The sequence below is a fragment of the Schistocerca americana genome, chromosome 1 (assembly GCF_021461395.2).
Source record: "Schistocerca americana isolate TAMUIC-IGC-003095 chromosome 1, iqSchAmer2.1, whole genome shotgun sequence".
Taxonomy (NCBI): Eukaryota; Metazoa; Arthropoda; class Insecta; order Orthoptera; family Acrididae; genus Schistocerca; species Schistocerca americana.
In genome coordinates this window covers 568,177,075-568,391,703 of record NC_060119.1, presented here as the reverse complement: position 1 = coordinate 568,391,703, position 214,629 = coordinate 568,177,075, and the positions used below count along the sequence as shown (strand labels likewise).

General features: G+C 41.2%; 2 protein-coding genes across 3 annotated transcripts; one reads left to right on the top strand and one right to left on the bottom strand.

The window, feature by feature from the left end:
* Positions 1-28,067: 28,067 nt before the first annotated feature.
* On the bottom strand, positions 28,068-29,230 carry LOC124606533 (phospholysine phosphohistidine inorganic pyrophosphate phosphatase-like). Of its 2 annotated transcripts, XM_047138527.1 has the most exons (2): positions 28,617-29,230; positions 28,068-28,490 (listed from the first exon to the last, which is right to left on the bottom strand). In XM_047138527.1, exons 1-2 carry the CDS (start codon positions 29,170-29,172, stop codon positions 28,273-28,275), a joined length of 774 nt encoding a protein of 257 aa, XP_046994483.1. In that variant the 5' UTR covers positions 29,173-29,230; the 3' UTR covers positions 28,068-28,272. The 2 variants fall into 2 exon arrangements, with proteins under 2 accessions (XP_046994483.1, XP_046994477.1); XM_047138521.1 differs by having other exon boundaries at positions 28,068-29,230.
* An 862-nt stretch (positions 29,231-30,092) lies between these two features.
* Positions 30,093-208,135, top strand: LOC124625027 (zinc finger protein 711). The gene is made up of 3 exons (XM_047149145.1): positions 30,093-31,892; positions 131,844-132,838; positions 207,385-208,135. The coding sequence occupies exons 1-3, from the start codon at positions 30,141-30,143 to the stop codon at positions 208,133-208,135; spliced, it is 3,498 nt and encodes a 1,165-aa protein (XP_047005101.1). The 5' UTR covers positions 30,093-30,140.
* Positions 208,136-214,629: the final 6,494 nt, after the last annotated feature.

The following is a 214,629-nucleotide window of genomic DNA, read 5'->3' as shown; positions in this document are numbered from 1 at the left end:
GTGAATGGTAGGATGACTATTTCATCAAGGCAATATCAGGTTCGTACTCCTATTCTTTTCTGAGCTAATGTTTCTCTCTGATGTTGATAACACTAACAGGATTTTAAACTGGTACGTTCCTTATTAATGTATTCCTGTAGTAAATTGTAATTGCATAGTTACTTAATAATTTATTGGGAAGTACAACTGAAGAAAATGAACAATTAATTTTTTGTAATTTAGGTATTTGTAGAGGTTTTACTGATATTGATGAATACAAACTGGTTATTTCATCAAGTCTTAGTCTCTCAGATCCATAAAATGAACACTTAAGTCACATGACAGCTGTTTGGGAAAGGGATGTGAACTGATATACTAGAAGAGGGATATGAACTGCTAATATTTATTTGTTCCAGTCCTTTAGCATGACAAGTTAATTGTTCAGCACATCTTTTGTCTTCCCATTACCCTTTAATTCTTTGTGTTTCTGTGATCTTAATTTTGATCCTACACTCAGTCCACCTATGTGCTTCTGCCTACTTTGTATGGCTTCTTTTCCCTTTATTCCATTTCCTTTCCATTGCACCATGTGTCCTTTCAGCCGATTGTTCCTTGTTAAGCATGTTGTGTTCCATATCTTCTTGATCAACATTTTGTCATCTGTACTCATGATGTGAGGCAACGGCCTTGCCGCAGTGGATACACCAGTTCCCGTGAGATCACCGAAGTTAAGTGCTGTCGGGCATGGTCGGCACTTGGATGGGTGACCATCCAGTCTGCTATGCGCTGTTGCCATTTTTCGGGGTGCACTCAGCCTCGTGATGCCAATTGAGGAGCTACTCGACCGAATAGTAGCGGCTTCGGTCAAGAATACCATCATAACAACCGCGAGAGCGGTGTGCTGACCCACGCTCCTCCTATCTGCATCCTCCTCTGAGGAAGAGACAGCGGCCGCATGGTCCTGGTAGGCCACTCGTGGCCTGAAGATGGAGTGTACTCATGATGTGCCCTGCAAAAAAAAATTTCTGTTCTGTATCATATCTGAAATTGGTTCTAAAGTCTCTTGTAGCTCCTGTCATGAGTACGTCTCCAAACTTCATATATGTTTATTCTTTGTACGGTATCATTGCTGACACTAGTTTTCAAAATTCTTGAGGTGATATTCTAGAATTCTATAATAGTATCTCACCTGAACAAGAATAATATTCTCAGTAAACCACAGTTTGGATTTCAGAAGAATTGCTCCATTGAGAATGCCATTTACATGTTCACTCACCAAATTTTATAAACATTAAATAACAAGATAGCAGTAGTTGTTATTTTCTGTGACTGTCTACCAGGTGTACAAGTATGAAATGTGGATTTTTTGTCTGAAAAACATGTTAAATTCACAAGAATGATAAATAGTGCTTTGTTCAAAGTATGCTCCATTGTTTGTTATACATTTTTCCCACTTTTGTGCAATTTGTGAATACCACGGCAGTAAAAATTTTCCCCTTTTGCTGTGAACCATTCATTGAGCCATTTTTTTCACATCTTCATACAATCCAAACCACTGCTCAGCAAGTACGTGACCCATCAATGCAGGCAAATTTAATTGGAAGGAGCCAAGACTGATGAGTAAACCGCATGGGGTAGAATTTCACAGTTGAGTGCTTCCAATGTGTCATGAACCAGTTTTGCCATATGTGTAGGAGCACTGTCATGAAGAAAAATGACTTTTTGTGGCCTCTTTTGGTATTGTGGCTTTTATTCAAACAGTGAACAGTTCAAATAAGTCTTTAGTTGTTGGTAATGTTTAATATTAACCATTTCCCCATGTTCTAAAAGTTCATAGTAGACGACGTCCCCCTGATCCCACCAAACACAGAGCATCCTCTTTCTGCCAAAGCGATTCGGTCTTGCAGTTGATGTGGATGGTGTGCCTGGGTCTAGCCATGAATTTTTTGCATGTGGAATTCCCAAAATAAATCCACTTTTCATCCCCCCAAACTATATGATGCAAAAATGACTTCCTTTTGTACTGAGTGAGCAAAATCATACGTGTTTTTGCATGTTTCCATTTTCCTGTCATTCAACTCAAGTGGTACCCATCTACTGATCTTCCAGAATCTTTCCCATCTCTCGTAGCCAATTGGAAACAGTCTGTTGACTGATGCCCAGGATTAAATCAGAGGGTGTAGGTCATAGCGCATTGAGAAAACTAAATGAAATTGGCATGAAGATGCAATGAGAATACCTCAAAGATGAGCACATCAGTACCTCTGTCCATATCAGACCTACAAACCACCAGCAATACCTCCATTCGACAGGCCACCCATTCCATGCCAAGAAGTCCCTTCCTTACAGCCTAGCCACTTGGGGCCATTGCATCTGTAGTGATGAGCAGTACCTCTCGAAAAATACGGAGTGTCTCACTGAGGCCTTCACAGTTCATGATTACTCTCCCAACATTGTACAAAAACAGATTTTCTGTGCCTTATCTTTCCAGTCACACGCCACCTCCCAAAATTCCCACCATCTTGCCACAAAGGAGCATTCCCCTCGTGACTCAGTACCATCCAGGACTGGAACAACTGAATTACGTTCTCAGCCAGGGTTTTGACAACCTCTCATCATGCCCTGAAATGAGGAATGCCCTACCCACTCTCCCCTCCAACAGTGGTATTTTGCCAACCATGAACCTAGACAATATCCTCGTCCATCCCTACACAACCCACACTCCCAACACCTTGCCTCATGGCTCATATCCCTGTATCAGGCCTAGATGCAAGACCTGTCCCATACATCCTCCCACCACCACCTACTCCAATCCAGTCACAAACATCACCCATCACGTCAAAGGCAGGGCTAACTGTGACACCAGTCATGTGATCTACAAGCTAAGCTGCAGCCACTGTGCTGAATTCTACATGGGCATGACAACCAACAAGCTGTCTGCCCGCATGAATGACCGCCAACAAACTGTGACCAAGAAACAGCTGGACCACCCCTTTGCTGAGCATGCCACCGAACAGATGTTCTTCATTTCAATGACTACTTCACAGCCTGTGCCATCTGGATCCTTCCCACTAACACCTGCTTTACTGAATTGTGCAGGTGGGAACAGCCCTGCAATATATCGTATGTTCTTGTAACCCTCCTGGCCGCAACCTTCGTTGGTCATTATCCTTATTAATCTAGGCCCTTCCCTGTTTGTATTCCAGCACTACATAGCCCTCCGTAGCACCAATGCAGCCACAGTCTTTTTAATTCCCTCCTTTTCTGCAATCCCCTTCGTGCCCTTCATCAAATCTCCCAACTGCACCTAGATGCCCTACCCTCTCTCCATTTCATCCCTGTACACTCCCATAGGCAGCACTTTTTCCCCTACCTCTACCTGGCTATCCCTCGCCCTCCTTGGCCCAGCCTCCTCCTGACCTCCACCACCTGGTTGCCTCTCCCATCATGTGCTGCTACTCACAATCTGGCTTCAGCTGCCAGAGACTGTAGTCATGTCTATGTGAGTTGTGTTTGCATGGGTGTGTGTGTGTGTGTGTGTGTGTGTGTGTGTGTGTGTGTGTGTGTGTTTTATTTAAAAAAAGGCCTCGTTGCTGAAAGCTCACTTTCCAACAGTCTTTTTATTGTGCCTATCTGCGACTCAGCATCTCTGCTATATGGTGAGTAGTGACTATCCTTTTCATAATATCGTTACATTCCATCCTGGAATTTCCATTGTTTGGTATCCCAGATTACTTATTTAATAATATTTCTTCGGAAATTGTCGCCCTCTCCTCTTGTAATGTGATGAACAGTTCAATAAGTAAATGCGGTTTCCCAGAAGAATAAAAGACCTCAAAGGTAATTTCAAAAAGATAGGCTATGATGATGTTTAGCTATCATCTTATTTCCATACTGTTTGTCATATCTAAGATAACTGAGAGAGCCATCTACTATTAGTTAGTTTTTTCCGATAAAATGGAATAATTGACTGAATATCAGTTTAACATTGTGGAAAAAGGCTAATTAGCAGCTGATGTATTAGTTTCACTGACGATATCCATAGATTCTTCAACCAAAAGGAATTTTCTTGTGGGGTGGGAGAGATAATGCCCACCATGTGAATGATATTATCAAGCTAGTGCTATCAGCAAACAGAAATATTTCAGAATCACCTGTAATACTAGAGGGCATGGGGGGGGGGGGGGGGGGGGTGGTCTTCAGTCCTGAGACTGGTTTGATGCAGCTCTCCATGCTACTCTATCCTGTGCAAGCTTTTTCATCTCCCAGTACCTACTACAACCTACATCCTTCTGAATCTGCTTAGTGTATTCATCTCTAGGTCTCCCTCTACGATTTTTACCCTCCACGCTGCCCTCCAATACTAAATTGGTGATCCCTTGATGCCTCAGAACATGTCCTACCAACCAATCCCTTCTTCTGGTCAAGTTGTGCCACAAACTTCTCTTCTCCCCAATCCTATTCAATACTTCCTCATTAGTTATGTGATCTACCCATCTAATCTTCAGCATTCTTCTGTAGCACCACATTTCGAAAGCTTCTATTCTCTTCTTATCCAAACTATTTATCGTCCATGTTTCACTTCCATACATGGCATACTAGAGGGCATATCATTTATATAAATAAGGAACAGGAGTGGCCCTAGCACTGATCCCTGTGCCCCCCACAAACCCCACATAATAGCCGTTCTCAACAATGTGGATAATTTATTTATTTATTCTCCACGGACAAATACAAGGATTTGTTTTGGATAGTTTACATATTGATCATTTCCCCTCATAACATTGTGGGAAACAACAAAAATTATGTTGCTTTTTTGGTACCATGTAAATACTATTTATACAAATGAAAGTATTCTACTCCTCTGAGAGGAATTCCTTAATACTATAAAAACACTTATTGCTGTGAAACTCCTTCAAGGCAATTTCAAAGCAGCTTCCACTTAGCTTTTTAATTTTTTTGGAAGTTTGTTATAAAATTTGATCCCCATGAAATAGGGGCGCTTGTCCGCACTTTTTGTATTATTTCTTTCCAGGTGACACTCATTGTCTCTCCTAGTATTGTACATGTGCACTTCTCTATTTAGATGATTGTACTGCTTGTATTTTAGCATCAGCTGAACAGTTTCATAAATATACAGGGTGTTACAAAAAGGTATGGCCAAACTTTCAGGAAACATTCCTCACACACAAAGAAAGAAAATATGTTGTGTGGACATGTGTCCGGAAACGCTTACTTTCCATGTCAGAGCTCATTTTATTATTTCTCTTCAAATCACATTAATCATGGAATGGAAACACACAGCAACAGAACGTACCAGCGTGACTTCAAACACTTTGTTACAGGAAATGTTCAAAATGTCCTCCGTTAGCGAGGATACATGCATCCACCCTCCGTCGCATGGAATCCCTGATGCGCTGATGCAGCCCTGGAGAATGGCGTATTGTATCACAGCCGTCCACAATACGAGCACGAAGAGTCTCTACATTTGGTACCGGGTTTGCGTAGACAAGAGCTTTCAAATGCCGCCATAAATGAAAGTCAAGAGGGTTGAGGTCAGGAGAGCGTGGAGGCCATGTAATTGGTCCGCCTGCACCAATCCGTCGGTCACCGAATCTGTTGTTGAGAAGCGTACGAACACTTCGACTGAAATGTGCAGGAGCTCCATCATGCATGAACCACATATTGTGTCGTACTTGTAAAGGCACATGTTCTAGCAGCACAGGTAGAGTATCCCATATGAAATCATGATAACATGCTCCATTGAGCGTAGGTGGACGAAACTAAAATGAGCTCTAACATGGAAATTAAGCGTTTCCGGACACATGTCCACATAACATCTTTTCTTTATTTGTGTGTGAGGAATGTTTCCTGAAAGTTTGGCTGTACCTTTTTGTAACACCCTGTATAGTGATGGGAGTGTTAGTAGTTACTTAATTTTGGAAATTGCTTTGCAGGACTCATTATATCTAAGCTTACACATGATCGTAACTGCCATTTTTTGAAGGATGAATACCCTATTTACATGCTTGGCAGCAGCACATCCCCATACTTCAATTCCATATGTGAGGTATGGATACACTAAAGCATAGTAGATTATACTCATTTGTTCATATTTAAGAAATTGTGACATTTTCCACATTGCATAAATTGATTTGCTTAGTTATTGGCATAAGAAATTGATGTCATGCTCCCAAGAGATACGCTGATCTAGCATTACACGAAGGAAGGAAGTTTTATCTTGCAATTTTATTTCTGAACCATCATCAGACACAATACTCCATTGCATTTCATCTTGTTTGTGGTGTATTTGAAATTCCATTAGATTTGTTGTATTGATGTTTAAGCTTAAGTGATTGTTTTGGAAGTAATTCTTCAATCCAAATAAGACACCTGAACAATGTTGGGCCAAATCATTCTCGTTGGTTCCCCAGTTAACAATGGTTTTGTCATCCACATAGTTAAGTATCTTGCTGTTGTGTTCTGTGAGCAGATCATTATCATATAGTATGAACAATAAAGAACCCAGAATTGACCCTTGGGGCACACCATACTTTACTATAGCTGGACTGGAGCCGCAATTTTTAATAACGTTGCCCACTTTGTGTGTGACCTATGTCTTGTAGGTATGACTGTAAGAGACTTTCGGCTATTCCTCTGATAGCATAAGTTTCCAGTTTCTCAAGTAGCAGCTTATGAGATAATGTGTTGAATGCACGTGATTAATCTAGGAACAAACATGCCTCCCTTTCTTTTTCATCTAATTTCATAAGTATTGTATGTACTACATCACATATGGCAGATGATGTTGAATATGACAGTTGATGTTGAATAGCCTTTCCTAAGACCATGCTGGGTTTCTCGTAGCACTTTTTTCTTTGACAAGAAAGTTTTCCAACTGTAGTGAAATAATCTCTTCTAATACTTTGCTTAGGATTGGAATTAAGCTAATGGGTATCGACTTTGTCGATACTACCATTTTTGTGCAGTGGCTTGACTATTGTATGTATATTTTAATTCACATGGAAACACACCTTTATTGAAACCTTCATTGAAGAGGAGGACCAGAACAGATATGAGTGAATGTTTGCATCATTTTAATATAATGGAGGAGATTTCATCCCATCCTGTAGAGAATTTGTTTTGCATTTTAATTATGTTTCCCTCTACTTCAGTTGTATCTGTTTCATGCATGAACACTGATTTTTTGTACCTGGTAAAGAGTTCTGTAGTCATCAGTGTCAGAGGTCACACACATGTTACCTGAATTTTTAAGTGGGTGTAAAAAACATTGCTGATCATATATGGATCTGAAATATTTACATTATCAGTCATTAGTTGGATATTGTTGACTGCTGATTCTCTCATTTACACAATTCCATACTGATTTGCTTATGTTATTTGAGGTAGCAATTTTTTGCTGTATAATTTCCTTTGTGTATACATTCAGTGCTTGTTTATAGGCTTTTCGACACGTTTGGTAGTTGTCTCTAGTTGATGTGTCCGGGAACTCTTTATATGTTTTCCAAGTAATAAACATTTTCTTCTTCAGCTGTTTTACTTTTAGAGGGAGTCTTATGCGGTTTTGAGTGTATTTCTTTTTGAAAGCAACTGGACAATTACATTGAAACGAGCAAAGAAAGTGTTATAAAAGTTATTCCATTTGTCTGCAACATTTTCTGCACAATATATGTCATTCCATGTCTCAGAGTGCAGTGCGGACTCCAACTTCTCTAAACATTTTTCATTTGTACATCTTATTTCCATTGTCTCATATGTACTTTGTGAATCGTACATATTCAGTATTTCCATTGTCTGGCAAATATGATAAGAGAGGTGAAGGTTTATTATGTCAACTCTGCAGTTATCTAATTGGTGTAAATGTGATCTATACAGCTAGAGTAGTCTTTAGTTAGTCTGGTTGGCCCATTAACTCTGTCTGACAAATTGTAGCTACATAGAATATCATTTACTTTTTCATAATCTTTAGTATACTTTAAGGAATCTATATTAAAATCACCAGCTATAACAATACCTATGTTCTTATATTTATTACATACAATTTCTATCATTTTGTTTACCAACAGCTTTATTGCTGAAATTTCAAATGTCATTTCCACACTAAGTTCTGTGATAAAATCCAGTTTTGTGATATGTAGATGGTCTTTACAATATATGGCAATTCCACCACTTTTATGTTGTGTTCGACAGAAATTACTACTCGGAGTATAGTTGTCGAATTTAGACATTGTAATTAAAGTATTAGACAATCAATGTTATGTATGAATGACTACATCTGAATTTTCTTCACTTAGTGCTTGCTGTAATTGTATGCACTTTTTGCTTAGGTACTGAATGTTTTGATGTAACACTTTGACACCTGTTTTGTTTTTTGTGTCTTCAGGACGTTCCTCCCGAAAAACTGCCTTTTCACAACTTTGTGACATCTTAGGTGCAGAAATGTGGACATTTTTCTGTTTAAATAGTTTACTACCCCTATCAGGATATATTAGTTTCCCTCGTTTATAATTTTGCAGGCATCCATATACATTTCACTTAAAGCTGCAGAGCCTAATCTGTTCTAATGAAAACCATCCCTCCCTAGACATTTATCATTTAAAAATTTATTAGGATCGATGAATATTGCTCCAAGTCTGTTGCAGTGCTCTCTCACACCACTGTTTATTTTGAAAATGTTCTTTTCACTTGATGAACCAGTTGTAGCTAATCTCCATATTCTATAATGGTCCAACTTCTGGAGCAATATTTTGTGATGAACGCAATCAAATGCCTTAGTTAAATCAAAAAAGATGCCTAGCATTCAAAACCTTTTGTTTAATTGATCCAGTACCTCACAGAGAACAAGAGTTGTTAAACCACTTCTAAAACCAAACTGTGCATTTGATGGCAAATTATGTGAAATAAAATGATCAATTACCCTTATATACACAGTCTTTTCTATAACTTTAACAAACACAGATGACATAGAAATAGGTGTAGAATTGTCAGTGTTATTCCTTTTCGCTTCTTATAAAGCGGCTTTACTTCTGAGTGCTTTAATTGTTAAGGAAATTGACCATTCTTTAAGGAAAAATTACAGATATCGTTAAGTACAGGGCTACCATGTGCAGCACAGTACTTCAATATTCTCCTAGGTACACCATCATACTCATGAGTCTTAGTCTTCAGTGATTTAATTATTGACTCAATCTTCACCTTGTCAGTATCACGGATGAGTGTTTCAGATATCAGTCTCAGAAAGACATTTTCCAAGAGAGTTATATGATTCCCTTTAGAAACTAAGTTTTTATTTAATTCACCAGCAATGCTCAGAAAGTGATTGTTAAACACCTGTATATATATCTGACTTATCAGTAACAGGAATACTTTTACTACAAACTGACTTTATAATGTTGACTAGACACTTCCTTCATGACTGACCATATGGTTTTAACTTTATCCTGTGAATTAGCTGTTCTGTCTGTGTACCACATACTATTTGCCTTCCTAATAACATTTTTAAGCACCTTAAAATATTGTTTGTAATGGGCTACTCTAGCTTGATGTTGACTTTCGAACATTTTGATACAATTCTCACTTTGTTCTACTTGATATCCTTATCCTACTAGTCAGCCACCCAGGCTGTCTTTTACTGCTAGTACCCAGTTTAGAACTTCAAATGGAAAGTAGTTTTCGAAGAGTATGAGAAACGTGTTAAGGAAAGCATTATAATTGTCACCTATGTCACTGGCACTATAAACATTCTGCCATTCTGGTTTCTTAACAAGGTTTAAAAAAGTCTCTATTGCTGTGTGTTGATGAGGCATGTGGCTGTTGACGTGGAACAGCTGTTAGTTGGCAATCTCTGGGAATCCAGTCGCATCTCAGCTGTATGAGGCTTGCTCAGGGATATTACAAATAGTCTCTGAAGAAGAACAGAAGGATGAATGGGCACCAGATGGTGTGACTGATCTGCAAAATATCTTGAAAAGGGTAGATGGCAAACTTAAAATGATTCCTTGTGCTCCATAGCATAATGCTTCCAGGTTTTATTCGCCTAAACATAAAGTCTTTTATACCAAGTCCAATGCACTGTTTTTAATGTCAGTGCTTTGGGCAACACCACTTTACCATGTTATGGAGATGTCACTTCTGGCAAATGTGGTACATCTGTCCACAAAGGAGTCATTTGCTATTCTCTTACGTAGGTATATTAATTGCTTGGGCATTACCCTGTCTGGAGTAGCCTGTCTTGAAGAAAGGAAGATACAGGAGCTGAAAACAATGAAACATATTCTGTATAATGAATCAAAAAAGATCTGTGAACCAATAAACACCTACTTTCGCTACTTCATTTGCTTCAGCTATCAAAAAGCCTTTTCAGAAAGCGGATGCCTCAACACAAATGGATGTTGCTAGTGTCAGCACTAATACCTTTGTTTGTAAATGCAGTCGTAAAACTGTGCCATTCTGGAACCCATAGCTTCCCCCCAGTACATCAGAACAGGCCATGGTTATCAAAATAGTAGAGCTTTTGGGGCACCTCGCTAGGCAGACTCTGGTAAAGAGGCCAACACTGCCATTACCACTGTTGCAGTCATTCCTCTGAAGTCTCCATGGAAACATTGACCACAGAAGAAATCAGATTGTAAAACATCAAACCGTATAGATTTCATTCTGTCTGGCAGTCCCAATTATTCAGGGACCATGGAATATGAGGTCTTTTTGGGGCAAGAATCTAGCCCCGTGACTAACCCTCCAAATGTCACTGGATCCCCACCCAAGCAGAGAGACAAAGTGAAAGAAAAACCTCACCCAGAGTGAAAGAAAAACATCACTGATAAAATGGCTTCCATTCTACAGTGGAACATCAATGGGTTGAAGACACGTGTGCCGGACTAAAACTTCTAGCACAGCTTCATGTGATTGTGTTTACAGGAAACACATTTTAAATTTACTGACACTTCTGTGCTATGGATTTATACCCTCCAGTGGAAGGATGACTTGACTGAGTAACAGGCCAAGCAAGGTGTAGTTTTGTTCGTCAATAACATACATCATTCCTTTGCTCTATCATTGGTTACTGATCTCCAAGCAGTTGCATTTGAAGTTCCTGTTGATCAGAGGATTACTTTATACTCATTGTATTTATCAACTAGAATCACTCCAACTAGTATAAGCTCTAGGGACCATGTAAGACCCACTAAATTTGACAATTTTACTAGAGAACTGAAAGAAAAAAATGGAAAAAGAGAGAGAGAGAGAGAGAGAGAGAGAGAGAGAGAGAGAGGAAAGAACAAGGAGCACAGAGATAAATACAAACAATACAAGTACCATTTCTGCAAGAAAGTCAAAAGATTGAAGGGTGAATAGATTAACTTAAAAATACAAAACTCAGATTGTATCTCAAAGACCTGCTGGTTCATAGTAAATGATATTAGAGACAATAAAACAAAACTGAAAAATGACATCAGTGTACAGATATCTAATAACAATATTGTCACCAATCCTCAGAAGATAAGTAACATTTTAATGACTACTTCATAGATATTGTAGAATCTGTCTTTTTGTTCTACAGATAAAGTACATGTTGGAAATTGTGGTGAGGTCAACTCTGAACCTGGTAAACTCCCTGAAATTGGGCTTGTATATATTTTCAAGCTCTTAAAAAATGATGCTGACAGAGATGAAATTTCTTCATTTTTACTTAAAACAATGCCAATGTAATCTAGCATATACTTTGATGCATCTAATGAACAGTGTCTAAAAAGAAACGGTGTTCCCTGATATACTAAAATTATCCATTGTTAAACCTCTCTACAAAAAAAGGTAATAAACACCTAGTAGAAAATTGCATACCACCCACTTTAACTTACATTTTTAGTAAATTAATTGAAAAAATAATTCTAAAATATATGTTAGAGCATTATAATATGTACAAACTCCTGGGAGATTTTCAGCATGATTTTAGGAGTGGTCACAGCACTACAATTTATGCTGAAAGTTCTTGGCAAAATCGATGAAGGCATGCATTAAGCTGGAGTTTTCTGTGACCTATCAAAAACTTTTGATAGGGTTGATCATGAGATACTCCTGTCAAAATTGGCCATAAATTTCACTAGTGGAAAACTACATACTGTTTAAAAAACATAAGACAATGTATGACAGTCACACACAATAATGGAGAAACATTAAAATGTTATATATCAAGGATCAGGAATAATAAATCTGGTGTACCTCAGGGATGGATAAATGGTCTCTTTCTTTTTATATGCTATGTCAATGACTTCCCAAATGACTTCCCAAATACATTGAAAAATGATACCTTCACTATAGTGGGTGCAGATGACACATTAGTCCTTTGTTGGGGAGATGATATGTTTAATCTTGGCATATGGGAAAGTCAAAGTTTGAAAATGACACTCCAAAAGCCAGCTTACAAAAAACAAATATTAAGTGTTGGTGCTTTGCAAAATCTTACGATACATGAGATAGTAATACATTAGGGAAAATCTGGCATGAGTGTAAGTTCTTAGGTGTGCGCATAGATAGCAAACTATTATGGACACAACAAGCTGGCAATGCATGTGCAAGACTAATATCCAGCTTATATTTTTTAAGAATAGCTCCGTATGTCAACATACAGACAATGAGAATGATTTATTTCAGTTTAATGCATCCCTTTCTTGCATATAGTCTTGTGTTATGGGGTGGGGCTTCCAAAACTCCTGTAGACTGAGTATTTAAACTGCAGAAAACAACTTTGGGAATATTAGGCAAAAAGATGCTAGAACATCATGCAAGGGATTGTTTAAAAATTTTAAAATTGACTATCTGTTCCATGTATATGGCGTTCCGGCCTGAGATACTCGTCTGTACTTGAGGTGTGCTTGCTTTGTGTGCGTGTGCCTGTCTCTGTTTTTTACTGATTGTTTAGTATTTAAGTAAATGTTTGAAACAATAGTACTAGCTGTAGAAGATAAGAAATATACACGTCATAACGCAGAAATTCATGAACATAACACTAGACAGGTACAAAACTATCATATGGTAAGCAGGAGACTGAAAAAAACAGCAAACAGTCCTTACATTAAAGGAGCAAAATGTTTTAATGCACTACCTAAGGAATTGAAGCTGTAACTGATAAAAAATTCAAAAAACATCTAAAATTGTGGCACAATGAGCAGTGCTACTATGGCCTACCATAGAAACAAAAATCTAATGTATTATTATGTAAAATGAATTAGACTGTATACTTCAGTATCTAGTATAAAATAAATTTAGGTTGTATACTGGTGTATCTATTGTGCTACTGATAGCTGTGCATGTAATTACATGTTCCCACAAATAAATTACAAAAAATTATCTTCGCCACTACTGGGTGATTTTAATGCCCATAATGCATTATGAGTCTCAAACTCTATTTGCCCCAGAAGTCTAGTTACAGAGAGACCCGTGTCATCTCGAGCTGTGCATCCTCAGCATGGCCAGTCCCACTCACGTCAACACTGTTCATCATCAGCCATAGATCTTTTTTTTGCTCACTACGCTCCATAGATTCTTCTCTGTGTAAGGTTACTGATAACATTCATCCCAGTGACCACTTCCCATTCTGGAGCCTGTTACTGAATGGAGCAACCTTTGAAAGGAAGTCACCAAGATGGGTGATCAGTAGAACTACCTAGATGTTCTACCGCCAGCTGGTTGTGTTGAACTTCAAGGCACTGTTCAGGAGTAGGTGGACTACATCTGACTTACATACCCTGCAGTCGTACAGTCTTCTTTTATTGCAGTCTGTACATAGTGGGCTGACACATGCCGCTCAGTAATCCTGGTCAAGTGTGCAGCTGCCCAACAAAGAAAATCTCTCAGTATTATGAGTAGCAAGAGCCAAAGCTCAATGGGTCATCGAGGAGAGCAGGAAAAGGTCATGGCAAGTATTCCTGGGCTCTCTCAACCACTCATTGGCACTGTGGAAGCCATCAGGAGGATTTCCAGTACATGTAGTCAGTTACCTATACCAGCAGTGTCTCCAAATAATGCAAAGAGATATTGCCCGCCCATACAGTGGCAGAACTCTTTGTAATGACTTCTGCCACTTCAAGGTAGGATCTGACATTCCACTGCCAATGTATCACGATGGAGAGGGGTGGGTTGGACTTCAGGTCCAACAATTCTAAAGCCTACAACTGCCCTTTCTTCATGTGGGAGCTAGATTTGACACTATTTGAGGCTTGTGATCGTGTGCCTTGTAAGATGGCTACCACCTTATTCATAACTATCATGGTCAAGTTTCTCTCTATATATAACTACGGCAATCACACTAATGTTTGTGCTGCACAGCGTAGAGTGAGCATCTTACTACCAAGGAAAACGCATCTGAAGACTAAAAATGGGACCGTGTGCCTACTGGTACACACCTTGTCAAAATCACCATAAATGCCATTAAAAATCTTCACACTCAGTTCTAATAGATGTGAAAAGGATTCAAAAGGAGACACCAACTTCGTAGAACTGATAGGTTTGTTGTCTCAAGTACAAGGCACGGTACACTTCCTAATGTCACTGCCCACATACTAATGTTCACTCTTATTTAGGCTTATTATTACTTTTCTGAGGTAACAGTTGTTTCTACTGATCTTTGCTAATGACAATATTTTACATTCTCTTGGGCCCGCAGCTAGTATATGTCGGTATAAGACATTATTGAAGTGAATGCTCCACACCAGCTGCAATAAAGTTGTTTGTTTTTTAATATTTTACATGACAGGGCTGTTTCAGCTTATTGCCATATCAAGTGACCTCTAGTTGGAAGTGACAACCGTATTGCATCTGTGATGTCTCAGTGAGTATAATAATTCTTGTAATTATAAAAATGTAAAACTACATTTTTGTCAGATATTTTGACAGTTCATCATAGTAAAGAACTGTCAAAACTGAACTGTCAAAGTATCTGACAAAAATGTATTTTTACGTTTCAATAACTACAAGAACTATGATACTTACCGAGACATGACAGGAAGACTTTACTATGGATGCAATACGGTCTTCACTTCCAACTAGATATCACTTGATAATGGCAATATGCCAAAACAGGCCTGTCAAGCAAAATGTTTAAAAACATATTACTTTATTGCAGCTGGTTTGGAGAATTCATTTCCATACTATATTTGCTAATGACTTGCTTTTAATAGTGATGAGTTCTCAATCTAGTCCACAAATATTCCAACATTTAACCAATTTATTTAACTTCTCATGATAAGTGTAATGTATTGTCCAACCACATCTGACATTCAGCCACAATTCCCCACTACTCCTTGCCTTCCACACTCGAAACAGTTGGTGCCAAATTGAGGTGACTGGGGTTCTCCTGGCGACTGTGCTGCTGCACTAGTCCACTATGTATAAGGTACAGATATTGATATTAAATGAATAGGTATAAACTGTATATAATCTTACATCTACCAGCTTAAATGTTTTCAAAATTTATTTTGGGGAAAAAATGTCCTGGTGGAAGGAATGGAAGAAAACTCCCCCTCCCCAAATTTTGAAGAATTTACCGCAGTGGTATCCTCAGGATGAATAGCCTTTAAAACATTAAGAAGAAAACACCATTCATATCATCACTCATACCCCCTAAATTCAAGTAGCAAATAAGGTAAAATTATTGAAATATGTGAATATTACTTACAAATACAAGCGAAAAGAATACTTTGCACATTGGGAATGTATGCATTAAAAATAAATAAATTATTATTATTATTTAGCACCATTTTAGGGTTTAGCTGACTCCTGGGGTCTCTCACTTGCTTCACAATATGGTATCATCTGCACTAATATCGTGGTCTAATGGTAGCAGCCTCCCCTCATGAACCATGACCCTTGCCGTTGGGGGGGGGGGGGGGGGGGGGAGGCTTGCGAGCCTCAGCGATACAGATAGCCGTACCGTAGGTGCAACCACAATGGAGGGGTATCTGTTGAGAGGCCAGACAAATGCGTGGTTCCTGAAGAGGGGCAGCAGCCTTTTCAGTAGTTGCAGGGGCTACAGTCTGGATGATTGACTGATCTGGCCTTGTAACACTAACCAAAACGGCCTTGCTGTTGTGGTACTGCGAATGGTTGAAAGCAAGGGGAAACTACAGCCGTAATTTTTCCCGAGGGCATGCAGCTTTACTGTATGGTTAATGATGATGGCGTCCTCTTGGGTAAAATATTCCGGAGGTAAAATAGTCCCCCATTCGGATCTCCGGGCGGGGACTACTCAAGAGGACGTCGTTATCGGGAGAAAGAAAACTGGCATTCTACGGATCGGAGCGTGGAATGTCGGATCCCTTAACTGGGCAGGTAGGTTAGAAAATTTAAAAAGGGAAATGGATAGGTTAAAGTTAGATATAGTGGGAATTAGTGAAGTTCGGTGGCGGGAGGAACAAGACTTCTGGTCAGGTGAATACAGGGTTATAAATACAAAAACAAATTAGGGATAATGCAGGAGTAGGTTTAATAATGAATAAAAAAACAGGAGTGCGGGTAAGATACTACAAACAGCATAGTGAACATATTATAGTCACAAAGATAGACATGAAGCCCATGCCTACTACAGTAGTACAAGTTTATATGCCAACTAGCTCTGCAGATGACGAAGAAATTGAAGAAATGTATGATGAGATAAAAGAAATTGTTCAGGTAGTGAAGGGAGACGAAAATTTAATAGGCATGGGTGACTGGAATTCGACAGTACGAAAAGGGAGAGAAGGAAACGTAGTAGGTGAATATGGATTGGGGCTAAGAAATGAAAGAGGAAGCCGTCTGGTAGAATTTTGCACAGAGCATACCTTAATCTTGGCTAACACTTTGTTCAAGAATCATAAAAGAAGGTTGTACACATGGAAAAATCCTGGAGATACTAAAAGGTATCAGATAGAAGACGGAGATTTAGGAACCAGGTTATAAATTGTAGGACATTTGCAGGGGCAGATGTGGGCTCTGACCACAATCTATTGGTTATGAACTGTAGATTAAAACTGAAGAAATTGCAAAAAGGTGGGAATTTAAGGAGATGGGACCTGGATAAACTGACTAAACCAGAGGTTGTACAGAGTTTCAGGGACAGCATAAGGGAACAATTGATAGGAATGGGGGAAAGAAATACAGTAGAAGACGAATGGGTAGCTCTGAGGGATGAAGTAGTGAAGGCAGCAGAGGATCAAGTAGGTAAAAAGACGAGGGCTAGTAGAAATGCTTGGGTAACAGAAGAAATATTGAATTTAATTGATGAAAGGAGAAAATATAAAAATGCAGTAAATGAAGCAGGCAAAAAGGAATACCAACGTCTCAAAAATGAGATCGACAGGAAGTGCAAAATGGTTAAGCAGGCATGGCTAGAGGACAAAAGTAAGGATGTAGAGGCTTATCTCACTAGGGGTAAGATAGATACAGCCTACAGGAAAATTAAAGAGACCTTTGGAGAAAAGAGAGCCACTTGTATGAATATCAAAAGCTCAGATGGAAATCCAGTTCTAAGCAAAGAAGGGAAAGCAGAAAGATGGAAGGAGTATATAGAGGGTCTATACAAGGGTGATGAACTTGAGGACAATATTATGGAAATGGAAGAGGATATAGATGAAGATGAAATGGGAGATACGATACTGCGTGAAGAGTTTGATAGAGCACTGAAAGACCCGAGTTGAAACAAGGCCCCGGGAGTAGACAACATTCCATTAGAACTACTGACGGCCTTGGGAGAGCCAGTCCTGACAAAACTCTACCATCTGGTGAGCAAGATGTATGAGACAGGCGAAATACCCTCAGACTTCAAGAAGAATACAATATTTCCAATCCCAAAGAAAGCAAGTGTTGACAGATGTGAAAATTACCAAACTATCAGTTTAATAAGCCACAGCTGCAAAATACTAACGCGAATTATTTACAGACGAATGGAAAAACTGGTAGAAGCCGACCTCGGGGAAGATCAGTTTGGATTCCGTAGAAATGTTGGAACACGTGAGGCAATACTGACCTTACGACTTATCCTAGAAGAAAGATTAAGGAAAGGCAAACCTACATTTCTAGCATTTGTAGACTTAGAGAAAGCTTTTGACAATGCTGACTGGAATACTCTCTTTCAAATTCTAAAGGTGCCAGGGGTAAAATACAGGGAGCGAAAGGGTATTTACAATTTGTACAGAAACCAGATGGCAGTTATAAGATTCGAGGGGCATGAAAGGGAAGCAGTGGTTGGGAAGGGAGTGAGACAGGGTTGTAGCCTCTCCCCAATGTTATTCAATCTGTATATTGAGCAAGCAGTAAAGGAAACAAAAGAAAAATTTGGCGTAGGTATTAAAATCCAGGAAGAAGAAATAAAAACTTTTGAGGTTTGCCAATGACATTGTAATTCTTTCAGAGACAGCAAAGGACTTGGAAGAGCAGCTGAACGGAATGGACAGTGTCTTGAAAGGAGGATATAAGATGAACATCAACAAAAGCAAAACGAGGTTAATGGAATGTAGTCGAATTAAGTCGGGTGATGCTGAGGGAATTAGATTAGGAAATGAGACACTTAAAGTAGTAAAGGAGTTTTGCTATTTGGGGAGCAAAATAAATGATGATGGTCGAAGTAGAGAGGATATAAAATGTAGACTGGCAATGGCAAGGAAAGCGTTTCTGAAGAAGAGAAATTTGTTAACATCGAGTATAGATTTAAATGTCAGGAAGTCATTTCTGAAAGTATTTGTATGGAGTGTAGCCATGTATGGAAGTGAAACATGGACAATAAATAGTTTGGACAAGAAGAGAATAGAAGCTTTCGAAATGTGGTGCTACAGAAGAATGCTGAAGATTAGGTGGGTAGATCACGTAACTAATGAGGAGGTATTGAATAGGATTGGGGAGAAGAGAAGTTTGTGGCCCAACTTGACTAGAAGAAGGGATCGGTTGGTAGGACATGTCCTGAGGCATCAAGGGATCACAAATTTAGTATTGGAGGGCAGCGTGGAGGGTAAAAATCGTAGAGGGAGACCAAGAGATGAATACACTAAGCAGATTCAGAAGGATGTAGGTTGCAGTAGGTACAGGGAGATGAAGGAGCTTGCACAGGATAGATTAGCATGGAGAGCTGCATCAAACCAGTCTCAGGACTGAAGACCACAACAACAACAACAACAACAACAACAAATGGTAGCAGATAGCAGCTTCACTTCATTCAGCTGTCTGGTGAGTTGGCTGCAGTCTCCCCTCCAGTTTCCGCTGACCTCGATCTCCACTGAAGCTCATCAAACAGTGGCTGCTGGGTAGCTGGGATCCAGCTCTGCACACCACCATTAAGGTTGTCATGCGGCTGCTGGCCCTGGCATCCTCTCCGGAACTAACTACACTCATGCCTTTCTGAACACTGTCAAAGACCTCTGGACTTGCTGCTACTGCTGCACTGTCACTATCTTGCTGTCTGTGACTATGGATTTCCTTAGGAGCGACTTGCAGTACTATTGCCCTTCAACCTCTCCGAGTCACGCTGAATCATCTGCTTTGCTGCCTTGTAATCGGTTGTGTTGCTGCCATTATAGTATCTGTGACGCTGCTGCTCCCTATGGCGAATAGTTGGACTGCTGGCTGTCTCTGACAAGTGTCTAGAAACAAATGCGAACCGTTCTGCACCACATTAACATTCACTTGTTTCCTAGATATCACAAGCTAAATGGTTTGTCACACCTTATTAACTGTCTTCAAAACACTAGGCCACAGCTGTCTCTAATTTATCACTGTTCTATTAGGCACATTTGACTGTCCTTAATTGCACTGTCTGTGGGTGTCCAATCTACACTATTTAAATTTTGTATGATGAATAGTATTTCACTACGGATAATAAGAATTTCAAACAAATGTACCAATTACGTCATTCCTCACAAAATCGCAGTTTTTTACTTCTGTGAATTTAATTGTTCTCCTGCTGCTGCATTTCCCAATACTTCTCTTAATGTTTGTAAATCTTCCTTCCAGTCCTTGGTGGTTATTAGTAAATCACCAGTTCAATAATTCTTCATCCAACACCCTGTTCAATATTTGTATAAATGCCAAAACAGATATTTTAAACCCAAAAGGTAACACTCGACATTGATAACAATGTCCTTTGTATAAAAATACCATGAATGGTGTTTCACGATGCAGCACACTTGATGACAGCCTAATATCAAATCTAGGCTTACAATTTTTTTTTAAATATTTGAAGTATCGATTCCATATTTACGGGTTGGTATCTTTCAGGTTCAAATTTCTTATTCACTTGTCTCACATCTAAAACCAAGTGAACCTTCTCCTTCTTTGTAACAAGCACCATCAAAGGGCTGTTAAATTGACTCCTGGTTCATTTGATTACTCTGGATAACAACATCCATTGGAGCTCCTTTTCGAAGGCTTCCTTCCTTGCTTGAGGTATTTAATACGAAGGCACAAAATATGTTTTATGTGGTTTTATTTTGATGAGATAGGGCAGCCTTTTGTGATCCCTGGTTTTTGACTAACTACCTCTTTATGTTTTCCAATCAGCTTCAAGAATTCTTATGCTTTCGTGGGTACCAATGTCACAACGCCATTAATTTTCGAACACACTTCAGCTGGACTAAGTTCACATTGTTCCTATGACTGCTCTACTTTTTAGTTGCTTTGCCCTCAAAAGCCTCTGACACATATTTTTCATGCCCTTATGTTCCAAGTACTTGGTAGATTTGTGAACATTTGCTATCGACTGCCATCCTTTTCATAAATCCTGATCCCAGAGTCAATCAGCATTCTCATTTTTCTTCCATAGATTTCTGTTTTTATAACCAGTGTCATTTTGCCTTATCATCACCACTTATATCCTCTGCTTATCAAATCTTCTTGGTCATTTCATAGTTGGTCTTTTCTTATTGTGAAAACTTTTGCCAGCCTTATTCACATTGTAATGTTGCGGGCCTGCTTAGTCCGTTTCAGGTCATGTCACACCTGAAACTAAATACTTTTTCCATCTGATTACCTGCAAAAGGTTCCACTTCACTCACTTTCTCCCAAGTATCACATTCATTTCCACATAGGATACGTTCACCCTCCTCCCATCTGCTGTATCTCCACTCCCCATAGCCTCTGTATCCGTAGACAACTTGTCCTCTGCCAAACTTCATTTCTTTGCTCTGTTTAATGCCATCCTTCTGGCTGTCACCCGGGGTTGTCAAAATTTTTTTAAACACTGCCCCTTATCCTTCGCTCTCCAGTTGGGTGAATATCACCCTAGCTTGGTCGACATTCTCAGTGGTGGTTCCTACTAAGGGGCTGTGTGTATTTCTCAGTAATCTTTGCATCACACATCTGACAACTGCTCTTTCGTTGTACAGAGTACTAAGTACTGGTTCCTTTTCTCAAAATTCAACATATATCCCATCCTATCTCCTGTTATATGGTTGGTTGCAAATAGAAATTAGTATATCACCCTGTTTGCTTCGCAACCAATATTTAACCTGAAACATTTTCTCAGATTCCTGGTATGACATTTGTTCCTTTTCTAGCCTCATACCTCAATTGTAAGCTTCATATTTCATATGAATCACCACATATGATACTTTAGTTTTATCATCCCAAATTGCAGGTAACAGGCCGCAAAAATATTTAATGCAAGCTACGGGGTGCAGTTTTCCCCTTGGATGAAATTTGCAACTGTTAGTTAACTCAATCTGTAATCATAGTTGTTTGTCCCCAGTTAAAGCTCCCAGTTCCTGCTTCAGTTTACTTTTCACTACCAGATTGACCCGCTGCTCCACAGTTTGTCGTACCCCATGTACAATTTGGTTTACTGTTTCTACCTTTTTCTCAACCTCGTGAACTCTTTAGGCATCTATGAGAATTGAAAATGTTACCACACCATCCTCCAATACAGTTTACTTTTTGCGAATTTTGTCGATTTTGCCCCTTTTGCAAATTCACTGCAAATTGTTCTTAATTTTCCTTTTATATTTGTTCGTTTGTCTTTTTCCATTTGTTACTAAGTTGTTAAGTGTTTGGTCATGTGTTTCCAATGTCTCCTCTAGTTTTTAAAAACTTTCCTTCATGCCACCGATGACTGCAGTTCTTTAAAATTTTCCTTCATGAAATCCATGATTTCTTTGCTAAAAATTTCCTGATCTACTCTTCTTACTGGTGCTTCTGTCACTGTATTACAGCCTTCTCTCTTTTTAACTACCACTTCCTTCTCTGCTGTGCTTTCTGTTAATGGTGTGTTCTGACTTTTCATCTCCCTTTCTCTCATTTTTCCTGCCCTGTCAATTCCCACTCTGTTTCCTACCATTATTTTCGTAGAATTTCTTAAAGGGCTCTCCACCATTACTACGGATGTATTATCCTCTTTAATATGACCTTCAGTTAATGATGGATTTGAAGCCCTTCCCCCTTCATAAAATCCACTCTCCTCATCCACTTTTCCCTTTTTAACTTTATCCATGGGAGTGCACGGTCCAATTTAACCAGTGTTCATTTCTGAAATGTTAAACAATGAAGGCACACTTTCAAATCGTACTGAAAGTATTGTGTTTGTCATGCACTTTCATTAACACACCTTCCTCCCTCAGGTCTACAGCCAAGTGCATTGTGCTGTGGTAAGTTTCTTTCCTAATCTTTTAAAAACCGTTAATAGCCTAGACATTTATGACACTTACTATTTATTCTCCCCCTGCCAGCTGCTGCTTTCTCAAGTTCAGCTGCATGTGGCGCCTTGGCATCTGCTTGTTGCATCCAAGTTGTCTGGCATTTCTTCTTTCGTTCACTACGTTCTTCCTGTTTGCACTCACAGTTCATATCTGTTCTTTCCTCAGAAGATAACTATGGATTTGAAAAGTCCTTTCACGGTTGCCAAATGTGAGATGCCTACTCCCTTATTCGTATCTATCACAGACAAGTTTCTCTCTAAAAGCAGCTATGTTGATATAGATGTGGTGATCAGACTAATGTTTTTGCTGCATAGCTTAGAGTGGGCATCTTACTCTCAAGAAACACGTATCTAAAGACTATCAAAATCACCAGACATGCCATTAAAAATCTTCACACTCAGTTCTAATAGATACAAAAAGGATTAAAAAGGAGATATTGCCTTCATAGAACTGATATGTTATGTGATTGGAGGCTTTCCCAGCATATGTTTTGTTTCCAGAGCTCTCGGGTGTCCAGCTGGATGCGATCATTGAAGTCCCACGATATTTCGGTGAATAACCTTTCTGCTATCATCAGGTGGTTCTGATCGAATGGTGTGTCTTCTCACATTGTTGGTGTTATATATGTCTGTCAGTCGGGCTTCGATTCCCTGCGCTGATGGTCCGATTGCGAGCACCAATGCTCTGATTGCGGCCGCCGACCCGGGTCCGCATCGTCCCCGGAGTCGCGCTGGGTGGTTGAAGAGGCAAAATCCCATGGATAGAGCTTGTGTTTGCTGAAGGCATGCCGTTGATGGAGCTAAGTAAGGGTTTCCATGCCTTGCTCAGTTGAAAACCTGTGTCTTGGTTTATGAGATTGTCTGTTACGCGAATTTCAATGGCCTCCTTGAACATGAAGCAGCGTTCTGCCAGTGCCGATTTGTTCGGCTGGCCCAGGCGTGTGTGGCGATCGGAATGTCGGCGGCCGCAATTGGACTGTCAGTGCAGGGAATCGAAGCCTGACTGATGGACATAAATAATACAGACAGTGAGCGCACACACCATTCCATCAGAACCACTTGATGGTGGAAAGGTTATTTGCCGAAATATCGTAGGACTTCAACGATCGCATCCGGCTGGACACACTAGAGCCCTGGAAACAACTGATATGATATGTTTATTGTCTCAAGTACAAGTTATGTTACACATTCTGTTTCTGTGCACACATACTAACATTCACTCTTATTTCAGGCTGTTATTCTTTTCTGTGGTAACTATTGCTTCTACTGATCGTTGCTAATGGCTTGCTCTTCTAATATTGAGTTCTCAGTCTAGTTCACAAACGCTACAACGTTTAACAGATTTTTCGAATTTCTCATCGTAGACGTGCAACCATGTTTGACATTGTCACGACTCCTCATTGCTCCTTGCCTTCCGCACCTCCTGTAATGTTATCAATTGAAGACATAAAGTCTGTAAATGAGTCTGTGATCATTTTATTTTGAGCACTTTTATTTTCACAATTCCATCTTGATCACATAGATTTCTTTACACTTTATGACCGGTTTCAGCTTATCTCCATCTTCAGATCTGTTGTCAATATAAATATTTATATTTAAAACAGATCTGAAGAAGGCGATAAGCTGAAACCGGTCATAAAGTGTAAAGAAATCGATGTGATCAAGATGGACTTGTGAGAATAAAAGTCCTCCTGTAATGGTTGGTGCCAAATAAAGGTTCTTGATCGGGGAAACCCTTCCCCGGCGGCAGTGTTAAAGATACAGATATCCTTACAGCATGGCAATGATCAAATGTTATACATGGTATGACACTTGAAAACAGCATAAAAGGATTTCCTCTCAGAATATTTTAATTCGACACAGCAGACACGTCAATTTCCCAACTCATGGAGAGAAGCAATTTTGATACTTCTCAGACTGGGGAAAGATTGAATGTGCCTTAGTAGTTAACAGAGCATTGCCTTAACGAGCTGTGTAGGAAATAGCTTGGAGCAAATAGTTAACCATTATCTGGTCTGGATATTAGAAACCAAGCAGCTTCTTAGATGCTCTCAGTGTAGATTCAGGAGATGTTGACCCGCTGTTGACAACCTGACCCTGATAGAGGCATCTTATCCATTAGGTGGCCCTACATAAGCAGTATTGTATAAGAATGTTCTTTGAGATCAGTAAGATGTTTGACGCTACTTGGAGGCACAATATTGTACGACTACCAATAGAAATTTCGTGGCCACCTCCCCATCTTCATCTGGTCATTCTTATGTAAACTGTTTTAGTTGCCAGTTTTTGGACAAATGCCCATTTTTATGCTTTCTCAAAGGATGTAAGCTTGTGTGATTGTGTGGATGACAATGAGGGAGGTTGAGAGAGAGTGAATGTTTTTGTGTCAGAGTTGCTTTTACTTCTTTTCTGCCATTTTAACCACATTTTTCCAACTAATATTTATAAGGGTGGTGGTAATCTTGCCATTGAAAAAACACACACACACACACACACACACACACACACACACACACACACACACACACTTTTTTCTTCTGGACTTTATCACTCAGTGGTACTTCAGAAGCTAGAATCATTAGACAACAGAGGTGTGGAAATATTTTTGTTGCAGTGGGATTCACAGATGAAATACATTTTTTGAATGACAACAAACTGACACCTGGTTGTCATAACTTGAAACAGACTGTTCAGATACGTAAAACTGTGCACTTCACAAAACGCAGAATCATAGTATCATTAAACTACAATATCGGTGAGTCACAATTGGAATCAGTTAACTCAAACAGATACTGAATGTAACAACTTGTAGGGATATTAAATGAAATAATCACGTCAACTCAATCACAGGTAAAACAGCAGGCAGACTTCAGTTCATTGTTAGGATACTGGGAAATGCAGCCAGTCTGCAAAAAGAGATTGCTAATGAAACACTGATGTGACCCATCCTAGAACGTTGCTGGGAGCTGCATGCACCATATAGGACTAGCAGAGGGCACTGAATTTATAAAAGGAAGGTTGGTGTGAATGAGCATAGTCTTGCTTGACTCAGAAAAGAGCACAAATGCCAAAATAACTGAAATGGCAGATACTTGAAGATCAACATCAACTATGCCTACATTGAAATTCTAGCCTCTCTTTTATCAAAACAAAAAGCCTAGATTTGGTTCAAATAAATGGTAAAATACACAGCTACAAAATGTGAACCAAAGTAAACGTTCCTTTGGTAAACCAAAGACTGTGCAGAATTCATGGTGGGGTGAGAAATGAGGGCAGCCTATTCCTCAAAACATTACCTTCATTCATTAGAAACAACAATATTAGGAAAAAGATACATTGCTACGCACCGTAAAGATGACCTGCTGAGTTGCAGATAGGCACAACGATAAGACTGTCACACATTATGGCTTTTGGCCAAACCCTTTTTCAAGCTCCAAAACTTGAGCTGTCGGTGACAACGGTTGTGTGTGTGTTTGAGAGAGGGGGGAGGGCACTTCTGCTAGAAAAAAAGCTAGTGGGCAAAAGCTTGTGTGAATGTTGTTTCTGTACTCCATGCATTGATCCACTATAGGTGAATGGTAGCCTTTCACTTAGACATCAGTTTGGTTATACTGACTGTACGTTTAAGCTGTAATAAGTTTGCAGAGAAAACTAAAATCATTTGCCAGTACCACAAATTCCTCAAAGGAAAGATATAGTGGAGGAGCATTAGCATTTAATTTCCAATCATTAGCAAAAAAATAACCATCACTTACTGCAGCGGCAGCAATGGTGTCACTTTGAGATATCAAGAGTTGGTTGGGGAAAGGACAGGAAAGGAAACTGTAAGGTTCTTTGCATAGGAATCATCTGGTATGTAGCTGAACTGATTTAGAGAATCAAGTGATAAACTAAATATGGTTGAAAATATTGGTAGTGAACTCTGCTTCTCCCAAATGTGAATCCAATATCATGAGCACTGTGCAAAATAGCTCAGTAAGTGTGCTGTACTTTAACTTGAACAGCAATGTGGAAAATGTACCCAATTGTGCAAACACTCTACAAAAAAACTGATCAATTTCAGATCCTTAATTTAAAAATTACAAACTAATAAATCTTTTAACTGGATAGGTAAAAAAAACTACTTACCATGTGGTGGCAGAACACACACACATAAAAGAATGTTGTAACTGGTAAGCTTTTGGAGTCAGTGAATCCTCCTGCAGGCAGAAGGGTTGAAGGGGAAGGAAGAGGGGTGAAGGAAAAGGATTAGAGAGGTCTAGGGATGTTGTTAAACTAATAAGTCTGGATATTAACACAGCTGCTGCATGTGTCTGCATAGGAATGATCCTGAAAACACAGAATGGACATACAGTATTCTGTGTAGTCCTCAATCTCATCAGATCTCATACATAATAAATAATTGTGGGACTTCCTTGAATGGCACATTTTGTAACTCAAAATATTTGTTGCATCAGTAACTATATGGAAGGCTGCTATTGTGCACTGCTTCACTCCCCAAGTATTAACGTTTCAAAATGACAATGGCAGACCAGCTGTATGAGGTAGTTTGTTATAATTCTTTAACAATACCAAGTAATTTCTACTCCTACCTGAGGGTGATACGCATACGAACAAGGAAAAGAATTACAGTATCACTATTAAATTCGAGGAGTCAGTCAGGTGAGTTAAAAATCTACAAGTTACATCATAAAGAGGAACTGATTTAAACTGAGGATGTTCTCTGATAGTATCTATTTGTATGCCGCTTTCTGTAACAGCTGGGGAGGGTTGAATCACCTTCACTTTTGACCTGCTATCTGTAAAAAGTTACAGATTTATTTGCTCCTCAAATACACTGTTGAGATTTAATTATCAGCAAAATTCCAGGTTACATTCAAACAGAATGATAACAACCAAGTACTTAACAATAAGAGTACATAATCCAAAATTTAACTACTACATAAACAGATCTATCTTAATGTGTGTTTCACCTTACTATGTACCCTCCACTTGAAAAAATTCATCTAATGAAGAGAAGTTATTGGGTGCTGTAAGATAACTATAATTTTGAATATAGCATTTAGACGAGTTTCAGACCATATTATTTAAGTAATCAATTTTACAGCAACTTCACTATCTGACAATGTGTGGTTCCTGAATTTTATTAGAGTATATGATTGTCTCTGCAGTTTTAAAACACTTAATAAATTACTGCTCAATAACTTATTACTTATGTACATCATTAGCCTGAGCTCATACTGAAACTTTTCAACATGAACCTCACACATAACAGAGTTATGAACATTTGTTCAGAACTTTGGCTCTATACATAAATTGTGACATCTTAATGATGTAATGGGAATTAGTTTACAAATATATTTGTGAACTTTTATCACTTGTGTTACAACATTAAAAAATACATTTATATAATTTACAATCATTTGATATCTGATTAAAGTTTATTCTCAAAAATGATTTGTAACATGGAATAATCTAAGGGGATGGTACAACAAAACTTAACTTTTCAACTTAAGTTTCATTCACCATACAGCTGTGCAAATCAACAGTATTACAGTTTCTTAATATCATACATGCTGTCACAAGACAAAAATGCAAATTAAACTGTAAGCGCTTGTATTTTAAAGCTAATTCCTTGACTGAACAATGATATCGACCGCTTCCGCAAGATCATCAACAATAACATCCGGTTTTACCCTCGGGTGCTTTTCATCACATGGACGAAACTTACCAGTTCTTACAAGTATACCTGCTATTCCACAAGCTTGTGCTCCCCCGATATCTGATTCAATGTCATCACCAACCATAACAGCTTCTTCAGGTTTTACTCCTATTGCAGATAGCGCTGAGTGAAAAAAAGAGGCAAGTGGTTTCCCAACAACTTCGGCGGAGACACCTGTAGCATATTCTAATGCTGTGGTGAATACACCAACATCTAAAACTAAGTCTCCTTTCTCTCTATAGTATTTACCTCTGCCCATGGAAAAAAGCCGCGGCTTATCCATATCGATCAAAATTCGAAACGCTTTATTAAGATTCTCGTACGAAAAGTTTTCCGCAGCGTCGCCGACAACAACACAGTTAGGGTCTTCCTTGTTGAGGCCGTCAAATTCTGATAATACGTCTGGATGTACAAGAAGATGTGGCCGTAGTTTTTCTTTTCGTAAAAGGTCAACCAGAGCAGGGCATGGCGGAATAATGTCATGTTCCGTAACGCAGTAACCCATTTTTGATAACGTCAAACATAACGACGATCTAGTAACCTGAGTTTCATTCGTTAGTAACTTAATGGCCAGCCCGGCTTTTTTCAACCTATTTACAGCCTCGACAGAGCCAGGTATGGCAGACGATCCGTCCTTGAGAACACCTGTTATGTCTAATAAAACTCCATTTATTCTTTGTGGTAATTTCAGTGTACTCATTGTGATACTTCCAAAATTTCGAGTGTCTATCACAGGGTTGTTCGTTGCTCTGTTTACATACAACGAAAATGCAATAAACGACGTTCCCCAGTCAGCAACTCTCATCCGTACACGTAACTCCGGTACCAGCACTCCTTAATCTACTTGGTCTTGAATACTTGCTACTTGCTGAACACAGCTTCTCTGATCGCCGTTAGTGTATAGTCTTTGCATAAGCTGTTGTCAAAGTAGTGTGATTTAAGATGTTTGTGTTTATGTCCGTACGTGTGATATAACTAAGTGGAAACTTCAGTTTCAAATGAATCGTGTGTTTTAAATTATGTGTACAGGGAAATTTTCTAACTACATTTTGCACAAAAGGAATCGTTTTTCGAATGAGAAGACAATGAGCTGTGAACGCATCAACAAACTTAAGCTTTGGCACAGTGATAATATATATGTTGTCTGAATTGGGACCAAGTATCTGTTCAGAGAGAAAAATTAAGAAGAATGCAAACATATTGAATATCAAGTCGCTGAGGTTGTCAGGAGAGAAGCCTATTGATGATGTAAAGTAGTACTAAAACCCACCGTTCGTTGTATACGTGACAGCCAAATCACTAAATGCTACTTTCCGGTCGTTTGTCATCAATTACGTCATTTAATGTGTGAATTTTGGGACAGATGGCAACTACAAATAATATCTGGACAGATAACAATTCTCTAGGGATTGCGTGCATATGGTATACAGGCAGGATGATGTGTTACCAGATGCTCCTCCAAAGTATGTTGCATACTTGTTTTAAGGCATTGCAGTTGTCTTTTTCGCCCCCAAATTTTGAGCGCACGTTCGTTGCGGCCGGAAGATGTGAACAAAACCAACCAATCGTTAATTTAGTAAAATAAATTTCCTATTTTCCGATGAGAATCTTAAGATCTTCTTCAGTCATACTATCTTTCGATTGTGCCTACATCATGCGAAAAACTTAATTTTTTGTGTCTGAACAATTCAAATAAACTGCAGTTGTAAATTAATTAGGCTCAAGTTAGAGCACTGCTTTTGTGAGTAACTTTATAACAAAAGAATTTTAATCATGAATGGGAATCGAAATTTTATTTGTTGCCCAGTGTGTACCTTGTATTTGCGTGAAGGCATATCATTAAAAAGTCATCTCAACACACATCCAAAAGATCAAGTAATAGAAGCTTTAATTAGATGTTCTTTTATAAGTTCAGCACCAGCTAAGCAACAGGAAAACACTGATTATGAACTGCAGCATGTAATTGTCCGTTCAGATGGTGATGTCTCAGGTGTTGAAAGTACTCCACCAGTCCCGTACAATCCTGCTGGTGGCAGTCATTTTACTGCATCAATAACATATCAACATTTTCTAAGCAGTAACACTCCACCTCCTCCAAATCTCCCTCCACAGTATGTATCTGTGCCTACTGTTCTTGCTTCGCCTGTTGAAGATGGCAACAATGATACTAGTCAGACTGCTGTTATGCCATTTATATATAATCCTTATGTTGTTCCACAACATCAGCAACAGTTTGAAGTGCTAAATCCTATTGCTCAACTTCCTCCAGAGCAGCCTCATATGCGCCAAGTTACTGAGAGTAACCAAAGTGCTTACTCAGAACAGTCACCTATTGGAGCATTAAATTCATTACTGAACCGCAGTACCCAGCATTCTCCAAATGTTCAAACTGACCAGGCTACACAGACAAATAAAGACAGCCTTGTGTCTCAGCCTTCATCCCCAAATGAGAAATCATCTCAGACAGAATTGTTGTCTGATAATGAAACAAAGAAAGAAGTTACAAATGATGCAATTTCTGATCTGCAGCAAACAAATTGCAATTCTGAAAATGAAACGCAGAATTCTCCAAAATCAGGTACAGTTGATACAAATGCTGAGCATACCTCAGCAGATTGTTCTCCTGTGAACCAGATTCTTGGTGGTGAAGATGATTGTTTAATAGTTACTGAAACACACCGGACAATTAAGCCTGCCAGATTACTACATAGCAGTGACGTTGTAGATAATAGTGAGAAACAAACACTGGAATATGTAACAAGCAATGAGCCAGTCCTGACATTTGATGATCATTTTAAAGCTTCTTTCCCAGAAACTGAAAAGAGACAAGTAAAAGAAAGTGATGTGAATGTTCAGGAATGTTCTCGTGATACGGGAAGTACAGCATTTCTAACAGAAAACAATTTAACTCGCCCATCGGACAGTTATTCAGATAACTGTGAGATTAACACTATTAATGGCAAAAGCAGTTCAATGGAAGTTTACAGAAGTACAGCAAAAGCAAATATTAATTTATCAGAAAACATTGCTGACAACTCAGAAATTACACTTAAGTCTAATATAAGTCTTTCATCAAAAGATTGCTCAGAAACTACACCTCGTGAAATCCAGCAAAATGACTCAGAATTCACCTATGCTAATGTGTGTCCTGTAAGTTTAACTGATACAGAGCCAGATAATGAGACAATGAAGCAAAGCTTTCAGGACAAAAGTACTAGTATGGACATTGAGTGTCCTGAGACTTCTGAAGCAGTGGATCCCTTAGAATTGGATAATGTCTCTATACAAGAAGATACCACCATTGATGTAATTGAACCACAAGTTTTCTTTCATAGCCAAGACATACCAGATGCTGGTGTCATTAAGGAGATTACAGTTGAAACATCGCATAAAGAACTGAAACAAGATGATTCATCTGCTCAGACTGTTGACTTGAACATACAAGCTGATGAATTAATGCCACCAAGAGGAGAGCTTTCTGAACAGGAAAGCCTGGGGGGAAATGACAGCTCAATGTGGACTCAGGTAAGTTAATTACAGCAGTAAACTATTTTTCTGTATTCATATTAGTAGTATTTACTCTAGTACTAATTTTATTGATTGTGTGTGATCACTTATGGGAAAAAATTATAATGTATTAACAGTGGCCTGATGTAAGACTTCAGAACAGCATGGGATTTTTGGCACTAAAGCTTAAAGTTATAGGTAATTATTTGCCTGTATGGAAATTAGCAGTTAATAAAAGACAACATAATAAAAATATTTTAGGTATAATAGAACAGTTTAAATTGATCATTGTTGGGCTGGTCATGATTTATACAAATCTCTTCACTTTTGGTTTCCACATTCTCTTATGCGACATTTCATATAGATGCAGAAAAATCTGTGATTGGAAGATTTAAGCCTGCACATGATGTGTGTTGGGATAGTGTACCTGACCTGATGGCATAGTAGTTTTGGCAGTGAACTGATATTCAGGAGCAGTATGGTTTAAGTTCCAATATAGTTATAGAATATAGAGATATTGGTTTCCATAAATCACTTAGACATGCCCAGCTACTTCTGCCTGCACCCACTGCTGTGGGAAGTTGGACAAAATAGAAAGTAATATCCAGACTTTCAAAATTCAATTGTTTCCCTTACCTTCTATTGCCTCACCAGCACTAAAATCCTGGTTGTTGTGAGATACTGATTTATAGCATAGTCCAATGTTTAGGTTAGTTGGAAGGTTGACAGTTGACAAAGCGAACGAATATGGATGGCAAATGAAGGTTGTGGTAACAGACTGGTCTGCTGTGATAACAGACTGACCTGTTGCCTATCTTAGTGTTTACGTTCACGCCATATTTAACACAATTAGCCATACTTAACATATCTTTCCTCACATAAGTTAAAACTGCAAGGTTAATTCATAAAACGTATATCGGATAACTGAGAAGTGTCCAAGTGATTTTATGCATATTATGTACATATATCACACATTAACTATGAAAAAAATTTGTTGAAGTAAACAAAGCTAACATTGTGTTCTATGAACCTCAGTGTGAAGGAAAGTCTTCAGGAATCTGGAATGACATTAACAGGCAGAAGCAGGTACTACAGTTACTTTTGTAAAGTGTGTTAACAACAAATTACGAGTAGTATTAATCTTGTTGTACTGATGAGACTTGACTTACTTCTTTGTTACATCATGTATGAGAAAAACAGCTACCGGTACTTGGAATGAAAAACTACTATCCCTTCTCTTGTAATGTTCAGCTGCTGCTTTTAACTAATTCTTCAAACAAAGCCTGTATGTAACATTATACAAGCCACTTATGGCTATTTACATAACTAGTGGCAAAGTTGAGATTTATTTAATATAAGCATTAAAGTTATAGAGAATTTATACCTCTGAGTCTCGTTATTCCAATACATTGTAGAAGGAATGGGTAATGAGGTATTTCTGTACTTTGTATTTGAATATCTCAGAAATTTTAATACCTGTCAGTAAAGTGTTATAGGGCATAAGAACGTGAAATACTATTCTGAGCCATAGAGCGGGATGCATAGCCTACATGGAATCTATTTTTATTTCTGATACTGCGGTTATTAATTCAACAGTTCATCCTAAGTTCACTGTTGTTTAACTAGAAATACCATTTGCGAGTACCTGCGTTGTCATGTAGGTGTAAGATTCCCTAGGACCCCCCTGAAACATCTTCTGCAAGATGTTCAGTTAGGGCCTATCAACTTTACAGAATATTATACTGCAGACTTCTGTGGAATAAATACCATTTTGTCATTGTACCTGCATTGTCCCAGATGATTATGCCATAGATAGTATTTAATGAAAGTATGCAGTCTGCTAACAAACCCATTTGCGGGTCAACACAATATGAGAGATTTCTAAGTGCAAAACAGGCACAGCTTTTTGGTTAATTGATCAAAGTGCTATTACCACTTCATTTTATTCTCTGTGTGGAGGCCAATGGACTTCATCCATGGAGCCTCATCCAGTGTGTGTCCATTAGTCTCTCTTTCTGTCACTCGCGTGTCTCACTTTTATTTGTTCAGAATTGCATAATGTGAGTCTTCACTAGATTAAGTGTTAAATTGTTTGCTCTAAATCAACTGTAAGAAACAATGTTTGCCGATGATAATAAGCTTTTTATTGAAATAAATAAGCTAATTTACAGAAAAATGGTTGCATACCAAGAAAGATGGTTTAGTGACAATGTTATGGTAGCAAATATAAAGAAAACAATATGCATGAGCCGTAGAGATAAAAGAACAAAAACCAGAAACAACATAGTCCTACAGTTATTGGGCAACAGCATTGAACAACTGTCTTACAAAAAATTTGAAGGAGTATTGTTCGAGGATCATTTAAGTTGGGAGAACTGTGTTTAACTATTGAAAAAAGGATTGATTAAATGTTGTTACATCTTAAGAATACTTGGACACTACTATGAAAATGAAACAGTATTATGTGCTTACTATGAAAATGTGTGTGGAAGATAATGATATGGTATGGGGTTCTGGGAAAAAGAAAATGACCAAGTTAAAAAATGACCGGTAAGGATAATGAAAGTGATTTTATAATGGGAATTGTGCCAGGAGCAGCTTTAAAGAACTATGACACTTCCAGCACTGTGTGTGTGTGTGTGTGTGTGTGTGTGTGTGTGTGTGTGTGTGTGTGTTTGTTTCCCTCAAGACTTTTCAGTTTTAACAACCATGTTCACAGTTATTAAACTGGCATTATCTGATAAACTATAGTAGGAATTACTTCCATGTCAAACCTCTGTATCAGTGATCTTTAGAGTGAAGACTGGCTTGATGCCAACCTCTTCATTTTTGAATAATTACTGCAACCAACATCCATTTGAACCTGCTTACTGTGTTCGTCCCTTGGTCTCTCTCTCTCTCTCTCTCTCTCTCTGCAGTATTTAAACCCCTCACATTCCCTCCCTCCCTCCCACTCTATTATGAAATTGGTAATTTCTTAATGCCTCAAGATGTGTTCTATCAAGCAATCCCTTCTTTTGGTAAAATTGTGCTGTAAATTTATTTTTTCTCACTGGGTTTAGTACCTTTTTGTTAGATACATGGTTTACCCATCTAATCTTAAGCATTCTTCTGTAGCACCACATTTTAAAGCTTCTATTTTCTTCTTGTCTGAATTGCTTATTGTCCATGTTTCACTTCCATGCAAGGCTATAATCCAGATGGATATGCTCAGATAAGGCTATTCAACACTTAAATTTCTGTTCAGTGTTAACAAATTCCTCTTTCTCCAGAAATGCTTTTTGTGCTATAGCCAGTCTGCATTTTATATTCTTTTTATATTCTCTCTGCTTCTGGAATCACCAGTCTTTCTGCAGCACAAATAGCAAAACTTGCCTACTTCTTTTAATGTGTATATTGTAACACAATTCCCTCAGCACCGCCTCATTTAATATGTCTACATTCCATACCCTTGTTTTACTTTTGTTTATGTTTATCTTATAACTTCTTTTCAAGATACTATTCATTTTGTTGAACTGATCTTTCAAGGCCTGTGCTGTCACTGACAGAATTACAATGTCATTGACAAACTTTAAAGTTTTTATTTCTTCTCCTTGAACTTTAATTCTTTTCAAAATTTCTCCTTGGTTCCCTTGACTGCTTGTCAATGTTTAAAGTGAATAACATTGGAAATAGTATACAAAATTGTCTCACTCCCTTTCCAGCTGCTGCCCCACATGTATGTTGTTTGACTGTTGTGACTGTGGAGTTATAAGAATCAAAGAACATGAGAAGATTGATTTCTGTGCAATTCGTAGACAGCTTTCCACTCCCAATATTTTATTCCCACTGCTTTCAGAATTTTGTAGAGTGTGTACACTGGAAACATTACATTTGATGATATCAGCTTTTGGGCAGACTGTAATTGAAATAGGGTAGCTATCCTATGTATTTGAGGGCATAGCAGCAAATATGAAGCATCAGTGTGCATCATAGAGCCTTGGACAGGCCTCAGTTCTGAACTTCTGCAGTTGAGGCAATCTAAGCTATATCCCACAAACTGAAGAAGGTTCAGATGATTTCTTTTGGTTAATTGGTTGCTTAGTTAGTTAGTTAGATGTTCCATAGACCATTTGAATGATTCGTGTTTCAAAAATGTGGAATGAGTCAGTTTACATAGTTAGTGTTATTAATGAACACATTATTAGTTAAGATCTACATCAATACTCTGCAAAACACTGTGAAGTGAATCGTAGAGGGTACATCACATTGTACCTGTTATTAGGTTTTTTTCGTGTTCCATTCTCATATGAATTGTGGGAAGAATGGTTGGTTATATGCCTCTGTCCGTGCCGTAATTATTCTAATCTTACCCTCACAATCTCTGTGTGAGTGATACATAGGGAGTTGTAGTATATTCCTAGAGTCATCATTTAAAGCCCGTTCTTGAAACTTTAACTGACTTTCCCAGGATAGTTTACATCTATCTTTAAGACTCTTACAGTTCAGTTCCTTCAGTATCTCTGTGACACTGTTCCATGGATCAAACAAACATGCTTCCCTTCTCTATATACATTAAGTATCCCCTGTTCATCCAATCTGGTATGGGTCCCACACATTGAGCAATATTCTAGATCTGGTCACACAATTGATTTGTAAGCGATCTCCTTTGTAGATTGATTGCTCTTCCCAAGTATTCTACCACTAAACGGAAGTCTACCAGCTGCTTTACTCATGATGGAACCTTTGTGATCATTCCATTTCGTATCCCTGCAAAGTGTTGCTCCCAAGTATTTGTATGAGTTGGCCGATTCCAGCAGTGACTCACTGATATTGTAGTCATAGGATAGTTTTCATTTTTTGAAGTGCAAAATTATGTCTATCTTCAAGAATCTGCCAACTCAGTTTCTTCAGCATCTCTGTGACACTTTCCCATGGATGAAACAAGCCTGTGATCATTCGCACTGTTCTTCTCTGTATACATGCAGTATTCCCTGTTAGTCCTACTTGGAATGAGTCCCACACACTCGAGCAATGTTCTAAAACTGATCACACAAGTGATCCGTAAGCAATCTTGAGCTTTCACTTCCCAAGTATTCTACCAACAAAACGAAGTCTACCACCTGCTTTATTCAAGACTGGGCCTATGTGATCATTCCACTTCATATCCATACAAATTGTTACATCCAGATATTTCTATGTGTTGGCCAATTCCAACAGTGACTCATTCATATTATAGTCATAAGATACTATGTTTTTTTGTTGTGTAAAGTGCACAATTTTATATTTCTGAACATTTAAAGCAAGTTGCCCATCTTTGCACCACCTTGAAATCTTATAAAGATCTGACTAAATATTTATGCAACTTCTTTCAGACAGTGCTTCATTCTAGGTAACTGCATCATCCGCAAAAAGTCTCAGGTTACCATTAATATTGTCTCCAAGGTCATTAATATACAACATGAACAGCAAGGATTCCAACACATTTCCCTGGGGCACACTTTAAGTTACTTCCAATCCTATGATAACTCTCCATCTAAGATAATATGCTGTGTCTCTACCAAAATGTCCTAAATCCAGTGACAAATTTCACTTCATAAACCATATGATCGTACTTTACACAATAACCATAGTTGTGGTACTGACTCAAATGCTTTTTGGAAACCAAGAAATTATTGCATCTGCCTGACTGCCTTTGTTCCAAGGTTTTCAGCATCTCGTGTGAGAAAAGTGCGGGTTGAGTTTCAGATGATCAATGTTTTCAGAATCCATACTGGTTGGCAAGGAGGAGGTATTTTGTTTGAGAAAGGTCACTATGTTTGAGCCCAGAATATATTCTAAGATTCTGCAACAAATAAATGTCAAGGATATTAGACAGTAGTTTTGTGGATTACTTCTACTAACCTTCTCGCAGACAGGTGTGATCTGTGCCTTTTTCAAGAGCTGGGGGATCTACAAAAGATTATAGTTAGAAGAGGGGCAAACTCAGCTGCAAATTCAGTGTAGAATCTGGTAGGGATTCCATTGGGTCCTAGAGTTTTGTCCAGTTTTAATGATTTCAGCTGTTTCTGAACACCACTGAGACTAATACTTATTTTACTCATTTTTTCAGTGCAACAAGATTGAAATTGGGGCAAATCTTGTGGATTTTACTTTGTAAAGAAGCATTCAAAAATAGAGTTAAGAATTTCAGCTTTTGCTTTTCTACCCTTCTTTGATTTCCTGTGCCATTCATAAGGGACTGGACACTAACTTTGGTGCCATTAACAGTCTTTACATATGACCAAAATTTCATTGGGTTTTGTGAAAGATCATTTGACAATATTCTGCTACTGTGGTCAATGAAGTTATTCCCTTGACAGCTGAACACATTTCAGTCATTATCTCTCTATCTATAGTGCTATGCTTTCTTTTACACCTATTATGCAGTAGTGTCTGTTTCTTTAGAAGTCTCTTTATAGTGACTGAATACCATGTAGTGTTCCTCCCATTATGACCTGTTTTACTGGGTACATATCTGTCCAGTGTATGGACAATATTCTTTTAAAATTGAGCCACAGTTCCTCTACTGCTCTTGCTGTGTGTTGAAAGTTTCAAGTTTCTCATTGAGATATAATGTTACTGATTTTTTTATCTAGTTTACTGAACATATATATCTTTGTGCTTGTTTTAGTTGTCCTTTTGTACTTTGGTAATCATTGTTTCTACAACTGTGTCATAATAACTGATACCAGTTTTGATGTGGACTGATACCAGTTTTTATGTAGACATCCTCAAAGATGTCAGGCCTATTTGTTGCCGTTAGATCCAATATGTTTCCATCATAAGTGGGGTTCTGAACTATCTAGTCTAGGTAGTTTTCAGAGAAGGCATTTAATAATGTTTCACAGGATGTCTTTCGACGCCCACTACTAACTAAACTGTAATTTTTCCAATTGATTTTTGGATGATAACATCTCCACAATGATTACAGTATGACTAGGGAATTTATGTACAAGTGAACTGAGACTTTCTCTAAAGTTTTCAGTTACGTCAGATATGAGTCTGGTGGGCATGCAACTACACTGAGAAACAAATGTTTCTTTGTGCTCATACATCTGCCATCTAGTGTCTTTATTAAAAATTTGTTCAAGTGCTAAGTAAAATAGTTAGGTACTTTGATCAGCTGATTTTTAATTTCTAAATTTTTTACATACTTAACAAAACTAGGCTAACTGAAGCAGAAACTTTGTTATAGCTGGTGTTTAATATAATTATATATACAAATTTGGCTTCTAGTTTGCCACTCTGTACAGATTACATTGAAGTTAATAAAACAAAACAAAATTAATTTGGCCTATGAGAAACATCAGTTAAAACGATATTGCTAATATTTGTCAATTTTAAAAAGGCTTATGATTCAACAGACAAAGACTCTCTCCCCTTGAAGAAATTTGCAGTAGATAGGAAGACTCTGGAAAAAAAACTAAACTCTTACAAACACAGTATCTAAAGTTTTTCTTGGAACAATTTCAAGTCTCTTCCAAATTGTATCAGGAGTCAGACAAAGAGAGTTTCATCACTATTATTCAGTTGTGTACTGGAAAGAGTCATCTAGAAAATAAAGGGAAAAAGTTAATAACTACATAACACTGGGTAGATTGAAAGAAGCAATTTAAGCTGTTGGGCTTTTGCGGGCAATGGTGTGATAACAGATGGGAAGAAGGTTGCTGTAAAGGCAGGTCTAAAACTATCATTTGAAAAGACAGAATACATGACCAGTGAAAGCAACTCACCAAAATTTTAAAAATGAAGTATGCCAGCGTTAAGACAACTTTAAATATCATGGTGAAACATAAACACACAAACTGAAGAAGAAGCAGTTTTTATCAGAACTGAAAACATGAAAGAATTATACATGAGAATGAGAAATCTATACAACAAAAAATGTTTTCCTAAGGATGTCAAATTAGGGTATTAGAATACAGTTGTAAAATGAAAAGTCCTTCTTGGGTCAGTAACACTACTTTTAACTTGATATAAAAAGCATTAGAAGATTTGGTTAAGTAGAAGAGTTTTGTGAATATTAGGACCAATCAAGAACAAAGATGGCAATTGGATTTTGAGACCAAATAAAGAAGTATACTCATTCTGCCCTAAAATAACGGACGAGATCAGGAAAAGATGTTTTTTTTAGTCCTAGAACATCTACAGAGAATGAAGGAAAAACACACATTCTTCCAAAACAGGAAAACAATCAAAGAAAATGTGTGGGGAGGCCAGACATGAAAGGACTGAAGTGGAGATATTACAGAGGCAAATTCAGACCAAAAGTAAAGAAATTCAAAGGTTTTCATGAAAAAAAGCAAACTGAAAAATAACTGGAATCAAATGATCAGATGAGAGGAAAAGAGCTCGTTCTGAGAAAATGAAAGTGTTTCAGAGAAGCATGAGAGTGAATAGTTGTCTTGGTGTGGTCCTTTCTTGGCCTGAAACAAAATAAAAAAAGATAACGTTCTGAAATCAATAAAACTCAAAAGTGCAGCCTTTTCTTAGCACTTATTTCTATAACCTCTTTAAAATTTGTAGATGGTTATCTGCTGTGATTGTACTAATGTATTTTTTCAACTATTAGACACTTCATCAGAGATGTATTTTCAACACACACTGGCTTAAGTGTGCTTCATTTTAATGGTTGTGGTACCCACCAACAGTTACCACCTTAATGACCGGGTTGCTACAAGCAGTTAAAATACATTGCCCATAAGCCATTGTGTCTGCAAAAGGAGAAGGCTTATATGTGGATTTATCTAATACATGAAGTACATTTATGGAGTCATATACATGAGAGGTAGCCTGTTCTCTGCTTTAAAATTATTTCCATCCTGGGTTTCCGTTATTAATATATTAGTCATAATTGGATACACAATAGATGAAATGGAAAAATTTTAGCAAGTATACTTATTAAAAAAGAATACAGGACTTTAAAAATAAAAAAAAAAAATGCCATGCTTTCCGTATTAAATTAAGAATAGTTTTGTAAATGTTTGACAGTTGTATTTTCAAGCTCTTTTTAATCTTACCTGAAGGATCTTGAAAACATACAAAACCTTTTCTAGTACAAAAAGGCCCACTGTTTCTAATGAAAAATAAAGAAATTTGGTGGTGATGATACTTGCCAATATTAGTAACAAATTACTCCTTTGCAGGGCTACTGAAGGGCTCTAAATATACTTTTTTTATCCAAACATTATTAGTCGCAGAATTTTTGAAAAATTGTTATGAATTATTTTTCATAAACTTTGTCTTTATGTAGCAAGAATATAGCGAATAGTACAGCCTTAAAATTTTAACAATGTTTTGAACAAGTTGTCTGTCTGCTCCAAATATGCACAATCGCAAACAACAGGTTGCTGCTCACAACATAACATTAGTGTTCAGTCTTAGACAGGCACAATGAAAAGAATGAGAGTCATATTCAGCTATCAGCTTTGTGTGTGTGAGCTATGCTTGGATGGATGTGTTTTCCATTTCTGATGTAGGACTTTGTCATATTGCTGCATTCTTTTCCATTGTGCCTGTCTATGACTCAGCACCTCAATGCTTCCTTTATGTTGTGAATAGCAGTCTGTTCTTTCTGAGTGGTGTTATTCCAGCCTAAACTTTTCATTGTTTGATCCAAATATCCCCTTTACAACATTTTTTTTGATCGTGCCCTATTCCAGAAGAAGCCTCTCAGTCCGTGAGGTGTGGGCATACAGAGAGGGTGGGATTACTGGTACTTGAGAGCGCCAATGTCAGGCACGCAATGGGACTCCTTAGGGATATGGCTGCCAAGGAGGGGAAGGAATCCAATGTGCACTCACCAAGAGGAGTCATTCCAGATGTGGAAAGAATGCTTCTGGATGCCATGAAGAGCATGGGATGCAGCCAACTCCAAACGGTGGATGTCAGTACCAATGATGTGTGTCACTTTGGATTGGAAGAGATTCCCCCCGATTCCAGTCAGCTAGCTGAAGTGGCAAAGTCTTGCTTGTGAGATGGAGGCAGACTTCACCATTTGTAGCATCACTGACAGAATCGACTGTGCTCCTTTAGTACAGAGTCGAGTGAAGGGTCCGACTCAGAGGCTCAGGCAGATCTACGACCTTGTAGGCTGCAGATCCCTTGAGTTTCTTCGGTTTCCAGGTTCTGCTTAATAGGTCAGGGGTCCACTACATGCAGGAAGTGGCAGCACAGGCAGCAGGGGCTGTGTAAAGGAGACTGGGCAGTTTTTTAGGTTAAAAGGTCTGAGGGAAACTACAGAAGGGCATCAGTCTAATATGCTGCAAGATAAACACAGGAAGGTAGACCTAGCAACAATCGGTATAGTAGTTGTAAACTGTATAGCTGTGTGGGGGAAAGAACCAGAGCTCCAACCACTAATAGAAAGCACTGAAGCTCAAATCATTATAGATATGGAAAGTTAGCTAAAGTTGGAAATAATTTTAAGTGAAATTTTTACGAAAGATCTAACATGTTCAGAAAGGAAGTATTAAATATAGTTGATGGTCGAGTGTTTGTTGCTGTCAAAAGTAGTTTACCATGTAATGAAGTTGAAGTAGATAGTTCCTGTGAGTATGGGTAGAGGTTGTACACGACAACCGAAATAAATTAATAATTGGTTCATTTTACCAATCCCCTGACTCATGTGATACAGTTACTGAACAGTTCAAAGAAAACTTAAGTCTATTTCAAATACGTTCCCCACTCATACAATTGTAGTTTATGGTGACTTCTATCCACCCTCGATATATTGACAAAAATACTTGTTTAAATCCAGCAGAAGGCATAAAATGTCATCCGAAATTGTACTGAATGCTTTGTCAGAAAATTATTTTGAACAACTAGTTCAGGAGCCCTCTGAAAATGCAAATGGTTACAAAAATATACTTGACCTTTTACCAAAAAATAATCCTGATCAAATAGTGAGCATGATGACGGATACAGGGATTAGTGACCACAAGGCTGTTGCAGCTACACTGAATATTATAACATCCAAACTGTCCAAAAATTAATGTGAAGTACATCTATTTAACGAAGTGGATAAAAATTTGCTTGATGCCTGTCTAAGAGACAGTCTTCACTCCTTATCTGACTCTGTGAGCATAGACCAGATATGGTTTGAATTCAGACAAATAGTACTGATGGCAACTGAGAGGTATATACCATATAAATTAATAAGTGATTATACTGGTCCCCCCACATGGTACGCAAAATGGGTCAGAACACTTTTTCAGAAGCAAAGAAAAAAACATGCCAAATTTAAGAGACTATAAAATCCCCAAGATTGGGGAAGTTTTACAGAAACTCGAAATTTAGTGTGAACTTCAATGCGAGATGCTTTTAATAGTTTTCGTAGTGAAACTCTGTCATCAATCTGATAGAAAATGCATAGTGATGCTAGTTATAATGTAAAGTATACCAGCTGCAAGACACAATCAGTACCTTTACTGCATGATAAAAATGGTGATATCTCTGTTTCCAATGCCACTAAAGCGGAGTTACACAGTTTTCTGAAACTTATTAGCAAAAAAAGACAAAGTAAATATACAAGAATTCAGGTCTAGAACAACATGAGTAATTTAGAAATAGATATCCTTAGTGAAGTGAAGCAGCTTAAATTGCTTAATAAAGGCAAGGCATCTGGTCCCGACTATATACCAGTCAGGTTCCTTCCAGTGTGTGCTGATAGAATAGCTCCATGCTTAACAATAATGTGCAACTGCTTATTCATTGAAAGTTATGTACCTAAAGACTGGAAAGTTCCCCAGGTCACACCAATACCGAAGAAAGGAAATAACAGTAATCCACTGAATTACAGACTCTTCTTATCATGTAACTTTTTGAAAAGAGAAAAATGTACCATTCATTTGGAGTGAAAATGTTTTGTTAGAGAAAATCTCTTTTACATTCATTAAAAACCACGGCTAAATTTTATTTCTCAGGGCGCTATCGCTAGGAACATCATACATATTGGGAACATGAAGACATCTGTCTTGCTCATGATGGAGGAAAAAAATATCTTTCTTTAGTGTTATGCGATAAGAAAATTAAATATAATACTCAAATAATTATTTTTCTATGTGAGGCTTGATGCTCCAATATAGCTGCTTAAGTGCAATGGCAGCGTACACAATTACAATAATTCTTTTCAATTAAACTGTACCTCTGGCCTAAAATGAAATTATTATAAGACACCGTTTTACATTTATTAAGATTAAATCATTTCAATACTTTCAGAATTGAATGACTATTAAGAAGTTTTTACATTTATTAAGATGAAATCATTTCAATACTTTCAGAATTGAATGACTATTAAGAACTTTTTCTCGATTTTAACAGCAATGGCATCGCTTCAATGATGCAATTAGAAATGACCAGGGCAACATTTAATTGTTATGTAATTAATTAAATAAAGGGGACAGGGAAAGAACTTTTTTGCTACTAACAAAAACACGTACTGCATTTAATACTGACATATATATTTAGCAGAAATTCTAAATACACTACATATGAGTACATTAATTATTTATAGACTGTGATCTTATGTGCGACCTTCAGCTAGGATGTCAGAACCAAGAAGACAAAAGAACAGCAGAGAGAACAAAGAAACAAAGTTTCTTTCTTTTATGCTACTTGACAGAGATCATGCTTATTATAATTCGCAGAGTGCTTATATTGCTTTCATTTTTGTTTAATATCGATTATTATATTTTATATTCCTTTTTTCAAGAAGCGATGCTATAATCTCACTAACGTCGATTTGCAGTAGGGTTTTGGAACGTATATGCTTTGTTCAAACATTATGAACTACCTTGAAGAAAATGTTTATTGACAAACAGTCAGCACGTACTCAGAAAATATCATTCTTGTGAGGCACAGCAAGTTCTTTAGTCTTACAAAGTAATGAGTGTTTTTGACAGGGGATGTAAAATTGAGTCCATATTTTTAGATGTCCAGAAGGCTTTTTAACATCATTCCTAACAAGAATCTTGTAATCAAATTGCATGCCTTTGGAGTATCACCACAGTTTTGCATTTGGAATTGTGAGTACCTGTCAGGAAGATCACAGACCATACCAATTGATGGAAAGTCATCAAATAAAACAGAAGTAATGTCTGGCATTCTCCGTGGAAGTGTTATAGGCCCCCTGATGTTTCTTATCTACATAAATGATGTAGGTAACAATCTGAGCAGCACTGTCAGATTGTTTGCAGATGGTGCTATCATTTACTGTCACTTAAAGTCATCAGATGATCAAAACCAATTGCAAAATGATTTATACAAGATATTTGAATGGTGTGAAAAGTGGCAGTTGACTCTAAATAACAAAAATTATTAAGCCATCCACATGAGTACTAAAAGAAATCCACTAAATTTTGATTACACAATAAATCACATGACTTCAAGTGCTATAAATTCAACTGAGTACTTAAACTGGAAAGATCACATAGATAACGCTGTGGGTAAAGCAAACCAAAGACAGCGATTCATTGGCAGAGCACTTAGAAAGTGCAACAGATCTACTAAAGAGACTGCTTACACCACATTTGTCTGCCCTCTTCTGAAATATTGCTGCGTGGTGTGAGATCTGTCTCAGATGAGACTGATGGAGGACATCAAAAAAAGTTCAAAGGAGGACAGCTCATTTTGTATTATTGTGAAATAGGGGAGAGAGTGCCATGGACATGTTACATGAACTGCGTTGATAATCATTAAAACAATCACTAACTTTCTTCTCTGACTGCGAAAATATTCTGTTGGTGCCCACCTACATAGGGAGAACTGATTATCATAATAAAATGAGAGAAATTAAGATTTAGAGTAAAAGATTTAATTGCTCATTTTTCCTGCATGTCATTTCAGAGTGAAGGTGGTTCAATGAACCTTCTGCCAGGCACTTAATTGTGAGTTGCAGAGTAATCATGTAGATGTAGATGAGCACAAAATGTTGTGCATCTAATCTAGATATCCCCTTCATTAGTACTAGAGATGCTTGGGTGAATGTGTGATGTATGATGTAGGGCATAGTCCGATAGCGAATATGTCTGGTATTTTTTTCATTGTGCCTGCAGTGACTCAACACTTCATTTGTGCTGTGAATACCAGTCTGTCCTTCCCGACTTGTTATTCCAGCCTAAACATTCCATTGTTTAATCTAAATATCTCCTTTACAACATTTTTTGAGCACAAAAAGTTGTGCATCTGTTCCAGATATCCTCTTCAGTGCTACTATAGATTGCATCACATCAGATGGTGGTACCCCTCAGAGAGATAGAGACAGCATTAGCAATACATGGAGGGGATAAGATCTGTTTACACATGGCGGCAGAGAGGGGAGAGACTCCTGCCATGCAGCCCAGCAAGTGTTACTGTGGACAACAATTAATAGTATTGCATTGCCACTGAAGTATGGTCACCTCACAGTCAGTAGGAGAGCAGTTACTGCCATCCAAGGCAAGATACGTAGTAGTAGGGGCATTACATGTCAAATCATGCAGGTCATCTCACCCATCACCTCAGTTTTTATGAAAATTTGCGCATTTGCTTATACCATAAGAACTTGTGCAAAATTTTTTTGCTCTCAGACCAAAAAAAAATTTAATGTTGAATTTTAAATATAGTAATATTCTGGTAACTGGGCTATGCAAGAATGTCATTGCAAAATTGTACTTATCTACATAAATGCCCATAACTATGAGGGTTGACTGAAAATTAATGCCTCTACCTTCGTAACACTTCAACAGTTGGCGGCATTGGTAAGCGGCAGGTACTGGCTTGTTCCGTAGACTCTCCTCTACAGCTCCAGTTGGCGGGAAGCCTTAGCATTGAACAGTTGTGTTACAGTGTAAAGTATGGAATCCTGCAGAGACGGTCGGTCGATGCAATTTAAGCAACGTGCAGTCATTGAATTATTGACAGTAGAAAGTGTCCCCCCAAAGGAGATCCATCAGAGAATGAAAGCAGTTTATGGTGATAGTGCTGATGTGAGTACTGTGCGTCGTCATTGTTGGACGAGGAAGTTTAAAGATGTTGAGACAGCAACATCTGACCTGCGTTACAACAAAGAGTTGGACGTCCTGTGACAGCAGCCACCGAGTTTCACAAGCAAATTGTTGACACATTGATTCAGGACTATCGTCATATCTCTCGGAGAGAAACTGCAAGCATTTCACAAGAACATGTGGGTCACATTATTTCTTTGCTTGGCTAACAGAAGATCTGTGCATGATGGGTGCCCCGGATGCTGACTCATGAAATGAAAGCGCACAGACTGGAAATTTACCAGGAACTCCTCTCGTGTTATGAGAATGAAGGTGACGCCTTTCTCGAGTCTATTGTGACAGGAGACGAAATGTTGGTACACCATTAAGACCCGGAGACAAAACGTCAGTCTGCGGAATATCGACACAAAGACTCACCCTAGAAAAAAAAAAATTGAAGACACAGCCCTCAGCTGGAAAAATCATGGCCACAGTGTTCTGGAATACAGATGGTGCTACCCATGTTGATTTCCTTGATCTTGGAACAACAATAAATTCAGAGCGTTACATCACAACCCTGCGACCTCTGAAACGATGGCTAACAAGGGTCCAAATGGAAAAGGGAAATGTTTTCCTGCAGCATGAGAATGCCAAACCACACACTTCACGTGCCACCACAGCAGAACTTCAGAGACTGAATATCACTACTGTATGGCATCCTCCATATGGTCCAGATTTAGCAGAGTCTGACTTCCATCTGTTCCTGATAATGAAAGACGATCTGCGGGGACATCATTATGCTTCTGATGAAGACGTTGAGAGAACTGTGAGACTGTGGTTGCGGAAACAAAGTGTCAACTTCTTCCGTGACAGCTTCAGAAAACTTGTTCATCGTTGGCAGAAATGTATCCTGTTGGAAAGCACATTCTAAGGATTATTTCTGTGTTTGATTTATTAAAATATTCCCAACCCAAACCCAATTAACGAAGGTGGAGGCATCACTTTTCATTCAACCCTTGTAAGATTCTTATGAAGCTTCTGATTTGGAATTTTTTTCTTAAGTTAAGAGAAGAACTTACTTAACAGACATATAATTATTTAAGCGGTAAAGCTACAAAAAACAATACAAAAAAAAAAATTAATTTGTGTCACATTCCAATTTCCGGAAAAAATACAGGGACATTGAAAAATGCTTGTATCACTTTTATCCAATCTGGTGGGAATTTATAATTGTTCTTAAATAATTCCCAAGACAGTACACATTGTAACAAAATGAAATTATTAATGGGTTTTCTATGACGGACACAAATGAATCTGAAATTACAGTACTATGTGTTGTGATTTGGGGGGGGGGGGGGAGGGATATTCTAAGTTAGATCATCCATACTTGACATCCATTGCTTCAGATTTTCATGAACCTTTTCTACTTTTTACCTTCTGCACGGCCTGCACAGCAACAGTCAAAGCCAAATTTCTCCACGTACTTCATGTAGTTGGGGGGGGGGGGGGGGGGGGGGATGGAAATTTTTTACAATTCAGTCACATACAAGAAATTTTATAAGTTCTTTGTATGTTTCTTCAGTATGTTCCCCATCTAAAAGCAGTTTTAAAATATATACATACTCTGAATGACTGCTGGCAGCACCAGTTAAAATACACCACTTTGGTCATAGTGGACAAAATTTAGAAAGACCAATGTTAATGTTTGGATTCTCCCATTTAAAACAAAAGTACAGTAGTCTTAAGTTGCAAAGGATGAGTCTTTTGTACATATATACATTCTTCTGAATATTAACTTTGTCTTTTGCTCCTTGTAACATTGGAGCATAATCATCATTTTGGTAGAAATCAGTGACAATCTTTACCTGTTCATCAGCAACAACTTTCCCACTTTTTGCTTTAGGAATTGATAAGATACCGATTTTTGTTTTCAGTTTCCTTGCTTGTCGAACCCCATACTCATAACGTTGAATTCTGACATTATGTTTTCTTTTGACCAAGAGGATAGAGCTGAAGTTAAAAGTTGAATTTTTTCAGGTACTTTTACACTAGCCACTTTTTCTTTCATTAAGAATATCATGACATCAAAATCTCTTGCTCTCTTAACAATTTCATCATCAAATTTTTCTTCTCTCTGGTAAGAATCTTCAGTGCTGTAATCTAATGCCCAGCACACTTTTCTTTGCAATACATGGTTCATGCTTTCTGACATCTTTCTGCCATATGAAGCCTTGCTGTGATTTGGAATGGAGTGAAGTGTTAAGGGAGAGCGCCCCAAATCGTATAAAGTTTTATTTGCATCCTCAATACTTTGACTTTAGAGTACATAAAAATTTTTGAAAAGATTCTCAGCAATCTTTAAGATTAAAATTTAAAGAATAAAAACAGTCTTGACCGCAACTTTTTATTTTTATTGGAGTGACTGGTTTCGATTCTATTTCAGAACCATCTTCAGACTCCAGAACAGTGGGTGGACTCTGTAGAGCAAGTTGTGCCGAACCTTGACGCTGGATTAACTGCCTCTATGGAGTCCAACCACTGTTCTGGAGTCAGAAGATGGTTCTTAAATAGAATCGAAACCAATCACTCCAATAAAAATAAAAAGTTGTGATTGTGACTGTTTTTATTCCTTAAAGTTTTAGTACTGATTCATGAAATGTCACCTCTCGGTCATCTGCATTGTTTTCGTTTCTATCATTGATATCAGTTTTCTGTTCAAAAATCTTACGTGTTGCATACAGTTTTTGGCCCGATTTTACATAGTTTCTTTTATCACTTAATGTTTTAGATGTTTTAGACAAAAACAAACAAACTGACCTCTAAGATTTATTTAACTGTTTGTCTGTGTTTTTTGAAAGGATCACAAGCTCTTTGATGACTTTCAAAAACTTTTAAGTAATAGTATATGTGATGACCACATATAGTAGCACTTCCCTGATCTTGTGAAAGCTTATATTGGATCGCAGCAATACCAAATCTTGTTGGTTTTCACTCAGCTCTTCTATTTCTTGTAGAGTTTTTGCTGAGTTATAGGTTGTCAAATGACATGGTGTTTTTATTAATTTTCTGACAGTGCATGAATTCACATTTTCCATTGCAATTAACTGAGCACTAATTCACTTAAAACAGACTTTATACAAGTGGAATGATAGGGTCTCACCACAAACAGATATGACTTATCTCACAGAAAGACAAAGAACAACTGAGGCCAAATAGACTAATACTTGCATGCCAGTTATTCTCAACAATGAGTTTCGGCAATTGCTGCATTGTTTTCATGCCTATAAAGGTTTCAAACAAGCTACTGCTAAGAACACTTTCTTATCACTGTGAGCAGGTGATTGGCTGAACACACAAATCATATATATTATTGTCTATAAAAATTACTGAATTATCAAGTGAAAGGAAACAAATTTTCGTACTTCAAGTTAACTTGCTTGCCTAGAATGATTTATACTTAAATATGTCAATTTGATACCCTTGCATCTGAGACAGTGAGTGGATGAACTTACTTAAGGGGGGTTGTAATGGAAAATGTAAACATTTATTTTAAAAAAATCATTACAGCTACATTTATTAATCTACAAATCTAAAATTTTGAATGTGTAAAGCAAAAGAGCCGTGTTTTAATGGAGAAATATAATAAAAATATGCAGGATTAATATTTTGCCAGAAATTTGAATTTTTAATTTTTTATTGTCGATTTTATAAAAAGCCATAACTCAAATTATAATCATGTAATTAATCTGAAAATTTTATTGTAGTGTCCTGAGAAGGTTACAAGACCACTGAACTACAGTTATTAATTTTTGGTACAAATTCTATCATTAATAGGGTTTTTAATTTTGCTCATCCAAAATTAACTCTTTTTTCTACATACAGTCATCAAAAAGTCAGAATGTAATTGCAGCATCTCGTTTTCTTTAGTTCCAGGAAGACAGCAACAAGCGAACAGTTCCTGAAAATTTCATAGTATTAGCGCATATACTTTTTGAGAAAACAGAGAAAATAAGGTTAAAAAGATTTTCTTCTCATACTCCTACATGTAATAAGCTTTCCTCAATTTTAAAATTCTCCGTGGTGATCCTCCTTGTTCTCCAGGTTTCTCTTCTCTCCTCTTCAAATCTGCCTGGCCTGTATTTGCAGGTAAAACACTGATCTGTTTTTCTTGACCTGCTTTCATCAATGGTGTAAAGTGCTTTTGTTGTAAACACACAAGGATCTATACCAACTCTCTTCAATACTTCAATTCTGCCATTATTTCTGTTATTGTAACGTAAAACTGCATCATAGACACCTATTTTGAGTACTTCAAGTCCACAGAATGTCCTTTTTGAGCATCTAATCCAAATTAAATTATTGAGGCTTTCATTTGCATTTTGTGTCTTTTCATGAAGACACTTCCTCAATAAATTAGGGTTTGCAAGAAATCTGAATGTGGGCTCAATTGCATTCATAACAGGTTCTGGTAATGAGTGTTTATGTGAATATGTCTCAATTCTGTTGTTGAACTCACACCAATCGTCTCTCTGACACAGGTTGTGCATTTTATTTATTTATTTAGCATATGGATAATACAGACATATCATGACATTAAATTACATATACATATATACATAGTGACACATAAGAAACTTAAGTTTGTCTTTACAACTGAATATCCAGTCCTTCAATCCAGCGCACTGAATCTGGAGTTGCTAGCAGGAAGTCCTATTTGGCGCCGTGATAGGCTCGAATCCTCCATTCACTGACAATGTGGTGAACAGTCTGCTATGGAGTGCCGCAGTCACAGGCTGGATCAGGCAGCTTCTTCCACTTAAAGAGAGCATCCCTGCATCGGCCATGGATGGTACGGATTTTGCTGAGTGTAGTCCAAGTCTTGCATGGTAGGTCGAATCCACTTGGAAGTTTAGCACCTGAGAAGATGTTATGCAGGTGCACATCTTTCACTGCTTCCCATCGACCTTTCCTTTCTTCAAGAGGTTTGAAATCCTTAGCAACCATGTCAGCAGCATTGCATAGAGTTGGATGGTGTGATTTCAGTCTCTTACGATTTAAAAGTGGCAGGTCGCTATGCACTGGAAGTGTAAAATTCGTGGAGATCTTGTGGAATTCTCTCATAAGGGCAGTACATCTGTGTAGATCAGGAGGCATTATACCGGTTAACAGTGGAAGCCAATAAACTGGAGTAGATCTGATTGCGCCAGATATTATGCGCATTGTCGTATCCAGCTGGGTATCAACAAGCCTTGTATGATGACTGTTCGTCCAGGTGCACAATACTCAGCACTTGAGTACACCAGACCCAGAGCTGAAGATCGCAGGTTGGTTGTTGAAGATTCCCAGGTAGTTCCGCATAGCTTATGGAGGATGTTGTTTCGAGTCCTTAACTTTTGAGCTTTGAGTTAAGAAGTTGTTGTTTGAAGCATAGTGTACGATCCAGGATGACACCAGGATATTTTGGGTTCCAATTATGGGGAAGAATTCTGCCTCTGAAACTTACTTCCAGTTTTACATCCGCCAACCGATTATTTAGATGGAGGCAACACACTTCTGTTTTACTCACACTGGGTTGGAGTCTCCAGATTTTGAAGTAATTATCTAATGCAGACAGGTCATTGGCTCAAATCTCTTCTGTTGTCTTCATTTCCTGGTGTTTTACAGCTAGAGCCAGGTCATCGGCATAGCAGTATTTTCTGGACGAAGTGTCATGTAGATCAGATAGATATAGGTTGAACAGTGAGGGTGAGAGAACTGATCCTTGAGGCAATCCATTGTTCAGCTTCCTCTCCTTACTTATGTTGCTTCCAGTGATTACCTGGAACTTCCGATCACTTAGCATGCTGTTAATCAGTCGAGACATTGTTCTGCAGGGTATGATGTGGAGAAATTTGTAGATAAAGCCTTCCCTCCACACAGTGTCGAAGGCAGCAGTTAGATCAACAAATGCCACAGATGTTTTCTGCTTCATTTGGTAGCTACTATAATTTTTAGAGCATGCTACTGCATGCTTTTCTTGCCACAGTTTCTCACTGTCTTCAGTGTAGGACATTTTCCTTGTTGCACGCTGATGGCAGTATTTGTACATAATTTCTACATCTAAAACTTTACCTGAGTCAATACCAATAACAGATGCAACTCCATACAGAGATGTGTGACCCCTTTTCATCCAGGTCCCATCTACAGACACACACAGGTCAGTAACATCTGTAGGAGATTCACTGTCATAAATATCTACCCCAGGATCTATTTCTTTTTGGTTTATTTCCACCAAATCCTCCACAGGTTTCATCATAGAAACTTTGGCCATTTCTAAAATTGCTTTCATAGGTACCAGTGTTAGTTTTTTTGGAGGAGGAAAATGAAAATTCATAGCCACACAAATTACAAATAAATTTAAAATCACAAGCTGCTCCCACTGTTCTTTCTTCAACAACAGTCATGCATTCCGTATTTTTACAGCTAACACATGAACATGAAAACTTTATAGCCTGGCAGAGAAGCTCTAAATCAGTAAGTCTGCATCCAGTGCGATCCATATAAACATCTTTCACGAACCTGTCAAATTCTGCAGAAGCTGAGAGCTTATGTTCTTCATTTTGAACTGCTCGTAAACCAATTTCCATGAAATCTCCGTTTCCTAAACACAGTTTTTCCACCACCCATTATGCATAAATCTTGACTACCACATAAAGGTTTGCAAATTCGACCTTCCACCTACTACTATGTGTTAGTCTTGTCAGAATGTAAATAAACCTCATGCAAGAAAATTTTCAGCCACAGATATAGATGTCAGCCAAGGGTATCAAAAGAAAATAGCCTTCACACTGACAAAAATTTCCCTGAAGCAAGCAGTTTCCCAAATATCAGAAAAGATGGGAGTGGCCGCCAGTGCAGAGTTGATCAGTTTAACAATTTAAAGGCATTTCTAAAGCTGCTATCATGATAAAATTCACACACAACATAGATTAAACTGTGTAGATCAAGAAAATAATATTTTTGAAAAATTGATTATTAGGACCAAAATCCAATACATCCTCCCTTAACATGACCCTTTTCTGTTACAGCAAAAAACATTTTGATTTCTGCTGTGTGTGTCAATTAGCAGAAGGCCCCTTAAAATTTTAATTTTATTAGAAAGCTTACAATCTAGGGGATTATTTAAGACCAAAATTAGGTTCCCAGCAGGTTGGAGAAATGTGATATAAGCATTTTTCCACATTCTCACAGTTATTCTGAAATTGAAAATTGATATACATTTATGTTTTTAATTTTTTTTTTTTTGTAACTTTACTGCTTCAATGACTGGATATCTGTTAACTATGTGCCTTACTTAACTTCTGAAAAAATTCCAAATCAGAAGCTTCATAAACACCTGAGTTATGGCCATTTATGTAAATAAATACGATTTTGCACTGACATTCTTGCAGACCCCAGTTACCAGAGTAACATTACATTTAAAATTTAATAGTCTGAGACCAAAAAGATTTTTCAGAAGTTCATATGTTATAAATAAAAGCAAATGTGCAAAGTTTTGTGAAAATCTGAGATAAAGGTTCACAAATCCTTGAATTATAGCATGTTTTGATGTAGAATGACCTAGCAGATTAAATCTAGGTTAGGAATATATCACTAATAATTTTCTATCTTCAGCCATAATATTTTTATTTTATAATTGCTGTCCAACATATTTCAGATCTACAGCTCCATTTTCTAGGCCTGTATAGACAAAGGCATTACGTCTGCTTCAGTTTGTCACCTATGTTTGACCACAAACCATTTGTCCTCTGAATTGATGAAAGACTTCCGCATTTGCATTTACATTTGAGCAATTTAGCATGTTACGCAAGCCTCTTGCCATAAGACAACCAAAATATGACAATATATAGGGAAGACCATGTGTAGAAACTACTAGTTTTATTTTTGGAAAGCGGTCCATCACAATTTAACAAAACATCAGATTTTATTTTAAGATTAGTATTTAATTTTGCAGCATACGTGGCTTAGTGCTCCAAATGATTTTGTTCAAATTACATTGGTTGCAGAAATCTGTGCTCCAATATAAGTCAGTCCATTGCTCAGTGTGGACTCTGTACATTGAATCTAAGCCAGATATAATTCCTGCATCACCAACTTACCATTTGAGTAGCATGTTTGTACCTGTAACCTGACATGACTTCCATTTTCACTTTTTTTTAAAATCCTTATTTTATTTATTTTTTATTTTCTCAGTTGTAATATCGTTATATAATTTTTGCTGATCATAGGTGAAAACTAGTTAGATTATTGAAAGTATTGCAACATATAGTTTTTGTAATAAATTGGATACAGTCAGGTTTGGGTCACTGTGTACTGGTTAGATTAGCAAGACTTTTTCGTTGCTTACTGTCATAAGTGTATTATAATTACTCCACTTTTTGAAGTAAATAAATGGGGAATAAAAGAATTTTAATAGCACTACATCCCTAAATTATGCAATTTAGTGTGACCACAACAAGCAAGGTGGCACATTGGTTAAGACACTGGACTTTCATTTAGGAGAATGCTGGTTAAAATATCTTCTTGGCCATCTAGATCTAATTTGTCTGTGGTTTCCCTAAATCACTTAAAGCATGTGCTGAGATAGTTCCTTCGAAAAAGACATTACTTATTTTGTAACTCCTTCATGCAAAATCTGAGCTTGAACTCTATCTCTAATGACCTTGCCATGATGGGACATTGAATCCTAATCTTTCCCTCCAGTTCTTGACATTTGAAATGTTATGGAATTGTGATTCAGAGTATTAACATCAGGGTGATTATTATGTCTTTGACAGTAATTGTTTGATAGTAACAGATAGCATTCACAGCATGATCTTCAGCATTATGGGAATGAAATTTGTGAATCTCCAATACTCTCAGTAACTATATGTTTGTGACCTGAACGAGTAAGCCTACATTTGATGTACCATAAAATTTAAGTGTCGAGTCACAGATAGCCAGCCAGAGACTGTGTGTGTGTGTGTGTGTGTGTGTTTTGTCTAATTCAGAAAGCCTTACCTGTAACAGTCTTTTTGTTGTGCCAGTCTGTAACTCAGCATCTCTGCTATATGATAAGTAGCAATTTATCCTTTTCACAATATTCTCATTATTCCATCATGGTTTTTCTGTTGTTTAAAATTTAAGTGTATAGCTTTGAATTGTTGTAAAGGGTTTGCACTAAACTTTTAACGAGACCTGCTATCTTTAACTGGCAGAAAACTCTCTCTCTTTACAGTAGTTTGGTGGCACAAGACTAGCAATTTTCAGTTACCTCTAGTCACTCTGACAAATTTTACATGGTGAATTCTTTTCTCTTTAGTACTCTTTGCCATCATTCTGGCTATATGATTCTTTGTATATGGAGAATACAAACATATTTTTATAAATGATTTCCTAATGAGCTATAGTTTTCTTTTAATCTCCTGTAGGGCTAGGAGTTAAAACCACTGTGCTCAATCTACACTTAATGAATTTATGTATTGGCTATTTTTCAACATAAAAAGACTGACAACTAAATGTTGTAATGATGTAGCAGCTTTTTCTGATCCCTCTGTAAAACTGTGTACTACTTGTGTCCTGAAGCGCATGGTCCCAGTGCCTGTGCAGTTTCTCATTTGAGAACCACTTCTTTACCTCTAGAAAAAGACTGAAGATCTTGGTGCCAAATCCAAAATGAAGGGAGAATGATTCATCATGTCCCACTTGAACCATTTAAGTAGTTGAGTTAACACAGCCGCAGTCGGTTTTATATTGTCATTCAGAAGAATGACACCTGATGGTGACATGCCTCTTAGTTTGTGCTGAATAGATCTGTGTAGCCTTTGCAGATCTCATAACAAGAAGCTTTGTTGTTTGCTCACTCACAGTTGACTTTCTTCTCTTGCTAGCTTCATCACACACATCCATTTGACCTCTAAGTTACCTGCACCATTACGTCCCAAACTTTTGCTCATGGAGTTGTGACCACATACCAGGCTTGTCATAGAGTAATTTTTTTACTCCATTATGCCCAGTGCTTCACCCTCTCCCTTCCCTTCATCCATAGCAACACATACCCAACACTCCAGTGTACAAGCAGTCATTTCGGTCATCCGTACGAAACAAATACACATGTGACACTTTGTAACAGCTCACAGGAAAGTGACAGCAAGCTGCCTCCACTAGGACCTTGCCTAGAACAGCAACACAGGATCCCTGCATATGCCCCCATATACTCATTCCCTGAGTATTAGACTAGGTTGACATTTCTGCCATCTTTTAAACTGCGAATCCTTTCCAGGAGCACATGTGGATTTAGAAACCAACTTTTAAACTGCAAATCATTTCCAGGACCACATGTGGATTCTGTCTATAATTTATGAGTTATGAAACCCAGAGTAAAGCTAAAGACACTACAAAAGGTAAAGCAGTAATGGCTAAAAGAAGATGAAAAGTTGTAGAAGCATGGATGGATACAGGGAAGGTAAATACTACAATTAGGAAAATTAAAGAAACTTTAGGAGGAAAGAGAACATACAGAGGTCAGATGGCATGCCACTACTAACAAAGAAGACAAGATAGTTAGGTGGAAGGAATGTATTGAAAGCCTATGTAGAGGAATGAAACGTAATGGAAGAATTATGAGAAGGGAAAATGAAGTGGATGAAGATGAGATGGGGGATGTGCAGGGCCAGTTTAAGGCTTAAGTGACACTGCCACTTGGGGCATCAAGCTTAGAGGGGCACAAGAGGTGCCATAACCATAACATTTCTATGGAAAATGCATCACAATTAGTAGCCACTTGGGATGTCAAGCTTAGAGAGGTGCCAGGGGCACTCAGCTGCAATTGTATGAGGGAAAAGGGTGAGTGCCATTTAATGAGTTACTTGTGTGAAAAAATGCTCACAAACTGGCCATGGGGAAGTGATACTGCGAGAATAATTTGACAGAACATTGAAAGATCTAAGTCAAAATAAGACACCTGAAGTAGAAAGATTTCTCTCAGAATATTTGAGATCCTTTAGAGAGCAAGCCATGACAAAACTATTTCACCTGGTGTGCAAGATGTATCAGATAGGTGAAATATCCTCAGATTTCAAGAAGAATGTAATTCCAATTCCAAAGAAAGCAAATGTGACAGTTGTGAATATTATCAAATGATCAGTTTAATCAGACATGTTTGCAAAATACCAACATGTATTATTTATAGAAGAATGAAAAATGGGTAGAAGAAGATCTTAGGGAAGATCAGTTGTGGTTCTGGAGGACTGTTGGAACAAATGAGGCAACATTAACCTTACAATTTACTTTAAAACAGAGCATGAGCAAAGGAAAATTAAGATTTATTCCAGTAGTAGATTGCAGAAAAGCTCAGAAATGTTTACTGGAATACAGGCTTTCAAATTCTGAAATTACCAGTGGCAATTTATAGGGAGCAAAAAGTTCTCTGCAACGCGCACAGAAACCCAACTGCAGTTGCAAGAATTTAGTGACATTAAAGGGAAGCAGTAGCTGAGAAAGCAGTCTGACAGGATTGCAGATTATCTCCCAAGTTATTCAGTCTACATATAAACCAAGCAATAAATGAAATCAAAGAGAAATCTGGAAAGTGAATTAAAGATCACAGAGAAGAAATAACAACTTTGAGGTTTGCTGATGATGTAATTTTGGAGAATGGGAAGATCAGTCAGGGTGAAATGGACAGTGTCTTGAAATGAGGTTACAGGATGGGCAGAAATAAAAGCCAAGCAAGGGTAATGAAGTACAGTGAAGTTAACTGAGGTGATACTGGGGAACTCAAACTACAGAATGAGCTGCTAAAACTAAACCTATTTTCGATTAAAATAACAGAGATTGGTGGAAGTAAAGAGCATATAAAATGCTGACTGGCAACAGCAAGAATAGTCTTTCTGATAAGGAGAAGGGTGTTTAACATTAAATATCAATTTAAGTGTTAAGAAATATTTTCTAAAATTGTTTACCTGGATCATAACTTTTTATGGAAATGAACTATGAATGATAAAAAATAGAGACAAACAAGAAGATTAGATAGGTACTGTAAAATGAGCAACTAATGACGAGGCACTGAACTGAATCTGGGAGAAAAACTGCTATGGAACAATATGGCTAAAATAAGGGATACATCTTAGGTACCAAGGAATCATTAATCCAATAATGGAGAGAAATTTGGGGGGGGGGGGGCAAGAAAGAGGTGTAAAAATTGTAGAATAATACCAAGGTTTGACTACAGTAAACATCTTAAAATGATTTTAGGTGGCAGTAGTTATGCAGAGATTAAGAGACTTACACAACATTAACTAGTCCGGAGAGCTGTATCAAATCAGTCTGTGGACTGAAGAAAACAACAATTGTTGGGGGGGGGGATGGGGGGTATAAATACATTCACAACACAATTGTTGGGGGGGGTATAAATACATTCACAACACAGAGTTAGAGAAAAACAAATCACTTGCAACATTTTTGTCATCAATTGCCTGTGTTAGTTACTGTGTTGGAAGCTGCTCAAAACTGAAGTTTCTACTTAACTTGCATGTGGGCAAAAAATTATTTAATAGAAATGTTATTTGTACACCATATATAAGTGTGTCTACTTTGCAAGTAGTAAAAAAATTTTTTTCACAAGGTAGCATCATCTGACAAATGGAAAAAGTAAGGAAACATGTTGTTTACAGCAGTATCTGTCTTAATTTGGGCAGCCAGAATTGCCCTGTCCATCTCATATAGCCAAAATTGCCCTTTCCATCACATATCAGACATGAAATACCTGTTGTTCATACTCGAATAAGTCATTTAGTTGTTTTGAAACTTCCTGGCAGATTAAAACTGTGTGCCCGACCGAGACTCGAACTCGGGACCTTTGCCTTTCGCGGGCAAGTGCTCTACCAACTGAGCTACCGAAGCACGACTCACGCCCGGTGCTCACAGCTTTACTTCTGCCAGTACCTCGTCTGTGGATTTCCTGTTTGCTTTCCCCTCCCTTCCAAGTTAGTGGATATCATCTGATATATTTTTCCCTCTGACTTCCAGGAACATCATTTGATTTATCAATGCTGCTATATTTTAAATTAAGGCATTCAAGTTATATTCAATGCTATGTGTTTGTATTTATCTATTACTGCGCTGTTAAAGTTTTCTCATTTCTGCCTCCAAGAGACTCTTCTTCACATTCTTAAGTTTGTTAGCCTGCAGGAGCAGATGTGAATCAACATCTACATTAAATTGTAAGAACAGTGGTTACAAAATATTTAATCTGCTGTGCCTTTTTACGCTGGATGCATCTGGAATGCAATGAATGTGGTTCATCACTACCAATTCTCATCTAGTCTCTGCAACAGCTAATATAACACTTCACTCCTGACTCATGCATGTGGTCCCATTTTATTCTGATTTTTTTCAAATAACTTTGCTGTAACTTTCCATTTCAGGCACTCGTTAAGTACACTGGCATAAAGAAAATACAATGAGGACAGAAAAAAAAGGTTCTGTGTGCAAAATATCAGATTAAAAAATGAAGACCAACAACATATCAAAATGTAGGACTACTTGATCACTGACCAGAGAAACAAAGTACTTGAGTAAGGCCAGTAGAGGCATTAAAAAATTCCAAACTCAGTCGTTATAGTGTTATTTTTTATTCTTCTCAGTGCTTTTATTAGACATTAATGCTGAGTGGCAATAACTTTCTTCTCTGTACATTTACACTCTGCTAAGCACTTTGATGTGAATGGCAGTGTGTGTGTAGCTCTTCAGTAGCTATATATTTGCCTGATGCTGCTGCTTTTTGCTGCCAGGCTAAGAGTTTTGAAGGCTTGGGAATATATATACCTTTCTGTTTGGTCCTCTTTTGATTTTTGCTTTCTTTTAGTCTCGGTAGATTCGGGAGGACGACGGTTCAATCCCGCGTCCGGCCATCCTGATTTAGGTTTTCCGTGATTTCCCTAAATCGCTCCAGGCAAATGCCGGGATGGTTCCTCTGAAAGGGCACGGCCGACTTCCTTCCCCATCCTTCCCTAATCCGATGAGACCGATGACTTCGCTGTCTGGTCTCCTTCCCCCAACAACCCAACCCAACCCCCAACCCTGTTTTGACCATTCATCTTGCTTTTGTTAGCATCATCATTTGTTACATAGTTGAACACTAACTGCATTGATTCATTTTTACACTTTTGTCTAGCATTACCATAAACAGTTTTATATCCTTCTGTGGAAACAATTTCTCAAATCTTCACAGACACTTAAAAACAGTGTTATATAAAATTTTATTCTGTTTTCTGTTAAATTTCAATTTTAGCTAACCGAGAACACATTGTAAAAGTTATTTGGTTCAACACATCTATGAGAGTGAAGCTGGCAGTGTATATAGTTAGAGAAATATTAACACAATTAGGGTGCTCTTAGGTTTTGCAGAGACAGCAAATGGACACAAAGCAAGTGACGTGTTTTAAAAGTTATGCAATTTGCTCATGTACAAAATTAATTAATTTTCATATTTTTGAAGTGTGTAGAATGATATCAGGTCGTAGGAGGGAGAATGGGTTAATAGAAGTTGTTGAATGTATGCATTTGCTGAGATTTGTTATTTCCAAGCAATGATTGTGTTTACAATCTTTTGCAAGAATCCTGAGCCAGCTACTATAGTAACCTATAGTAGCTGGTGGCATTCATTGCCAAAAATGGAGATGTTTTGCATGTCATTGCATTGATAGACACTATTTTTTGTTTTGTATGTATCGTGCAGCAGACATTTGATGCTACTCTACAGAAATCTGCCATTCACTTCTAAAGTAGCTTTCATTCTTTTAGTATTACTGCCATTTTTACTAAATTTTGTAACTTTCTAATTAAACTAGTGATGAAAGTAAATTGCAGTGAAAATTTACATCTGCTTGAAATGAATGCACTTAGTGCACACACATCTGATGCAGGAATTTTCATAATGTGATCAGCACGATCCTTTGTGCTCCGGCTTCGTAACGTATAAAGAATTTAATGTCACCTCAACATGTACTTTCTTAAAAGCATACAAGATGTCATGCCCCCTGCACACTACTGGCATATCTTCTTTCATTTCACCAGTTGCAGAGCTCACTATTTTTTTCCTTCTGTTTCTCTTTATAGACAGGTTTGACATCCATTTTCTATAAAATATGACAAAGTCTGTCCTTCAAGTAGGAAAATTGAGCCTGTCGTATTAATTCTGAAGCTGACAACTCTAAAGTGAATGCATACAGATGCATTATGTCTAATAGATCGTTACTTGGAAATCACAGAAATTGAACAGATTTGCCTTGATGGATGCAAGATAGTATCAAATTATCGTCGGCATAATATAAGAAAAAGAGGAGTTGCTCTACACACGAAAAGTAGGATAAAGTTCTAGGCTACAGACCCAAATGAGTACCACATGATACAATTTAGTGCAGTGATTTAGTAATACAACATACAAGATAGCAATTCAAATAGTATATTGGAAATGTTTTAAACTTCAGGCAGTTGGAGAGAGTGCCAATAAGACTTACTAGAAATAACTAGGAACTCTTTGTATGAGACATTTTAAATATTGATTTCATCCTGGGTAGTGTTCTGAGTGAGGGAATTAAGAATTAATTATGTCCAGCTTTTATTTGTATCCCACAGTAACACAGGACATAATGTTTCGTGGAATTGATGTAAGCCATGATAAACGATTCTTAGGATTGTCATGGCCAAATGGTAGCAATAAACCATCTCCTTCACCCATGTTTAGGTATAAATGGAAAAATAATAAAGAACAAGCACAAAAAGTCAATGTTCTGCAGTATTAATTTATTTGGTTAACCGATTTTCGGCTTACAAGGCATCATTACTCAATTATTATCTGATGATGGCTCTGTAAACCAAAAACTGGTTAACCAAGTAAATTGATTTTGTAGTACATACCGATTTTTGTGCTTTCATTTATAAACATGAAATTTTTCTACTAAGCAGCAGGATAACCAATTAACATGGAACAATACAGTTTCAAAAAAACATGTAGCTGACTTGGTCACACTATTCAGAGAGAAATACCTTGATCAATGGTGGGAAGACATGTACCAAGAACACACAGTAGATGAGAAATTAAGTGCTTCCTAAAAATATTCTTGCAGCTTTTGAATCCAGTTTCCCTGTAAAACAGGTCAAGGATCTTTACATTGGAAGGCGAGAGAAAGGATGGTTAACAAGTGAGAAGTTATCCATGAAGAAAGAGTTTTATTTAGTGCAGAGGATTAACACTAATCAAGACTGGTGCACTGGAGGAGATAGTGCAAAGTTCTTTTCCGTGTCATCAAACAAGCAAAAACTGTTTGCTGCAATCAAAAAGTTCAAAATTGTAATAGGAAATTAGACAATTTGGAGCATTATTCAGAACAAAATGAATTTGACAAGGCAAATGATGTTCAACTTCTTAATGACAACTGTAAGACAAGACATTATGATACCAAATTCAAATCAGTGGTCAACGAATCAATCCTAACAGTGACTGGAAACACGGAGACAAAATGGCATATCAAAAGCAGATCAATTAAATTTACTTGGGTTGCTCTTGCCTACTTCACTAGCACTCATCATTGTACTCACATTTGCCGTGATACTGGTGGAGAGCAGTGGGGAGCACATTTCTTTTAACAATAAAGTTTATAGCAGTCAAATATATGCAAAAACTGTTTCAATAGTCCATAGGCTATAACCCCTGGGTTATTGAAAATGGTTGATCATTAAGAACAGTTAGCTATTGAAACAGTTTATGTTGAATATTTGACCGCAATTAACTTGATTTTTCAAAAGACATCAGTTTTGTCGATTCAACTGTTAAGACATCATCAAAGGAATTAGATCACTGAAAAACAGCAATTCTATTGATTATGATGGTAACTTTAGTACTGAAATCTTATTTGCTGACTGGTATCACCCTTGAGTCATGTTTTTAATCAGTCAGTGGTTACCTGACAGATTAAAATGTGCGTTAACGTCCATGTATGAAAAAGGAAACACTCAAGTGACCAGTAATTATGCAGCCCTCTCTCTCCTTTGAGTGTTCTCAAAATATTTTGACAATGTAGCTTATAGCAAAATACTGAATGACTTTTCTGGAAATAAACTTTTAACAATTGCTCAATTTTACTTATGTAATGGCTGTTCTATTGATAAATCAATATATACCATCCCTCCAAAAAGTTCCGAGATGACAAAGTGCAAAAATTCACAAGATGGGTCAACACGTTGATGACATAACTGACACTAAAGCAAATGTACACACAGGTTGAACAACATTGCAAAAAAAGACTTTTCTGACTGACAATTTCACATGGTTATATGAACAGTCTGTGTGTTGTACTTCAGTGAGAAGAGATTATATAGAACACCTGAAGGATTAAAACCTTCATCTTTAACTTTTCTCTGTTTTTCTTTATTAATCAAATCTCGAAACTTTGTGACTGACTGGGCAAAAATGGACGAACTCTCTTCTGAAAGAACTAAATATGAAAAAACTATCCTGTTGACATTTTCTGTGAGCTTTCCAAGGCCTTTGATTGTGCAGGTCCATCAAATTCTACTAGAGTCGTTAAAATGTCATGGGAATAAAGGCATCCTCATTCTATGGATTTAGTCATATCGTAGCAAATTATAGCACAGGAATAAGCATAAAATCAAACTGGGGTAACATTAAATATATAGTCCCATAAGGTTTGCTGCTTGGTCCGCTTCTGTTCTTTACAAGCTTAAATGATTTTCTCAGGACAGTGGAGGACTCTTTGAAAACTTATGTTTGTTGCTGACTATTATATTTATAAAGGACGTAAACACCTCCATAAGTGACACAGCCGGGAGGATAATGGAACAGATGTACAACTGGTTCACAGCAAACAGCTTAATCTTAATCTTACGAAACTCATATTATAATGTAAATGGGTGTGTACATAGAAAACCTACTCACCAAGTGGTGGCTCATATTGAGCAGTTTCAAAGTAAAACAGACTTACAAGTACCAGAAATAAAAGGTTAGGGAGCACACACTAAATGAAATGACGTGTGAAATTTCTAGACATCCTGTGGCCCCAGCGTGAGGATAAGTTACCCAAAAAGGGCAAGTCTGCCTGCTTTTCTATTAACACTATTATATAGTAACTGCTGTCATTGTGTTCACTTGAAAAAGTAATTGTTAGCATATTTTTGCTCAGTACTTTCCTGTGGCATAATTTTGTCGAACAATGCAGTAAGGTCAGAAAGGTATTTATTCAACAGGAGCAGGTAGTAAGAATATTGAGTAAAGTTGATAACAATAAACATCTTGCAGCAGAAGCCTCTCTAGGGACCTAGCATTTCTTACACTTATATCCTAATATTTTTACTCACTAATGTTGCTTGTGGTGAATAACTGAGGGTGAATTTAGTGTGAACTTCTCAGTTAACAACATAGTACTACAAATAAAAATAATTTCCGTGCAGTCAATGTATCCTTATCTAAGGCTCAGAATGGAGTTTTATATTCTGGTGCAAAAGTGTGTGAAATGTTACAACAAAGTATATTAGTTTTGAATATATTGTTAATTTCAGAGTAAGAGTACCTAATTAACAGCTATTCCCATAATTTATCAGATGTTTTGATTCAGGATTGTGTATTTGGGATACTATTAGTGTATTAAACAGGCTTCTAATCTTTTCAGTACATAGACAGGTAATAATGTACTGTGCAAAGTTGCATAGCATGTAGTATTAAATAAAGTGCACTTAGGTGGCAGACGTTATGGGATACCTCCTAATATCATGTTGGACTTCCTTTTGCTTGTCAGTGCAACAACTCAATATGGTATGGACTCAACAAGTTGTTCGAAGTCACTTGCAGAAGCATTGAGCCATGCGGTCTCTATAGCCATCCATTATTGCAAAAGTGTTGCTGGCACAGGAATGGGTTCACAAACTCATCTTTCCATTGTGTCTCATAAATGTCCATGTCGGGTGATCTCGAATGCCAGATCATTTGCTCAAATTGTCCAGAATGTTCTTCAAACCAGTCGTGAACAGTTACGGCTCAGTGTCATGCTGCATTGTCATCTAAAAAAGTTTCATCATTGTTTGGGAACATGAAGTCCATGAATGGCTGCAAATGGTCCCCAAGTAACCGAACATAACCTTTTCCAGTCAATGATCACTTCCGTTGGACCGGAGGACCCACTTCGTTGCAAGCAAACACAGTCCACACCATTATGGAGCCACAGTGCTTTGTTGACAACCAGGGTCCATGGCTTTACAGGGTCTGCGCCACACTCAAACCCTACCACACCTTTACAGTCATCTAGAGTCCAAATGATACAGTCACAAGCTCAGGCAGTATCATACTGTTAGCAAAGGCACTCGCATTTGGCATCTCTTGCCATAGCCCATTAATGCCAGATTTCAGTGCACTGTCCTAACAGATAAATTCCTTGTACCTCTCACATTGATTTCTGCAGTTATTTCATGCAGTGTTGCTTGTCTATTAGCACTAGCACCTCTACACAAATGCCATTGCTCTCGGTCATTACGTGAAGGCCTGTCATTCGGCCATAATCACATCAGAAACTTAACCACCGGAGTACAAATGACAGCTCCACCAAAGCACTGCCCTTTTATACCTTGTGTATGCAATACTACTGCCATCTGTGTATGTGCATACTGTTAACCCATGAATTTTGTCACTTCAATGTGTACAGCTAAGTAATGTAACTGGAAGAGGAAGGGTATTCTTCAAAGTAGTGGACTTTCTGTATAAATTAATCTGGAAGTAAAACAAGAATTAATTCCATGAAGATTAGCACTAATTATATTGGTTGTTAGTATATTTCATGGAAGAAGCCTGCATTGGCTGCTTACACCAGTTAATGTATAATTTGACTCATTCTACATACCTAATGGCTCTTCTTCATGATGGGATTTGTGGTAGACGTATGAATGAATGAATCACTATAGGAATTAAAGCAAGGAAAACTCTGTCAATAAAGTATCATTTGCGTTTCTTCTGGATGTGACCTCTTCTCACACAATCCTTTATTATCTCTGTCCCAGAGCATTTGTTTGGTCTTAGGTATTCAGTGTGACATGTATTTAGCTCAAGCTGTAAGAGTTAACATATTCTCCTTGATTGTCATATTATTCTTTATCTTATAACAAAGCAGAGCCCCTCAAATTACAAAAAACTTGGATAATACAGAAGTATCACTAAATCAGTGGGTAAATCATGAATAAATGTTTAATGAGCACAATAACGATTAAAAGAAACAAATAAAAAGACAATGTAGTACATTTCTGTGTTATATGTACATATATGAGCACAATTTTTCAATTTTCTAAAATATAAGGTACATTTTAAATTAGTTGGCCACAGTCCTTTGTTTTAAAATAGAACCTTATTTTTTAGCAGTAGTGTCGCGCCAGCTTCTAAGAAGCGTGGTGTCAATTGGAGTAGTTCCGCTTGGTGCTCGATAGAACGCAATGCCACATCAAGCGGTGCCAAACTCCTTGGTGTGAGTGATCACTGGTACAATTCCCTCAGACAATTCCGTGCGTCACTGTCTTCAGCGAGTTAATTAACCATTTCAACAATTTCAGGATCGGTCATTTCAAACTGATCATCACTATTCATCCATTCTAAAAAATCACTTGCGTTTGCATTTTCACATTCAGCAAGCTTTTTCAGCCGTTCAGCCAATGGTAGGTCATCTTTGTCTGTACTTTAGGTATCCATTTCGTTCCATAAAATCTGGTTCCAAGACTTTTTTAGTTCTCCGCATTTCTTTCAGGCCATGAATCGGTTGTCCAGTAAACTCATTTATTGTAGGCTCTTTTAGAAATTCTCTGATGGTTCCTTCACCTACTCTTGTTTGTAGAAGAGTCTGAAGCAATGATGATATCTCTCTCTCTCTCTCTCTCTCTCTCTCTCTCTCTCTCTCCCCTCCTCTCTCTCCCCCCCTCTCCCTCTCCCCTCCCCCCCCTCCCCTCTTCCCCCTCCCCCCTCTCTCTATTTATTTATTCCTATTTTTAGTCAATTTTTGTAAAACACCTTGGTCCATACGCTGTATTAAACACGTCACGTTAGGAGATAAGAACAATTTGCGAATACAGTCACATCATAATTCTTCCTCATAAGGACTCGAACCAGCATTATCAACCATTAAGATTGCTTTGCAAGGCAAGGACTTTTTCTTTAGGTATCTTCTGGTCTTTGAAACAAAATCTTCAAAAAACCATTTCTTAAAAATATTTTTGTCCATCCAAGCAGATTGGTAGACATATGTAACGGGCGGTGCAGAAGCAGTGATATTTTTTAAATATGTAGACTTTACAGTTTTTCAGCAGCCTCAGTTTATGGTCTTCACTTGGATTCAGTGCAACAATAATTGCTATGGTCTATTTATATTTTTTATAGCCCGTGGCAGCCTTTTCATCTTTTGAGGCTGGAGTGTTAGATGAAAGCATTTTATAATTTAGCCCTGTTTCTTCACAGCTAGATCATGAGTAAGACTTCCTTTTTGTATAATTGTTATTAATTTCTCAAAAAATTGTGCGACAGTTTGAGAAGCTGCAGAAAGTTTTTCATTGCAAATTTCAAGCTGCCTTATGCCATATCGCTCTCTCTTCCTATCCAACCATCCTAAATGTGCTGTAAAATTGTTCTCACTTTCCTCTAACCCTGCTGTTCTGTTCACTTTTACTATACAAATGTACTGTTCGGGTCAATATTACCCAACATAATAAAATGCTAAAAAAATCTTCTACTCACACTTATTTTTCGTTCAGTTGGAAGCCATCGACATTGTCTTTATATTAGAGTATATTTTTAATGATCATAGCAATAATAATAATAATAATACCAGATACCCAGAATTAAATTTTTTAACAGAACAACGACTAGCTGATCAGATACGTATAATAATAAAAAATAACAGGATACCCCAGTCAGAATTAGAAAACATCATACAACAAGTACAACAAATACTGGAACAAAATAAGGTGCAATCAGAAGAAGAAGAAGAAGAAGAAGAAGAAGAAGAAGAAAATACAGTAATGGACTCAAACATCCCAGAGCAAACAAACAAAGAACAACGCGCATCAATTAAACAATCAGAGGGCAACGGAATCTTAAGACAGCCACCAGAACAAGCACAAATAGAACATGAAGTGACACACATGTTAGATATAGAAGAAAGATTTCAGTTGACATATATAGAATACAAAGACACAAAGACAGACTTTACACAATTCTTGCATAGACCACCAAATAACCCACAAGTCGAAACAACAACAACAACTATCAACACAATCATACACAACAAAATAAATGAAAATACAACTATGGAAGAGTTACAACTACTGGTTTATGTAGGAGCACTCACTACACTAAATATACACACTAGGCAGAGATCAGAACCAACCAACACACAGAACCAACCAACACACAGAAGAAACCCACAAAACCAGCATGGCAACACAGGCTACAGATCAGAATAGAAAAACTGAGAAAAGACATTGGACAGCTAACGCAATTAATAAGAAATGAAATATCAGACAAAAAACGAAAAAGGTTAGGTAAAATCTCACAACAAGAAGCGATAGAGCAATTAGATGAAAAGAAGCAGAAATTACAAGCATTGGCCAAACAACTTAGAAGATACAAAAAAAGTGAAAATAGAAGGAAACAAAACCAAACATTCAACACAAACCAAAAGAAATTTTACCAGACAATAGATAACACACATTAAAATAGACAATCCACCTAACATAACAGGCATGGAACACTTCTGGAGCAACTTATGGTCAAACCCGGTACATCATAACAGACACGCACGGTGGATACAAGCAGAAACAGACTCATACAAGATGATACCACAAATGCCTGAAGTGATAATTTTGCAACAGGAAGTCACCTGAGCAATTAATTCTACCCACAATTGGAAAGCCCCAGGAAATGATAAAATAGCAAAATTCTGGCTAAAGAAGTTCACCTCAACACATTCACATCTAACTAAATTATTTAACTGTTACATTGCAGACGCATACACATTCCCTGATACACTTACACAAGGAATAACTTACCTGAAACCTAAAGATCAAGCAGACACAGCAAACCCAGCAAAATATCACCCCATAACATGCCTACCAACAATATACAAAATATTAACTTCAGTCATTACACAGAAATTAATGACAAATACAACACAGAGCAAAATTATAAATGAAGAACAAAAAGGCTGCTGCAAAGGAGCACGAGGATGTAAAGAGCAACTGATAATAGATACAGAGGTGACATATCAAGCTAAAACTAAACAAAGGTCGCTGCACTACGCACACATTGATTACCAAAAAGCTTTTGACAGTGTACCCCACTCATGGTTACTACAGATATTGGAAATATACAAAGTAGATCCTAAATTAGTACAGTTCTTAAACATGTTGTTGTTGTGGTCTTCAGTCCTGAGACTGGTTTGATGCAGCTCTCCATACTACTCTATCCTGCGCAAGCTTCTTCATCTCCCAACACCTACTGCAACCTACATCCTTCTGAATCTGCTTGGTGTATTCATCTCTTGGTCTCCCTCTACGATTTTTACCCTCCATGCTGCCCTCCAATACTAAATTTGTGATCCCTTGATGCCTCAGAACATGTCCTACCAACCGATCCCTTCTTCTAGTCAAGTTGTGCCACAAACTTTTCTTCTCCCCAATCCTATTCAACACCTCCTCATTAGTTATGTGATCTACCCATCTAATCTTCAGCATTCTTCTGTAGCACCACATTTCGAAAGCTTCTATTCTCTTCTTGTCTAAACTATTTATCACCCATGTTTCACTTCCATACATGGCTACACTCCATACAAATACTTTCAGAAACGACTTCCTGACACTTAAATCTATACTCAATGTTAACAAATTTCTCTTCTTCAGAAACGCTTTCCTTGCCATTGCCAGTCTACATTTTATATCCTCTCTACTTTGACCATCATCAGTTATTTTGCTCCCCAAATAGCAAAACTCCTTTACTACTTTAAGTGTCTCATTTCCTAATCTAATTCCCTCAGCATCACCCGACTTAATTTGACTACATTCCATTATCATCGTTTTGCTTTTGTTGATGTTCATCTTATATCCTCCTTTCAAGACACGGTCCATTCCATTCAACTGCTCTTCCAAGTTATTTGCTGTCTCTGACAGAATTACAATGTCATCGGCGAACCTCAAAGTTTTTATTTCTTCTCCATGGATTTTAATACCTACTCCGAATTTTTCTTTTGTTTCCTTCACTGCTTACTCAATATACAGATTGAATAACATCGGGGAGAGGCTACAACCCTGTCTCACTCCCTTCCCAACCACTGCTTCCCTTTCATGCCCCTCAACTCTTATAACTGCCATCTGCTTTCTGTACAAATTGTAAATAGCCTTTTGCTCCCTCTATTTTACCCCTGCTACCTTCAGAATTTGAAAGAGAGTATTCCAATCAACATTGTCAAAAGCTTTCTCTAAGTCTACAAATGCTAGAAATGTAGGTTTGCCTTTCCTTAATCTAGCTTCTAAGATAAGCCGTGGGGTCAGTATTGCCTCACGTATTCCAATATTGCTACGGAATCCAAACTGATCTTTCCCAAGGTCGGGTTCTACTAGTTTTTCCATTCGTCTGTAAAGAATTTGCGTTAGTATTTTGCAGCTGTAACTTATTAAACTGATAGTTCGGTAATTTTCACATCTGTCAACACCTGCTTTCTTTGGGATTGGAATTATTATATTCTTCTTGAAGTCTGTGGGTATTTCGCCTGTCTCATACATCTTGCTCACCAGATGGTAGAGTTTTGTCAGGACTGGCTCTCCCAAGGCCGTCAATAGTTCTAATGGAATGTTGTCTACTCCCGGGGCCTTGTTTCGACTCAGGTCTTTCAGTGCTCTGTCAAACTCTTCACGCAGTATCATATCTCCCATTTCATCTTCATCTACATCCTCTTCCATTTCCATAATATTGTCCTCAAGTTCATCGCCCTTGTATAGACCCTCTATATACTCCTTCCACCTTTCTGCTTTCCCTTCTTTGCTTAGAACTGGGTTTCCATCTGAGCTTTAGATATTCATGCAAGTGGTTCTCTTTTCTCCAAAGGTCTCTTTAATTTTCCTGCAGGCTGTATCTATCTTACCCCTAGTGAGATAAGCCTCTACGTCTACATTTATCCTCTAGCCATCCCTGCTTAGCCATTTTGCTCTTCCTGTCGATCTCATTTTTGAGATGTTTGTATTCCTTTTTGCCTGCTTCATTTACTGCATTTTTATATTTTCTCCTTTCATCAATTAAATTCAACATTTCTTCTGTTACCCAAGGATTTTTACTAGCTCTTGTCTTTTTAACTTCTTGATGCTCTGCTGCCTTCACTATTTCATCCCTCAAAGCTACCCATTCTTCTTCTACTGTATTTCTTTCCACCATTCCTGCCATTTGTTCTCTTACGCTCTCTCTGAAACTCTGTACATCCTGTGGTTTAGTCAGTTTATCCATGTCCCATCTCCTTAAATTCCCACCTTAAACATAGTATTGAAAAATAGTAATGGAAAACCACACTTAATATCCAAACAAATTCAAATAATATCACATCACAGCCAATACAGATTAAGCGTGAAATATACCAAGGAGACTCATTATATCCTTTCTGGTTCTGCCTTCTCTGAACCCACTATCCAACATGCTAAATAATTAAATTATGGATGTAATATTACTGGAACATACCCACACAAAATAACACATTTGCTATACATGGATGATCTAAAACTACTGGCAGCAACAAATCAACCACTCAACCAATTACTAAAGATAACAGCAACAACTCAACCAATTACTAAAGATAACAGAAGTATTCAGCAATGATATAAATATGTCTTTTGGAACAGGCAAATGTAAGAAAAATAGCATAGTCAAGGGAAAACACACTAAACAAAAAGATTACATATTGGATAACCACAGCGACTGCATAGAAATGATGGAAAAAACAGATGCCTATAAATATCTAGGATACAGACAAAAAATAGGAATAGATAGTACAAATATTAAAGAAGAACTAAAAGAAAAATATAGACAAAGACTAAGAAAAATACTGAAAACAGAATTGACAGCAAGAAACAAGACAAAAGCTATAAATACTTATGCTATACCAATATTGACCTACCCATTTGGAGTAGTGAAGTGAAGTAACACAGACCTAGAAGCACTCAATACATGTTTACGATCACAATGCCTCAAATATAGAATACATCACGTACATTCAGCAACAGAAAGATTCACATTAAGCAGAAAGGAAGGAGGGAGGGGATTTATCGACATAAAAAACCTACATTATGGACAGGTAGACAATTTAAGAAAATTCTTTCTAGAACACGCAGAAACTAGCAAAATACACAAAGAAATATATACATCGGCTACACCTCTGCAATTTCATAACTACTTCTACAACCCTTTAGATCACATAACATCAACAGATACGAAGAAAGTAAATTGTAAAAAGAAAACACTACATGGCAAGCACCCGTATCATCTAACACAGCTACATCGATCAAGACGCATCCAACACATGGCTAAGAAAAGGCAATATATACAGTGAGATGGAAGGATTCATGATTGCAATACAGGATCAAACAATAAACACCAGATATTACAGCAAGCATATTATTAAAGATCCCAATACCACAACAGATAAATGCAGACTTTGCAAACAACAAATAGAAACAGTAGATCACATCACAAGCGGATGTACAATACTAGCAAATACAGAATACCCCAGAAGACATGACAATGTAGCAAAAACAATACATCTACAACTTGCCATACAACATAAACTTATAAAACAACATGTTCCCACATACAGGTATGCACCACCAAATGTACTGGAGAATGATGAACACAAACTATACTGGAACAGAACCATTATAACAGATAAAACAACATCACGTAACAATCCTGACATCATACTCACCAATAAAAAGAAGAAATTAACACAACTAATCGAAATATCCATACCCAGTACAACAAATATACAGAAGAAAACAGGAGAAAAAATTGAAAAATACATCCAACTGGCTGAGGAAGTCAAGGACATGTGGCATCAAGATAAAGTTGACATTATACTATCAACTACAGGAGTCATACCACACAATATCCACCAGTACATCAACGCAATACAGTTACATCCAAACATATATATATACAACTACAGAAATCTGTAATTATTGATACATGTTCAATTACCCAAAAGTTCCTAAATGCAATATAACATATACCGTACAGTTAAAAGGAAGTCACGCTTGATCAAGGTCCGTGTCACTTTCCATTTATAACCAGACATAACGTCTGAGAAAGGAAAGAAATAATAATAATAATAATAATAATAATAATAATACACAGAAAGTCACTAAAGAAATTTATTATTTTAACATTCATGCAGGGTATATTAGGAACAACAGGCATTTCCACCAAAAAGTCATTCTCAATAACCATCTGTCCATCTACTCATAACACTTTCTTTCCTTCTTACTCACTGCAGTTTGGACACAAGTAGGTGATGTGCGTTTTGTATACATATTTATTACACTTTCCACACAACACGTCTGTTTCATTGCCATTGCTTGAAGGACAGAACTTAAGTGTGCACATTTATTAGAGTTTCTTGTTGTTACTGATTTAGCCACACCTGCCACCCCTTCAAAGTCTTGGATACTCCTGACCATTCTCAAAGAATTTTCTGTTCTTGGAAAATGCTTCCTTGATGCATTGTGCTCTGCAACCAGTGACTTTCAAAGTTCCTCCAAAAATATTCTCCTTCCGGTCAATTTTCTTGCATTCCAGTTAAGGTCAATGGAAGTCCAAAAGACATATGCATTATAAACAACAACATCAGGAATATTTTAGAAAACTATTGGTTTATCGTTTGCAGGTATATGTACCTGTTAGCTGATAGTGTGTGTCAACAGCTACTTTGGTTGAATTATAACATAAAATCAGTTTTGGCTTCTTATCAGCCCTGTCATTTATTTTTCCACCGTGGTGGAGAGTGCTCATTAGTACAATATTTTTATTTATCTTAGGAATACAATTGACCATCTTAGTGTTATTTGTGAAGTGCAATGAAGAGCTATGAACCTCCTTGTTGGTCATATTTTGTGGAAACTCTGGCTTATTTTTTTGTATGGTTCCTAACATTGTCAGTTTCCTTTTCAGCAGCAGCTGTCTCAAATTGTGTGACGTAAAAAAAAGTCATATGTTACATTCTGACCTCACAAAGTAGTAGTAGCATCAGCAACTACTGTCATTCCCTGTCCCCCTCACCCCCACTCTCCTTTCCTGTATAAATTGGGCTTTCAGTACTTATCAAGATTTGCTGTCACACAGAGACCATATCTTGATCCCATATTCTGCTGGTATGCTTGCGATGCACTGCTTGAATGGACAGTAGTATCTAAGTACTACCAGCTGTTTGTTGACGGTCACATTATCCCCTAGATTATACAGTTTAGGGAGGACTTCTAACGACTTCTCCTAGATACCGCAAATTGTGGTGAGTTCATCAGTACGTCGTGTTTCCTCTCTTGTGGATTTCTTGTCAAATCACAAGACGCACAATATTTTGCAGAAAGTTTTTGTAGATTCCCCATGTGAGCAATGTACACCCACAAGGAATAAGAGTCCTAAGTATGCATGAAAAAAAGAATCGTCAATGTTTGTCCATTGTTTACCATAAACTCGTTGCCCCTTACTATTTGACATCTCTATTATTTCATTCTGAAGTGCTGTACAAAATAATACTTCAAATTAACTTTTTACATCACTCATTCTGCTGCTTGCATACCTGGTAACTCCTGGGGTATTCCTAATGACACTTCAAGCAGTTAGGCGGTCATGTTGTGCTGCTGGTTGCAACTGCCATTTTATGTTCCCATTTTTAGAAACAGAAGTTTGTACATTCTTTCAGATGCATTACAGACAAGATCTTCGAACTCGGAAAGTGATCCTACATCTGTTGAGCTATTTACTAATTCTTCCAACTCAGTGTCAGTGACGTAATCAACACGATGTCATAATTCAGACTGATCACTAAGATAGAGATCACAAACTGAGCAGAAACAATGGATAATTCAAACAATTGACAAGTCATAATGACGAGTCCATTGTTGTAAACGTAGCACCTTTGTTGACGTGTTGAATGTTGAGAGTAAGTATGAACAGTGAAAGTCATTACTACTACACAATATGAGACAACCAGAAAGTATTTGAGTTCAGAGTAATCATATTAATGTCAGGTCACACTGAAGCGAACATTACAAATACAACTCTGAAGGTTTGTGGCCAGATGACTTACAATATTTTAATACTTTTTTAACGACATACTGCCCTTGCATTTTCAGACAAAGCCACCAAATTTCATGAAGTTATTTTGATATTGAAATAATAATAAACAAAAATTATAATCATTTCGGATCATACAGAACCGAACAGAACAGCTGGGTTAACTCATTTCTAAAAGACACATGTTTTTCGTGCAGAATAGGTCCTGAAAATTGGATTTCCTTTTTGTCTTTGTAGAGTAAACCAACCAAAATAAAGCGTCACTTGTTTTTTCATACTCAGATTTCTTCATTGACTTCCATTCAAATGACGAAATAGAACACTTGTTTGATGAAAACTTCTCAGTTTTGTCACTGTTTCTATGCCAATCTCCAACTGTCACTTCACCAACTCCATACTCACCAGCAAGAGTTTTTAATGTTTCTCCTTTGTCTAGTCTTTTTAAAGTCTCCAGTTTCTCAGTCAGTGGCACAAATTGTAATGTAGGGATTAAAACATTAAGAAACACACAGTTACATGTGTACAGTACACCGTACATACATACAACACTTTAAAGTTAACATGATGCAGGTAGGTTCATTACAATACAGACATTATTTCACAACTGATTACAGTACATACAACAATGGTCAGCCGATGGTGTATAATGTGTACTGTATTGTTACTTAGGCGTACTGTATTTTAATGATGGCAGTTGCTGAGTAGGCACAACAATAGGGGTAACAATAAGGATGGTACGCACTGTATAGCAGATTATCAGGTGGTCGCAATTAGTGAAGGGTCGACAAAGGAAGAGCAAGCACACTCCTTCTAAACCTAATGGTAGCTGTCCATCTGTAATTGAAATGCATTAGCAGTCTGAGGCCAAGGTTATTTCTGTGCATTATGAATGAAAACCCTAAATGCCAGTTTTACCTGTATTATAAATGGAAAATTGAAAGAAAGTTCAAACTGTAACACATTCAAAAGTGCATAAAACATACATGTGGACAACATATGAAAACAGGTGTTTACTCTAGTTTTGTGTAAAATTTTAATTTTCTTAAGACTACCTCGAATTACACAGACCCTTGAAATATCGGGGCTCTACTGTACATTTATGTCAGGGCACTGTACCATTTTCCATAGTTTTGATGAGAGTGTATGTAATGAACATAATTATTATGACAAACAGGAAAACACAATAACATAAAGTAGTTCCTTTCTGCTATAGTTCATCTCAAATATGTTATAAATTATCTCTTTATCCTTTTTTTGTAGGAGGTTTATTTGAGTTGCTAGATAGAGAAGTCAGAACACTTCCTGTAAAGATTAATTTTTTCAGTAAAAAAAATTTCATAATTATTCTGTCAAACAGCTGCCACACTTTGGTATATATGATAAATGGCTTGTGATATATACTGTCTTATCAAAGTATCTGGACATTGCTAATTTCACTTTTTTTGTTTTTACAAAACCAATTAAGGAAAAGCATTTTCTGTGGCAATTTATTTTATTGTTTCACAAAATATCCACTTTTAATATGTATGCACTTTCGCATGCATTAAAATCAATTCCAGGAACATCTTTTCCGCTCTGATCGTGGTACCCCAAAAACATTGTTTAGCAATGGGTCAGCTACTTCTTGCGGTAACTAGACTCATGTCCGTGCCTTTCTTTATTTGGAATAAGGGAGTGGAGATAAGTCATTTAGGTGATAAATCGATTCAATGCAAGTAAAGTGACATTTAAATTGATGTTTTTGTTTGTTAAGTAATCAATTGTTTGCTTACAATGTGGCAAATGGCACTGCCATAATGAAGAATGATATGACATTTTTGATTGTTTTTCCTGTTTTCACAAATGACGTGCAGCAAACAATTTTTAAAAAAATACTATTCAGCTTTAAATGTGCTTTGATTCTCTAAAGCAGTTACAAAATGTTTATTCTGACCACAGAAACAAGCAACCATTTTTTTGCAAGTGCTTCACAAACAAACTACTTTTGTTGGTTTTAATGCACCATGGAGTACTCAAGCAACTGATTACTTACTTAGTTTCTAGCTCACACAGATGTATCCAAGTTTTGTCTCCTCACCCTTCTCCTCTGATGATTATGATGATGATGATGACAATGTATATAGATTTTGTATTTTTTTTAATAACTTCCTTACAGTTGACACAAGCCTGTTTTTGAATTTCAGTCAAATTGTGTGGAATCTATTGTGGAACATGCATTTTGCAGAGCTGAATTTTCGTGCAAAATCAAATGTACTGCAGTCTTTGATAGACCTGAGAATGCCTCTGTCAAATAGTATGTCACATTCTGACCCTCTGCAGTCATGTTGTGCACAGCATCAACCTTTATCAGAGCATCACCAAATTTGGTCACAAAATTCATTATATAGAAAAACAGCCATGACAGAATCTTGCAAACTATTTGTAAACAATTTTTTTCTGATGTGTTTGATTAACAAAAGTTGATTAAAGAGATTAGAGGCATTGTTGTAGAGTTAGCTCTTCATGAGCAATGTAAAATGTAATCCAACAAAAACATTCACTTGAAATTTACAACTTTTCACAACACCGTTTCTTTAAATGCTCACTATAAGCAAATTATTTGCCAAGTTTCGTAGCTGCCATTTTTTAAATCAGCAGCAAATGACAAATTTTAAACAATAGTAATATCACATCTCAGTAGTGCCATCTATTAGCCATTAGTAAAAGCTGTAAAGGTGACCCTCATAGTGGATCTCAAATTACACTGTTCTACTTTAGTTCCCAAAACCTCCTTACATTAGAGGCATTGTATAATTCATTGATGACAATTTTTATAATATCTTTCAACAATAATATGTCAGACTGGGAAATGTAAAATATTTCCCAAGGTTCTTCTAAAATAAGAACTAATATTTTCGAGTGGCGACCATGTTTGGATTATCACACAATCTCGAAAGTGAAAGTCATTCCCTTTTGCTGTTTGGTAACGTTTTCTCAACCTTTGTTTAGCACTAGTTTTTGAAACATTCTACTGTATTTCCACCGCTCCAGTTTGTGTATTAATGGCTTGTAATGACTCTCCCACTTGTTCAGAATTCTTTCAAATTCAGAGAGCATTTCTGCTCATTGGGCATCCTATGTATGTGACTTACCATTCTACTTCTTTGATAATGTGGTAATGGATTTCTCTGATATCACTGTATTTCATATGCTTTATTAGCAGATTTTTAAAGAATATACTGGTGAACTGACTACTATTACCAATAAAAGCCAGTCAGGTATGTGCAGATTGACAAAATAACCAATCTCCAAACATTTGGAAATAATTTTAGCAGTTTTGTCTGTATATTCTGTTATGCCACCAGTTTTAATTCCAGTAATTTATAGGTCAGTTTTTTTATTTTTTAAATTTTTTTAAGAAAGCTCAAATAAACTTTGATCCATGAGATATTTCATAGTGAGAACTTAAAGGAACATAAATAATGTCTTGGATCATCTCTATAACTATGGGTTCAACAGTACACTGTTTCCAGAGAGTAATGTTCTTGACTAACTATTATTCTTTTGAAGATTTTTCGTGCTTCACTACTTCCAACAATTTGAGCCATTTAATTATGCTATTTGAACAGTGGCAAATCAGAAACAGAGTAACAACAGTATTGGAAGGATAGATTGCTACTCACTGAATAGATGATGCATTGAGTTACACATAAGGACAAAGCCCCTCTTCAGAAGTAGAAGATATAGACACATTCACACAAGCACAACTTAACACACACATGAGCATTGCCTCCGGGCATTATAGGCGGTCTTAGTGCACAGAGACAACAGTGGCCGTATGTGTGTGATTTGTGCTTGTGTGAATATGTGTATATTTTCAATTTCGGAAGGAGGATTTTGGCCTGAAAGCTGAATATTTGTAACATTCTTTTTCATTGTGCCTATCTGGTGCTTGACACCACCTCTACCAATCTATACTTTCCATAATGTTGTAACTACACTAATTGGTTTCTCATAGAGCTGGTCAGCAGAACCAGTTTATGACAAGGTAGTTGTCCCCTTCTGTTATCTCTGGTACTACCATAGATGATGAGTGGCAAGTTGGAGGTCAGCTGGACCAAATGGAGCAGGCAGTCAAGAGCTGACCAGCAGATGTGGATTTACCAACTAGTGCACTCCCAATATGTAACAGTAGCTAAAAGTAAAAAATGTAATTGCACTCATTTGTCAAAAAGGACCAAATGAACTTTACACCTATGTTTTGCGGTACACATGAAATATGTTTAGATTCATATAATTAATAAGGCTTGATGGCCCTTTGGGTAAGGTGCCAGATTTCAAATCCAGGTACATAGATTTCACCTCTCAGTCAACCATAGGATTTTTTCCTGCCAGTTGTCACTTCTTTTAACTTTGACAATAATTTGTTAATGCAAATGCATCATGCTACAGAGTCCATGTTAAAACCTTTCAGGTCAATGGTAAGGTCAAGAGAAGGCAACAATGTACTACAGGTAACAGCACTGTGCCTAGTAAAACACTGTGGTGTTCGAGCAGTCCCTCAGGATGAGGCAGTTTTACTTTCTCTGTGTAAAAGTGACAAAATAAGTAGTAGTTGTTTTAAAAAGCCAAGAAACAAAAATGATTTTTGTTCTCTCTATTGAAACTACATTTATTTATGAGTCACAACAAGTTTAACATCACTAAAATTGTTTTCCTGTAATATAAACCGTTAGACTCCCTGTTTTTTCCTCATTACATGGAAAAACATTTCAGTCTTCTTAATTATTTTGCTGGTTTCAAAGTGAAAAATGACAATATTTGCGGCACTTAAATTGAATCATGATTTACATACCTTTCCATTCCCTTCTAAATTTTTCATCTTCTTAGAAAGCAAAATCTTCTTGCATGCTACTGAGCACAAAGCCAGTTTTATACGTAATTTCATTCTAAGAATTTGGTAATTTTACTGCCGTGAATTCAAAAGATAGCAGTAGATTTTAAAAACTTTTCCTCTCCTCTATATTTTTGATCCCTCTAAAGCACACTTAAATACAGTAATTACTGAAAAGTGTTACTTCAAAAACTTCTGACAAAAACAAATGGCAGCCAACTTCACCTGTTGGAACTTCTTGAACTTCATGTCCAACTGGAGCAAGTCAGAATCTCTAAGTGAAATGGCACACAACTTCCAGCTCTGGAAAATCCATTCCATGGCTAGCACTCTTGTTTTGATGCCTTCCATGAGGTCCTGTTCATTTACTGCAATTCAGTAAAGACACTCTTAATAGAATAACCATTGTCTGCTACATATTGGTATCCTATATTGCTCACCCCCCCACCCCAGCAAACAATTTTTGTTTAAATTAACTACTATAGTCCCCTCAACCCTAAAATTTTTTGGCATTCGATATTGCTCTCTCTGCAGCTTTACCTCTATGTGAACAATAACACAGTTTATTTTCTTTTTATGATCTCAAGAGAGGCAATGCATCTCCTAAGTTCTAAAAGTATCATAAAGTGGACAAAGATGGTGTTGATAGAAATTAGTTTTGCTTCAGTGATGTCGTTATGTGCTACCTAGTAACTTAAATGAAATGTCAACTTGGTCTCTGGGATAGTTTTATTTTTGATGGCTTTTGATTGTAGTCTTATTTACTTCATTCAGATGGATAAATGATACCATTCTATCATGAAATTCTTTGTTTGGGCAATTTATCATCATGTGAAATTCGTTCAAAGTTGGAGGAGGTTTATAAGAATGTTGCTCCATTTTCAGTAATTAATAAATCAGTGGTTGAATTCAGGTCTGCCTTATTTCTTGTTGATATGATCCACATTAAGGACATAGGCAAATGAAAACTACAATGATACAGTGTATTACTAGTCGATCAGTGATTAAAGATGTAGAAAATAACTGATGTGAAAATGATTCACTAAATGGCTTCCACTTTCCATTTAAAATTACCTCCCAATGGTTTCTGGCTGCCGGCTGGAATTCCTTCTGACTGGCTGGGAAGTCTGTATAAGTTATTCCATTTTCTGTTTTGAAAAAATTCTTCTCTTGACTCATTACTTCAACCATCTTTTGCCGTAGGGTTAAATGACTAGACATTACAGTGCTACTGTCAGTCCCTCACAACTCCTTTATTTCCAGCACAATATAAAATAACAGCATATTCCTACCCAATCTCTTCGTGTCAAATGCCCGCTCTCAATCATTGCTAAGTGTACAGTCTGTACCTGTATTAAATGTGTTGATGATACACATTTAATTTACACAGCCCTGTTGATATTTTAACCCCAGTAGTTTGCTCTAGAATCTGTGTTTGCTCAAACATGTTTTAATGCATATTTGTGTTTGCCTTGTGAAGAATTAGCTATTACTTAAATTTGTATGATGTGGGTGTTGCATTCGTGAAAAAAAAAAAAAAAGTTCTCTGTAATGTTTGGACCACATTAAAAATAATTAAACTAAAATGGCATGACAATTACTGCAGATGACACACAGGCCCACCATGTCATGCCAGAAATGAAACAACAGTCAAAGCTGTGAATGAAAGTCAGGAGTCCTGCACCGAAAATAGGCAAATTCAGTATTGTTTATTGATGTCACTGTGGCAGTAATTTTTGGGGGGGAAGAGTGAAATGAAGATGTGATGGCAGCCATAGAAAATGATTATTTTATTTACCTTCCAGACTTCAGAATGCAATCCCTAAGAAATTAGACAAATTTGTACTGACTGGAGAGGAGACTAACCCAAAAAATACATAAACTTTTAAGTTGAAAACTACAGTCTTTCACTGCCAGGCCAAAAAATGTTTACCCTATCCTCGAATCTTCCTGTCGCATTTGTGCATTTCATTAGTGGAACTCAGTGACAGAGTAAGCACATTAGATGCTGTTTTTATCATAATTTGTGGATAATATTTGCTGGTCTCCTTACAGAAACCTGCAATAGCTTACTGTATACTTCAAAAGAATATCATCAAACTACAATGTTTGAAGTATGCAGTATGTTCACTTGTTGAATTAGGACTCTGTCACCACCATTCTGAAACACAGTTGTAACACACATGAATGCATATAATTTTTGAGTTGCTAACACGTTGTATTCTGAGATAAGTAATGTGTGCTTTCATGATTCATAAGTATCATATTGAGTTAATTTCCCGTATCATTGGGGATCTTTAACAGTGAACAGCTACTATGGAAATTTAGGTATTATCAAAACAAACACTACTCTGTATGGTTTAAAGTTATACTTTGCTTTTGTTACACTATGCCAAGGGTCAAGAAGAAAATCAACAATCCAATTGTAAGCCTCCAAGAATATCTGAAACTGTGGCTTTTACAGCCTGCAAATTGTTGGACTATGTCATTGCCTATTCATGGAAAGAGCATAGTAACGCAGCAAGTGATTCAATAATATTGTCAAGCAGTTAGTACCAGCAAATCATCCATCTAGATCAAAACAACGTAACCGATAATACTCCAGGAACATAAAGGGGATTTCACAGCTCCTATTAAAACCTTCTAGGGATTGTAGAGAAGACTTAGTAGATAAAGCATTGATTAAGAACCCATGTCCAGAATTGTAACTAATGGATATAAAATAAGTTTGAAGATTGGATCACTTTCAAATTTCCTGCTTACCAGTATCCTCACAGACTGAGATAAGGTTGCCGTCATCAGTCCCTGTTGTAATTGTCACACCACGTACCATTTTTAGCTGACAGTGACAATGCCTGTGGAAAACTGGTAGTTTGAAACTAGAAGTGTTCCCTACTGTGCACGATGGGCATGCTGCCCTCTCGATTTTGAAGAGAATGTTCTTCTTCATGTAGGAGAGAAGCCAATAATGAGTACCTGAAACCTTGCCCATGGCATGGGCTCTTGTAGAACACACTGGTCAGAGTTCATTGTATCCAGTATGTGCATTCAATGAAGTGGGAGTTTTGAAAGTGATCAGATCTTCAATCTTATTTTACACCCAAACAGCACATTTCTAGACACGAGTTCCTAACCAAAGGTTTATTTACTAATACAACACCTGGAGGCCAGTAATGAGAATTGTGAAACACATTGTATAAAGAAACTTCCTGGAAGATTAAAACTGTGTGCTGGACCGAGAACTGAACTCGGGATCTTTGCCTTTCGCAGGCAAGTACTTTACCGAGTGAGCTACCCAGGCATGACTCGCAACCTGTTCTCACAGCTTCAATTCTGCCAGTACCTTTTCTCCTTCCTTGTATAAACCACCAACAAATTTTCAGAAAAAGGGGTCATTGTTAACAGCGTGCCAGTAGTACCACCAGGAATGGAATATACTTTTAGTTGTTGGTCATGTGGTGAATAATTAATGCAACACCACTAATAGCACAGTGGTATAATATGTAAATAACAACCAAATAAATGAAGTTTGTGGCAGGTATACAGACAATCCAAACACATTATTTGATACTTGAATTCTGTGTAGTGACACAGACAGGAACTACCACTTCACTATATCTCTGCTCCTTGGAGGAAGGAACAAACACATGAAACTGTTCAACATGCATTTATACAAGCACAGACAAATATACAATCACATACAGAAATTTTTATACATTTAAAATTATATCAAAATTTTGTTTAGTGAACATTACAAACCTGTAGTCTCATCGGGCATAATACCTTACATTTCATCAAGTCTTATTATTAACAAAATGAAATTATCTGATAAAAAGTTAAAGTATTTGGCTATATAATTAAAATTATGTAAACCATTAAAGTGGAAAAAATGATATGAAGTATTTCATTGTTCAGTTAGCAAGACTGAATAAATTATCACTTTGACAAAAATCACACAGACATATTAACTAAATGAGAACTGATGAATTTAATGCACTTATAGATATTAACATGAGCACTACTTGCAGTATCACATTTTAGCAATGGTAAAATGTTACTTATTCTACTCATTACAATTATTTATCTCATAGTTTTGCTTCATTGGTTTCTAATATGTGTTGGAAGTTTTTGAAAAATTATGGACTCTGTTTCCCTTTAGACACCAGGTGTGTCTGCAAAGTCATAATACGTATTTCCTGTGATGTTTCAGCAAATTTTTGCTATCTTGTTTCAGCATTCAGTAGATTGAGAATGACCAAACATGTACTGCTCATTGCACATTTCACGTGATGCCCAGCATCGATACAAAATGTTAGTTTGGTTTTGTTTAAAAATGGATTTTTGCATGTCTGTTAAGTAGAGAGATTCCAAATTAGTATAGTGTAATTTTTGACTACAGAAAGTTCTACACAGGTTATGTACTTCTCTCGATTGCTAAACAGCGGGGTGGGGTGGGGGTAGGGGAGAAGGCAGGAAAGTGCACAGCGATATAACTTGTACTTTAGTTCTACCTCTTGTGCCTATATTCTATTTTTTATTTATTTGATATAAAAGAAGTCCAGTATCTCACAAAATTACTTACTGTTGTGAAAGTCTTACCATGTATTACTTTCCCAAAATGTGAAGACATTCAAGTCATTGGTGACACCTGACAGCAAATCCAACAATGAGGCAAGGAGGTGGTTCTTTGGTCATTATTTGGAAGTAGATTGTCAATACCAATACAGGATAACATTTATCTTCAGTATCAGGCTAGTCATCTGAGCTCCATGGATGACCCCCACTCCCTTTCCCCACGGAAACCACCGTGAATCAATGAAGGCCACCCAAGGATATCACCATCCCCTCTCCCCTCTGGATCAATGAGGATTAAGCACCCCTTCCACTCTTAATGTTTTAGAACTGGGACACTTGAGTGGGAGGGGTTCAATCTGTCGCTGAGCAGCATAGGCGGAGGTTGTAGGATGTGTGTACTTGTTAATAACAAATTACATTAAGTCATGTCACATGAGTTAATATTTGTTAATATCAGTTTAATGTAATATGTGAGTCAACAGTTTTATGTATTGTTCACCCATTTTTGTATTTTTACTGGTTTTTAGACACTTTTACGTATTTTGTCCAATTATGCAAGATCCACCCCACTCTTGCCAACATCACATCGACGTCATGAAGCTCTCAGGCAATCAGAATTCAGTATGAGCCCCAATTAGATATCACTGATACTGAAGCACACCTACCCAACTCCATCTTTTATAACTGGGACTTCTGAGCGGCACCATAGGGATAGGTTGTAAGCTGTGTCTATTTGTTAAGAACAAGTTACGTCACTGAAGATCTGTTTGTTAATAACAAATTAATATTTCGTCATTAGAGGCACTCTCATTTTTCCACATTTACCACAATTTTACAAATTTTGCCCAATTACATGTGTCGTGTCAATCTAAGCATTAAATCACGTCATGTCGGCATTGCATTCTGTGGCATGATCATCAGAATGCTCTCAGACAACCATAATGCAGCCTGATTCCAATTTACACATCATCACTAAGTCACCACTCCATTACTAGTGTGTGTGTGCGTGTGCGTGTGCGTGTGCGCGCGCGCATCGCAATAGATAAACATGCTTCCAAATCACCACTACATTACTAGATTGTGTGACATAGTAAAGTTTTGTTGCTTCCAACCAAAGATATTGGAAATCTCAGACTGCTACAAATACACACATTGATTACGATGAATTCAAGGCGTATATTAACTGGATAACGTGCAATAGCACATGGAACGCCTGAAGCAGTTACAGCCACATGGTCATGAACAGGATACCATCACGTGTCCTCCTAAGACTTTGCCAGACCATCTCCCTAGACGTTGTAGAGAAATTTGCATTGTTTAAACAATATGTATGTGTAATCACCTATGACGGGAGCGAAATAGTAGCTGCCACAAATGGCAATCAGTCATTCAGGGAGATGTCATCCCGCCACTGCAAAACTGTTGTAACGTGCTAATGCCTTCGCAGATAAACGTTACTAACAATTTTAGCACCAAGCACTCCCCTCCTCCAGTTGCTCTAGGCCAATTAGAAACAAGCTCGCTCTCTTCCCACCAACCATCATGCTTTTAAAACTTGGTGGGTGATTCCATTTTTAGTGTGGTAGCATTCCTAGGTGGACTGAAGACACGCCATTATGATACCTAAACAAAATAATTCCTGAAATGTTATTAGTATACGTCAGAGTACTGTAAAATCAAATAGTGAAAACTCCAGGTAGGAGTATCAACAACATAGGTAAAGGAAGATTGCTACTCACCGTAAAGTTGCTGACAGGCACAATTAAAAAACATTTATAGAAAACCTGTAGCCGCAGCCTTCATCGGCAAAAGAGAAACGCACACCATTCATACTCACAAGCAAGCACACCTCACCCACACATGACCACAAACTGCGGCAGCTCGGACCATAATGTTTACAGTTTTAGTGCCAAGCACTCACTTCCCCTTCCACTTTCTCCCTAAACCAGTCAGAAACAAGCTAGAGCTGCCAGACTTCACAGTCATATGTGCATGTGGTATGCTTCCTTGAGAGTGTGAATGGTGTGTGTTTCTCGTTTGTTGATGAAGGCTGTGGCCAAAAGCTTTGTGTAAGTGTCTTTTAATTGTGCCTGTCTGCAACTTACCATGTCCTTTTTATGATAAGTAGCAATCTATCTTGTCCTAAATTGTTCAGGTTGCTTTAAACTGAGTATATTAACGTAATAAAATAATTAATAAAGAGTATCCTTCAAACTCTTGCAGGTCTGGTGCAACTGACGTATCTCCCACTACACATGAACCATAGCAGGTATATCGGGAAAAAATTTAGGGAACAAAAAACAATCCTAGAACCAGGTCAGTGGTGAGCTCGATTTGGCAGTGTTCCCAGCCACTTAACTCTCATAATATTAATGTGCGACATCAGTATAAGACTCATAAATAGATGCGGCAATACTGCAAAGTACCGGGTGATCAAAAAGTCAGTATAAATTTGAAAACTTAATAAACCACGGAATAAGGTAGATAGAGATGTAAAAATTGACACACATGCTTGGAATGACATGGGGTATTATTAGAACAAAAAAAAAAAGTTCACAAAATGTCCGACACTTGGCGCTGGACAGCGAAACGTCAGTGACTGCGCACGACAATCGTGTATAAAAAGAGCTGTAATGAGAGAGAGAATCAGATGCGCCAGCAGTCGCAGCATGTTGACGTTACCTGAAAAGGTGTTTTTAGTGAAGCTGTATTATCAGAACTGGGAATGTGCTAGTTCAGCGTTACGATCCTATCGCCATAGGAAGGGGATTCGAACGGGTAAAGGTCCGTTGACAAATGCAGCTGTGGCGAGAATGATTTCGAAGTACGAAGCCACGGGTTGTTTAGACGATAGACCCCCTAGTGGCCGACTGAGCACAAGGCGTAATGCTGCCGAGACAGTTGAGGGAGAAATGCAGACTGTAGCGGGTTCGTCTATGCACGGGGAAGTCAGCGCTCGTGCAGTCGCACGTCACACCGGCATTCCATACACTACCGTTTGGTTGGCACTGAGGCATACCCTCCGATGCTATCCGTACAAAATCCATCGGTATCATGAACTGTTACCCGGCGATTTAGTGAAGCGGAGGGCATTTGCAGTGTGTGCGTTTCAAAAGATGGCGGAAGATGACGATTGGTTGAGTAACGTGTTGTGGACCGACGAAGCTCATTTCACTCTCCGAGAGTTAGTCAACACCCACAACTGCAGAATTTGGGCTACCGAAAATCCTAGAACTGTCGTGGAAACTCTATTGCACGACGAGAAAGTCGCGGTATGGGTTGGATTTACCACATCTACCGTTATCGGGCCTTTTTTCTTCGAGGAAATGCGTGATTCTGGTTTTGTAGCTGCTACCGTGACGGCTGAGAGGTACGCCGATATGTTACAGAGTCGCATCATCCCCAGCCTGGCTGATAAACACCTGCTGGAACGTACTATGTTTATGCAGGATGGCGCTCCACCCCATATTGCCAGACGCGTGAAAGGTCCCCTGCGCGCGTCGCTTGGTGATGATCGTGTGCTCAGCCGCCACTTTCGTCATGCTTGGCCTCCCAGGTCCCCAGACGTCAGTCCGTGCGATTATTGGCTTTGGGGTTACCTGAAATCGCAAGTATACCGTGATCGACCGACATCTCTAGGGATGCTGAAAGACAACATCCGACGCCAATGCCTCACCATAACTCCGGACATGCTTTACAGTTCTGTTCACAACATTGTTCCTCGACTACAGCTATTGTTGAGGAATGATGGTGGACATATTGAGCATTTCCTGTAAAGAACATCATTTTTGCTTTGTCTTACTTTGTTATGCTAATTATTTCTATTCTGATCAGATGACGCGCTATCTGTCGGACATTTTTTGAACTTATGTATTTGTTTGGTTCTAATAAAACCCCATGTCATTCCAAGCATGTGTGTCAATTTGTACCTCTCTATCTACATTATTCCGTGATTTATTCAGTTTTCAAATTTATACAGACTTTTTGATCACCCGGTATGTACATTCTCATCACACACAAACGAAACAGAGCAATGACCACAGTGCAGCGAAAAATAAACTTTTTCTACATTTAAAGTCATAAACTCACAGATGTCACAATACTATAAAATGTGAGCTTAGAGAGCTAGCTTAGAGAGCTGCAGAGACTGAGCACCATTTGTCGATAAGACTATTCTCCAAAGACCTAGCTACAGTTAATCTAACTCTTCGTGGATAAAAACTGCAAACAACGTATGCACAATAACTGCTGGAAAAACAGATTATCCATACCTGATAAGAGTGCAGTCAGTACTGTATTTATGACAAGATGCAGCTTTTATCTACTGGCTCTGCCACAGAAGTGAACCATGGAAGATGACATTGCGACTGTGAGCCTGCATAGAGCTCTGGGAATACTGACCAGATCTTGACCGTAGGACACCTCTCTCACTTGTCCCAAGCTCCACGACTTCAAAGTGCAGACAGTGGCTGACGGAAAGCACGGAAAGTGGCCTACGCAAAGCCGATAAATCGGGGGAATCACCAACATGTGTGTGTCGCTAGAAGTAACAGCTATGACGTACCTTTGCGCCTGTCCGTGATCGGAGCACCTGGAAGACAGAGCCCACCAGCAACATCTAAAATGAAATAGAAGCCAGGCGGCACCCTCACACTATGAGTGACATCGCTCCAATTGCTGTGCTCTATAAACTTTGTAGTGTGTCACCTGTCGAATGAGTTCTGCAGCGCGCTGGAACTTTTGAATAAAAACGTTTTAATATTATTTTTATTACACGCCTGTGAGCTGCTGGATTTATCCTTATAGTCTTATCATTAACAAAATTGCATTATTTAATAACAAAAAACATACCCTTCATGTACTGGTTACAATAATATCATCAGGTGTATGGTGTCGGAGGATAAGATTTTACCGCGATTCCACTTCTTGTCCATTTTCCCGTATACTGTTACAGCTTGGAGAGCATCCTGTCTACAATATTGTTGATGAGAAATCGCAGATCAGATAGTATCAGAGTCAAGTTCAGTGTCTGATACTTCCGAGAGAGGAGGCTGTGGAAAAGATGTTTCTGGCTTTTTGTTGTTCTCTTCTAAGACGGTAAATGAGGCATCTCGTTTGGAAAAAAAAAAAAAAATCCTTGCATGCAATTCCTCTTGTAGGACCAGGCCGCTTATGCCCACATAACAGTATTAAACGGCTCAGAATACATTATTGTTTTAAGAGAGCACCCATCAGCAGCACAATTTTGTGTAATCAATTTTCAAGTTAAATAATTACAATTATAAAGATATAGACAATAATTTGCAGATATCCAACACAGTTACTCAGTGTTCCTATAAAACATCCAGGTAAAGGCTTAAAACCCTCTCGACAGACCTTCTAAATATTGTAATTACACTATTTTATGTGCATACCACAAGACCATTGGGTATGGTGACCTGATTTTTTTTGTGTATGCATGATGGTATCCAAAACATTTAATAATGGAGGAAATTCACTTTAAAGACATTCAGACCACATTATAACATGAGAGTCATTCTATATCCAAATTATAATAAGATATGATGGGATGGGCACAAGAGGTCACAAGCAGGGAGATGTAGCTATCAGGTGTTATATGTGTCGAAAGCAATAAATTTCCCATAACTAATACCGCAGTTTGAGCACAGCGTGCGTGCGCACTGAAGAGACCATTGGCTGTCTTCGCCTTAATTATGTAAATGTGGTGTCTGTTCTTTCGGAATAACACACACATATATATAATGTTATGTGATACCACGTACTTATACGTTTGTGACTATTACAGCGCCACCTATCACAAAGCGAAAATAGTGGTCTAACTAAAACATTCATATTTCTTTACGTACTACACGAATATGTAACAAAAAATGGGGGTTCCTATTTTTAAAAAACGCAGTTGATATCCGTTTGACCTATGGCAGCGCCTCCGGTCACGATCAATGGACCACCGGGCCAAATATCTCACAAAATAAGCGTCGAACGAGAAAAAACTACAAAGCCCGAAATTTGTCTAGCTTGAAGGGGGAAACCAAATGGCGCTATGTTTCGACCGCTAGATGGCGCTGCCATAGGTCAAACGGATATCACAAAATAAGCGTCGAGCGAGAAAATATTATATATATATAAATAATATTTTTCCCGTTCGAAGTGAAGAACTGCTTGGAAACGGCCCTCAGATATTTCATTTCCCGCCCGCAACGCTGTAGCGCCCGGCAGGCGCTACTTCACTAGCTGCCGAGCCGCACTTGCGTCCACGTTGTGGCGTGGCGGGGCACGACACGGGCCGGGGGACCCTGGTGCTGCTCGATCGGCTGACCGAGCAGCGCGGATCAGACTCGCACGGCGGTCGAGGCTACGTACGGTCCCGGGCGCGTCGTGCAGGCTCGGTGCACGCCTCTGGCTTCATTATCAGTGATACCTAATTCCGGCACACACTGAACTCTGATTGCATGAGAACATAATTTCGTCGGGAAAAGTGAGGTGGATCTTGCATGATTGGACAAAATGTACAATATTGTGGAAAGCCCGGTAAAACTACGAAAATGGGTAAAAAATTCACTGACGGAAAAAATCGCAACACCAAGAAGGAGTTGTGCGACATAAACAAAGGTGGTAGACTTGTCTCTACGTCTGAAAGATGTGGAAATCAGGTTTGCTTTAAGTACACGCTGTAACGGTCCTGAGGGTTAGTTACCTTTGAGACTGGATGTAGTGAGTTGATGTTAGTCAAGAAAGCATTTAAGGCAACAAAGACGGTATTATCAACACCTCGCTGAGTCTGAACAAGATCATGTAATAGGGCTACGAGAAGCTGGCTGTTTCTTCTGCGATGTTGCAGAAAGACATTGCTATACACGACTGCCGGCAGCGGTGGTCACGAGAATGCACGGTCGCAAGACGACCGGACTCGTGACGGCAACATGACACTACCGTGTCGGAGGACCATCGTGTTCGGCGTATGGCTCTGTCGCGTCTTACTGCATCTGCAGCAGCAATTTTAGCAGCAGTTGGCACCATAGTGACACAACGAACTATTACAGATTCGTTACTTCAAGAACAGCTGCGAGCCAGACGCCCTGTAGCGTGCATTCAGCTGACCCGAAACCACCGCTACTTGCGACTCCATTGGTATCAAGCGAGAGCTCATTGGAGGGCAGGGTGGAGGTCTGTTGTGATTTTTGGTGGAAGCTGGTTCTGTCTCGCTGCCAGGGATGGCCGTGTATTGTTAGGAGGAGGCCAGTTGAAGGCTTGCAACTAACCTGCAAGCATGCCAGACATATACTGGACCTACACCTGGAATTATTGCCTTGAGTGATATTTCGAATGACAGCAGGAGCACTTTTGTGGTTATCCCATGCACTCTGACTGCAAATTTGTATGCCAGTCTGGTGATTCAACCTGTTGTGCTGCCATTCATCAACAGTATTCCAAGGGGTGTTTTCCAACAGGATTATGAGTGCCCACACACTCCCATCATGCTCTGCAGAGTGCCGACATGTTGCCTCGGCTTGTTCGATCACCAAATCTGTTTCCAATAGAGCATATATAGCACATCATCGGACGATAACTCCAGCATCATCCACTGACAGCATTAACAATCCCTGTAATGGCCGACCAAGTGCAACAGGCGTGGAACTTCACACCTGTACAACATATGTGGCGTTTACACCAGTTAGTAATGTACCATCATTTCACATTTGCAATGGCGTATCTCGCACTTAAATTAACCTGTGATCTTGCAATGTTAATCACTTAAAGATGTTACCTAGATAATGTATTCCCGAAATTTCATTACTCTACATTAATTACTTTTTGGTGCTGCAATTTTTTTCGTCAGTGTACGTGAAATTGAGGAATATATGGCAATACGTAAAAAATGAGCGTAGTTAGACATATCTACCTGGATGTAGTCAACTGGTGTGTTGATTGACGTAATATTAAATTGGTATTAACAAACTCAAGTGACGTCACTGAAAGTAATTTGTTATTCACAAATAGACACATCCTACAACCTCTCCCTATGCTGCTCAGCTACAGAGTGAATCCCTCCCACACAAGTGTCGCAATTAATAAAAGATGAAGTGTGGAATGGGTGCTTAATCCTCGTTGATCCAGAGGGGAGACGACAGAAAGGAGTAGAGGGCTGGTGATTACCCAGGGTGTCTGATCAGTTCCCGATGGTTCCTTGGAGGAGAGGGAGAGGGGATACCAAGGAGCCCAAGTGGGTAACCTGACACCAGTAGTAGGGAGATGGCGGCGTCACTCCACTTTTAATATCAAATTGATATGAAAATTAATTAAATTGATCAGTTAATCACCCCCAGACACTAGAACAATACTTTAGAATTGATAGCGCAGTTGATTCACGTAAAATGCAGCAAACTCCATCCGTCTGGAGCTCTATAATGCATAAAAACCACCCGTTTCTTGTTCTTAACCGTCTGTTATATCATCACAACAGATTCGTATCTACTGTACACTGATAAAGTGAGCTAACCACCTCGACATTTGTGCATCTGGAGAAATCTTGTGCACTTGGATGGGCGCGGGACAGCAGTTACAGCCTTGGTTCGCACTTTTCCTACACGAAACGTGGAGTGTGGTGGTCTACTTCTGGTCAGCTGCAGATTAAATCGGTGGCAGTGCTGCAGGGAGTGTTGGTCAAAGATAATGCGAGGAGATCTTTCGGTGTCTAACTTTATCCTAAGAATGCGAGAATGCCCTGTGACTCCCATCCACATAGAGAAAGATCTTAAATTATGCCCTACGATCGAAATGCTAGGGATATGTAGGTCGCTGCCTGGTATACTTTGGGGTGTATGTTCGAGAATTAACAATGAATGAATGTACTGCACAGTCATCTATTTACACTCGCGATGGTACTCGCTAAGTAGTGGAGGGGCTGTTTAGCGATGGTACAGAAATTGGTACGATGCTGCCACGTCATTGTTCGGTGTTGAAATTACGATAAAATTGCTAAAATTGATCGCACAATCAACTATGATGCTTATTGTTACAGTACGTTGACAGTGTCTTTTACATCCCGAAAGTCCACTGGTACACTGTTGATTACCACATATTAATTGACTGATATCGATTGTTTGAGATGGAGAAAGAGTCTTGGTGGAGGAGGCAACGCCGGCAGAAGTGGCCGTGCGGTTAAAGGCGCTGCAGTCTGGAACCGCAAGACCCCTACAGTCGCAGGTTCGAATCCTGCCTCGGGCATGGATGTTTGTGATATCCTTAGGTTAGTTAGGTTTAACTAGTTCTAAGTTCTAGGGGACTAATGACCTCAGCAGTTGAGTCCCATAGTGCTCAGAGCCATTTGAACCATTTTGGAGGAGGCAACACTTTCTGGGGATGGTTAACACTGAAACAGTGGTCGCGTGCATGGCAGCAATATGAGGCATGAATCAAATGGAACAAAGCACATGAGCTACCCCGTAACTGTGAATGATGAGTTTAAATGTGGAGGTTGTCAATCACCTTCAGACAGCAGTTTGGAAACACTCCACAATGCCTCTAAACTCTTCCAGTTTCCTTATGTTGTGACTTGTCTTTTATTTCAATCACCCAGTGTGTGGGCGTGTTGTGGGATCAGCAGCACCAACATGATGTACGCCGTGCGATGTCTAGCTCTCTGGGAGAGTCAATGGGCCAAAGCGCGTTAATGTCAGTTTAGAATCTGACACAGACGTCGAAGTCGTGGAGGAAAAAACAAGAAAGAAAAATGTATGGCAGTGTAAAACGCGTGTTACAGCAGGAAATGCGGTATATCAAACAACGAAACAGGGCCTCTCTCCTGCGACTGTAAACCTGTGGGAGAAGGTTCTCGTACAGTACAGGTGTTGAAACTTTACACCGGTCTGTGCAAGCGACGTCGATCACTGGCCACCTGCCCCAATGGATAAATACCTGTATATTTAATAGGATCGCCGCATATGCTCGATGCCAGCACATAGACAGTATTCGTTTTCGATATATTGGGAGAGAGAGAGATGCGGTAAAAGTCCATTGGATGAAGTAGCGGAGCTTTTGTAGTTCGTAATTTTCCTCTGTTGGATAGTACAGAATGAGGATGACAGAATGTTTGGGTGATAGACGTGAATGGACCATGAGGGACGAGGATCTGCTTCGGACTGTAGTACCTCTATGATGTTGAGTCTTCCTAATTTTCCCAATAAGAAACGGCACCATAAGTGTTCGTACTGTCTTTTATACTACGTCGTGATGCAGGAGCAGGTTTCGTTTGGAGATGATCTTACACATACACGGGTGGCGGAGCTACGACAGCATTTTCCCATTTCCCCGAGTGGACGAAACCGGTCCTATAGCATTAACTCAGCTCACTCTGTTTCTACACGGGATGCAGAATGTGGTAGATATAGCTCTCTCCGACATCTGGGTAAAATTGATCTCGCTATCAACTGCGGTGTGTGTTAGAGTACATCGTTCCATATGAACAGTGTCTTTCTCATCCCGACCGTTCATTGGATATGCTGATGATTACCGTATAATGATTGACAGACACTACTTGGCTGAGATGGAGGGAACCTTGGCGGAACACTGGATGATATCTGCTACTTGTCGCTATGGAACATGGGATTATATGTAGAGTTCATCGCCTCCATACAGTTGTTTGGTAGCGTTCCTCAATGCTACAGACTGGTCCTATTTCCATATGCTGCAATGCCCTCCACATGTTTTTATTTTATCAATAAGATGACAGTACCTCTTTGTTTGTACTACCCCAGGTGTGTTGTGAACAGCACACTCCAGCGATGGTCAACACCGGAACATTAATCATGTACATGACTGCAAAATAAAGGAACAATGCTTTTCGAAAAGGAACGCCGAAACATCCGCTACCCTGTCGACGGGGAAGATGAGATTAACTGTACGGGTTATCAGCTTCGAATATCTTTTGGAAGCGCTCTACAATACCGCAAACTCTTCCAGTGTCCATATATTGTGGTGTCTTCCACATTTTTGTCAATGAGAGACATCGCCTCTGTGTTTTGTTTCGAACAGCCTGTGTTGTGGTAGCTGTACAGTTTATGCCACGTGATGTTTAGCTTTCTGTGGGAGCCAGAGGATCGAAACGTGTTAATGTCGGTTTAGCAGGAGCTGAAACGAATCTCTATGTTATGGTAGAAAATCAAAGTGTATGACGATGTACACTGATTGGATTGGATGTGTCACAACAACAAAAATAGTATTAAACTGCTTATGGAGGAACAATACAGGACCCCTCTCGTGTGATTGATAGTCTGTTTGATATGGTCATCCTACACAGAACAGGTGATTAAATTTTAAATCGATCTGTGGAAGCGACTTCGATTACGACCAAGAGACAGAGGGACTGTCTAAAACAATAGCGCTGGAGTTTTTGCTGTATGGGATCCTTAGCAGATAGGTTCGAAAAAGGTGACTCATTTCGAGGTATGAGAGTGGCACGAATATGATTCACCATTGGCTGTAATGATTAAAAGACCGCTACAGGATCCAACCCAAGTACGTGGTAGAATGGATAGACTTGATTCCAAATCGCAGACAGCATTTCTACCCGAAAACGTAACACTATCAGCTACTTATGTGTGTGCATATATCCTCAAGGCCGCTTTTTATGCAGGGTGACGGTATCATAGTTGCTACGATCGTGTTAGTGCAGTTCTTACGCGAAATGTATGGTGCGGTCAGCTCCAAATGTCGGTTCTCAATAGTGTTCCTCGAAAAGAACGACGTCGTCCCTCCACTGATTCCCATTTGACCTACGTCGTGAATGTAATCTGACTACTGAAAAACAAACTCTCCATGCAAACTGACTCCCATGATCAATTTAATTACTTAGCCTATCAAATTGATATCAATGACGTGCCGCCTGGTAGGTGGAGGAGATGGCTAGGGCACCACGGAATGATTCTTGACAGGCGTTTCATTTCTTTTCGTTGCGGCGATATCTTTTAACGACATTTCAATCTTCTACCTACACGGGACGAGACAGGCTCTCACGATTTGTTTCGTAAACGCTAAGTGTGATATAGCATCACGCTATTAAAAGGGGACCTATCATAGTGTACAAAACAGCTACGTTCTCTTGAATTATGGTTTGTTGTCGTCAAACGTAAAATGAATGTGTTTTTTCCGGTATGTGAGCCAATGGCGTGGAAGATTGTCTGAAATGTTTGTAATGCAATCGTGCATGACGGTTTATTTACAGACAGTGAACTCGAGAGACGCTCTCAGGTCGTGTAATTTGTTCAATAATCTGAAAGAAATTGCTTAATATAGAAGGTTCTTTTTAGTTTGAAGTCTCGCTTTTTCTTTACTCCGATGACTGTTTCGAGATAACGAGGGCATTCTGCGGTAATTTTCGCAGCAAAATAGTCGAAAGTTTTTTTTTTTTTTTTGTTTTTTTTTTGCTGGTTTTACACATGGTGGACATGTATCTGCTGATCATTTGTGATTGGTGGCGGTGTGTTTCGTTGGAAGACCCAAAAAAAATGAGATGCGACGGCAGTCAAACGTAAAAACTATGCCAATGTTGCTCATAAAACTAAAAGAAAATGGACTTTGCCTATTTTTCTGGAAAGAGGACGTTTATTATCGGCGCGATTGTGTTTTTCTTTTTTAATAGTTGGTTTATTGTAGGAGTCGAGTTGATGTTAAATAGTCCTGCGCAGAATGGTGGGCTGCTGCGGGCGAGTTCCGTAACAGACGCGGCTCTCTCTCGGTCGGGATAGCAGTAATTTATCGCGGTTCTGATGGATGCCGGCGTGAAGCTGTACTCGCTTTAGGCAGAAGGGGCTTTCTGTTTCGCAAGCAGCCGACTTTTGAAATAGCCAGCTGGAGCGTTCTCCGGATTGGCTGGGTTATGCTACTGAATTTCCCTTTTGTATTGTCCAGGACCGTCGTCTCAAGGCATGTCGCGTAGGGCTGAGTTCGGCCAGCGGCAGCAAAGGGGGTGGCATCGGGGGCGCGTCTGCTGTGGGCGGTCGCCGGACACAGCCGCTCTGCCTAGGGGGCGGTGCGTGGGGGCTCTGTCGCTATATTTTAGACGAACAAGTTGCACTCGAGGCGGCGGTCCTTTTATACCCTATTGTTTAGTTGACTATACACACTGTTGTGTTGGCGGCGGCCAGATGGTGGAAAGCAGAGTGCTACGGACCAACTGGACCGTTCTCCGAAATTAGAGAAGTACTTTTAACAGAGTGCAGGAAACAGTTGTTGACATTAAATAAAAGTGTTTTTCATCGCAGAACGAAAGGCCTATTGTGGACGCCTATCGAGGAAAACACACGTTTCAATTACCGCTCCCTTTGCAGTCTTTCAGGACGACGGTTGTCCCCAGTACATGTGCTGCATTATGACCCGTTCATTATGAGTGCTGGTTTTTTCACGACAATTTTGAAGTGTAATTAGAACTGTGACGCATTTTTCTTATAGCGTGTATTGGCTTCGATGAACTGAGCTGCAGTATGGTTTTTGAGCAGGTCTGACGTCAAACAGTGATGGATACTGTATACTTACAGGTGATACACTTCTTGAATTTCTCTCTGTCCAACACTAACATCTCGTCAGATGAACGTAACTCCTGCCTTTTTCCCGCCAGCTTGTAGGTGTATGGTAGAGTTTGAGTGTGTCTGTCGCTAGTTTCGAGTGGTATTGCGAAATTTTTCCCAGCACTAAAATCACCAGTTGTATGGCATCGTCAGTTTTTGATTTGCATTGCGATTTTAGGCCGTCCTTGTGTAGCGCTATGCATATAGTTGTGTAATTCGGCATCATCTTTTTGATTAATTACATAATTAGGATCGCTCTTTGCGTCAGTTTCCCGACCAAAATAAATGAAGTACACTAACCTAACCTTCCTCTCTCGCGTCTGGGCAGTTTCCATTTGTTGGGTGTGGGGGGGGGGGGGGGTTCCACCCACTAGAATCAGGGTTCGAGTCCCGAAAAGGACATCTCCGTTTTTTAATTTCCCGTCAATTCCAAGCACCTCTGGTAGTAGGGGGATGCAATTGGGCATTCTGTCCAGGAGGACCAGAGTTCAGATCCAGAAAGGGTACCGCCAATTTTAATTTCCCGCCAATTCCTGGGTGGGGTGGGACGTCAGCACAGCCCTGGGACAAAGAAATTCCCACGAAAATTCGAAATTGCCGCCAAAATTCGAAATTTCTGCCAATAGGGTAGGTTGGGGGGACAGGAGGGGGCAGGGGCTTACGTGCAGGCTGAGAGAAACACGTGGCTTCATGCGGGGGAGGGGGGGGGGTGGGTCGGTGGTGGGGGTGATTAATACATCAATTTAATCAATTTGCGTATCAATTTGATATCAAAGGTGGAGTGACGCCGCCATCTCCCTACTGTTGACACTGGCTGTCTTTATCAGTGTAACCTGTACTCAAGGTCAAGGTCGACCTCTATTGGTAGTGGTAACCTACTCCTGGACACTTTAGAATACAGGGAAATGTCACAGCCAAGGAAGCAGCGAACGAAGCATCTAGGCATGTTGATATGCATCTGTGTGCCATTCCTTTGCGTGCTGTCACCTCATAGTATGACAGAAGAATCATACCTCGTAGAAGAATCATAACCAAATGCTTCGAAGCGACAAACAACCTGCAGTCACTCAGATCGACCATGCAGGCTGACATCAAGCCATCCACACTGATGGAAGGAAATGCTGCTTATCAGACTGCGCATGGTTTCCTACTCTGGCGGAAGGATATTCTGCCTTCTGAAGTTTGTGGTGTGTCATTTTCAGTTCAACACGTTTCTGCTTTGTATGTTTTATTCACTGACATTAGGGCAAAAGGCAATCCTCAGTTTGGCTGGAGATATGCCCACCATCCTCACTCACACCGAAACTAATGTTACATGAGTTTGTGAATTTTGTGATTTGTCGTTCCCCATTCCTAAAGTGCTGCGGAGAGGTGGTCAGCGTGCTCTTAATGTATAGTTTGTCCAAGCAGTTTGGCATTTTATTAATTGGTTTTCAGTGCTATAATTCAGTGCATCATGACGGCGGTTTCTGTAATTGCTTGGTGAACTTTCATGCGTTATAAGCAACTCTGCCTGTGGGGACAGCCTTCGATCCCCCCTCCCCCTCCCCTCCCCCCCAGCGAATGGCATGCTGACGCTTCTTAAGGGCACTGATAACGATGCTATTGAGTGCCCTTGCATCCACCCCCACTTCGTAGTCGTATTCCAGTACAACATTGCCACGTTCAGTTTCTGTTGCGAGTAGAGGAAAATAATACGGGAAATTGCAAACAAATGCTCGATATGCAAGCGGCTCACCATAAATGAACATTTGTATAGCACATTTGAACAGTAAATGAAAAAGTCGATTAGCTGGAATAAAGTTTGCAGTAAGGAATGAAGACTGAAATAGAATCTACCTCAATTGCTTTCGCTGCTGGCTGTCTCGTTGCTGCTACTGCAGTCTTCTACTTGGATCAGCAACGGTTATATTGATATGTCAAGACAGTGGGCTCTTTGTGCATAAATGTTTTCAAGTTTGACATGACTCACTCAATTCATCCAGACACTTTGGGAAACGCTTTCCGACACAACTGTAAAGGATCATTTATTTTTAAATTCTTGTGCTCTTTCCTACCTTGTTCTTGACAAATGCCCAAATAAGTTCAATGGTGTTCGGTTCGCAGTGCGCTGCAGGCAATGACAGAGGTTTAATTTACAAAAGGTATTCCTGCCCCCTGAAGTACGGTTGTGTGTTTTCCAGTAGGTCACCTGTAGTAAATTCTTTATATGATGTGGCATTAGATGGAAGCTCTACACACTTACTTTCCGTCCATTCAGTAATAGGATTCTTTCTCCATTTCGTAGATGGATTTCGTGACACTGGATTTATTGTGTGATATAGAGTCTGATCTAAAACAATTGCAGACCTGTTCGATAATTTTCTGAGAACGCCCCTAAACGACTCCTTGTAGCGTCTGGCATTCATTTCAGAATGATATTCTGGACCTCCTTTTTTCCCCATAAAACATAAGCCAGCATTTTGCACGAACCCATCTTCGTTTACAACCTGGCACATTGTAATCCTTTTTCCAGATCCGGACAGTGTGTAAATTCCTCTTTTCCAGCCATTCTACACTTGAACACTTTCTCAGTGACAATCATATACATTTTCTGATGCGTAAGCTATTTTTTGTTCCTGCCAACCAAACTTTCTGGAATGTTTTACACCACATCGACTCTCATCAGTGTAGTAAATAAATATCCATCCGGTGCTGTGCAAGTGTGACACAGACCAGAGGTAATCGGGCCTAGTTTCCACTGCTCCCTTGCTCTGTGCTGTCGGTTGCCGGGCCTGCGGCCAGCGTCGGTTGCCCTGTAGTGACCCCTGCTCCAAAACTGCAGTCACAGTGATGTGACAGAGTGGCTTCCCTCTCTTCGCTACGACCCCCACCTTGGCAATTAGCGTAGCGTAGGGCCAGCTCCGGCGGGCCCGTTGGAGGTGATCCTGCGACCCTGGCAGAACTGCCAAAGCTGCACCCCATCCCGCCACCCCTTCCCCCAGAAAAATTATCTTTCTGTAATTTTTGCTACACAAACATAAAAATGTTGTAATTTTTCAGGTACATTTAACAAAAATGAAGCGTTACTGAAAAATATTATTTAAATGAGCGATGTAGATGAAAAATAATGCACACAACAAATTAAATGTAGCATTGTAGTCAATAAAGTGTACAAACTTTCTGAAAGAACTGAAGGTAAAACAAAATCTGTGTCTTACAATTTATGGCAGCTACTGTTCGTTGATTTTATCATGGTGTGTAATAAAGAATAGATTTTATTTGCTCCTATTAAATTATTAACAGTGTATGAAACATTAATAAGAAATAAAGGGAAAAGGGTTATAATTAACTGTTGAGAAAACATTCTTCTGGAAGAATTGTGTTCTTATTATAATTTCACTTTCCATTACCTTGCTTTCAGCGCATAATGTCACTGACTGCTTCAAGAGAGTGTGCTGCAATTGTGTAATCGTACAGTAACTGGTATTTCCACCTATTTACGTGCAAAACTTTGTTCTTTACAAGTCTTCCTGCATTTCTCCGTCATTTTCTAGGATCGCTACTTCTCAATATACAACAACATTAGCTGGGAATAGCTCCACGGAGTTTCCATGGGCTGAAAAGGAGTGGTCCTAAAGGACTCCCTTGGGGTACACTCGTAGTTACTTTTACGTCAAAATATTTCTTTCCGTTAAGAATGACGTGATAGGAAGTATTCATTACAATCACAAAGCTGGTCTGATTATTCCACAGGCTCGTATTCTGTTCCTAACTTTATCGAACGCTTCCACCAGAGTGGGGTAGCGCAGTGGTTACAGCAGTGGACTCGCATTCGGGAGGACGACAGTTCAAACCCGTGTCCAGCCATCCAGATCTATGTTTTCCGTGATTTCCCTATATCGCTTCAGCCAAATGCCAGGATGATTTCTTCAAAAGGGGACGGCCGCTTTCCATCTCCATCCGTAATCGGAGCTTGAGCTCCGTCTCTAATGACCTCGTTGTCGACGGGACGTTAAACACTAGTTTCTCCTCCCCCTCGAACGGTTTCCGGAACTCAAGAAACACAGCATCAACCTGTATGCGGGTATCTACGGCTTTCGGGATCTCTTGGACAAACAGGGCGAACTGGGTTTCACTTAATCGTTGTTTTCGGAACCAATGTTGATTCCTACACAGTAGATTTTCGGACCTTTGAAATTTAATAATAAGCAAGCATAAACCGTGTAACAGACTACCGTTAGCGATATAGTTCTGTGCGTGTGTTCGACGATCTTTCCTGTACACTGTAATCAACAACACTTTTTTCCAATCACTACGGAAGCTTCGCTCCTCCAGCGACATACGGTACACTGGTGCGCAAGAGGACCAAGCTTTATCGTGTTCTCGATGTGGAATCGTATTTAGTTATCCCATCAGATGCAATCGCATTTCCTCTTTTGAGCGACTTTTGTTGTTTTTCTATCCCGCGGTCACTTGTTTCGGTATGTTACTTCGAAGTTTGGGCGATTACTGAAAGGAGGAACCGTGGCAAAGTGAAACTGTTTTGGAAAAAGAAATATAGAATTTACCCCTTCTCTCTGTCGTGCCCGTTTCGATGCCGTTATGGTCGCAAGGTGTGTGAACAGATTGCCTTGATCTGTTGCGTATTATACATGAAGCCTAAACTTCTTGGCATTTTCTGTCAGATCGCTACATAGAATTGTACCTTCGACTTCCCTGAATATTTAACCCACGGACTTCGTACGCCAATTTTGGCTTCGTTCAGTTTCTAGAGCGGCTCTAAAACCATAGCAGATCTTTCCCATCGCTCAAGACTTTCCTCAGGATATTTCTGAAATAGGATTCTGTCCATTTATATTCAGAACTTTCAGTTTAAGAGATGAACGTTGTATGTTGGCCGCCCAGGTAATCTGAAGTCTGTTTCTTGTCGCATTTACTAAACAGAAATATCTTCGAACCTGTCTTTACAATCCTATTCACACCCGCAGTCACTGGTACTATAACGGCACTAATTTCTTGATATATGCTAACAGAGTCTAGAAGTTCTGGCCTTCTTGTTGCTAGGCGATCTAAGATTGCACGATTAGGTTCTCTGATTAACTGCTCAAGGTAATTTTTGAATAAGTCGTTTAGAACAATTTCACACGTATCCGCTATCCGCTCTGACCACCTGAATCTCCCAGCCTAAAGTTGGTGAGTTGAAATCTCCACTTAATCGTATAAAATGACCAAGGATGTACGCCCAATTTTCTCCAACATTTCCCTGAAATGTGCCATCATTACTACTACTGATGCAGGGGGTCTGGAAAAGCATTCGATTACCATATTTGACCCCCCCCCCCTTTAGCACTTGTCTTCATCCATTCAGTATCTCTACTAACCTCATTTGATACCATCATTTCGTTTAAGGCAATAAAACTCCACTACCACCACCACCGACCTCCAGCCTATCTTTTCGATTCCATACCAGTTGGAATTTAGAATGTAATTGCTGTTAACACCTGAGCCAGCTACCTGTCCCAGGTTCTATGTGAGCACTATTACCATTTATAAGCGAGACTAGTTCTGGGACCTTTCCACGGACGCTCCTGCAATTAACTAATACTGTATTAACGTTCTTTCTCCAATCAGCCATGTGCAAGTCTCGTCAGCACTGCATAACTGTGGCATCCTACATTCTTTGAACCTACTTATTGTTTTCGAACTTTGGTCTCCCTCTCCAATTTTTGCCCCCCCCCCCCCCCCCCCCCCGTAACTAAATTAACGAGGCCGTGATCCCTCTTCTAGTTGTAGATTTTTTTTTCTCTTTTCTCGAATTCAGCTCAGTACCTCTTCATTGGTTCTACCATCTACCCATCTAATCTTCAGCATTCTTTTGTAGTATTAAATTTCAGAAGCTATTCTCGCCTGTCCGAACTACTTATGGTCCACATTTTACTTCTGTAAAAGGCTACACTCCAAACAAATAACTCCACGAAAGTTTTCCAAACACTTAAACTTATATTCGATATTAACAAATTTCTCTTCTTCCGGAGCCTTTCTTCGCCATTGCCAGCCTACATTTTATATCATCTGTACTTCTACCAACATCTATTCTTTTTCTACCCCAATAGCAAAACTACCTACTTTTAGTGTATCATTTCCTAATCAAATTCCCTCAGCACCTCCCGATTTAATTGGGCAACATTACATTGGCCTTGTTTTACTTTTGTTGATATTCTTAGTTTTCAAGATACTATCCATTCCATTCAACTGCTCTTCAAAGTCATTTGCCACCTCTGAAAGGATTACAGTGTCATTAGCAAACTTCAAAATTTTAATTTCCTTTCCATATTTATCCTTGGTTTCCTTCACAACTACCTCAGTATACAGGTTGAGGCTACGACTCTGTCTCACTCTTATTTTCAACTACTTCTTCCCTTTCATGTACTACTCTTATAACAGCAGCCTGGTTTCCGTGCTAGTTATCTATAGCTTTTCGCTCACAGTATTTTGTACCAGCTACTTTCAGAATTCCTGAGAGTGCAGTCCCGTCAACGTTGTCAAAAGTTTTCTCCAAATCTACAAATGCTATAAACGTAGGTTTACTTTTCTTTAACCTTCTGGTGTTTCCAGGTCTCTTTCTTTCAATACATTTAAACCAAGTATTGGCAATGATTTAATTGTGCCCGTTGCAAAATTCGGCCAGGTGGGTTCCCCTTTCTTTCCTTTTCTAGAGTCCATGTTCTAATTTTCCCTCTTTCCCAGTTCTTACTATCGAATTTCGGTCCCCCATAATAAATTAAATTTTCCTCTCCCTTAACTATAGGAATAATTTCTCTTATCACATTTTCATTCTATCTCTTCATCTTCGGAGCTAGGAGGCATGTAAACTTTGTATTATTGGGGCAGGTGTTGGCTTCCATGTCTGTTTTGGCTCTGATGTTCACTGTGCTGTTCATATTAAATATACCGTCTTCCGTATTTTCTTATTCCCGTTCCTGCATTGTCCTGTCTGATACTGTATTTATAGCAGTATACTCACCTGGCCAAAGGTCCTGTTATTCCTGCAACCGTGCGTCATATTGTATAGAAATACTGCTGGAGAAAACCAACGTTTCGGCCACAGTTGCAGTGGTCTTCTTCTGGGTCTACTGGTGCGTTATAGCTATGCAGCGTCCCTTATATTTTGTTATTACTCTTCACTGCGCATGCCATTACGTCATAATATTAAAAAGATAGTTCATATCATTGGTCACTTAAGGAAGAAGGAAAGGGAACTTTATTTTAATAGGTTACTGCGGCGGAGGGAAAGCGTAACCTCTGTTGTCTATTGGCTCTTGCGTTAATTGCCATGATTGGTGGTCATCGGCTAATGAGAAGTTGTCTCTTGTTTACCAAACGCTGGACGTCGGAGGCGCGGCGGGAGGCGCGGCGACAGTTACTCGCCGGTAGTGCTCATACCTCGTGTTGACAGTGCGGTCTGTTGGGCTCTGATGGCTGACAGCCAAGCTGGGACAAGCGTTAGTACATTCTCTCTACTCATGTTCGTAGGGCGTTTAAGTAGTTCGATGGCCTCTCTGATTTCGCGTTTCGTCATAACCGGCTGCTTGGCCAACACTCGGGCTTCGCTGAATTTTATTTCTTTTTCCGCAATCTTGCTGATGTTCTGCCACTGCAGGTTTGTTGCGTTGCCCTAGACGAATATAGCGCTCGTGTTCCTGAATGCGCGTTGCTATTGGCGTGCCAGCTTTGCCGATGTATGCCATTCCACCTTGTACATACCTGCGGTGGGTAATGCATCCATCTTGTCCTTAGTGGAGCCTAACATGTCTTGGATCCTGCTATAGAAGACAGGCTGCACCCCAAGACCCAGAAGAAAGCCGCTGCAGGCGTGGCTGAAACATAGGTTTTCTCCAGCAGCAGTTTTATATAATATGACGCGGTACCATACCCAGAGAACTTTTATGTCTACTGAAGCTGACCGCGAAAGCCTTTGCAATTAGATTGGGCATGAGTTATATGGTATTTTCGGACCAAGCTATACCTTACTTCTGCCATACTTATCCAAATTTCTCCAGTCTTTCTTTGTGTAATTAGCGGTGTAGTCATAGCGGATTTGGATGTCTCAAGGTTTATTCCGCTTACAGTACTTCATGTTCCGTAAATGGTTCAGAAACGTTGTCTTATAAAGCGTGTTCCTCCATCAGAAACAACGAAATTAACAGGAGATATCAAAACGGGAAGTGTGGAAGTAACTACTTTCCCATATATAACTCAGTGAAAATCTTAATACATGAATCGCCGCGTTACTGTGCTAAGGTAGTTTCATAAACAAAATTTGTATATAGGTCTGAGATGTCTTCGCATACTTCATTAGTTATTCTGCGACATTTTGACAAAGTGCTTCATGTCTCTAGAGCGAACTGGCTTCTGTCATGTAGGGGCAGCTGAATCATCTTGTACATAAATCTCTTCATTGGGTTAAATAGCGGAAAGTTATTTCCAAGCCTACCGCTTTGGTATCTTCTGTTAATTTCGTTGTTTCTGATGGAGAAACACACTAAGTACTATAAACAGAATAAACTTCCACAGAGACATCCAAAACCTGTATGACTACACTTCTAATTACAAACATACTGGAGACACTCGGATAAGTATAGCAGAAGTAAGGTGCATATATCTTGGTCTAAAAATACCGTGTAACTCGTGGCCAATCCTCACTTGTATTTTTTACAGTATGATTCTTTTCCTAACAGTCGCTCAACTCAGAGGGAACTTAACACTGGTCAGCAAAAACATTATAACCCATGTCCACTGCGACTTTGGATGCCGACTGGTGGCGTTATTGTCACGTGACGCGGTAACAGAAGTATTTAATCGGCGCAGAAAATGGCGAAGCTGGTCGAAGTTCACGTGCTACTGTCGTACGGGATCTCGTATGTTGGATATGCGCAGGGCTGTTTAAAACGCAAGCAAAAATATGCATTCATAATATAAAATGGACATTACAAGCGTGTTGATTTGATGATGACTACTTTTTGCCTAATATAAAGCTTTCTAGTATTTAGAATTCATTATGATTATACGTTTTAAAAGACAAATAAAAATACAAGTATTTAAATATTCTTTACTTTTTCATTGTAAATATTTATAAAATGTAGAAAGCGTTTTGTTTCTCGGAGCTTATCGTGTAAGTAACGTTAGATGGTGCTCAGTCTATTTTTAGGTTGCAGCCTCAATCGCTGGCACTGATAAACAAACTCACTGCCCACTGGTCAGCCAATCAGGCGCATTAAGTGTGTGTGTGTGTGTAGTGGAATCTCATGAACAGATGTTGAGAAAGAGGCATGCACCTATATGTGTGCCTCTACTTGGCGCACGGCAACTAGACGCAGGGCGCACAGGTGTAAATCCACTTTAAGACTCATCAGAGTACAAATTGAAAGATAATTATTTAGCTGTATATGTTTTGTTATTCGCCGTATAGTGTTTCCTGGCAGCACACTTAGGTTATTTTACTGTTTACATTTATGGATTGGAAAAACACACACACGACTGTCCCACTGTCACACTGCCCACCCACTCTTCTTTCCCATCCCAACACCTCACTCTAATACGTACATTTACATCTACACTAGTACTTCGCAATCCACCTTACGCTGCATGGCCGAGGCAGAGCGTACAATTACTAGCATATGCTTTTCTGTTGCACTCGCAAATAGAACGAGGGAAAACGTACTGCCTATAAGCCTAATTTCTCGTATTTTATCTTTGTGGTCCTTATACGCTGTGTATGTTGGAGGCAACAGAATCGTTCTATTGTGAGCTTCAAAAGTCGGTTCTCTAAATTTTCTCAATAGTATTCTTTCCCATTTGAGTTCCCGAAGCATCTCCGTAACACTTAAACACTTGCGTGTAGTTCGCATCCGCCAGTAACAAATCTAGCAGCCCGCCTCTGTCTTCCTTTAATTCGGCCTGGTGCGGCTCCCAAACGCTCGACCAGTGCTCAAGAATAAGTAGCACTAGAGTCATGCACGCGGTCTCCTTTACAGATGAACCAGACTTTCCCAGAACTCTCCCAATAAACCGAAGTCGACCATTCACCTTTCCTACCACAATCCTCACGTGTTCATTTCACTTCATATCGCATTGCAACGTTACGCCCAGATATTTAAATGTCGTGACTGTCCCCAGCAGGACACTACTAATGCTGTATCCGTAAATTATGAATGTGTTTTTCTCTCTCATCCGCATTAATGTACATTTTTCTACATTTAGAGTTACCTGCCATTCATCACACCAACTGGAAATTTGGTCTAAGTCGTCTTGTGTATTTCGACACCTTACCGTACAATGCGGCATCATCAGCAAACAACCGCAGATTGCTGCCCACCCTGTCCAGCAAGTCATGTATGTATATAGAGAATAACAGCAGTCCTATCACTTCCCTGGGGCACCCATGACGATACTCTTGTCTCTGATGAACACTCGCCGTCGTGGACGACATACTGGGTTTTATTATTTGAGAAGTCTTCGGGCCACTCACATAACCATTCCATATGCACGTACCTTCTTTAACAGCCTGTAATCGGGCACCGTGTCCAATGCTTTCCAGCAATCTAGAAATATGGAATTTGCTTGTTGCCCTTCATCCATAGTTCGCAGCGTATCAAGTGAGAAAAGGGCAAGCTGAGTTTCGTACGAACGATTATTCTTGGACATAAGCTTCTCGGTTTCAAACAAATTTGTTGTAATCGAACTTAAAATACGTTCATGGATTCAGCATGAAACCGATGTTAGGAATATTGCTATGTTATTTTACAGACCCCCCCCCCCCCTTTGCCCTTTTTATACACAGGGACTAGAGATTCACGATAAACGGACGCTAAATAAGAGGGCAGTGCCATAGACTACTCTTTGAAAAATCTAATTGGGATTCCATCTGGACTTATTTGTTTCGAAGTCTTTCAGTTGTTTCTCTACGCCAGGGATGCTTATTACTATGCCGTCCACAGGAGAGTGTGTTCGATGGTCAAACACGGTATGTTTGTACGATTCCCCCGCGTAAACGATTTATTGAAGGTGACATTTAAAACTTCAGCTCCGTTTTGCTATCTTCAACCGCTACACCAGACTGGTCAACAAGTGACTGGATGGAAGTCGCAGACCCACTCGACGAATTTTCTCGGGTTCTCTACCAGATCTTTTACCAAGGTGTGACGGTGGTAGTTGTTGGATGCCTCACGCATAGATCTTCTCACAGACGCACGTATCTCTACTAACCTTTGCATGTCGTCATCTGCGCATTCTCTTTTGAACGGAGAGTGCAACAGCCACTGCTTCCTCAGCATTTTCCGAATCTCGTTATTAAACCCTGGTGGGTCTTCTCCGTCCTTAATCCATTTAGTAGGCAAATAATTCTCCAAACCACGATATACAGTCTGCTTAAACCTCTGCCTCCCTCTACAGCACCCGAGCTAATGCAGTGTGCAGCAACAAATGTAATGTTTAGTGCGATGCTTAAATGTGATATAACATCAATTTCAGATCTATCCTGTGATTAAGAACCAATGGGCACATGAAAAGAATAGGAAACATAAAATTGACAAATGTCTTGCCACGAAACATTGTGTGCCTAATAAGAATATATACTATACGTAGTTCAAAAATTATCTTTTACTTTATAGATCAGTGATGATGTTTAATAGGCTCCAGATCTCGGCTGATACACAACTACAGAGTGGCTCGTATAGTTTTTATCTTTTTCTCTGTTTCTCTCGTACTCGGTCTTCAGGCCACGACCCAGAAAAATGGCAACAGCGCATGGCGGCCTGGATGGTCACCCATCCAAGTGCCGGCCACGCTCGACAGCCCGCAAGACCGTTGCCTGTTTTTCTCGTAGTATATTTATTAAATGTCGTGCGTGTTTTTGTTTACGAGGTTCAATTTCCCGTTTTTGTAAGTTTAAATTTAGTCTGTAGCGCAATAGTTGCTCACTGAACAGCCAGCTGCATAGCTCATTAACACATCATCGTCCACTGGTGACACATCAGAAGTGTAGCAAGTCGTATATCTATATTTCTGTCCGTTTTTATAGTTTATTGCTTCTGTTAGTCTTGCTAGGATGAGAGCATGCTGTGTGCGGACACGGGGGAGTAACTTGCTGCAATTGGCGAACAGCTGAATATGCTTTTGGCTACGGTCAGTCACCTTCAGGCTGCTGCCTAACACACTGCCGGCCGGGCCGGGCCGGGCTGACGCGTACTGGCTCGGCTCGTGCCTAGCCAGCTCAGGCCGACGAGTAGTGCATTCACATTGCGCGCCGCGCCGAGCCGGGACGGCGAAATGGGGGAAAATCCACTTCTCCGATTTTCATGTCTTAAAAATTCTTAGCGGTATATAAGACTTCGCCACATCGTTTTATGAACTTATTTTTTCCATAAAAAGCTCTACTTACGTCGTGAAATAAGAAAAAGTCTACTTTTCGTTTCGCGTGATTTCTTAGTTTCGTAACGCTTCCCAACCGATTTTGAAGAAAGTATGCGGCTAAAAACTCTGATTTTTGTACACGTGGTAGTGCAACATCTTAGCTTCGTATTGAATCATTTATCTTTCCATATTTCTTAACAGTCATTGTGAAATGATGCTATTTGTCAACGTTGTGCACTTGATTTACAAATCTTGTAGTGAAAAAGTTATGTAGCGGGTAGCTTACTGTTAGATCCGTTTTAGACCATACATTGTTGGGAATGAAATGTAGCTAAAAGTACTAAAAAGTTTTTGAAATGATAATGATACTGATATCTGTCTCTGGTCTCAAGTAATGCGAGCTATTCAGTGGCGTCAGTGCCGCGTCCTCAAGCCACGGAGTTCGCGCGGTTACAGCTTGGTTTAGTGTAGTCATATAATGCAGGACAGAAAAAAACTAATTACTAGTGATCAGCGCAGACCTAGTGCCGGTCCCTCTTATTATTTTAATGGTCTCATTCTCTAGATAAACCCAAATGTATAAGAATTTTTCCCTCGGCTACTGGACAATCATCTGCTATGCTTTTATAATTGGCCACACGTCGCATCAGAAAAGACAAACAATTATTTGTCATCAACATCCTACAATTAGTATGATGTACATTTCGTATTTCGAACTAAAAGATAACTGAAGCGCAATTCTGTAGTCTCGTTGTCTACTTTGACGGAAAAAATAATGGAGAGTTAATGAAACTGCTGTAGATCGGCACAGATGTGCGTTTCATTGTTCTTCATAGGTTTTTTTTCCTTCCTTGGCGGGCTGCGCTGCACTGTCAAGGTAATCCCCACTCTTTGGCTAAATGGCTGGCCGGAGGCCAAATAAATAAATTTAAAAAGATCCCCACCCTTCGACAGCTGACAAGCAAGTCAGTAGAAAACGCAGCTGCAGTCAACAGTTGCTCGCCTTTAGCTAGTCTGTGCTGTCGTGTAGAACAATGTCTTCACTCTGTTATTGGTATTGTTTTGACTCTGCAGTAACTCGTCGAGTTTTGAAGTACAGAAGAACTGGGAGGTTATGGGTTCATCCCATAAATAGCGACAGACATTTACGAGAGTTTTTTTCTTTATATGAAGAACTTATAAACTATTCTGAAAAATTTTATTCAAATTACAGAATGAATCATAATACATTTCAGTATATGCTGCAGAACATTCATGACAAAATTTCTAAACAGAACACAAATTTTCGCAGAAGTATAACAGCAGAAGAAAAATTGTGTATAATGATAAGGTAAGATTCGTTAGTACACACTTTTTGGTTTGCAGTAGAACTTTGTACAGCATTCACTACATCCAATTAATCGTAGCCATGCTTTTGTATTTTAAATTTCACAAACGCTTACCTCTGAGGGGAAGAGAGTTTATGGGACTCCTGAGAATCATTAGGAAGTAATTAGCTTCGTCATTTTGGGTAATGTCTTGCTGTGCCTTCAACAAAGAATCGCAGAAATACTCCTTCAGAATTTTCCAACTTTTTTCTTCTTTTTTCTTCATGATGCAGCGCTTGGCAGTGGTGATGGTTCATCATGTGGAGCCACTGATGACCTCACAGAATTCTTTTCATTACCTTGTAAGATAGACAGATTGATAGGCGAAGAGTTTTGAGATAATGCCCTTTGACTCAGTGGTTCTATTTCCACTGATAAGGAGCTGCCACAGCATGACTTTACAATGCATTATCATCTGGTAGGGACACATTTCCGTCCCTCAGTGACACTCATATCTGTCTCCGTTTGCAAGTAAATGCGAACTATTCAGTGGCGGCAATGCCGCGATCGCTGGCAAGCTATTGTTGTAAATGCATGTAAATACGGTAGATTAAATAAATGAAATAAAAATAATTTCGCATGTATCATTATAATAAACGTAATTTTTCCTCACTGCTTGTGAAATGTGAGGTAACATCTTAAAATAAAAGACGTGTGAAGTCACACTTGTGATGAAAGCAGAAGGGAGACGTGTGATGCGTGTACTGCAGAAGCAGTAGTGCTGCTCCACAGGCTCGCGCCTGCGGTCAGCTCGCGCCGGCAATATTAAACACTCGGGATGTCGCCGGCTCGGCTCCGGGAGGCTCACGCCGTGTCGGCGCGGCCCGGCCGCCAGTGTGAACACCGCAATTCAAAACCATGTGTTTGATATCGAAGCGGGCGGCGGCCCGGCCAGGCTCGGCTCGGCCCGGCCGGCAGTGTGAACGCGGCCTTAGGGTGTAGCAGAATCTGGCGCGCCGCGCCCTTGTTTCGCCTACGAGCTCTGCTTTCGAGACATCTCCTAGTGCACCCAGTGCGGTGGATCCGCCCTCACAGCGGTGTGTGTGGCGGATGGTTATGGGTTCGTGTCGCTCGAGGCGGAGGGCCAATTTGGAAACTGGCCGCCGGGCCTCGCCCATTCACCCTCTGAGTGGACAGGTGGCCGCTCCTTCAGCAGGGTCCGACCGCGAGAACGGAAACGACACAAGGTTTTGCGCTATCCCCATAACGTCGTCCCAGCTCTTAATCAATCGACCCGTGAAAAGCAGAAGTTGAAAGCCAGTAGGAAAATCCTATCTTTCACGCACTTGCAGATTTGTATTCGTTTTCCTACCAAAGTTGTTTTTGGCGCATTGAAGATTTATCACAAACATATTACCCTTGGCATGGTTTCTTTTAAATAGATATTAGTTAACGACGCATGGACAGAAAAATTCATCAGGCGATTCCAACATGAACATTATGCTCAACGTTCAGTGTGTCCGTGTGGTTAAAGGCATCGTATTAGCGTGTGGATGGTCACAGATTAGTCGCTCGTGGTATGCAGTTGTTTTATCTCTGCGTTTGTAACGGATTGTGAGACCAGCAATAATATTTGTATTTTTACTTGTCGCAAATATTTGTTGGTCTTTGTCGATAATGTCGCGATTTCCGTGGGTGTGGTTAGGCACGAACCTAAGACTACAGCTTAAATTGCTGTGAGTTAACACGCAGCAACGACTTTTTGAGAGGAAAGTGCCTAAAAGCAGACCTCCATTTCTTTTTTATTGAAAAATCGAAAAGAGCAAAAATTATGTTTTAAAGCATGTAATATTTACTTTATAATGTTATGCACCATTTACAATGTATTAGTAGGAAATGAACGAAAAGTTATTATGAAAAACATTTTAAAAACTTAGCAATTACCTAGTTCCAAAAATAGCTGCCAAAATCGGATCCAAAGTACAAATAATTAGAATAGCACTAAACAAAATTAGACGACGTATAACGTCTACCAGAAAGTTAAAGAATTGCTCTGTATTTTCTTATCTGAACCAGAGACCTGCTAAAGGCTATTCCTGTAGGATTTATTTCTGACAGTTTAGTTTTGTCATTTAAGAACTACCTACATTTTCCCAGCAGTTTCGTCTTTGATAGGGGGTGTTCAGCATTATTTCTCTCTGCCAGTTCTATAGCCGTTCTTCACGAGTCATTATGTGTAAGCGTGAAGAAAGATGCTTCCATAGCAAGGATCCGCAGCTCGTGGTCTAGTGGCTAGCGTTGCTACGTTTGGTTCGATTCCCGGCCGGGTTGGGGATTTTCTCTCCCTGGGGACTGGGTGATTGTGTTGTGCTCATCATTCCATATTCATTCGTGAAAGTGGCTCGATTGGATTGTGTATAGATTTGGATTTGTACGGGCGCTAGTGAATGCGCAGTTGAGCGCCCCACAAATAATAATAATAATAATAATAATAATAATTCCCGTGGAGGCCCGGGAAAAGAATAGGCCTCCGGTATGTTCTGCCAGTAGTAAAAGGCGACGAAAAGAACAAACCACTAGTAGGGCTAACCCCCCCTTTTAGTGTGATCAGTTGGTTCAGGACAGAACTAAAGAAGCCTCGGACAAGCGCCGTCATGGTCGGGGACGACGCTTCAACCCTATGCCCGCCCACAATGGTAATGACACTGCTAGCCAACTGGAAAATGATTCAAATCCAAATAGAGGTGTTTTGCAGGATATGCTTCCTGCAACCACCCTAGAAGGAAAACAAAGACAGAGGATGAGATGGTCAGATGAAGTTAATCGACACCTCATGTTCTGTTATTACCAAGCAACAAACGTAGGAACCAACACAACTGGATACAGATCACAAGTATACACAACATTTATTACCAGATACCCAGAATTAAAATTTTTAACAGAACAACGACTAGCTGATCAGATCCGTGTAATAATCAAAAATAACAGGATACCCCAGTCAGAATTAGAAAACATCAAACAACAAGTACAACAAATACTGGAACAAAATAATGTGCAATCAGAAGAAGAAGAAAATACAGGAATGGACTCAAACATCCCAGAACAAACAAACAAAGAACAACGCGCATCAATTAAACAGTCAGAGGAAAACGAAATCTTAAGACAGCCACCAGAACAAGCACAAATAGAGCACGAAGTGACACACATGTTAGATATAGAAGAAAAATTTCAGCTGACATATATAGAATACAAAGACACAAATACAGACTTTAGACCATTCTTGCATAGACCGCCAAATAACCCACAAGTCGAAACAACAATAAAAACTATCAACACAATCATACGCAACAAAATAAATGAAAACACAACTATGGAAGAGTTACAACTACTGGTTTATATAGGAGCACTCACTACACTAAATATACACACTAGGCAGAGATCAGAACCAACCAACACACAGAAGAACCCCACAAAACCAGCATGGCAACACAGGCTACAGATCAGAATAGAAAAACTGAGAAAAGACGTCGGACCGCTAACACAATTTATATGAAATGAAATGTCAGAAAAAAAAAAACGAAAAAGGTTAGGTAAAATCTCGCAACAAGAAGTGATAGAGCAATTAGATGAAAAGAAGCAGAAATTACAAGCATTGGCCAAACGACTTAGAAGATACAAAAAAAGTGAAAATAGAAGGAAACAAAACCAAACATTCAACACAAACCAAAAGAAATTTTATCAGACAATAGATAACACACACATTAAAATAGACAATCCACCAAACATAACCAGCATGGAACACTTCTGGAGCAACATATGGTCAAACCCGGTACAGCGTAACAGGCATGCACGGTGGATACAAGCAGAAACAGAAACAGACGCATACAAGATTATTCCACAAATGCCTGAAGTGATAATTTTGCAACAAGAAGTCACCCGAGCAATTAATTCTACCCACAATTGGAAAGCCCCTGTAAATGATAAAATAGCAAATTTATGGCTAAAGAAGTTCACCTCAACACATTCACATCTAACTAAATTATTTAACTGTTACATTGCAGACCCATACACATTCCCCGATACACTTACACAAGGAATAACTTACCTGAAACCTAAAGATCAAGCAGACACAGGAAACCCAGCAAAATATCGCCCCATAACATGCCTACCAACAATATACAAAATATTAACTTCAGTCATTACACAGAAATTAATGACACATACAACACAGAACAAAATTATAAATGAAGAACAAAAAGGCTGTTGCAAAGGAGCACGGGGATGTAAAGAGCAACTGATAATAGATGCAGAGGTGACGTATCAAGCTAAAACTAAACGAAGGTCGGTACACTATGCATACATTGATTACCGAAAAGCTTTTGATGGTGTACCCCACTCATGGTTACTACAAATATTGGAAATATTCAATGTAGATCCTAAATTGATACAGTTCCTAAACATAGTAATGAAAAATTGGAAAACCACACTTAATACCCAAACAAATTCAAGTAATATTACATCACAACCCATACAGATTAAGCGTGGAATATACCAAGGAGACTCATTAAGTCCTTTCTGGTTGTGCCTTGATCTGAACCCACTATCCAACATGCTAAATAATACAAATTATGGACACAATATTACTGGAACATACCCACACAAAATCACACATTTGCTCTACATGGATGATCTAAAACTACTGGCAGCAACAAATCAACAACTCAACCAATTACTAAACATAACAGAAGTATTCAGCAATGATATAAATATGGCTTTTGGAACAGACAAATGTAAGAAAAATAGCATAGTCAAGGGAAAACACACTAAACAAGAAGATTACACATTGGATAACCACAGTGACTGCATAGAAGCGATGGAAAAAACAGATGCCTATAAATATCTAGAATACAGACAAAAAATAGGATTAGATAATACAAATATTAAAAAAGAACTAAAAGAAAAAATATAGACAAAGACTAACAAAAATACTGAAAACAGAATTTACAGCAAGAAACAAGGCAAAAGCTATAAATACCTATGCTATACCAATATTGACCTACTCATTTGGAGTTGTGAAATGGAGTAACACAGACCTAGAAGCACTCAATACACTTACACGATCTCAATGCGACAAATATAGAGTACATCACATACATTCAGCCCCCCTGCGGGTCCGGGGGTTAGAATGGGCCCGAGGTATTCCTGCCTGTCGTAAGAGGCGACTAAAAGGAGTCCATCCCCCTCAAGGGGGTAGTTAGCGCCTGCGTCCGGAGACGGACGGTTCCCCGACCTATATTTGTGGACTTTTTGGTTTTTCACTTCTCGTTTCTTCCTTCCCTTGGTTGGTTCCTTTCTTTGTTCTTCTCCATCTCACTGTCTTCCTTACTCTTTCCCTTGCCTTCTTCTCCTTGCCTTCTTCTCCTTGCCTTCTCTGGTCTCCGACTCGGCGTTTGAGACAGTCTTTTCTCTCTCTCCCTCTCTCCTTTTTCCTCTTCTTCCTTCCTCCCTGTGCGCGCCTGAAGGCAGACCCACGCGTTCGCACGCGTAGCCGGTGAAGGGGTAACGCGTAATTGCCCGCCCTGGGTAGACATGTAAGGCACGCACGTACCCCCTGGTAAAGGCCAGGCCCAGGGAGGGGTGATTGCCTGAGCTGATACCTTCTGACCATGCCGATTGGTCCCTCCGTCTGTTTCTCGGGAGGTGTGACCTGAGGTGTAAACATTCACCTAAGGCGGGAGTGCCCTCTGAGAGGGTCCCCACAAGGAAGGAGCGCGCCATCGGAGACGCTGGCAATCGTGGGGGATTCCTCCGGAATGGATTTCACTCCATCTCTCTCGACTTCTGCCCACAAACGGAAACTTGACCAGCCACCAGTGACAAAAGTACTACCGCCTGCCCCACAGTTCCTCGTCGTTTCTCGATCTGAGGACGGAAAGGATTTTTCCTCTGTCAACCCTTTCGTTATCCAGAAGGGCGTAGATGCCATATCCGGATCTGTCAAGTCGTGTACCAGGTTGCGTAATGGTACCTTGTTACTAGAAACTGAGAGCGCCTTTCAGGCACAGAAACTGCTTCGAGCCACACTCCTGTACACGTTCCCTGTTCGGGTGGAGGCTCACCGAACTTTGAATTCGTCTCGTGGTGTGGTCTATACTAGATCCCTCGACGGATTGACTGACGAGGAGATTCAGTCTTTCCTCGCTGAGCAGGGCGTGACGGCTGTCCATAGGGTCATGAAAAAGGTCAACAATGACCTTGTACCGACCCGGACACTTTTCTTGATCTTAGATAGTGTTAAGCTGCCATCGCGCATCAAAGCGGGCTACGAGGTTATTTCTGTTCGCCCCTATGTCCCGACACCTACGCGCTGCTACCAGTGTCAGCGTTTTAATCACATTCGCCAGTCTTGTTCCAATGCGGCTAAATATGTCACTTGTGGCAGGGATGCCCATGAGGGTGACTGTCCACCTCCGTCTCCTCGTTGTGTGAACTGTCAGGGTGACCATGCAGCGGCCTCCCGCGACTGTCCCGTCTATAAGGAAGAACGCTGTATCCAAGAAATTCGGGTCAAAGAGAAAGTGTCCACCTCGGCTGCTCGCAAGCTATTAGCTAGTAGGAAACCCACGCTGCTCACCGCGGGGAAATACAGTACTGTCCTCGCCTCTCCTCGGACTACCAGGGAGGTGGCGACGCAGACATGCGATCTGACCTTCAGCACCACGGTCGTCCGTTCGGCCAGTGCTAAGATCGCGCGGTTGACATCTCCTCTTCCTCCCATCACCCCACAGACACAAGCCCCTTCATCAGCTTCTGCTAAGACGAAGACCCAGAAGTCAGATGCACGGGCCTTCAAGACGGAACCGTCCCGTGCAGACTTCCTACGTACCTCGACCTCCCAGCCATCGACCATCGACCAAACGACCTTCCAAGAAGGCTCATAGGAAGCACAGTTCTCCTTCTCCGCCACGGCGCATTTCTTCTCCTGCGCCACCCAGCGGTTGCCGCCCCAGGCCGTCATCCGTTTCGCCTGGCCGCACCGCTGGTAGCCGAACATCTGGCCGTTCACCGGCGGATGAAGCTCCCCCTCCCGGCCATCTTACCAAGACGGCCGATGAACCTATAGAACCAATGGACGATGACTGTCCGCCTACTGATAGCGGTGGCAGTGCTCGCTCGAAGCCAGGCCCTCAGCGGCCTTCGAGGTGACCCCTTCTTTCATCTTCCTTTTCTTCTTACGATGGCACTTATTCACTGGAATATTCGCAGCATTCGCTCCAACCGAGAGGACTTGACGTTGCTGCTCCGCTTGCACCGTCCGCTCGTCGTAGCCCTCCAGAAAACGAAGCTACGCCCATGCGATAAAATTGCCTTGGCACACTACACCTCTGTGCGTTTTGACCTACCCCCTGTGGTAGGTATTCCGGCTCATGGAGGGGTTATGTTGCTGGTCCGGGATGATATTTACTACGATCCCATCACGTTGCACACCGGCCTGCAGGCAGTTGCCATCCGAATTACTCTCCCCATTTTTACATTATCCATTTGTACCGTTTACACTCCATCGTCGTCTGCCGTTACCAGGGCAGACATGATTCAACTTATTGCTCAGCTACCTGCACCATTTTTGTTAACTGGAGACTTCAATGCCCACCATCCCTTTTCGGGCTCTCCAGCATCCTGCCCGAGGGGCTCCCTGTTAGCAGACCTTTTCAACCAGCTCAATCTTGTCTGCCTCAATACTGGCGCCCCTACTTTTCTTTCGGACACATCTCACACCAACTTGCCCGCCGGTTTGAGTGGTATGCACTTTCTGATACATGTTCGAGCGACCACTTCCCGTGTGTTATCCATCTCCTGCAGCATACCCCCTCCTCGTGCTCATCTAGTTGGACCATCTCCAAGGCAGACTGGGGGCTCTTCTCTTCCAGGGCGACCTTTCAGGATCAAACCTTCACAAGCTGCGATCGTCAGGTCGCACACCTCACGGAAGTCATTCTCACTGCTGCTGAATATTCCATCCCTCACCCTACTTCTTCTCCACGTCGCGTACCGGTCCCCTGGTGGACCGCAGCATGTAGAGACGCTTTACGTGCTCGTCGACGTGCTTTACGCACCTTTAAACGCCACCCTACAGTGGCGAATTGTATCCATTATAAACGATTACGTGCACAGTGTCGTCGTATTATTAAAGAAAGCAAGAAAGCCAGCTGGGCTGCTTTCACAAGCACCTTCAACCGTTTTTACTCCTTCTTCTGTTGTCTGGGGTAGCCTGCGCCGTCTATCTGGCACTAAGGTCCACTCACCAGTTTCTGGCTTGACGGTCGCGAATGACGTCCTTGTGGCCCCTGAGGATGTCTCCAATGCCTTCGAGATGTAGGTACTAGAAATTTTAGAACGTGGTAATATTTGCTAAATGTGGCACTCTAGTCCTTTTTTTCCTTTGTGTTTCCTAGCCAAATAAAAAGTGTAGGAGACTTGATGAGGCATATAATCATAGTCGTTATTTATTACAGTGGCAGAGCAATTAGCAATAAAAGATGTACCAATCTGAATGTGTAGCAAAACTCTTTTGGAAGCAGCTTCAGACTGGTGGATTTGACGTTCTGTTCCTCCACGACTTATCACAGCATTGGAAAACACTTCCAGCAGGTCTAGAGTGAGTTTTTATGTCAGTACGAAAGTCCTTCGTGCCGCAGATCTGCTTTGACAGCGTCATACAGAACTAAAGATGAAGTTCCCTCAGGAGATGCTTTTAGCGCAAACTGGCAATATTGTATTTGCTTTAAATGCAGCCATCACTAAGTGGCAAAAGTCATAAAATATAAACGGTTATTTTGCACAAAATCCGGACCTTATGGTTATAAAATGGATTTCATTTCTTATAGAAGCATAACAAAACATTTCACACGTTTTATTGAGGAATCGTCAGAAAAGTAATGTTGTTGCCGAATTGATATTTTGTGTACTATTACTACTACTACTAGTACTACTACTGTGGCAACAGTGGGCTAAAGGACTCACAGTGCAACGAAAACAGGTATTCACTGAAGAACTGTAATTTTGTTTCTTTTAACAGAACTGTCACTACGTTTCACCTGGCTACAAGTAAAAACGATAATCACCGCATTAATATTAGGAACTTCGGAGAAATCAGGTTAACTGCACTACTACTTATATAATAACAATAAAGCAAATTGGCTTTTTTGTTAAAATCAATACTTGATTTTAGCTGTAAATGAGAAAAACTTTTACTGTTAACTCCATACCCCGTGCGTTTACAGGAAGTCAGCGTCCTGCCCCGAGTCACGTGAGTTCGATGTTGGTTTCAGTCGAGGCCCGCGACAAAGACAGGCCGTGGCGGGTACGTCACAGCGGGTGATCCTGCAGGTCTTGTCACAAGTTCGTTGCCAGACCCGTATATCTCGTTGACCCCGGTTTTAGTGCAGTGACGTCACGCGCAGTCTGTGTTATCTATCGTCTGTGGTGCTGAGTGTGAATTACTAGTTTCGGACTATAGCGGCGTCTGCTAACATGGGATTTTATAACTTGTTCTGTCGATCTCACTCCTATTACAGAAAATGATTTTGTGCTTTCGTGTCTTATTAATCTTTATTATGTTGTTAGCTCGGTTTTGTGGTGCATCGAAAAGTTGCAAAAGGTCCTGGTATTTTTTCCTACTAGTGTTCTCCTACAACAGACAGGAAAGATCTGAAAGCAAAATGTTTCTACGTTTTGCAGAAAAAACCTACATTATGGACAAGTAAGATTGTAAATAGATAAACGACGTATATAGATAAACGCGTTTTAATGAAAATTATTTCATTGGCGAAAAACTCAATTATTGGACGAGAAAAATAATTTTCGTTGTTATTTGGCACTTCCCGAGAAAACAGGATAAAAAGGATGAAGCAAAAAGTCGCTATTTACTGCGCTGTAAATATTTTCTGATGTATTTGCAAGTACATATTTTCTGGAGCAAATGTATACCTTCTGAAACATCGATGACACTATTCCTATTCTTTCAGTTCTCAGGAGTGTAAACAATTCAGCACATATCCTTTGACAAGAATTTCCACTATGAATTCTGCTTTGCTCGCTAATAAATTCTACTCGCATTGCACGTTCCTTCAGTTTGTTACTGCATTTTGATCCATAAATAGCGTAGTCCCTCATAACCTCATTTTCACCACTCAGATGCCAAACTGCAAAGTAGACAGCTCTTTCAACATCGGTAATTTTGGCACTGACGTGTAAACGAAAATGACCACTCCAAACAGAGAAGACTCAGTACGGGAGTAAAACGCCAGAGGCACTGCAATAGAAACACTTGTCTGAAGTAGTCAGTTGCGACAAGAAAGTCAACCGTGGGCCGGGGCTTAAAACCGACAATCAGCGGATCACAAGCGAACACTTGAGAATGCGACCCCCGAGCGCCCTAACACCACGTGCCAAGCGTTTACACCAGAGAGAATATTCATTCACTGTTGTGCTTTAGCTTGTGTTCGCTTCACTGTAGAGGGGACCTTAGGGGCAAACCTGTGTAGAGGTGATAGTGTGCCCTCTGGCAGAACGGCCAAAACTGCGCCCCTTCTTCCCTCTGGAAAGCTGCCTTGCTACAGTTTCTTGTGCGCAGATTTACCAAATTCCATAATTTTGTAACTAGGTATAATAAAAATAAAGTATTGTTGAAAAATTACAAAATGATCCAAATTCATGAGACATACAGCATACTATAAATTAAATTGTATCATTGTTGTAAGTAAACTACATTTTGTACAAACTTCCTAAGGGAATTGAAAGTGAAACAAAATCTAGATGTTAATGTTTATGGCATCTACAATACTTTGGTCTTCGATTCTTTAGCATGTTTTAGTTTCATTCGTGCTAGAGCAACTTCAAAATTCCTAATATGTGAATAAGCCGTACTGCCAGTGGTCACACTTTGTAAGCCAATCAACTGAAGGCGGACGTCGCGCAGGGGCCCCTCACACGTTCGATATTTATTGCGCAGTACTGAGTATTGTAATTCTGACCGCCTGAGAGCGGTATTGACGTTTTACGAAATATTTTGAAGGAGACTGCAGAGCTTTAAAAATACCGAAGCTCGCTTAATATATTGTACCGTGTGTGATACGATACAACACAAGGCCCTTCCTACCGAGACTTCGTCATTTGCGGACATACAAACAACTGGGACAGCGACCTCAAATATGAATATATCATGAAAGACAGCTGAATCAAAAATGGCTCTGAGCACTATGAGACTTAACTACTGAGGTCATCAGTCCCCTAGAACTTACAACTACTTAAACCTAACTAACCTAAGGACATCACACACATCCACGCCCGAGGCAGGATTCGAACCTGCGACCGTAGCGGTCACGCGGTTCCAAACTGACGCGCTTAGAACCGCACGGCCACACCGGCCGGCACAGCTGAATCATCTGTTGAAGTACGTTGAGGGGAGTAGTTTGATTACATTCTTAATACTTATTGCGTAATTAGTTGTGGAAGCACCCAACAAAAATGTTAAAATGCAACTGTTTATCTGTTGGTTTCAGTGTCTTGAACAGATCTACCAACTGACTCCCTGCGATAATTTCTTACTCTACTCAGGTATATATAAGAAGATAGCTTCCAGCACTATTATATGAAGAGTAGCCTTTCTGTGTACACAAGGGGAACGAAGTTATCCAATTCGTTGAAAGATTCTCATTCAGCCGTAAAAAAAAAAAAAAAAAATGCGGTAGAACGCATTCCAAGCCATTTTTTCATTCATCGCGTCATCCTCTAGCTTTTCTTTTTGCAGCACGTAGCAATTGCAATAGCAGTAGCGAACGCAGACACGTTCACTGCGAAGGCAAGAGTTTTAAATGGCTCGTCCCGCTCGTTAAATATTGCGGAATAATATTCTGCCGTTCTTGGTCTCTCTAATTTTCGCGCAAAATACTTACACAATATTATTGCTCAGTAAATATCGAGTGTGGGACGGTCTCGTGAACAATCCGTGCGCGGCAAACCTGTGCATCTTCACATGTGGCAACCGCGCTCAATCGATACGCGACTTCTCTCAACACCACCTGTTCCAGGTGGTGTCGCTGAACTCCGCGACGGGCGTTCGCTCATAATCGCCGGTTACTCAGTGCGAGCGAGATCGCCATGAATGCGACAAGTGCAGCGGCTGCCTTCTTACTGATTTATGACGTCGAAAACAATAGGAAATTCGACAAATGAACGCAGTAAATTGCAAACTAATCCAGTCACAAAGATGATGATCTTGTGTAATTTAAAATGATCCTGTCAAGAGTTTCACATGATTTCGAAGAAAAATAACTTTCTTTGCAAAGTGTCTTCCGAAGTACATTAGAACAACACAGGTACTGAAGTTTAGTATTTCATGCCTAATAACTGGTTAAAATGGTGCAAATGGCTCTGAGCACTATGGGACTTAACATCTGAGGTCATCAGTCCCCTAGAACTTAGAACTACTTAAACCTAACTAACCTAAGGACATCACACACATCCATACCCGAGACAGGATTCGAACCTGCGACCGTGGCGGTCGCGCTGTTCCAGACTGAAGCGCCTAGAACCGCTCGGCCACATCGCCCGGCCCTAAAAACTGGGGCCGGCCGGAGTGGCCACGCGACCTCTACGGTCGCAGGTTCGAATCCTGCGTGATGTCCTTAGGTTAGTTATGTTTAAGTAGTACTAAGTTCTCGGGGATTGGTGACCTCAGAAGTTAAGTCCCATAGTGCTCAGAGCCATTTGAACCATTTTTTAAATAACTGGACTTCAATCATACGCCTCTTCCGGTAAGGGGCTCACAGTAGCTGTGCGAATATGGATTGTAGACGAAAGTGGTGACATGTGGATGCTTGAGTCAGGCCGGGGAGCGTGCTCCAGTTGCCGAACGTTTGCGTCAAACGGAAGGTCCAGTTTGTAGTCCCGGCACAGATTTTCTTTGTCATCAGTGCATAGTGCCGCCAAAGTTTAGCCGTACTCACAAATGCGAATGATTCTCGTATTTCATGCGGCTGTCGATCGCTGCGGTTTCTGTTCCTTCAGAAACGCGTGCATGTGTTGGACATTGCAAAGTACTAGGGTGAGTCAAATGAAAACCTTAAATTTGTAATAACAAATCGAAATTTGGCGCCGTTATCCTGCAAGTTGGTAAGCGTGCTACAAACAGCGTGCAGAATGGCCTGTGGGTGGCAGCATAGTGCAGATGCACACATACCATCGCAGTATCAGTGTGAAGATGGCCGCCCCACTTGCGACTTGCACCAGGGAAGAACAGCGTTTTGTTGTTCGGTTTTTGCGTAGTGAAGGTGTGAAACCTATTGAAATTCATCGACGAATGAAGGTTCAGTACGGTGATGCATGTTTGTCACAGTATCAAGTCTACGAATGGCGTAGCAAGTTCGCATTAATATTAGGAACTTCGGAGAAATGACGTTAACTGCAATACTACTTATGTGATAGCAATAAAGCAATTTTTTTCTTTTTGTTAAAAATCAATGCGTCTTCAATGGAAGATGCTCCTCGTCCAGGTCGGAAACGAGTTGTGGCTCCACAGAACATTGCAGCAGTTGAAGCCATAGTGAAGGAAAACCGCGGAGTGACACTGAATGACACTGCAGCATGTTTACAGATTAGTCATGGGTCAGCACACCACATTTTGCATTATGTGCTCCAGTTTCGCAAAGTGTCTGCAACATGGGTGCCACGGCAGCTGACTCCTGAAATGACAGAACGACGTGTTGATGCTTGTGAAGAACTTCTTCGGCGCTTTGAACGAGAAGCTGATGGCTTCCTTGCAAGAATCGTTACTGGGGACGAAACCTGGATTCACTTCCACCAACCGGAAACGAAGAGAGCGAGCAAGGAATGGCGCCATTCCTCATCACCAAAACCAAAGAGGTTTCGAACAGAACCATCAGCAGGGAAGGTTATGCTGACTCTCTTTTGGGATGAAAAAGACGTCATTTTGGAGCATTACATGCCTAGAGGGACCATCATCACAGATCTCCTAAAAAATCATGTGCACCCTTTAAATCAAATCAAAGTGACGTGGATTGCTGTCAGCAGGTATCCTTTTCCAACATGAACATGCAAGGCCCCACATTACCCGCACAACAGTTGCAACAATCACAGACCTGCATTTTGAGTGTCTTCCTCATCCACCATACTCACCAGACCTTGACCCAAGTGATTTCCATATGTTTAGACCACTCAAAGACGCAATGGAAGGAAAGAATTTCCGTTCTGATGAAGATGTACGCCACGCGGTGCATGAGTGGCTGCGCGGACCACCAAACGAATTCTTTTCTAAAGGAATTTATGCACTTTGTAAGCGCTGGAGGACTTGCATTAAGCGTGGGGGATATTATGTTGAAAAGTGAACAACTTTGTACCACTTCTGCACAATAAATAATATTTAAAAAAATATTTAAGGTTTTCATATGACTCACCCTCCTGAATCAGAGCAACAAAGACACTGCAGTTTAGCAAATAAATGTCATACACTGAAATATTTCAATCTTTTATGAAAAATCTAGCATTACTTATATTCTGCATGTAAGAGATAGACGATGAAAACGTGCAAGGATCTGATGCAAGCATTGGACGTTAAAGTTCGATCAGACAGAGCTCACGGAGACGGGGGCAGCACACGGAAAATAGTCCAGTCGTTGTTGTAATGCGGAAACGGAGCGATGTATCCGACGTCCAGAAGGGCATGATCATTGGCTTTCGGGTCAAAGGTGAGATTATATTAGAAACGGTTAAGTTTGTAAACTGTTTGCGTGGTGCCATTGTTAAACTATACCGTGCAACAACGCGCTGTCCAAAACTGGCGTCGAGGCAATTGTGGTGCACTGTGGACCATAGATGACAGGGGTGGACGACGGCTGCAGAGATGCGTAAGGGCGAACAGACGTGCAACCGTTGAGCAACTGACCATCCAGGTGAACAAAGAGCGAACGTTGCTGCGTGTAGTCCTCCGCAGCCGGCACGTGGTTCATGCACACGTGCCGACTGCTGTTCATCGGCAACGGATGTTGTAATTTGCAACTGGACGCCCACTGAGAGGCGGCAGGTGGACTTTTCAGATGAATCGAGGTTTATGCACCGTCGCACAGATGGCCGTTGGCGTGTACGGCGTGAAACTTCTGAAAGCAAATGTCCTGTAACCAGGAGGAAGCGTTATGATTCTGGAAGGCATAGTGGATCAACACAAGTATGCATCTAACCCTACGCGCAGTTTGTTTTTCCTCGGCACGATGACACCTACCGGCGGGACAACGCAACGTGACACAATTTGCAGTGTACGTGCGTGGTCTGAAGAGTACAAGGATGAGTTTACTGTACCCCCCTGGCCACTAAACTCCCTGGATTTAAACTCAATCGAGAATCTGTGGCACCACCTCGATCGGGGTGTTCGCGCAATGGTTCCTCAACCGAGAAACCTAGCGCAGCCGGCCACAGCACTGGAGTCGGCATGGTTCCATATCCCAGTTTATACCTTCCAGGACCTCAGTGACTCTCTTCCTGCACGTCCCGCCCTGCGAATGGTGGTTCTTCAGGCTCTTGATAGGTGGTTATAAACGCTTGTACCTAAAATCTGAAAAGTTCGCGATCGATTAACTCCAAATTTTTACACGATACTCTAGTGATCATTCGGATGTACATCGGCTATGTATTTTTAAAATATATAATATATAAATTATATAAATGTATAAAATGTCGACTGGCAATGGCAAGGAAAGCGTTTCTGAAGAAGAGAAATTTGTTAACATCGAGTATAGATTTAAGTGTCAGGAAGTCGTTTCTGAAAGTATTTGTATGGAGTGTAGCCATGTATGGAAGTGAAACATGGACGATAAATAGTTTGGACAAGAAGATAATAGAAGCTTTCGAAATGTGGTGCTATAGAAGAATGCTGAAGATTAGATGGGTAGATCACAAAACTAATGAGGAAGTAATGAATAGGACTGGGGAGAAGAGGAGTTTGTGGCACAACTTGACTAGAAGAAGGGATCGGTTGGTAGGACATGTTCTGAGGCATCAAAGAATCACAAATTTAGCATTGGAGGGCAGCGTGGAGGGTAAAAATCGTAGAGGGTAAAAATCGTAGAGAGAAATGAATACACTAAGCAGATTCAGAAGGATGTAGGCTACAGTAGGTACTGGGAGATTAAGAAACTTGCACAGGATAGGGTAGCATGGAGAGCTGCATCAAACCAGTCTCAGGACTGAAGACCACAACAACAACAAATATATAAATATTTATGGACAAACGTAGGCTACAAATTTTATCATATGCAATGTATAATAGTGAAACGCTGTTAGCAAAAACCTCGAAGTTCTGGACCGACCTACTTCAAATTTTAAACGATAGTTTACTAAACATTCAGATTACAGAATCTGAATTGCAATAACAATAATCAAAGGTCAAGGTCAGTGAGAGGGGAGAAGAGGAGGTGGACGGAACAGTGTGAGGAAATGGACATAGAGAACAGAAACGAGTAGATGGACAGAGAAGAGAGAGGGGGTAGGAGATTATGGAGAGAGAAGGGGGAGGAGGTGGACACGGGGGGCAGGGGGTGGGAGATGAGGAAGAGGATATGGATAAGGAGACGGCGAGAAGGAGATGGACAGAGACAGGGGAAAGAAAGAGATTAGGCCGTATATTCAGTTCCCATACATACTAGAAATGAGTGCTTTCTTTCTTTTTCCATTTAACGAGACTGAGCCACGGCAACGATTGGCGGGGTAAGCCAGTTGCTTTCTACAGTTCATGATATAACGAGGTTCAGAAAATCACAAATATATGCTGTAGCGTATAAACCCACTTAATATCAAGTATGCAATTGTCTATTTTATTTATTGCGGTTTTCAGTCTGAATATTGGTTTGATGCAGCTCTCCACCGAGAGTATCCTGTGCAGGCCTGTTCATCTCTGCATAACCATTGCAACCAACATATATTTTAACCTGCTTATTGTTGTCAATTCTTGGTGTCCTATAATTTTTACGCCTCCACACTTCACGCCAATTACCACTCTGACCATTCTTTGAAGTCTCGTGATGTCTCCTATCAACTAATCCATTCTTTTAGTCATATTGTGCCATAAATTTATTTTCTCCTCAATGTCATTCAGTCATCTTCAGTAATTATTAAACCTTTTATCTGAGACATTATTCTGTTTCACCCCATTCAAAAAGTTCTGTTCTCCTTATGTCTGGACTGTTCATCGTCCCCGTTTCATTTCTGTACAAGGGTACACTCCAGACAAACACCTGCAGATAAGAATTTCTAACTCGTAAATTTGAAGCCAGTGCTAGCAAATTCCTCTCTTTCAGATACGCTCTTACCGATCGCAAAACAGATCTGCTACTTCTAGTGTCTCCCTTTCTAATCAGATTTCCTCAGCATCACTTGATATGATTCCACATTCCATTACCCTTGTTGTTTTAACTGATAATCTTATAACCTTTTATAAAGAAATTGTCCGTTTCGGTCAACTAACCTACTTAATCTTTTGCCATCTCTGGCAGAATTGCAGTGTCATCGGCAAACCTCAGTGTGTCCTCCTTATCCCTAAACTTCGATCCCTTTCCTAATTTATGTCGGATTTTCCCTACTACTAGTTCAGTGTACAGAAAGAGTAACTTCGCGAACAAGCTTGAACCCTGCCTGACTTTCATAGCCGTCGATTCTTACGTATACCTGCAGTTCGGTTTCTGTACAGGTTGTAGATAGCATTTTATCCCTGCTACCTTCAGAATTTCGAAGAGTGTATTCCAGTCAACATTCTCACAAAAGCGAAGACATACGAAAATGAACAATTGTCACGTTGTGTTTGTAAAGTGAATTTCCAAAGGGAAAATGTATCACAAAACGTGGAAACAGTTCTTATGCAGTTATTGCTAATGAACGTGTTCCTTCATTAGCTGTCTTTGTGACAAGGAAACAAATACAAGAAGTTATTTCTTTAATTGTTATCACTCTTCATATTTTTTATCATTTTGCTTAGAACATTTCGACGTTAAAGTACACAGTAACAGAATAAAGTGATTACTAGTTTTGTAGAGACCTTGGGTTTCACGCAGTCGAAACAAGTTAAGAAAAAAGTTGGCCTACATTCATATTAGTGTAATGTATGTTTTTTTTTTAATACAAATGCTTAGTCATTCCACATGTTTCTCCTATTGTAACAGACATATTCAAAATCTGTGTAGATCAGATTCAAGTTATGTAGATTTTTGATTTTGTGAGTTATGCAGTGGTCACGAACTGTATCTTCAGCACACTTGTAAACCTACAGATTCAGCACTGATCAGGTAGATTTTTGTCTCGACATGGGGACACTGATCTAAGCCGTTTTGTTATCAGTAAGGTAATTAACTAAATGACAAGATATAGTCCGTGCTTTAAGACAGAATTGCCATGACCAAGAGGGGGGGGGGGGGGGGGGGGCAAGCCCTAGGAAGGCGCAGATGGAATTATTCACGTACCGTAAATCAATGCACAATAATTTTAAATATTGTTATATATATTTTGCATTAAAAGTTGTGGAGATTTGCCGGTTTACATCACTTCTTCATGGAGTAATTTTCTTGAAGTCTGTTGCACAATTATTTTAGTTTTACTAGGTATCATTTACTGGTATCCTTTTGTATCATATCACTCTGAAATGCCTTTGTTTCACATAATCGTATAATGCGTGTTTGAAAAATCTTACATTCCTTGAAAACATAGATTGTTTGCGTATTTCTTCAAACGACAATAGTAGCGGTATAAAGAATAAGAGGGAGGGCGACATGTATGTGTGAATTTTATTTGTTCTTTTTTGTTACAGAGCTACAACGATGGAGATGTCTCAACTTCGTATGACCTGCTAGCAAGAGAGAGCTGGGGCGCATCAGATGGTTCAGATACAGAAACAAGTAGACCACTAAATGACCTACCGGTTGCCAAAAGTAGTGTAAGAGAAAGTGTTTCTAAGAAGGGTAAAATGAAGAAAGTGTACAAGTGTCTTTCTTGCACTGAAATATTCAATTGTCCTAAGGAGAGGAGAGTTCATCGTAGGAGGTTCCACACGGATGCAACAGAAGTACGTAAGGATAAACAATTTGGTGACGTTTTCAGTGCTCCTACTGTGAAGGAAGAACTTGTAGAGACTGTGAAAGTAGAAAATAAAAATGTAGACCTATGCGTTCCTCCTGCTGAGAGCTTGTCTACTGCAAGGACGCCTGACAGTAATGGTCCAAGTAGTTCATCAGCGGTGAAGATTAAGACTGAGAAAACTGATACTCCTGTATTGGATGTGGACCCTGATCAGAAAAAAATAAAAACAGGTGATGGTTTAGTCGCCAAACTCAAACCAGAGCCTGCAGTAGGTGAGACACAGACAGGAAATGGTCCGGAAGACACAGTGAAACAAGAATATAAATGCATTTCAGTGAACTGTGCTTTGGTTTTTACATCGCAAGATGATTTGAAAGAACATGTGCACACAGCACACAAACTCAGAAAGAAACGGGGTTGTCATATCTGTCCAACTTGTCAGGAAGCTTTCAGCACCGACGTTTTGTACCGTGCACATTTAAAAATACATCCTCTGGAATGCAAATATTGTGGAAAGTTCTTCACGAGACATCAGAACCTTAACCTCCATACAAACAGGCATCTAGGAATCAAACCATTTAAGTGCGGTGTTTGTGACAAATCATTTATAACCAAACAAAAATTGACTGAACACACTAATGTTCACACTGGAGAAGCTCCTATTAGATGTGATTTGTGTTGTGAGACGTTTCGCCGGTACAGCAATCTCATACAACATAAAAACAGGTTTGTAGTAATCAAAATTACTTAAATTCTTGCAAACAGTGATTTAAGTCATGTACTAAAGTTTTGCAGCAACAGGTAGGTGATTCATTAAAGTTCATAGTAATAAAAAAGACACATTTAGTAACATGTTATTCTTCAAATGTGATGAACCAAAAGATACTTGTACAATGCAATTAGTGATTAGGTTACTTTCTTAATCAGAACTTTTCCCTGCCAAAAGAGAGAATTTAATGAAAATATTAACATGAATAACAGAATTAATACTATAGTAACGCAGAACACCAATAACTATATGCTAGTTAGTGAAATAGTTTGAACAGCAGCAATCAGTCAAGGTGCACTATTCAGTGAGGTGACTAAAGTCGTGGGATAGCGATATGCACATACACAGATGGTATAAAGGGCAGTGCATTGGACGTGCTGTCATTTGTACTCAGGTGACGCATGTGAAAAGGTTTCACACTTCATTATGGCCTCACGATGGGAATTAACAGACTTTGAACGCAGAATGATAGTTGGAGCTAGACGCATGGGACACCCCATCTCGGAAATCGTTTAGGGAATTAAATATTCCGAGATTCACAGTGTCAAAAGTTTACCGAGAATACCAACTGTCAGGCATTACCTCTCACCACGAACAATGCAGTGTCTCACGGCCTTCACGTAACGATCGAAAGTAGCGGCGTTTTTGGTAGAGTTGCCAGTGCTAGGAGATAAGCAACACTGAGTAAAATGTTGCAAATGCCGCAGAGTTGTCAGTGTTAGCAGACAAGCAACAATGCGTAAAATGATTGCAGAGATCAATGTGGGAAGTACGATGAACGTATCCATTAGGACAGTGTGGCAAAATTTGTCGTTAAAGGACTGTGGCGGCAGACGACCGACTAGAGTGCCTTTGCTAACAGCACGACATCGCCTGCAGCTCCTCTCCTAGGCTCTCATGTCCATATCGGGTGGACCCTAGAAGACTGGAAAACCGTGGCCTTGTCAAATGAGTCCAGATTTCAGTTGGACTCCAGTTGCCTACAGGCACTATGCAAGCTGGTGGGGCCTCCATAATGGTGTGGGCTGTGTTTACATGGAATGGACTGAATCCTCTGGTCCAGCTGAACCAGTCAATGACTGGAAATGATTGTCCGGCTACTTGGAGACTATTTTCCGCCATTCTTGGATTTCATGTTCCCAAACAACGATGGAATTTTTGTGGATCCCAGTACGCCATGTCACTAGGCCACAATTGTTTGCGATTCGTTTGAAGAACAGAATGAGCAATTCGAGCAAATGATTGGGCCACCCACATCACCTGACGTGAATCCAATCGAACATTTAGGATACATAATCGAGAGGTCAGTTTGTGCCCAAAATACTGCACGGGTAACACCTAAGCAGTTATGGACGGCTGTGGAGGCAGCATAGCTCAATATTTCTGCAGGGGGCTACCAACGACTTGTTGAGTCCATTCTCCATCGAGTTGCCGCACTGCGATGTGTGGAAGTAAGTCCGACGCGATGTTGGGAGGTGTTCAAAAATGGCTCTGAGCACTATGGGACTTAAATTTGAGGACGTCAGTCCCCTAGAACTTAGAACTACTTAAACCTAACTAACCTAAGGACATCACACACACCCATGCCCGAGGCAGGATTCGAACCTGCGACCGTAGCAGTTGCGCGGTTCCAGACTGTAGCGCCTAGAACCGCTCGGCCACCCCGGCCGGCTGGGAGGTGTCCCATGACTTTTGTTACCTCAGTATATATCTGTAGATCAAACGTACAGAAACAGAGATTTCAGTAAAATAAGCTAAAAGTTTTATTGCTACTGTGTTTACTACTTTATGAATACGTGTAACTCTTAACATCTTCATGAAACAGGTTGTAAAGAATCATGATTAGCTGATGAAAAACCTTTCATACATTTTATATAGTTTTCAAGTTTGTTGTACACTTGTTAAGTCTGAAATAAATGTTGTGTCTCAAGTCATCTCCTGTTTGGATCTGCACACATTCGGCTTTTGTAGTCTTCAGTATTTACCCAAGACCGCATTTTTATAGCTGTTTCCTCCTATTTCCACCTTCTGATATTCACTTCATAGATGTCTGCAGAGTATAATTCAATTTTTACTGTACCTTTCTGTTGGAGTTGAAGGATATTTTCATTAGTAGAATCACTGTTTAATTGCATTATTATGTCAAATAAACACATGGAAGTCTCTCAGAAAATGTAAAAGAATGCAGAACAGTAGAGAGAACGTGAAGCTGGTGAATGAAAACAAGCTTTGTGTTCTTGTTTATTACAAACAAGCAGAACAAAACAATTTAATTGAAAATAACAAGTGCGGTTCGAATAAATAGCTGTTACGCTGCTGATATTATTATTGTTATTGCCCTCGTGTGTCCGAAGATTAATTTGATGGAGGTCTCCATACCACTCTATCCTGTGCAAGCACCTTCATCTCCGAACAACCACTACAATCTACATCAATTTGAACTTGCTTGCTGAATTGATTCCTTGACCACCCTCTACAATTTTTACCCGTTACACATCATTATTGCACTGATGCTTCATTCAAGCGTCAGATTGTGTCCTATCGACTGATCCCTTAGTTTAGCCTGTGTGTGCCATAAATTTTTCCCAAATTTGACTCAGTACCACCTCGTTAGTAATTCAATCTACCCACCTAATGTTCAATATAATGCTATTGCACACACTGCAAAAGCTTTTAGTCCATGCTTGTGTAAACTATTTATCATCTACATTTCACTTCTGCGCCAGGTGACTCAGCAAATACGTCCAGAAAAGACCACCCAACAGTAAATTTTGTATTCAATGTTAACAAAATCCTCCTTTTCAGAAATACCTTTTGTGCTGTAGTCAGTCTGCATTTCACATCCTCTCTACATTGTCTCTCATCAATTCTGCTGCTGAAACAGCAAACTTCACCTATTTAAGTGCCTTATTTCCTGTTATAATTCTTGTTGCTTCACCTGTTTTTATTTGATACTTCCCATTACTGTTCTTTTACTTTGTTCATCTTGTAACCTCTTTTCAAGACACTATGCATTCTATTCAACTGCTTTTTCAAGTCCTTTGTTATATCTGACAGAATTACCATCTCATCAACAAACCTTAAAGTTTTTATTTCTTCTCCCTGAACTTGACTTCCCTCTCCAAATATTTCTTTGGCTTGCCTTAGTGCATGCTCAACGTACAGATTGAAAAACATCGGACATAGGCTACAACACTCTTTCATGCCCCTTGACGCCCATAACTCCAGTCTGGTTTCTGCATTCAGTTTTAGTCTGCAGTTCATAACGAATAAATTATGCTTAGTGTCCACATCTATCCTTGGAAATAATGTGCAGTGTCAAATATGGTTTCAGAATCTCTTGTTATATCATTTTGTAATATATTTAAAACATTCCTGTGTGTCAATCTCTCTTCCACGTATACAGCCTTCTTTCATCGTTTTTAAACAAACTATTAGCGATTATTATGCCCTGTGGAACATTATGAAAGGTAGCTTCCTTTTAGTCATTTGGCCCATTCCATGTTCTCAGGCTATTTTTTTTCTTCGATTTCTTTTCCTGCTATCGAATTTTTGTTTCCATCACAACTAAATTAACGTCTCCCTTAACTATCTGAATAATTTCTTTATTGACATGTGGAATAATCGGGTCTACTGCCTGATGTTTATGTCACTCTGGCACAATATTTCGGCCACGTAACTCGTTGCCTTCTTCAGGTGCTACCTGAGACTGCCGTATTGGAGTAAATATAGGATGGGGCCCCTTCACGCCCACACTAACGTGGTGACCAAACCAAAAGTTCTACTGTCACCTCCGTAAACATGTTAGTTTTTGAATCAAGCGTCACAGGATGCGGGCTGTGATGTTATCCATGCGTCTGGGTAAGATAACTAATTAACATGGTCCATCAGGAGATAGAAGTGGTCGAAAACGATTGAAGGGTAGCGGTTGTAAGGGCATCGGAAAAAAAGTGCCAAGGCAAGCGCCAAGGGAAAAAACCTCTGCGACAGTAGGACGGGTAGTAAGGGCAGTAGCGGCTTGCGATAGAGCATGCAAGGTGAGGTAAGGTTAGTGTGAGGTATCGTGCATCGTTACCTATGTGCTGCGTGTTCATTAAATGGGTCAGTCCGGGTGCCGCAGCTGGGCTCGCTTATAGTCTCTAGGGCCGGCCGCAGTGGCTTCCTCCCTGTTAACAAAGGAATTCGGCGCGGCAACGCATGCGTTGCTGTTAGGCCCTCTGCTGCGCCTTGTCGTCAGTGACTTGGTACAGCTTCATCAGGCTGGTGCAGAACGGCGGCGGTCGGCCACCGTTCAGCGTCCTCCTCTACTGCACAGCGCAGCCCTTCTTTATTGTAGCTTCTAGGAGCTCCGCTTGTTCAGAGAGCTGCGCCAATTCAGCGTCGGAGGAAGTCAGGCCGTTCGCTCGCGCTTGTGCGATGAATGCTGCCGTTTTGTCTTCTCGATCCCTTGTGGGGGCCGCTCCCGCAGCGGTCGGCGTCGCCACCGGTTCCGCTGGGGCAGCGGTTTTCCTCTTTGGACCTTTCACCTGCGGTGCTGCTGGGGCAACCGCTGGGACAGGCGCGCGAACGTTCTTCTGCGAGGTCGCAGGAGTGTTCGCAGGTACTGCTGCGCTGAGGCCTCGGGCGAAGACTGCTCGCAGTTGCCTCGAGGCCTCTTCCTTCTCTGCAGCCACGGCGGCTGCGAAGGCAGCCCTCTCTGCCGCCATGACGGCTTTGAGGGCTGCAGTGGCCTCCTTCACGGCGGTGCCGAGTTCGAGGCCACATTTCTTCTCGGAAGCGCGAGCTGCATCCTGACTGCCCGTTTCCGAGCGGTCGTCCCTGCCCCTGGCAGGTGGAGCTGCTACTGCGCCGTCCCTCAGCTGCGCCGGACTGTTCTGCGCCCTACGTCGTTTCCGACGTCGTCTTCGCTTCTTCAGCTGCGTCGGTGCGGCCGCGGCCGCCTCGCCACGCTCGGCACGGTTGCACGGTTGCGGCTTGAGAAAGCCGCGCAACCGCGCCAACTGACGACGTGCGGGCCGCCACACCGGACACAGGTCGGCAGAACGTTGCTGCCGCGGTCGCAGGCGCGGCTCTCGTGCTCGCCTGAGCACTTGACGCATGCTTCGCAACATGGCCCTCGCCCTGGCACCTGAAGCACTGGGGCTGGGGTCCATGTCGTAACCGGGAAGCCCAGCAACTTCCGCAAGTCGAAGACGTCGCTCCCGCCGTCGACCGTTTGCACGGTCACGGCATAGAGCGGCGCTCTCTTCCTGTTGGTCCGGTTGTGCAACCTTGCGGTTGCATTACCAAACCCGGCTTGCAGCAGCCCTTCCCGGACCGCTGCCTCATCACAGCACCAGGGTAACCCCCTGAGGAGTGCCTCGGTCGTCTTTATCCTTCCTACGGAAGGTGCCTTCTCACGCGCTGGCGGCGCGTCGACGGTGTGGTCGGCCACTGCGACCTTGATCGCCCTGTGGTCGGCCACGTTTGCAGCTCGAACGCAGATCAGCGAGTCTGTATCGACAGACTCGTAGACCACCTCGTTCCGAGCGCAATTCGTAATGGTGTCGAACAGCGCTGTCCACCCGCCTTTGCACTTGACGTATAAAGGGGGGACAGGCCGCGACTCGTCTTCTCTGGAGTTCCTTGCGTGGTCGGCAAACTCAGTGAGTTGCACAACCGAAGGACCCTTCGTAGCGGCAGGTTTCCTCTGCACACCCTCCTTTCCCATGCTGCGAGGCGCGGAACACGACAATCTGCACGCGTTGTAAAAACGACGTCCGACAACTTGCTTTACGCGGTGCCCACAGCACAGAAACCTCTTCACGAGCTCTCAACGGCCGAGTAAGCGTAGCGCGCAACGGCAACGATGCGCTCGCCTCGCTAGCTCAGGCCGCTCTACTGCCGTATTGGAGGATCTTGTCCAGTATTTATGACCAGAGGGCGCTGGGTGCTCTCTCTGCCCGCCTGGCGCTGCCTGTAATGTGTTGTCTCTTCCCCGGTGCTCCCTCAGACGTCCGCGCCCGACTGGTCGCCATCTGTGGCAGCTGTCTGAGGCCCGTCCTGTGACGTGCGTTCCGATCGCGGTCCGCGCCCGCCTGGTGCTGCTTGTGAGGTTTTGACCCGGACCCGCGTTTGGCGCTCAGTTCGTGGTCCGCGTCCGCTTGGCGCTGCTCCTGAAGTTTTGGCACTTCCCTGGTGCTCCCACGGACGTCCATGCCCACCTCGTCCACCATCTGCAGTTGTGGCAGCTGTCTGAGGCCTGTCTCGCGTCGGGCGCTCCGTTCGCGGTCCACGCCCGCCTGGCGCTACTCCTACGGTATTACTACTTCTTGTGGAATTTCTTGGTTCCTTTCGTTGGGCCCTGATAAGCTCCAGAGCCGAACTCCACGCTGAGCTGGTAACCGCTGTCTCGGTTTATTGGGTTGTCTGTGACCTTGATCTCGATGGCCTCCTTTATGACACTGTCCCAAAATCTTGGAGTCTGGGTCACAATTTTGGTGTTGTTGTAGTCCATGGAGTGACCGAACTCCAGACAGTGCTCCGCTATGGCAGATTTGGTTGCCTGTCCGAGTCTGGTGTGCCTCTGGTGTTCTTTGCCCTGACGTCCACTGTCCTGGTTGTCTGACCAATGTATGATTTTCCACACTGGCACGGGATGTTGTAAATGCCTGGTTTATGTAGCCCCAGGTTGTCCTTCACACTCCCTAGCATTGTTCCAATTTTGGAGGGTGGACAGAAGATACTCTTTATATCATATTTTGAGAAAATTCTGCTGATCTTTGCAGTAATAGGTCCAGCATATGGCAGGTATGCCACCTTCTTCGCCTCATCTGGCTCCTCTTCTGTACCCTGTGGTTGGCTGGTTGCACAAAGTGCCCTTTGGATGTCTGTGGAGGAGTATCCATTTCTGCTGAACACCAGCTGTAAATGTTCTATCTCTGTGGCCAGACTTTCCGTATCCAAGAGAGCCCGAGCCCTGTGAACTAATGTTTTCAAGACTCCATTCTTCTGTGCCGGGTGGTGGCAGCTACTGGTTTGAAGGTATAAGTCAGTGTGGGTGGGCTTACGATACACACTGTGCCCCAGAGTGCCATCTGCCTTCCTCTTGATCAGGACATCCAAGAATGGGAGCTGTCCATCCTTCTCTAGCTCCATAGTTAATTTTATACTTGGGTGGCGTGAATTTAGAAGTTCCAAAAAGTCATCTAGCTTCTCCCTGCCATGGCGCCAAATGACAAAAGTGTCATCGACATACCTAAGAAAGCACTTGGGTTGGTAAGTGGCTGATGCAAGTGCCTCATCTTCGTCTCTCCATTTATTTATTTCAATGGCTTCATCATCTGCAGAGCAACTTAGCATAATATAAACTTGTTGTATTGTTCACTATGTTGTTCATAGTACCTTACGTATATTCCTTTTTATTATTCATTATTGTACCTACTCATTCGATACCCATTCTTGGGTCACCTGACGAGAAGTCCTTGCTGTGCTAAAACCTCACTTCACTAATGACCTATATCCAACTCCAATCTGTCCATTTCCCATTTTAAATTCGCTATCCTTTCTACCTGATTAAGGGATCTAACATTTCATGATCCATCCTATAGAACGCCAGCTGATCCTATTTAAAACTGAAAATATACGAACGACCTGATCTCTCTAGTTGCTTACATTCATAGTAGTTAAAATTACGTGGCTCAGGTATCACTGTTAGTTTAGAGGTGTTTGATTGAATAACGTAAGCAGTAAAAATCCTTTTCCATGAGCACGCTGTATACCCTCTAACAAACTATATAGCAGATTTAATCAAGTGCCGTAGCATATGTTCGTTCGTGTATTTCACGTTTCGTTAATCATAATTTACTGACGTTATCTTCCTTACTTACATATTAATAAAGCCTCTGAGGTGCTTCGCATGTATCACCGCAGATATCAGAATTATCTGAGATATGGCAGCTATTGAAATGTGGAACAGTACTAACATAAATGTCTCCAGTTGCTGGTAGAGGTCACTCAGGATACGGTGGCCGATACGCAGTGACCAGCTTTCATCGTTTGTTCAAAAGAGGCAGCCGACAAGCGTTTGCCCTCTTCCGGCCGGTCGGCGATGGCAGAATGGTGGCGCACGCCCTGCAATCTTTGTCAAATGATTTTATTGGAACTATTTGGTAAAACAATTCATTTTTGCTCTTCATGTAGCATTATTTGTGAGGTTCATTATGATGTTCCCATCATTTCGTTAATGGTCATAATTGTGATATTTACGTGGATGTAAAACATTGCTCGAAATTCGAAAAAAGTCTGCAATGAAAAATAGGGGTCGCTAAGATTTTGCGTTTGGTGGATATTACATAATCTGTTCCTGCGTATGAAATTTAGCTAACGTATTGAATTTTTCTTTAGACTTGGGTGGAGGTCTCTATCTGTTATCAATATGTAAAAATGTGATCTGACGTAGCGTACTCATTTGCGATTGCACCGCGCCACCAATAAAGCCGGAGTGAAATATCCACAACATTCCTCATGTTTCATAAACGATGTGAGATATCGGAATGAGATTCTGGCAAATGATAGCCACGAAGAGAAGAGTATTTTGTCGTATGGGTATTATGCAAATCTTCATTATCTGCCGTGTTATTCCACTAACTACAGACTTTTCCGGTGAAGGAATATAATGTTTAAAGGCTATCTATAGCTGCTGAAACAAGACATTCAACGGGTTTTGGAACAATGTAAGTCATTACATGTTTATTTTGTACCGAAGATGTGCTTTTCCATAAGGTGCTGACCTTGCGTTTCATCCGTTCCTCAATAAACTTACTAAACCACTGTTTCAGAATTCTCTCACAGTTGCGTCTGCACGAAATATTAGTGAAGTTAGACTGAGTAAACTTCGCAGAGTTTTGGCAAAAGAAGTATATTTGAACATGGCAACAATAGAAATGTGTAGGTTTTACTCAAAATTCCCCACTCGTGGCCCTTCTCTCAAAGTTGCAAGTGGTTAACAAACCAGGCGAAATAAATCGCTGCATTTTCGGCGGAATTCGTTTCAGATGCTAACCAAAGAAGAGGACGCCTTTTTGAACGGTCACCAGGCAAGCGTGGCCGTGAAGGGCCCCCGCTTTGCACTGTATTTACGAAAAATGTGAGCGTAGGCTTCAGTTCAGAATGACACTTCCTCCCCAACGCTCTCTCTACTTGTGCCCTGCCGTCTACACATCTACCGACCACGGTGTTCTGCGTGCACTATAATCAGTGTGTACATGCTAAACATTCTTTAGGTAATGTTGATCGTCGGTAATTAGAGTTCTGTTTTTAAATTTCCTCAGTTGTAAAAGAAATCGGCGAGAGGCGTCAACCCGAAATGTGTGCAAAGTTGTGGAATAATGCTAAGGAAGGCTGGAGCTGCAACTCCCGTTTTAAGCGCTGACACCTATATTCTTATTTTCCGACGTAATTTTGGTGGCTTCGTCGAAAGCAGCGCGTTCGTTAGGCAAAATAATCCTACATGATTATGGGAATTTTGGGTGGTGGCTATATCTATTGTTATCTAGTAAAACCAGGGTGACAATTATTTGCACAAAAAAAAATGTTGCGTTGGTATACTTAGCACGCTATGCTCGTTATCCCCCCTGCCCCTTTTCTGTGTTAACATTTTTTCGCAGTTGCATCTATATCTATAGGCAGCAAACCACCGAGAAGTGCGTGGCAGAGGGTACGTCTCTTTGCACAAGTTTTTAGGGTTTGTTTCCATTCTATTCATGTATGGAGCATGGAAAGAATGATTGTTTGAATGCCTCTGTGTGCTATAATTTTGTAATCTTATCCTCACGATACCTATATGAGCGATACATTTGGGATTGTGGTACATTCTTAGTCATCATTTAAAGCCCGATCTTGAAACTTTGTTAGTATACTTCCTCTGTATAGTTTATGTCTATCTTAAAGAGTCTGCCAGCTCAGTTTCTTCAGTATCTCTGCGCCATTTTCCTACAGATGAAACAAACTTGTGATCATTAATGCTGCCCTTCTTCGTGCACATTCAGTGTCCCCTGTTTGTCCTATTTGGCACAGGCCCCACACGCATGGACTATTCTACAACTGGTCGCAAGAGTGATTTGTAGACTGATTGCACTTTCCCAGTATTGTACCACTAAACCGAAGTGTACAACGACTGAACCTATGTGATCATTCCATTTCATATCCCTACAAAGTGTTACTCCCAGGCGTTTTTATGATTTGGCCGATTCCAACAGTGACTCATTGATATTAGTCATAGGTTACCACGTTTTCTTAGTTTTGATATTAGTCATAGGATACCACGTTTTCTTCGTTTTGTGAAGTGAACAATTTTACATTTCTGGACACTAAAAGCAAATTGCCAATCTTTGCATCACTTTGAAATCTTATCAAGATCTGACTGAATATTTATGCAGCTTCTTTCAGATAGTACTTCATTGTAGATAATAGCGTCATCTGCAAGAAGACCTAGGTTACTTTTAACATTGTATGCAGTATCGTTAATGTAAAACATGAACAGCAAGCGTTGCAGCGCACTTCCCTGAGCCACACCTGAAGTTACTTGTGTATCTCCACCCAAGAGAACGTGCTGCGCCCTTCATACCAACAAGCCCTCAGTCCTGTCACAAATTTCACTTGATACCCCATATGATCGTATTTTTCACAATAAACGTAGGTGTGGTATTCAGTCAAACGCCTTTTTTAAATCAAGAAATACTGCATCTACCGGACTCCCCCCAGGGGGTCCACAACTCTTTTGTGGATACGTGCGTAGCGAGCACAGGACCCCGAGCTAGTGTGGCCCTCCCTCCTTTCCGGGCTGCCTACCTTCCTTTTCCGCATCCTTCCCCATCCCCCATCTTGGCCCTCCCTCTCACCTCTGCCTCTTCCCTTCCCTTTCTCACCCTCTGGGAGTATGTTTAGTGCCTACGTCCAGAGACGGACGCTCGAAACTGTAAAACAGTCTCTCTTCTTCGCTTTCTCTGCTGGCAAGTCTTTGTCCTTCCTTTGTCCTTCTCTTTTCCTTACCTCTTCTCTTTATCCTTTTCTCCGCTGCGGTGTTTGAAACCTCTCTTCTTTCCTTTCCTTTTCTTTGTTCCTCCTTTTCTCTATTTTCCTCCCTGTGCGTGTCTGAAGGCCGACCCATGCATTCCCATGCATAGCTGGTGACGGGGTAACACATAATTCACCGCCCCGGGTAGACAGGTAGGACACGTACTTACCCCCTGGTAATGGCCAGGCCCATGGAGGGGTGATTACCCGAGCTGATACCTTCCAAAAGTGCCGATTGGTCCCTCCGTCCATTTCTCTGGAGGTGTAACCTGAGGTGTGAACAATCACTTAAGGCGGGAGTGCCCTCAGAGAGAGCCCCCACAAGGAAGGAGCGCGCCATCGGAGACGCCGGTAATCATGGGGGATCCTTCTGCAATGGTTTCGTCATCATCTACTATGTCTGCTCACAAGCGTAAGTTCAATGAGTCTCAGCCACAGACAGTTCTTCCATCGTTGCCACATCTTCCTTGTTGTTTCTCGGTCAGACGAAGGTCAAAACTTCTCCACAGTCAACCCTTTCATTATTCAGAAAGGTGTCGACGAAATTGCAGGTCCTGTAAAGTCTTGTTCTCGATTACGAAATGACACCTTGTTGTTAGAAACAGTCTGTGCCCTCGAGGCACAAAAATTGCTGCATACTTCACTGCTACACACCTTCCCTGTCCGGGTGGAAGCGCACCGCACTTGAAATTCATCACGTGGGGTCGTTTATACACGCTCCTTCGACGGAGTGTCCGACGAGGAAATTCAAAACTACCTGTCTGACCAGGGCGTTACGGCTGTTAGTCATGAAAAGGGTTGACATGAACATTGTTCCAACCCGTACTGTCTTCTTGACATTTGACAGAGTACAACTTCCATCGAACGTAAAAGTGGTTTATGAGATAATTTCCGTTTGCCCTTACATCCCAAACCCTACGTGTTGCTATCGGTGTCAGCGGTTCAATCATACCAGCCAGTCCTGTTCCAATCCAGCCAAATGCATTACGGGTGGCAAGGGTGCCCATGAGGGTGCTTGTCCACCTCCATCCCCTCATTGCATCAACTGTATGGGTGACCACGCTGCTTCCTCTAGAGATTGCCCCATTTTTAAAGACGAACGGCTCATTCAGGAAATCTGAGTGAAGGAAAAGGTGTCCACCTTTGCTGGTCGAAAGTTATACACCAGTCGAAAGCCCACTGTGCCTCACACAGGTAAATACAGCACTGCCCTTGCCTCACCTCGGCCAACAAAGGAGGCAACCACGCAGACTTGTGATCTTACCTTTAGTGCCACGGTCGTCAGATCGGCCAGCGCAAAGATCGCCCGTTCAACCTCCCCACTCTCACCTGCTCACTCTATGGCTCACCCTTCATCAGGTTCTGCTAAATCTCGAGCCCCAAAATCAGACACCCAGGCTTCCAAAAAAGAGCATACTCGTGAAGATTTTTTATCTACCCCAATTTCACAACCATCGGTTCCTCCTTCATCTCAACGTCCTGTTTCCAAAAAGGCTAATAAGAAACCCAGCTCCTCTCCTTCTCCGCCACGGCGTGTCTCATCTACAGCACCACCTGGCAGTAACTGCCCTCGGCCGTCTTCTGTGTCGCCGAGACGCCTGCTGGCGGCCGATCAACCGGCCGATCGCTGGTGGCAGGAGCTGCTCCCGAACAACCTATGGATAAAATCTTCTGCCTTTGGCTGAATGCCGTTCCACGCTGTCGGTCGCAAGCTCTGAGCAGTCGCTGAGTTGAGGGAAACCTTGGTCACATTCTTCCCTTTTCTGTCCACCCTATGTCCATTATCCATTGGAATATCCGCGGCATTCGAGCCAATCGGGATGAATTGTCGATCCTCTTACGATCCTACTCCCCGGTAATCTTCTGCCTTCAGGAAACAAAGCTGCGTCCCCATGTTCACTTTGTTTTCCCCCATTTTCAGTCAGTCCGATTTGATCTCCCCTCTGTTGAAGGCACTCCAGCACATGGAGGAATCATGATTCTTCTCCATGATACTATCCATTATCACCCAATCCTCTTAAACACTTCCTTCCAAGCTGTCGCTGTCCGTCTTTCCCTTTCTGGATACACCTTCTCTCTTTGTACTGTATACATTCCATCGTCCACACCAACGGCAAGAGCTGATCTCCTTCATCTTCTTGGTCAGCTTTCGCCCCCCTATTTGCTGGTTGGGAACTTCAACGCGCACCACCTGCTTTGGGGATCTCCGCGTCTTCCACCAAGCGAATCTCGTTTGTCTCAACACTGGGGACCCTACATTTTTGTCTGCCTCCACGACAAATTTCTTTCGTTTGGACCTTTCGGTCGGTACTGTTCCACTAGCTCGGCGCTTCGAATGGTTCGCTCTTGCTGATACACACTCGAGTGATCACTTTCCATGTGTCCTTAGATTGCAGCCACAACTGCCATATATGCACCCGAGACGCTGAAAGTTTGCCCAAGCCGATTGGACACTTTTTTCGTTTCTAGCGACATTCGATGACCGTCACTTTCCTAGCGTTGACGATGAGGTCACTCATATTACAGAAGTTATTCTTATAGCTGCGGAATGTTCAATACCTCACACCTCCGAATTGTCCCGGCGTCCCCCAGTTTCTTGGTGGAATGAGGCATGCCGTGACGCAATACGTGAGCGGCGACGTGGTCTTCGCGTTTTCCGGCAACATCCTACTTTGGCCAACTGTATCCGCTATAAGCAGTTCCGTGCGCGATGCCGTCGCGTCATCCGCGATAGCAAGAAGGCAAACTGGGACTTCTTTACTAGCTCATTTAACACCTTCACTCCCTCCTTGGAAGTTTGGAGTCGGATTCGACGGTTATCTGGCGCACCTAGTTTCTCCCCAGTCTCTGGTCTCACTGTCGCGCATGACACATTAGTGGACCCCGTCGCAATTCCTAACTCATTGGGTCAACACTTTGCTGAGATTTCGAGCTCTTCAAATTACCCGCCAGCCTTTCTCCCGAAGAAACGTGCAGCGGAAGTGCAACCTCTTGCTTTCTCCTCTCAAAATCGCGAAAGCTATAATACTGTTTTCTCCATGCGGGAACTCGAACATGCACTCTCTTCTTCTCGCTCTTCCGCCCCAGGACCGGATGGTATCCACATCCAAATGTTGCTGCGTTTATCATACCATAGTCTGCGTTACCTCCTCCGCCTTTATAATCGAATTTGGACCGACAGTACTTTTCCCAGACTATGGCGGGAAGCTATCGTCGTTCCTGTTCCGAAACCTGGAAAGGACAAACATCTCCCCTCTAGCTATCGCCCCATTTCTCTCACGAGTAGTGTATGTAAGGTTTTGGAGCGTATGGTGAATTGCTGTTTAGCCTGGTGGCTGGAGTCCCGCAGTCTTTTAACACCTGCCCAATGCGGTTTCCGAAAGCATCGTTCTGCAGTTGACCATCTTGTTGCTCTCTCCACTTATATCATGAACGATTTTCTCCGGAAACGCCAAACAGTAGCTATATTTTTTGATCTGGAGAGAGAATACGATACCTGCTGGACGACAGGCATCCTCCACACACTTGTGTCTTGGGGCTTTCGAGGACGGCTGCCCCTTTTTCTCCGTGAATTTATGGCAGAGCGCACATTTAAAGTGCGGATGAACACTACTCTCTCCTGCCAGCCGGAGTGGCCGTGCGGTTCTGGGCGCTACAGTCTGGAGCCGAGCGACCGCTACGGTCGCAGGTTCGAATCCTGCCTCGGGCATGGATTTGTGTGATGTCCTTAGGTTGGTTAGGTTTAATTAGTTCTAAGTTCTAGGCGACTGATGACCTCAGAAGTTAAGTCGCATAGTGCTCAGAACCATTTGAACTACTCTCTCCCGTACTTTCTCCCAAGAAAACGGGGTACCCCAGGGCTCTGTGCTAAGTGTTGTACTGTTTGCCATTGGCATAAATCCAATTATGGATTGTCTCCTTCCTGATGTCTCGGGCTCCCGCTTTGTGGACGATTTTGCGATCTACTACAGCTCTCAACGGACCAGCCTTCTTTAACGGCGTCTTCAAGGATGTCTCGATCGCCTCCACTCTTGGAGCATCGAAACCGGCTTCCGCTTTTCTCCCAGTAAGACCGTTTGTGTTAATTTTTGGCGTCGTACGGAGTTTCTTTCGCCTTCCTTACATCTAGGCCCTGTCAACCTTCCGTTTTCGGACGTCGCTAAATTCTTGGGTCTTATGTTTGACAGAAAACTGTGCTGGTCCTCCCACGTTTCCTATCTTTCGGCTCGCTGTCTGCGATCCCTCAACACCCTCTGTGTCGCACCGAGCGAGGTGGCTCAGTGGCTGGACACTGGACTCGCATTCGGGAGGACGACGGTTCATCCCGCGTCCAGCCATCCTGTTTTAGGTTTTCCGTGATTTCCCTAAATCGCTCCAGGCAAATGCCGGGATGGTTCCTGTGAAAGGGCACAGCCGACTTCCTTCCCTAATCCAATGAGACCGATGACCTCCCTGTCTGGTCTCCTTCCCAAAAACAACCCAACAACCCCTCTGTGTCCTGAATGGCACTTCCTGGGGAGTGGACAGAGTGGTCCTTCTCCGCCTCTATCGGGCCTTAGTGCGCTCGAAATTGGACTACGGAAGCATAGTTTACTCCTCTGCTCGGCCGTCTATTCTTCAGCGTCTCGACTCTGTCCACCACCGTGGATTACGTTTAGTGTCTGGAGCTTTTTACACCAGCCCTGTGGAAATCTTTTATGCTGAGACTGCTGAATCTCCGTTGTCCAATCGGCGAGCTGTCCTTCTGAGTCGTTATGCTAGCCATCTGTCTTCATTCCTGCTAATCCGGCCCATGACATTTTTTTCGACGCCTCCTTGGATTTAGGGTATGCAGGCCGCCCTTCCTCCCTACTTCCACCGGGAGTCCGCTTCCGTCGACTGCTCCATTCTCTTTCCTTCCACTTTCCTAAGACTTTCTTGACAACTTGGGGTACAGCACCACCTTGGCTCTGGCCCCGGTCCTGCCTGCTCCGTGACCTTTGTCAGTTTCCCAAGGATGGTACACCTTCTCTTGTTTATCGTCGGGTATTTGCTGCTCTATGCACACAAATGAAGGATGCCACATTTATTTACACTGATGTCCAAAAACATCGTTTGGTGTTGGGAGTGCCTATATTGTTGGCGACACCCCGAATCAGTTTCGGCTTCCCGACCAGTGTTCGGTTTTTACTGCGGAACTTCCCCCCTGCGGGTCCGGGGATTAGAATAGGCCCGAGGTATTCCTGCCTGTCGTAAGAGGCGACTAAAAGGAGTCCCTCCCCCTCAAGGGGGTAGTTAGCGCCTGCGTCTGGAGACGGACGGTTCCACGACTTCTATTTGCGGTCATTTTGCTTTTTCACTTCTCATTTCTTCCTTCCTTTGGTTGGTTCCTTTCTTTGCTCTTCTCCATCTCACTGTCTTCCGTACTCTTTCCCTTGTCTTCTTCTCCTTGTCTTCTCCTCCTTGCCTTCTCTGGTCTCCGCCTCGGCGTTTGAGACAGTCTGTCCTCTCTCTCCCTCTCTCTCTTCTTTTTCTCTTCTTCCTTCCTCCCTGTGCGCGCCTGAAGGCCGACCCACGCGTTCGCACGCGTAGCCGGTGACGGGGTAACGCGTAATTGCCCGCCCTGGGTAGACATGTAAGGCACGCACGTACCCCCTGGTAAAGGGCAGGCCCAGGGAGGGGTGATTGCCTGAGCTGATACCTTCTGACCATGCCGATTGGTCCCTCCGTCTGTTTCTCGGGAGGTGTGACCTGAGGTGTAAACATTCACCTAAGGCGGGAGTGCCCTCTGAGAGGGTCCCCACAAGGAAGGAGCGCGCCATCAGAGACGCTGGCAATCGTGGGGGATTCCTCTGCAATGGATTTCACTCCATCTCTCTCGACTTCTGCCCACAAACGGAAACTTGACCAGCCACCAGTGACAAAAGTACTACCACCTGCCCCACAGTTCCTCGTCGTTTCTCGATCTGAGGACGGAAAGGATTTTTCCTCTGTCAACCCTTTCGTTATCCAGAAGGGCGTAGATGCCATAGCCGTATCTGTCAAGTCTTGTACCAGGTTGCATAACGGTACCTTATTACTAGAAACCGAGAGCGCCTTTCAGGCACAAAAACTGCTTCGGGCCACACTCCTGTACACGTTCCCTGTCCAGGTGGAGGCTCACCGCACTTTGGATTCGTCTCGTGGTGTGGTCTATACTAGATCACTTGACGGATTGACTGACGAGGAGATTCAGTCTTTCCTCGCTGAGCAGGGTGTGACGGCTGTCCATAGGGTCATGAAAAAGGTCAACAATGACCTTGTACCGACCTGGACACTTTTCTTGACCTTTGACAGTGTTCAGCTGCCGTCGCATATCAAAGCGGGCTACGAGGTTATTTCTGTTCGCCCCTATGTCCCGACACCTACGCGCTGCTACCAGTGTCAGCGTTTTAATCACACTCGCCAGTCTTGTTCCAATGCAGCTAAATGTGTCACTTGTGGCAGGGATGCCCATGAGGGTGACTGTCCACCTCCGTCTCCTCGTTGTGTGAACTGTCGGGGTGACCATGCAGCGTCCTCCCGCGACTGTCCCGTCTATAAGGAGGAACGCTGTATCCAAGAAATTCGGGTCAAAGAGAAAGTGCCCACCTCGGCTGCTCGCAAGCTATTTGCTAGTAGGAAGCCCGCGCTGCTCCCAGCGGGAAAGTACAGTACTGTCCTCGCCTCTCCTCAGACTACCAGGGAGGTGGCAACGCAGACATGCGATCTGACCTTCGGCACCACAGTCGTCCATTCGCCCAGTGCTAAGATCGCGTAGTCGACGTCTCCTCTTCCTCCCGTCACCCCTCCAACACAAGCACCTTCATCAGCTTCTGCCAAGACGAAGACCCAGAAATCAGATGCACGGGCCTTCAAGAAGGAACTGTCCCGTGCAGACTTACTATGTACCTCGCACTCCCAGCCGTCGACCAGTACTTCCACTAAAAGACCTTCCAAGAAGGCTCGTAGGAAGCACAGTTCTCCTTCCCCGCCACGGCGCATTTCTTCTCTTGCGCCACCCAGCGGCTGCCGCCCCAGGCCGTCATCCGTTTCGCCTGGCCGCACCGCTGGTCGCCGTACATCTGGCCGTTCACTGGCGGAGGAAGCTCCCCCTCCCGGCCATCCTCCCGAGATGGCCGATGACCCTATAGACCCAATGGACGATGACTGTCCGCCTACTGATAGCGGCGGCAGTGCTCGCTCGAAGCCAGGCCCTAAGCGGCCTTCGAGGTGACCACTTCTCTCATCTTTCTTTTCTTACGATGGCACTTATTCACTGGAATATTCGCAGCATTCGCTCCAACCGAGAGGACTTGAAGTTGCTGCTCCGCTTGCACCGTCCGCTTGTCGTAGCCCTCCAGGAAACGAAGCTACGCCCATGCGATCAAATTGCCTTGGCACACTACATCTCTGTGCGTTTTGACCTACCCCCTTGTGCTAGGTATCCCAGCTCATGGAGGGGTTATGTTGCTGGTCCGGGATGATATTTACTACGATCCCATCACGTTGCACACCGGCCTGCAGGCAGTTGCCATCCGCATTACTCTCCCCACTTTTACGTTTTCCTTTTGTACCGTTTACACTCCATCGTCATCTGCCGTTACCAGGGCAGACGTGATGCAACTTATTGCTCAGCTACCTGCACCATTTTTGTTAACTGGAGACTTCAATGCCCACCATCCCCTTTGGGGCTCTCCAGCATCCTGCCCGAGGGGCTCCTTGTTAGCAGACCTTTTCAACCAGCTCGATCTTGTCTGCCTCAATACTGGCGCCCCTACTTTTCTTTCGGACACATCTCACACCTATTCCCATTTAGACCTCTCTATATGTACTCCCCAACTTGCACGCCGGTTTGAGTGGTATGCACTTTCTGATACATATTCGAGCGACCACTTCCCGTGTGTTATCCATCTCCTGCAGCATACCCCCTCTCCGTGCTTCTCTAATTGGACCATCTCCAAGGCAGACTGGGGGCTCTTCTCTTCTAGGGCGACCTTTCAGGATCAAACCTTTACAAGCTGCGATCGTCAGGTCGCACACCTCACGGAAGTCATTCTCGCTGCTGCTGAATATTCCATCCCTCACCCTCCTTCTTCTCCACGTCGCGTACCGGTCCCCTGGTGGACCGCAGCATGTAGAGACGCTTTACGTGCTCGTCGACGTGCTTTACGCACCTTTAAACGCCACCCTACAGTGGCGAATTGTATCAATTATAAACGATTACGTGCTCAGTGTCGTCGTATTATCAAAGAAAGCAAGAAAGCCAGCTGGGCTGCTTTCACAAGCACCTTCAACAGTTTTACTCCTTCTTCTGTTGTCTGGGGTAGCCTGCGCCGGCTATCTGGCACTAAGGTCCACTCATCAGTTTCTGGCTTGAAGGTCGCGAATGACGTCCTTGTGGCCCCTGAGGCTGTCTCCAATGCCTTCGGCCGCTTTTTCGCAGAGGTTTCGAGCTCCGCTCATTACCACCCTGCCTTCCTCCCCCGCAAACAGGCAGAGGAGGCTAGGCCACCTAACTTCCGCTCCTCGAATTGTGAAAGTTATAATGCCCCATTCACCATGCGGGAACTCGAAAAGCAACTTGGCCGATCACGGTCCTCTGCTCCAGGGCCAGATTCTATTCATATTCAGATGCTGAAGAACCTTTCTCCTGCGGGTAAAGGTTTTCTTCTTCGTACATACAATCGCATCTGGATCGAGGGACATGTTCCCGCATGCTGGCGCGAGTCTATTGTTGTCCCGATTCCTAAGCCGGGGAAGGACAAGCACTTGCCTTCCAGTTATCGACCTATCTCGCTTACCAGCTGTGTCTGTAAAGTGATAGAGCGAATGGTTAACTCTCGATTGGTTTGGCTGCTCGAGTCTCGACGCCTACTTACCAATGTACAATGTGGATTTCGTAGGCGCCGCTCTGCTGTTGACCATCTGGTTACCTTGTCAACCTTCATTATGAATAACACCTGTTGGAAGGCGGGCATTCTCCGCACCATGCATACATGGGGCCTTCGCGGTCGCCTCCCTCTTTTTATTCGTTCCTTTTTAATGGATCGACAGTTCAGGGTACGTGTGGGTTCTGTCCTGTCCGACACCTTTCGCCAGGAGAATGGGGTGCCACAGGGCTCAGTTTTGAGCGTCGCTCTCTTCGCCATCGCGATCAATCCAATAATGGATTGCCTCCCAGCTGATGTATCAGGCTCCCTTTTCGTGGACGATTTTACCATCTATTGCAGCGCGCAGTGTACACGTGTCCTGGAGCACTGTCTTCAGCGTTCACTTGACCGTCTTTACTCCTGGAGTGTCGCCAATGGCTTCCGTTTTTCTGCCGAGAAGACGGTCTGTATTAACTTCTGGCGATACAAAGAGTTTCTCCCACCGTCCTTAAGACTCGGTCCCGTTGCTCTCCCAATCGTGGAGACAACCAAATTTTTAGGCCTTACATTTGACAGGAAACTTAGCTGGTCTCCACATGTGTCGTATTTGGCCGCCCGTTCTACCCGTTCTTTAAATGTCCTCCGTGTTCTCAGTGGTCTGTCGTGGGGAGCGGATCGAACCGTCCTACTTCGTCTATATCGGTCGATCGTCCGCTCCAAGCTGGATTATGGGAGCTTCGTATACTCCTCTGCACGGCCATCCATCTTACGCCGCCTCAACTCCATACAACATCGGGGTTTACGACTTGCGATCGGAGCATTTTATACCAGTCCCGTAGAGAGTCTTCATGCTGACGCTGGCGAATTGCCACTCACCTACCGGCGCGATATACTGCTTTGTCGGTATGCCTGTCGGCTACTGTCAATGCCCGACCATCCGTCTTATCGTTCCTTTTTTGACGACTCTCTTGACCGTCAATACGGGTTGTATGTCTCAGCCCTGCTACCCCCTGGAGTTCGCTTTCGTCGCCTCCTTCAACACCTTACTTTTTCCCTCCCTGCAACCTTTCGAGTGGGCGAGAGCCGCACGCCACCTTGGTTCCAGGCTCAGGTCCGCGTTCACCTTGACCTCAGCTCGCTCCCAAATGAGGTCACCCCCGGTTCGGTCTACCACTCCCGTTTTTTGGAACTTCGTTCGAAGTTCATCGACATGACTTTCATTTATACAGATGGCTCTAAGACCAATGACGGGGTCGGGTGTTCCTTTATTGTCGAGGCACAAAGTTTCAAATACCGGCTCCATGGCCATTGTTCGGTCTTCACAGCTGAGCTCTTTGCCCTCTACCAGGCTGTTCTTTACATCTGCCGCCACCGACATTCTGCTTATGTCATCTGCTCAGATTCCCTGAGCGCCATCCAGAGCCTCAGTGATCCGTACCCGGTTCACCCTTTCGTACACCGGATCCAACGCTCTCTTCAGCAGCTGGTGGACGTCGGTTCTCCAGTTAGCTTTATGTGGGTTCCGGGCCATGTCGGTATCCCTGGGAACGAAGCTGCAGATGCCGCGGCCAAGGCTGCGGTCCTCCAGCCTCGAACAGCTTCTTGTTGCGTCCCTTCCTCCGATTTTAGCAGGGTGATTTGTCGGCGCATCTTATCTCTGTGGCATGCCGATTGGGCTGCACTTACCGACAACAAGCTTCGGGCCTTAAAACCGCTTCCCGTGGCTTGGACGTCCTCCTCACGCCCTTCTCGGCGGGAGGAGGTCGTTTTAGCCCGGTTAAGAATTGGACACTGCCGGTTCAGCCATCGCCATCTGCTGACGGCTGCGCCGGCGCCGTTCTGCCCATGTGGGCACTTGCTGACGGTTAGACACATTTTAATGTCCTGTCCAGATCTTAACACACTGCGCCTCGATCTTAACCTGCCAAATACTTTCGATGCCATTTTTGCGGATGACCCACGAGCAGCTGCTCGTGTTCTTCGTTTTATCAATTTGACACACCTCGCTAAGGACATTTGATGATGCTGTTTTTTAATCCTATGCCTGTCAGTCTGTCTTTTATCGTGTTTTCCCTTTTAGTTGTTGTGGTCAACTTGTGCCTCGCGGTGCATTCTTAGAGTAGTCAGGGCGCTAATGACCATTGAAGTTGTGCGCCCTAAAACCACAAAAAAAAAAAAAAAAAAACTTCCAAGAAGGCTCATAGGAAGCACAGTTCTCCTTCTCCTCCACAGCGCATTTCTTCTCCTGCGCCACCCAGCGGTTGCCGCCCCAGGCCGTCATCCGTTTCGCCTGGCCGCACCGCTGGTAGCCGAACTTCTGGCCGTCCACCGGCGGAGGAAGCTCCTCCTCCCGGCCATCTTAACGAGATGGCCAATGAATCTATAGAACCAATGGAGATGACTGTCCGCCTACTGATAGCAGCGGCAGTACTCGCTCGAAGCCAGGCCCTCAGCGGCCTTCGAGGTGACCCCTTCTCTCATCTTCCTTTTCTCACGATGGCACTTATTCACTGGAATATTCGCAGCATTCGCTCCAACTGAGAGGACTTGAAGTTGCTGCTCCGCTTGCACCGTCCGCTCGTCGTAGCCCACCAGGAAACGAAGCTCTGCCCATGCGATCACATTGCCTTGGCACACTACACCTCTGTGCGTTTTGACCTACCCCCTGTGGTAGGTATTCCGGCTCATGGAGGGGTTATGTTGCTGGTCCGGGATGATATTTACTACGATCCCATCACATTGCACACCGGCCTGCAGGCAGTTGCCGTCAGAATTACTCTTCCCACTTTTACATTTTCTATTTGTACCGTTTACACTCCATCGTCGTCTGCCGTTACCAGGGCAGACATGATTCAACTTATTGCTCAGCTACCTGTACCATTTTTGTTAACTGGAGACTTCAATGCCCACCATCCCTTTTCGGGCTCTCCAGCATCCTGCCCGAGGGGCTCCCTGTTAGCAGACCTTTTCAACCAGCTCAATCTTGTCTGCCTCAATACTGGCGCCCCTACTTTTCTTTCGGACACATCTCACACCTATTCCCATTTAGACATCTCTATATCTATACCCAACTTGCACGCCGGTTTGAGTGATATGCCCTTTCTGATACATATTCTAGCGACCACTTCCCGTGTGTCATCCATCTCCTGCATCATACCCCCTCTCCGTGCTCAGCTAGTTGGAACATCTCCAAAGCCGACTGGGGGCTCTTCTCTTCCAGGGCGACCTTTCAGGATCAAACCTTCACAAGATGCGATAGTCAGGTCGCACACCTCACGGAAGTCATTCTCACTGCTGCTGAATATTCCATCCCTCACACCACTTCTTCTCCACGTCGCGTACCGGTCCCCTGGTGGACCGTAGCATGTAGAGACGCTTTACGTGCTCGTCGACGTGCTTTACGCACCTTTAAACGTCACCCTACAGTGGCGAATTGTATCACTTATAAACGATTACGTGCGCAGTGCCGTCGTATTATTAAAGAAAGCAAGAAAGCCAGCTGGGCCGCTTTCACAAGCACCTTCAACAGTTTTACTCCTTCTTCTGTTATCTGGGGTAGCCTGCGCCGTCTATCTGGCACTAAGGTCCACTCATCAGTTTCTGGCTTGAAGGTCGCGAATGACGTCCTTGTGGCCCCTGAGGCTGTCTCCAATGCCTTCGGCCGCTTTTTCGCAGAGGTTTCGAGCTCCGCCCGTTACCACCCTGCCTTCCTCCCCCGAAAAGAGGCAGAGGAGGCTAGGCCACCTAACTTCCGCTCCTCGAGTCGTGAAAGTTACAATGCCCCTTTCACCATGCGGGAACTCGAAAATGCACTTGCCCGGTCACGGTCCTCCGCTCCAGGGCCTGATTCTATTCATATTCAGATGCTGAAGAACCTTTCTCCTGCGGGTAAAGGTTTCTTTCTTCGTACTTATAATCGCATCTTGGTTGAGGGACATGTTCCCGCATGCTGGCGCGAGTCTATTGTTGTACCGATTCCTAAGCCGGGGAAGGACAAGCACTTGCCTTCCAGTTATCGACCCATCTCGCTTACCAGCTGTGTCTGTAAGGTGATGGAGCGAATGGTTCACTCTCGTTTGGTTTGGCTGCTCGAATCTCGGCGCCTACTTACCAATGTACAATGTGGATTTCGTAGGCGCCGCTCTGCTGTTGACCATCTGGTTACCTTGTCAACCTTTATTATGAATAACTTCTTGCGGAAGCGCCCGGCCGCGGCTGTGTTCTTTGATTTGGAGAAGGCTTACGACACCTGTTGGAGGGCGGGCATTCTCCGCACCATGCATACATGGGGCCTTCGCGGTCGCCTCCCTCTTTTTATTCGTTCCTTTTTAATGGATCGACAGTTCAGGGTACGTGTGGGTTCTGTCCTGTCGGACACCTTTCGCCAGGAGAATGGGGTGCCACATTGCTCAGTTTTGAGCGTCGCTCTCTTCGCCATAGCGATCAATCCAATAACGGATTGCCTCCCAGCTGATGTATCAGGCTCCCTTTTCGTGGACGATTTTACCATCTATTGCAGCGCACAGCGTACGTGTTTCCTGGAGCGCTGTCTTCAGCGTTCTCTTGACCATCGTTACTCCTGGAGTGTCGCCAATGGCTTCCGTTTTTCTGCCGAGAAGACGGTCTGTATTAACTTCTGGCACTACAAAGAGTTTCTCCCACCGTCCTTACGACTCGGTCCCGTTGCTCTCCCATTCGTGGAGACAACAAAATTTTTAGGTCTTACATTTGACAGGAAACTTAGCTGGTCTCCACATGTGTCTTATTTGGCTGCCCGTTGTACCCGTTCACTAAATGTCCTCCGTGTTCTCAGTGGTATGTCGTGGGGAGCGGATCGAACCGTCCTACTTCGCCTATATCGGTCGATCGTCCGCTCAAAGCTGGATTATGGGAGCTTCATATACTCCTCTGCACGGCCGTCCATCTTACGCCGCCTCAACTCCACACAACATCGGGGTTTACGTCTTGCGATCGGAGCATTTTATACTAGTCCCGTCGAGAGTCTTCATGCTGAAGCCGGTGAATTGCCACTGCCCTACCGGCGCGATATACTGCTTTATCGGTATGCCTGTCGGCTACTGTCAATGCCCGACCACCCGTCGTATCGTTCCTTTTTTGACGACTCCCTCGATCGTCAATACGGGTTGTATGTCTCTGCCCTGCTACCCCCTGGAGTTCGCTTTCGTCGGCTCCTTCAACACCTTAATTTTTCACTCCCTGCAACCTATCGAGTGGGCGAGAGCCACACGCCACCTTGGCTCCAGGCTCAGGTTCGCGTTCACCTTGACCTCAGCTCGCTCCCAAAGGAGGTTACCCCCGGTTCGGTATACCGCTCCCATTTTGTCGAACTTCGTTCGAAGTTCATTAATATGACCTTCATTTATACAGATGGCTCTAAGACCAATGACGGGGTCGGTTGTTCTTTTATTGTCGGGGCACAAAGTTTCAAATACCGGCTCCATGGCCATTGTTCGGTCTTCACAGCTGAGCTCTTTGCCCTCTACCAGGCTGTTCTTTACATCTGCCGCCACCAACATTCTGCTTATGTCATCTGCTCTGATTCCCTGAGCGCCATCCAGAGCCTCAGTGATCCGTATCCAGTTCACCCTTTCGTGCACTGGATCCAACGCTCTCTTCAGCAGCTGGTGGACGACGGTTCTCCGGTTAGTTTTATGTGGGTTCCTGGCCATGTCGGTATTCCTGGGAACGAAGCTGCAGATGCCGCGGCCAAGGCTGCGGTCCTCCAGCCTCGAACAGTTTTTTGTTGTGTCCCTTCATCAGATTGTAGCAGGGTCATTTGTCGGCGCATTTTATCGCTGTGGCATGCCGAATGGGCTGCACTTACGGACAACAAGCTTCGGGCCTTGAAACCTCTTCCCGCGGCGTGGACGTCCTCCTTACGCCCCCCTCGGCGGGAGGAGGTAGTTTTGGCCCGGTTACGAATTGGACACTGCCGGTTCAGCCATCGCCATCTGCTGACGGCTGCGCCGGCGCCGTTCTGCCCATGTGGGCACTTGCTGACGGTCCGCCACATTTAGCGTCCTGTTCGGATTTTACTACACTGCGTCTTGATCTTGGCCTGCCATGTACTCTCGATGCCATTTTAGCAGATGACCTAGGAGCAGCTGCTCGCGTTCTTCGTTTTATCAAATTGACCAACCTGTGTAAGGACATTTAATTATGCTGGTTTTTTTTTTAATCCTATGCCTGTCGATCTTTTATCGTGTTTTCCCTTTTAGCTGCTGTTTTAAACTTGTGCCTCGAGGTGCATTCCTAACGTAGTGTGGGCGCTAATGACCGTTGAAGTTGTGCGCCCTAAAAAAAAAAACAAAAAAAAAAACTGTGGAACTTTACGCTGTTCTCCAGGCTGTCCAATACATCCGTCGCCATCAGCGGATACAGTATGTTATCTGCTCCGACTCTCTCAGCTCTCTCCTCAGTCTCCAAGCTCTCTACCCCGTCCACCCTCTCGTCCACCGGATTCAGGACTGCCTCCACTTGCTCCACTTGAGGGGCGTCTCTGTGGCGTTCCTCTGGATCCCACGACATGTTGGTATCTGTGGAAACGAGGCGGCCGATATAGCGGCCAAGGCTGCATTCTCTCTTCTTCGGCCAGCTATTCGCATGATTCCCTTCGTCGATCTACAAAGTGTTTTATGTCGTAGTGTTGCTCTTTTATGGCATGCACATTGGTCGACACATCCCAATAATAAATTGCGGGACGTGAAAGCTCTTCCCTGTGCTTGGACCTCTTCCTCCCGAACGCGTCGTCGGTAGGAGGTAATTTTAACTAGACTCCGAATAGGGCACTGTCTTTTAGCCATCGACATCTTTTAAGCGGCGATCCTCCCCCACTCTGTCCCCACTACTCTCAACTGTGGACGGTGAGACACCTTTTACTTGAGTGCCCCTATTTTACTCCGTTACGCGCCCGTCTACAGCTGTCGCCTGATATATCTTCCATTTTAGCAGATGGCATGCTATCAGCCGATCGCGTTCTCGAGTTCAATAGTGCCAGTGAGATGACGTCAGTAATTTGAAGCTCTTTTTGGGGACAAACAACCCTGCTTCTATAGTGGTTTTTTATAATGGACGATAGTTTTCTGGGTCGCTTATACTACCCTTCTAGCAGACGGATGTGACCTCTGCTTTTTCCTAAAAACTGGGCACAGACTTTTGTTTGAGGGAACTACAATAGATTATAATTAGAAGAGGACCTAACTCAGCCGCAAATTCAGTATAGAATCTGATAGGGATTCCATAAGGCCCTGAAACTTTGTTAAATTTTGACAATTTCAGCTGTTTATCAGCACCACTGACGGTAATACTTATTTCGCTCATCTTTTCAGTGGTACAACGATTAAATTTGGGCAGTTCTACTGGGTTTTGCATTGTAAAGAAACATTTGATAACGGAGTTAAGCATTTCAACTTTTGCTTTGCTACCCTCAATTTCAGTTGTCTCATTCTCTAAGGACTGAACACTAACTTTGGTGCCACTAACAGGCCTCAAACACGACCAGAGTTTCTTTTGGTCTTGTGAAAGACCATTTAACAATATTCTGCTAGTCACTGAAGGCTTCACAAATTACTCTCTTGACACCTAAACATGTTATATTGTAGCCCTATGCTTTTATATCTATTACACAGCAATCTGTTTCTTTAGAAGTTTCTTTACAGTGGCCGTACACCATGGAGAGTCCCTCCGTGGTGCAGCGATAGTGAACACTTGCGAATTGTGTGCGAATGCTTGTTCGCTTATGTTTGGTTCTGTTCACACCTGTGTAAATGAGGCTTGAAAGAACGAAGACAGAGCGAGGCGGCGCGGTTGTTAGCACACTAGACTTGCATTCTGGAGGGCGACTGTTCAAACCTGCGTCCGGCCAGCCAGATTTAGGTTTTCCGTGATTTCCTTATAGCGTTCCAGGCAAATGCCGGGATGATTCCTTTGAAACGGCACGGCCGATTTCCTTCCTCATCCTTGACACAATCCGAACTTGTGCTCTGTCTCTGATGACCTCGATGTCGACGGCACGTGTAAACCCAGTCTTCCTTCTTCCTTCCAAGAACGATAGCGCCTGTTCTGAAGAACTCTGCTCACCCCATTCGACCGAAATTTGCTCGCTCTGAGTATTTGCGGTCACAGTCAGACCGCGGCCACGCTCGTGTGGATACTACCAGACAGAATCTCCTATTAGTCTGTGGATAATGGTCAACCTTGGTAAGAAAAACTAATTCCTGTTTTCTGTCCTGCAAAGTCCGGGAGAACACCCCCAGGTACATGGAAATCAAAGTTATTTTCGTCTCTTTCTTATTACTGAAACTTATTCTTGACTCTTTATGCATCCACTTGTCTTCAAACAGTCCACAGTCTTCACCGGCGTAACATCCATCCATCCATCCATCCATCCATCCATCCATCCATCCATCCTCATGGCACAAGACGTTGGAGCTGGCCAATGCATTTATGCATTCCTCTCACAAAGAGAAACATACGCTGAAGCCCCAAAGAAAGTGGTGTAGGCATGCGTGTTTAAATACACAGATGTGTAAACAGACAGAATATGGCGCTGCAGTCGGCAACGTCTATATAAGACGAAAAGTGCCTGGCGCAGCTGTTAGTTCGGTTGCTGCTGCTACAATGGCATGTTACAAGATTTAAGTGAGTCTGAACGTGGTGTGATAGTCGACGCACTAGCGATGGGACACAGTATCTCATAGATAGAGATGAAGTGGGGGTTTTGCTATACGACCATGTCACAAATGTACCGTGAATATCAGGAATCCGCTGAAACATCAAATCTACGACATCGCTGCGGCCAGAAAAACATCCTGCAAAAACAGGACCAACGAATACTAAAGAGAATCGTTCAACATGACACAAGTGCAATCCTGAAAATTGCTGCAGATTTCAATCCTGGGCCATCAAAAAGTGTCAGCGTGTGAACCATTCAACGAAACATCATCGATGTGGGCTTTCAGAGCCGAAGTCCCACTCGTGTACCCCTGCTGACTGCACGATACAAAGCTTTACCCCTCGTCTGGGTCCTTCAACATCGACATTGGACTGTTGATGACTGGAAACATGTCTGGACGGACGAGTTTCATTTCAGATTGTATAGAGTGGATGGACGTGTACGGGTATGGAGACAACCTCATAATCCATGGATCCTGCATGTCAGCAGGGGACTGTTCAAGCTACTGGAGGCTCAGTAACTGTGTGGGGCATATGTAGTTGTAGTGATATGGGACTCCTGATAAGTCTAGGTACGACTGACAGGTGACACGTTCATAAACATCTTGTCTGATCACCTGCTTCCATTCATGTCCATTATGCATTCCGACGGACTTGGGCTATTCTAGCAGGACAACGCGACACCCCACACATCTAGAATTGCTACAGAGTCGTTCCAGGAACACTCTTATGATTTTAAACACTTCTGCTGGCCACGAGACTCCCCAGACATGAACCCCCCCCCCCTCCCAGGGGGTCCACAACTCTTTTGTGGATATGTGCATGGCGAGCACGGGGTCCCGAGCTATTGCAGCCTTCCTTCTTTCCAGGGGTGCATTTCCTTCCCCTTCCCCTCCTTTCCTCTCCTTGCTCCTTCCCCTTCCCCTTCGCCCGCTCCTCTCCCTCTCTTGGTGTCCTTGCTTATGTTGGCCCCCGCTATCCTCCTGGTTATGTTGGTTTTGCAATTTAGCTTTGTTGCGTAATCACCACCTCCTTTTGGCACTCCCTTGTCCCTCTCTGGGGTCTGACCTCAATTACTAAATTTCTCTTCCGTAGTGTGAGCCATTTGGTTAAGAGCACCTTACCTAGTGTCTCCGATGTGTGCCCTTGTAGTTCATTCCACCTTTTCTTTCACGTCGTTGTCTGATGCTAGGGTGCATAGCCAGCACGGTAGCCAGCCCGTGTGGTGGGGTCGCTATGTACCCTTTTGGTTGAGCCCCCCTGAACACAGAGGGATCACACTTCTAGTACCTGAGCTTAACATAGACAAATGTAATGTATTGCGAATACATAGAAAGAAGGATCCTTTATTGTATGATTATATGATAGTGGAACAAACACTGGTAGCAGTTACTTCTGTAAAATATCTGGGAGTATGCGTGCGGAGCGATTTGAAGTGGAATGATCATATAAAATTAATTGTTGGTAAGGCGGGTACCAGGTTGAGATTCATTGGGAGAGTCCTTAGAAAATGTAGTCCATCAACAAAGGAGGTGGCTTACAAAACACTTGTTCGACCTATACTTGAGTATTGCTCATCAGTGCGGGATCCGTACCAGATCGGGTTGACGGAGGAGATAGAGAAGATCCAAAGAAGAGCGGCGCGTTTCTTCACAGGGTTATTTGGTAACCGAGGTAGCGTTACGGAGATGTTTAGCAAACTCAAGTGGCAGACTCTGCAAGAGAGGTGCTCTGCATCTCGGTGTAGCTTGTTCGTCAGGTTTCGAGAGGGTGCGTTTCTGGATGAGGTATCGAATATATTGCTTCCCCCTACATATACCTCCCGAGAAGATCACGAATGTAAAATTAGAGAGATTCGAGCGCGCGCACGGAGGCTTTCAGACAGTCGTTCTTGCCGCGAACTATATGCGACTAGAACAGAAAATGGAGGTAATGACAGTGGCACGTGAAGTGCCCTCCGGCACACACCGTTGGGTGGCTTGCGGAGAATAAATGTAAATGTAGATGTAGATGTGACCTCCTCATGCAAGCCTTGGAGTGGTTGCTCGTCATCCTGGAGCATTGGAACTCACGGCAATGGCCGCCGTGCCAGAAGGCCCTTGCTGTGGCTGGGTGGCGCCCGTGAGGAGAGCCCCTGATCGGAGGGGGTGGTATCAGGGTGGACACTATGCAAATGAAACTCATACGGGTCCAGAACTCTGGCCGTTCTTCTGCGGCCGTCTCTCTGCGTGGAACTGATTCTTCTAGTGCTGCTTCTCCTGCCCCTTCGGCCTTCCCTTCCATGGCTACTCCCTGGGAAGAGGGTCAGGCGCGTCAGCTAAGGGCAAAGCCTTTCCCCTGGTATCTGGTTTGCGCCAGGACTGATGGGGATACTTTCACCAATACCAAACCTTTATTCTTTGTGGAACACATTGAAGACAAGTTTGGCGAAGTGGACTCCCTGAGCAAGATGCGGTCGGGTTCGTTGCTGATCAAAACAGTCTGCGGCCCTTCGTGCCTGTACCCATCTTGGCACAATTCCTGTGTCCATTACCCCCCACCAGTCTCTAAATATGGTTCTAGGTGTGATTTTTCACAGGGACCTCATCCTTCAAACTGAGGAGGAACTTTGGAACAATCTCAGACTGCAGGGTGTTCACTTTGATCGGCATGTTCAGAAGGGTCCTAAGGACAATCGCATTGATACTGGTGCCTTTATCCTGGCCTTTGAGGGGGCTACCCTCACTGAGAAAGTAAAGATTATGGTTTATCGATGTGATGTGAAGCCGTACATCCCACCTCCAATGAGGTGTTTTAAGTACTTGCGTTTTGGACACGTCTTCCTGCTGTTCACAGGCCCTTCTCTGTGGTGACTGTGGACGTCCACTCCATGAGCGGAGTCCCTGTGTTCCCCCTCCTGTGTGTGTTAATTGTCATGGCAATGATTCTCCACGTTCACCAGATTGCTCAGTGTATAAGAAGGAAAAGAAGATGCAGGAGTATAAGTCCCTTGATCGTTTAACCTACACAGAGGCTCGTAAGAAGTATACACGTCTTCACCCTGTGTCCATGACGTCTAGTTATGCTTTGGTTACATCTTCACCCCTTCCTCCCCCTTCCTTACCGCAGTCCCGGACCCCTCTCCTCCCACCCCTCCCCTGTGGCTCCCACACCTTCTCCTCTGGGCGCTGCTTCCCCTCCCCAGCCAGAGAAGTGTCCCACTCCTTCGGCGTCTGCCGGTCAAGGGCGCCCCTCCCGGGATGCCCCTTCCCGGCACCTTCCAGGCCAAAGGTCTGCTGCCACCCGACGACCGCGAGAACCGCGGTCTGTCGGCCTCCAGGTCGTCTGATCTCTTTCTGTTCCTGATCTTCCTGCAGCTGGCCTCCTTTATGCCACACAACCCTCCTCGATCTCAAACAGAAAAGACAAAGATCCTCTGATGTCACCAGAGGTCCCATCCCCTGCTTCACAACCAGATTCTGACCTGTCGTTCATGGATGTCGCCAACCCCTCCCCCCCCCCCCCTCCTTGTCGGTGACTGGTGATGACCCGGTGGTATGACTGGCTTTAGCCTGTTCAACCCCCATTTAAATCATTGTTCCGTGGTTATCCAATGGAATTGTAATGGATACTACTGTCACCTTCCAGAATTGAAATCCCTTATTTCGTCTTACTCTGCAGCGTGTGTGGTCCTACAGGAATCTCATTTTACTGATGATCACTCACTGACCCTCTGTGAGTTCCGTGTTTTCTGTCGAAATCTGATCAGACCCCTGTGGGCTTCTGGTGGCGTTTGTATGTTGGTCCGTACAGACATTGCTAGCACGTGGATTCCTCTTCAAACTACATTGGAAGCGATTGCTGTTAGGGTCCACCTGGACTCTGAGGTCACGGTGTGCAACCTTTATTTCCCTCCTGACAGGACTCTTACACCTGCTGCCTTAACTGCCCTTCTTCAGCAACTTCCTCCTCCCTTCCTCCTTCTTGGCGATTTTAATGCTCATCATCCGTTGTGGGGCAGAGAATTTCCATCTAGACGAGGTCTTCTCTTAGATCAGTTTATTACGACTTGTGGCCTACTCATTTTAGTGCCGGTCATGGTACCTTTTCTGCCATTGATCTTACTCTTTCTGCTCCCTCTCTCCTCCCTTCATTACACTGGTCGCCACATGACGACCTTTGTGATAGTGACCATTTCCCGTTGATTCTCTCTCTCTCTCTCTCTCTCTCTCTCTCTCTCTCTCTCTCTCCCTCTCTCCCTCTCTCCCTCCCTCCCTCCCTCCCTCCCTCCCTCCCTCCCTCCCTCCCTTCCCGCTCCCCGATGGACAGGTTACCTCGTTGGTCTTTCCAACGCGCCGATTGGCCTCTATACACTGCAAAGGTCGTGTTTTCTCCCTCTTTGTCAGGTTGTATTGATGACGTCCTACGTGACGTGTCTGACGCGATTGTTCGCGCTGCTAGCCTTGCTGTGCCGCGCTCATCTGGACCATTTCGTCACCGGCAAGTCCCGTGGTGGAGTACGGCCATTGCCATTCCCATCCATGATCGCCGTCGAGCTTTGCAACACCTAAAGAGGCATCCATCCTTTGCCAGCCTTAATACCTTTAAACGCCTTCGTGCTAAAGCCCGTTATTTAATCAAACGGAGCAAACGGATATGTTGGGAACCATTTGTTTCTTCCCTATGTCATGGGTATGGGCTACACTTCGCTCTCTCCAAGGTTGCATCGGCAGTCCACCCTCCCAGGCCTTCACCTCCCAGATGGCCTTTTTACGGACCCGTTGATTGTTGCGGAACATCTTGCGACCCATTTTGCAATGCCATCCGCATCAGCCTCCTATCTGGCTGCTTTCCTTCACCGGAGACAGCGGGCCGAAGCTTCCACCTTATTTTACCCCTTGTCAGTCAGAATATTACAACGAACCTTTTACTGAATGGGAATTTCTTTCCGCACTTTCTTCTTCTCATGATACGGCCCCTGGACCAGACTCCATTCGTAACCAACTACTTCAACATCTCAGTGCTCCACAACGGCAACATCTTCTCCGGGTGTTTAACCGTATCTGGCTCCAGGGTGACTTCCCTTCTCAGTGGAGGGATAGCATCGTGGCTCCTGTCCTTAAGCCTGGTAAGAACCCCCTATTTGTTGACAGCTATCGACCAATTAGTCTGACCAATGTTGTTTGCAAGTTACTTGAATGGATGGTAGCCCGTCGGCTCAATTGGGTCGTCGAATCTCGGGATCTCTTGTCGCCTTACCAGTGTGGCTTCCGAGAGGGATGGTCTCCGATCGGTCATTTACTTCACTTGGAATCCGCAGTTCGGCTGGCTTTTTCCCAGTGCTGCCATTTGGTTGCAGTATTTTTTGACCTTCGCAAGACCAATGACACTGCCTGGCGCCATCACGTCTTACTTACACTTCTTCAGTGGGGTCTTCGGGGCCCACTCCCGATTTTTATCCGCCAGTTCCTGTTCCATCGGTCATTCAGGGTTAGGGTTGGTACTGTTTTTGGTTCTCCACAGACCCAGGAGACGGGCATCCCACAGGGTTCTGTCTTGAGTGTGTTTCTTTTCCTCATTGCTATCCATGGACTTGTGGCCTCTGTCGGTCCTTTGGTCGTCCTGCCCTGTATGTGGGTGATTTCTGCATTTGGGTTAGTTCCTCTTCGATGGCCTCGGCAGAGAGGCAGCTCCAGGGAGCTATCTACATCTACATCCACATCCATACTCTGCAAGCCACCTGACGGTGTGTGGCGGAGGGTACCTTGAGTACCTCTCTCGGTTCTCCCTTCTATTCCAATCTCGTATTGTTCGTGGAAAGAAGGATTGTCGGTATGCTTCTGTGTGGGCTCTAATCTCTCTGATTTTATCCTCATGGTCTCTTCGCGAGATATACGTAGGAGGGAGCAATATACTGCTTGACCCTATACGACGTACCTCTGCATGGACCCTCTCACACGAGTTTCAGTTCTCTCCTTAAAATCGCGGGTGGTCCACTTCTGTCGCCGTGCTACGATCCACCCTGATCCAGAGCGCTGTCTCGATGCACAACGATTGCCTGTGGTCCCACAGTTTCGTTTCCTGGATCTTCTTTTCGACGACAAGCTCACTTGGCTGCCCCATATCAGACTTCTGAAGGTAGGATGTTTCCATAAACTCAATGTCCTTCGCTTCCTTGTCCACTCGTCTTGGGGTGCGGACTGCTCCCTTCTTCTCAGTCTTTATCGTGCTTTAGTTCTGTCTCGCTTGGACTATGGTTGTCAAGTTTATGGTTCGGCTGCTCCTTCCACACTGCACGTGCTGGATCCAGTCCACCATCGTGGTATCTGTTTGGCCACCGGTGCCTTTCCTACTAGCTCTGTTGATAGTCTCCTAGTTGAAGCTGGGATCCCCCCCCCCTTTCTGTTCGGCGGTCCCAGCTTCTGGTGTCTTATGCACTCGCTGTCCATTCCTCTCCCACTCTTTCTTCCTATTCTATCCTGTTCCAAGACCATGGACGTCACCCACCTGATTCCCGCCGTAGTGCGGGTTTACCGGTTGGGCTCCGCCTTGCGTCTCTTTGTCGTGATTTTCAGCTTCCTTATTTCTCCTGTCTTCCTCGCTCCCTCCCCTCCACCCTCCTTGGTTAGTTCCTCGGTCTCGAATTCGGATGGACCTCTGCCGAGGTCCGAAAGATTCCATCCCCCCGATGGTGTTCCATTCCTTTTTACACCGAATTTTATGGGAGTTTCGGGATGCTGTTGTTTTTTACACTGATGGCTCTGAATCTGCTGATCATGTGGGATATGCCTTCACATCCTCTGTTGGAACGGAAAATCATCTGCTGCCACCTCCCGAAAGGACTCGACCACACTGTGTCGTCTCCGCATTGGCCATACCAGGCTGACCCATGGTTTTCTTTTGCGTGATGAGCCACCCCCACTTTGTGGTTGTGGAGCCTTCCAGTCAGTAGCCCACATTTTGGTTGAATGCCCCCTTCTTTTGGCTCTGCGTGGTAAGTACAGACTCCCCCGCACTTTACCTTTGATGTTGGCTGACGATTCCCGGATGGTCGACCTGGTTCTCAGTTTCCTCCGGGAAAGTGGTTTTTATTCTCAGTTTTAAGGTTTTTAATCTCTCTCTGGTGTTGGGGCAGGGCGGTGAGTGTTGGGGTATCTCCCCCTGTAAGCTGTGTTTGGAGATTCTCGACCCCCTCCCTAGCCAAGATCCTCTTTTCTTCACCTTTTCTCAGTTTTTATCACTTTTTTAGAATGTGTTGGTCTCCTTTTCCCATATGTAATTCTACATTCTAGCGGTTGAATGCTTTTAAGTAGCAGATGGTCTTGCCTCTACTGCTTCAGAGGTGGGATATTTCCTGCCTCTAGCATAGCGTTGGGTTCGCTCTCTTGCTGACTTACCTCATTTTGTTTTTACCATTGACAACATGACTGCCCTTTTACATTAATAAAAAGACCCAAAATGTGTTAAAAACGCTAAGATGAAAAAAATATGAATGAAGCAGGAAGCCAACGTACTTTTCTCGACTCTGTAATCCACGTCTTTATGTACAGTACTACGCCCATGGAGGTGAACCAAGAAGGGAGTTGAAACCGACGTCCGCCGTCTGAAATAGCCCAAAACATTAGGCTCGCCAAATTCATACCTCCATGGTTCACCCCGGTGATACTTCTCCGTGACGTCACTCTGACGTGCCTATGCCCAGTTTCGACTGTGTTAGGTGTTTCGATTAAATGAAGACGTAGTTGTTTCATCAAAAGTGCGAGATTGCATTGGTTATGGTTGTACTAATCAATCTGATCGTTGTCTCCAATTTAAAGGAATCACATTTCATTCGTAAGTGGAGCCTTTCAAGCACTATTTTATTTTTATACATAAATTATGGTTTCAGTGTTTACTTTTATCGTAGTGGTTTTATTTCTGTCATTTGACTTTAGATTTGTCTATCTTTACTCAGTGTCCGTTCTTTCTCTTCATTCCTGTGTTGCCTTCCAGATCCAAAAGACTCCATCATCCTAGTCACGCTGTATCGACGGTCTGGTCCCCGCACTACGAAACTGCGCTGATTGTTGGGGCATCATCTCATGCCCTAAATTCCTCCCGCCGATCATTATTCATTGTTCACATTTCCTCCCACTTTAAAAACAGTTTATTGCTAGAACAGACGGAGAGTTTGTGAGTTTTGTGTGCGTGACTGAAAGAATGTATATGTGTGTTTTACGTCCTGTTTGAAGAAGGCTGTGGCAGAAGACGTACGTGTAACTTTTTTTCGTCGTGCCTGCCTGCTGCTTGGCATGCGAGGAGCAGGCTCTCCGTGTCACAGTATAGTTATTCCTTCATGAAGTTGTAAATAGTCCATTGCACTTCATCAGGAACAGTGTCGAACATAACGACAGACAGGAAAATAAATTTTGAAATTAAACTGAAAACGTTTCTTTGATAACTACTACTATTTCGCAGAAGATTATCTATTAAAGATTATCTATTATTGTAATGTGTAAATCAGGGTGCACTCAAACCTTGTGAGGCCAATTGAGGAGCTACTTGATTGTGAAGTAGCGGCACCGGTCACGAAAGATGACAACGGCTGGGAGAGCGGTGTGCTGACCACATTCTGCAGTGAGGTATACCTGTATACAGTTCTGTTTCTTTCAGATTTCAGTAACAGTTCACTTTGTTGACATGCACAAGATACGATAGCATGTCTTGCTTATTTCCTCATTGCACACGTTTATGGGCTAACAAAGAACACGTAGGTAAATTTTTTTTACAAAAAACTGTTGTGCACAGGAACTGAAAACTGAAAATGTGACTAACAAGAAGCAGCGCCAGTAAGCAAACAAGCAGTAGTTTAGGAGTTCGCGCTTCTTTCGCTGTCACTGCAAGTATAGTAAAAGTGGAATAAAATGCATTACAAAAGCATCCTTTTCACATCCAGTCCATCTCTTCTTGGTTATTCGAAATACATCAACTGAAACTATGTACATTAACGAGGCCAAATGTGTCGTGTTACCAGAGCAGTTACGCACTCAAGAACAGAAAAAGTTCAAAATTGCCTTCCTGACAACATGTTATCGATGTAAGCACTATAATTTTTACTATTTAAAACATTTGTACCACGCACTCGACAGAGATCATGAATAGAAAGCAATCGTAGACATAAAGTTCGTAAATGTAGAAGGCCCCGCTCACTCAAGCTTCAAAACAAGGTACAACGTAATCTGCTACGCCACGACAAAGACGTGTTTTTCGTCCGTTGTCATCTATCACAGTACCTACTGAACGCGTATATCATTGATGCATCATTAACTGACATTTAATTATGAGGGTGATGTGTTTGTATAAATCTTGAATGTGCCATTGTCTTGAAATAGCATACGGGTAACCGTTGGGCCTTTGAAACAGCGTACTGCCATAACACGCAGGTCAATACAGCGTTTCCACAGCTGTCGGAGATCAGCTGACCATAATCAGAAATGTACTCCACTTTGTGAGAGAAACGCAATAGGTCCCAACGTCTATTGTCATTCCTGCTGCAACTGTTGTATTATACTTCAGACCATTTTCCATCTTCTTTGCGATGCGAAGTTTTTGAAAGTTCTGAATAATTCTTCCGTGGACAAGCGACTGTAATTTAGATGTGATTTTCGCAGAGAAAAAGTAAGTTTTATAATATCCAGAGGTTGTAGGTTACTGTGAAGTTGTCGAGAAAAAGTAGAATTTTTTTACATTTTTTCATGTCATTATCCAGGCTCAACATCGACTCATTCAAAAATTATGTTGTCTTTTACACATTCTACGCTGTGTTTCGCTCCATGACATTTCTCTTCTTTAAAAGTCCATGTTCGGTAGAGAAAACAAATTTCAGTTTCGTCTGTTAAATCATCCAGCAAACTCCATACCGGACAAACTATCTATAAACCTTCTGCACTCATCTATTTGAAAAAACGTTATAGGTTTTTATTAACCCTGAACTACTGTGGGCCGTTTCTCAGACTGCTACGATTTTTCTGTCCCGTGATATTTCACGCAATCCTCTGAAGCGAAATGTACTTTGTGTACCTTCATATTTGACGGCAAGCTACACGTACCATAAATCTTGCATTGTTGCTGCTCTTTGTTTCTTATATATGGACCTCCAGAGGTCTCACAGAACTACCAGTGTTCGCGTGTCGTTTCGTTGAATGCTGCTGTTTCTCCATGGCGGGAAAGCTGGACCTTCTGTGCAACATGTTTTACGTAAGACAGAGGTGGATGTCAAACATCTCAGTGAATGCTTGGGTGGAGGCTTATAAGACAGCAGTAATGATCCTGATTTCGAGACATTTAGTGATCACGACACTAATTCACAGCAATAAGCTGAAAGTGACAATGATGTGGCTGCGGATGGCGTTGGAGACGCTTACTTCTTCGGTAAAAAGAGACATGCTGGAGAAAACAGCAGGCGCCATCTAAGGCAAGAACAAGGCAACAGAACATCGTCTTGCAGATTCCTGTATTGCGACAGACGGCGAAAAGTCTCGGAGAAAACCCTGCTATTTTGAAGATACGGAAACTGTTCTTTACCCAAGACTAAATCCTTCTATGGACAAATCTGAAAATTTTTAATCTTAGAGCACAGTACGCAAATGATCGCTTGTCCTGTCTACAAGCTGTTGAAGGTATTAATTTGACAATTAGTGTATTCAGCCATTTTCAAACCGGAGAAATAATCGGTTTGCAGCTTGTTTGCAACCGACGGAAAGGGAAGAAATGATTTAAGATGCACTGTTAGTAAAGAAAGAGTTGTGTTTTTATTATTTTTGTTACTATTTGATAACCCAGATGATCGGGACGAAGAAGTAGACAAGTCAGAAGCAATTTCAGAAATCTTTCTGCGTTTCATTGAAAACAGTTAACTTTTGCTGTTCTGTAGGTGCAACTGTGTACCTTTCCGTGGTAGTTGTGCGTTTGGAACGTATATGCCAAACAAACGCATGCTTGACTGATGCTCGTACGTTTATTCCGGAAAAGACAGTGATGTTCACACCCTTTCAAACAATGAGAAAGACCACAACGGAGGGGTATCTGTTGAGAGGCCAGACAAACGTGTGGTTCCTGAAGAGGGGCAGCAGCCTTTTCAGTAGTTGCAGGGGCAACAGTCTGGATGATTGACTGATCTGGCCTTGCAACACTAACCAAAACGGCCTTGCTGTGCTGGTACTGCGAACGGCTGAAAGCAGGGGGAAACTACAGCCGTAATTTTTTCCGTGGGCATGCATCTTTACTGTATGGTTAAATGATGATGGCGTCCTCTTGGGTAAAATATTCCGGAGGTAAAATAGTCCCCCATTCGGATCTCCGGGCGGGGACTACTCAAGAGGACGTCGTTATCAGGAGAAAGAAAACTGGCGTTCTACGGATCAGAGCGTGGAATGTCAGATCCCTTAATCGGGCAGGTAGGTTAGAAAATTTAAAAAGGGAAATGGATAGGTTGAAGTTAGATATAGTGGGAATTAGTGAAGTTCGGTGGCAGAAGGAACAAGACTTTTGGTCAGGTGAATACAGGGTTATAAATACAAAATCAAATAGGGGTAATGCAGGAGTAGGTTTAATAATGAATAGGAAAATAGGAATTCGGGTAAGCTACTACAAACAGCATAGTGAACGCATTATTGTGGTCAAGATAGACACGAGGCCCATGCCTACTACAGTAGTACAAGTTTATATGCCAACTAGCTCTGCAGATGATGAAGAAATTGATGAGATGTATGAGGAGATAAAAGAAATTATTCAGGTATTGAAGGGAGACGAAAATTTAATAGACATGGGTGACTGGAATTAGAGAGTAGGAAAAGGGAGAGAAGGAAACATAGTGGGCGAATGTGGATTGGAGGAGAGAAATGAAAGAGGAAGCCGTCTGGTAGAATTTTGCACAGAGCATAACTTAATCATAGCTAATACTTGGTTCAATAATCATGAAAGAAGGTTGTATACTTAGAAGAACCCTGGAGATACTGAAAGGTTTCAGATATATTATATAATGGTAAGACAGAGATTTAGGAACCAGATTTTAAACTGTAAGACATTTCCAGAGGCAGATGTGTACTCTGACCACAATCTATTGGTTATGACCTGTAGATTAAAACTGAAGAAACTGCAAAAAGGTGGGAATTTAAGGAGATGGGACCTGGATAAACCGACTAAACCAGAGGTTTTACAGAGTTTCAGGGAGAGCATAAGGGAACAGTTGACAAGAATGGGGGAAAGAAATACAGTAGAAGAAGAATGGGTAGCTCTGAGGGATGAAGTAGTGAAGGCAGCAGAGGATCAAGTAGGTAAAAAGACGAAGGCTAGTAGAAATCCTTGGGTAACAGAAGAAATATTGAATTTAATTGATGAAAGGAGAAAATATAAAAACGCAGTAAATGAAGCAGGCAAAAGGGAATACAAACGTCTCAAAAATGAGATCGACAGGAAGTGCAAAATGGCTAAGCAGGGATGGCTAGAGGACGAATGTAAGGATGTAGAGGCTTATCTCTTGAGGGGTAAAATAGATACTGCCTACAGGAAAATTAAAGAGACCTTTGGAGAAAAGAGAGACACTTGTATGAATATCAAGAGCTCAGATGGAAACCCAGTTCTAAGCAAAGAAGGGAAAGCAGAAAGGTGGAAGGAGTATTATAGAGGGTCTATACAAGGGCGATGTACTTGAGGACAATATTATGGAAATGGAAGAGGATGCAGATGAAGATGAAATGGGAGATACGATACTGCGTGAAGAGTTTGACAGAGCACTGAAAGACCTGAGTCGAAACAAGGCCCCGGGAGTAGACAACATTCCATTGGAACTACTAACGGCCTTGGGAGAGCCAGTCCTGACAAAACTCCACCATCTGGTGAGCAAGATGTATGAGACAGGCGAAATACCCTCAGACTTCAAGAAGAATATAATAATTCCAATCCCAAAGAAAGCAGGCGTTGACAGATGTGAAAATTACCAAACTATCATTTTAATAAGTCACAGCTGTAAAATACTAACGCGAATTCTTTACAGACGAATGGAAAAACTGGTAGAAGCTGACCTCGGCGAAGACCAGTTTGGATTCCGCAGAAATGTTGGAACACGTGAGGCAATATAGACCCTACGACTTATCTTAGAAGAAAGATTAAGGAAAGGCAAACCTACATTTCTAGCATTTGTAGACTTAGAGAAAGCTTTTGACAATGTTGACTGGAATACTCTCTTTCAAATTCTAAAGGTGGCAGGGGTAAAATACAGGGAGCGAAAGGCTATTTACAATTGGTACAGAAACCAGATGGCAGTTATAAGAGTCGAGGGGTATGAAAGGGAAGCAGCGGTTGGGAAGGGAGTGAGACAGGGCTGTAGCCTATCCCTGATGTTATTCAATTTGTATACTGAGCAAGCAATAAAGGAAACAAAAGAAAAGTTCGGAGTAGGTATTAAAATCCATGGAGAAGAAATAAAAACTTCGAGGTTCACCGATGACATTGTAATTCTGTCAGAGACAGCAAAGGACTTGGAAGAGCAGTTGAATGGAATGGACCGTGTCTTGAAAGGAGGATATAAGATGAACATCAACAAAAGCAAAACGAGGATAATGGAATGTAGTCGAATTAAGTCGGGTGATGCTGAGGGAATTAGATTAGGAAATGAGACACTTAAAGTAGTAAAGGAGTTTTGCTATTTAGGGAGTAAAATAACTGATGATGGTCGAAGTAGAGAGGATATAAAATGAAGACTGGCAATGGCAAGGAAAGCGTTTCTGAAGAAGAGAAATTTGTTAACATCGAGTATAGATTTAAGTGTCAGGAAGTCGTTTCTGAAAGTATTTGTATGGAGTGTAGCCATGTATGGAAGTGAAACATGGACGATAAATAGTTTGGACAAGAAGAGAATAGAAGCTTTCGAAATGTGGTGCTACAGAAGAATGCTGAAGATTAGATGGGTAGATAACATAACTAATGAGGAGGTGTTGAATAGAATTGGGGAGAAGAGGAGTTTGTGGCACAACTTGACAAGAAGAAGAGACCGGTTGGTAGGACATGTTCTGAGGCATCAAGAGATCACCAATTTAGCATTGGAGGGCAGCGTGGAGGGTAAAAATCGTCGAGGAAGACCAAGAGATGAATACACTAAGCAGATTCAGAAGGATGTAGGTTGCAGTAGGTACTGGGAGATGAAGAAGCTTGCACAGGATAGGGTAGCATGGAGGGCTGCATCAAACCAGTCTCAGGACTGAAGACGACAACAACAACAACAACCAAAACACTCTGCGTTTCTTCGATCGGTCGAGGTTTTTTCAAAGGACCGGGCAATCTAGTTAGATTTCTCGAGAATGTTTATTTATAGAGGTTCGAATTTGCAAGCGCTGACTGCATATATAATTCGAATCTCGACAAATCAACTTTCTCGAGAAATAAAAGTACGAACTCTGCTTTATTCATTCAAATTTACATGTGTAAATTTGTCAACATTAGACTGCATCTTCGTTCCTACGAAATAAAAACTATTTCAAAATTGACAAAATCGAGTCTAGTTTACAAAGAACTTAGCGTTATGAGCCTACTTACCAGTATGACAGTGCATGTGGTCAAGGCTGAATGCGTGCACTGATTCAGTTGCAAAAGGTATCTTAAAGCCATTTTGTGCTTTCCTGAGACAAGCAGGCTTGCAACTGCTGTAACGCTGGTACTAGGATGGAGCTGACGCCACGGGGGTACCTCAGAATTGCAGAGTAGTTCATAGAGACATGTTACATGGACGAGCATTGTCCTGTTGAAAAACAGCACCACAATATTCTCACATGAGAGTTTACGTATGAGGATCCAGGACGTCCATGACATACTATTGTGGCACCAGAGCTTCCTCAATCACAACCAGTCAAGACCTGATGTCACACCCGATGTCCCTGTGCTGTGTGTGTGTGTGTGTGTGTGTGTGTGTGTGTGTGCAATTCTCCAAAACATTGGAAGAACCCTAGGTCGCCACCATATCTTCTGATGATGGTCATTTGTGATAGTGCAGACCCGCAATTCATTGCAGAAAATAGTGTGACACTATTCATCAGCGATTCATACATCCCAGTCAGTCCACCACTCCAAATGCAGCAGTTTGTGTTGTGGTGTTAATGGCAGCCTGAGCATGGGATGGTGATTCCTCAGTCTCAGCTGGCGGTCTGTGGCCAACCGTGCAGGATGACACAGAATGTTACAGGGAGTCTATTGCTATTCTCAGACGGCAGGCGCAAATTTAAAGGAGTTACAATGTGCTTGGTGCACAATGCAGCAATCCTTCCTTGTGATCAGACATGGTTGACTGGACCCTTCACAGCGAGTATGCCTGCCCTCGCGTTCACGTGCAGGTAAACAGTGGGCCACTGTAGCATATGAATGCGCCAAAAATCTGGTTGATACACAATATGACCGTCTGACCCAATGGAGACCCACAATACGGCCCCTTTGAAATTCTGTAAGGTACTGTTACGGCTGTCTCACACTTGTACAAGGCATCTCTGTGTCCTTCACTGTGATCACTCAACACGTGCCACTGTTCACACCCTCTTTGTACGCTACGAAGACCAGTAACAACACTAATGCACCACGGTTTTGTTTTACGTGTCACAGAGAACAACAACAACAATAATCATTCACATAAGTACGAGCGCAGTTCAATAAGTAATGCAACACATTTTTTTTCTGAAACAGGGGTTGTTTTATTCAGCACTGAAATACACCAGGTTATTCCCCAATCTTTTAGCTACACAACACTATTTTTCAACGTAATCTCCATTCAATGCTACGGCCTTACGCCACCTTGAAATGAGGGACTGTGTGCCTGCACGGTACCATTCCACTGGTCGATGTCGGAGCCAACGTCGTACTGCATCAATAACTTCTTCATCACCCGCGTAGTGCCTCCCACGGATTGCGTCCTTCATTGGGCCAAACATATGGAAATCCGACGGTGCGTGATCGGGGCTGTAGGGTGCATGAGGAAGAACAGTCCACTGAAGTTTTGTGAGCTCCTCTCGGGTGCGAAGACTTGTGTGAGGTCTTGCGTTGTCATGAAGAAGGAGAAGTTCGTTCAGATTTTTGTGCCTACGAACACGCTGAAGTCGTTTCTTCAATTTATGAAGAGTAGCACAATACACTTCAGAGTTGATCGTTTGACCATGGGGAAGGACATCGAACAGAATAACTCCTTCAGCGTCCCAGAAGACTGTAACCATGACTTTACCGGCTGAGGGTACGGCTTTAAACTTTTTCTTGGTAGGGGAGTGGGTGTGGCGCCACTCCATTGATTGCCGTTTTGTTTCAGGTTCGCAGTGATGAACCCATGTTTCATCGCCTGTAACAATCTTTGACAAGAAATTGTCACCCTCAGCCACATGACGAGCAAGCAATTCCGCACAGATGGTTCTCCTTTGCTCTTTATGGTGTTCGGTTAGACAACGAGGGACCCAGCGGGAACAAACCTTTGAATATCCCAACTGGTGAACAATTGTGACAGCACTACCAACAGAGATGTCAAGTTGAGCACTGAGTTGTTTGATGGTGATCCGTCGATCATCTCGAACGAGTGTGTTCGCACGCTCCGCCATTGCAGGAGTCACAGCTGTGCACGGCCGGCCCGCACGCGGGAGATCAGACAGTCTTGCTTGACCTTGCGGCGATGATGACACACGCTTTGCCCAACGACTCACCGTGCTTTTGTCCACTGCCAGATCACCGTAGACATTCTGCAAGCGCCTATGAACATCTGAGATGCCCTGGTTTTCCGCCAAAAGAAACTCGATCACTGCCCATTGTTTGCAACGCACATCCGTTACAGACGCCATTTTAACAGCTCCGTACAGCGCTGCCACCTGTCGGAAGTCAATGAAACTATACGAGACGAAGCGGGAATGTTTGAAAATATTCCACAAGAAATTTCCGGTTTTTTCAACCAAAATTGGTCGAGAAAAAAAAAATGTGTTGCATTACTTATTGAACTGCCCTCGTACTAATTGAGTGTGTGTGTACAAAGTTATGTTCATTGAACTGGCCCATGTCTCTTGGATGCTTCACTTTTTTAATCAGGCAGTATATATACAGTGAGTCATGGGATACCTTCTAATATCGTGTGAGGCCTAATTTTGCCCGGTGTAATGCAGCAATTCGACGGGGCATGAACTCGCAAGTCGTTGGAAGTCCCCTGCAGAAATATTGAGCCATGCTGCCTCCATAGCCGTCACATAACTGGGAAAGTGTTACTGGTGCAGCATTTTGTGAACGAAGTAACCTTTTGATTATGTCCTGTAAACTTTCGATGGGATTCATATTGGGCAATCTGGGTGGCCAAATCATTCGCTCGAATTGTCCACAATATTCCTGAAACCAATCATGAACGGTTGTGGCCCGGTGACATGGCGCATTGTTATCCATAAAAATTTCTTCACTGTTTGGGAACATGAAGTCCATGAATTGCTGCAAATGGTCTCCAGTTAGCCCGACATAACCGTTTCCAGTCAATGACTGGTTTAACTGGACCAGAGGACCCAGTCCATTCCATATAAACAAAGCCCACACCATTATGGAGCCACCACCAGCTTGCACAACTCCTTGTTGCCAATCGGGATCCATAGCTTTGTAGGGTCTGCATCACACTCGAATCCCATCGGCCCTTACCTTCTGGAATTGGTACTCATGTGACCAAGCCACAGTTTTCCAGTCTTCAAGGGTCCAATGGATTTGGCCATCAGCTCAGGAGAGGCGCTGCAGGTGATGTGCTGTTAGCAAAGGCACTTGCATTTGCCGTCTCCTGCCGTAGCCCATTAACGCCAAATTTCGCCACACTGCCCTTACGTATATGTTCATCGTACGTCCCTCATTGATTTCTGTGGTTATGTCACTCAGTTTTGCTTATCTGCTAGCACTGACAACTATATGAAAACGCCGCTGCTCTTGGTCGTTACATGAGACTGTTGGCCACTGCATTGCCCATGGTAATACGTAATGCCTGAAATTTCTTATTCTCGCCACACTCTTGACACTATGGATCTCGGAATATGGAATTCCCTAACGATTTCCGAAATGGAAAGTCGCATGCACCTAGCTCTAAATACCACTCCATGTTCGAAGTATGTTGATTCCTGCATGCAGCCATAGTCGTGTCTGAAACATTTTCACATTAATGACCTGAGTACGGATGACAGCTAAGCAAATTCATTGCCCTTTTATACCTTGTGTTTGCTGTACTACCACTATCTGTATACGTGCATATCACTATCCCATGACTTTTGTGTCTGCAGTGTGTATGTAAAGTGCTTGATTTGTGACTGTACGCAGTGGTTCGCCAAACGAAAAAATTAGAAGTGTAGATTTTGAGATGTAGTAGGATAGAATTTTTCCTGTGGTTAAAAAGCTAAGTTAAACTATACCTTCTTGGTCCGAGACTAGAGTGTACTTTATCTACACTTACATTGTGGGCGACAGAAATGTACGCAGTGGCAGGCAGTGTGATGGGGCTGCGACCAGCTGACTCTTCTTCCTCCTCCTTGTCTGGCCCACCACTCTTCATAAGCTCCGCTATACTACTATTATGTCATTTCACTCAGTTCGGTGTATCGAGTACCTTCTCTGTCTGGTACTACTTTGTTGAGCTTGCTCAGTTCTCTTGAGTAACATGGTAAAATCAAAGTGTGTGAAGTTGTCATTTGTTGTGTACAATGGCTTAAATAACCAGTTGTTTACTTAAAAAGCAAAAAAGAAATGAAGCTGAAAAATGCTTGAGGCAGTCAATGGAAACAGTTTAAGCAGACACACCATTGCCTGCTTCATCCAGTGTCACTTCATCTTCTTGTACTGAGGACGTCAAAAAACGTTATAAACAGTGGTCAGACCGTTGAACTTTTCAAAAAAGAGAGTTTTGTAAAAAAATATACGTTTGTCTTATTGGACTCACAAAATTGGGCTGTGAGGTTTGCTGAAGTGAATGATAGTGCTGTGCACGTAGCAACTATAAAAAATTTTAAGAGTCCCAACAAGAAACGTTGGAAAACGTTTGTTGGAAAACCATAGGAAAAGAGAAAGACGTTACAGCAAGAATCTTTCATACTGCCATAAGGCTGCAAAAGAGAACCAATCTTTCAACAACTGTGAATCAGAAATCGATGTTCAGGAGCTCAGTGGTCGATGTTCAAGATCTCAGTGGATTAAACATGGGCTGAATTTTACATTTGAATAAGGCGTGTGTGAATATGATTAACCATATTGTTAATATGATTAAACATATTGTAAAGAAAATAGTACAATCCAGTCATCATGGATGAATCAACATCTTTAAGCAAAAAATCAACTCAGATATTAATCATTAAAATAGGCGTTACAAACTTGAGATGGACTCTCCCCCTCCCCCTCCAAATTTATTTTTTGACCTAGTTGATCTCAAAAGTGTGACGTCTCTTTTGGCATTTTCATGCTGTGGTTCAGTGCTTTGAAAGCTATGAATTAGAGGAAAAGATTTTAAGAGTAGATTAATTTCTGTGGCTTGTGGCGGAGCTGCAATGATGACTGGATGACAACCTGGTGTTGGGGCTCTTATTCAAGACAAGTTCCCATCTACTTTTTTCGGCATTGCTGTAATCATAGGTTTGAACTTTGTGTAAGTGACATAGTAAAGAAAATGACAAGTGTTAATCGATTTAAAGCAATCATTGAAAAACTTTGTTCTATATGACGCCTCATTAGAGAACAGCCGTGAGCTGCAGTTGTTTGCAGACGAACTTGGTGCTGAACTGTTCAAAATTGAAAGGGTGGTAGATACCAGATGGGGTTTGTCTATGTTTCATACAGTTCCCTTTTGAAGTATGTGAATCTTGGCTATATCATGGATGGAACGTCACTGTAGACACCAGCAGCAAGAAAAGAGAGAGAGAGAGAGAGAGAGGGGGGGAGAGGGAGAGAGAGAGAGAGAGAGAGAGAGAGAGAGAGAGGGAAAGAGAAAGAGAAAGAAGGGAAGTACAATGGAAACCTTTCAAAGCTTTGGACATTTTTATAAACTGTAAATTGTAACAATTATGATTTTTCTTATAGTTCAAAAAAAAATGGTTCAAGTGGCTCTGAGCACTATGGGACTTAACATCTATGGTCATCAGTCCCCTAGAACTTAGAACTACTTAAACCTAACTAACCTAAGGACATCACACAACACCCAGCCATCACGAGGCAGAGAAAATCCCTGACCCCGCCGGGAATCGAACCCGGGAACCCAGGCGTGGGAAGCGAGAACGCTACCGCACGACCACGAGATGCGAGCCTTATAGTTCAAATTTATGTGTGTTCACCATACTGTAATTTCAATTTTGTAACAAATTGTAAACTGGGTTATAATATTTAACCTAATTAGTAAAACATATAATGATTGATAGTGTAAATGGGAGTTTCATTTTTCGTCAGTACAGATGTTGTGTTCACACTTCTAAAATTCCATTAGAACGTTAATATGTCGCTTTAAGAGGTCTAAATTTCAGAAACATCCCCCAGAAAGCCACAGTACCTGAAGTGCTGTGGGTAACAAATATCCAGCATCTTCTCACAAACATCTGTATCGATTTCAACTAAGTGTGACATACTAACAGCAAAATTAAAAAGTATATGCACTTTGAGAGTAGAACCTTCTAGCTCCCATAGAAGCGGATATGTGAGCAGACAAGGTGTTTTTAGCCCCTGTTGTGCAGGCTTGCCTTATTGACCTGCTTTGCAGGGCAGCCTCTGTCAGGGGTTGTACACAGTTGTGAAGCCCCTGACGTGTAGGCTGCCCTGCACAATAGGCTTATTGAGTAGTATTGGTCTGCTTCATCGACTTGATCAGGCGCTAAGCATGTGGATGGGAGACGGAGGGAAGGTTGAGATGGGTAGAGGAGGGAATGCGCGGGGGGGGGGGGGGGGCGGCAGGAGGCGATGTATAGGGGGAGAAAGCATGGATGAGAGGGGAACAGGTGGGGATGGACAGATAGAGGGAGACAGGAGGACGATTTTGCAACTATCAGGTCACATGCCTTTAGGCAGCTTCCATCTTCTTACCTGTAGCAAAGGACCATATGTGCCATCTCCTGTGCTGAATAGTAGACCTCTATTGGGAGTCATATGTCCATTGACAGAAACAGAAACAAATTACAGTTACGTACTGCTGTGTCACAACAAACAATGTGCCATTTGAACATTATGGGTACACCCTTGAAAATAACACACCTTACTGATACACTCTGTTCTGTAGTACACTGTGCAATACTGTACATGTTTTTAGGCTGGGTGCATGCTTGATATCAATGCAAAAACGTTGTGCTGCATAAATGACCAGTATCTACACTGTTTCCTCATTTGTTTTGTGCCAAAGTGCTCAGTGCGCAAGATATCTCCTTGTACATTCGCAGCAGGCTGTAACTTGGAAGATATGAGGTTCACGACCAGTGTTTATTTGAACTTTTTTCTTCTCTTGATGTACCCTACATCCTCTATAAAAATGGGAAACTTTTTCCGGACGGGCGCCCTGTATATGCATTACCTGTTCAAAATTATCTGGACGCCTAGTAGTAGACTTTGATAGGGGAGGTGTCCACCCTTCGCCTTTATGAAGGCTTGAACTCTCCTGGGTACACTTTTCAATGAGGTTTATGAATGTCTGTGGGGAAATGACAGCCCATTCTGCCTCAAGAGCCAATATCAGAGAAGATAGTGATGTTGGACGCTGAGGTCTGGAGCGAAGTTGACGTTAACTCATCCCAATGATGACCCATTGGGTTCAGGTCTGAAGTCTGGGCCTGCCTTTCCATTTGAGGAATGTTTCTGTCCGCAAACCATTGTTACACAGATACTGCTTTATGGCAGGGTGCAGTGCATTCTGATCAATCATCAACTTCGAACTGTTACTCTATTATACATAGTACACAGTACTGCAAAATTTGTTCACATCCTTGTGTATTTATCGGTTTCTTAAGCGCAATAATGGGATCTCACCCTAAGCACGAAAAACACCATACCGTAACATCACTGTAGGTACTACACATTATGGCAGGTAACGTTTTCCAGACATTTACTAAATGAAGACCCCAGCATCGGATTGCCATGGGGTGTGGCGCGATTCATCTCTCCAAATCATTCGTTTTCAGTCATCGACTGTCCAGTGGCACCGCTGTTGACGCTACGATCATTCCATGTCAAGTGGCCTGAATTTAAACAAGCCCCCCCCCCCCCCCCGACCCACTCCAATCAATTTTGGTGAAATGTGTTCATGAATCAACATCAGATTCCAGCTTCGTAAATAGTATGGTGTAGCCGCTAGCCATTTTTTAATTAGCTCAGCCTTGTACTTTTAGAAGTATATTTGTTCGTTTAGACTGTTTCAGTGTTTCGGAATTCATCACAACACGTAAGCCTATGACATAAGCATTCAGGACATGGCTTCCTTGTGCTTGGTATTTGAAAGTCTTTTGGCTGTAAGTCTCCAGCACAGTAATTAATGTTGTGTGCAATTACTTCTTGAGCTTCACATATGTCTTTTTTCGCAACTTCTGTCTTCCCTCTCTGACACCCATTGAAATTTCGAAGGAGAGATCCCAATAGCAATTAGCATTATGTTGACTGATTCCAGTCGAGGTATTTCCTCTGTTTCATCTTCTGACTATGATGAATCTTACTTCTGTTGGAATCAGTGCTGTATTCCTAACAAAAATAATAGGTAGACTCAAGTAAAGTAGCTCCCATATGTTGGAGTACCAGTCAGACTGCTGCGTGTGCAGATTAACATTCTTGCATTGGTTGCCCTCGGTATGCCTTTTGGTTTTGATCCATACTTTGATGTCATCCTCGGGGTCCCAGAGATGTAGCAAGATGCCACACAATTAACATGGATGAGAGATGGCGAACAGATAGCGAATTCCCCAGTGTTGTCATGACTAAGTTCACTGTGCTGAAGCCTCTTTCACAGTCGATGTGCTCACAGGGAGTGTATCAACACAAACAAAACTGCTTTTAGGTTTTCCTGAATGTTCTCTCCACAGTTGTCTATATAATCTCCGAAACATTCTCTTGCATTTCGATAAGAAAGAAGAAAACGATCACTAATTTTTCTTAGGATTTCTTCCACTTCTAGCCATGGTTTCACAATGTCATAGAGCCACTTCCGGGAACCAGTGAAACGTCTTTGAAGTACCTTCAGAAAAAGCTTTCTCTGCTTGCTTCATGCAAGCACCTGGCATTTCCTTCAGTGGCTGTTATTGATCTAGTAATTGACCTATATGATGAGGGAATATTAACACTGTCCTTTTGGAGGTACTTTGGGAGGATTCTAATCTCTTCAGGGACATCAGAAAGTAGTGCAATGTTGCTCACGAACTCAGGGCTTGATAGTGTTTTCTGCACTCTTAAACTCTTCCCGCCGGCTGCTCTTCACGCACGCAGACCGTTTACCTACACCGGGAATCAAACCACCACACCAACAAAAGCGAGGCATCATAAAAATTTTGGAGGATAGAGCAAGGAAAATCTGCGAACGAAACCTGCTTGACGCATAATTAAAACATCTCACCAGTGCATTGCTCAAGAATGGTTATTCGTTCGCTGAGGTGAAAAGAGCTTTAAGACCACCGCGTAGAAATCGTAGTGATCCCCAAGCGCCTGTGAAATCGAAACTTTTCCTGCCATTCATTAAGGACGTGACTGACCACTTAGGAAAAATCTTCAGAAAGCGAAACATCGCGGTAATTTACACACTCATACAGAAGATACAAGACCACCTAAAATCAGACAAGGATGCTCGCCGACCGCTGGAAAAAGCTGGAATTTGTAGGATTCTGTGTAGTTGTGGAGAGCTGTACGTGGGTACTACGAAAATAACTGTCAAAAAACGACTCGAAGAGCACACGAGTAATAGCAGAAGAGGAGAAACTGACAGACCAGCTGTTACGGAACATGCTTTACATCTAGGAGACCACCAGATTCATTTTGATAGGACTCAAGTACTGACAGCCACAAGCGGATACCACGAAAGGCTGTACAGAGAGGCCTTAGAAATTGTGAAACATCCCAAGAATTTTAATAGGATGGAGGAGGGCGTGAAACTAAAAGAAATTTCGATTCCGGTGCTGAAGATGTATACGTCTTCCACTGCGGGATGATAGTAACAGCGCACGAAGACAGTCTACAACGGCCAATTGCGCTCGCGTATTCAAACATGTGCCGTCACGCCACTGCACGGAAGCTCGCGCAAGCGGAATTTTGTCGTAGCCGGGGTGTGAATCGGACATTCAGCAAAGCTAGAGTCCCCCTTGAAAAAGTCCTCCGCAGATGGGGACGAAACGTCGGGTTTTAAAGTGAAATCCCTTCGACCACGGCAAAGGAAATTTTTTCCTAATTACAGTTTGATTTTTACGAGTCCTTTAATTTGGCACTCGCCGACAAAAGCTAGAAAAAAGCATGGTTTCTTTTAAATATAGCCGCGCATGTCGCCCTCAGTCCACGTAAGATGTAATATTCATACACTTAATAAAAGTAGACATTTCGACGATTGTGGAAAGATGTAACATATCGATGTTCGTAATGCAGTGTGACCAGAATATGAGATCAAAATCAGGCGTCAGTCATTATGAAATGGATAATAGTGACAAAAGAATAATAGTGCTCCACGTTAATTAGCGCAAAGAACATAAAATTCGGAAAAGTTCGTAACGTGAAAATTTGCGTACGTTTCGTAAGTGAAGTTATAGTGCAACCTCTAACATGTGACAAGATGAGAGGAATCCTAGATGTCAGCCAACAACTCCATTAGCTGTAAGCGATCACTTATTTACGTAAGAAGCAAGATGTGGAGTTTTATAAACTACAAATATCGCATACCAGTATAAAACTGTTATCATTCTAGATTTCACTGAAGATGCCTTAAAGTAAAAAGGCAAAACGCGTCTAGAATAAATAAAATACAATGAAGCAAGAAAAAGGGGGGTTTTATTTGCAAAAAAAAAAAAAAAAAAAATGCAACGATTACTACATTGAAAAATGTAGCACCTTAACATGATGTAAAGTAATAGTGAAGTAACGAGGTATCTGACTTGCACGTGTCGGCAAACTGAGCACGTGCTGCCAATAAGCGAGCCTGTTCTAGGCGAATAGTAATGGGCAAACAGGTTGCGTGCGAATACATGTACTGCGATTAAAATTATTTTGTGATTGTTGCTTCAACGACTCGAATGGTAGGAGCCAGTCGCCAGCCAATTGTAGTTATTTCTGGTTCAAGTGGTTCAAATGGCTCTGAGTATTAGGGGACGTAACATCTGAGGTCATCAGTCCCCTAGAACTTAGAACTAATTAAACCTAACTAACCTAAGGTCATCACACACCCCTGCCCGAGGCAGGATTCGAACCTGCGACCGTAGCGGTCGCACGGTTCCAAACTGAAGCGCCTAGAACCGTTCGGCCACAACGGCCGGCAGTTATTTCTAGAGCGCTACTTGCTCGCTGTGGTGCTAGCTTTGCGTTTTTCTCGTACTCCTTGTTTTTTTACTGTTGATTTGCCTTACGTTTTTTATATCCCTGTAAAGCACTTTCTTCCGTTTTTACTTTCTGGCGCTGGTCTATCGTAGAACGCAACACCGTTCCTTCTCTTAATGTACATAAAAAGAAAATGTACTTAAAATTGATTATATTTATTATCGTTCGGATATAAATCTTACAGTTGTCTGTGTGTAGCGTGATACTTATTAAGTTGACTCGATCGCACAACCAATAGTGTTGTCGATATGCTTAATTTCCGATTCTGATGTTATAGACATGTTTGAAAACTTCATTGCAGTGGTAATTTCATGAATCCGTACAGTACATACTGTAGTTTTCTTAATTTGCTTTTGTTCGAGAATTTTAAGCAGTACATCAGTGAACAAGAAAGGCTACAAGCAGCAGCGGTACAGTCAAATGTGCTTAAAGAAATAGGAAGATACTTTCACGTGGGTTAGACCTGGTTCGGCTTCTGATAAACATGCTTTGTGTACTTTGAGCTGGAAGAAATTCACCATTTCTTATGGTGGACAGTTTGATCTCAAACAACATGCCCAATACAATAGACATCAGTTAAAGGAGAAAACAAGTAGTCAAACCACGAAATGTCAAAATATTTTGTGAACACGAGTAAATCTGAAGCCACTGTTGTCACAGGTTGTGAATTAGGGACTTTCGTAACACGTAGCCAAACATAATGTGATTTACGCAAGTTTGGGTTGTAGCAATAATTTGATGTCATATAGATTTGCAGATTCAGAAACAGCTGTAAAACTTTCCTGTGGCAAAACTAATGCAGAAATGTTAGTGAAAAACGTATTAGCACCTAAAAGTGATAGTGATTTTGTTAATATTATAAAATATCCTGAAAGTAGTAAGCCTTCCTCAATAGAACAGATGCTTCCAACAGAGACAAAAAAGATGTTCCTAATTTGTATAAGATAATGTGAGACCCGAGTTTCTCCTGGCGTATACAATTTTCAAACAGCTTTTTGGAATTCAGCCAGATACATTGCATAAGATAGTTTGAACTGTTAGTAGGAGCACAGAACAAACTGTTCAAAAAAATGGTTCAAATGGCTCTGAGCACTATGGGACTTAACATCTCTGGTCATCAGTCCCCTAGAACTTAGAACTACTTAAACCTAACTAACCTAAGGACATCACACACATCCATGCCCGAGGTAGGATTCGAACCTGCGACCGTAGCAGTAACAAACTGTTGACATTGACTCAACAGCCTGATGAATCTTCAAATGCAGTGCCGCAGTTAATTGCAGATAATCTAGAGCCATTCACTAAATATTAATAATTTAACAGCATATAGTACTGGCAATGCTAAGGTGGATTTTTCCAGGAAACAGTGTGGTTATCAATGGTTGTTTACCAAGAATCCCTACCTGCCGAATGTAAGTTGTCCAAACAACTTCGTTCATAATGTGACGAAGCATGCTATGGAAGAGCTAAAAGGCGTGTGGACGTAAAATCATTTTTTTTTAATTTATGCGTTTTGAGTGGTCTGAGATATTAAGGCATGTGCCCACAAGATGGCTCTCCTTAACTCCTGTCTTTAACAGACTGATTAAGTACTGGGCAGTTATAAAGAGCGCTGATGCCAGTCCAAAGCAATTTGTATCAGTATTTTTTGCTGAAGACCCAGAGAAAGGAATTATTACTCAAATGTACACACATCAGAAAAAGTTTTGAATCATCCTGGTTCCCAGAAATCCTGAAGATAGACATTGACTGTGGATGTTGTATCACAGACACAGCCCCTTTGACTGTTCAGAGATGTTATTAAACACGCTCAAAGATCCAAACAACCATGCATAAGCAGCGCCTATGAGATGGAGGGGGTCCGACAGCCGATCAGTTCCAGTCATTCCACCAGGAAGGAGGTACACGACACGTGCTGTCTGTAGTTCAAACATGCCTAGACGGCCAATACCGCGGTTCAATCGCGTCCGCATTGTTAATTTGGGCCAGGAAGGGCTGTCAACAAGGGAAGTGTCCCGACGTCTCGGAGTGAACCATAGAGGAGGTACAGAGACAGAACTGTCGATGACATGCCTCGCTCAAGCCACCCAATGGCTACTACCGCAGTGGATGACCGCTACCTACGGATTATGGCTCGGAGGAACCCTAACAGCAACACTACCATGTTGAATAATGCTTTTCGTGCAGCCACAGGACTACGTGTTACGACTCAAACTGTGCGCAATAGGCTGCATGTTGCGAAACTTCACTCCCGACATTCATGGGGAGGTCCATTTTGCAACCACGACACCATACAACGCGGCGCAGATGGGCCCAACAACATCCCGAATGGACCGGTCAGGATTGGCCTCACGTTCTCTTCAGCGATGAGTGTCGTATATGCCTTCAACTAGACAATCGTCGGAGACGTGTTTGGAGGCAACCCGGTCAGGCTGAACGCTCTAGACACACTGTACAAAGAGAGCAGAAAGGTGGAGGGTTCCCTGCTGGTTTGGGGCGGCATTATGTGTGGCCGACGTACGCCGCTGGTGGTCATGGAAGGCGACGTAACAGCTTTACGACTCGTGAATGCCATCCTCCGACCAATAGTGCAACTATTTCGGTGGCATATTGTCGAAGTATTCGTGTTCATGGACGACAATTCGCGCCCCCCATCATGCATGTCTTGTGAATGCTTCCTTCAGGATAACGACATCGCTCGACTAGTGGCCAGCATGTTCTCCAGAGATGTACCCTATCGAACATGTTTGGGACAGATTGAAAAGGACTATTTATGGACGACGTGACCCATCAACCATTCTGAGGTATCTATGCCGAATTGCCGTTGAGGAGTGGGGCAATCTGGACCAACAGTGCCTTGATGAACTTGTGGATAGTATGCCATGATGAATACAGACATGCATCAATGAAAGAGGACGTGCTACTGGGTATTAGAGGTGCCGATGTGTACAGCAGTCTGGACCACCACCTCTGAAGGTCTCGCCGTATGGTGGTACAACATGCAATAATGCAATAAAAAGGCGGAAATGATGTTTGTGTTGATCTCTACTCCAATTTTCGGTACAGTTTCCGGAACACTTGGAACCGAGGTGATGCAAAACTTTTTTGGTGCATATATTTGCATTTTGTGCCAAATGTAGGAGGCCAAATGCAATCAGCATCAAAATACCTGAAAAAGGGAGCTAAGTATCAGTGAATCACATAAGTGTGTATATGATCTATAAGAAGATCACACAAAGAACGATAAATTATATGGGACTGAAACCAAAAAATTAAGGAGAAAGATTTTATCAACACCCCTTTATTAGATTTGATGTAAATTTGATTGTTTATATGATGCACTGTTAAAATATTTCGATATCCACTATGACCTCTCAGCATAGTAATAAGTATGCACAGTTGGAACCAAGATCAAGTAAACTTGTTTCACTGTATGAAGAATTTTGTGACGTGAAAGATAACTTTACTGACTGTATCACTAAGGGTGGAGATGGCGTGTGTTAGGGGTTAAATTCTACACAGCAGTGCCTCAGCAAAAACTGGCAAATGTCTCTCGGCTCATATGTGTTATATTAAGCATGTCGGGTTGAAATGCGTTTGTGGATTGAGTGTTTTTGATGATGAACAAGTGGACTGATGTTACGAATAGTTGTTCGCCAGAACTCATAAAATCAGAGCTTCAAATTGTAATAAATTTAGACATGTCCTGTAAAGACTTTTCCAACCTACTAAAGAATGGGTGTACATTCCTAGATAAAGCTAAAGCAATTTCAAAATACCACATTGATGTAAAGCAGTAGAGTTTAAGACGTAAATGTGAATGATTTTTGATCGAAAATGGCATTTAATAAAAATGAATGCACGAGTCGTTAAAAATGTCAATGAAAAATCTTCCTTTTTTTGTGAAGAAAGTGGCATGGCAAGCCTAGTGTGGCTGGCTACATTGGCAACACTGTCACCCGCTACTGCAATTTGTCAGTCACCGAGTTAAGTAGAACGTGGTCAGAAGAGAATCGCACAGGACTACAATAATTTTCGAAATTGGGCAAGTTTCTGGATTACACAAAACTCATTAGGCTACATAAGATTTGTCAGGTATTGTGCATAAAAGTATAAACCTGTAATTATGCACACATTTACATACCTTCTCTCCTGCACAGCAGATGTTCATTTACTGTAGCAGTAGTCTGGTACACTAATTGATAAATAATACGGCATTTCTTCATCTTTACGCTAACATTAAATTCGTTTTTTGTTGTATGTGTGTACATATTATTCTCAGGTTTATTTGCTTTACATTTCACTTTTTTCGCCAGGAAACTCGTCTGAATTTCCTGTTCAAAATTGTTTTTCCTACGCAATTTTTTGCGCTATAGAATACTTCCAACAGCTTGGGAGAATTTTTGTGTGTTACAAATCGCATAACTTCGTTTATGCATGCAAAAGCTTCTTCAGAGGAATTAATTTTTCTAGGGCATCAATTTGTTTGGTTTTTTTCTTTTGTTTCTTCCTGACTATCTTCTGTGTTCCAGATTTCTATTAAATCTGTTGCTGAAATAAAAAATGGAGTGAGTTGAGAGAAATTCATCACTTCGAATGTAGTCATCTGCACTACAAGAAATGTGTCGCATTTTAATTAATTCAGCAGTTGCTGCTGCATTTTCTTGATATTGGATGGCCACAAAAGCGTCTCGTTCTTGACCCTTAGACCCCGCTTTGTTGAAGCCATTGGTAACAGTTTTGGGCTTTTTTTTCCTTACTGCCAAGCCAATCCAATTTCCTGCACCCGGGACAGAAACCGACCGTCCAAGAGCAAATCCACTTTCGGCTTCTTCAATACTAAGAATAAGAAACTGCATCCATAATAATCGCCTAGAATGGGACTTGAACGTTTAAATAATTCTATGATCCATGGGTTGTGTGGGACAGGTTAACCTCGCAGGAACCAAGCCAATTTCATGTTTGATAACTTAACTTTCCGGTGGCAGGTTGCATTGTCCAGGAGAAGGAGAACTTGGCGATTTCCTCTTTTCATTTTAGAATTGAAAGAGCCCGGCCATTCTTACGTAAGACCACTCATTGTCCATGACTTTTTATCGCTTCGCCATGTGACTGGAACTTTATTGATGTTTGTGTTTTTTGAAAGAGCGCGGTTTTCCCGCCTTTCCAGTCACCAGTGGCTTCTTCATTTCACCTAACACGTTCACATACAGCAGTACAGTGAGTCTTTCCATGCACCTTTTTCTGCCGGCGCACTTTCCACCTCGAATTGCTACAGATTCCTAAGGCAGTGCGAGATGAAACTGATCAGTTTCATCAGCTTTGAACACGTTATGTTGTAGAGTATTGTCCTCCATCCTGTTGCCACTCTTTCTCACACATCCTTAGCCTACCCATACGATTTTGTGTCTAGTTTTGAAACTGTCGAGCCATCCAGTGGATGCATCCCTTAGCTTCCCAGGCCCTCTTTCAGTCTCACTCTTCCCCAGGTGCAATCTCTCAGACCGCTAGCCATAAAAATTTCATTCATCAATGTCAGTGAAACGTTCAGTCCACTGGGGGCCGAACCGCACAATAACCCTGGGTTCGGTGTGGGGCGGCGGTAGGGTGGGTGGACTCCTGTAGCCTGTCGTGGGGTTGTGAAGCACAGAGGCCTACGGCGGGACGAAGCCTCTCCATTGTTTCTACGTTAATGCAATACATGTCGAATGTCATGACACAAGCATATGTTAGTGACCTTGGCTATGGAGACAAACAGAAGAAGTTAATTGATTTAATATTTTAATCCTCTAATATAATAATTCAATAAATTTGCGTTAACTTTCATTTTATCTTCACATCTTTAAGGTTCAAAATTTTCCATTATATTTACTCTTTTTAATACTGCTAGTCTGAAATTTGTGTTTACCCCGCACTCACTCCAGTGACTATAGGCAGTGTCCAGTTTTAAAGATGGTGCTATCAACACAGGCAATTTCGTTTCCCCATTCCTACTAAGTTGTAGGCCATTCCTCATAAAATCCTACCTGCTAATAACAACAGAAATCAGACTGAAGAAGCAGTTGACCTGACTCCTGTTGAGTGTACTGACAGACCTATTAAACTGGGGCTGATCATAACACCTTAAAGCGGGAACAAATTCAAGCCTTGTATAGTTTTTACCGAAACTCAGTTTCCCAGGTCGTTCTCAGCACTGCAGCCTTGAAACCTTTACTGTTTCCTGGTTCACCCATTATCACAATGTGATTCTTATTTCTAAAATCTTCGCACAAATAACCTATATTCTTTACCATTGGGCTATGGCACACATGGCTTGAAGAAGGTGTAATATGTTTATTGATTTCTACTTCTTCCCACAACAAATGGTTCATACCACTTCCATTACTATTATCTAACAGCAGAAGTTACTTCCACTTTTAAATTCTGTCTGAAACTGCTGGTTTCATATTGCAAGTGTACTATGCCTTGCCTACATTCACATCTAGTGGACACTCTTCATTGTCTGAGGTAGTAGGGAAAAGTTTTTTTTGTTGCAGTGGCAAAACAGTCTTCTGAGACTGTTCTCCTCCTGTGACCCCAGTTTCCAGCTACCAATTGCCATTTCTTGTTACCTTTCCATCCTTCCTTAACCATTCCAGTTCTTTCCTGGCATTATCAAACTCTGCCTTAGTGTCATAATTTGTCCCTCTTGTTCAGTTATTATCCTGTCACACACACAGACTCTGTACTACTGTGGAAGATTCTCTGTTACATAATTATTTCCCCACACCACTACATTTCCCCCAATGAGTCCATTGATCACAACTACTTCAGTGCACAACACAACTAACTTTTTTCAACAACTCCAATGGTTTATGCTCACATTTGTATACAAACAGTATGGAAACTTGGGAAAATTATAACAGTAAATTCTTATACACTACAGTCAACACTTAGGTTATATACCATAATGTATGTACTGTCAGTAAGTCGCGAGACAAATAAAACACGATTATATGATAAATATTTAGGTGTGGAAATTAGTATGTATGATAAAATATTCAAACAATGTAAAAAAAATTGCCAGTCAGAAAATGAAACGTATGAGTACTGTACCTAAATAGACAGCACAGTAATGTTACTATAAAGAATAAAATCTTTCTAAATATGACACTTAACACGTAAGAAATATAACTTTATTTGGTCACATGAAGTCACAGTACAGTCACTCAGAGCTACTACTTGGAGAATGTAACCAGCCTGCCCCTTGAATTTCGAAATACAGGCCCATGGCTTTCAAGCTTTTTGAGCTCACAGCTCCTGTGGCCAACTGTTGTTTCCATGGCTCCCCTGTAGGATACCTTGTAAAAATGGAAATAATTAATGAAAAAGACGTTACAAATAAAGTAAATTCACTTCAGTGTGACACTTCAGCTTGCATCTTCTTACATGACTTGATATATTTTGGAACCAAATGAGTTACAACAATCCTGACTTCCTTCCCCACACAAAGTCTTGGTCTTTACGTAGTGCTAATGAGAGCAAATGCCAAAAACCCACTCTCACAAAGATAGGAGATTGAAAACAGGAAGCATTACCTTCAGTGCTTTCTTGCTCAAGCTTGGAAACTCTTTTCTTACTGAATGTCATTTATGAAAACTTCACATTCAGTGAAGAGTCCGATGACAATTCTATCAACTCTTCCTCTTTGCAGTACTGAACTCAGACGGAAAATCGTTACTGAAGGGATTTTGAATCCACTGAAACTCATCACAGTTTTCAGGAAAGTATTTTTCAAAATGAACTTGAAGTTCAGATAAATGTCCTTCAATTGTAGAAAAAATATGTACAGGAAGGACTATATCACTGTCATTTACGAAACCCTCCAAACATGGGATGTAGTCCATTTCTCCTCCATTATTTATTTTTCTCTTCCAAAAAAGAATATTCTTTCTGAAGATCGAAACTGTCAGAAAGATGAATGAGTTTTATGCCTTTGCAGAGACATACTCAGTGAGCTGGACTTCTCAAATATATCACATAAGTATGCAGCCTTTCTTCTTCCATGTAAGAACAGACTTTTCACCCAAGTCCAAAAGTGTGCAGTAATGCATTTGCTCTGGAAAGCTAAAGAATGCTGCTATAAAGTAAGAGAGATGTATGTTCAGCCTCCTTATTATGACACATCTGTCTCAAAACTCTAGCTTTCTGAGGACAAGTTTTAATGAAGTTCATCACATTTATGGCAGTTTGATGTACTTGATTTGAATCAACACGCAAATATTGTGGAACAAGTGTTTTTCTGTATATAATGCAATGGGTCCACTTAATATCAGGAGCTGTGCCACAGATAAGTCCTTTTAGACCCTGTTGTAATTACCGAAAATAGTTCTATTTTTTACTCTTTTTGTCTAAGTACATTAAATACTGGCATTTAACACAGAGATATCTACATCTACATCTACATTGATACTCCGCAAGCCACCCAACGGTGTGTGGCGGAGGGCACTTTACGTGCCACTGTCATTACCTCCCTTTCCTGTTCCAGTCGCGTATGGTTCGCGGGAAGAACGACTGTCTGAAAGCCTCCGTGCGCGCTCGAATCTCTCTAATTTTACATTCGTGATCTCCTCGGGAAGTATAAGTAGGGGGAAGCAATATATTCGATACCTCATCCAGAAACGCACCCTCTCGAAACCTGGCGAGCAAGCTACACCGCGATGCAGAGCGCCTCTCTTGCAGAGTCTGCCACTTGAGTTTATTAAACATCTCCGTAACGCTATCACGGTTACCAAATAACCCAGTGACGAAACGCGCCGCTCTTCTTTGGATCTTCTCTATCTCCTCCGTCAACCCGACCTGGTACGGATCCCACACTGATGAGCAATACTCAAGTATAGGTCGAACAAGTGTTTTGTAAGCCACCTCCTTTGTTGATGGACTACATTTTCTAAGCACTCTCCCAATGAATCTCAACCTGGTACCCCCCTTACCAACAATTAGTTTTATATGATCATTCCACTTCAAATCGTTCCGTACGCATACTCCCAGATATTTTACAGAAGTAACTGCTACCAGTGTTTGTTCCGCTATCATATAATCATACAATAAAGGATCCTTCTTTCTATGTATTCGCAATACATTACATTTGTCTATGTTAAGGGTCAGTTGCCACTCCCTGCACCAAGTGCCTATCCGCTGCAGATCTTCCTGTATTTCGCTACAATTTTCTAATGCAGCAACTTCTCTGTATACTACAGCATCATCCGCGAAAAGCCGCATGGAACTTCCGACACTATCTACTAAGTCATTTATATATATTGTGAAAAGCAATGGTCCCATAACACTCCCCTGTGGCACGCCAGAGGTTACTTTAACGTCTGTAGACGTCTCTCCATTGATAACAACATGCTGTGTTCTGTTTGCCAAAAACTCCTCAATCCAGCCACACAGCTGGTCTGATATTCCGTAGGCTCTTACTTTGCTTATCAGGCGACAGTGCGGAACTGTATCGAACGCCTTCCGGAAGTCAAGAAAAATAGCATCTACCTGGGAGCCTGTATCTAATATTTTCTGGGTCTCATGAACAAATAAGGCGAGTTGGGTCTCACACGATCGCTGTTTCCGGAATCCATGTTGATTCCTACATAGTAGATTCTGGGTTTCCAGAAATGACATGATACGCGGGCAAAAAACATGTTCTAAAATTCTGCAAGAGATCGACGTAAGAGATATAGGTCTATAGTTTTGCGCATCTGCTCGACGACCCTTCTTGAAGACTGGGACTATCTGTGCTCTTTTCCAATCATTTGGAACCCTCCGTTCCTCTAGAGACTTGCGGTACACGGCTGTTAGAAGGGGGGCAAGTTCTTTCGCGTACTCTGTGTAGAATCGAATTGGTATCCCGTCAGGTCCAGTGGACTTTCCTCTATTGAGTGATTCCAGTTGCTTTTCTATTCCTTGGACACTTATTTCGATGTCAGCCATTTTTTCGTTTGTGCGAGGATTTAGAGAAGGAACTGCAGTGCGGTCTTCCTCTGTGAAACAGCTTTGGAAAAAGGTGTTTAGTATTTCAGCTTTACGCGTGTCATCCTCTGTTTCAATGCCATCATCATCCCGTAGTGTCTGGATATGCTGTTTCGAGCCACTTACTGATTTAACGTAAGACCAAAACTTCCTAGGATTTTCTGTCAAGTCGGTACATAGAATTTTACTTTCGAATTCAATGAACGCTTCACGCATAGCCCTCCTTACGCTAACTTTGACATCGTTTAGCTTCTGTTTGTCTGAGAGGTTTTGGCTGCGTTTAAACTTGGAGTGGAGCTCTCTTTGCTTTCGCAGTAGTTTCCTAACTTTGTTGTTGTACCACGGTGGGTTTTTCCCGTCCCTCACAGTTTTACTCGGCACGTACCTGTCTAAAACGCATTTTACGATTGCCTTGAACTTTTTCCATAAACACTCAACATTGTCAGTGTCGGAACAGAAATTTTCGTTTTGATCAGTTAGGTAGTCTGAAATCTGCCTTCTATTACTCTTGCTAAACAGATAAACCTTCCTCCCTTTTTTTATATTCCTATTAACTTCCATATTCAGGGATGCTGCAACGGCCTTATGATCACTGATTCCCTGTTCTGTACGTACAGATTCGAAAAGTTCGGGTCTGTTTGTTATCAGTAGGTCCAATATGTTATCTCCACGAGTCGGTTCTCTGTTTAATTGCTCGAGGTAATTTTCGGATAGTGCACTCAGTATAATGTCACTCGATGCTCTGTCCCTACCACCCGTCCTAAACATCTGAGTGTCCCAGTCTATATCTGGTAAATTGAAATCTCCACCTAAGACTATAACATGCTGAGAAAATTTATGTGAAATGTATTCCAAATTTTCTCTCAGTTGTTCTGCCACTAATGCTGCTGAGTCGGGAGGTCGGTAAAAGGAGCCAATTATTAACCTAGTTCGGTTGTTTAGTGTAACCTCCACCCATAATAATTCACAGGAACTATCCACTTCTACTTCACTACAGGATAAACTACTACTAACAGCGATGAACACTCCACCACCGGTTGCATGCAATCTATCCTTTCTAAACACCGTCTGTACCTTTGTAAAAATTTCGGCAGAATTTATCTCTGGCTTAAGCCAGCTTTCTGTACCTATAACGATTTCAGCTTCGGTGCTTTCTATCAGCGCTTGAAGTTCCGGTACTTTACCAACGCAGCTTTGACAGTTGACAATATAAGTATAGTAAGGAAAGTTCTGGGAGAATGTAAATAATATTCCCGGCTGCTGTGGCTGAGCAGTTCTAGGCACTTCAGTCTGGAACTGCGCTGCTGCTACGGTCGCAGTTTCGAATCCTGCCTCGGGCATGGATGTATGTGATGTCCTTAGGTTAGTTAGGTTTACGTAGTTCTAAGTCTAGGGGACTGATGACCTCAGATGTCAAGTCCCATAGTGCTTAGAGCCATTTGAAGCATTTTGTAAATAATTTAGGAGTAAAGGTGCATAGGGATGTTGGCACTGTTTGGTAAATTTCTTGTGTGGTTTTTATACATATCACAGTTCAGGAGATATGATGTTGTAAGCAATGAACTGTGTGAAAAGCTGCTGCATCATGCATAAAATGTTAATACTTTATTCTGTACTACTATGACACTCATACAGTCCAATCAACTCAATGAAATCTGGCACCTGACAGCACTTTTTGACAGCTTTCAGTTGCAAAGTGCAAATGGCTGTGGGCAAAAAAATAAATAAGTAAATAAATGGCTGTAGAGCTAAGAAGAGATGTTGCCTTACAGATGTTTACAAAAATGGGTTGCTGACACGTGAAGTAGCTGTGCCCAGTCTACAGAAATTGTCTGGGATCATCTCACATTGAGTGAACTGCATACTTTCAAAGGTGTTTTCTCAAATTTTTTTTGTCTTACACTGCAAACACAGCTCATTTTCTGTTTTTGTTTCTAATAGAAAATTGACAAAATGAATGTCTGGGTAATTCTGGGTTTGTCAACTAGTCCTAGAGTTAAACAAAATAGATCTTTGGTTCAAGTACAACACTGTCAGTTTACCAGCTCAAGCTGGATGTAGCTGAGTACATCAATGGCCAAAAGAGATTTGTCCTATAAAGTAGTCAACATCAACCTAGATCCTCGTGAAATCGTGGAACTTCTTTCAAAACTCTTTATGCAGATCTCCCGTTACTGAAGCATAATCTGGCATGTGTGCTTCACAAATGATTGCCATGAGTAGGTAATACCCCTTTTCTTAAAGTGAACTTGATTTTTTCAAAGGTTAAATATTAGTTCAAAACCAACCATCTTTTCTGTTATAAAGTGCCAGTCTCATTGCATTGAGAAGTTTGAGTTCAAATAAATGACAAATAGGAACAGTTGCATATTTACAATTTTTTTGTGGGATGTGGAGGCTATGGCTTTCATTTTACAATAGCTCAAATTCAATATTAATTTTGATCCATACTAATTTCATGCCCAAAATTATAAAAATAAATTGTGTCATTGTTTTAAATTTGTTTAATTATAACACCAATGACATTATGAAAACAATTTATAGAGGTCATGCATTACATCATGAAACCAAGTTTATAAGATTATGAAGTTTAAGTAATTTTAATAGAACATAATACAGTCGCTAAGAGAATTTCTGCACCAATCCTGTTAATTGCCTATTCTTATAGTCTAGGCCTGTGTTAATTTACAGTGAAGTGTATAAACCAGCTTTTGTCTGATATTTTAATACTTATAATCAGAACAAATGATTAAACCATTTACTAGTAATTTGAAGTACAAAAGAAAGACAGCACTCTCTTATCACAGTTTGTACTTCAGTCCTTCATTCTCAATGAACTGTCATCATGATGAGCCCATTCAGACATTTTGCAGGAGATCTTCTGTGAAATTTGGAAGGTAGGAGACAAGATACTGGTGGAACTAAAGCTGTGAGGACAGTTTTGAGCCACGCTTGAGTAGCTCAGTTGATAGAGAACTTGTCCGTAAAGACAAAGGTCTCGAGTTCAAGTCTTGATATGGCACACAGTTTTAATCTGCCAGGAAGTTTCATTCAGTGCACACTCTGCTCCAGAGTGAAAGTGTCATTCCATTGAGACATTCCTCACTAGTTGTATTCTTTAGGTATGTCCTGATTCTCTTTAGGGTGGAGGAACTGCACTCATTCATGGACTTCGTCACTGGTAGAGTTGCCAAGGGCTGCAGAAACTATTACACATTAGGACAGCTCTGAGGGTCACAGAGAGACAAAACTTCTATAGCATTTTGAGGCAACTGCTTCAGTTGACTCGCATATTGATGAGTTTCAGCTAAGACACTGTCATTGTTAAATTGGTGACTAATGGATCTGGGGCATAAAATGAATGGAGTTTCATAACTCTATCGGTAATACCTATGTCTTCAGTTTTTGTGGTAGAAAACAATTAAAGCTGTTAAGAAGTTCAAGAACTAATGGAGGCATCTAGAAAGGGTGTGAACACAGACATGTTGTAGTGATCCTCAACATCATTACCAGTATCCTTATTTGTGTGATGTGCTTGTTTGGAAGAAATGCTTGGTTGCTTGATTTCAACTCCATTGGCCGAATCTAATTCGTTGGCTTCTAAGAAAAGCTGGCTGAATTTTTCATCAGCATTTTCTCTCATTGCCAGAAGTTCCCTTCTGAGATCCTCGAAATGTTGATAAACTCTGCAGAATCTATAATTTGGTGCTGAAGTTGATGACAGATGGGCTTATACAGTGAAAACAGTTCCAAAAGTAAAACCAAGCAGACGACAAAATCTCTCATGGTGATGGCTGCTAACAAAATCGCGACATTGTGGGATATTATCTTGTCGTCAAATTCTTGGATCTTCCCTGGAGCCTAAAGACACAACCATATATTTCTTTGAAGTCATGTGTGCTGCAAATATGCTCAATCCATCTATTGAGTGTGACTCAAACAGTGGTTAATGATTCAAGGGCATCATTTAATATTTGCCAGCACTTTCGTGACCCAAAGAAATTACGTACCATTTCCAGTGTTCCTAGTGAATTCCTGGTAAATGGAATGTTGCACGAGTCAGTGACTACCAAATTGAAATATGAGTTGCACAATGAGAATATACATCTATGTGTTGTATGAATGCATGAGACCTATGAGCTTTTCTCTACAGGGGTGCAGAACCGTCATAGCCCTGTCCTCAGAAAAATGACACATCAAGACCAAGTTTGACCAGATCCAGCTAATCCTTTGCCAATCACATCAAACATTGTAACAAATTGCAGAAAATCTTCACGGGTCTTGAGATCTAGTAAAATATAATGGGCATAGACAGAGAGTTGCTCTAATCCAGTAGTGTCAGCAGTTTCATCTGCAAGAACCATCATGCATTTGGCTTCATTAATGCGCTGAACACTCTTTTCCCAGGGGCTGATTATTGATGAAAGTGATGATCTACTTTTGGATTAGGGCAGTAATATGCTTGTTGCATTTACCGTTTTTATCCAAACTTGCTCATTGGTTTTTGTTACCTCAAGCGATATTTTAGAATTTCATGAAAGTTACCCATGTTTTTGTCATCTTGTTTTTTAACTTCAATAGCCATGAAGTCCCCTTATCCCCTTAATGCAATCTCGTGATGTCCGCAAAGAATCACTGCCTCAATAATACGGACTATGCGTTTTCTACCTGCTCCACCAAGTCTTGGTCCAGCGAATGTTTTATATCCTTTGTCTTGTTCATCATGTGAACAAAGTTGTCACCAAGGATTACAGCAGCCTTGTGATAAGTGTTGCTGCCACAAATGTTGAAATATTCAAGAGCATGCTTTCGCTTTGAAGAGTTGGAGGTTATCAGAGCTCCAATATTTTGATCACTACCTCTACAGAGATTTGTCGTAGTAAAAAACACACAATACTTATAGAAGGCACTGTCCTATTTGGGAGAGTATACTAACAAAAATATTTCTCCATCCAGCTTAGGTTGAACTTGCAATATTGACTACTTTGCAGAGTGAGAGGAAATTTGTAAGTTGCTTCGGGCATAAAAAAGTTTTTGGAAATGTAGTTTCATGTGGTTCTCAACTTTTTAGTTATTTGACAGCAATCAGTATGTCATACTTAAAGCCTGGTGTTGGATCATCAGAGCTTGATGTCTCAGTGAATGGTAAAGAAATAAAAACATATTCTCATATTTATACAAATGTGGTAGAGGATGAAAAGAGGGAAGAGACAGTCAAAAAAGGAGAGGTTGAGAGAGAGAGAGAGAGAGAGAGAGAGAGAGAGAGAGAGAGAACCATGGTCTTGAACCTAGTCACAAAAGATAAAGTGAGAAAAACTGGCAGGAATTAAAAGCAAAGAATCAGATTGTAATGATGAAACATCCAATTACTTAGTAAAGCTAACAAATGGAGAAACAATTGCACATCTCTGGACAGAGCAAACAGCTCTTTCAGAGATGGGATTTTTCCAGATAAATTGAAGACATAGAGGGCTGTGCCAGTCTATAAGAAATTAGATAAGGATGACACCAGTGACTATGGAACAGTTTCACTGATATCAGGTTCCTAAAAAGTCCTGGTTATGCTAATGTATAATAGATTAGTTGTTTATCTTGATAAACACAACATCCTTATTCCATGAGAGCATGGTTTCAGAAAGGGTAAATGTACAATATCAGCAGTTGCCCATCTTACAGCTGTTCAGTGAGTGGTCTCCTTTACTCCTAAATTATTTACATTCTACCAGAATATACTACACAGTCATAAGATGGAAAAGGGATGTATCTGCAATATTTTTATATCTCTCCAATGCATTTATCACCTTTGCACCGAAAAACTTATGTGTACAGCCTACAGTTGTACCTATGCAGTAAGGAACAGTATGTATAAATAAGAACTCATGCCAATCACAGACAAAATCTGTCAAATATGAAGTGCTGTAGCGTTTGGTAATGGAGTTGCTGCTTTTTAATCTGTTTGTAAGTGATGTAGGTATTGAGGAGGAAAAGAAAAGATTAAATGCAGGCGACATGACAATACTGAACAGTACCAAAATGTGGAACAGCTAGAGAGTACATCATTATAGTCTAGTGGAAAATAAATTGGTCATAAACCTGTTAAAGACTATGTATTCACTGTTCAGAAACAAAGAGAAATCTTAGCATATGAATTTAAAGGTGGATGATGCAAAGCTGGAAGAAGTAGAGCCCACTAGATTCTTAGGTACTACTGTAGCTAATGGTCTGAAATGGAAACAGTGTATTAATTCTGTGTGAAAGAAACTAAACTCAATTGTAATCATAATAAAGCAGCTATAGGAGGACTTTTGAAATATGTAAAAACTGCCTCAAAAATCTAGGTATATTAACCTTTGCACCTACTTTCAAAATGACACTAAGTTTTCAATAAACTCAAATCCTATGTGATGCAAAAGGAATTTTACACTGTTAATTTAATTTTATGGATATTGTTCTTTATAATCAGTGATAGCTCCCTTGGACATAGGTGGTAATGAATAAAGTGCCCTACATTACATGTAATCCTATAGGATGAAACAAAATTCATTTTAATTTAAGCTTCCACACCCCTCTTCATTCTTACCCAGAATTACCGTATTTACTCGAATCTAAGCCGCACCTGAAAAATGAGACTCGAAATCAAGGAAAAAAAAAATTTCCCTAATCTAAGCCGCACCTGAAATTTGAGACTCAAAATTCAGGTGCGGCTTAGTTTAGGGAAATTTTTTTTATACGGGTACCCTTCCTTCTTCACGTGTTTCGTCTCGTTTGAATTCATTGCTTGGTTTTCTTTGATCTGATAAGTGCCGTTCTCTTTGTTATAAGTGTTTACGTCACTAAGCTGAAAACGCCTTATTGTACTGTGTCATCCATTGTTTGTCGCATTCTTATGATGAATGTTTACGACCTGTCGCCGATCGCGGCATGGCTTGCTGTAGTGCGCGCTGCCGCTGCTTATAATTTTTTGAAAAAGAGAGAGGAATCATCTCATTAACGAAACAATGGCAAGAGAGTGCTGTTTGTTGTTACTTACACTGCTGCTTTCTTTGATAATGATCAACAAGAACCAAATAATAGACTGCGTGTGATAGATGATGTTCGGAACGGGAGTTTAGCGCAGGCGCCTCTTTAGTACATTACATTCTGCACAGAAATTAGAGTCATCTTAGATTTAAAAATCTAGTCAATTGCCGTGCTTCATTTCTGACTATATCACTATTAGGCATAAGAATAATACGAATATAGACATGACATGATATGTATATTCTTCCGCGTTTGCTGTTGTCTCACTCTAGTTCGTAGTTTATGAGGCAGACAGGATTTAAATGAGATAGCAGCAAACACGAAACAATACATGGTAAAATGTTTATATTCGTATTATTATTATTACGGTGAAGAGAATACTGCATGTGATTCACAATTCATAAAAGTTCCTATTAGCAACCATCTCTTCTCACAAGTAGGAAAAAATTCAGAAAGTAGAGTTGGCCATATTGACAAAACATCCCAAACAGTCTTGCCATTGGATTTTCGTAGTACATTGAAATGCTGCTACATTCGAAGATAACAATACGGAATTTGTATTTACTTCGTTGGATAATGTATGAAAATGCAGTGGTCGAAACACGAGGTGAGAAAAAAAGCTCGTCTTCCACCTGTTTTTTGAAATTTATTTATTGACGCAGAGGTTTTGGCGCCAATATTTATCTTTGTGCCTGCAAAGCATGCCTGTGTAGCGCTACATATATTCGACGGCACAAGTTCGTTGTGGAGGCACCTACCAACATTTTTTAGAACTTCCGCTTGCTTTGCACTCGATTCTAAGCCGCAGGCGGTTTTTTGGATTACAAAAACCGGAAAAAAAGTGCGGCTTAGATTCGAGTAAATACGGTACTTCTATGTTGAAAAGGTACCACCTACATATGCTGCTAGGGACTTTGAAATGAGTACAGTCTTTGCCTACCATTCATGAGTGAAGTCATATGACATTAATGGCTGGGAGACACTGAAGCACAGGCTCAGCTCCAAATTGGAAATGTCTTCCCTACCCTTCATGCCTGCAGGCACGTTTCCTTCATGAAGCAAGAGAATTATGTGCATAAGAATATCTGTTAAGTGTAGGTGACTAGCAGGTGTGTGCATAGAGTACTGTCATATTCATGTTGGAGATGGTTAGAGAAGGGATTGGGTGAAACCCAGGGCTGGCATCTACTGCTTTCGAAAAGCACTAAGGGGGCCAATGAGCTTAATGTTCCCATCCAGTGTACGGATCACCATTAACTGGGTCACATGCCCCCACTTCATGAGATGCTGCAGAGAGGTTTAGTATTTAAACCAGGACATTGGCACAAAGTCCGGTGATCAGGAACTTTACGCCACCTCCTGTCCTCGTCCTGCCGACCAAATACTGGCAGTGAAAATGTTTTCCCCCATGAGAATTCGAACCAACTTAGCATCGGGTCGAGCACCACCGTACAGACATGTTAGTGACCTTGGCCGTGGAGGCAGGCGTTCATGTGTCGTCTTGTGGAATCTTTTCCAGCCATTCAGAATCCTATGTCCATAACATCATTCACATTCATTGGTATATCTATGATTTGGACACAGGCTGAGTACATCCTTTCTTTCTTCCTCCATAACCTTAATAACTTCTTTCTCAGTCATGTACCCTCATCCTCCTCTGCTCAGCAAGTGACCTTCCTGGATGTTGACCTTTATGACACTAACAGTTTCTTGAGAACCCCATACACATCAAATATAGCAAATTACATCATTATTATCTCTTCTATCCATATTACTCTCTCCCATACTGTCTCACCTCCATGGACGCCTTGTTTGCAGTGACAAGCTATAGTGCCCATTTTAAGTTCACTTACTTTACTTTACATGTAAAAACTGAAGATGAAAAGTTAAAGATAACTTCTTTTGTCTATTTTCTTCGGTCAAATTTTGAATGGAAAATAAGGAAAACTTTCTTGATGTTGAAGTATGGGTTTGTCATGTGCATATTTTGTTACCAATAACTGTCAGCAGTTGTGGTAGGCTATAATTTAAAATAAATCAGTAGTTGTCATATCCACTTCTATTTATCATTGGCAGACACTGTTGCTACCCATTCCAACAATTACTGTCATCATCACATGACCTCCTCTACACTCGAGTTATTTCGTGGTCAGCCCAAGGACACTCATGCATGAAACACAAAGTAGATAAACAGTTACAAGAGTGATTTGTTGAGTGCTGTAGTTTCATGTATCTCCATAGATGAGTTTCAGTATTAAGGGGCAGAATTCAAATATCTCTGTAAAACTATACTTTGAGAGTTCCCTATCTAATCACTGTTAGTTGCATTTTCTGTGGTTGTTAAACCACTTCAAGAAATTTTCAGCTTTCCAAGTTTTTTTGTAAGGTTTCTTTAGATCTCACTTGGTCAGTTACAGTGTGCTTCATCATCATTTCATCAAAATTGACTCGCAAGTCGCCGAAGTGGTGTCAACTAAAAAGGACTTGCAATACGGCGGCCGAACTTCCCTGTATGGGGCCTCCCGGCCAAAAATGCCATACAATCCTTTCATTTCTGATGATGATGATGATGATGATGATGAAATGAAGAGTACAGTAAAATATTCTCTTAAGAACAAGAAATTTATCGTAGTCCTTAATATTATACTAATCATTTAATCCAGTATTTTATCACAAAACCAAGTGTTAACACACAATCATATAAAATATCAATAAATGAGTATAAGTTGGTACTTGCCACAAAAGTAAAAAATCGCTTGCTTCTTCAATCCCACACATGAAGACATAATTAATTCTCAAGTTTCAAATACTGATGCCTTCGTTTTTGAACTCAAAAGATAGAAATATAGATTTAAATAAAGGAGACATCAAGTATTGACAACATTGTGACATCACAGAACTCAGTTATGCAGGAGATGCACAAAACTTGGTACAGGAACTTAAAGTGTCATACACATTTCCAAATATCAGTAGATATTGGAGACATAGGAACCTGTGTAGCACAAAATCGAAATTTATTGGAAGTTATTCACATTAATTGCTGCTCTGTTACTAAGCATGTAACTTACGACACAGTCTTCCAGAGTCATTTTTGTAATTGTGATATTATAATGTTAGGTAGTTCATAATTTATTACATTCTATTAGTTACGTGTTTTGAAATGTTTTAGGCTTGTGTTGAACTCAGTGTCATCCTCAGTTATGTATAGACTATTGTGTCTATTCTTTACCTTAATATTATGGCATGCGTTAGTGTAGATAATATTCTAAGTTTTATAAATCATCACAGCTTTATCATTGACAGGTCTTCACTTATATATATATATATATATATGTTTATGATTTTTTTTTTTGCAGACATCATCTGAATTTGAAGAAAAAAGTGAAAGATTTTATTTGCCAGTGTGGTGAAGTATTCCATACAAAAAAGAAACTGGAGTGGCACAAAGAGACACATGATGCAAAACCAAAATCCTGTGGATTCTGCAGTGTGAGGTTTGTACATGCAGTCAGTCTAACAAGACACATACGCAAAGCTCATGATAGTCGTTATGTACCTCAGAAGGAACGTGAAGGAGAAAATGTTGAGTGCCCTGTCTGTTCTGCTGTCTGTCTTAAAAATTCACTTTCGGCTCATATGCGTTTACATTCTGGAGAGCGACCACACCAGTGTCCCCTTTGTTCAAAGAGTTTCACCACAAAATGGAATTTGCGGCTTCATCGCTGGACCCATACAGCACGTTCTGCGAAGCCATATAAATGTGAAATCTGTAGAGCAGCATTTCACAGGGAATCGTGCTATTCAGCTCATGTACGATCTCATCGTGGTACAAGGCCATATACTTGCAATTACTGCGGCCGTTGCTTTGTGTATAAATACAATTGTGTACGCCATGTACGTGAACATGAATTAGGAAAAAATTATGTGTGTGGTGTGTGTGGAAAACTATTTCATAGAGGCTATTACCTGAAGGAACACATGACTGTGCACACAGGTATACGGCCCTACACATGCCACATTTGTGGCAAAGCATCTCCAACTAAATCTAATCACAATAAGCATCTGAAAATTCATCATGCACGAGAACCTGTAAATACTGAGGGTTGAAATATAAAGTGTTTAATGTTACTTCTTAAGTAGTGTTTACTGACATCATTAGCATATTTTGTACATCCTTCAAAATGTGCAAAATTTCCAGGAAGTAATGCAACACAGTTTTTCTCCCTTTAGCCCGCAACAATCCTGAAAAGTGATAAGTTATTTACAATGGGAAGATTTCATCAGTGACCTGAAGACTTTGCCCCAGGTACACTGCCAGAATAGTTTTGTATTACGAAGTCTGCAAGTAGTATCCATCACAAACAGCGCAGCAGCTGTAAAGTTGTACCACAACTGTAACAACAGGCATTTTACATCAATATAGTCACTTCTTATGAAATCTGAAAAATCACAAATGATATTACCAATAACTTAAATTTCAGTAAAATGTAACACAAATGTTGTGTTACTGTCACAAAATATGTATCTCACAGGTATGGAATTCAAGAAACTCTGTAGCCCTCAGTGGGCTGAAAATTTTGCCAAAGACTACATAATTTTCAATTATGTTTTAGGTATTTGCCAATGAAAAAGTTGCATTACTTTTTGGGTCAACCTTGTGTACATAACTATATATTTTTCCATGTCTCACATGTATTACGTGGTGAACAGACCATGAAATATTTTTTGCAGTGCACTTCTGAGTCTCTGTTCAAATATAGGGACAACAAAAATCCAGCTAGGTGGCTAGAAGGGATTTTAATGTTTAGATTATTAAATTCCCTGCTGTTGCATATGTACTTGGCTTGGGTACTCCCAACCTCTCCAACATAGCAAAATGATTTTGTGTCTGGCGGCAGGCCACAAGATAAGAATTGATTTGAAAGCATTGCCATTAATGAAATATCCGAATTTTTAAACTCATAAATCTACTTTTTAAAACAACTGGCGTCTTCACAAATTTTGCACAGACTTTGTTGTTTAACTAGACTTTCTTAAACTGGATCCTTTTAGAATCACCTGAATTGATAGAAAACCGTTGTGCAGCTGGGAATATTTGATATTTACTTTCCAAAATTTTGCAACTTTATTTTATGAAGAAAACAATATAAGTACAAATTATTTTCATTTTAAGCCAATATTTGAGTAGTGTTGTGCATACATGTACTGTGGTTGTTCTCACTGTGTGACTGTTAGCTATTATTTTTCTGAGATGCTAGATAAAAACACGACTCCAAATATATGTACTTGATTGTTGGTTTTAATCTCAAACTTTTATATGCTTTATTCACAAAACCTGACTGGCTTTATGCATTTCCTGTAGAAAATTACCAGTGAGCATATACTTCTGAAATTATCTGCGTTGTTAAAAAAGTCTTCCTTCAAGCTCAAAATCTCCCTAAAGTTCTTAAGCTATTTCGGTGATCACAAGAAATACATTAAATACCAACGGTGTAAGTTAATCATCATCTGCACATTGCTCTTTTGAGTTTCAAAACCTTGAAATCTGGCTTTCAATTCAGTGTACAGTTAATGTTGACAAACAATGTGACAAGTTTATGGGCTCCATATCATGTTAACGCAAGTGGTATTGTAGTGTGGTGGATAACAGTACTCCAACTTAAGAACCACATTTCACAGTATCTTCTTTTCTCCATGATTTTTTGGTAATAGAACTATCCAAATTTGCTTTATACATGAGTCCAAAGATTGTCTGTCAGCCACCATGTATACTTACCAAACCTTCATTACAGGTCCATTTTCATTTCAAAAGCATAATATTACTAGCTGATCTTTTTAGATTTAACTTTTGTATGTACCCATGAGAAGGAACATTTGTAATAAAGCCAAAGTCCATCATTCACAATATATAATTTAACACAAGTACTGTATTATCTTTTGTTTTTATTTTGGATAAAACTTTTCGGTTCAGGAGTACACAGGAACACTTTATAGTGGGTCAGCCATTCACATAATCAACAACACAAATGATGTAACAATGATCTGTATGCCATGATCTGTATGCTACTCACTTTACAAAAAATAAAAATAAAAAAGAATGATTTATTGATTAAAAATTCAAGTCTGAGTGGCACACTTCATTACAAATTTTTGATTCCTAGAGATATGAAGTAGTGCCTTTTGTGCTGAATTGTACTGTAATGTTTGAAGAAGCTGCCACTGGTTTTTGTCTAAAAAGTGTCAGAAAAAAATATATCCTTAATTCTCATTTATATTACTGTTGTTTTGAGGTTTCATTGCTCAGCTGGTACTTCTAGAAATCATTTTTAATGCTCTTTGATCCACCTGTACGTGTCCATCTGAATGTGTATAGAACACAGTTTTCTTCCAAAACTTGTAACATCAATAATTGGTTGGTTTTTGGTGAGATGGTAAGGTCCATTCTTTCTATGGGGTCTTCATAGTTGAGGTGGTTTCAGAAATATTCTGTCAATATTTCTTTCTACATAATTTGTTTTTCACACTTTTTGTGTCAAAACCACCAATACTAACGTTACTTTCAATTCAGTTGTATTCAAAACTTTCCATACTCTTCTAACAGTTTCATTGTCTTAAAAAGCAAAGACTATACACAAGATCAGTTTTATGTATAATTCACTCATGTCATCAAAAGATGACATTAGATTTTAGAAAATTTTCTTATTCTTAGCATTTCTAATCTCTCGGAGGCACACATACACATGATAACTTGTTGCGAGCTGTGTGTCTAAATGCATCAAAAACTTTGACAGAAACAGAAGACAATCAATTTGACCCGTCAGTTTGAAATTTTTGTGCTTCCTGTCCTACTGAAGGAAGTCAGAGAAGACAGAACGGCAAGAAACGTCCACCTCTAGAAAATCTGCTCTGGGACCAACTGTAATGTTGAACAAAGATACTTTAGTTATTTTCCTTTAGAATGAGTAGATTTTTAAAAATCCTATTGACAGTGGTACAAACTTTACTGCAATCTGTTTTGTCTTGTGTAGCATGCCCTCACATATACCTGTCCTCAATCTGTTGATTAATAATAATAATAATAATAATAATAATAATAATAACAGTAAGCTTGAGAAATTTTGAAAAAGCAGAGATAGCAGTCTAGGGTGTATGAATAACATCATAATATCCAGAAGGATCAAACACTCAGACATTACCTGATGTTAGTACTGCAGGTGTTTTGGCCGAGATTCAGTCATGTTCTCCTTATTTGTTAATGTAATGATTTAAAAAAGTTTGTATGAAAATAATAGTTCTATGCTTAAAATTATCCTTATACAGAAAAAAGGTCTTAATGAAATTAGTCACTTGTCATTAAAGACCAAAAGAAAATGTTTTTACATTACTGAAGCATTCCAGTGACCTTTTCAAATTGTAAAATGATCTTAAAACTCGGTAAAGATGTTATCGGTCTGAAGACTAGTTTGAACACCACATTGTGTACTTGGCGTGGTCCTGTGACCTTTGAATTGACTTATTCAGTTATACTTTTTCATGAAATCTGGATTACAGTGCATTTCAGCATTTTTCACATAAACAGTCTTTGACAGAGATGAAAGAAGCAATAGGTGACAGAAAAAGTCTGGGAATGATGAGGGATTAAAACCCAGACTGTTTGATTTGTAGTCAGAAACTTGATTTATTTCTGTTCATTATTATAAATGTCAAATTCCAGGCTTCTTGTGTTTTCTGTAATTTTACACATTAAACACAAAAGTATATTAAAAAAAAAATTAAAATCGTTTTTCACTTTTGGGATTCAATTCCTGGATATATTTTCATACTGATACTATATCTGTCAACAATGTGGGATTTAAATTAGAGATGCAGCTTCAGTAGTTTCCCACTTCTTAGTTTCTAATTATAAATATTTATTATAGCTACCACCAGATACAAAATTATTGAATGCAAATTAATTGATGATAATCATTGAAACAGGTGCTTAAAATAAAATAATTATGTTTTGACACTGAAGCTCCAATTTAGGGTTTCCTGGGCCAAGTGAGTTTCTTGATTTTCTGTGAAGAGTAGTTAAATGGGGTGTTATCAGCAGTGTGTGTCTGTGTAACAAGCTGTAGGTAAACTTCCTACGAATTATCATTTCATGGTCTGTGGATCACACTCTTCTTTGTTATTATTCGTAACTCTTATACTGGAAATGGTTGTGTGTGTGTGTGTGTGTGTGTGTGTGTGTGTGTGTGTGTGTGTGTTCCTGCACTCTGACTATTGATGTTAATGATATAACTGTGTGTTTTCTGTCGTGGGATAATTAGCTGGAATGGCCCTTGTGTGTCAAGTAAAGATATTTTGATAAATGTTTTCCCTGTATTTGTCATTTTGAGTATGAACTTAAATAATAATCTGTGATTTTCTGATGTACATGTGGTGTGTATAATACTCATTCACAAATTATGTTATTAATTTAATATTTGAGACAAGTTAAAATTGCACTGAACTGTGGCATGAATTTGGATCCCTCCCTTTGATGTTACCAACTGATCTGTCCATGCACACCTCTCAATGGGATGAAAGTCCAAATTGACAACGTGTTTCCCCTCCATAATTTCTAGATATCACACTGCCTACAAAAGGCATGAACTGGGTTCCAAAGCTTGCTGTGGCACACCCTTTTAACTTGTCACAAATTTTCAGTACATTGTATACTCAACTAAAAGGTAGAAAAATGTCAACTCTGTTATTAATTGTTCCTCCCATTAGTAGCTCTGATGTTTACATGGACTGTTTCAAGACAAGGACTTAAAATATGACCATTAATGCTTAATGAAAACTGTTATTTCCATCAAAGTAATTTCTAAACTGAATGATGTAAAATTTGTCCAAAAGAGCAATTTTATACTGGTAGGCAAATGCAGAAAGTAGATGTAAAGTGTTTATTTCTGTTGTTAAATCTTTTTGTGTCAACATATATAGTAGCTTATAGTCTTCATAATGCTACAAAATGAATTTTTCAAAAATTGATTATTATTTACTCATCTACTAAAAAAATTACTGTCAAATAGCAAGACAAGAAACTGAGCAGACTTGAGATACAATCATGAAACATTAGAATCATGCTTTTTGAAACAGAAGACTTTCATTCATCATATATCATTGTTGCAATAATAAGACCTAACAAAAGGCATTATTCTGCCTGCCATTGCTTAGTCACTGAAAATCAGATAGAAGTTAAATAATGTGTTGTTCAGTTAATTGGCTATGTAACATAAATTCCAGAATGATCATGTCACAGTCAGCTCAATTTGACCTACAAATTTAATAAAAAATAGTTATCTTTAAAAATAATTATTGTTGAAAGTGTAGATATAAATTAAGGATATCAGATGGTCAAAGTGTATTGATAATTAGCAGTTACCAAAAGTTCAAATGCTGTAAGACTATTTATTTACATAAAAATATTTAATTTCATGTGTTTGCATTAAGACTGACAAACTGGAAACAGAAATTTGTTTTAAATTCTCGACAGTTTCTAACTGCTGAAAATATAAAATAAGAAACATTTATGTGGGACACTGTCGGAATACGATACACGATGATGAAAACATTTGTTATATTTTGACAGAGAGTTATTATCTGAACACTGAGTTGAAGAAGAAGAAGAACTAAAAATCTGTTTTGAAAGCATAACAAGAATGTAGTTGTGAAGAGTACATGATATTTATGATGTTGATCAAGATATAAAAAGAAAGCAATCACATTAGTGTACGAAAAGTATGGGAAAAAAAGGAGTTTGAAAAATATAAAAAACTGACATAAAGTATGCAAAGTAAAGAAATATTATAAACTGTGAAAAGATTGCGTCAGAAGACGATTAGAAGAAACTGGAAGTAAACAAATACAGTTGCTCAATACAATTAACGGATTATTTGTTGTCAGTATCATGTGGATTTTGTTTATTAAAAATTATTAGCTATGTGTAAAGTTGCCTGTAAACTGGCTCTATACATATACCTTATCAGTGTCAGTTGTAACCCATGCTCTAATGCATTCTAAAGTACCATTGTTGCAGTCAAAGTAACATGGGTTCCATATCTTCATTTATATTACTTTTCTTCTCACTGCTTGTATAATGCTCTGTATTGTTGAAGTGTGCTCTATGGCTTATTTGCTATAATTATGTCAAATGATTGTGATCACACAAATCTTGTATTAAAAATTTCTAACACTACACTTAATATATGGAATTTGTCTCAAGGGTACTTTGCTTGGTGTTTATATGACTGTCGGATGCCTTGTGTTCATTGCTTGTTCTTGTCTGTAGTGGAATCAGTGCCCCTGGATATTACATTCCACCAAATGCCTCCTTCATTCTTCCCCAACTTCAGTTCAATGACTATTACCTCAATTCATTGTCGTTCTTAATTCTTATACAATGCATGTCTGATGCTCAATTATTTATAGATTGTGTTCACAAATAACTACTGCTCCTCATTTACTTTTTATTGGGGAGATTTCCAGTTTCTTTTTATGGATTTGTACCATTGTTGTGGGTTTTGTGGTTAGTGTGATGACAAGTAATTTTATAAATTTTACGTGCAAGTATT

Excerpts from the sequence above, each read along its gene's own strand:
- LOC124625027 (XM_047149145.1), top strand. The coding sequence starts at position 30,141 with ATGAATGGGAATCGAAATTTTATTTGTTGCCCAGTGTGTACCTTGTAT. Across the intron at positions 31,893-131,843 it reads ACAGCTCAATGTGGACTCAG|AGCTACAACGATGGAGATGT; the intron begins GTAAGTTAATTA and ends TTTTTGTTACAG. Across the intron at positions 132,839-207,384 it reads CTCATACAACATAAAAACAG|ACATCATCTGAATTTGAAGA; the intron begins GTTTGTAGTAAT and ends TTTTTTTTGCAG.
- LOC124606533 (XM_047138521.1), bottom strand. The coding sequence starts at position 29,172 with ATGAGAGTTGCTGACTGGGGAACGTCGTTTATTGCATTTTCGTTGTAT.